The sequence below is a fragment of the Neovison vison genome, chromosome 4, assembly GCF_020171115.1.
Source record: "Neovison vison isolate M4711 chromosome 4, ASM_NN_V1, whole genome shotgun sequence".
NCBI lineage: Eukaryota > Metazoa > Chordata > Mammalia > Carnivora > Mustelidae > Neogale > Neogale vison.
Window position 1 is genome coordinate 13,087,594 of NC_058094.1, and position 288,358 is coordinate 13,375,951.

Sequence of the window (288,358 nt, forward strand, 5' to 3'; positions counted from 1 at the left end):
GGAGACGCAATGAGTATTTGTGAACAATAATGCAATCTACCTTGGTAAATGGGAGCTGCTTTTTGCAGAACGTACCATCCTAAGTGATGAAATGTAATTACGGGGCTGAAATACTCAAGTCCCATCCAAATGGACAGTTGGAAAAAAAAAAAAAGAAGAGTCCACCCGTGACATAGAACAAAAGCCAAGACCAAATCAAAATGATCCCACCTAGGCATAGAAGTAGCTGAGTCCAAAGACCATGATCCACATAGAGGTTGGAAAAGTAGGGATCTGGGTGGGGGCGGTCGGGGGCGCGGAGGAGAAAAACCATGAATGTTGCCCTCACTGCTCAGGAGAAAGAGGGTTCCAATTATTCAGCAAGAATTTGCTGGTACCCCTGGCAAGCACATTTTTGCCATGGGGCCATCTATAAGATGGGGTCATAAAAAGACACACCTCTGAGGGCGGTCACGGGAACTTCTAGATGAAATAATGAGTGTGATGCACTTAGCACAGTGTTTGGTCCAGAGCACAGTACCACGGAACGCTAGCTTACAGAGAGAGCAACACACAGAGACAGGGACACAGACGCTGGCCTATTCCCCATCACACCTGCAAGGCTGTGAGCCTCAGACCCTGACGGGACCCGGCACTCCCCTGCATCATCGTGAAGCATGGCTCAGAGCCCTCGTGTCGGTACTGTGCATGAATGCTTGCAAAGTCCATTCTTGTCCACTCTTTCCTGTTCAATCCCTACAAGTCCGAGAAGGGCAAGCTCCCATGGTTTGCTTTGGTCATTGTTGTTTTGTTTGTTTTCACTGCAGTATAGCTGACACTCAGTGTTACACGGATTTCAGGACGACATCGTGAGGCGACCGCTCCATAAGTCACGCCACGTTCACCACAGGGCAGGGACCGTCTGTCACCACGCAGCACTATTAGAGCACTGCCTACCGTCTTACTTTTCATACTCGTGACTTACTCCTCCTGTAACTGGAAGCCTGTTCCTCCCTCTCCCCTTCACCCATTTTGCCCATTCCCCCACCCCCTCCCCTCTGGCAACCACCAGATTGTTCTCTGTGCTTATGGGTCTGTTTCTGCTTTGTCTGCTCATTCGTTTTATTTTTTAGATTCCACATCGAAGTGAAATCGTACGGTATTTGCCTTTCTCCGTCCAGCTTATTTCATTCAGAGTAATACCATCTAGGTCCAACCATGTCGTCACAAATGGAAGGTTCCACTGTTTTTTAAGTGGCAAAGCCAATCTCCAAGACCGACTTCACCGGATGCCTTTGGGCTCCAAATCCTATGCTCTTTCTCCAGTGGAATTCTACCTGAAGCAAAATTCTGGCCACATTCTTTGATCTCTCCCTGTCTTTCTCTGCAATAGTTACTTCAAAGTGATAATATTTGAAAAAGGAAGATACTCAGCTACCTTACTTTTCATTCAGGGCATGCATCCTTTTCCCCATTCTCCAGCATGTCCGACCCAGCATGTGACTGGCGTTGGGTAGTTTTGGTCCCTCTTCTGGGCTCTGTAGGCCTTGGCACAGAAGGCTGGGCCTGCTTCTCATTGTAACAAGGTTGCACTAATTAGCTGCATTTGATTTTGCATATGGAGAGTGGATGCAAATGAATGCAAAACAATATGCAAATTAGCAACATCCTGGCTCTCCAAAAGAAGGATCCTGCGGTACTGATGTCATGACAATGTATATTAATAGTCCATCTCACGATGGCGTGCTATTTTTCTTTTGAAAGGGGTGGGCGTCCAAGTTCTTTTTTCTGGGATAATAGAATTCAATAATATCAATTTCCAAGTTTATGATCCTTGACAAGAAGTCTGTTAGCCATCAAGCTATGTTTTCTTTTTTTTTTTTTTAAAGCTATGTTTTCGATAGACGATTCTCGTAGACAATGCCTACAAAGGACAGGCTTGGGAGCTGAGCCGGAGAGACTGTGGTTCAAAGCCCCGCTCTTTGCCTGGGCAAGCTACTTAACCTGAGTCTCAGTCTCCACAGCTATAAAATGGGGTCAGAGCCATGGCTGAGGACTAAATGAGGTAACTTTGAAAGTCACCTGACATACAGTAGGCACTGACTAAGTGTTCTTTTCCTTTGCTGAACTCACTCCTCCAGGAGTCTAAAGTAACAAATAAAGGGCATAGAGGGGCTCATCTCCCCATCCTTGACGGCCTTGCATTGCTTGCCATTACAGGTCATGCGTCTTCTCTAGAACAAAGCTGTGTCACAGCTCAACCATTATTCTTAAAGACTTTATTCATTTATTGGGGAGAGAGAGAATGAGAGAGAGAGCACAAGCGGAGGGGCAGGAGGGGGGCAGAGGAAGAGGGAGAAGCAGAGTTCTTCCTGAGCAGGGAGCCTGACATGGGGCTCCATCTCAGGACTCGGGGATCATGACCTGAGCCGAAGGCAGACACGTAACAGGCTGTGTCACCCAGGCGCCCCTCCACCGTGTTTAACAAAGAACTGTGTAATCTCTTCGAGTCCACCACAAGTGAGTAGATGACTGTCCTGCTCACTACAGTACCACCTGCTGAAAAACAGCAGCTACTCTTAAAAAGTTTCTTCCAGCATCCACCCTTCCCAAAGCTGGTGTGAGTTCCCCCACTTTCAAGATTTAGGTCAAGTACATGGTATCCTGATAGCCTTTCATGGAGCCCCTGAGAGACTAGAGGCTCCCTTCTGTGCTCCCAGAATGTCTGTGGCCCCATCCATGCCTGTGTTCTCTTACTACAGCCTCTTGGCTTATCTTCCTCCCTAAATACATGAGTTGTTTCTCATGGACCGGAATCATTTCCTTCTTTCTTTCTTTCTTTCTTTTTTTCTTTCTTTCTTTCTTTCTTTCTTTTCTTTTTCTTCTAAGAGAGGGAAAGAAAGAAAAGAAAGAAAGCAGGCTCCCCACCTAGCATGAAGCCAGAAGTGGGGCTGGATCTCAAAACTCTGAGATGATGACTGGAGCCAAAATCAAGAGTCAGATGCTTAACCAGCTGAGCCACCCAGGCGCCCCTGGACAGAGACCATTTATGAATTGTCTTTGTGTCCTTAGCCCATGGAACACGGCCTGGTACAGAGAAGGTGCTCAGTCTGGGCAGGCGGGAAGGAGGGAGGGAGGGAGGAAGAGAGGATACAGAAAGCATCACCACCACATATTCAGCTGAAACCAAGCACATACATACACACAGTTACCGGCAACAAAACCCTGATTAAATTCAGACAAATTCTGGAAAGGCATAAACACCTGAGCTTCAGTCCCTAACACCAAGTCCCGCCTCAGAGCAGAACGAAGCCACGAGGACACAGATCTGCTCTCAGGCAGAGACCGCCCTCCCAGGGGGCAAACCAGGATACAGGGGCTCTTCCTCAGGGCACCACATCTCCTGGGCCAGCCTCACGCACTCAGAGCCGCACAGCAGAATGTTCTGACCATACACTGAGGATTCGTATTCCGTTCCTGCAGCCTCCAGCCTGATGCAAAATAAATAAGCCTCCTGCCCCCACCCTGGGGGAGGGTGCGTGCGCGTACGCACACACACACACACACACACACAGGGGCACACTTACACATGCACTGCCACACATACACACACATAGGCATTCTCGTGTGTGTACACAGAACTCCCTTCATGCTGGACACGTGAGCACATGCTCATGGGAACTCCCACGTGTATACCCAGACTTGTCTTTGGACTCTACCCACACGTGCACACGCACAGCCTCACACACACATAGGCATTCCTGTGAGTGTACGTGGACCCGCCTTCACACGACACAAACACACTAAGGGCACATATTTAGAGCTACTCACAGGCAACAGACACTCTGACATTAGCTTCATCTTCGTCTTTTGTGCTAAACCCCCACACCCTTGATTGCTCTTGATTGGCTCGGGCACACCTGAGCTCCACAGACAAAGCGTAAAAGCAGCCCCAGGGGCTCGGCCTGCCCACACCAGAGCAGGGCCTCCGCTCTAGTCTGGCCTCCTAGGGGTCCACCCCAGGGAGCCTCCCATCCTCCCTGCTGACCCTTAATAAATAAACTTCAGGATCCAAGTCAGAGGCACCAGTTGACGACCTGGAGGGCCCACGGGAAGGAACCTAGATACCACCCTCCCCAGGATTTTCTCACAATAGCTCCTGGGAGGGAGGGTTATTCTCACTTTCCAAGTGAAGTAAGTGAGAGGTGATCCGTGGCTGGAGATCCAGAACCAAGCTTATGCCACAGCCATCGGCCCGGGGCCAGGCTTGCCCCAGGGCTCTGAGCTCTTTGCAAAATAAGCTCTTAGGAAGACAACCGTCCAAAGATCTAGGGTACAACTTCTCAGCCCAGAGGATTCTAAGGACCTCTCCATGGAACATGAGGGAGGGACAAGCCTTCCCCTTCCCTGGACTGAGACTCGGGCTAGCTTTTTGCCCTGCTGCTGGCAGACAGCTGGGGTGGAAGGAGGGAAAGGCAGAAGAAACTGAGCAATAAATGAAGGAGGAGAGAGGAAAGGGAGAAACAGAGAAGGAGAAAGAAAGGAAGGAAGGAAGGAGGAGGAAGGGAGGGAGGGAGGGAGGGCGGGCGGAGGACAGGCAAGTGGGCATTTACCTTGGAGGGAAGAGTGGGTTCTCCATGGAAACAAAAGTGCCTGTTTGTCTTAAGATGGCACTAAAGAGGAAAATTGTAAATCACTTTCCACCCAGGAGGCAGGCATGATTGCCCTGGCTTTGACAGCTGAATTTGAAAAACATTCCTATCTATCACCCCAGGTGCTATGGGGGCTGTTTTTAAAAAGGCAGGCCCCACACACCCTATTTTATTGTATACATTCCTTTTAGACCAATAATATCCAGGGATCATTTCATCTCTTCCTCCATCTTCGGTTGCAAAGAAAAGGAGGGAGGAAGGGAGGGCAGGCCGCAAGGAGAGAGAGGGGGAAACACGAACAGACAGGGAGATGGGGGCAAAACTTATTTACCTGCCATGACAGCAGGAAGGGGCTTTCACCCAGACAGAGGTTCTAGAGGTGGACAGACAGACTCACATGTGAAACTCAGCAGCCCTGAGCCAAGCAATGGCGTCTGGGAAAGCACCTTAGACTCTGACCCCCCCTCTCTGGGGAGGAGCGTGATTTAGCACAAGCTTTCATGGGGTGGTGGTCGACTTAACTTAAATATGGCTTCTGTGAAAGAACATGGGGTGGTGGTCGACTTAACTTAAATATGGCCTAGTGAGGGGCCTAGTGAGCCTGCATGAAACTCCTTCTTCCTTCTCAGATGAGGCATCTGTACGAAAACACCCTCTACGCTACTCAAGGTAGGAATCCCTCCTTCCCCAGAGGTGACGCCAGTCCTGATGTACAGTCTCTCATTCCCTTCCACGCTCTCACAGCCCGCTAGTCAGGAACCACCTATGTCCCGGCTCTTCTCCATTTGCCCCCGGCCCCACCCGATTCATTGTCTGCGCCCGAGGAGGCTGGCCTCAATAGGTGGCATGTTCCAAAGCTTCTTGTCTTCTGGCTTCTGATTGGCTCAGCCAGGAGGGGGGGCCTGGTGAGATACTGATGGAGGGGAAGAGGAGGGATCCGGCTATTTCTTCCCTCTCCCCCCACCCGCCGCAGTTCTGTGTTCTAGGGCTCTGCTGGGAGACCCCCTGTGAGGTCACAGCCCCTGCTGGGTTCCCACAACATCAATGCCCTGCTTCAGGAACCGCCCCCCCCCACCCCCGACCTCGCTCTTTCCTGGAGGCCTCAGAGGTGCTGGGTTCCTTAACTCCTCCACACTGATTATATACACCCAGCAAAACACCCCAAAAGTTAATAGCTGAAAATATTAACCAGTTTTCTGTTCTTAAGTCTGTGGGTTGGCAATCTGAGCTGGGCTCAGCTCGGACGTTCTGCTCAGAGTGGTTCTGGCCGGACTTCTCACACATTTGTAGCCCACTCAGGGTCACCTAGGGCTGGCTAGTCCTGGGTGGCCTCACGCCCGAATCCGATGGGGGTGCGGCCTGGTGGTTGGGTCTTTCTCTCCAGGAGGCTGGTGGCAGTCTCGGTACATAATCTCAGCAGCACTTCAAAAGTGTGAAGTGAGAAATTGCAAGGCCCCCAGAACCTACCCTGAGTCACTTTTGCCAGAGTATCTCACCAAGGCAAGTCACAAAACCAGCCCAGGTTAACAAGGATGGAAAAACAGAGTCCACCTCTGATGGAAGGAGCAATGTGGGAATCTGTGGACTCAAACCAATCAACCACACCTCCAGCCCTATAAGGGGTCGGTCCCATCCTTTCCTTCTCTCCAGTATTCCAAGTCTGCCTCTGTCTCCTCCTGAGACCCCGACCGGCACAACATATAATGTTCCTTGTGACATCCTGCTCTATATCTCTCCTTCAAATGGCTTTTATGCTTAACGGTGTTTCTAAGATTCTCTCCCATTTAATCCATGCAGCTCTAACTCATCTATTCATACTTCATTTATTCTCCTTGTATGAGTTCACTTTGTCCATTCTCCATCCTCTGTGGATGGACATTCGGCTTAGCAGTTTTTTGCTATTACAAATGCTACATTTTGCCTTTGCACATGAGCATTCTCTGGGGAGTAAAATTAGGAATAAAGTTGCTGTAGTGTAATACTTCAAAATTACTCTCCAAAGCCAATATGGTTTTTAATAGAACAAATAGAACTTGAGAGCTGAACGAAGATGAAAAACCGGGTTCACCTTACGTTAGGCAATTAGCTGTGTTTTGAGAAACTGCAGCACTGTCTGGTTGGATCGGACCTCCCACCCAATATAAGAATCCTTTCAATGGTGTTCCCAGGAGATGGTCAAACAATCCTTGCTTGAACTCTTGAAAATACACAGGGGAAGCTTGTTGCTTTCACTGTGATTCCCTCTGCAGAGCAAGAATAATTTGGGGAAAAGAATATTCCTCTCCTCTTGCAGCACGACTGCAGGCGGGGGTGCGTGGCTAAAGGAAGAAGGAGCCAGAGACTATGAAGGTAGCAAAGAAGCTGGGATAGGCCGCTGAGGGATCCACCTGCCTCCACCAGGAATATGCACTTTATCCTGAAACGGTGGGGAGTCACTGAAGAAAGCCCGAAAGAGGCAGGTTCAGATTTGGGTTTTCTTCTTTTTAAGATTTATTTATTTGGGAGAGTCAGAGAGAGTGTGTGTGTGTGCATGCAGGGGGAAGGGCAGAGGGAGAGAAAGAGAGAGAATCTCAAGCAGATTCTTTGCTGAGCACGGAGGCCATCGTGGGGCTAGATACCCTGAGCTGAAATCAAGAGTCAGAAGCTTAACTGACTGAGCCACCGCAAATGCCCCCCCCAATTTGTTTTTTTTAATTATTTTTCTTATTTTTTAAGATTTTATTTATTTACTAGACAGAGATCACAAGTAGGCAGAGAGGCAGGCAGAGAGTGAGGGGGAAGCAGGCTCCCTCCTGAGCAAAGAGTCCGTTGCGGGGCTTGATCCCAGGACCCTGGGATCATGACCTGAGTGGAAGGCAGAGGCTTAACCCACTGAGCCACCCAGGCACCCCGCCCAATCTGATCTTTAAAAAGTCATTTTATCTGTAGTACCTAAACTGGAGGCAGAGGGACCAAAGAAGGAACAGTTACTGTGACCCTCCAAATGTCACAAGTGATGAGATTTTAATGAGAGGGAATGGAACTTGTTGGAGGTGGTGGAGGCTAAAATCTGGCCCAAAACTTCCATACAGTACTTACCTGACCTGCCAACTCCTTAAACATTTGTTTCTCGTTATCTGTAAAACAAGAATAATTATAGAACCTATTTCATAGGGTTGGTATGAAGATAAAATGAGCTTTTTTTTTTTTTTTAAAGAGCTTAATGCCTGGCTCATAGTGTGTGCTCAATAAATGTTAGCTATTCTTTTTTTTTTTTTTAATTTGTAAAACTGTCTTTTATTTATTTTTTTTTCCAATTTACTTATTTTCAGAAAAACAGTATTCATTATTTTTTCACCACACCCAGTGCTCCATGCAAGCTGTGCCCTCTATAATACCCACCACCTGGTACCCCAACCTCCCACCCCCCCGCCACTTCAAACCCCTCAGATTGTTTTTCAGAGTCCATAGTCTCTCATGGTTCATCTCCCCTTCCAATTTACCCAAAAGCACATACCCTCCCCAATGTCCATAACCCTACCCCCCTTCTCCCAATCCCCCTCCCCCCAGCAACCCACAAGTGGGTAGGAGAAGAATCCATGAAACAAGATGGGATAGGGAGGGAGACAAACCATAAGTGACTCTTAATCTCACGAAACAAAATGTTAGCTATTCTTATCGTTCAAGAATTATTGATAAGACTTAGTGACTATAGTAGTTACGGTAGGTTAAGTTGCTAAAACCAAGAGATCACCAAATGCACTTATTCCCATGAAAGTCCAAGGTGAGTGTCACTGGTTAGCAGATGGTTCTCCCCACATGGTGGTTTAGGGCCGCAAGTGGGTCCACTGTCACCTTCCAGCCTGGGGTCAGATCTTGACCAAGAGGCTCCCTCCATGGTTCATCACGGAGTCCACCAGTTCTCCTGTGACCCGAACACTCCCCGCCCACACACTCCCAGCCCCTTATCCTCACCCTGAATGTCTCTTCAGCAGCAGATTGTGAGGGAAATTAGAGCCGTGCTCCTCTATTAAATCTCTGAGTCGTACTATTGAAGTAAGTGTTTACGAGGAATAAATACATCACCAGAAAACATCACTTCCCTTTCCCTCACCCAGCTTGAAGAAAGGGAAAGAGGCTCATCTACATAATAAGACCCCCCACCCCCCCCACCCAACACACACACACCTGGGTGTGAACACAGCACTGCTGTTCACACTCAGCGGGAGAAAGAGGCACGTGGCCACACCTAGCTCCGCAGGATGCTGGAAGATGCGGTCTTCTCTCTCCACCAGAGCTGCTCAGCCTCCACGCTGGAGAAGTCTTTGCCGTGGGGGCTGTCCTGCGCATGGTGGGACGTGGGGTAGTGTCCCTGGTTTCTGTGTACTAGACGCTAGTCACACATGCATATACACAGAGGTCGTGACAGCCAAAAACATCTCCAGGCATTGCCCAATATCTTCTGTAGGGAGGGAGGGTTTTGGCAAATGTGCCCCTTGGTAAGAGCCTCTGCCCCACAAAGGAAGGGGAGAAGAGATTGGGGAGGGGGCAGTTGGCTACCCCTGCAAGAGAGAAAAATCAGCTAAGCTAATCATTTAGCTCAATTCTTAGTCTCCCCTAGAATGAGCTCCCTGAAGGAGATAGGGGTCTTGTATATTTTGTTTCCTACAGAAGCCCCACCCTCATCCCTTCCGCTGCACCCGGAGCAGAGCCTGATCCCTAGCAGGCATCCCATGCCCGGCTGCCTAAAAAGTGAATGTGCTCTGTGGACTGGACCAACCGCCACCAAGCAAACTTGAGTGCTTTCCAAGAACCAAGTGCTGCACTTATAAAGGATGCCCTCCCTCCTTGTGTCAGGAAGTAGTCCTCATAATGAGAATAATCATTTTCAAAGGCCAGATCCAGGAGAAGAAGGAAATCCCACGGGGTGTCCCCACCCCCACCTATGTCTGGAGGAGCTGAGAATCTGGAACTAAAGAAAAGAGGTTCCAGGGGCACCTGGGTGGCTCAGAGGGTTAAGCCTCTGCTTTCGGCTCAGGTCATGATCCCAGGGTCCTGGGATCGAGCCCCACATTGGGCTCTCTGCTCGGCACAGAGCCTGCTTTCCCCCCTCTCTCTGCCTGTCTCTCTGCCTACTTGTGATCTCTCTGTCAAATAAATAAATAAAATCTTTAAAAAAAAAAAAAAAAAGAGGTTCCAGCTCGGGCTACTAGTCCATCACCGCTGATTTCCTCCTCCTGAGGGCCCCTCAATACCAGAGCTTTACAGATCCCCCCACAACACCTGCTGCCAAGCCACTGTGTTCTCTGAAGGAAGACCGAGAAGACCAGAGGCAGCCCCCCACGATTTTTCATCCGGTAAGTGAGGCTCCGTGGCTTTTTAATTCTCCCCTCCACTTCAGAGGCTCTGTTCCTTCTCTTAAGTGCCCCCCCTCCTCCTGGCTCTGACATCTCTGTCAACAGGATGGGGCGGGAGACGCAATGACATTATCGTCGCAACGGATGAATCTAATGGCTGTATTGATTTCTTGGTCACATCTGCTCCAAGAGAGCCACAGAGAAATCAGCCCCTCAGGGTCTGGGAAGATAAAAAAGAGGAACATAAGTGGACGCTTTTTTTTTTTCTTTTTTTTTTTTTTCCTTTTGGGAACTAATAACTACAAACAAATTAGCGTTCGAGTCCATGTTACGGGAGACCAAGAAATACACACACAGCAGTCTAGGCGCATAATGTGTGATGCAGAAGAAGACGATCACCAATGTATCCTGAAAAAGAACCTGCAAGTGATTCAGGCAGGGCCATTAAAGGGGCAGACAGATTATATAGGTAATGAGAAGACACTAGCTATGTGAAATTAAAATCTCTGAGCCACAATTCCCTCACCCATAATATGGAGCTGCTAACATCTACCTTGCTGGATTATTATGAAGAATAAAGATTTGGGGCACCTGGGTGGCTCAATGGTTTAAAGCCTCTGCCTTCGACTCAGGTCATGATCTCAGAGTCCTGGGATCGAGCCCCACATCCGGCTCTCTGCTCAGCGGGAAGCCTGCTTCCTGCCCTCTCTGCCTGCCTCTCTGCCTACTTATGATCTCTGTTTGCCAAATAAATAAATAAATCTAAAAAAAAAAAAAAAAAAGAGTCAACAGGTGTGAAAATATCATGCAAAGACTCTGCGACATACTGAAATCCCAAGATTATTTTTGCTTCACGGGGTAAAAAAATGTGGATACCCAGGCTATATGTGTGGTTTTAAATATGAACATTGCTGAAAAGTAAGTTAGGATAATGTCAGAACAGCCTTCTATACATAGTATTAGAAAAGAATAAAAATAAAGTGATTTGCAGTTCCTGCATGACATAACCAACAACAGCCCATGTGTCCGTCTAAGGAGGTCTCATGGAATGAACGCCAGTTTCAGCCTTTCCAAACCCCAACGTCTGCCCCATCTTATGCCCCGGGGCCACCACCAGCACCCAAAGTGCTATCCTGGCCTGCCCTGGAGAGAGCAAACTTCCCACCCTACCACTCCCAAGAGGCCAAGGAAGCAGAAGATGAGATAGAAAGTAGACAGATTAAGTTCCAGAGTCACCTTTAAAGCAAGATAAGATGTCAGCTGCCAAAGAAATCAAATTCATGGAAGAAGAGGGATGGTTTTGGCCAAAGGTTGCCATCCACAGCATTGGCTTAGTGGGGCAATCATTTTGACTCCCATTCTTCTCTAAGATGTTGGCCGGTGGGGAAAGGCCTCTTCCTTTCTCCTTCCCTCCCCTTCTTCCCTTCCTCTTTTTCTCTCTCCCCACCTCCGTGACTTCCAGGCACTGATCTAGGCACTGGAGTTCCAGGAGACCTTGGGACATTCACTCTGAAGCAGAGCAGCAAACATGGCAGTTGAGAAGTCTTTGATGATTCTAGGACTGGTCCAAGGGACACAGGTGCAAATGGAATCTTGTTGCATTTTTCAGAAGACAACTTTGCTTGTCACTTTTAGTTTGGTCAAGCAGGACCAGGGAAAGTTTTCTGGTTCAGAAGTTTACAAAAATCCAGATATGTTGATTTAAAGTAGCTCTTCCCCAACCCCAACCTCTAGGTGATACAAATGCAGATTTGGTTTCATGCAAGAGAAATAAAGGCCTAGGTGAGCATCTACAATATCCTAGATATTGGGGACAGATTCCGACTTGAGCAGCATTCAAGTATTCATATTCAATAATATTATTAAGCTCCTACTATATGGTAACCATGACATTAGGAAATGGGTTCAGAGCAATAAATCCAGTGGGGAAAGGGGCATTTTTCTGCCCTTAAGTTATTCACAGAAATACAGAAAAATAAACAACTTCAAAACAGCATGAGTAGTTGTGAGCTCAACAAAAACTTTGTTAAATGAATGAATGAATGAGTAGGTATGAATGAATGAATGAGTAGGTATGAATGAATGAATGACTCCGTGAAAGATAGGGGCTGCCCAGCAGAAGGAACATCCAGTGAAAAAGCAAGGGGGCTTGCAAGACCATCAAAATTGTCAGCAAGTAAGCGTGGTGGGTGTACCTGAAGGTTGCGAAGCAGGAACAAGAATAATGATGATAAAAGAAAGATGCCTAGAGGCATTTGAGTGTTTTCCTTGCACTTGGCACTGTTCAAAGGGCCTCAGGTGCATCATTTCATTGAATAGCCACAATACTATTAGCCCCACTGCACAGATGGGAAAATTGAGGTATAGTGAAGCTAACAAATTGCCCACAGCCTCACACTCCACAGATGATGGAACTAGGACTCAAACCAATGCCAGAGTCTTCAGTCTTCACCTCTGGATCTTGGGGAAGGCTTTACACATTACAGGAAGATTTTTAAACTCAGTCTTGCAGTAATGAAGAAGCCAGTAAAGAAGCCATATGGTCTTTTCTTTCAAACATCTCACATCCTGCAAGGAGAAATGGACATGGCAGAGGCCTTCAGAGTCTACACAGGGCATGACCGGCATAAGTGAGAAGGCATCCTACGCCTCAGCTCCAGAATGAGGGCAAATCGTACACTCATTTGACTGATGGATGAAGGGTTCATGGAGCTCTACTCAAGCTGAATCTGGAGGGACGACAGGGAGCTCAGGCAGATGTCCCAGTATATACAAAGGCAGGAAAGCTGGAACTCACAGATGTTTGAGGTAGCTGCGTTTGGAGCATTCCAGAGCGCTGGAGAAGGAGTGGCAGGAGTGTCGTGTTTTCCACTTGGACAGAGTTTGTCTGTGGCCCTGAATCCAGGGTTTAGACATTGAAGAAGCAGTGGCCAGAGAGTTCCATGAATGCTGGAGATGGCAGTTCTTCACTGATTGCTTCAGGTGGTAGAAGTGAAACTCATGCAAGAAACCCCTAAAAACACACCGGGAGCTTTCAAAGTGCTTGACAGCTGCTCCACTGAGCACCTGGACTTCTATAAGTCTGAAGGCTGATGGCCACAGGATAGGCTGATGGACCCAAGAAATGTCTCTTTCCTCTTTTCTTTTCTCAATTTTTATGGGAAAAAAAAAATCAGTTCCATGACACTGGCTCATATGAGAAAGCCCACTGAAAGCACCTGAACCAGGGAGAAGGCAAGAGATGAACGGGAAAGCACCTGAGATCAGGTCCCATCCCGGGCCCAACCACCTGCATGCTAGGCACACCATCGATCCCTCCTGGGGAAGACTACATTTCCCAGCCGCCTCTGCAGTTGTTTTGGACCATGGGCTGAGTTTTGGCTAATGGAGTGTGAGGAAAGGGCAGGAAAGCCACCTCTAGACCTAGCCATTTAAAACATCTCCCTTCCAAGGTGACTTGGGGGAAACACATGGTCCAAATGGTGCATGGATGGGAGAGGCAGCTCACTCTGGTAGGGCTGTGACTTGAGCAAGAAATATGTTTCTTTCATTAATCCACTAACAGTTCAAGGGTCTGCCATGGCTACAACATGGATTCTCCTGTGGTTCTAAGCATGAAGTCAGCTTCACCTGAGAAACTGTCTAAGATGCAGATTCTCCAGCCCCACCCAAGACTGATGAATTAGAAACTCTGCACATGGGCTCCGAAACCATCTTCAGGTGATCAAGATGTGGCTAAAGTTTGCAGGCCATTAGCTCACTCTAATATGCTACTGCATGGCCTTTCTCTTTCAAGCCTTAGTCACTGCTTCCATCAAATGGAAGAAAGAACACCTCCTTTTGCTGGGTTCACGTCGGGGGAAATGGTACTATGTGATAGGAAGCGTATAAGGAATCCAGCTCAGTGGCCCCCACACAGTCAATGCGCATTGTTCTCTCCCTTCTTCCTGCCTGGAGTCTGATGCCTGGGAGAGTCAGAGAAATAGAAGGTAGGATTCCTGCCTTTGGCACTGGGGTGGGGGAAGTGGTACCCCCTCCCAGATGGTCTTCAGTGATCCTGCCTCCCTGTGTTCAAGCCCTGTGTAACCCTCTTCAGCGTGTGTGGGATGGACCTAGTGACACCCATCTAATGAACAGGGTATGCTAAGACCCTGCTAAGATTCAAGGCTCAAGGACAGAAGTCTTTACTCCTTGCTCTGTGGAGCCTCTGGTGGCTCCACACATTCCTTGGCTTGTGGCCCTTTCACTCCAGTGTCCTCCTCCATCTTCCTGTGGCCCCCTCCACTTCTTTGTCTTCTCTTTTGTTTCCTGTAAGGACACTTGTCATTGGATTTAGGGCCCCCCCGGTGATCCAGGATGATCTCATCTCAAGATCTTTCCCTTCATTCCATCTGTGAGAACCCCTTTTCCAAATGAGCTCACATTCATAGATTCTGGGATATGGACATACCTTTTTGGAAGCCACCATTCAACCCACAATACGGCCCAAGGACAGGGATGGGTCTTGTTCAACATTATACACCCCCTGACCAAGACACCTACTGCCGTGCTTGACAATAAGTAGAAATTTGACAGAGTTTTGTTGAATGGAAAAGCATCAGAGCATAGCATTTAAGTGCCTGAGCTTTAGAATTAGCTACACCTCAACCACTTACAAACGATGCGACGTTAGGCAAATTACTTAACCCCTCTGAACCTCAGTTCCCTCCTGTGGACTTTTTTTTTTTTTTTTTTTAGGAGAGAGTTCCTTCCTTTTTTTTTTTAAGACTTTATTTATTATTTAATTGACAGAGAGATCACCAGTAGGCAGAGAGGCAGGCAGAGAGGCGGGGGGTGGGGGGGAAGCAGGCACCCTGCCGAGCAGAATCTGATGCGGGGCTCGATCCCAGAGCCTTGAGATCATAACCTGAGCCAGAGGCAGAGGCTAAACGCACTGAGCCACCCAGGTGCCCCTCCTGTGGACATTTTAATCATACCTATTTCATGGGGTTATTACGAGCACTAAGCTTGTAACTGCAAAGCAGATCTACCTGGCACCCGATAGGGGTGCAAAGTGCAGACACACACAGGGCCCACGGGGAGTGATCAATAAGGGCTCTCGACTCTGACTAGCACGTTGGTGATTGTAGTTGCTGTGGTTCCCACTCTTACAAAGCCTCCCAGCAATTTGCTCTGACTGCCACAGGAGCCCCTTCCCCTTCTCAGAATCCCTGGGGTTACCCAGAAGCCCTTCTTCGAGTTATCCATGGACACATATGGCAGTTCTGCCCCTCCCCTTTCCTCCCCACTGCCCGGCTCACCTCCTCTAGGGACACCTCCCAGAGCAGAGCTGGCAGCAAGCCTGCCTGGGCCCCTCATTGTTATTCCTGGCACGAGGTAACCCTGCCAGCATCCTCAGAGGCCCGTAAAATTACCCACAGTTTGTCTTTCATCAGAGCAGCTTGAAGCCCTGTGGCAGCCTCCAGAGGAGACAGTGCCCCAACTGGGTTCTGGGAGCCGGCTACTTCCCAGGATGGTCTGGTATTGTGCAAAGCAGAGAGAGTAAGTGTGAACTGAAAAAAACCCCTCTGGGCACTGGCTTGAGGACTGCACATTTCCAGCTACCGGGGAGACACAAGGATTTGTGTATGGAGAGATGTTTTCTGGAATTTTCTGGATGTCAGTGCTCTGAGTCACAGGCAAGTGGGGTCTGCAACTCCACTCTGCTACTGAGCAGCTGTGTGACCTTGGGCATCTCATTTAACCTCTCTGTGTTTCGGTTTCTGCCTCTCTAAAACAGAGTGGAGGTAGTAGCATTCACTTCACAGGGCTGCTGGGAGGATGAAGAGGGTAATGCAGATGTAGATGGCAGCACATGTCTCTGACAAAGGACTGGTACCCGTAACAGACTAAGAACTCTTACAACTCAGGAATAAGACAAGCAAACACCCTCCCCAAGTGCAAAACGTCTCCGACACTTCACAGAAGAAGGTATCTGGAATACGCACATAACAAGGTGCTTGATGTCATTAGTCATCAGGGAAATGCAAATGGCAACAGCAAGATACCATTTCCACCCACCGACCAGAGTGGCCAAAAGAAAAGCACCATCAATACAGAATGTTGGTGAGGATGTGGAGCAACTGGAACTCTCACACTCTCATGGCGGGAGTACAGTAATGATGCAACCCCTTGGAAAAACCATTTGGCAACTTCTTATAAAACTAAAAATACACTTAGTGTGTGACCCAACAATTCCACTTCTAGGTATTTCCCCAAGACATAAGTCTACAAAAAGGCATGCACACGAAAGCTCCCAGCAGGCTTACTCATAATCGCCAAAAATGGAAAACAACCCAAATGTCCATCAGTTGATGAAGGGATGAACAGAATGTGTGTGTCTAGACAATGGAAGAGTGGACAACAATAGAAAGGACTAGAAAGCTACTGGGTGAATACCATTACACTCCATGAGCGAAGGAAGCCAGATGTGAAAGAGAACTGCATTCATAAATTCTAGAACCAGGAAACAAACCTGTACCACTGGAGGTGACAGAAATGAGAGCATCGGTCACCTGCATGTGAGGTGGTAGGAGAACGAATGAGAAGAAGCTCCAGCACATTTCTGGGGGGAAGGAAATGTCCTGCATTTGTATTTGTATTTGTATTTGTATTTGGGGTGATGTGTGGGTACTTGAGGGTGACGGCTGGGTACATTTTGTCAAAACTCTCCAGACTTGGTACCTAAGGTCTTTGCATTTTGTCACATGTAAATTATATCTCAGTAGAAAAGATCAAAGGGGTGCCTGGCTGGTTCAGCAGGTAGAGCATGTGACTCCTGATCTCAGGGTCCCGAGTTCAAGCCCCACGTAGGGCCTCGAGCTTACAGGAAGGAAGGTAGGAAAACAAAAGTAAAGACCAAAAGGCGTTGTGTATACAGAGTGCCCAGCCAGAGGGCCAAGCTCAGAGACGGAAGTCAGTCAATGTCAACTACCATAAGGAAATGAGAAACCCAAGTGAAAAGCATATACTCAACTACATGTTGGAGATTCAAAGAGCTAATCTGGACTCTGACCCTAACTAGTCTTGTCCCCTCTCAGACACGTGGCAAAACACACCCAAAGGACCCCTAGGCTAAGTCTTCTGTGCCCTGCCGCCACCTTCCTGCACATTCTCCTGTCAATGGAGAAGCAGAAGTGTGTCAGGCTCAGTAAAGATGCTGTGCTTAGAGGGAGCAGAGCCAGTGGGTGGAGGGGTAACTTCGAGGGTGTGGTGAGAACTGGCGTACTAACAATAAGAAGGCATGGATGCCTCACTGGGTCCAGTGCATAAGCTGCCACATCCAGGGGTTTCAAAGATGCCCAAGGCAGCAGTGGAAAAGAGACTAGCCCAGCTGCTTGGGGAGCGGCCTCTGGAAGACAGCACAGTTTCCCAGGTAAGGGAATAGGCTGAGGCCCCACTGTCCCCAGACTCCTATCTAATCCCAGGCCACCCTTCCCCCTACTGAGATTTCCTAGAGGGCTCCTCCCGCATCCCTCACTCTTTCTGGAATGTTCCACCTCCTGGTTGTGTGTTGGCTTGCACCGAAGCCAGGAGGCATTGCCCTCAGTCAGGCACGTTGTCTATCCCACTCTATCTGAGGCCTCTCGCTCAGATCTGAAGGTGCCGATCTGCGGTGGGTCGTGGGATCAGCCTGCGGTTGCTGCTTATTCTGCCCTAAGGAGCCTCATCTGTTCCACGGGACACAGGCCAGAGGAGCAGCTCTCCCGCCCCATGGCTCTGAGGTGCCTGCAGCCTGACTGTCAGCCTCCCACTGCTCCCGCCATGGCCTGAGGCTCCTCCCAGAAGTCACGGGGGCAGCAGCACAGGGAGCCAAGCCCTGCTAGCAGGGCCTCGCTAGTGGCGCCCTGCCCAGCCCATGAGGTCCACCTCTCCTTCCTCCATGGCCTGCCCCATCCTCGCCAGCCTCAGAGATGCTGCATTTGCATAAAGTAATTGCCCACGGTGTCTGTTAAAAAGAACTCTTTGCGTCTGAAGATTATAGCTACAGAAGAAGGAAAAAAAAAATACCATCTCCCTATCGCCCGCTGCCAAACAGGGCTCCGGGTTGGGAAACGGCCCACATTTGGGATGCAGATCCTACGAAGCCCTTAGGAGGCTCTGGGGAAGGCATCTTTGTGGGAAGCAGCAAAAGTGCCACCATCCGGGTTTTCGTCGAAAGACTCTTTCTACCGGTGAATCAAGAGCCAGAACAAACTGCACCGAATTACTGAACTCCAAGTAAGCATTTGGGGGAGGTTTTGTCGATGGGGAAGGCAGCTACCATTTCACTTATGACATGTGAGTTACCAGGGCTGGCTACATGACTAGCAAGGCCTACCCAGTGCAAAATGAAAATGCAGGGCCTCTTGTTCAAAGAGGATGAAGCCGAGCTTTTTACTTTATTCTTCAATCTCTGTCTTGATCTGTTGTAAGCTGTTTACTTGTTATTTAATGTCTGTTTGGGGATGCATGTGGGGCCTGTGCAGCCCCTCACAGATGCCCACGGCCCTGCCCGGCCAAACTGTCCCTTCCTGTGCCTATGCCCTGGTCCCCACCAGGAGCAAAGGGCAGATGCTTAAGGTTATGATCCTGTTGGCCAACACAGGTGCAAGGCTTTGGCCAAGTTTCAACTCTTCCCCGTTTATGAAATAAGGATAGACCCAGCACCCCCGTGACAGGCTGATTTGAGAATCAGATGATCTAATAATTGCTAGTCTTAGATGGCACTGGCTACACACCCCCACACGGTTTTATGTGCCTTACAAATACAAATTCACTCAACATTCATAACAAGCTGGCAGGTGGGTATCCACTTTATGAAAGAAAACACTAAGGCACAGAGAAGTAAAGCAACTTTCCCAAACGCACACAGCTGGTAAGTGGGGAAGCATCATAGCCAAGGTTTGAACCTGTCCACCTAGCTCCCAAGTCTGCATCTGGGCCCATCCTGCACAGCTCAGGCCCTTAGTAAGTCAGGAAGGCTGGTTACTGCTTCCTTTGGTGTCGTCCTCACAGTGAGCCAATGAGGTGGGTTTTACTCTCATTTGAGGTCGCTTTTGAGAGGAAAACATGGAAGCTCAGAGAGATGAAGACACATGTCCCAGGCCCCAAGCAGGCTGGCTCCAGGAAGGGAGAAGATGGGACCTGAAGGGGAAGAGGAGAGGTGGGAAGGAGGCGCCTCTGACAGTACAGCCCTGCACGGATGCCTTGGGATTTTCGATGTAGGCTCTGCGCTCCAGAAAGAATTGGAAGGTTTGAGTTTGAGGGGCATAGAAGAACGGTGGCAGGCCCCAGGATGTGTTAAAGTCCTTGATTATCAAGGCAGGGCACCAGCTTGAAGATCACTGAATCGGAGTTTTAATTTTATGGTTGGGGGAAACCAAGCCTCGAGGAGGGGAGTGGCTAGCCTCGTGCCCAGAATCAGGAAGCACAGTCCTAGGACAGGATGACAACAACCCCGTCCCCCAGCCAGAGTGCTCACCAGGTCTGTGCAGTGTCCTGAGCACACCCCCAGGGTCCTGGGTCCATAAATCTAATACCAAACTCCTTCCCCACAGCCTCCCCACGGGCTCCTGGATTCCCCACAGACGGTCCCAGTCACAGCCAAATCCTTATAAAATAAAGCTTCTTGCTGTTAATAAGCAACTTCTAGTTAGGGATGCTTTTATCATCTATAGAGCTGGCGGGGGGAGAAAAACCCCCACTAACTTTGAAGTCAGATAGACCTAGATTTGAAAAGGGTTCTATACTTCTTGGCTGTGTGATCTTAGGCAAATCACTTAACCTTTCTGAGTTTCAGTTTCCTCATCAGTAAAATAGCTCTGAAGCGAGATCACTTCATGGTGAAGGTGGATTCTGGAACACCCTGAGTGGAAAGGAAGATACAGGCTGTAAACCTGACCTCTGTGTGGCTGGCGGGCCCCACTGTAGGTGCTCGATAAAGGCCATTCTGAAGCCAGTAGAGGCCAGACTTACGTATCATGGGACAGATGAGTTTCAGAGGAGCTGTCAGTTCCAGAAGCACCTAAAAGCACCTACCAGACATCTCCATCAAAAGCCCAAGAAGGGAAAATACCGCAGAATTTGGAGAGGTCCAAAATAGGGCCGTCATTCATCATGAGCCAGGAGACAAGACTGGGAGGTCTAGGGGCCAGGCAGGCAGGAGGGAGGCTGAGGAGGAGGGGAAGTGTGAAAGGGCTTCCATTTTTGGAGGTTTTTCTTTTTTCTTTATTTCTTCCTTTTTTTTTTTTTTTCCTGTTTAAGGTGTGGCTAACCACTTGGTAAAAGTCATTTTTGATTCTTGGCAGGAAAACACATTCAGGCTAAAAAGTAAGAATAGACCCTCATTTGGAAAGTCCTCACTGGCCTTCAGTCTCTTTTGTGTTACAGCAACTGACTTGGGTTGAACAACTCAATTTGAATAATTGAACTTTGAGGATTTCCAGGGGAAGCACCCAGGGTAATCTTCTGACTAGGGGCTTCTATGACACAAACTGATTCTGTAAGTCCAGAAGATTCCCCTGGACTGCTAATGCATGCATCCGACAACTACTTTATTGAGTGCCTACTGTGTGCAGGTGTTCCATTAGAGACTAAGGACACACAGGAGGCCCCATGGACCCTGCCAGAGGGCTTACAGGCAGTGGGGGAAGCTTTCAAAACAGAATCACACACGGTAATAAGCAGCTGGTGGAGGAACAGTAAAATGGGCTCAGGTGTGTGACTCGGGGACTAGGTCATGATTGGGAGGCTAGCAAAGCCCTCAGGGAGGTGGCATTTAGGAGGAGAACTGAGGGATGAAAGGGGAGGTGTGTGAGCTTCCTGGGGTGGCCCGAGTTCCACAGGTGGGGGGCTTAAAACCATAGAAATTTATTGTCTCGCCCCTCTGGGGGACAGACGTCTTGAAGCCCAGGTGTCCGGAGGGCCATGCTTCCTGTGACACCCAAAGAGCGAGGACTTTATCGGCCTCCTCTAGCCGCTGCAGGTGGCTAGCAACCTTAACGCATCGCATGGCTGGCAGGTGCATCCCCTCGATCTCTCCCTCTGCCTTCACATGGCCTTCTCCCCTGGGTGGCTGCCTCTCTTACAAGGACACTGTCCCTGGATGAGAGGCCACCCTCATCCAGAATGATGCCATCAATGCTGGGGATTATATCTGCAAAAACCCTATCTCTAGATACAGTCACCCTGTAGGATGCCCACGTGTCTTTCTGGAGGCCCCGGCTCTATGCGGTACCCAGAGCAACAAAGGTAAGTGAGCGCCCAGCTGAGCTGGGAGCTGGAGACGGGGCTGGATGAGCAGGAGAGGGACACAAAGAAGCCAGCGTGTCTGGACCATAGTGAGGGGAGGGGGAAGGAGGTTCAGGAGACACAGAGGAACCATGGGGAATTCACCAGCTCCTCCCACTCTGAGATGGACATGCCTTTTCCAGCTTGTGCTCAAGCGGCCCTCAAGGATTCTGACACACGGGCAGGGACCCAGGGCCCCCGCATCTCCATAGGCAGACGCACCACACCTGTGACTGGCCTGCCGCTCCAGAGAGCTAGAGGTGAGGCGGGAACTTGCCAGCAATGATATGCTCTCTGCTCTGCAAAACCAGAGACTGGAAGTGTCCTGTTTACTGTACATGGCTGCCTGAGTGCATCCTGGCAGGCAGCCAGAGAAACCAGCAAGCGTCTTCCTTTGCAAAAAATATGGCACCTTGGCTGTATATTTATATAAAATATATTTTGGTCTTTGAAAGATATATATACACACATACATTTTATATATATCTTGATATACATGCCATGTATATCTATGATATATATGCCTGAAACTTTCAACCATATATAAATATACAAAACACATGTATTTTATCACTTTAAGGTTTATTTTCTGTGCTGGCTGTCTTTGGTCTAAGGTCATTCATTCATTCATTCCACAAATATTTACCGAATGCTACTATGTCACAGGTGTGGTTCTTGGCAGGGGCTAAGACAAAAATCAGGCCCCCCTGCACCCCCCCCCGGAGTTTCATCTCCAGTGAGATAGGGGGAACTCATGGATCGACTCACAGAATTGTAAGGCATGCTAAAAAGGTGCCAAGAAAAACGGAGGAAAATAAAGGCAGGAAAGGGAAGAATGAGAGTTGCAGAACGGGAGGCGGGGGACGTTGAAATGTGAAATACAGCGGCCAGGGGAGGCCGGGCTGAGATGGTAACTTATAACCCCTGAACAAGTGAGTGGGCAGTGAGGAGAGGGTCCAGCAAGCAGAGAATCTGGAGCGTCTGAGAGAGGGCAGGGCAGGTGACAGGCCGGTCAATGGGACAGAGGAGCTAGGGCACAACCAGGGTAGCAGGGCCGGGGTGCACGGGTCTCCCAGAACATTGTAAGACCTGCGGCTTTTGCCCTGAATAGGATAGGAAGCCTGCAGGGGCTCTGAGACAGGAAGGTCATGTGCCCTGGGCTGATTTCAGAGGCTGACCCTGGCTATTGTTTTGTGAACAGACTTAGAGGGACTATGGCAGACGCAGAGACAGGTCAAGGGCTGTTGTCCTAATGCAGGCAAGAGATGGTGGCAGCTGGGACCCAGGTAGGGGCTGTGGGGAGGTGAGAGGATGTGCTGCTCCGGACATGGCTTGCTGATGGTCTGGATACGATAGAGTTGAGCGAACGGAACCCAAGGCTACCTGACTCCAAGGTTGTAGCCTGAGCAACCGAAAAGTTGGCATTGCCACGAATGAAGATGGAGACCAGAAACAGGAAGACACAACGGGGGTAGGCTCAGAGGTCTGAGATGCTGGTGGGACACCCCCTTGGCGACAAGGTAGAGGCAGCCAGATACGAGTCTGGAGGCTGGGTGCAGCCCCTGTCCCCTCACGTGTGCTCTGCCTCTCCAGGCCTCAGGAGGAGAAACCCAACATCCAGCTTGGGCCCTTTAGAGGCCTCTCCTGCCAGCCTTGACCTAGAGGTCTCCTACGCATGCTCACACCCCAAGGGCTCTTGACTGAACATTTTCCCGCAAGACCTGGGAAGAGCTCACGGTTCGGCATCCCCCAACGGAAGCAGGCGCCGGTTCCCGGAGCAGGGCCATCTGCAGGGATGTGGAGAGCGGGATTCCAAGTGAGGCAGCCCAGGCAAATGCGGCCGATGCGGCCGATGCGGCAGATGCGGCTCCCACCAGGCAGCCAACAAGGTCCCACACAGTCCCTGCCATCACAGCCACCGAGCTCTGGGTCTATGGGGCCGTCTGGGCACATGGCAATAGAGACACAACCCAGATGACGTGCCCAGCAAGATGTTTGGTGCTGTCAGCTTGTAGTCACAGAGGAAACCTCTGCAGGAAAGGGGTCTCATGCTGAGCACCTATTGTGCACCAGGAATGTGTTATTTCTACATAAGATCCTCCCAGGCCCTCACCTTTGCCATTTGAAAAAAAGAGGAGGGGATGCCTGGGTGGCTCAGTTGGTTAAGCCTCTGCCTTCAGCTCAGCTCATGATCCTGGGGTCCTGGGATCCAGCCCCATATCGGCTCCCTGCTCAGCCTCAGCGGGGAGTCTGTTTCTCCCTCTCCCCCCGCCTGCTGCTCCCCCTGCTTGTGCGCTCTACCAAATAAATAAATAAAATATATTTTAAAATTTTAAATTTAAAAAAGAAAAACAGGAATATGGAGGCCCAGAGCGTTAAGTAGCCGGTCCACAGCGGAACAGCTAGAAAATGGCTTCCGTCTTCACTTGTGGTCAGGAGGCGCCGGGGAGGAGGTGATTTGAGAAGCTCTCTGTTCCTCTTGGCAGCTGTCTTTCCATTCTTACCCCTCCTGAGCCCCTGCGCCCAGACTGTTGGTCACAGAGACACCACCCCACCTGCTCAGCCTTGAAGTGCAACGTTTCCCCTGGTCTTCGACACCTCCACTGTGCCCTGCTGTTCCCTGTGATGCCGGAAAGCCTGGGGCTTCTCCCCGGGCTCCTGGGAGAGGAGGGTCTCAGCCAAGGTCCTGGGGCTACGAAGGGGCCAGGGCTCAGGACCAGGAGTTAAGGGCATCTCCCACTGCAGCACCCTTGCCCCAAGGCCATGCACCAGGAGTCCAGTTCCATATTGGAGGGACAGGATGGGTAGAGAAGACAGAATGGAAGGGGGACACAGAGAATGCTTCAGGAAGGGAGACTCAGTGGGAACAACTTCAGGCCTGGCTCATGGAGACGTGTCCAGCCTCAGAGAGCAGGATGAAATAGGGTCCCACACCACCACATGGGGCAGAAAGGTAGAGAGGCACCACAGCCCTGGAAGCCCTACAGGAGATGAGCTGTCTTGGGAGGTGGTGGGAAGGTGGGGGGAGGCTGGGGGAACTACACCCTTGAGGGGGTGGTGTTTTCTGAAGTTCATTACTGCAGTAAGGATCTCGGAATGGGCAGAGTATGGGCAAGTCCTAAAGCTTGACCTTGGTACTGTCCAGATGCAAAATGGCACCCGGCTTAAAAAGTATGGACTCTGAAGCTAGCCTTCCTATGTTTGAACCCTGGCTTTGCCTTTTATAAGAGTCTTAGGTAAGTGAATTAACCTCTCTATGCCTCAGTTTCCCCATCTTTACAAGGGATGATAATCCTACCTGACTCGGTGTTGATAAGAGAAAAGAAATGAGCCTAAGCCTGAAGCCTTGCAACGGAGCCTGGCTGGCATATCAGAGGGCTATCTGGGCCAGGAGTCAGCAAGTGTTTTCCATAAAGGGCCAGAGAGCCAATGTCTCAGGCTTTGTTGTTAAAATTTTCAATGCTTTGGAAATGTAAAAGCCATTCTTAGTCCAAAATCCTTATAAAAACAGACCCCTGAAAAAAAAAAAAAAGAAACAAAACAAAAACAGACCCCTGACCTGATCTAGCCCACAGACTATAATTTAACAATCCCTGATGGAGACGGAGATTGAGCCTGAAGATCCAGATGTGGCTGGGGGTGGGGTCATGGTGGCCTGCTTCTTGTACCTGCCAGGGCTGGCCTAGGGACAATGGTGGGACAAGCCCTAGGCACAGGCAGAAGAGGACACTCGGCCAGGCCAGGTGATGCAGAGGAAGTGTCGCAGGACTGGGGACCTGGGGAGGGCCAGATAGGGCTGCCATGGGCTCTCACTGAGCCTGGACCTCACCTGTCAGTGTCAGGGCCTCGTGATCTAAAAGTCACATGAGGCCGGAGCCTCTGAGGGCAGCAGGTGGTGCGACATTTACAAAGCGTGATCATTTATCTTCCCAACAAGCATTTATGAGACATAGACTATGTTCCAGGTCCTGTTCTAAGCCATGTGACCAAGCTCCATGCCTGGACATCTGGGCTGGAAGCTGGCTCCTTGAGTTGCAAGGATGCACTTGCTTCATTGGACTCAGCCTGCAGCAGTTCCTGAGCCATCTCTTCACTGGGGCTTAGGACTCGGGACACCTGTTACTCTGTCCTTGCAGAGGGAAAGGAAGAAAACCACCTGCTGAGCAGGAAATGGTAACAGAATGGTGACCCAGTCTTGCTCAGCCAGCATGGTGGACAGGAAGCCCTTGATTGATAAATGTTGCCCAGGAAGATGCCATCTACCACCCCCAAAGCCAAGGTTGCAAGAGTCTCCTAATGGTGGGCCCTGACCATCACAGGGAGGGTCAACATAAGGCAGAAATTGTTGACTATCTCTCTCCCAAACTGAGAAATGATATATTTTATTATAAAAATATATGACTCGTTCCTATATTTCAGGCACTTGATCATAGATAGTCTTTACTACAATCCAATGTGGTATCATTGTTGCCATTCTACAGATTGGAACATTGAGGCTGACTGGGGGTAACTGAGGTGTCCAAGGTCTTTCCGTTTGTAACAATGAAAGAAACCCATGTGCTCTGTGCCCCAGACACAATGAACTTCCTTTGGCTCCCAGTCAGCGCCTTGTCCCTTGATACCGAAGAGTAAGTTGTATCTAGTGGGGTCCTCCTTTTTTAATCTTGACTCACCGCCCATAAAGTGTCCTTCTCTGGGCTGAGACTCGTCACAGGGTATGTGGCCAATCCCTGATGAAAACACCAGCATTACACAGGTGGCTATAGTTTCTTCTTACACAGAAATGAAAGTCACACCACCTCACCCATGAGAACAGCGGGGCATTGCGAAGTCCGTTCTCAGCTGGCTGGAATCCTCCGGCGAAATGAGGGCACCAAAAGAAAAACTAAGTATTTCAGAGAGGGCATCGTAACTGCCCACACACCTGCAATCGGGGGGAAATGAGAACGGTGGTCACTGAAGGACAGGGTGGTCTTGACATTCAGAGCAGGGACCACAGGTATTTGCTTACAAAAAGCAAAAAATCTGCAAGGCCATACATTTCTCTCACAACTATTCAACTCCATGGCTGTGTTCATCCCCAGAAGCAACCATCACCTCAACTCTCCAGATGAAGAAAAGCAGCACAGAGGGTACATCCTGGAGTTTGTGAGGGGCAGAGCTGGGATTTGAGACCGAATCCCAAATCCTGGGTCTTGCCACGGCTCCATGCCATCCCCCAAATCACAATCAAGATGCTGGATTCCAGCCCAGAGGGTGCCTCTGCCAAGCAGTCATCCTGCACTGAGCCAAAGTGTGGCTCCGGGCACCTTTTTGTGCAGCAGGGGCCCAGCTTCCAGAAATGCCCGAAACCAGAAACGATGCCATGGAAACCACCAACCTCTGATAAATGCAAAAGAAGCTGCTCTGTAGGACACCCCTGCAGGACTGCCCCCAGCCGTGTCTGGGACCCAGCCATCCCTGAGGGCGTGAGGGGCTCTGACGTGGCCCCACCCACAGCCGCACTGACCAGACAGGGAGGCCAACGGCCAGAGGACAGAGCTGACAAACACAGTCCTGCGGTCTGAAGGCTCGTCTGCGCAGGGCACTGATGGGAGTCAGCCTGCCGTTCTCTTTTTATGGTTTTATGTGGCTTGGACCCTGAAATAAAGGAGCTCTCTGTGGAAGGGAATGAAGATGGGAAAGGGACGCAGGAATGGACTTTTTAGAGTTTCTCTTCGGTGCTAGGCACTTGAATTGACCATTTCATCCACACACCGTGGGGCGGGTGTGCACTGTTGCTCCTGTTTCAGAGACCAGGCATTGGCAAAGTTGCTTCATTAGGACCGGGTAGTAAATTTTTTTTTTTTTTTTAATTTTTTGAGCCGTGCAGCCTCTGCCCCAACTGGTCAGCTATGCCTTGTGCACTGTGGGTGCTGTATACACCCTCTGTCGCCATATAGACCACTAGACAATGAGCGAGAGTGGCTATGCATCAAGCAAACTCTGCTGATGGACACTCTGAATTTCCTATGATGCTCATGTGTTTTGAAATACCATCCTTCTTCTGAGTTTTTACTGTTTAAATGTAAAAGTGAAAAATATATAAAAATATAAAAATGTGGGGCGCTTGAGTGACTCAGTGGGTTAAAACCTCTGCTTTTGGTTCAGGTCATGATCTCAGGGTCCTGGGATGGAGCCCCACATCAAGCTCCCAGATCAGGGGGAGGCTGCTTCTCCCTCTCTCTCTGCCTAGCTGTTCTGCCTACTTGTGATCTCTCTCTGATTTTAAGATTTTTTTTAAAGTTTTAAATAAAATCTTAAAAAAAAAAAAAGGAAAAATGTTTATATGTCAAGTTAGCTTACATTTGCATTTAAAATGTGCATGCAGGGGCACCTGGATGGTGTAGTCAGAGGAGCGTGTGACTCTCGATCTCAGGGTCATGAGTTCAAGCCCCATGTAGAGATTACTTAAAAAAAAGAAAAGAAAAGAAAAGAACTTGGAGCACCTAGGTGGCCCACTGGGTTAAGCCTCTGCCTTCAGCTAGGTCATGATTTCAGGGTCCTGGGATCGAGCCCCACATCAAGCTCTCTGCTCATCAGGGAGCCTGTTTTCCCCCTCTCTGCCTGCCTCTCTGGCTACTTGTGATCTCTCTCTGTCAAATAAATAAAACCTTAAAAAAAAAAAAAGAGGAAAAGAACTAGCACAGGAATGACTCTATTGAAAAAGTAAAGAAAATAAATAAAATGTACATGCAAAAATGTAAAATTTCAAATGCAAGTGACATTTGGGAATGTAACACCCGTTTTTAGTCTGCGGTCCCCACAAAAGCAGCAGCAGATTGGAGGTTGCCCATAGGACATGGTTTGCTGATGCCTGTCCTAGATGATGTCACTGCAGTACGGGAAGGTTCAGCACATTCCTGGGTCATATACATCGTGGCTGACCCAGGAGTCTAACCAGGTACCTAGGTTTGCAAGCTCCTGGTGTAGAATTCCTAAGGGCAGTGTGGATGATAGCAAAAGCCTCCTTATTTTTGAAAATTGCAGATAGAACCATAAAGGCATTCATTCATTCATTCATTCACATCTTTCAAAATGTGCAAGACCTTCGGGTCAAGAGCCTCTTTTAAGCCTTACGGCAATTCTTCAGAGGGTTGTCAACTTACAGTGGTCATCTCCATTTCACAAATGGGAGAGCAGAAGGGTGGAGAGAAGCCCACGTTCATTCCATTTTCTCATCTGCCTAGGCATGGTGCGGGTGAGATCATTCCTTATGGAATGTGGCAACAAATAAGTAAAATACATAAAATGAGAAGGTTAAAAAACAGAGAGATACTAAGGTTGAAAAATATGTACAATTGCTTCAACCGGCAAAGCTCAGGGTAGGGGCATTTGGGTTGAGTTGCATTTTAGCCATCCAAGATGGGTATCCTAGAGCAGCAAGAAAAGTACAGGGTCCAAAGAAGTGGATGGAAGACTGTGTAGAGAGAAGGGACTTCCCTCCTTCCAACAGCAGCCACAGACCCTGGGGAGGTGGGCCAGGCTGGCCAGAGGAGGGCCCAAGGCCATGCCCGGAGGAAGGGATGAGCTGCAGGGCAGTGGGAACTCCCGGGGGTCTCTGCTCCGCTGTGACAATAAACAATGGTCAGTGCCTGAGTTTAGGAGCACAAGACCAGGGAGTTTCAGAAAGTGCTGGAAGAGAGTATTGGAAAAGTGGGGAAAGAGAAAATTCAGCCCAACTGAGGGGCTGACTGCCAGCTGGAAATTCTCAGCTTTTGAGTCTGCAGCCCTCAGGGTGCTAGGAGCTATAGTCAAGCCCTCCCTGTAGCCCTGATGGGTAATGGGGGGTGGGGGGTGGCCGGCAGGCCAGCTGAGCAAGAGGAGAGCACTGTCCTATTCGGAACCCTCTGGGCCCCAGTTTTCTCAACCCCCTTTCTGATCCTCACCCTCACGAGGTCAGCAGTCAGCAGCCCCACTGGCATCAGGAAGCTAACACTGGGAGGCCGAATACTTCAACTGAGGCCACATCCTGCCTTTTCCCCTGACTGCTGAGAATGACCACGTTGATCGATGATTAACATGGAGTGCTTGGGATGTGTTTCCATGGGTTTTCCTAGTCAACTGTTTAAGGCTCACAACATGATGAAAAATTACATATATATATATTTTTTTACAGATATATATATCTATCTATATATATATATATATATAGATAGATATATATATCTGTAAAAGTTTATATACAGAGTTGCCTGGGCAGTTTCAGTTTGGGTCGTGATCTCAGGGTGGTGAGATCAAGCCCCACGTCAGGCTCCATGCCCAGCAAGGAGTCTGCTTGAGATTCTCTCCCTCTGCCGCTCCCAGTCGTACTCACTCTCTAAAATAGACAAATAAAACTTTTTTTTTTCCCCCTAAAAACCTTATTTATTTATTTGACAGAGAAACATAGCGAGAGAGGGAGCACGAGCAGGGGAGTGGAAGAGGGAGAAGCAGGCTTCCTGTTGAGCAAGGAGCCCTAGGTGCGTCTCCATCCCAGGAACCCGGAATTATGACCTGAAATGAAGGCAAATGCTTAACGACTGAGGCACCCAGGTGCCCAGATAAATAAATCTTAAAAGAAAAGGTTTGTATATAGAAGGCACATGTTACATGCTATGCCAACAATTAGCCATGGAGGGTACAACCCTGTCCCTCGGCACCTCCCGAGCCCTGCTGTGCCCCTTCCGTGTGTGGGAAGTGCCAGTGGGGGACAGAGTCAGTAGGGCAGAGATCGAGATGAAGGACAAACAAGGATTTTTTTTTTTTAAGATTTTTTTTTTTTTTTTTTTTTTGACAGAGAGCACAAGGTAGGCAGAGAGGCAGGCAGAGAGAGAGAGGAGGAAGCAGGCTCCCTGCCAAGCAGAAAGCTTGATGTGGGGCTTGATCCGAGGACCCTGGAATCCTGACCTGAGCTAAAGGCAGAGGCTTTAACTCACTGAGCCACCCAGGCACCCCACAAACAAGGACCTTGAATGCACCATAGCATTATTATCTCCCTGGGGGAGGACACAGAGGTCGGGCTGGGAGGGAGTGGGTGGGTGAGCACACTGTGTGGCACGGGCCTAGAAGATCATTCCGAATGAAGGTCAGCCTTCTCTACAGGGAGAAACGGCTGGAGGGTAGCCATTCCCTCAACCCCAGCGGTACAGGCTTAGAAGGCTGCCAAGGCGAGCACTGAACTTGGCCGGGCATGCGGGGTTGTATAATCATCTCAGCCTGGCCGGGTCACTCTGGAACACCGGGGCAACCTTCGTACCAGAAAAACAAACTCTTGACCACTTGCCAGTCAGAGGAGTAAATAGAGGGGCGATCATACACCAGGGACCCCCCTGGTGCTGGGTGTTGGTCCTGGTCCTACTGGACTAGTAATAGTCACAGTAACCTAGTCTACTGGAGCTCTTATATGTCAGGTGCATGTGCTCCAAGTTCTAAATGTATGATCTTGTAAGTCATCAAGAAAACACTCTGAGGAAGGTAATGAAACCATCCCCATTTCAGAGCTGAGGACTCGCAGGGTCAGGACTTCCTTCGGACCATCATGCTGTTTGAGAGTCGGGCTGGGATGGGAACCCAGGCCACCTGATTCCTAGAGCTGCCCCCATGGCCTCCAAGCTTCAGGGAGGCAGCTGGGCAGGTGGCAGTTGAAACAGATCTCAGAGCCTGGGGTGATGTAGGATCAGATCTTCGCTCCCCCAGCTTCTGGCTGGAGCTTCGAAGTAATTGTGCTCAGTATCTGTTGTCTCGTGGGTGGGATGTGGATCCTTGGTCCTAGGCTGGTCCTGAGAATGGGGGATATAAGCAGAGTGGCTGCCAGTACTTCCTCCAGAATGTGACTGGTCTCATGGGGCCCATAACCTCTGCCAGAGTAAAGCATGTGTCCTCCCGAACCTCAGGCTCCCCTTCAGCTCCCACGAAGAGTCACCCCGCCCTTCCAGGTTTTACTCTATGTACGGTAAACTCCCAGCTAGGGTAGAAAACCCCAACAAGTGATCCCAAAAGCTACCAAAGACACACATTCTCTCATCTCCCAGCCTCGGGCCTTCCTTCCTCCCAACAAAGTCAACCTTTAAGTCGCCACCCTCCTGTCTTGCCAGTTAGTAACTCCCTCCATCAGGAGACAACAAGGAAAATTAAAAAGTTGGGAAAATCAGCTGAGTGTTGGAGGTAACTAGTTTCTAAATGGAGTATTACCAACCCATGGAAAGAAGTTTCTCTCTTGGTCATAAAACATCTCATCACTACTCCAGAAACCTTGAGGTCCCCCTGCAAAGAGTTGCATTTCAATTCAATTGTTTTCCTTTGTGATCCCAAGTGTTGTACCATACACATTTTAAAAGCATTGCATTCACAAAGCATCCAGAGCTTCTCCAGTTGTAAAGAGCCCAGAGCACACACACGCACCAACATGCACACACACACACGCACACATCTCAAAGCTCCTGGCATGCCAGGCCCTAGGAAGCCACGAGTTCCTTGCCCTTCATGAAATTATTTCCTAAATAGGTTTACAGAAAGGACCATGTTGTCTCCATCTTTCACTTTCCCTGTGGAAATTCTCCTCTTTTATCTACAAATCTGTGTCCCTGAGAAAGACAGAGGGAGAAGTTAGGCAAAAATGACTCTATTCTGGTCTGTATGCACTTTACCAGCTATGACCCCCTACTCTGTTTGGCAAAACTGCCTATTTCATGGGGTGCCTGGGTGGTTCAGTCTGTTAGGCATCTGCCTTCAGCTTAGGTCATGATCCCTAGGTTCTGGGATCGAGCCCCACATCAGGATACCTGCTTAGTGAGGAGTCTTCTCCCCCTCTCTCTGCCTCCCTCCCTCTCAAAAAAATAAATGAAATCTTAAGAAAAAAAAAGAACAACAATGAAAAACAAACAAACAAAAAAACCAAACCTGCCTATTTCATTATCTGTACCCCTAGTGCCCTGCATATTCTGGGAGGGCAGGGGCAATGTTAAATCTATTATTCCACAGCCTAGAACAGCAACTACAAAGAACAAGTCTCATGGAAGCTGAATCCATGAGGAGGAAAGGCAGGCATGTGGGAGAGAAAGTTCCAAGGCCCTACGGCTTCACTGTTCACGTCTGTGGGTAAACTTCCCTCCCTTGAGCAAATCTCTAGACATTTACTCCTGGGCTCTCAGTTTTTTCTTCTTATTGGGGCCACAAGGGAACAAGCTGGCACAGTCTCTACCTCCTGGGGTTAGAGCCTGGCCATGCCTTCTCTGCCTGGTGGAGGTTGCCCCTTGCCCTTTCCCTGGGAACATGGCAGAGTGACTACCATCCATCCCCCCTGGCAGAGTCCCGGGCTTTCACAAATGACATCTATGGAGCAGTTCACCCAAACCTGTAGAGTTCACATTCCTGGCAAGTACCTACGCAGCATTCCCTGCTATAAACCATAAGCCGAGCCAGAAAGTAAGTGTTATCTATTTCAAAGGATTGAAGTCACACGCTACATCTTCTCTGACAATGGAAATAAATTAGAAGCCAGCAAGCATGGAAAACCCCCCAAATATTCGAAGAAACTCTCTTAGTGTCTGACAAGGGGTTGGTACTCAATGATTTCTGCCCCGCTATCTTTCTCCTCTGGGGCAGAGCAGGGGAGGGGGTCAGTGTCATGGCTGCGGTCCGGTGTACAGCAGTTGCTGCCTGATCGACACAGCCAGCTGGGATGGTGAGTCAACCCGGGAGCCCCTTCTGAGCCCCTTGACTTTCAACAGATCACATTCACACAGGAAGGTCTCTGCTGTGCTGTCAATGGGGTCCCCCTCCCCCACCCCTGCTCTCTACTCTGAGGGGCCCAACTTTCTCAAGGGCCTGCCCGGTGTCAGGCCCCACCAGGTGATGGATCTTGCTCTGGTCTCTCAGAATATTCTCTGGCAAATAAAATGAAGTTCATTTTGTTTAGGGACTTTGACTGATACTCCTTGAGGAAAAGATGAAGTTAGCACATAAGAAAGGCCTGCTTTCCTTTGGTGCCATTTTAGGGGGTGTCCGTGAGACCAGCGGTATAGTCAACCAGAGAGAAACTCAACGGCCAGGTCATTTGAAGTAAACGGTGACTGAGGCCCTGACATTGCTGGGTTAGGGAATGAGGTGGGATCTGAGTTTTACTGAAGGATTTGCTTGAGCTTTCGAAGGCTGTGACCTGATCTGTGTTTTCAGTTCATTATATAAATGGGCATTGATGGTGCTGATAATCCACCCCCCCCAACAAGAGCCAGAAGGTGGGGGAACATGTTATTGGCAGAAATGGGCAGCCCGTAAACAATGTTTCACCAAGACAAAGCTGGTCCGAGCATCCTTTTCCCACAGGTCAGAATAAAGATCTCCTACACCGGAATGAGTGGGAAATTAAGACCATAAATTAAAGCACATCTGGAGGGGCTGGTGTGTGACAAAACTTCTTCAGAACTCCGTCTGTGGAAGATTTCCCATGCGATCCCATCAAGAAAGGAAGTTTTCAGAGGCAAGATTCTAATCCAGTTTTGTCACTTTCTAGCTGTGGGGCCAAGGGGACAGGACTTCACCTTAGCTTCCTTCTCTGTATAGTGGGGACAAAAGTAAAAGAACCTGCCTCAGAGGGTAGTTGCGATGACACACAAAGACACTGAGCAAGTAGCTTACACAGAATAACAAACATTCTAGAGCCCTTATCATGCGATCTAAGCAAACACACTTAATGTTCAGGACAATCCTGGGAAGGAAGCTGTTCCCATTTTGTAGGTATGAACATTAAAGCCCAGTAAAGCTAAGAAACGTATCCAAGGACACAAGCTGTAAGTCCTAGAGGTGGGATTTCACACTCCGGTCTAACTCCGGAGCGTCAGGAAACTTCCAGTCTAGTAGGAATGTCCCACAGAAACACCACCTCTGACGTTAACCAGGAGGTCCAGCCTCACTGCTCCAGGGACAATGCACTGGACTCATCCTATAGGAACAAGGGTTGTAGTGTCCCATTTCAACTGGATCTAGAAGGACATGTTGGTTGTCTTTTTTCTCTTTTTTAAGATGTATTTATTTATTTGAGAGCGAGAGAAAGAAAAAGTGAGCAGGGGTAGGGGGAGAGAATCCCTTAGCAGACTCCCCGCTGAGCACACAGCCGGCCATGGGGCTTGATCTCACAACTCTGAGATCATGACCTCAGCCAAAACCAAGAGTTGGACACCTGACTGAGCTGCCCAGGGGCCCTGACATTTTGTTTTCGCTGAGCAGAGGAGCAGGTAAGAAGAATCTTATTAGTGGAAAACTCATATTTACAAAAGCAAGAAGGTGTGAAAAGGAATCCCCGGTTAAGTAGGACTGGAATGGCCGCGGAGCTGAGCCCTGGGCTGGCTGGAGTGTCATATGAACTCCCTCCCGTGTCTTTGCAAACACCCTCATCAGCAGGGGCGCCTGGGTGGCTCAGTCAGCTAAGCCCCAGTCTTTGGCTCAAGTCATGATCTCAGGGTCCTGGGATCCACTCCCGCATCAGACTCCCTGGTCACCTCGGAGCCGCTTCTCTCTTTGCCTCTGCTCTCACCCCCCCCCCCCCGCATGCACACACTTGCTCTCTCCCTCAAAGAGATAAAAATGTTAAAAAAACAAATACAAAAAGAACAACAACAAAAACACCCTGATCAGCAAAGCACTGTGGGTAAGAGCATGAGCTCTGTGTCTAATGGGTTGTTGACCTAATAAAACTGTGTGTCTCTGAGCAAGACACTTAACCTTAACCTCTCTGGTCCTGAAAGGAGATCATCTTTCAAACGACGACCATCACCTTAACCCTCTCTGGGAGGCTGTATTGACTCAGGGGGATGTTCTACATAAAAGCTGCTAACATCCCAATGCTTCTGCACTAGATGTGCCTCTCCTCTGCCATCATTCTTCCCACTGCCCAGACCTCTCTCGCTCACTGGCAATGACATCTCACAGGAACTACAAGCTAATGTCCTTAAAAAAAAAAAAAAAAAAAAAAGATACAAAAGCTGAAGAGCAGTAGGGTAATAGCCGTCTGTTACTACAGCTAGAGATGAGTTTCCACAGAGAACAACTTGTCCCCTTATAGCCAGAACTGGAGATCTGACGTCATTCCTTTTGCAAAATATGTTTTTGCTAAATAACGGTGGTGTGATACCATTTGAATTCTCACCATTGGACAGTACCCCGGAGAAGGTGCTTTCTGCCGGGACCACAGGGTCTTCTCCATGGGTGTTTGCACTATATCATGTAAAATAAGATGACAGATCAGAGACTTTCAGAAAAAGACACAGTTGCTTCATGCTTTCCTCTCCTTCCACACAAATGTAAATCTGGGGGTCTTGTTCTGTGCCTGGGCTTAACTAGGTATTGGTGATTCTTTAAATCAAAGGTCTCAAGATAATATAGCTTTTCAAATTACACCATCTCCACATACGCATGTATCTTACAACAAATGGCGTTTGGTAGCCTAATTGAAGGCATTTGTTCTTTTCTTAATGGCACATAAATTAATAGTGAGTTGTATAACTGATAGCATCTCAGATTTGAGGAAATGCAGTATGTGCTGGGAACCAAGCTAGGCTTGAAACAAAACTTGATTTTGCTCTAAGCAATGGCCACGTAACTATAGAATGTCACTCCTAGCTTACACATGAGGAATCTGATGCCCAGGGTGTGAAAGTAAAACTTGCCAAGAGCACTTTAGGACGCAGGAGGAAGCGTGAGGGCAGGGTTCTGGCTACTATTGCTGAGGATGAACTACCACAAAACTCAGCATCATAAAACAACAATCCTTTTATGTTACTCATGAGTGTTTGGTCAGGAATTTGGGAAGGGCTGGGCTGGGCAGTTCTCACTTGAGGTTTCTCATACCCTTGTAGTCAGATGTCAGCTGGGCTGTGGTCATTTCAAAAAGCAAATGGTCTGAACATCCAAAATGGCGGTTTGCAAGGCAGTCGGCCAGCGTGGGGTGCTGTCTGGGAGCTCAGCTCAGACCACAGACCAGAGCCCCTACACGTGGCTTCTTCAGCAAGGTGGCCGCAGCGCTTCCCTCAGAAAGAGGACCCCAAGGCAATGTGGAGGGGGCTGCAGGATCTTTTGTGGCTCTAGTGCTTGAAGCCATCACCACGACTCAAGGAAAGGACATCAATCCCATTTTTCAATGGGAAGAATGTCAAGGAACGGGGCCACTTTTTAAACCATCACAGATGAGAACCGGTATCTGCCTGGTAAAAAGATGCCATATGTGGGACTGCTTGTCCGTATCCAGAAGCACGAACCCCATGTGATGAAGGGGGTTTTTAGACAAAGGCAGGTGGAATCATCCTGTAACCTGTGCATTCACTTTGGAAGTCCTTGCTTTGGGACATTAACCACGGACCAGGTACTGCTCCCATTGTTTAGAACCTGTCCGCAGCTTTCTGAAATGTAGATTTAGATTTGTAGTTTGTGAACCAAATTAGCAGGTTCATAAGAGACCTCAGGCTTAGGACTTGGACAGACAAACCTTGTTTAAACCCCCCCTCCCAAAAAAAAGGCTTTATCCAATTTAATATTTACTGAACACCAGATGCAGGAATTTCTGGGGTCTGTGAATATCTGAATGAACAGAATACTGCCACTTTCCTCACAAGGTTTATATTCTGGTAGGAGATGCATAAAGTCATCAAATCTGTAATAATATCAGCAAGACATAAAAACTATGGATAATGACAGAAGGTAAGGAGTAGGGGAAGCTGTGTTGAGGGAGGGTGGCCAGAGACAGTCTCTCTCATAGAACTGACATCAGAACAGAGATCTCAGTGCAATGAGGAAATGAGCTACGCATGCAGGAGACAAGTGTTCCAGAAAAGGGGAACATTCCGTGCTAAGGCCCTGAGGCCAGCCTGAGATGAGGTATGTTTAGTCTATAGCAAGAAGGTCAGTGTGGAAAGTGGGGTGAACAAGAGTAAAAGAAGGAAGGGAGGACCTAGGGTCCTCGCAGGGAGGGCCTTACAGGGCACAAGAAGAACTTTGGATTTTATTCTAGAGGAGGTGGCACTCCCCTGAAGGGTTTTGAGCAGGTGAGTCGTAGGATTTGGTTTATATTTTGAAAAGATCTTCCTGGTTGCTGAGAGAGAGGGGGAGGGCAGGGTGGAAGCCAGGCCCATCCGGAGGCACGCTCCCTCAGTGGCCCAGGCAGAAAGTGGATGTGGCTTGGTCTGGACTGTCACTGGTGGAAGGGGTGACAAGGGGTGAAATGGGCATACATTTTGAAGGAAGATCTCACAAGGTGTGCTAATGGACACATCTTACCCGCTGATCTTGTAATCTCACAAACGTTATGTATCCAAAGTATCTTTAGCTCTTGCCCCAATTCAAATCTGATCTCTACAGAAGGAGGCAACATGGGTAGTGAGAAGCCGGAGAGACCCAGGTTAAGCTGCCTCCCTCACACACACTAGTCAGGGGTCTCGTCCTCATGGCAGAGAAGGGCCAGGAAAGCAGGGATTGCCCCTTCCTTCCTGCACGCCCCCGACCCATCCCTCATCCCCCGAAAGAAAGATTTGAGATTCAAGAGAATAAGCCACTGTCTGGAAAGACCCTTTGAAAAAAGTTTGAGAAAGACTAGAACCTTCTAAAAGGGCTGTCAGGGAGATGCACACCCATTTGCATGGGCAAGTTTGGGTATTTTGGTCACTCACTCCATGACACGACTTGGTAGCCACAGCCCCACCTCCTGCACAGGTCGGTTCTCTACGGGGCCTTTTCTGTCAAACAGAAACCCCTGGTGTGGCTGCTTTGAGACAGACTTCAGGGCGAGTTTCATGCTCCAGGAGTCTCAGTGGTGAAAGGGTCAAGAAGCTCTTTAAATACCACAAGTGGCAAAATGATTAGATCAAGGTGCAAACCTGCACCTATAATAGTGGCTACTTTTCTGTCTTTCTTCTTCTTCTTCTTTTTTTTTTTTTTCTTTTTTTTCCCCTTTTCTCTTTTTGACCAACAGGTGTATAGCTACTTACTACATGTCAGGCAGTATTCTCATCACTTTATGAAACATTAGGTCCTTTAATGCTCATTATAGTAATGATAGTAAGAACTGCTAGTATCCTTCATTCGATACTCAGTGCACGTTTTCGGAGCATTTTGCAGATGAGGACAGTGAGTCACAGAGGAGCTAAATGACTTGCCCAGATCTCTGTAGCTAGTAAGGGGCAGAGCCAAGATTAGAACCTGAGACGTCTAGCTCTGGAATTTGGGCTCTTAAGCACCATACTAAGTGACCTAAAACTGACTGTGCTTCGGTAGAAATCTATATATCTATTCAAAATGTTTTCAGCTGCAAATAAAAGACAGCTTAGAATGGCATAAAGAGGTTTGTTTCAATTACATAGAGTCTAGAATTAGTCTTCTGTCTGGGCTGGGGGGACAGCATAACTACCAAAGATGTAGGTTTTTCCTATCTTTTCTGCATCAGCATTTTGGTCTTTTGACTTGTCACCTCATGCCTGCAAGATGGCTGCTACACCTCCAGGTATCTTACCCTAGATCCCCACAGGGGGTGGGGCGGGACATAGGAATGAGCTTCCCCTGTGGGGTACTTTGTCTTATTTGAAAAGAAGACTGTTCCTGAACAAAACTAGATAACGTGCCTGCCATTTCCATACCTGGTTTAAATCAATCTGGACTCATCTCATTAGGCGGGATTGGAACCTGTCTTCCCTGAGGCCCCAGGGATAGATACCACCCGAACTTATCATGGTTCAAAGCAGTGGAGAGACCATGGCCACTGAGGAGACAGCAGATAGCATGTGTCGCAGTAGGTATTACTATCCCCATTTTACATGGTCACCTCACAGTCAGGAGTCACAAAGTTGAGATTGCTTGGCTGGTAGAATGGTAGCCCTGGAGTATTAACGCGGGTCCACCTGATTCAAAATCACATGCTCTTAACTATGGCATAGTACACTGCTGAGTGGAGTCAAGAATGGATGGACACACATTTGCTGTTATTATTAATAGTTCTGGAGCCATGAGAAACTTAGCAGCATCCCTAAGCCTCAAAAATCTTACCTCTAAATTGTAATGACACCTAACCAGAAGGTGGCTGCAAGAGTAAATTAAGTATATTTTAAATATATTTAAAGAGACTGACAATACTAAGTAATCAATAATTCCTGACTTTATTGTTATTTTCACTTATTACTGCTCTTGCTTTTTTTTTTTTTTTTAAAGATTTTATTTATTTATTTGACACAGAGAGAGAGAGACAGAGTTCGCAAGCAGGCAGACAGGCAAGCAGAGAGAGAGAGAGGGGGAAGAAGGCTCCCTGCTGAGCAGAGAGCCCAATGCGGAGCTGGATCCCAGGAACCTGAGATCATGACCTGGGCCAAAGGCAGAGGCTTAACCCACTGAGCCACTCAGGTGCCCTGCTCTTGCTTTTTTAATGCCATGAGACTTTGTAGCCTCAATGCACTCGTACCTAAATGAAGTAGCACGTGGGGCATCTTTGGGTGGCATGGTGGTCGTACAGACTAGTAGGTGAGCTTGAAAGTGAGGAGAGGGTGTTCACTGTAACACTAAGTATGGTTTCAAGAATCCAGAAGCTTGCCCTGCTTGAATTTAGTGATCCGGAGCCTGACCACCCAAAATATGGGTTCACCATCTACAAAGCAGGATAGTTACCGTTAGCCTTGGTTCTGCTAATTAGTAAACTGCTGTTTGTTCAGAAGCAACTTGCTTTTCCTTTCTGCACCTCCATGCTCTTATCTGTACAGTGAAGTGGTTTTCCTTCGTCAGTAGTCAATGTGTAATGAGCCTAACTGAGCACCTACTGCATACACTTGTTCACGGATATGCAGTGACGAGGAAGCAGACGTTGCTCTCAGGAGTTGGAGAGGTTCAGAAATCTTCAAAGTTCCTTTCTGCAATAAAATTTGATGTTAGCCAGAAGGTTAACTTCCAATGCAGGGGTTATTTTGAGGATTAATATGTTAGTGGTAATACAATTATAAGCACTGAATTAATGTAAAGAATATAAAACTATGGCAGTTTTCCGCAAGGCAAAAATAGTCTCACCATGTGATCTATCAATCAGGCTCCTGGTGTCTGCCCAAATGAGTTGAAATCTTATGTCCACTCAAAAACCTACACACATTTTAGACCAGCTTTATTAATAATTGCTAATACTTGGAGGCAACCAAGATGCCCTTTAGTAGGTGAATGAATAAGCAAACCAGGGTACACTCAGGTAATGGAAATTATTCAGCACTAAAAAGATAAGAATTATCAAGGCATACAAAGACATGGAAGGGTCTTACATACATGATACTAAGTGAAAGAAATGAAACAGAAAAGATGACATACTATGTGATTCTCACCATAAGACATTCTGGAAAAGGCAAAATTATGGTGACAGTAAAAGATCAGCGAGGTTTCTAGGAATTTGGGAGGAATTAGGGACAGATAAATTGGTGGAGCACAGGATTGTTAGGACGGTGCAGCTATGCTGTGTGATAATGTAATGGTGGGTAAAGGACATTTTACAGGTGTCAAAAATCCACAGAATGATACAATAGAAAGAGTGGACCCTGAATATAAAGTATGGATTTTAGCTAATCATAATGTGTTGTTTCATAACTTGTAACAAATGTATCACACAAGTGTCAGATGTTAACAATATGGGAAATGGTGGTGAGGGCGTTTGGTATATAGGAGCTCTATACTTTCTTCTCAATTTTTTAAAATAAACCTATTATTACTCTAAAAATAAAGTCTATTAAATATCTCTATATTGTTAGATAGATACAATTTTTTAAAATAAATTTCATATATTTTGATCAGAGGATTGTACTTCTGAGATTCTCCTGAGAAACAGGACATATTAGAAGGACAGGTTCATTTATAGAAGGGGAAAAGAGTAAGCAACCTGGAATAGCTCGCTAGCAAGAACATGGATACAAGCAAACTAAACAACGGTGGTTGAAACTGCTCTGAACATGGACAATGCTTCCAGAAAAATGCCCACGGGGAAACAGTGAACAGCTTCTTAGGATAACTATGTAAAACAACACAAATGGTTTCTAGCCCCTTGATAACGTAATTGCTCTGATGCCATGGAGGGCCATAAGATTATGGATAGCATTTTTTTAAAAAATTTCTTTTCTCATTTCTTATAATATTTTAAATATATATTTATAATAGGTATTTCGGAAGATCTATGACCCCCTAGCTAAGGAAGAGAATGACAAGAATGGTAGCAAAGCCAGACGGCTAATCCTAAATGCACCAGCTCCAGGTCCACCAGAACTGAGTAGCGGCGCAGGCAGGGAAGTTAGTGTTCTTTGTATTTGGATAAATTGTAAATCATTTGGGTAACTCCCTGCAAGTCACAAGGCTACACAGCTCCTGTCGCATACATTCAACCAAAGCGATTGGCATCTGGATCTCTGGCTTAATCGAAAAGATACTGTTGAGAACATAGTACAGTCACCCTAGGGGTACGGAGCATACAAAGACGTATGGAAAAAAAAGAAATACGGGGATCAAGAGAGAAGGGTAAAATTCTTTACTCACTCACTCACCTACCCAATAAAGCTGTATTTACTGTTTACTAGAGGCCAGGCACTGGGGATACATATATGAGTAAAGTAAAGCCTCTGACCTTTATTTATGTTTCCACACTGCGATACTTTTAATGGTGGAAAAGCACACTAACTGCAGAGACAGGCACAAACGGGAGCTCTGGGGTCACCCTAAGTCCTCCCAAGACAGGGCGTCTCCCCAAAGGCAGGGACCATCCCTACAAACTATAAGATGATAACTACGCCCTTCCCCCACCCTCCTGAATCCCATGCTTTTTCACTTGTGCTGATTTTTAGAGTCCGGAAACTTATTTCTGATTCTACCTCCCACCCCACCCCCTCAACATCAAGCATTTCAGATCAAGTATCTGTGAATCATAGGTCAGGTTGACTCATTCTTAAAGTTTCCAGGCTGTGAATTAAAACTCTATTGATCACTTGGAGGGGGGTCAAGTGTAGGAAGAGACACTGTGACTTGCTCTACATTTATCTGTAACAATGCAAAGCAGGTTTGTAAGTGTTTTATTGAAATGGGGGTGGGGGACAGGGAAGACACCTGCTGAAAAGTACTCCCGGATGAGTGAGGGTAGATAAATGAATAGGACCCATCAGTCCCTTTTCCCACGAAGTAAAGATACGCATCATGCTGATGCTATTCTCTCCATTCAGAAGGATGCCTTTTTGTTTCATTTTGGGTCACGTGAACAGTATTTATGGTAGGCTTTTGGAAACTGTTACAGATTCAGAGCCTATAAAGTTGTTTTCCAGGGGAAGGGGAGGGATGGTAGCTTGGGCTGAACACCTGCTGCAATCCCATTTCATCTCTTCAAGACGGAGCAGGATCCGGCGAGGTGATGCTCCTGGCCTCAGGATCTCGCGGTGGGGGAGCTGCCCAGACTGTCTTCAGCCCGTATAGATCTGCACAACCAGGAACACTGACCCCAAGGGATGTTCAGATACAGAAGCTCACGGGAGGGTGAAAAAGTGTGGGGAGCAGGGAAACTGAACCCCAGAAACTCTGTGGGGCTACAGCACCCACGCAGTTTTCACACCCACTGACCACGACCTTTCACCTGCATGACCGCACTATGTCCAGACCAATGTGTAATGCCAAGGCCAGAGGCCAGAATTATCGCCCCACGTGGGAAAAACCTGATGGGACCCCGAGGGAAACCCAGCCTGTGTGTGAATCACCCTGGGACCTGTGTGGTCCTGGGTCTCAAAGCAGGGGTTACACAACAACACGAGCTCTGGGGCTCGGGGGGTGGGGGGGAAGTCTACCTATGAATCATGGCTTCGCAGAACCTTCTCTGGGCCTCCCTGGAAACTCACTGAAGGTCTTCACTGGGGACTAGGGCAGCTGCACACTTCTCATGGGAAAGGTGGTTTCAGGGGTTTTGGTGGCCTTTTAGGGTGTCCCATCAAGTCGCAAGATGAACTATCTACAGGTGACAAGGCTCAGAAATGCCAGATGAAACACACATGGGTGTGATTTTTACTTTTTTTTTTAAAGCAGATATTTGACTAATTTGAAATCGTAGTATGAACTGTTGGATATCCAGAGGTTTGTGACTTGTCTAAGACCACACAGCTGGAACTACAGAAGCCTGTAAGAACTGGAGGTCCATGACTTCTTTTTTCAACACTGCATGGCCTTGCTTAGAACAGAAAGCTCGCACAGAGCAAAAGAAAAAGAAAATATATACATTTTAGTTGGATAATAAAGTAATAAGAGTAAGACCCAAAGGTGGTACATTCTGGACTTCATGACTCCTACCCAGCTAAGAGCTCTGGGCTGCATCTCCAGTTAAAAATTTTAAAATATATTTTGGGGTGCCTGGGTGGCTCAGTTGGTTATGAGTTTATCTGCCTTCAGCTCATGATCCCAAGATCCTGGGATCGAGCCCGGAGTCAGGATCCCTCCTCAGCGGGGAGTTTGCTTCTCCCTCTGGGCCGCCACTCCTGGGCTCTCACTCATTCTCTCTGTCTAATAAATAAATAAAACAATTTTTAAAATTAAAATATATATATATTTCAATTAAAATATACAAAACATATTTAATTCAATAAAATTAAATTTAAAATATATCCTAAAATTGCCCCTGTCTCATCTGGACACATAGTGAAGGGTGGGCTCATACATTCTGTGTAAGAAACCTGGGGCTTTGTGTAAATCCCATTATTCAGAGTCCAGTAATGGAAAAGGCTTACTGAGTCCATTGTGCAGATGAGAAATTAAGGGTCCGTGGAGAGGAAATGACTTGCCCAAAGAAAGTCAGATGACTATGAGCAGAGCCAACACGATATCTAACATCACTCTCTCTGGAGACCTGTGGCGTTCCCCAGGCACAGTATACCTCCCTTGTTTCCGCAGACAAGGCGATTCAGGTCCCTCTGGCAATCCTCAGCATTTCCCAGGATTCTGTCAACTGGTTTGGCATCATCTCCAAGGCAGCTGGCTGATTTTCATGAAATGCGTTATAGCTACCAAAGGTAACAGTGGACATGGCAAGTTTCTTAACATGAACACAACAAGAGATCCTGAACTACAATGAGTGTGAGAACAGATAAAGAACTTATGTATTTGATCGAATAAAAGGTATACCCACACAATGTGATAAAATTTGGTGGCAGTTAAAAAAGAAAAGGCAGCTAACATGGACAGCACACCTGGATCTGTTGCTGAGGGGGAAAAAGCAAGTAATTAGTTTATCAAAAGTCTAAATAACAGCACCCTGTGCCTGGGCACGCGTGCGCCCACTTGTGTGTGTGTGCATGCGCGTGTGCATGAAAGTACATTAGAAAAGTCTACAAGATTGCGTTCCAAATAACCCAAGCAGAGCTGATGAACAAACCAGGATAGGGACCCAGTGATTAAAAAGAACTTTAGCTTTATTTGGAAAGCACCCCCCCCAGGTGAAAAACATTCATTTACTATTTGCGTAATAAGCTTTTTTTTTTTTTTTGAGACTTTATTTATTTATTTGACAAAGAGAGAGATCACAAGTAGGCAAAGCAGCAAGCAGAGAGAGAAGGGGAAGCAGGCTCCCCTCTGAGCAGAGAGCCTGATGCAGGGCTCGATCCCAGGACCCTGAGATCATGACCTGAGCCGAAGGTAGAGGCTCAACCCACTGATCTACCCAGGCGCCCCAAGCTTTTTTTTTTTTTTTTTTTTTTTTAAGAGGAAAATGGGATTTTATTCATTCATCTTTGTATCCACCTACTATTTGCACACTTACTGCTACTGGGTGAGAGGAAGATTTGTCTGCTGGAGTCATGGAATGAGGTACGTTACGTGTGTTCTGGGGAAGAAAGGAAACAGTAGGGAGTGGGACAATATAGGGATTTCTGTGTTTCATGGGAGACCAGAGACCAGAACTGTCCCCAGTAAAATTCTGTCAAGGCCTGCGATCTTGAACAAAAGGGCAATGACAATTGTTCGCAAATGGACAGAACTTTGATAAATATCTATATATCTATATTTTTTTAAATTTATTCTGTCTGAAAGAGAGAGCATGTGAGCAGGGGGAGGAGCAGCGGGAGGGAGGAGAACCCCAAGCAGACTCAGCGTTGAGTAGAGCCTCATGTGGGGCTCATTCCCGCGACCCTGAGATCATGACCTGAGCTGAAACCAAGAGTCAGATGCTCAGCCGACTGAGCCCCCCAGGGGTGCCAAATTTTAAAGGAATTTCAATTGTCTTTGACTTCAGTTAACTAGAGTTCAAAAGGAATACAGGATGATACAAAGGACAGTCTGTGGTCCCCAAGAATTTAACCCCCACAGAGGGAGATGGTTTTGGTGTTTTTGAAAGACATGGACTCTTTGGCTGTGTTTATTGGTACATATGGCTTACTCTGCTAGGCTAGAAACGGCCTCCGCCAAAACGGCTGTTTTGCTTTGGATTTCCAAAAATAACTCATGAGAAGCCTATAGTATGAGGAAAATGGTCACACACAGCTCTGGGAAGGAAAAGAAATAACATTTGATTTGAATCACCTAAGAGCGGAAATTGAGGCAAATATCTCCCTATAACAACTGCTGTATAATTATCCACCCTAATGGGATCCTTTCAAAACCAAAGCAGCTCAACAAGGAAGTTTAATTGAAAATACAATTTCCAGACCAACTCTTCTGTCAAAATCACATTAAATGAAGATAGCTCAGCAGTGACCAAATCACTGCTAAATGTGTCATGTGTTACAGGCGAGGGGCAGGAGGGGGTGGGTGTTCTCCTATGTGGGGGAAACACAGCAATCTCCTAGGCTCCTTTTTCCAGGTTCATGTGTCTTCTAGTCACTGGACACAAGGATTCACTTCTCTCTGGGTCAATGCTACCTGTGTTAAGTGTTTTCTGGGCTCCTAGAAGTAAGAAACCAGAGTTAAAATCTCAGAGATAAAGACAGGGAGAGAAGAGAAAATGATACTCACCATCCAACCTGTTCATTAGTGCAAAGATGCCTCCCATTCCAGACATAAGCTCGTGGAGGACAGCAGTGATGGAAAATGGCCTTCACTACTTGATACGTTCCTCTGAGTCCCTTAGCTATGTGACCTCTGTTGAGTTACTTAACATGTCTGAGCAGTTCTCTCACCTAAAACAAAAAAAAATGTGTATATATATATTATACACACACATTTTTATGTATATATATACACACATTATATATACACACATAAATATATATTAAAATATATATTATATAACATGTACATATGTACGTGTATATACACGTGTACATATGTGCGTGTATATATATATATTCCCACACCCTCTGGATAATCAGGAAGATGAAAGGATAATGTCCATGAACTGCTAACCAGTGACGAAGCTGGAATCTATGCAGTGTAGTGCTCTAGACAGTATCTGGTACCACACGGGATGGGACTCGGTGTTTCCTTGCTATTCCAAACGGGTCAGTGTGTGGGCCAGCGGCATTGGCAGCACTTGGGAGCCCACCCTTAGTGCAGGATCTCAGCCCCACACGGAGTGACTGAACGAGACTCTGCATCTAGCAAGGGTTCCCTGGAGACGGATGTGCAGTTCGAGTTTGAGGAACAAAAGCTTTGGCCATCTTTCAGGTGTGTGGTTCTGCACCAGGTGAACGAATCAATAGAACGTGATCTAAAAGCTGCCCTTGGGGCAGAAGTACGGTCCTCAGAGGGTCACCTGTGGCGGGCATGTTTCTGGAGACCATCTCAAATTGTCATCCAGTCTTCCTGCCTGCAGAGAGGGAAACTGAGGCACAGGACCTACCAGAAACTGAGGGATTCTCCACCAACGGGGCTGGACCACACTGGGATCCAGAGTCACATCATCACAGATGTCCCCATGTCATCACGTGCACCCAGAAATACGCCCCAAGTGCAGAGTGGACAACAGCAGCAGCTAGTAAGTGACAGGCGGGAATGGTGCCTGGAAACGCAGGAGAAATGGGATGGGCAACAGACCGTCTTCTTTCCCTGGTCGTGGCCTGAATCACAGTGCTTGTGTGCTCTAAGACACAGCAACCTCATACTGTAGGGAAAGAAATGGTACACACACAGGGATTTTGCCGTTTAGGCACAGATCATCTGCAATCACAGATGAGACTCTTTTGAAGTTGACTGCCTCACGGAAGGGAGACCTACGGGCTGGGGAACTGGAAACTGATGGAGGAAGAGAAGGAAGAAGAAAAGGAAAGAAGGAAAGCAGGGAGGGACACTGAAATTTAAAAATAAAAATAATAATAATAATAAAATAAATGAGAGTTGAGTCTCCTGTTACATATACAGGGTTAGGGTTAACAGTCCTCCCAGACATTCAGGCCACAAAGCCATCTTTTCTACCATGACCCTCTGTTCAGACCGAGCGTTTGGTCCCTCACACCCAGCACATCTATGGCCGAACATGCTCGTATGAAGGATCTGGCAAGGGCACGTCCCGGGCGGCAGACAGCTCCCTTGTTTCTTTGCTCTCCCAAATCGACGGACACTACAGCTACCCCACCCTCCCCAAATCCCAGGGGCTCCGGACTCCAGTTCACCCGTCTTCGTTAGAGAAGGACAAATCTCTTGTAGAAGATTCTAACTAAAGTTCTGGTCTCCAGAGACTTCCCACGACTAAAGGGGATTGGGGGACACCATGCTTACACTTTGTGTGAATGTGCTGACATGAGAATGGAGATAGGAGACAAACAGGAAATGACGGGTCAAATCCTAATTCCGGAATAAGGAGCATTGATTATGCTTAGTTTATAAAGCTTTTCTTAAATCCTTACTGGGAAGAAATAGAAGAGAAACCTGATTTAAATAAAGGTGGGGAGATTCAGGCCCCATAAGGTGTGTGGTAGAACCAGCAACTGAGTGTTATACCTTTGCTGTCCCAGGGCACAGGCTTCTTTTGTGACTCGACACGACATCCTTGTCTCCCAGCCACCTTCCAGGAACGACCTGCCCATCTACCTGCTGCTGGAAGCATTATCTTTAAGGCTGGTGATTAGACACTGTTTTTTGTTTTGTTTTTTTCTTTTTCTTTAGACTTTGTTTACAAAAAGCTTCCCTGGGTCTTCAGATGAAAATTTATTCTACTGATAAGGAAAATGATGGCAATGTCCCATTGAGCCATGGAGCTACTACTGATAATGTATAGTTGGACCAAAAAAAAAAAAAAAAAAGGCCAGCTTTGAAGTCAAAATGTCCCCAAATTGTGTCCTAAAAAAAAAAAAAAATCCTTGCTACTCAGCCCTGTCTGACATTTGGTAAGTTGATCTCTCCGATGCTCTGGTTTCTTCATTTTTAGAAATGGCACCAGCACCAGCTAATGTTTATCAGATGTGAGCAATACATGTCCACCGTGCCAGTGTTATTCTAAGTAAGCACTCTGTATTTCCCCGGTCATCCAGTACTTGTAACTCATGATCACTAATCTCCTCGTATAAATGAGAAAGCCGAGGCACAGAGAGGTGGAGTGACCTGCTCAAGGCCACACAGCTAATAAATGTCAGAACTGGCATTCTGCAGGTGGTCTGGCTGGAGTCTGGGCTCTCACATTAACAGAGATGTTCTCACAGGCGGGGTCAGGAGGGCTATGTGAGATCATCTGGCCCAGGGCAAGCATTCAATATATTGTAACTATTGGGTATCACTTAGAAATTAATTTCTTTGGTTAGGCTGGAGCAGGGCTCAGTATAGTATGCACGTGGCTAGTGAGAAGCTACTGCCTACAGTGCTAGCATTCGGCCTCGAGAGTGTGCCACAGGCAGGAGCTCCAGGGCTCGGCCCAGGGTCTCCATACTGACCACTTTCACAGGAAGCCCACACAGAAACCTAATTTGGGGCAGCCGGGATAGGAATAAGTCGACGTCCACCTGGCAAGAAGAACGGCAGGTTCCATAATGGGCCGGACACATCAAGTCCTCAAGGCAATGCCCATGGGCTCGCTGACTCATTGCTTTAGAAAGTCTCTGAAATTGGCTAATTGCACAGAGTTTCGAGAATGATTCCTTGTGAAGATGAGGCAGCATGACTCAAAAAATTGGTACAATTAAAGAACTGGGGTGGAAGAAGAGTCCACTGGCGGCTGAACGACCAGCTTTCTTCCCCCGTTTCAACTTTCCCCAGTTCTGCGCAGGTATCTGGAAGAGGCACACGGCGGCCGCGGCGAATCCTGTTGTCTCCATTACGGTCTAGCCTAGGGTGAACTCTCGGCCCCATCTGGCCGGTGAGACAGAAGGGGAGTCTACTGGGGATTTCTGGGGAAATTCTGTGCCGGAAGAGAAGAGAGGTACAGTAGGAAGAAACTCCTTTTCCTTTTGGATGTTCTTCCCGCCAGAAAGGCTGCTGTGATAGGTGAGGTCTGCAGCACAGAAAAGCATCACAGAGATGCTAATTTGATGCCCTCGGGCCACTCAGATGCATGCTTTCTGAGACATCTGGTTACAGCAGGTGCTGGGGAGGGTACGGGAAACAGAAAGCCCTGCACACTTACCAGTGTAAGTGTAACCTGGTGTAGTCATTCTGGAAGACAACCTGGCAGTACTCGTGAAACTAAACGGGAGCACAGCCAATGACTCAACCATCCATCCCCACCCGGACTCCGTACAGAGAAACTCTCCCACAGTCCCCACGGGCACAGGTGCAAGATGTCACCACAGAACTTGGCTGCGCTTCCCTAGTGTCCATCTCCAGGGGCAAGAGGAGTGAACAGGGCAGGACCAATGGCAAGGGAAGACCAGATGCAGCCCTTGGATAAGCTATGTGTACAGAATGAAGAGAAGATCTCTAAGAGAACCCCATTTGTCTACATTAAAAAGTACCCAGTCATGGCCCTGCAGCACTCCACCTGTGCAGCACCCAGCAAAGGCACCGGAGTAGACGCTGGTGAGGAGCAAAGGGAGCAGAACGGGAAGAACACAAGAAGAATGACAGGGATCTTGCAGAGGCCAGAGAGAATGTGCCTTGAACAGAGGAGGCTTTCATAAAATTCCAAAGATAAAATGCAGCCGGACTGGGAGTCAGAAAACCCAGCGATGCATGTTTCCAGGACTGATTCTTACTGGTTGTGGGCCCTCTGGCAGGTCACTTACAGCCTCAGTTTCCCCACTGCAAAAGCAGATACAAAGGGAAGCCCTGTAGAGGAGACGTGTGCGCAGCCCGAGTTTGGAATGCAGCAACTGAAGGACAACTGAGGACTGCGCTTCCTCGTCTGTAAAACGGGGACGACATTACCCAGCTGGTTCCTTTAGGGTGAGGTTTCAGTGGCACACAACACAGGCAGGACAAAAAGCACAATGATGAATGACGCTGTTTGGCACACTTGGGAGGAATGGAGCATGTCCCCCAGGGACTCAGGTTCATACCAGGCACTGTGCAGGGAGCACAGAAGCACATCACACCCTCACTGGGCGCGGCACATGGGCCCTTCAGACCTGGAAGCAGGGGCAGCCCCTCCCTGCAGGGCACCCGTGGCTCATTCCCCCTGACCCCCTGCAGAGCACCCATGCTGTTTTGGGTGCAAACCTGAGAGAGGGGACATCTCAGGCTATCTTTATGCTCCCACTCCTGGACACCTGGGGCCTTACAAATCCACAAAGATACTTCTTTTTCTTTTCTTTTGTGGCAGTGAGTCCATTTTTAACTAGATGAGCTAGGTTACCAAAAAGAGAAGAGACACGAGGAAGAAAGTATCATCAGTTGCCTGCTATGCTACCAAATAAGCCAATCTTCACTTTTCCAACAAAGAGCTATTCTTTCTGTAACTTCCCATAAGGAAGGACACACTGCTGTATGTGACTGTCACATCAGGGATGGTGGCCACTCTCCTTAAAGTGAACACCTCTTCCCCATCCCTCAGATGTCTGGCAAATGCCTTGGTGCCCAAGTACCATGTATCCTTGGGGGTCTCCTGGTCTCCAACTTTGCTCCCAGATGTGCCCGGCTTCAAAAAACCTCCCACCTGCAAACGAGTGCCTTTCCTCCTGGAGCGTGTCTTTGAAATACGTTCCCTAAACAGGGATACGAGGTCAACATTGTGTTTGATAACTCCTGACAAACGGTTTTTTCCAAAAGACCCATTTATGTGGCCAGGTGTGGTGGAGGCACATGCCGGGCTGCCTACAGAAACCCGTCACTCTAACATCTGGAAACGTGCAGGGAGCGGGAGGCTATAGTCGCACCTGGAGCTTCAGGGGAGGTAGACTTTCCCCGGGGTCACCGATGCTCTGCCGTCCTCCTGTGACATCTGCGTGCTCCCGAGTGCTCCCAGAGGGTCTCTGCATACATTGTGGACCCCTTCACACAGCTGGCCCCTGCTAGCAGTGGACAGCAAGTCCGGCCTGGAAGGGGCGTGGTGTGTGGACTGGATGGTGGAAGTGAGGGAGCGGTCCTCAGCCACGACTCTGCGCTGGTTTCCCCCTTCTACTTCCAAGCCCCACGCCAAGGAGCCAGCCAGTGCTTGGACCACGTATGTCTCAAATGCCTGTTATCGCCTAGACTCCGGGTGAGGGATTGCAACCCCAAGGCCATTTCTCGACCGTAGCGGTGAGTTAGGGAGTCAAGACGCCAACCCAAGGAATGCTAGATACCAGGGAGGAATGAAGGCAAAGATAACAAAGCAAGACAATCAAAGATTGATCGCGTGTGGGTACTGGGTGGTCTGGGGTCAGGGGGCAGGTCCCTGCAGGCTGCGAAGGAAGTGCTCAGGATGACCGCAGCATGGGGGGCTGGGGGTCGGTGGGGAGGCGGAGGAGGAAGGGGAGGAGGCCTGTGATCCAGGCCAGGAGCGGGGGAGGTGGGCCAGGGAGGAGCTTCCTGGGCCTAGAACAGAAAGAAAACATCTGGAAATCCTGGTTGGGTGAGTCAAGGCCTGAATTTTGAGGACCCCGAGAGCCAGGCAGAGAAACACAGAGCTCATAAAGCAGTGCAGCTGATAGGATCGTCTGTGAGATCCGTGTGGGGCAGCCCTCAGGAGGGCCTGCGTGAAGAACCTGGTGAGTAGGGAGGCCTGTGGTACAAGGGCGTCCCCGTCCCACCTGCCAGCACGGCAGGCCCTGGGTTGAGGGGCCTGTGGCCCATGTGAGCTTGTACGTGGATGGCCCTTGTACGTGGATGGCCATGTTAACTTACTGTCGTCCCTGGCATGTTGGCCCAGATGCTGTGCCGGGAGCTCGGCAAGGGCTTTCCGTGTACTTTCTGCCTGACCTGTCACAGCACTGTGATGAGGTTGGGGGTGCTGTTAGCATCCTGGCCGTGAATGGGAGAGGACCCTGAGGCATAGGAAGGTGAGTGACTTGCTCTGATCTCATGGCTCAGGAATATGGAGCCAGAATGCACCCCCAGGCAGTTCGCCTCTAGAAGGCCTGCTTAACCGCTGTGCCTTCGGGCCTTCCTGCACGGCCACCTTCCTCTCCTGTCATTGTGGCGTTCGTGATAGGCTTGTGCTGTGGAGTCAGGCCCACCCCTCCCTGTCTGGGCGCCTCTGAGCCTTCTATTGCTGATGGGGAAATGGGTATAAGGACCCCTGCCACTTCAGGACTGATAAAAGGACCAAAAGAAGCGGCAATATTTCATGATGTTCGGCGTTTGGTAAATGTATCGTCAATTCTTGCTGGTTGAATGAGTGGGTGAGAAAGTACACGTGCCCTGAAGAGGGACGTACCCACGCCACTCGCTTTTCCAGACCGTCTCCTGCAGGTCAGGGTTGCACTTCCTCGCCTGCGGGGACGAGAGCCGACGCACGAGGAGTGAGCAGAGCTGACGTGCGGTTTCTGGCCTTTGTGGGGAAATGCTTGTGAGCGTCCCTCTCTCTTCCACCCCAGTGCCCCGCCGTGCCCTGCACACGGGTGTGGCTGGGGGGGTGGGGGGGGTGAAGGTGCTGCCGAGACGGAGGGGTGCAGGGAGAGAGGCCACGTGGAGTCAGAGCCTCGCCACAGGCCTGCCGTGCACCCAGCTGCTCGCCTTCCGCCTACCTCGTCTTGCTTTTTTCCCAGCGCTGGGAGCTCTCCCAAAGGCCCGGACTGCGTGTGGACCGGTAGTGCTGCCTATTGCCCATCTCCCCGACTGGAGCCTCTGCTTCAGGTTTGCCTTGTCGGAAGGTCAGGCTCTCGGGAGGGCACCGAAGAAGAACATTTGTTTTTAAAGGTCTTATTTATTTATTTGACAGAGAGAGAGAGATCACAAGTAGGCAGAGAGGCAGGCAGAGAGAGAGGAGGAAGCAGGCTCCCTGCTGAGCAGAGAGCCCGATGTGGGGCTCTATCCCAGGACCCTGAGATCATGACCTGAGCCGAAGCAGAGGCTTTAACCCACTGAGCCACCAAGGCGCCCCAAGAAGAACATTTCTTCCTGTCCTGATGGAAAATGCTGGCTCAGTGGGTTAAGCCTCTGCCTTCGGCTCAGGTCATGATCCCAGGGTCCTGGGATCAAGCCCCGCATCGCATGGGCTCTCTGCTCAGCAGGGAGCCTGCTTCCTCCTCCCTCTCTGCCTGCCTCTCTGCCTACTTGTGATCTCTCTCTCTCTGTCAAATAAATAAATAAGATCTTTAAAAAAAAGAAAGAAAGAAAGAAAGAAAGAAAAGGCTAGGAACACAACATCCCCTAGGCTTCGCTCCTCAGAGCCTGGCTCATGCGGTTGAAACGCCTTCAAGGCTTCTGTAGGCCCCGAGACAGCTATCAAGTATGTTAACCCTACCTGGCTCCTGTATAAAACATAATTCCCATGTAACTACAAAATTGGAGTTGCATTTGACCAGGCAATAAAAAGTTATATAAATATGTAACACAATTTCCATTTTGCAGCTCTGTCTTCCTATTTTGAAACTCACACATAGTGTCTTTCTGGTCAAACGGACCCACCTATGATGTCCCATGAAAATGCCATTTCCCAAGCCCCACCCCAGAGCTACTGAATGAGAAAATCTGGTGGGGGAAGCCCAGGGATCTGCATTTTACCGAGTTTCCCAGGTGGTCATTTGCAAACTGAAGTTTGAAAACCACTGCCAGAAAAAGAAGCCGAGAAAAGGGGCTGGGGCAGGCATTCTGGAGCCGGGAGGAGGGCTGCAGAGGTGACCGAGGAAGGGGAGGAGAGGGGATGCGGAGGACAGCACGTGGCTCCTGCTTTGCATGAGTGCAAATCGCTGTTGCCCATGTGTGCCCTGCGTGTTCCACCAGCGTAAACATACATTTGCAAAACCCTGACTCACCGTCTGCCAAGCCCTTCCCCCAGCCCTGGGGAAACGATACTCACACTCCACCCCGGGACTGCGTTTTCTATCCTGAGCTGCGGGAAGAGAAGGTTTCCAACGTGTTGGGCACATTGCGGACAAGGCTGTTTGCGGACCGAGGCCACCGCCGCCAGGAACCGTGCTGTGGGAAGGAACGTAAATAGCGTGGTCACCCAGAACGTTGCTGCAGCTGGTTTGACCTTTGGTTTGTGACAGATCCTAGTCCCCGCAGCGAGTTGCCCCAATTCGTCCACAGGGACGGAGGTTCTGTTTAATGTCGTACTACACACAGAGAAGTGCTCCTGATGAGCCTGCACACTCACACACACATACGTAAACATATGTGCGCACACACGCATGCGTATACATACACGCACATATACACGCACACACACACGTGATGGGCTGAAGGTGTATATAAGCTTCTGCAATGATTTGAGGGCTGGTGCTCAGCCCTCAGGAGTCACTTGGACCCCTCCAGGGCTAGTTTCCAAGGTACCAGGAAGGCGTCCTGCTAAAAGTGGGGAGGAAGAGTATGGAGCTGCTGGGAAGGGCCAAGTACTGTGTGTGTGTGTGTGTGTGTGTGTGTGTGTGTGTAGGGACGCGGTTCCCATGGACGTTTCACACCACTTGATCCGGGAGACGACCTTCAGTTCCATTCTTCTGATGAGGAAACCAAGACACAGAAAGACCTGCCCGCGATCTTATTTGTAAAGATAGAACTCTGACCTCGCTAACCTTGAAGTCTGTGTTTGGTACTTACACAGAACTGCCTTAAAGCTGAGAACCAGGAAGCATGGCGGGGATAGAGTGGGGAGTCTCTTCCAGGGAGGTGAGCCTATGCAAACTGACCTCTTCCATGAGTGAGAGAAGCAAAATCACTCAACAAACAACTGAATTCACAAGCAATAAACGGTCATTGGAAAAAATAAATCGCAGATACTCAATAGAAAAAAAATCACATTATAATCACATTCTCCTAAAAATAACAGCATTTATACTTCCAGGCTTTTATTCTAGCCAAATATGTGTGTGTGTGTGTGTGTGTGTGTGTGTGTGTATTTTTTTTTCCTAGACTACAAATAAAATGATGCAATTTTTTGCAATTTTATAAGAAATTTCATACTGCTGATTTTTAACATGGGTAATTAACAATGTTTGTCCAACCCTGATCTGTGTGCTTACGGCCATCCATAAATTTCTCTGGAGAGATAAAACCTTCCACTTCTTTTCTGTTGCCTGTTATTGTCTGTTCATCAGCCACTAGTGCATTTAAGGAAGGGTTAGAATATTCTAGCTAAACAAATCTGTGTTCTCGTGGAAGATGCCACTTTGAAAAGCACACCCCACTCCACCCCCCCCATTCAGGTTGGTTTTCTTCTCCCCGCAGATGAAAATGGAGAATAGGTTTTGCAACAACCAAGAAAATAATGCCCTCCCCCACCCCAAAAAGTATCTCAAAGCCAAGGGAAATGCAGTTCTACTATTCAGAATTGCCCATCCCCCACTGCAGGGATCAGCCCTCTAAGGGCCCCCCAGGTCTCCCTTCCCCCCTTTCCCTAGTTAGGTAAGTGAAAAATAACCTCTTTTCCTCCCTTTTGGTGTTAACGAGGCTCCCTACTGAGACACAGTTAATCACATCAATTAAAAGCCTCTCACACTTGGCCTTGCCTGCCAGGTATTGGCCCTCTGTCCAGGATAAGTCATGCCTGGAGATAGCTAATATTCTTTCCTTTTTCCCCCTCTGCCTATGCTTTTTTTTACTTATATGCTCTTTTTCAATTTTTAAAATTCAAGCTTAATTAACACAGTGAAATGTCCCGATCTTTAATGAACAGTTTGATGAGTTTTGACAAATGCACATACCAAAAACACTAAACCACAAAGACACAGAACATTTCCCTCACCCAGAAAGTTCCCTGTGCCTTTTCCAATCGTTGCTGCACCTCCCAGAGGAAACCACTGTACTGATTTCTAGCACCATTCATTAATTTTGTGTGTTCCAAAAGTTCATATAAATGGAATCCTGTGATTTGTAAAGACGGGCATGAATGATGGCCAAGAACACGCAGTTCCTATGAGCATGAAAACCAGTGTAGGTGCTCTAGAAAACAGTCTAGCCGTTCCTCAAAAAGGCTGCAGAGAGAGTTGCCACGTGACCCAGCCTTTCCCCTCCTAGGTATATATACTCAAGGAAATGCAAACACACATCCACTCAAAATCTTGCACGGGAATCTTCAGAGAAGCATTCATTATTCGTAATAACCCCAAACTGGAAACAATCTGTCTATCCACCAAAGAAAGAGTAAATGAAACGCAGTCCCTCCACACAATGGAACATTACTTTACTAAGGCACAGAAGGGAATGAAGTACAGACACACCCTACGGCGGGATGAACCTTGATAACGTCATGCTGAGAGAAAGCAGCCCGCTGCAGAAGACCCCCTATTGTACGGCTGCGTTTGTGTGAAATGTAGGAAAGGCAAATCCCCTGCGACAGAAATTCTAGGTTGCTCTGGACCCCAGGGGCAAGGGGAAGGGGAGAAGAAGGTGATAGCTGAAGGGGACAGATTTTTTTTCTGAGGTAGTCAAAATGTGCTAAGACTGGTAACTTGGATGATACGTGAATTATAGCTCAGCAAAGCTGTTGAAAGAAACCAAACATTCGGAATCAACCCACATGGAGCCGGTTACGACACATGGGAAAGATACCAGCTTTCCTTCCGTGGGATTTTGACAGACGTGTTTGGCACTGCAGCCCAGGAACCCCATGCCGCCTGGGGAGCATCACCGTGGTCCATGAAGGACCACCTTCCCGTGGTCTCCTTCCCATGAGAATGTGCTCTTACCGCTTTCCCCAGGGGTCCCTGTCCTATCTCCAGAGTCTAAATTCTGAAGAGTCCAGGAGACATTCACCAAATGCACTCGCTCATTCCACCAGCATGAACTAAGTCTGTATTTAGTAGAAAGCACATAACCATATCTAGTCTTGTCGAATTACCTCCCTGCTCTCAAGGGACTACACTTTTAGGGACATCTTGAATGCTTCTTTCTGTACATTTGGTTGTGTGTTTAGCGGGTGACACCAGGAGACGGTGGTGGGTGGGGAGGGTATAAACTCATTACGAGAAAAAGGTCAAGAACTGTGAGGTCCAGTGGGGTTGGTTCTCAGTCCTGACTCTACCACTCATGGAGGCATACCTCCGCCTCTTCCTGCCTCATGCCTCTCCCCTCCAAAGACCAAGAACCTACCCTATCGTGGAGCCATCAGGAGCCCCAGCTCTGGGAACCAAACCCATGCTCTACCAACTACAAGCCATGATGACCTCAGGCACTCTCTTAACCTCACTTCCCCGGATAGTGCGGATGGCGGCAGTAACAGCCTGCCCTGTGCAGGGTTAGATGGGTTCATACGCGGCTCCCCAAACTGAGGGCCAAAGAGTGAATATTCTGGGGCACTGCGGGCCATGCCATCTCTATAGTAGCTCCCCATCTTTACAATCAGAGCAGCAAAGTCACCACAGACAATACCCAAAAGAAAGGGCATGCTGTGTTCCAATAAAACTTTATTTATGGACAATGAAATCCAACTTCATACGATTTTCATGTGTCAGAAAATGCGATACTTTTGGATTATATCTGTCAGCCATTTAGAAACGCGTCGTTCCTGGGCTGTACCAGAAAAGATGGTGGGTCAGATTTGGCCGGTGAGCGGCAGTTTGCCATCCCTCTCCCGACATAAAGCACCTAGAGCAGAGCCTGGCACACAGTGGGCACTCACCACCCCCGGACCACGGCTCCGGCAACGGGAGCTGAGCCCCTGCGTGTGTTAACCATACGGCGCACACTCCATGCCCCACGTCGCGTTTAAACCTCACCTTGACTGTGTGAGGCAGGTAACGTGACCACACAGAGGAGAAAGCAAAGCCCTAGGTTGGCAGAGGGACAGCGCTGTCAGAAATCCAGGTCCTTCTGTCGTGAGCTCTTGCGTCTGACTGTTACGAACTACTGTGCCGGCTGCCAGGACACAACAGGGAACCAGACCCACTCAGGCTCCGCTCCAAACACCACAAATCATGATTTCATGAATTTGAGACATTTGTTACAGAAAGCAACGGCTACAAGGAGGAACAAGGGTATTACACAGCCCACGGCGAGGGAGGTCCTCTGGTGAAGGGACACGTAGGTCGGGAACAGCAGCCGTGTGTCTGGTGCTGTGCCAAGTGTCAAAGAGAAGAGGCTAGAAAAGGCACGTCCGCCCTGGCTCGCTACTGCGGGGGGCTCAGAGACGTGACGGTGTCAGATGCGGTGGTGGAGAGAGAAACCTGCCCAGACTTCCCAAACGGCCTACAGCAAGCGAAACAGCCTAGTCTACCTTAGGGGATACATCCTCGTAAAACAGGAAAACACAGTCGTGAAGATTTAACCATGTTAATATTCACGGAAGCCCTGTTTGTAATAGTACAAGTGTGGAATTCATTAGTGCCCCAGACTCTTAAGAAAAATTGGGAGGGCCTTTGCCCTTTCTGTGTGAACAATGGTGCAGCTGCGTGTCCCAGCAATCAGACGATGAGGGGGCAGAAGTGGGCATGCCGATGTGGAAGGCCAGCCGTCGCGCATCTGGTAAGGCAGCTCTGTGCACACTAACGGGTGCCCTACCCTGCTGTGCCCAGGATGCATACGCATCGACAGCGCTCCTTTCCGACAATCACCTCTGAAGGATAGCACAAGTCTTGCAGCTTCCTGCCCTTGTGTGTTTGGATTGGGGGATGCTTCTGGAATACATACTCGGTGCTTTGTGAGAAGAAATGAAGGACAGCTGGTGGCCGGCAGGAGTTCAATTCTCCAAAGCCGCTTGGCTTTGGTAAAGCAGAAGTACGGTGTGTTCATTCAACAGGCGCCTCCGTGGGGAGAGTCCGCCACGCGCCAGGCTCTGGGGCGTGCGCTGCAGAGGGAGGTCTGTGAGGCTGATGGCGCCCCGGTCTCGTTGCGGAGAACTGGTCAGGCGAACACGTCAGTGCACGCAGGGGTTGATGTCCCACCGTATTTGCAGAGGGACCATCAGATCCTGGGGAAGGCAGAGATCCTGTCCCAGAACATGAAGCAGCCTCAGGGACTGCACATACGCTCGGCGAACAGTCTGCTGGACAGAGGACTCCTAGGACCTGGGAGCAGCCTCGGGTTCGGGCTCAACGCGAGGCCCTTGGCCTTTGTCTTTCTCGTCCACAAGGCCGACGTCCTCTCCGGGCTGCTGTGTGGAGCAGTTAAGTTTCGGGAAGCGTTCTTCAGCGTCAAAGCTCTGTACACACGATGGGAATAACTTAATGCCAAGATCTGAACCCCTTCCTTCAAGGGTTGACAACCTGGAATTTCAATCTTGATGGATGCCAGAGGATGGGGAAGAAAACATGTTTACAACCGAAAGGCTCCACAGAGAAAGACAGTGAGCAGTGTGACTCCCCGTCACCACACCCTGGCCAGCCTCCCCCCTTCTGTGCCTTCCAACTCGGCCAACGCCAAGGCAGCTCCTGACTTTCTGGAACACAGTGTTTGTAACCCCGAAGGTAGTCTGTACATTTTACATTGGAGACACTTTCTTTGTGTGATTTTGTTGACATTTGTTAAAGGGAAGTATTTAGGACCTATGGCCTTGAAAAGAAATCCTACATACATCTCACTTCTGCCATATGGAAGAGAAAAGGCTTTCTAGTGAGGTGCACAAAGGTTTAAATGCTGGCTCCTTCTGGAAATTGTTTATTATTTCCTACTTTCAGGATAATAGTATCTTTCCTGCAGGGTAATAATTACAGCAACATATGTATAAAGCATATATATTCAATAAGTGACAGTTGGTTTTTTATTTTTTGTTTTCGTTTTTTGTTTTTTTCTCCCTAATGGGAAGACTCAGGGAACAACAAAACAGGGTCACATTGCCCAGAAGCTGTACCTTGGGGAAAATCAGCTCATTACAAAAGGGAGGGTTGGAGGCCCAGGGTGGTCTGGCCACCCAGAGCTAACCCTGACCTTGGCTCAGCCTGGAAAAGGTGAAGCAAGGAGACCACGTCTTCCTTGGTGGTGTGGGAAAGTTTAATTGGACTGAAACTCCAAATATGAAAACAGCCCTGTGCTTTGCTTCACTCCCTCACCATCCCGAGATCCCAACTGTGTGCGAGTAGAAAGTACTGGGTATTTCTGGAAGGAAACAGGAAAGTGACTGAATCAGAGAATGAAGGTGGTAGCCAGGGGCAAGCCACCAGCAGAAGCAGCACAGTGTGGGTCCCGGGCAGATCACCCCAGAGCAACTGGGCAAGCAGGACTGGGATGGGGCCGAGGAGGGTCCATATCTCACCAGAACCTGCTGACACTCTGCTTCTCAAGGACAGGCTAGGGAACGGCTCCTAGAGTGAGGGTACCAGGCATGGGCCTGGAAAGGGCTCAGTCCAAATTCCAGCTGGGCACCAGCTCTCACGTCCAACTTTAAAATTTTCTCGGAAACACGACCCAGGCCCAGGGCAAGGCAGGCTACAAAGATGTACGCACAAGGAAATAACCTTAGAAGCGAGGCACTCTGGGCACTTGAGTGGCGCAGCTGGTTAAGTGTCTGACTGTTCATCTGGGCTCGGTCATGATGTCAGAGCCATGGGATGGAGCCCTGCGTCAGGCTCCATGCTCAGCCTGGAGTCTGCTTGCCCCCTCCCTCCGCTCCTCCCTCTGCACTCTCTTGCTCGCGCTCTCTCTCAAATATATAAATAAATAAAATTCTTTAAGAAAGTGATGTACTAAATTTCATACACACACAGAGATTGTGCACTCATATGTACGTGTACACGTATTCGCACAAGTAACGACAGGTGCACTTAGGTGTGTGTAGACATATGCACAAATGCACGCGCACTCACACACACACACGCATATGTGTACACGCACACCCGCGTAAGTGCACACAGGCATATCCTCACACAAGCTCTACTTCAGTACCGGTGTTGTTCCCATCTTCCTGAAGAGGAGCCGGAGTCGGGGAAACAGTAAGAAACTAGTCACCCGTCAGTCTGCGGCAGAGGCAGGCTCTGAAACAAGACGGCCGTCCCCAGGTCCCTGCTGAGACTCACTAGATGATCACAGAGAACCCAGGATGGGAGCCTTCGAAGTTGAGAGTCATCAACTCTCGAAAGCAACTTGCGCGCTGGGGTTGGGGTGTCCAGTGCGGGTGGCCGAGAACCCCTCCCACTTCTGTCCGTGCAAGTTGTTTCCCCATCCTGCGCTGGGCTTGATTTCTCCTGCCCCGGAATCTGGGCTGACCTGCGACCCCATGAGCAGGAGAACTGAAAGGGAGCGAGGTCGTGTGCATTCTGCGCCTTGCCCCAGGAGACCAGGCGGCCTTCACTCGAGGCACTGGGGAGATCCAGCGGCCGCAGTGTCAAGAAAGTCGGGCTGGACGACGATGGTGGGATGGCAGAGAAAGGGCGAGCCCCCAGGTGCTGCTGTCATCCCAGCAGGGGCCCCAGCTGGGTGAGGGAAGCCTCACAGAGCTCCCCCGGGAACGCAGCCGCACGGACTCTGAGTGTGGCCGAAGAAACTCCTGGCAGGGTTCAGCCACCCTACAAGACTGAGAAGGATAAACGGTCCTGGTTTTAAGCCACTAAGGTTGGGGGTGGTTTGCCGTACAGACAACTGGGTCATGTACCTATGGGGCTCGCAGACAAGTATACATTTTACAATGAGCAACGTTATTTGTTGAGCACAATGCCAGACGGCCTAGGAAGCTCTTTGCGTTTATTGTCCTGTTTGTCTGTATCTCTACTCGCTTGCCTGGCATGTGCTCACATTGTTTCCAACTTACCCACAAAGAGACCAAAGCCCGGTGACGTGCGCAAATAAGCCTCCCCAGGCAGGGGCGGTTCCTGGACGTGGACCACATCTGTCTCGTTCTCACTGTGGGTACTACTCAGGCTTCTCCAGGGAAGGGAAGTCATAGCATGTGTGTGCGCACTCACTTAGAGGTGGACACCGTGGCCCACCGAGCTGATAGACAAAAGAAACCCTGACACTGCATTCCCCCTACCCCGAACCTCTTCGTCTGGCAAAGCTGGACCCCACCTTCCTGGCCCGCAGTCATGCTATACCATCATGGAGCACATAGATAGCGAAATAAAGAAGCCCTGCCGTCAGAGTCTGTCACGTGGAACGGCAGGATGCCTCACAGATGTGGCAAAAGGCTGCCGGCTATGGACGCCAGCTTGGGGGAGAAGCAACTGCAGGGCTGAGACAGACTGGAGGTGCTTCCGGCAACAGGGGACAGGAACAAAGATGGCAGCATGGAAGGCCCCGTGGGAAAGGAGGGAAGGACTTGAGGTTGGTTCTAGGACCTGGCTTACTCTTAAACAGCCGTGTGACCGTGGATTGTACGTCACCTCTCTGGGCCTCATGTCCCTAAAGCAAGCTTAGTGATGTCCAAAGAACCGTCCACTTCTGTCCATGACTCTCTGTGGCTTTGGATCCCGCACCAGTCATTGCCTAGCATCTACTTTAGATGGAGGGACGCCCAGGGAACACCACTTTGCCACCGTAAAGACTGTGGGGCTGAGCCCATCACCTGCTTTCTTGTGGGCCTCCAATGGAACCTCCAAAACCCAGGAAGCCCCAAGCCTGGGCGTCTCTCCTACTGGTTAGTCCCACCCTGTTTCCACTCTGTGCTGACATACTGAATTCGTACTCCCCTTTTGTAAGAACTCACACTCAACCAACACCTCTGAACATGTCCTGCAGCCACCCAGCAGCTTCTGTGTTCACGCAGAAGCCTGGCGAGAGGTTATCACTGTCATTGGGGTTTGTTTCCTTGTCCCACTGAAGCCAGCTACTTCCTCCAAGCTGGTATCAGGCAGGCCAGGAAGTTTCTTTTCCCCTGTAATCCATTGTATGTGGGAAGATCAGAAGGACCTGTCGAGCGCAAGGACGGAACCAGCTGGGCACGTGGAGATAGGGCTGGCCCTTGCCTGACTTCCCCCAGCCCTTCTGGTCACTCAGCCAGTCCCGAGCAGGGGGCTGTGCTGACGGACAGTGAGGACAGCAGGAGACTTGCTGCGATAATGAATCAGGAGCATTATCATCGCCCTGGAGAACCTCTGGGCTGCTCCAAAGCCAGTTAGGAAACTGACCTCACCCCCTTCCTGTCTCCTAAACCCACTGACTCCACTCACCTAGGACCAAGGGATGGAATATTTCTCCGTGCCCGGCCCAACAAAGCCTGCCTGAGGAGCCCGTGTGGGCGTCAGATGAGACCGCCTCTCATCTCATGTCACGAAGGGGAACGCTAAGGCCGACAATCATACCAGTGGATAGAAAGTCTTTGGAGCACGAAAAGCCCCATTGTAAGTGCCAGGCGTGCAGTGGTTTGCAGACTCGCCACCTCCCGAAGCGACCCACACCCTAATCCCTGAAGCCTGTGACTATTTAAGTTGCCTGGCAAAGGCAAATTCAACTGGCAGAGGAAAAGAAAGTGAATGCGGCGATGTTAAAATAGAAAGATTATCCTGCATGATTTCTGTGGGCCCAATATAATCAGAAGCATCCAAAAATGGGAGAGGGAGGCAGAAGAGAGAAGCAGTCAGGGTTAGACGGGACTATGCCAGAAAGGCACAGATGGGGTTAGGTGGCTGGCTCTGAGAAGCAAAAACACTTATCCCCCGGAGCCGCAGAAGGAGGCAGGCCTGTGTTCCTCGATTTTAGCCCAGTGAGACCCGGGCTGGACTTCTCACCTGTGGAATTGTGAGATAATACACCCTGCTGCTTGAAGACACTAAGTGGGTAGTAATTTGTTACAGCAGCAAAGGAAACCAAATATGTGAACCAGCTCCCTCAGTTAATCAACATTCTTACAATAACCCCGTGAAGTGATCTAATGGTATCCGCGGTGGCTGCAAGAATGCCGTGTGACAAAACAGCCGCACTCTGGGCAAACGACAACGAGCACCGCTTTCTCGCTCACGTGTCTGCTGTCAGCTGGGGGTGGCTGGTGACGGGCGGGCATGTCGCGCTCAGCTCCATACGAGGTGTGAATTCAGAAGCCGCTCCGTGTCTCTTCTCCTTTGTGGACTGGAGGCTGTCAGAGGCACGTGGCCACCATGAAAGCCACGCAAGCAAAGAAGCCCAACCCCGTACCATTTACGTCTTCCTGTGACGCTGCTAACACCCCATAGACCAGAACAAGTCACATGGCTGAGATGGATGTCACTGTGGGGACGACTGCCCCTGCTCACCTGAAGGCCACGGCCATGGCCAAAGAGTCCACGTGTTAATTAGACGATGGGGGAGGAAAGCACTGGGACTGATTGTTCCATCTACCACAGAAAGGCACTACTGTCAGCATTCCAGTTTGCAAATGAGGAAACCAAGGCACAGAGTCTCATTCAGGAACCCACCACTAGTCAATAATGCAACCAGGATCAAGATCCGATCTGGCTTCTGAAACTTCAGAAGAACCTACGGGTCAAGGACCTACTAAGTGAGGGAGCTAGGACACCATGGATCTAAATGTCACAGTCTCTGGGGCAGGAGGAGGTGCCCTCCGGGAGGGGGGTGGTTTGCAGTGATCTCCAGAGGTTGCCCATCGAAAGTACAGCCAGGCTGAACTGTTGGTCTCATCAGCACGGCCTTGCTGTCAGGGCCAGGCCTGGGGCCAAACCACCTTCCAGGGACGAGGAGCACAGGGAACCAGCGTCCAGGATGAGCCAGCTGCCCATGGCCGTCACAGGACCAAACGTCCTTCTCCTCCTGCCTTGGAGGGGCTGGACCAGCTGCTCAACAGGCCAGTCTGCAAGAAGCCGGCATGTGGGCTCCTTGGAAAGTTGGGTGTGTGAAGGCCAGAATGAGGTAAAGGGGTGGTGAGAGACGCAGAGAGAAAGGGTTGGCCACAGAATGGGGGGGGGGGCAGGGAGCAAGGGAGGAGGAGCAAGCCGGAGAGAGGCAGCCGGAAGGAGGGGGACCGGGAGAGAGGAGGAGAGCAAAGCGATGTTTGGTATTCAACATTACAGAGAAATTTTATTTGAAGGCCACAGGCAGGGAATTCCTGGAAAGGGTCAGAAAGTCACACCAATGATTCTGGGCATCTGGGGTCACAGGGTGAAGGTGGCAGTTCGGTCCTGTCTGGAGACCCAGACACTCTTAGGGGCCTTCAGCTTTGTGGCATAGGCAGGGGGTGAGGTCACCAGAAGCCCACCACACCTGGCCCTGCAACTGAAGTCAGCAAGCACTCCAGTTACGGCAAGGCCATACTAAGGCTGAGAGGAGGCATGGGGGCCACCCTCTGTGTCCTCCGGGAACTATGTCCCTAATCCTTGTCATCCAGCCAGGCCATCCCCTGCTGGGGAGGGGCGTCTGCTTCCTCCTAGCTACTTTTACCTGAAAGGGGTGTGAGGCACTCTCCCCAGAGACACGAAGCCCACTAGGAGGGCAAGAGCAGTGAAGACTTTGTGGGTCACCTACGAGCCCTTGCTCACCTCCCGACGCTCCTGCACCACTGCGCAAGGGCGACAGCACTGCTCAAGTCCGCGCTAAGAACATCCTAGCTCAGGGAAGTGAGGGGCTTTCCACAGTCCCTGGTTAGTGACTATAGGGGGACCCTAACTGCAGTCCAGGTCTGCTGGGCTCATTCCAGGTCCCTCCGCCCCTGACTGTGCCACCATCCCTGGGCCCAGCACAGAAACTACAGTGAGGACCTTCCTGAGAGATGGGACACTGGCCCTTTGATTCATATGTCCATCCATTCACTGAGCATTCTCACTGGGGGAAGTGCCAGCAGGCTCTGCCAGAGGGCTTAAGAGCAAGGATCCTGGAGCCATGGTTTGGTTTTAAGATCTACCGGATGGGGTAGCTCGGCTGCGCTACTTAACCTTTCTGTGCCTCGGTTTGCTGATTTGTAAAATGAAGGCAGTGACAACATCTATATGTCAATAGGGTCTCATGAGGGTTAAGTGGCTGGGTAAACATCACACCTAGAACCATGGCTGGCACATGGTCAGTATGATCAAAGTACTGGCTTTCATTGTTCTTACTGGGGTAGACGAAATTGACCCCATCTTTGCACTTTTAGGAGTACAGTCTCATGAAGGAGGACAGGTGTGAAATAAACACAAATAAATGTATCATGATAGATCACACTAGGAAGGAAAAGCAAGGAATAGTGGGAGGAAACAACGGGAGTGGTGAAGGTGAGAAAGCATGCAAAAATAGAGGGAATGAGCATTCCAAGCAGAGACACAGCATGTGCAAAGGTCCTGAGGTGGACAGGAATAGGATTTATCACTCAGCAGAGGTCAGTGTGGCTGAAGAACAGTGAGCGAGGAGAGAAATCCAGTCCAATTCATGTAGAGCCCCATGGGGAATTTGGAGTTTTATCCCAAGAACAGAAATGGGAAGTCCTTGGTATGTTCAGTGGGGCAGACACAATTTGATTCACATTTTGTAAAGATCGTGCTGGTTGCCAAGTGCAGAAGGGATTGCAGAGGGACAAGGATTAATCCGGGAGTTGAATTTGGAAGCTCTAGCTATGAGCTATGGGGAGATGAGGATGATTTGGGTAGGAAAGTAGGTAGTGGACAAAAAATAAACTTAACTGAAACTCCAGATGCTTGAGGCTCACAAGGAGAGAAACCCCAAGTCAGTCAGCCAGTATGGTCAGCTTGCTGGCTCCCTCCCACTGCACTGGTCAGGGACAGGCTGTCATGAATACTCAAGGCAACATCATGATCATCTGGGCTGGAACTTCCTACAACACCCCTCTTGGAGGACTTCACCTAACAAGGCCTATGCCAGGTCCATGATGCAAAGTGCTGCTGACCTTGGAGCTGACCCCCTCCATCATAGGAAGAGAGGCCATGACAGGGAGAATCTGCAGATTGGATAGTCTCGATCTTGACAAGGCCACTCATGGCATCTCAAGAGGGGATCCCATACTCTGATCTGGGGGATGGGGGCATCCACCTGAAGGGAGGCATCATCTCCTTGGGCATGGAACTCTTCCCACACCCCCCAACCCGCATCAGGTTCTGAGCTGCCCATGGGGAGAGACCACATCCCTCCAGGTCTGTAGTCCATGACTGCCACAGACTCTTGGGTAGGGAAAACTTCTCATTGGAGGACGGGCTCCATAAGGACAGTCTCCGTTTTACACCTCCTTCCAACTCCAGTGCCAAGCACAGACCTCCTACAAGATGTGCGTTCAGTCAAATGTGGCTCAACCAAAGAACAAATGACTCTCCTCCATTCCCTCGGAGTCAACTGCTCAATCACTGAATCGATGGCCAAGCTGAGAATCAGGACGTACTGTAGCCAATGCCCTAGAGCAATCTACGTCGTGCTGGGAAGTCAGACACAGGCAGAAAGAGACAAGGTCTATTCCGGCTGTCCAGACAGGGGCACTAAGATGGAGTCCTTCCAGCAGAGGAAGTTGACTTCAAGGCAGAAGAGCCCAGAGGGAAAGTGAATGATGGAATGGAATCTGAGCAGAGGCAAGGTTTGGGTACAGTGAGGAGCAGCCAGTTAGAGAGAGGGGACGGACCCCTCACTCACTGAACACCTGTCCCTGGGCAAGCCCCAGAGGGACTCTTCTCCAAAGAACCCTGGTGCTGGAGCTCACAGCCCATGTCACAGTTGAGGACACTAAAGTTCAGTCTGGTTTAGTGACTAGCCCACGGTCACAGAGCAAGGAGCTGGTAGAGCAGGGGAGGAGCCCAGCCCTGTCTGTGGTCCCCTTAGGAGGAGGCATGACAGGATCAGGTACAAAAGTCAAAGAAAGATAGTGGTTGGTTCAAAAGACAGGGGTGGACCCTGCAAGAGAGGCATCATCACAGAGGTGACCAGCACAGAATCACCGGGTGGGGCGACACTGAGGGGAGATTCAGTGGGTGATAGGAGGAATGACTGTCTTTGATCGGAGAGGGACAAGGGCAGAACGGTGCTTTCAGAAAGCGGACCTGCTATCAGGAGGTGAGGAGAGAGACCGGGAACCTCAGCACGCCCCACCAGAGGGCGGGAGGGGAGAGGCAGGGGAAGAGACGGAAGGAAGCAGGACTTGGGGCCAACAGGAAGGAAGTGAAGCAGGGGCAGGACTGCTGGCTGGAACAGGTCCAGGGAGAGGGAGAAACCACTTCTCCTTCCCTTTCTGATGATGGCAAGATTATGACTGCAGAGTAGGGCTGCACAGGGCAGGACTTCCCAAAAATCAGGAAGCAAAGAGCTCTGCGCATGTGTCGGAAATGGAGCCTGCAGTCCCCAAATCATGTGGTCACCTCTGACCTCCTCTACCCACCCTGGAGCTTCATCTGCAGTGAACTCTGGCCTTGGGCCCTCGGGGACCCTGCAGTGCCCCTTCCTCCATATATCAGGGCAAAAGAGAGACAAAGAAATCACGGAGATCCAAAGTGGCCAGAGACCGCAAGGGAGGCGATGTTACTCATGTGATGGGTAGAAACCTAGGCGCAAGAGGTAAACGACTTGTCTAATGTCACACAGGGGGAGGGACAGAATCAGGACTCAGATGCAAGGCCTTTGATGTAGACCTTGCCCATATCCATCTGGGACCCAGCAGGAGCAGCCAACGAGTACCCTGACCTTCCTCCCTTCCCGCCCACCCACCCTACCTCCCAAACAGAAGCCAGAGGGCCCAGGAGCACCGTGTGGCATCCATCCTGTTCCACCCACATAGCACAGCCTCTCTGTGCCAGGACAAGGTGGAGGATGGGGGGCGGCATCTGGAGGGGGACAAGGAGGTCATGCAGCACCTTGCCCCTCCTACAGCCAAGACTGTCGCGGGTACTTGGGCCTGAGCTGCCTCGCCTCTGTAGAACCGTGGGGCAGAGGCCCCAGGCCTAGGCTCTGGAGCAGGAGGCCACCTGGCTCTCCGTCAGGGGTAAGGCCCCACAGGTGCCGGTGCTCGCTCTGTACCCCCATCTGCTCCAGCATCTTCACATCCCCTCCTTCCTTCCTCATTCACTTGGCCTGCCCTGCCCTGCTTCGATCATATGCAAAAATCTCCCAACGGTCTAATTCCAGTGACCAGGCAGGCTATTGGGAGTGGCTGGTTGTCATGCAGAAGAGACAGGGGGCCAGCTGATGCCCGGCACACAGCAACGTGCCCACCCTGAGCCCCTGGCCACCCCCCTCGCGCCCCGCTTGCCAGCCCCACACACGGAGGCCCGGCTGCCGGTAAAAAGAAAGGGCTCCTATCTCTGATTCCTCAGGGCCTCTGATAAGAAATGTCATCCCTCGCTGGGTAATATTACCACCAGATAAGAATCTCTATCAAGCTCAAACATATGGCTGGCTACAGAACACAGAGCCCAGCAGAGCAGGATAATTTATTTGCTTAAGCTGAAAGCCCTAGGCGGCCAAGAGAAGTACACTGAATAAAAGAGGAAGGAGCCAAATTTTAACCTCTCTGACTTGCAGAGGGGATTTTCCCGGGGAAGGCTGGGGCACCTGAGGACAATAGGGGGCCCTCCTCACTTTCCTCCCTACAGGGAAACACTCTCCCCTGGTCTCCCCTCAAAGGGTACCTTCACTTATGCTAGCTATCAAAGCTACTCCTCAAGACAACTTCAAGAGAAGCATTTTTTAGCCTCCTCTTACAGACCAGGAAATTGAGATTTAGGAAGGTTAAGTAACCTGACCAAGGTCACACAGGCAGCCAAGCAAGAGCTCAGACTTAGACCCCATTGGATCTGACTCACCAGGGTGCAGCTGCCGGGTCACCTGGCTCCCGGGACTAAATTAATCAATTGGGTCAGATGTGCCCAGCTTGTCCGTTTCAAAGGTCCACGGCAAGCCTCTCCCCATCCCTGGGTCTCTACAATTTGGAACGACAAGGAAGCCTGGCAGGGCACAGAAATTCAAGGGAGAGAGGAGGGGGAGCCCAGATCCGTGGAGAGGAAGGAGTGACAGAACATGGTAAGGAGGGGTGCCGGAAGGACAGGTGGCTCCTTGGGGCGAGGTGGCTGTTAGCACACCCCACACTCTTCCAGGCCCTCCTTGCTTCATGAACATTGGGAAGGCTGAGAGTGCATTTTGAAAGTGATGATCGTTTTAAGATGGTTCCACATTCCCTCATCAAGCGCCTCGCTCTTTTTAATGGCTGCATAGTGATCCATTCCACGGACCCAACTTCGAACTGAGGGGCTTTAAGGATGGTGTCTCACAAAGACGCATGGACAGGTGAAACCCAGAGGAAGTTCTTCGGGGCCGTGAAGCCTGCATATGATACTACGATGCTAGATACCTGATGCACATTTGTTGGAAAAGGGGCAACACCAGGAGTGGATCCTAACATAAACTATGGACTCTGGGTGACGATGACGCGTCACTGTACATTTGTCGGCTGTAACAAGCGTCCCGGTCTGCTGTGGGATGCTGATAGTGCATCTGTGGGGACAGGGTGGATATGAGAGCCCCCTGCATTTTCTTTTCTTTTTTTTTTTCCAATTTATTTATTTTCAGAAAAACAGTATTCATTATTTTTCCACCACACCCAGTGCTCCATGCAAGCCGTGCCCTCTATAATACCCACCACCTGGTACCCCAACCTCCCCCCCCCCGCATTTTCTACCCAATTTTTCTCAGGCCCTAAAACTGCTTTGAAAAATAAAGTGTTTAATGATAATAAAAACCAATCGATCATACAAGTGTGAATCACGATTGGCTCAGTTGTATTCTGTTAACTGCTGACTTTCTTTTCCCCCGAGTTTGGGTCAGTCTCTCCTGCTTCTTTATGTATCCAGTAATCTGATTAAAAACGAGGCTTCGGGTGTCAATAAATCAGTAAATCATCTTATCACTTGCCACTTCCGCAGTATTGAGATGAAGATGCTATTCACACCATCTGCACCTGGGCAGGTGAATTCCTAGAATTCACCCAGTGTCTTAGAAACTCCGTTTTTTCTCTCCTCATGCAGCAAAGTCTCGACACTGAGCATCAACGAGCTGGGGGCTCCTAGCATGCCCACCCTTCTCAGACCTCAGTGGGACTCACTAAAAGGGCCTTACTAATCCCCGGTGAGCACCTCCTGCCATTTCCACAAAAGCACATGAGGAAACAAGCATATTTCCACTTCTGGTTGCCAAAAACCCCATTCTTCCTGCCCCTGGTGGGTTCATTCTGGAATCAAGCTGAACACTAAGCAACACACCAACCTCTCCTCATTCAGACCATTCCCAGAGCTGGTCAGCATTCTCCTTTTCCTTCTGGGCCCAGAGATGTTAAGGAATGCAGATGGCCCAAGGCTGGAGAGAGGCAAATCTCCACAGGAGCTCAGGACGCCGCTAAAATCACAGCCTGACAACCTAGAAAAACACAGTAAATATCAATTATGCCATTTGGAGCCCGAGGCACCTTGAAGAAAATCATCCATTACAAACAGAAAATCCTCTGATAGTCAGAAGATAAAGAACATTTATCTCCCTGGCTAAAATGAAGAGGAACCTAGAGGTTGATATCCACTGAAGACCGCCGTGGATGCTGAGGGGCGCACAGACATGAGTACAGCAGACCCCCTTTCTGTTCTAAAGGAGTCAAGACCCACTGGAGGGTCCTGAGAGAAAGGCTGTGATCCATATGGTCATAGAGGGAGGGACCAAGAGCTTTGGGAGCAAAGGGAAAGGAGGCACAAACTCTTGCCGTACAGGACAGAGAAGAGGCTATTTGAGCTAGGTATTGAAGAGTAGGGGTCACCAGGCAGAGAAAGGGGAGGGGACTTTCAGACGTCTTAGCATCATGTGTGACATGGAGTATGAAAGCTTAGTCAGGGGCCAGGTGGTAAAGGATAACCCTCATGCTATGTTAAGAAGTTTCGCTTTCCTCTACAGATGCCATGGGAGTCACAAGAGACTGCAGAGCAGCAGAATGGCAGATCATCACCATGAAGGGACCCTCGGCCACAGGGGACTCAGTATACATGGCTCCCAAGTCATTCTGCAAAGCAGCAGACATAGTGGTAAAACCAGTAGCCTCCAGAGCCAGCAATCTGTCTTTAGATCTCAGCTCTGCCACCGCCAGGTTGCGCAAGTTGCTTATCTAGTCCAGTGTTCCCATCTGTGAAATGGGTAACAGCAGCAGAAGCCTGTTCTTTGTGCTAGCACAGGGACGGTGAATTGGATAAAGCTGGTATATGTAAGGTGCTCAGACCAGTGTCTGGCACATGACAGGGGCACAACACATGACAGTTTGGGGGGCTGCTCCCATCATCCTTGTTCCCCCTGTTTCCTCTTTCAGCATTGCCCTTTCTTTGGAGACAGGAGCTGCCCTGAATCTGAGCGAAGGTGAGCAGGCTTAAGTCCTGGTTTTGCTCGAGGAGGGCTGGAACTCTTGTCTGAAATAGACTTTGAGGATTACTGGCTTCTCACGAGCTTCCCAGCACCCTTGTAGCAGGTGCTGTCAGACGGGCTCTCAGCACGGCTGCGCCACGGAATCACCTGGCGAGGTGCTGTAACCTCAGTGCCCAGGCCTCACTCCAAAGTCAGAATCTTTGGGGCCCGGGGGAGGCAGGAGCAGGGCATTCCTGCCACACGATTCTTCATTTCCTCAGGTCAGTCTGACGTTACACCCCATCTGAGAACAACGGATCTAAGGGCCGAACTGAACAAGGAAGGGAAACATGGCAGCATTCGGGAAAGTGCCGCCACCCTCAGTTGGGTAATCTCCAAAAGGCACCTGGCTCCCTAGGTTTCTGCTTCCCAACGCTCAGGGTGATGCCTGGGCGCCTTACCTTCTCTGGGGATGCCGCACTGACCAGCGAACTTGAAAGTGCCCTGGGTCATGATGACCGTGACAGAGCTGTCCAAACCCTTCTGGAAGGAGGCAGGCCAGGGAACACCAGCAAAGACAGCCACTTAGGGACATGCGGTGGAAAAGCGTGGGTGCGGTGCACAGACCTGGTCACTGGGTAGGCTCTCACGCAAACCACCGATACTACTGCAGACCCCAAGCCTTTTGTCTTCAACTTTGTCCACAGCAGGCCAGGGATAAGAACTGATCTGCCCATCAGACCAGGTGTCTGTGAGGTGTAAGCAGGAAGACACAGGCCACACCATGAAGGGTCAAGCTCTGGTAAAGAACTTTATTTCACATTTCCTAGGTCCTCCCTGCAATGTGGAAAGTTCCAGAGAGAGAAGTGCCTCCTTCCACAAGTGTTGTAATGAGGGTGGGGAGGAGACCAGGAGCGGCGCTGACCACATGAAAGCTTTGTTCCTGGCAGGCTGGAATGGAACCTGTCAGGGCCCAAGTGGGGATCAGTGATAGGCCAGGAGGGCGGGGTGGGGCCCAGGGCGGCTCCAGGGAGACGTTAAGATAGGAAATGTTATCTGGGAACAATGGAACCACCAGACCGTTGTCCTGGCCTAGATCTGACAAGCTGGGATAAGACTCCAGGAAACACGTCCCTCGACAACTGGCCAGAAATGGCCCCAGCAGACCCCTGGCCCAAGCCTGGTTTTGCATTCATTCTCGCGTGCACCCTGAAGTGGGCATACAATCACCATGTACCAAGAACTGGGTTTGTTAGAGGTGGGGATGCGGGGCGCCTGAGGGGCTCAGTCTGCTAAGCCTCTGCCTTTGGCTCAGGTCACAATCCCAGGGTGCTGGGATCGAGCTCCCCATTGGATTCCATGGGATGCCAAGGTGAATAAGGCGTGGTCTTCTCCCCAGGAAGGACAAAGACAAGGCAAACAAAGAAGTAACATTTAGATACAACACTATGAACTAAAATGTGACAACACAATAGCCACCCTGCGCTGCTGGCCAACTACACATCAGTCAGCACGCTTTGTGTTTTCTCTTTAAATGTCTCAAACCCTCAGTGTCCCCTCCAAATAAGGGTACTAGCTCCATCCTACAAATAGGGAACCTGTGGCTTTGAGAGGCTAGTTACTGGACGCAGATCCCACAGCAGTTAAGAGAGGGGGGGAGCACGTCCGGATCCAGAACATTGCTACTTCTAACCCTCGGGCCCCTTGCCCATGGCTCAACGCGACAACCCAGGGTATCTTCTCTCAATGCATCTCACGCGACAACCCAGGGTATCTTCTCTCAATGCATCTCTTCCTAGCACAGCGTCTGCATCTGGAGACAGTTTACGCACCGTAAGCAGCAGACCAGAAACACAATCAGGCACAGCACCCGGCCTCGGCTTATGGCTCAATAATGAATCAGAATCCAAATAAAACAGCATCGGGGGAGCAGAGGTGTGAGGTGTTGGACATCGCAGACCCGGGCCTGAGGCTCGGCCTCAGGATTTATACCTCCCTGAACTTCAGGGCCCTCGCCTTAGAAATAGGAACATTACGGGGCATCTGGGTGGCTCAGTGGGGTTAAGCCTCTGCTTCGGCTCAGGTCATGATCTCAGGGTCCTGGAATCGAGCCCCGCATCGGGCTCTCTGCTCAGTGAGGAGCCTGCTTCCTCCTCTCTCTCTGCCTGCCTCTCTCCCTACTTGTGATCTCTCTCCTCTGTCAAATAAATGAAATTTTAAAAACAAGCAAAAACAAAAACAAAACCTGTTGAAGAATTTGCTTCTGGGGATTCACCGTGATGTGTTTCTTCTCTGACCCTCAGGATTCTGCCCCTACACCTGGCACCTGTAGGCCCAGCATGTTTGATGAATGGATCCACAGGTGGATAGAAGCAAGGACAAGAGAAAAGGAAGAAGGGAGAGAGGGAAGGGAAAAGGAAGGTGTGAAGTGTACGATTAAAAAGAAAATGTCTATGAGATGAAATCATGGGAAATAGAGATAAAAGGGAGAAGAGGATAAATGTAAAATGCCCACAGAACAGCCGGGAAAACTATGGAATACTATGCAGTAGTTAAAAAAGAACAAAGGGTGTGTGGTGTGACACATACATGTATACACCCACAAAAGACCTGTAAGAGATATTGTTCAATGAAGAACGAGTATATTGAAATACTCGATTGTCTGCAGCTCAGAATGCTCTGCAGCCCGTGGAGCCAGCAGACCCAGGGCTGCTGGGGTCGGTGTGGGGGGGGGGGAGGTGTGTAAATTCCACGGAGATCAGCTGACCCAGCCCACTGCCTCAGGCTGACATTTCCGCCCACGATGAAAGGAAGGCCATGCCCTCTCTCTGGGGCTCTAGGCCACAGCAATCTTGTGATTCAGCTTCCAGTCTAGCTTTGCTCCCCCAGTTCCTTGAAAATACTTGTACTGATTTCAAGACAAAATAACTGGAAGGAGCTTTGGTCACCTCCAGGGTTCCCGCCTGTGGCAACTCATGAAGGACAACGCCCTCCCACTGAGCTGTAAATGAGGACCTATGGGCTCTGTCTGGCTACAGGTTTCACGCAGGGGATGTTGTATTTCTGAATTCGTTGTCCGCATCTAAAATTCAGGAAATTTCATTACAGTACATAGTCCAAAAACTAACTCGGCAGCCATGATGCCACACAACACAGTAGCTAGCTGGGTGCTGGGGCGGGTGGGGGTGCTTATTCAGGCCTGCACCCTCCCTCTGGCCACCATCTCATCCCTCCGAGATCACCCAGCCCAAACTCCTCACAGAGAGAGGGCAGGAGACATACCCAAGGTTACACAGCAAGCCAGGGGTGGGAGGAGATCAGAACTCCATATTCCTCATACAGAGACCTATGTCTCTTCTGGCTGCCAGTTTGAATCATTTGCAGCCTTAGAAGTTAGATGATCCATTGACATCTGGCTAGAACCAGGCTTCTGGGGTCAAAGTGCAGCTCAGGCAGCAGCAGGATACCTCCTACCACACGGTGACCCAAACATACCATAATCAGCCCAGGCCTGGTCATCAGGAGGACTCTTGCTCAATGTTATTCTTTGCTTCATGGTTTCCACATCCAGAGGAACAATACTTCCCCAGAAACCTACCTACAGAGTTCTTGGAAAATACGGGTTAAACATTTTGCTGCACCCCCGCCCCCCACCAAAAAAAAAAAAAAAAAAAAAAAAAACAAGGAACAAAGAGGGTGAGGGAAATTCATCAGCAGGGTCCTGCACTTTTCATTATTCACACCAAACGTTTTTCAAGTCACCAAGTTCAAATGCCCCTGTCCCTAGAGGCTGCAGAACTATTTTTTACCAATACTTGCCAGTAAGGAGGCTCCACATGTTTCAATAAATGGAATTACTCAGTATCAGGAGACGCAAAAATGGCTTCGAGAGGCTGGGAGGTCAGGGGAACTGAAAATGTCCGGGAAAGAAGATGCCGGAATAATCAATTTCTGACACAGGAGAAGGAAGAGCCGCGTGCCATGCCGACGCCCAGAACGCTGGGGAGGCTGACACATTGCAACAGACCAGTCAAATAATAAATAAAGGTCCCCTGGGGATCATTTCCCAAACTTCCAGAACAAAAAAGGAGATAGAGGGCAGCAACCAGTCCTGGGGGATGTCAACACATAGTAAGTGGTCAGTATATATTACACACACACACACACACACACACACACACACACACGCTGGAGAGCCCAGTGGTCTGCTCCTGTCTGCTCACACTTGCCCTCTTGGGGATCGCACCCGTCTCTTGGTTTAAGTAATAGGACTCCAAAATACTTCCAAAAGGATACTACTATCCTTTTACTCCATGCAGCAGTCCAGGTTCTTCAGAGCAACAGAAACGTAAGTAAGGAACTGACTCACTGAGGTATAGAGGCTGGGAAGACCCCGGGATCACGACCTGAGCTGAAATCCAGAGCTGGACGTTTAACTGACTGAGCCTGTCAAGGAGCCCTCTGACACACAAAGTTAATTTTCACATTTCAGATGCATATATCCAGCTACTTCCTGAATATCTCCCTTTGGATGTCTGATGAACATCTCAAACATAATGAGTGGAATCCTACCTGCCAAACAAACAAAACACACATTTCCAATCCCCTCATTGATCCCCTAAAAAGAATGAACGGAACTTCACTCTCTACTTGCTCAAGGTAAAACCCTAGGATTATCCTTTATCTGATACTCTGTATCCAAGCCATCAGCAAATGCTACCTTCGTGATACATTCGTATCTGATCCCTTCCTGTGATTTCTTCTGCTCCCATGTACACACTATTGTCACTCCTTCCCTGGATTTCTGCAAAAACCCTGGGTTTCTGCCAGAGCCTCCTAACTGGTCTACCTATTCCCACCTTTGCCACTGTTGGTCAATTTTCAGCAGAGTGGCTGGAATGAGCCAGTTAAAACGCAAGTCGGATCTGTTCAGCAGCCTCCAGTAGCCCCAACTCAATAGAGAAGAGCCAATGTCCCTGCCTCACCCTCTCTGAATGATTTCATCCCTGACTCTCTTCTGTTTTTTGTGGCTAGCCTGCCTTTTCCCTGGGGGAACGCCTGCCCATCTCGCAGTGCCCACCTGGGGCATTTCCTGAAGCCTCGCCAGCACCACCGGCCTTACAACCAAGCGAGGACCCTGAAGGCATGAGTACAGAAACTGGAGGACAATGTGGGTGGCAGCCATGCACAGTGCTAACTAAAGGAGAGGAGGGTACAGGTGGGGATTCGTGTCTTTGAAAGGCTTCCAAAGGCAGCTGGTGTGGCTTGTTCTCTGAAGTGCATTTTAAGAGAAGAATCAAGTGGCTTCCAGGTAAGGAGAGGTGGGCGGAGGGAGAAAGGGAGGAAGGAGGAGAGGTGAGAACCTGTACAGGTGCATGGCAACCTCTGAGCGCTCGCTGCCATGAGGTGGCCGGTCCACACATCCCCGGCTGGGGGGATCCAGGCAACAGACACAGAAAGAAAACACTGCATTTGGTCATGGCCAGGAGGAAGGGCAAACGCATGGTACCAGTGGGATGGCTTGGCAAGGAAGCCGACCACCCCCCTCCCATCCTCCTGTGCCCCTTCCCCCTCTGACAGGATCTGAGGACAAAGGTTCAAAGTCTGCATGGTCCCTTCCGTGTTTCGAGGCATTAGCTGAAGACTTAGGGACAGAGAGAGGAATCAACATCTTTCATCCTACAGAGCGTGAGAGGCCGCCTTCAGAGGACCTGCCCAGCTACTCAGCAGGGCGCTCTGCCAAGGAGGTGAGGTCCAAGGTCCCTCTGGGGCCTCCTCTCACGGGGCCCAGTGAGACTGGCCCTCACCCCTTCTCAGAAACACCTCTCGGTTAGCAGGACACTGTCTGCTACAGAGCGTGTTCTAAGCCATGTCGAGACTCTCCCTAGAGGGGCAACTGGTGGGAACGGGGCTCTGAAGGGAACCAAGCTAGGGCTGAGCAGGAAGACCGGCCAGAGGGTGACCTGATTACTTACAGGGTCTTGCCATTCCAGAGAGCCCTGCCCTCGAGCCCAGCAAAGGGCTGCGCCTCTGTCTCAGCACTGGGCACTGCGGAGATTTCGACTGTTTCTCCCACAGCCTCCTGATGGTCACCACGGGTCCTGTTCCTGCCGTGGCCACAAGCGCTGCTCCCCAGGGCACGCTTGCACCCCAAGAAGCACCAGCCCCGTGGCGAGCACGGAGTAAATCTGCACTGAATAATAAACGCCCCTCAGGCGCATGAGAGGGGGACAGGTTGGAGATTCCTGGAGAAATCCGGGGCTCTAAGGAACCGTCCACAGACACTGGATCCAAAACGTGATTTCAGGCGGTGGAGGAAGTTCCTATCAGTGATTCGTCACTCCGCAGTGTTTGGGCTGTTTTTCAACTGGTCAGAAATTCTACCGGAAACTGCACCTTCTGTTTCATTTTCAGTAAGTCCAGAGAGCTCCCCAAACGTCAAGCTTCTTTGCTTGATACTGGCCAGAATGTAGTACTAACTCAGTCCAGTTGCAGGGATCAGAGACACCAATGGGTGGATTATTTTTAGGTAAGAAAGTGGGTTTTAGGTAAGAAGGTGGGCAAACGATTCCCGGACAAGTGAAGTCTGTTTATTCGAAACAATTGTCTAAGACGGAGGGCGAATCAGTAAAAGGGGTTTCTGGAGTTGCAAAGGTGGGGCCTCGCTGGGCTACACCAGTGGTTCCTAATGGAGGACGCTGTTGTCCCTCACCCCCCAGGGAACATCTGGCAGTGGCCAAAGGCATTTCTGATGGCCTGACTAGGGACTGCTGCTCAGAGTGTACAGGCTGGAAAGGAAGGGGTAGCTTCTGGCAGACTTTTTGACCAACTGAAAATCCCTGGCCTTTTATATCCTTCTATTCCAGAACCAGGTGTAGGTGAGGGCTCACAGTAGATGGCCCAAAAGTATGTCTTGTGAGCCTGAACACATGCACGGTAGAGTTATTATAGAAAAGGATGATGAGCAAGAAGGGACCCATCCAGGTCCCACATGAATAATTTGCTCATTTACACACACGCTAGGCAGAGCTCCTTCGGGGACTAGTGCTGGCAGTCAGGAGCAAAAGGTACTGCTTTTGCTTTGGGCTCTGTTACAGGTTGAACTGTATTCCCCCAAAAGATATTCTGAAATCCTAACCCTGAGTACCTATGAATGTGATCCTGTCTTGAAATGGGCTCTTTGCAGATGCTATCGTGTTAAGGTCATAGCGGGATTTAGTGTGACTGGTGCTCTTCGGAAGAGAGAGAGGTGCAGGGACTGATACACACACACACACACACACACACACACACACACACAGAGGAGAGAAGTCCAGGATGGAGTCCACAAGCCAAGGACCCGAAGCTATAGGATTCCTGGCTACACCAGAATCCAGGAAGAGGCAAGGAAGGATCCTCCGCTAGAGCCTTCGGAGGGAGACTGGGGTCTTCCTAACTTGGTTTGGGACTTGCCTTGGGACTTCTGGCCTCCAGAACTGTGAGGTAATGAAATTCTGTTGTGTAAGCCAAGTTTGTGGTGCTTTGTTATGGCCACTGTGGGAAACCCACATGGGCTCTAACATCCTGAGTAGATCCTTTGGAAGAAAGGAGAGGGGAGCGTCAGCCAGGATTCCTCTACTAAAAGTTCTCCTTGGAAGGTGATGATCCTGGCCCTCATCCCCTGGCTGAACCACCTTCATCCTCCCTTGTGACCCCAAGGACCAGATGCCCACAGACTCCAGTGCCGCTTAAAAATCCAGAGTCTGGGCAGGGTGGACAGCTGCCAAGGGCTAATGAACACACCGGCCCAGTGCAGTAAAGACCGCTGGATGACTGATGGACTCGTCAGTGAGTGAGATGGGTGAGCACGGAGGAAGCTCTCACCTTCCTGTCTACAATCAGCAGGCATTTCCAGATGGACCCCTAAGACAACCCTCACTGCACAGTACACTCAGTGGATCTGCTCTCGGGCTCTCTGTCGGGGGCATCAGGGCAGCTGCAGGGCCAAGCATCATGGTGGGGAAGACTGGGAGGTGCCCGCTCAGGCAACATTTTGCAATGTTCACCCCTATCTGTGCACCACGCACGACAATTACAGAAATGCAGAGGAGCGGGAGCCACTCCCACACTTGCAAGCTGCAGGAACTCAGCTCTCTGAGGTTCGGCGCTTGCCCAGGGACCCACGGTGAGGTAGGGAAGTGGGAGCTTCGAAGCCGAGACTTCCCACGGCAGGCCCCCATTCCTTCTCTCCCGTACTGCACAGAGTAAGTGGACTGCACGGCGGTGGCTGATGGACTCTGCACTCTTACAACCACGTGACGGAAACCATAGTAGGAAAGCAAATCTCGCCAGTATCTCCCATCACGCTGGCATGAAAATTTGAAATTCCCAAAGTGGCCTTTCTGGAAGTCATCTACATGCCCACGCATTTGCACACTGTACTCAGATGAGATGATGTGCTCTGCCTGCATCACTCAGAATGTCATTTCGAGGATCTTAAAATGCTCGTTTGGCGCTCATTCAACCAATTTTATTTGACACCTGCTATCTGCCAGGCACCTTCATGGGCAGTCAAGACAAAATGGTGAGCAAAAAGGACACTGTCACCACCAAAGAAGTAAGGGAAACAGGCCTTAATTAAACAACCAAACAATGACCTTATTCGAAACTGTGGTAAGTCCTATAAAAAGACAAAGTGTTGAGCTCTAAGAAAGCTTGTAATAGGAACTTCAAAATGATAATTTTAAGGGTCTCAAAATATTGGACCAGGTGGATAATCATATTTATCTCAACAGTCTCCATTCAATCAACTTTGGTTTCAACTTTTCATTATCATAACTGAAGTTACTCTGAAATATCTGGAAATGAAATATCACGATGTCTTATCATTTACTTGAAAATATTTTGGAAACAAAAAAGATGAAGTAAATAAAGCAAACGTTTGTAACTGTTAAAACGGGGAAGTGGTGTATATAGGTGTTCATTATAGCAGTCTCTCTACTTTCCTAGATGTTTGAAATTTTCCATCATCAAAATAAAATCATGATTTAATAGACATTTGCACAAAATAGGCTTTTTTTCTTCCTTCGAATTATCCCCTTAGGATACAACTGGCAAATGAAGTAATGGCATGAAAAGATGCAGACACCGTCAAGGTAATTCTGCATACTACGCTAACAAAACCCATTCCAAACATCCTACCAACTGCCACAGGCACCCCATCCACGCACCTGCTGTCGTCCTCTGGCCTCATTACAGCAATGGGTGGCAATGCTGAACGTGTTTCCTCATTTAATCAGTGTAAATAGGTAAGGTCCATTGTATTTGACATTGCTCCCATTTTCCAGTGAAGCATCTGAACTGCCTTTTATAACGTCAGCGAGCTGCTCAGAGTGCAAAACGGAGGGTCTGAGGAGTCAGGAGGATCCCGGGTGAACCCTAGCTCCTCTGCCCCTTAGGTAAATGCTTTGGCAAATACTTAAGTTTCCGGGCTTGAGGTTGCTTCACCTGAGAAATAGGGGTGAAAAGTCTGCCTGAGAGGGGGAGGCAGGGCTTCATGGACAGCCTATGGGACGGCCCTGAGACAGCCTGGGGACACAGCGGGTATTCACTGAACCGCCTAGCACCTTCTCTGTCCTGGAGCAGACTGCACCCCTCTCCCACTGGCCAACAGAACCTCACGGCAAGCCCTGATCTCATGCTCCGGTGTGAACACAGGGGCTGTGTGTCGTCACCTCTCAGAGAGCGTCACGTAGGCACAACAAGATGAAGGGCCCGGGACCGAGAATCTGGGCTGGCTGGCGGCTCCCCCTCTTCGTGGGCTCCTTAGCCCAGCTGCTACGTATGCTAAAACTGCGATGAGCTCTGCCCTCTAGATGGATGCACCTTACGACCCGGATGTTGCCCGGCTGCCTGCTCGCTCTCCAACACCCCTGCTGACGTGGCGGCAGGAATGCAAGCCGACTCTGATGACCGTAGGGAGACAAAGACACATGATTTCCAGTGGTGGGTAGTGGGGTACAGGGGCGGAGATACACTACAGCAAAATGAATCAATGCAAACCCTTCCTCTCTCCCCTAAATCTATTACAGAACCAAAGAGTATAAACTCCAAAATCACATCTGGGATCACCTCTTACTCTCTGTGTGACCACAGGCAAGTCAGCCTCTCTGTTCCTCAGTTTCCCCTGGTGCAAGCGGAGAGTATGATCCCTCACCTCTGAATGGATGTGTGGGATTAGAGGAGAAACGGTGTTACCCAGTCACAGCGCTACACAGCACAATCTGTAATACGGGCACAAGGGCTCCAACTTCTCAGGAGTGTGGCTGCCACAGAGCCCCCCTGGAATGCCTGGTTCTGAGCAGCCTGAGCTCCATCCACTGCCTGGGGTTCCTCGATCCCTGCACCTCTGGAATGGTGCAGCAGACTCTGCCATGAGAAAAGGGGTCCAGGTGGCCTGTTGTCAAGTGAGAATCCCAACAGGGGTCTGCAACAGACCATCCCGAGCAGCATCAACACCGACTGTGCCAAGGAAGGAGCCCGAACCCGGGACGCCTGGATGGCCTGTGGCAGCTCCACACACTCCGCTCACCCCTACGATGCTGAGCACATAGCAGGGGTGAGATACATATTCGAGAGTAGCTTGAAAGGAAAAACTGGGCATTTCTGTAAATTGCACTACCCTGGGAAGATCGGGCGACAAGAAAACCCATGACACCTGCTGGTCCCACCATCCCCTATCAAAAGGGCCAGCTCAGGAGCCTCTCCAGCTGTAACCGTGCACTTGGGCAGCCCCACTGGGCACCCCCACACCCAGCATCCTGCTGACGAAGGAGGAGGCACATGGCAGGGATGAGAAGCTTTGAAAAGTGATGTACCAAAAGGCCCCTCAACCGATGGAAGGTGGAAACAGACTTAAGCCATTAAGCCAGGGCTTTGGGAGTCCAGGGATCTTGCTCTGAACCACTGAGCCACTATGGGTTCCTTCATCATCATACAGTATGGCAATGATCTGTCCTATGAGTTTCCCTGTTGCTGCTGTAACAAATTACCACCAACCTCATGGCTAAAAAACAGCACAAATTCATTCTCTTACAGTTCTGAAGGTCGGGAGACCAAAACAAGCCTTAAGACACTAAAATCAAGGGGTCAGCCAAGCTGGTGCTTCCTTCTGGAGGCTTCAAGGGAAAATATGGTCCTCATGTCTCCCGCTTCTAGAAGCTGCAGGCATTCCTGGGCTCCTGGTTACATCATTCGGTTTCCACGGTCACAGGGTCACATTTCACTCTGTTTCCTTCTCCTAGGAACACTTGCGATTACATTAGATCTGGGTGCCTGGGTGGCTCAGTTGGTTGGGCAACTGCCTTCAGCTCAGGTCGTGGTCCCAGAGTCCTAGGGTCAAGTCCTGTGTCAGGCTCCTTGCTCAGCAGGGAGTTTGCTTCTCCCTCTGACCCCTCCCCTCTGTGCACTCTCTCGTTCTCTCTCAAATAAATAAATACATAATCTTAAAAAAAAAAAAAAAGGATTACATTAGCTCCTTCTAGATATGCCAGGATAATCTCAAGATCCTTAACTTGATCTTTTCTGCCAAAATCCCTTCTGCCTTACAAAGTGGCAGGCACAGGTTCTGGAGATTTGGATGTGGAGATCTTTGGGGGCCCATGATGGGGCGAACCACGAACAGTGGTGTTGATCTGTCTTTGTCCCACACCACTTGTCACCCTTCCTCCTAGCGCCAGCACATAGCATGACGCCCGCTAGACGGTAAGTGCCCAGGAGATGCAGAAGAAGGGAAAGCAGGGAAGAAGGGAGGCTGGGCGTGGGCACACAATCCTAGTCTGCATCGTCCCTGAGCCCCCACAAGGGCGAGAGTGAGAGGAGGTCTCACTAGCAGCTATGCTGCCACTGGGCACACTTACAAACTGCCAAGTATCGGCTCCTTACAGGCCCAAGGACGGAATCCCCAGTGTGCAGTGTGTTTGCTTTCCCGTCCCTGTGTGTTCCCACAGCTACTGCTGTCTACACAGCAGGCCGGGGGCAGCAGGCAGCTCCTTCCTGCGGGATTTCCTGGGAATCCAGGCAGGGCTGGAGCAGCCAGCTGGCTCACTGCTGTGTTCGATGCGGGCACTTTCACTGCAAAAGAAAGGACACCTGCGGAAGCCTCCAGGTAACTGCCGCTTTGCCACAAAAAGCCTTGGGCCCCCGCCCCGCCCTCCTCTCCCCTGCCAAGAAACCGTAGAAATGGTCCCTTCTCAGGACAAAGCCTGCGGCAATGAGAGCTGCAGCTCATGCCTGAGTTTGCAAACAATGATCTCTATTCTTTTCAGCCATACGGGGTTGTGGGGGGGGGGGGAGGAAGCGTTTGTTTCCCTGTTCATTTCACAGGTGTGGAAATAGAGGCACAAGGCAAAAGTCACCAGCTGGGAAAAGGCAGAGAAAGGATTTCTGAGTCTGTCGAATTCTCAGGCTGGGCTCTTTCCGAGAGGGCGCAAACCTGCCAAGCGTGAGGGTTAAACTGTGTCCCTGGAGCCACAGGCTTTGTCTGTAGCTGGTGTGACAGGAGGGCTTTCCAGCTTCTAACTCGGAGCTAAGGATGTGGAGCCCAAGCCCTCTGCTGACGCAACAGTAACCCACTTGCCGTCCCATTCAAGGAGTCACTCTGCTCAGGGAAGTGACGTCTACACGTGCTAGGCCCGGGGGTGGGCCCTGGGGACAGAGAGATGATGGAGCTACTGTCACTGTCCTCGGAGGGCTTGGTGGACACACACACACACACACACACACACACACACAGATAAACCTGACCAGGGCTGGCAGCGCTCTGTGGCCCAGGACGGCGTCCTGCTGAGGCGGCGCCCTGACACGGAGGTCAGTGGCCCCAGCTGTGGGGGTGAAGCCCCTTGAAGCCCCATGAAGCCCCAGGAATCATAGTACTGACTTCCCCCCTTACATGAAGTGCCAGTTTTCAGGACGTTGGGCTCGGCTATGAGGTCCTGAAGGATGAAGCGTTTTCCAGGGATGAGAGAACACTAGAGTTCTTACAGGCCGAAGGGGATCTTCTTCATACACCTTTAGCTCACTGGGAAAAATACACACGTGGGTTGATGTCTGGCACACACTATGCAGAGTGGAGTGAAGGAAGGGAAGAAAGAGGAGGAAGAGGAGGAGGGAGAGGGTGGTCTCTTGCTTCTGTCTTCCCTGTGTGAGGCTCTGCACTGGGCCTTTCTCGGGTCAAAGGTCAAGGCAAAAAGAGGCCCAGATGGTAATGCCTCCTCCCGCTAGGGAGGCGAGGTCAAAGTAGGTGGTTGCCCAGCCTTCCAGTCCGGCCTCCCAGCAGTCCCCTCAGACGCGCACCTTGGTCTGGGAAAGCAAGCAAAGCGTGGTGAGGGGTCCAGGGCAGCGGGGTAGAGGACAGGGCTCCTCGGAGAAGAGCCTCTGAGACAGAGCTCAAAGACTACGTTTGGCATTTTTATTCCTTGGGACTCTGCCATGGGTGAAGGGGACAAAGGAGGAGGAGCCACAGCTCCAAGCATACAATGAGGAATCCCTTTCTTTGAAGCCATTTTCAAAATCAGATCCCTGACTTGGTTTTGATCCTCAAGGCTGGCTATTTAATGGGTGAGGCCCCAGCCCTGAACTACGGCTATCATACGGCTGACAGGCCTCGCTGCTCCATGACACGGGTATTTGGGAAGCCCCCTGACCCAAGGATCTCAAGAGAGAATCTGGGGTCTCAAGGGAACCACCTACTATGGTCTATGGGGTTGGCTACCCAGAGGCTCTCCTTACCCCTTAGAAGAGAAGGTCACTGTTTTTCTGTCCTACAGCATCTTTTCTTCCCAGCATCCAGCCTCCAAGAAACACTGAGTCCACTAACTAGCTTAGCTGCGCATTCCTCCTGAGTCAGACCTGGGTACAGGTTTGGGCTCTTCCACACATGCACCCGAGAGACAGGCTGAGGACAGTCACTCGTGGCTGAGCCACTTCTTGGGCGACCTCGAGAAAGCGGCCCTGCTCATGAAGCCCCAGGAATCATAGTACTGACTTCCCCCTTTACATGAAGTGCCAGTTTTCAGGACGTTGGTGGGATAGTCTGCTGGCCCAGGAGATGAAAGACACACAGAGTAGAGCTGAGACTCTTCCAGAGAGACTAGACAGACTGACCACAGCCAAGCCCAGACACGGGGGATGTCCAGCCAAGATCAGCAGAGCCACTCAGCCAACCAGCCCAGATTTGCAAGCAATAAATGCTTATTATCAGAACAGTGAGATGCTGTTGCTTGAAACGTGGCATTACTGGGACAATAAGTCTTAAATTCAAACTGTAGGATGAGAGTAATAATAAGGACCTTTGAGGGCCACTGTGCAGATTAAATGAGACAAATGAGTATTTGCTCTTGGTGAACAGGAGCTGTGACCCCACCACGTCCACAAGAGGGTCTGCGATCACCATGGGATTGATGCAGAGCCTCAGTCCACCATCCTGAGGGAGCCGGCCAAAGTCAACATCTCCAGGCTTCAGTTTTCTCATCTATAAAACGATGATCATAGTACTCCCTCCTCACAGTGTCATCATGAAGATCCCATGAGTTAATACACACAAAGCAGTTTAAACAGTGTTTGGCATGTAGGGGAAGCTCCGTACGGTTAGCTGCCCTCTTGGGGCTGCCGCCTGTACGACGCTTAGACAACCACACAGCAGGCAAGTTCAGGGTCTCACCTCTTTGAATCCTCATGAGGGCTCTGCGAAGCATCAAGGGACTTGCCTCGATCTGAAGGCAATGTGGTGCCTGTTACCCCAGGGTCCCAGGCGATGGGCAGGCCACAGCAAGGCCCCAGAGCGTGCCCCCACGCTTTCCCACACCCAAGGCTGATAAACTGTTTGCCAGTTCCCAGGTTGTTCTCATTTCACCTGAGCTGCTTCTGCAACTCTCGTCCTCCATGGTGCACTCGGCTGGGTGGGCAGCCCATGGCATTAGAGGCTCTGCTGGCAGCAACTACAGGGAGAAGCCGTGCCAAGGTCCCTCACCTCCAGCCCCCAAACCCCTCACCAGGCAGCCCGGGAGACTTGCAAAGAGGAGATGCCTGGCCTTATAACCACTGCAGGTGTTACTGAACCCTCAGCTGCAGGGTCTGCTCTAGAACAGCCCATGTGAGCCAGGCAGGGGCCGATGGCCAGCTTGCTCCTGGACCCATGGTGACAGGTGGATCGCTGGCAACTGATGGGGCCATGGAACTTGACCTCTGCATGTGAGGAAAGGGTTCAGAAAAGCTCTGTGGTGAGGGCACTGCCTGGAATCTAGAGTGCAGAGATCCCTGCATCCACTCTCCAATATTCATGGACCGAGCACCTGCTCCAGGCCCTTTGGCTGCGGGATTCAGAGCTAATCTGACCTGGGGTGCCTGGGGGGCTCAGTTGGTTAAGTGTCTGCCTTCTGCTCAGGTCATGATCTCAGGGTCCTAGGATCAAGCTCTGCATTGGGCTCCCTGCTCAACAGGGAGTCTGCTTGTCCCTCTCACTCTCCCGCTTTCTCTCTCAAATAAATAAAATCTTAAAAAAAAAAAAAAAAAAAAAAGCTAGTCTGACCTGGTCCTGTCCTCAGGACACAAGCTAGTGCGAGGGCCACGTGTGGAGACACACTGAATGCCTGAATGAGGTGTGAGCAAGAAGACGGATCAAAGGGCAGCAGACAATGTGGTTCATTCACTCAATGACTGTTAGCAGGGCGCTCCCATGACAGGTACGGGGGATACAAGAGTGAGGCAGGCAGACTCGGTCCCTCTTTTGATGGAATGCACCTTCTTGCTACGTCTGCCTCAGGGAACAACAGACACCTCCATGGACAAGAGTCTGGGTGTCAGCTGTCCCCCAAGCACCTGGGCAAACCTGGCAGGTACCTGACGGGACAGGGAAATCAGCCCAGGCCCCCAGAGGGCAAGCTGGGCTCAGGTACTGGCTCTGGCTCTGTCCAGTGCTCAAAGGCTCAGCAAACTCCGTGAACATCACCAATAACGATGACACATCCCAGCAATTGCTTATCAAATGCTTACAGTGTGCTGACCATCAGCACCTCATCCCTCCTCCCTGGACATCCATGCACTGGGCATTCTGTTCTCCCTGTGTACAGAAGAGAAACTGAGGCACAAAGCAGGTAAGCCCCACAGCTAGCCACAGTAGAGTGAGGTGCTCAAGCTATGCGTGTAGCCAAAGCCTGTGTTTCTGCTCCCCACCCCACCCAGAGAGCTAAGAAGCCAGCCAGGCTGTTCCCGATGAGTGCTCGCTCTCCTCTGTGGGCACCAGAGCTGGCCTTTACTACAGGAGAGGCCTGGGAAAGGACTCTGGGCTGTGGGAACAGTCCAGCCAGCAGCCCTGGATAAAGGTCCATGCCAATCGAGGCAAACACCCAGGCACTGTTGTCCCTGCAGGACTGGGCGCCGGAACAGCCAGGCCCAGGGAGGTGGCAAGGTGGGCAGGAGCCTCCCGGGGCCCTGCCCTGGCCCCAGCCCCAGCCCCGGCCCCTGTGTACTCGGGCCAGCTCCACTGGCTGTCAAGGCTTCAAGGGCTGTGCCAAGCAAGCTGGGGGACCGGGCCAGGCTGGCTCGCCTGAGATGGAGATGGGAGAACAAAAGGAGGCCATGTGGGCTGGTCTGGCAGGAGCCTGTGGCGGGACGGAGGGCGGGAAAGGGGAGGCAGCGGAGGGAGGGCTGCGGCGAGCAATGCGAGGTGACGTTGGCATTGCGGAGCCAGCAGGAGGTCCCAGCAGGGTGCCCGCACAATGAGGAACCTGAGGGTGGGGGAGGCTGGGCTGAGGCAGGTGGCGGGTAGCTGGAAGCAGCCCCTTGTGCCTGTTAGGAACCCCCAGGACTCAAGTAGGCATCTATGCACTTCAGCGAACTCATTCACTCATTTCTCCACTCACCCAACGTGGACCAACACCCACTATGAGCCAGACACTCAGGAGCGCCGAGGACCGGCCATGACCCGGAATGACAGGGGTCCTGTCTCAGTGACCCTGCTTGGTGGCAGCTCCTACAGGCCTGGGTCCCTTGGGCTGAGGGCAGGGGAGAGCCTTGTCCCATGGCACAGCAGTTAGGTGCCCACGTGGGACCCACAGACAGAAGGCCTGGGCTCCCTTCCTGACTCCGTCCCCAACTGGTGACCTCGGGCATGGGTTCACCCCCAAGCCTCTGTGCTTGGCACACAGAGTTTCCTTGGTCAACGTCACTGGCAGCCAAGCACATCAGCATGCTGGCAGGTGCGGGAAAGCCCATGATGCAGCTCAGGACTCCCGTCCCCAGGAAAAGTCTCCTCCAACCGTGTCTCACAGGCTCCCAGGGAATCACCGCCATGTGGAGTGAGAGAGGCTGGCATCGTCTAAGCACCCAGACTCCTGGGCCCATTGTAACTGCCACAAGAGAACATCAGGGGGAAGGAAGTAGTCGCTTAACTGGGGAGATAATGCACACCTTGCCCTCGGCCACATGGTCAGGGAACTGGGATCCCACCATCTCAATGCCCCGACTTTCCAGCCCGTTCCAAAGACAAGGTCATGTCTGGTCCCTGCCGGAGGCGTCCTCACGTTCTCCCTGGAGAGACAGCCACACATAAATGGAACCGGGGGTACCGTGCAGAGCAGCTTGTGATCAAGGGTCACAACAGGTCACACAGGAGAGCTTGGGAAATGAGGGAGACAGAGAGGGGAACCAGGAGAGTCCAGATAGGACCAGAGCCTTGGAGCACAGGCCGAGGAGGCAGGGGCCCATCACATCCCCCTTCACTAGGTGAGTGAGGGTCATGGAACAGGGGGATCACGGAGGTCTGTCCTTCCATACCACAGACCCCTGGATCTGGACGGGGGCCAGCAGAGGCTGGAAGGACACTGTCCCTGCGGGGGGAAAAGGGCGAGCAGAGTGTGCTCGGCTTTGGGGCCTCCTAGCCTTCCCACCCATGGGGTCTTCCTCACCACAGCCCCCTAACCCCTGCCGGCTCTGGCAAGCCTACACAGCACGCGGAGAGGAATAGCGAGCCTCCGGAGGCAGAGAGGCGTGCCTCAACCAGCTGCCTCTACTTACTGTGGAACTTGGGGAAAGACCTTTCACCTCGGGATGCCCAGGCTGTCTTGGGTGCACCGTGGGGGGCGAATAAAACCTGCTCAGAAGACTAGATGAGACACCACACAGCAGAGCCTAGACAAGAAGTAGCTCAGGGAAATACTAATTCTTTTCTTTCTACTCTGAACTTATTTTGAGAGCAAACTCCCTGGAGTGAAAACCCACGGCTTTTTTGATGCACGCAAATGCCAAAGAGGGAAAGAGAAAAAAGCCTAAACATTAAGGGGGAAGACCTGGCTTCCAGTCTCCTTCTACCTGTAAGGACTGGGCAGCGTACAGTCTCCTGGCGTCAGACACCTGACCTGTAGGATGGGAGTGGCCATGCTTCGTCCCCAGGGTGTGCGGGTCTGGACAGGCACTGACACCAGGGAGCCTCTGCAAGCCAGAAAGCTCTCCGCGTGCTGGTTATGGCAAGGCCGCGTAAGAAGGGGCCTCGGAACCCATTTCTCTCACAGTTCTGACAGGAAGGGAGCTGCCCTGAAATTCTGGGTGAATTTAAATCATTGCTAATGTCTAATCAAAGGCGGCCAGTGTGTCACCGGAGGTGTTCTCCTGGCCAGAACTGCAGCAAATACTTCTTGACGTGGCAAAAGGGCTGGGATGGTGGGAGGCCGGACATTTGAAGGGGCTGGGATGCTGCCAGCAGGGGCCTGGCTCCCTCCAGGGCCTGAAGGCGCCCGATGCCGAGCTTCTGGGCCCCTTGCCAGTGTTTGTTCCGTGCACATCAGCGGGGGGGAGGGGGGCTCCTGCCTTACTCCAGGGTCATGTTAGATGGTGGGGGGATTATCACCTGCCTGTCAGGTAGCTGAGAGAGGGAGGTAGAGAGACGCCAAGAGACAGGTCCCCGGAGAAGCTGCCAGCCCCAGCAGCTGGCCCCCGAGGCCCGGAACGCCCAGGGCCCAACGGAAAGCATCCTGCTTCCTCTCCCAACTCGCTGAGCAAACATAGGAGGATAGCAGGTGCCCGGGGCAGCTAGCCAAGCAGGGCTTCTGCCCGCTGCTCCCGCCTCATCCGGCCCAGCCAGCCCAAGCCCGCGCCCTGGCCCTGGTCCCGCTCTCACTCCCTGATGCTCAGAGTGGAGGCTTCCCTCCGCAGCCTCTTGGTGGGGTGAAAACAGCAGGGGCCCAGAGGCTCTGGCAAGCTGGGCGTCTTAGTGCCTGTTTCCAGGAGCTGAGGTGCACACCTGGACACTGCTAATGCCTTCGCTGGGAACCTATTAGGGCATTTCAGTGATGCCACTGACCCATGAGATCTCCTCCAGACACACCACAGGGCCCAGAAGGGTGTCAGATAACCTGCTCACGGTGCATGGCCGGGGCAAGCCAGGCCTCTGCTCTTAGGGACGGACTTCCTCATGGACACAATGACGGGCTCAGGCCTGGAGCCTGCTAAGATCCCTGCAGGGCATGACGGGGTGGACAAGAGGCTGTCTTTGCTGTCCGGAGGCCCTGGACATCAACATTTGTGCGGCTACCTTCTTCGCTGTGTGGCTGTGGGAATCCATTTGATGTCTCTGAGCTGTTTCTTCGTCTTCAAGGTGGGGAGGGCAATTCCTCCCTGCAGTCTCTGGGTGAGAAACAAATGAGAATGGCCAAAGGGGCCAAGTGTAGAGCAAGTGCTCCAAATGGGGGGCTGCTAGACCCTCCGCACCCACGGTACGTTTTTAAATGATATTATTTGTGTCCAGTCATTTTCCTTCTGTGGAAGAGAATAGGCTTGCTCTGGGGGTTGGGACCCAAAGTGCTCACTGGATCAAAAGAGCCTTATTGATCTCTCACTTTCCTACATAAAACTAGGACCTGAGCTACTCCACTCCCAACACACGCACATGCACACATTCATACTGTCTCTCCTGCTCTCTGATTCACTGCCTCACTCCCTCCATGTCTAGCAATGGCACCACTGCTCCTACAGGAAACCAAACGAAGGGGGGAAGGTATGGATCCCACGATCGGAGAGATTCTGAGTAGAGCGGGGGCCAGCAGCAAGCTGGAGGTGCAGAGGGCTTTTCTCATGGTTTTCCCCTATTAGATTGCTCAAATAGTGCACAAGGATGAGAAGGACCAGGGAATGCAAGCAGTGACATGGCAACCCTGCCCTCAGCAGAGTTCAAGTAATCTATTAGTTATTATTGATGTTCCCATCATATCTACCACCAAGGAAAAAAAATGCTGTGTAACGATGAAAGCTCCATGGCATAGACACCAAGTATCCATGTGTCTGGGTGGCCAGTCAGGTGGCTCTTGCGACCTCTGTGGGGCTCACTCAAGGGTCTGGGAGTTGGCTGGTCTTCACGAGAATTGAATAGAGCCTTGGCTATGTTCTGGGTGTCTCTCCTCCTCAAGGCTTGCCCAGAAATGTTCTCTTGGCGAGGATGGAGGCCCCACGGTGTACATGGAGACGCTTCTTCAGAGCTCTCTTTGCAGTGTATCTGAATCTGCTTGTGTTGGGCAAACGTGAGTCAGCGAATCGAGCCCAGCATCCGAGATACAGGACATGGGGAGAGATACGGGCCATGGGTGCAGTCCATTTACCAGTGTGCTAAAGGGAGGAGACCTGCACTACGTCACGGATAGTCTGTAACCCGAGAGCCGCCGGCCTGATGCTGCAGCTGGGTCCCAGCAGGGGGACGTGAGTGTGTCCCAGGTGCTGACGGCCCTGCGGAGTGTGCAGAGCACCGACGACGCCCGGGAACAGAGGCTGAGCAGTAACCCAGGTTTGGTGACCAAACTCTTTTCTTTTCTTTTTTTTTTTTTTTTTTGAGAGAAAGAGGGAGGTAGAGAGAGCACAAGCTTGGGGCAGCAGGGAGAGGGAGAAGCAGGCGCCCTGCTACGTAGGGAGCCCGACGTGGAGCTTGATCCCAGAACCTGGGGATCATGACCTGAGTGGAAGGCAGCTGCTTAACCGACTGAGCCGCCCAGGTACCCCCTCCCCCAAACTCTCTTCTTTCCTCGATACAGAATGAGGGCAAATAGCAAGGAGTTAGTTAAAATAGCTGGACCAAACTGGCAGCCCTATTTGGGGGAAAGAGTGTGTGAGTTACGCAGTCCCACAGAAAGGAAGGCAATCTTCCAAGCTCCATAAACCCAGGATAAAGGTCAAGCAAAGTCTCTATGTTAATTGTCCTCCCCTGCTCCCCACCCCCAAATGTCCTTGTTTTACTGGGGATAAGGAGAACACGAAGCAATAAACCACCTCTGTACAGGGTCCGCAGCTCTGCTGTCTCTGCTGGCTGGAGACCAGAGAGAAAAGGCCTAGTAGGATTGAAGCTCGTGTCCAGCCCCAGAGTCAGTGGTTCTGGGCTGGGGCTCAGGAGCTGGTGTTCTTCATGAACGCCCCAGGAACCTCTGTTGCAGCTTCTCCTCAGATCACACTCTGAACCCCTTCTCCCCAAGATGGATGAAGGAACGTGCCTGTCAGATCAGCCCATGCCCTGCAGAGACCCCATGCGCCCAAGGCCACTGAGTGCTCACGTTCGACTGCGGAAACCTGAGTGCCTACACCACGCACGCACGCGCACACCCACGCCGCACACACTCATCACAAGCACGTGATGGCGAGCGAGGGGTGGGTCTGTGATCACAGCAGCCGGCCGTGTTCACTCCTCACAGGGCGAGCACTGCTTCTGGGCTTCGAGTGCTCAGCGCGCAGCTCAGTCTCTCTGTAGTCGGAGGCAGCGGGTATTTTTATCCCTTATCTTTTTCAGGTGAGAAAAATAAGGCACAGAGAATTGAGAGAAGTTGAAGTGTCCAAAGTCCCAGAACTAGGGAGCTGTGGCACCCAGCTGTGTCAGCAGACATTCGGACCCCAGAGCCCACGTCCCTACCCCCATGCCGCGGTCGCATAGGAGCAAGAATCCCGCCTCGGGGTGCTGCCCACCACCAGACGCCCCAGCCTAGCAGGTGGCGCCCTTATAAAGACGGGAGTCGAGTTCCTGAGCTTGCCTGTGGCCCCAGTACCTTAGAGCAAAACTGTTAAGATCATTAAGTCCTTTCTCTGATCCTTTGTGATGGGAAATGGCTTATGCACATTGCCTCTCATATTTTTCTGACAACCTCTTCATGCCAGTCTCCACTACACTTCCTGTCAAGCCACCCACCTAAAAGGGGGTAACAGGAGGAAGGCAGCTACCCCAGGACCAACTGTGACCATGCACCCACGCAAGGAACATGCCTTCCTTGGGTCTCCACAGCCTTGCTAGGACCACGTCTACCTGCTGTCCACTGCCCCACTTTTGCAGACAAGGAACTGAAGGAGCCTCCGAGAGGTTAAGCAACTTGTCTGTGGCTACACAGCCTGTCCATGGGCCAGCCCTGTACTTGAACTTCTGTCTCCTCTAGTCTAGATAGAGCTTGATCTCTCACCTCCTCTAAAGTGTGATTCATGCGCCTGTTTCACGGGCCTTGGGGACTGAACAGAACGTCAACATCCAGTCTGAAAAACGTGATGACCATCTTTACTGGAGGGAAAGGAACTTCCTGTGCAGTTATTATAAGTAATGGTGGGGGGTGGGGTTCGAACTGGGAATAGGAAATATGCTGCTTCCCAGCAAAAGGGTGTTCTGGAGCCAAGGAGATGCTGTTTTTGAAGGCACATTCCAAGGAGGGGTCGGCTGCCTGCAGTCAATGCCCGGAGCTGTTAGGGAGGCCCCTGGGTTGTGTGCTGGCTCTGGCTCTCCAGAACGTTCTCTGTGGACGTGGCTTTTGAGGATGGGGACGGGCATCCAGCCAGCAGCTGACAGGACGCACTCTTTGGCAAGCTTCCCTAGGATGGGATAAGGAAAAGGTTTTGTTTTGTTTTTTAAATTTCTTTCCCTTCCTACTCCATGTTTCCCCAGCTTGGGGAAAAAGAGAAGAGAGAAAGAAAGAAAGAGAGAGAGAGAGGAAGGAAGGAAGGAAGGAAAGAAAGAGAAAAAGGAGCCTCCTTATCCTGACAGAGAGGAAGAACTCACAAACGGAAAATCTAACAGTCCAAAATGAAATTCTAAAAGGTCACTTCCAATTCGGGCCTGTTCAAGGACCTCAAGGGGCCTAGGAGGCCTGTCCGTCTGCTTTGTGCAAGAAGGGACACGGGACTGAGGGTGAGGAGTCCTGGGGAATCCGCACCCTGGGGCTTTGGTGAGGTCCCGTGAGCTCACGGCTTCACACCTCATCGTTTCACTTGGGACATCATTCTTGCCACGACCCCCAGGCCAGCATCCCTGTGATTATCCGGCGTGAGGACGGGGAGGAAAGCCTCTAATATGGTAAAGGTCTGCTGTACACATGACTTGTTAAAAATCGTAACAATCAGCGAACCCCAGCGATCATGTTACGATGTCCACCCAGGTTCTCCTTCTGATGGTGGAACAAAACGGTGGCTGCTCAGGGGTCGTGACGTTGTAGGCTCTAGAGTATCTGCCTGACTGGGAAAGAGGGCTGGACTCCTAACCAGCTGTGTGACCTCACTTGGTCTCTGTGTGCCCGTTTCTTCATCCATAAAATGTGAACAACTCAGCATTGTTGTAACGATTAAATAGCCTCGTCTATGATGATCATGCACGGCCAACAGGTCTTCACTATTATAAAATTAGTGACAATGATACTGCGCTCTAAATTGTAAAATACTTTTCACCAATGTTTGGGCCACATCCAGACGCACTGTAAGTGGCTCCTGCAAACATGGGTGCTGTTACTGAAAGGATGTGTTAAAACACCTCGGAGACAGTTGATGACCTTGGAGACAACCCTTATAAAACAGTGCAAAACGAGTCCGCGGAATACTCCCGGAAGAGGCTTTGTAATGATCGACTGCAGGCACTGTGCCCAATAAGGCAGGCAGGCCCTCGGCGTCCTACTGCCCTTCCCCTTCACCCTGGACATCCCGTGACTGGGTGGTGAGCACAGGTGACGGATGACGTGTTCGTGGCACCGCAGGAGGAACAGGGAGAAAGGCCCGAAAACAGCATATACGGTCCAGTGGGGGTCCGGCCTGTGCACCACACAGCTCTGGGGCAGGGCCTCTGGGGGTCCTGCTGAGGCTGCAGGGGTGCGCTGGCCCACAAGCCCAGCCCTGCAGTATGGGACAGCTGGGGCATGCCGGGGGCAAGAGGAAGAGGCAGGAGCACAGAGGGAGTCCTGGGGGAGCGGGCTGCAGAGGCCTGTGAATTCCCAGCCAAGGGGTCTGTGTTGGACTCAGGGGAAAGGGACCCCCAGGGAGGGCTGTCACTGGGGCAAAGCCATGCTCCAGAAGGCAGATCAGATAGCACTCTGGAGATTGGGCAGGCAGAGGCAGCAGGTCTGGAGCTGGGGAGACCCCCTAAGAGGTTCAGAGAGCAGCACTGTGGGTCTGACTTTGGGAGCTGAACTCCACATTGTCGTGGAAAAGCCACCAAGTAGCAACTCTTGGTGGGGGAGAGGCGAAGGGTTTGTCAGACGATGGAATCACCTGCTCGACGGAGCCCAGGGGAGCAGGGCTGGGCCTGGAGGAAGACACACACCAGGGACTTGAGGGTCTCCTGGGAAGGAGCTCACACTCGGGAAGTCAGAACAGAAGGCCCTGGAACCTGCATGAGCTTTCTACAGCTACAGGGACAAATAGACACAGTGGCTTCAAAAACAACGCGCACGCACTGACTGTCTGTCTCCTCGTCAGGCGTGCGAGTTGGCTCAGCTAGGTTCTCGGTCCCAGCTTTTGTGGGCTAGATTCAAGGTGCTGGCTCTAACTGGGTGGGGGGAGGGTCAGCTATGGGGAGGACCCTCTTCCAAGCTCACTCATTCATGCCCTTGGGTGAATTTGGTTTCCTGCGGTTTAGGACTGAGGGCCCATTTCCTTGCCGCCCGACCTCGCACCTGGGCCCCCACATATGGGAACCAGCAATACGCCAAACCCTCCTCACACTGGAAGTCTCTCGGATCCCTCTTTAGGGGATCTCTTTGATCCCAAAGAAATTCTCTGCATCATCCAGAATAATCTCCACAGAGGTCCACCGATGAGTCATCTTAATTCCATCCTCAAAGTCCCTCCAGCCAGGTAAAGTAAACATCTCATAGGACTTGCCCCAGAGATAAGGGAGGCTCTTCTGCCTGGGAGAGCACCTCTGCTCCTCTACAGGAAACCTGCACACATCACACAATAAATAATCAGTACCACCAGCATCGCACATGAGAGCCCTGCGTTGTAAGGGACAGGGAAAAGGCACATTACCCAGTCTTGGAGAGCAGGCATGAGGAAGAGAGGAACAGCAGGAGAGGCTCCCTAGAAGAAAAAGGAGATTATCCAATGGACCCTGAAGATGAGGGAGAGTGAAGGGAACTATGACCACCAGAGGCAGTTAGCCTGCAGACTATTAGAATAATATGTTTAGGAGAGGCCCGAAGTCTCCAAGATGTGGACGGTGGTGCAGGGGCCGGCCTCCCTGAACTAAGAACTGTCGTCACGCTCCCCTCTTCTGGTGGAATGAATCTGCAAGAACCTTCCAGAAGCAGCGCAGTGCACCTTCACGGAAACCCCACTATGCAAGGGAAATGAGCTAAGTGAATCTGCATGTGCAGGCTGGGGAAGAGGTATGCGGCACAGGAAATGAAAACGACATGCAGACCACTATGCGTAACAGGTTTCCAATTTCCTCCCCCGCCCTCCCCCCCCAAATGAAAGTGATCACTTGCGACCATGCACGGGTTTAGAGAACCCAATGGTTAAAGATTCAAGAATCATGCAAACTGGATTTTAAATCTCTCGTAACCTGAAATTGGCCATGGTGGGACTTCACCACCAAAGTCAGCAAACCTACAATTCAGAGCTCTTTTATTCCTTCCCGAGAGGCTGAACAGCGCACCACTGGGTTTGTGTAAATGACCAAATTGATACTAGGGATTATCTCAGGAAGAGGTGCAATGCGTTTCACAGTGGTGTTGCCCACTCTTCCTTCCTTGGATTCTTAATTTTTCAAATTGAGGCAATTACAATCTTTTTCACATCTTTTCATTACTTTCCAGATACAAATAATGAGCATAAAAATGCACCCCAGAGCTCGCTGTCATCCCCATTTTCGGGGCTCTCCAGTCACGGAGGCAGCTGCAGCAGGCTCTGACATTGGCAGGCGGACAGGAACCACTTCCCCACGATAACGCGTGGCTCATCACTGACGGCACTGCTGGGAATGGAGCGGTCCAGGCCAGCAAGACGGCCGGGCGGGAGGTGGGGGGAGTTGTCCTTTGGGAGGCTGGGCACGCTTCCTTGGGAAAAGACCTCCATCAGCTGCAGTCTGAGCCATGGGCCTCATGCCTCATCTGCTACAATCATTATGAATCACACTCGACCGTCAGAGAGCTAGGAGAGCTTCTCTGGGGCCCGCCAGCTCTGCTTCCCCTGGCCAGCCCTGCCCTCTGTGCGGTCACAGCCAGAGAATGTTCAGGGGGCGGAGGAGTGGAGGCGAGAGGCTGAACAGCCGACAACACCACCACCTACTCGCCCAGCCGATGTGTAACGTCCAGGGTAACTAACACACTCCTCGTAGCCCACAGGGTGAGGAGGCAGGAAGGGGGCTTCTGCCCCGCAGGCTGGACAGAGGCCCGGTGGAGACGCGCTCAGGTTCCCCGAAGCAGACACCCCCTGCCTTAGCCTGACTGCGCTGCTGTCGGCACCTGAAGCAGAGTTTTCCACCTGGAATCTTTTGGCCTCTTACCCCAGGCATTTCTCCAGGACTCCTTTCCCTCGGTGACCTCTCAGAACAGCGAACACGCGGGCCATGCCTCCAGGGCGTGGTGAAGTCATCACCGCACAGAGTGGTGAGCCCACCATCACCTGCGGTGCCAATCGCACCATGACAGAGCGGTGAACACGCCCTGCCGCGGCGTCCTGCAGAGGGTCCGCTCAGAGCCGGGCTGCCGGCGCTGGCTGCCGGGGGCTTCAGGGAGCCTAATGGTGCAGACAGAAGCACGGACAGATGGCTGCTCCTCGGAGCAGAGCTTAAAGAGCTCTGCCCAACCCCAGCCAGGTGCCTGGCTTATAGCGGCTGATCGTGATATGACCCACGGCGGATCCATGTGTCACCTGACCTAAATGTTTATGGCACTTTTGTCTTTCCTTATCATATCATTGTGCCATGTCAACGATGTTCATCCTGCCCTTCCTTCCCAGAAGGTGGCCCTTCCTAACCATCCCTGTGATGCTTCAGTGGTGGGATCACAAGTTCTCTGCGGCTGTTCCCATCCCTTCAGACGCTCCCATATTATGCAACTTTAAAGCCATTTCTGATTTTTCGCTGGTATAAATGCTACTACGGCCAACATCTCTGTGCATAAGCACAACGGGATTCTGAAAATAACTGAAAAATAATCTACGTACTCATCTGTAATACCTGCACCTTGGTCAGGTGCGGCATCATCCCCAACAGGGAGAAATAAGAACGCTCGTGACCCGGGTCCTGTCTGGTGGGCGACAGCAGGCGGAGCATGGCTGCCAACACAAATGAGGGGCTGGTGTCTGGGTTTTCTTCGCTCGTGCTGATGGGGGAAGGAGGTGCAGCTAACACATTCTTTCTGTATCACGAACTAGACGGCTGGAGTTTTGGGGTCCCACCCACGACCTCTCCTACCAACCTCCATCACCAACCCCAGGCCACTAAGAAGGTCTCTCTGGCCCAGGAAGGATCATCCACAATGTTTGGAAGCTTGAAAAGGGGCCCAAGAGGCCTTAACTCGGGCCAGGGACACCCAGATCTGAGGTCCGGTAAGTTCATTTCTGACTCTGCATAATTCCTTCGACCTGCCTGAATCTGTTTTTCCACCTATAGGCAGTGGGGTGCTGACCAGAAGATCTGGGAGGCCTCCTTTCTGACATTCTCTGAGGCTCTCAAACCCAAGAAGAAGGGAGCTGCCCACCCAGGAGAGGCAGGAGCCTGATGGCTTCACCTGGACCAAGAAGTGAGACCCTTTGTACTTCAAGACCCCAGAGCACTCGAGCTGTTTCTGGAAACCACCCCTGTCTGTGCCGGGATAGCTGCTCTGTGTCACCTGTGCGGCTTGCTGAATTCAAGTGTGCTGAGGGCAGCGAACGGCAGGACTCATCTCGGTCTCCCTTACGACACCAGCTGTGTGATGAGTATGTGGAATTCATTCTGTATCCTCTATCTCAGCAAACAAGCAGGTACAACTAACACCATCTGAAAGACGCCAGCAAAGGACAAGTTAACTGAAATCGTGATCCAGCTCTGGAAGACGACTGTGAGCCTTTACACGAATGATGGAGAGCCGTCCTTACAGGCACAGAGAGACGTCCACCACATACTCTCCTGGGGTAAATTAATTACAGAACCACACAAACGGATGTGTGTGGCCATGCGTGCCTGTGGGGGGCAATTATGTGCTGTGTGTGGAAATCCCTGGGTTTTGGGATTTTAGATAAACTTTTAAACTTTATCCTTTGTCTTTCTCTGACTAATACCATGTTTTTCATAAATAATAAGCATTCCTACCTAGTCGCATCTAAGACGGCAAAGGGCAGACTATGGCATTCAGGCCAAATCTGACCATCACCTGTGTGTGTTTGGACTATGAAATCAGAGTGGTTTGCAGATTTTTTTTAGTGGGGGGGAAAAAATCAAAAGAAGAATAGCATTTTATGACCCATCATGATTATCTGAAGTTCGAATTTCAGAGTGAAAAAATACAGCTTCCCAGGAGCTCAGCCACGGGCAGTTGCTCTGTACTGTGTATGGCTGTTTGCGCTACAACGGCCCAGGTAGCTGCCGTGGAGACTGCATGGGCCGTGTAGCCCTAAACTTTTGCTCTCTGCGCACAGACTGTCTTCAGACCCTGGTCTAAGGCTCCACCTGCTCTAGAAACTTCTGTGGATTGGCAGCTCCGCAGGGATGTATGGCTCACACTTGACCGCTATGCCCGGGATTCTGTATGTGCATTTGCCTCCTCGCTAAAATTTACCTAGAACCCCCATTACGTGGCCCTTTCACAGTTACTTCCAGATATTCCCAGAGCAGCAAAACGATGTGAACTGTCCAGCTCGCGTGTTCCCAGCTGAGGCCAGACAAGGCAATACCCGGCTCCTGCTCGGCTTTCGCACTGTAAAGGAGTAACCCTTCTGAGGTCTCGGCAGTGCCACATTCTCGTCCTTCTTTGGTGTTTTCGCTATTCAAAAAGCCTCTCAACCCAGTGCCCGAGTGCTGCATGGTGTTCCTGAGCCCAGAGGCTGTGAGGTGCCTTCTTGTGTGAGATAAACTTCGTTCAGACCACGAGACACGGCGCTGTGGGTCAGTCGTCCAGTGCCAACGCACCGACAATACCCATTAAAGAAGGTGCCTTTGAACAGAAACACACGGAAAACAAGGTCATGTATTGATTGGCCAATGGAAATGTTGTGGCCAGAGGCCCCGGGGCCCTGACCCTCTCTCTCCCCCTGGGGCCATGATTCAGCATTCACTAACTCCGTGTTTGCCTCCCCTTTATACAACAGAACTAGGGCAGCTAATGAGATTCCACTATTCTTGCTTTCATGATCCATACCATCACCACCACCTCTGTTCCCACCAAACCACTAGTTCCTTGGGGCCAGGGACAGGGACTTGCTCCTATCTGTATCTGGGATAGCACCACAGAGTCTGCCATGCCCCCTCTTCCCCCACCCAGTGGTGAGGTCAGGAGCAGGGCCGAGTAGGAAGGGCCTATGCTCCCCTAAGGTCCTAAGCCCCCCTCATCTCCAGGCTCCCCGCCACCAGGTGACAGCACAGTGTGGCCAATGAACCCCACGGTCCTCTTCTAGAGAGTGGGGATCATCCCGGTACCTGCCTTGGGTTGTTGAGGGGACTCAGTGAGCCAGAACAGGTAAGCACTTGCCTCCTGGCACCCTGTGAGCACCTGGCAAGCTATTCTTATTTAGGAAATTTCCAAAGAAAATGTCCCTTTCCTTTCTCAGGAAACTGTCACCATGCTTGACCACACTCTTCCAAAAAACCCCTTTCTACATATTGAACACAAACCCTCTTGTACATGCTGCTGAGTTCTCAGTAGAAACAGCTAGAAAGGAAAAGCAAGTAGCCACAAAGCCCCGTAAGGAACCACCACAAACTTGTGGAACTATTGACAGTTTTTGGCAAAGTACTGTGACAGACACAGAAAGAGCCTGATCTCCCTCATCTCATCCCCCAAATGTCACACATGCTACCAACATAGGAGTTTACAAAGTAGCTGTGAAGAAAAATATAAAGAAAAATCCATTAACCTGGTGTTTAGGAAGTGGGTGACCTTCTTGACCTTCCCTTCATTCCTTCGCCAGCTGGGTTAGATTTCAAGGTCACTGAAGGGATGGCAGACTAAGAACACGGAATACATTTGAGTCTTCCAATCACTGCAGAAGGTCTACCTGTGGACCAGGAACATCCCTCAGGGGCCAGTCCATGAGTAAAACATGGGCACTTTTGTGCTGAGCTACTAAAATAATGAGGTTCATTTGTTATAGCATCTAGAGTTACCGGAATGAACGAATCCCAACTTTCCTTTCTTCTCTCTCTCTCTCTTTTTTTTTTTTAACTTTGTTGGATGAGAAAACCAGGGCTCAAAGCGGTAGATTAAACTTGACAAGGTTAAACTTCTAGTAAGGTGTTGATTTCCACTAGTGGCTTAGAACGTTTCTAAAGCCTGAGATCTTTCTCTGAGACCCAGCTGCTGACATGCTAAGAGCTCTCTAAGTGCTCTGAGAGTCCAGATGGAGAAGGGTTCAGGGAAAACACTCTGGAAAGCACAAAGCGCTCTAGAAATAACCAAGGTACGTGTATCATTAGCTTCCCTGTCCATGTTCCCTTTGCTTAGCCAGGTTCAGTCCATCCAGAATGTTACTTCCAATGCAAGCAGAGAAAGCAAAGGTGGTGACAGACACACCTAACGAGGCTCAAAGGCTTCCGATAACTTTGAAACGGGCTAAAAGAGTCCATCCTTCCCACCCACCACATCCCCACCGCCCCAACCCAGTCTGTGCTCTGGGTTCAGCTTATCATGAGCACGGCCTGTGGCCAGGCACGGCTAGGCTGCCTCTCAGAAGCCAAAGAAGTTATCAGAAATGAGTACTAGCTGGGACAAGGAAGCCAGATGTGCAGACCGGGGCATTTCGAGGCCCTCACTTCCCTGCTCACAATTAGTCAGCTTCTCGCAGTGACGAGAAGCTGAGGGTGTCACAAAACAGTGCCCTTCGCCGGCAGCTCCCGTGAGGCAGGGCAGCTTCGGCACCAGCACAGGACTCAACACGGCGCTCGGGGCTTCCCAACGTTAGCCAACCTTCTCCTCAGAGTTGAAGACAATCCCCAGGGAGGAGATGGTTCGTCAGTCCCACTGCTGTGGATCAGGACCTACTGTGCATCAGGCTGACAGACACACGCACGCTTCCACCCCACGCACGGCCAAAGGCCCGCTGTCCCGTGAGTGCCCCTTCTTCAGAGCGGCCGTGATGGTCCAGACCTACATGGACTTGTATATCCGCCTTTCCCACAAGAAGGTAAAGGTCTTTTCATCTGTGTGGCTCCAGGTTTTGCACAGGTTCTCAGGGTGTGTTGCTTGACCTGAATTCAACCAAGGGAAGGAAGGATGGAAGGGAGGGAGGGAGGGCAGGAGGGAGGACCCTGGGGATATAAAAATGAACAAAATGCTTTTCCTAAGCCCAAGGCAATGATTGTAGATGAATCGGGAGGGTGGAGAGGTAAGCAATCACACTGAGTCCAAGGACATCGGAGGTGCAAAATAAAGAAATAATGGAGAAGTCATTAGCTCCGGCAGGAGCAGCCTTCCCACGACGAGCAGACATGAATTAGGACCATGTGATTTGTTACACGCACTCCTCAGCATCCCAGCCTGCCTCGCCACAGCATCCCCTGCACATTCTTATAACCTTAGCTCATCATCTGTCCTCTTCAAAGACAAAATTCCCCAAGGAGCAGAGACTGCTTCTCTCTTGTCCATTCCCCTGCACCCAGAAGTGCTCAATAATCATTTGTGGAATGGATACATCCAATTAGAGACGAATACACCTTATAATCCCCTAATAGATACAGATAGAGCTATGGGTGCGAGGCTAACACACAGACAAAGTGGCTAGCTGTGCCCTGAAGCAAACAGCAACATTATATACCGACACAGACAACTTGTGGCTACCACAATGACAACAACTGATCATATGGACCAGTTGTGGTCCCCAGAGTGAATGCTCACAGCCTCATGAGGAAGTCAGCATCATCATTTCACAGAGGAGGAGAGAGGCAGAGACACAGAGAGAAGGTGGCAGGCCCCAGGTCACAGAGCTAGTAGAGACAAGAGTTGCGTGACTTCACACGGTGTGCCACTAGAGCACGACCTCAAAGCAGGAGAGTCAGAGGGAAGGAGAAACGAAGTCATGCCTGAAAAGCAGACAGCCACCAGCACCAGGCTAGGAAGGCACCAGCCTTCATGTCTCATCACAATCCCCAGGGAAAGTGCACGCCCAAGTGTGCCCCGCAGCAACACTAATTCAGTGATTCTCAACTACTAGAAGACACTTTTAAAAATACTGAAGCCAGATCCCTCCCCAGACCAGTTAAAGCCTGGGTTAGAAGGCATGGGGCGGGGTGGGTTTGCAGAAATTGGATACCAGCAGTTTTTGCAAGCTCCTGGGTGACTACAGCATGCAGACAGAGCTGAGGACCTTCGGGTGAGGTGTCTGCAAACCTGCTACCTTTCCAGAGCAGGGTTTTGGCAGGAGGAACTGCCAAGATGTTGCTGGAAATCAGGTGTGAGTACAAGAAGGAATGACTTGTCTGTTGGCCTACTGTCTTCCCAGATGAGTCATTCATTTACCTGTGACTATAACCTGAAAAGAAGACCCCCGTCCACTCTGCCTGTGGTCAGGAGTGGCGGGCTCAGCCCTGCCAAGGTGGGAGGCTCACAGGTGCTTGGGGAGACTGCCCATCACATGCAAACCCAGTGCTCTACCACAGAGGAGCTGGACACCTTGCAAAAGTGACGCAACTCCGGAGCATGTTTTCTCACCTGCAAAACGAGAATAAGCATGTTGCGAGGATGGAAGGGGCTATGGATGCTGAAGAGTTCACTAAGATGAAAAACAAACAAAACCAGAAAAACGTTACCTAAAGAGAAAGTGTTACCACTGCCAACTTGGAGGAAGTCGGGTCAAGTGGTGAGTAGAGCGGAGATCTGGGTTCAAGCCTGGCTTGGCCTTTATTATGAAGTCAAGAAACCACTCTGTGCACAGTTTCCTCTTCTGTGGCCCACAGCACGGCCATGGCACATCTGTCTACTCGTTCCCTCAGTCATCCAGCTAGTACTGGGCACCCACCACCAGGTTGTTGGATGAATCAAATGACGGAATACTTGTGAACATGCTTTGGACATTGTAATCTGCTCTACAAAGGAGAGGCTATTGTTTCTGTGTGTAATGGTTAACCACAGGCTCATGCGCTTCCGGGTCTACAGGGACCTTACAGGGGAGCATTCAGTGTGATGCTCAAATTCCTCCCATCCTATTCCCTCTCAGTGCAGTGTGACCTCTGTGTGGATCTTGCCGGCAAAGGGACCGTGACTGCTCTCTGACACCACTCAGTCCACCCAGGTCTCCATTTCCTTTCCTTAATTTAGATGTCTGCCTGTTCTCTCCACTTCTGTATCTTAGTTCTGATCTTTGGAGCCATGTAAGACACATCGGAGCTTTCGTCATCCTTCCTGCATTTGTCATTGGAGACGATCATCATGAGCATTCCCCTCCAGCTTTCTCTGTGGGAAGCTGGGGCAGTGCGAGTCCCCTGTCTCCGTCAGCTCAGGCTGCCACAACAAACAACTCGAAACTGGGTGGCTTAACCAACAGAAATTTGTTTTCTTGTAGTTCTGGAAACAGAAGTCTTAGATCAAGGTATTGAAAGGCATAGATTCTTCCAAGGGCTCTCTTGGGGTTGCACATGGCTACCTTCCTGCCGTGTCCTCCTATCAGCAGCGAGGAGAGAGAGCTCAAGCTCTCTGATATCTCTCCTTAGACAGGACACTAATCCCATCATGGGGCCCCATTCTCATGACTCCATCTAAACCCAATCACCTTCCCAAAAACCCATCTCCATATACCATCACCTTGCGGGCTAGGGCTTCATCACATGAATTTGGGGGGACAGTTCAGCCACAACACATCCCCCCAAAAGGTTCTCTTGCTCAGAAGAGGTTCTTGCTCAGTAGCACCCACAATGCCTATGAAGCATTAGTTATATATGTGGAGAAAACAAATGGGAATTACCTGCCCTCTGGACACAACTGGTCTAAAGGAGGTCTCTATCTATACATAAGCAGTCCTTGTACCATGAGAAAGAATGGGCCAGAAGCCGGGGATAGGAAGTGCACAAGAGAGAACAAGAGGTCACAGCAAGAAGAAAACATAGTCCCGCCCGTTGACTAGCTTCTTCTACAGAGGCGGTGAGCCCTGCCTTGAGATCAGGAGGCTCTCAGTCATTCACTATGGATTGAGAACCTTCTCTCGCTTACCAGGATCCCTGCTACAGGCTGCACACATAGCCAGGAGCAGAGCAGACAAGCCAGCAGCCCTGAGAGAACAGAATTCTGTGCTCTGAGACAGGTGTGTGATCCTTCCAGGTGGGACGGGGCCATACCCCGTGGACATGCTTAATGACACAACTCATCAAATAATGAATGAAAACTCAGACCTCTCCAAAGTCAGCCTTTATCATCAGGGGTAATTAATTGGCACTTACTCAAGGATGGCCACGTGCCTTCCTAAATGCCAGAGGATCACTCCCTGATTATTAAGGAGAGCCAAGGGCCCCAGGGGTCCCAGAGAGCTGAGCTCTCAAAGTCACTGTGACGCTGTTCTGGTGCAGATAGAGCACAACAGGACTGGACTGGCCTTCTGATGACCACTCACCACCTAATCCCAGGTCTTGATGACAGGTTCACTTGCGGAAAACCGGAATTGGGTGAAGAAGCTGGCAGCTATGTCGCTGCCTGCTGTGCGGCAGGTCTTGGGGGAGGGCTGGTGACTCCCACCCTGGCCTTCATGCAAGTGTCATGGAGGAGGAAAACCCACCCACAGCTGGCAAGACCAAGGCAACAAGGTCACTGAGACAATTGTTGCATTCAGTAAACCGGGGCGGCCTTAAGCTACTTGAAATGGGAACTGAGAAAGGACACAGTTTGAGGGATCAGCAGTGTGCATCCCTTATGGGCTAGATGTCCAAAGAAGCTTCCACCAGAGTCCAAAAAGCAGTTACAGGGCACTAGCTTGAACAAAGTGTAACTTCTCCTTCTGGGTTCCCGTCTGGGTTCCTGTCAATCTCCCCCAACGTTTAGGGAGAGATTCTTACTGTCCAGCCTTGGAAGCACATTTCCCTTTTCAGTTGACTTTCCTAATGCCTTACTGAGCGGCAGTTCTTACTCAACTCTACTTCCCATGCCAGAATCTTATTGACAAGAGATTTAGAAGGACTGGGTGCCAAAATACCCCAAATGACACTTGTTTTTAGGTCTTGCACAGTTTTATACTAAAACACTGTATACTGATATTTATCCTAACACTAATTTAGCAGAATATTAAAATATTTTTTACTAAAATAGTGCATATTTTTAGTCCACATAGAACTGGAATACTACAGTGTGGCTTCCCCTTGGTCATTTCAAACACTGAAGACATTTGCCTGGACGTCTATGTTTACAGTGCTCACATCCACACACAATACATCAGGATGGGCACAGCCATTGCTTTTGTCAGATCTGCCAAGTGTTTGATTTTTTTAAATGTACTGTTCCAAATACATGTACACGTATAAGCAGTGTCCAACTCAGGATGGTTTGACTTACGATTTCTTGACATTATGATGGTGTGAAAGCAATATGCACACAGGGTGGAAAGCATACTTGGAATTTTGCATTTGGAACATTTCCCAGGCTAGGGACATCCGGTATGAGCCTCTCTTGTGGTGGTGGGCACGAGCCCCAGCTCCAAGTCAGCTAGCGATCACAAGGGTCAACAGCTGATAGCATGACAACAACTCTGCTTGTCACTTTCAGTAGAGTCGTGGATAGATTACCCAAGATAGTCCACATTTTATCAGACAGGCTCTCCATTAGATGACTTTGCCCAATTAGGGGCTAATGGTAAGTGTTCTGAGCGTATTTAAGGTAGGCTAAACTAGACTATGATACTCAGTAGGGAGGTTAGGTGTAGTATGGGCATTTTTGACTTACGATATTTCAACTTAATGATAGTTTTGTGTGGATATAACCCCACTGTAAGTTGAAAAAGAACCGTATACGTACATACACACACACACACACAGACACACACACACACCTATTTTGAAAACATCACAGAGCTCTTCAGACAAAAAAGTCTTAGAGTTCAGTTAATGTTTGCTGTTTGGGTGGAATGTGACACGACAGATCTGAAAACAACAAAAACAAAAACAAAAAAAACAATCAGGGACACCAGGGTGGCTCAGTCAGTTAAGCCACTGCCTTTGGCTCCAGTCATGATCTCAGAGTCCTGGGATCGAGTCCTGCATCCGGCTCCTTGATCAGCAGGGAGCCTGCTTCTCTCTCTGCCTCTGCCAGCTGCTCTGTCTGCTTGTGCTCTCTCTCTCTGACAAATAAATAAATAAAATCTTAAGAAGAAAAAAAAAAACCAAAAACAAAAAAACAAAGGGGACTATTAAGAATTTTTAATATAATGGTACCTGTGTCTTACCCAGGACTTCTAGAATAGACATTTCAATGTAGCAAATGTTTTAAAAGACAGATGCTTTGTTATGTGATGGTTTTATTATAGCTAAAACAATTTCTGATCGGAGAATTTCTTAAAATTTTGTCATTTCTTTTACCATACTTTCCAAAAGATGCTGATTCTTTTTGTTGAAAGACTGAACTTTTCCCCTTCTTTTCCATAGCCTTTGGTTGAAAAACAAACCTGTTTCTACTAATGAAGTAAGCAGACATCTAATATTTTATATGCTTTTCAGCTGTGCAATTTAATATTGGGATACTTCATTATTAGCTTATGTCATTGATAAAGTGATGATGTGTATGAATATGAGTTTAACCATATACTTATAATGTCTGGGAAGATGCAGCTATAATGCTATGGGAGAAATAATTTGGCACTGTTCACTTGCTTGCAAAAACCTAGTGCAAGAGCTTAACTATCTAAGTGCATGCCGAAATGAAAAGAACACACAGAGGGGACTTAGCTTCTTGCTCCTAGACAAACCTGTGGATTTCAGGCCCCCATCCCACCAGGAGATCCTAAACCTCACTGGGTGGCTGCCAGCATACAGCCTGGGAGTGCCTGGCATTTTGTCCAGCACAGTGAAGGCTGGATAAAGACACTTACAGATTCTATTTTTACTATTTTCATCATCATAGTAATAATTACCAAGAAAACCATCCACGGAAACAACATGCCAGAACAAGGCAAAGAACCTAGAACACAAAAGTGGGGCCAGCATTTAGGAGCGATGAGAAGTCATGGGGCAGCCCAGTAAGCAGAAAGACGCAAAGAGAAACCATTCTGGACAATGTCCCCGAAGGAGTAAGGGACAGGCAAGGGGCAAGGGACAGTTCCTGCAGGAGCTAATCCAGTGAACCCACCTGAGCCTGCAGGCACACCTTTTGCATCAGTTTCCTCATTGGTAAATTGGAACAATGTGACCTAGCAGTGGGGAGATTACATTGGTCAACTTGTAATAGGTCATAGCACTGGGTAGAGCTTTAAGAGATGTTACTTTTGTTCTTGCTTCTTCCTTCTTGAATCAAGAAGCGTTGGCTCTAAAATGGGAAAAACTAACCTATACATAAACATAAATCCAAGTAAATGAAATTTTACATAAACCACAAAAGCCTAGTGATTATTAAAAGTCCCTGGGAGGAACTGATCACAGTTCACTAATTAATTGGGTTTAAAGATACCAAGCACCACTTAACCAATCATGACTATGTTGAGGAGCAACTATGATGACTGTCACTTGGCAAATTTCTAATTTATACCCCTCTGGGAAGACCGGAAGAACATGCACTCAGGCATCAAGTTCTCCCCTCAAGTTTTCAAGGGTGAACAATTGCCAGCTTCCTTGGATAGAGGTAAGATGAGTCAGCTGGTTTCATGATTAACCAGCATGGACTGCAGGCGCGCCCACCCCAATGCATCTCCAGCCGACGGATATGTTACGGATCAGATGGAGGAAGGCAGAGAGTGGATTGAAAAGTGGGTGAGTGTTCACTGGGTAGACCTTCTGCTCGGCACTGCTTGTGCGCAGGGACCTGCCACGGAGACTGGGCTGGATGGGGGTCATCAGAACTCAGCGCACGTGTGCAGAAGCATATCCACACACAACCCATGTGCTCACAACTTTTCCGTTCTAGGAGTAAGACATGCTCTTTTTTTAAAAAAAAAGAGAAAAACTCAGACTCAAAGCTCCTGCTTTCTTACAACTTCCAATCACATTTCCCAGAAATGTCTGTTAATAAGAAGTACAGACCCTTCTCAGAACTTCTCCCATGTGCTGATAAAAATGTGTGTGTCCTCTATTGTTCTGTCTTGTTACAGAACATGCGTGTGTCCTCTATTGTTCTGTCAGATATGTTACAGTCCTTACAAAAGCGGGCTAACTCTATGCAAAAAGTACGATAACTATTATTCAATTGATACTGGACACCTATCCATATTAGTATATATAAATTTATCTTATTTGTACTTAAATGTCTTTTTAATTTTTTAAAATATTTATTCATTCATTTATTTATTTATTTTAAGATTTTATTTGTTTATTTGACAGAGAGAGATCACAAGTAGGTAGAGAGTCAGGCGGTGGGGCAGTGGGAAGCAGGCTCCCTGCTGAGCAGAAAGCCCGATGCGGGGCTCAATCCCAAGACCCCGGGATCATGACCTGAGCCGAAGGCAGAGGCTTTAACCCACTGAGCCACCCAGGCACCTCTTTTTTTTAACTTTTCATTTCAAAATAGTTCCACACTTCCAAAGAGAGTTTAGAAATACAGTGAATTCCCACAGCCTTGAAACTTCTCAGTACGGATGTCTTGTGCAGTACAATGACCAAGTCTTATCAAGAAATTAATATTACTTGCTTAATCCAGAGACTTTATTCCAATTTTACCAATAGTGTCTTTTCCAACCCAGAATCTAGTCCCAAGTCACATATGGCATTTATCTGACATGACCCTTAGTCTCCTTCAACCAGTAATCATTCCTTAGTCTTACTGTGTCTTTCATTTTTGAAGAGTACTGAGCAGCTATTTTGTAGAAATGTCCCTCAATTTGTTTGTGTCGGCAATTTCCCCATTACTAATTTCAGCATATGGACTTCTGGCAAGAATTCCCACTGAAGCAGTGGCTGACTCCAGGGCTGGGGGAGGGACGGACAAGATGAGACTGGAACATATTGCGGTGCCAAGAAGTAAGGCAATGCTCAAAAGACGATGTCCAAAGGACACAGAGCTCAACATGAAGGACACCCCAGTGGCCAGATCTAGAAAAAACTGCAAAACAGTAATTGTTGTTACCAATAGTAACCAATATAATAAAAATGCATGAGTTCCTGCCAAAATGAATACTTTTTTTTGAGTAGAAAAGAAAGGAAAGCTCTTCTGTACATTAGAATCTCAAGTGATAAATTCAGAAATAATGCGACCGACGACTGTGAAGCAAGCACAAACAGTTGAACAGTTTCAGGCAAATGATCAATGATGGGTGCCAAAATTAGTCAGGAAAAAGTAAAATGAGAAACCCACTATTTACATAGTTTTAAAGTATCTCCCAATAAGATACTTCTTAATAATAAAGAGAAAAAATAGTGACTTTACAGTGTAGACACCGGCCAGATACCAGGTTGACCTTCATCAAGTGATCAAGGTTATTATTCTCAGGGATGGGACAAACCAGCACCATGTACTTCCTGATCGGATGCACTGAGGAGAACAGAACAGCTCACTCTTCTTGGGGACTGCTGAGCAGGGCACCGTCTAGCAGTGAGGCTATCTTCCACGTTCTGCCATTTTATCAACACTGTCGCAGGAGAATCTTTTGCAACTTGTTCTACTGTTCCTGTTCCTCCAGGACTGACTCATCAGAAGCACACCCACTCAACACTTTAAGAGGTGCTGCCAAAACTTCCTTCAACAAAGCTGGTCTGATTCACCACCACCCTGGCCCCCAGCACAGCTGGAGAGCACCCACTTTCTCTTGCCAACGTTCATCGCTACAACTTGCAGAACACCTGATGAAGGAACTAAGGAAACCGGCTCTGGCACGCCAACGCCGGGGTAAGATGCCAGGAGCAGGAGCCAGGAGAACAGGCAGCATAGGTGCATCTGGCCACGGAGGAATTTCCAGACGGTTCACAAGGGCAGGAGTCCAGGCCACGCACACGTACAAAAAACACCAGGGAGAGGGGCTCTTCCACAGCTGCAGGATGCCCCACTCATGGGCTACTTGGGAAGGATTCGAGAGCTTGAATCTGTACCAATTCCCACCGGGCCTCAGCTCCAGACTTTACAATAACAAGTCTCAAACAATACCAATGTAGTAACGAAGTTTCCCAATCACCTGCTCGTGGTAACTCCCAACCTTTGTGTTGTGTTTTATAATCCGCTTTATGTCACTCTGTGGACATTTCATAACAGTGAGAAGAGCAATACTCCCTGTACAGGTAACAGAGAACAGACACTCAGTGAGAGGAAGTAACCCGGCCAGAGTCAAACTGCGCGTGGAAGAGAGAGGCGGCTGGAATCTGGAAGCCTAGGTCAGAGGTCACCTGGAGAGCAGTGGTTCTCCTGGCCTGGACTGTTATGGGGCTGAGGGCACACAGACAATCACTCGTTTCCTCTCCACACCCACCTGACGAGGCCACAGTCATGATTAGCTTCATTTTGCGAAAAGGAAAGACTGGGATTTCGCCAAGGTCCTTGGCAGCAGTAAGGGACAGGCTGAGGACTCCCACCGGTTTATGTGACCTGTGACGGGCCTGCCAGGCTCTTACCTATGACTAGGAAGACCTTGCTTCCTCCTGACTGCGCCCTGGGCAGTGGGCAAGGAGGGGAGAAGCAGAACTTGTTCGTGCTGCCTCCCGCCTCCTCTGAGATGAAGAAAGGGTGAGAAAGGGGAAGCACTGGCCATGGGGGACAAAGCCCTCCTCTCTCCACCACATGACCAACCCAGTAAGTTCTCAGTCATGGTCACCTACTGTATACAAGCTGGCTGGACTCCACAGCCCTGCTTTACGAGCTAGTCTGGAGCAAGACAAATCCACGAATAAAAATCCAAATGATAGTCAATACCCGACAACGGCATCAGTGACGGTGAGACAAGACACATGGCCGGATGATAAATCAGAGGTCTGAGAAAGACAGGGCCCGGGAGGCCTCAAGGAGGGTGGCACCCACAGTGAGCCCTCCACAGTCCCACAGTCACCCCTGCCTCACAGGAGCAGGGGTGAAGGAGCCATCGCTGCAGGGCAGGGCAGGGGCAGGGGGCAGGTGGGCAGAAGGGAAGATGGCCTGCAGCTACTAAGCACCTACTTAGCGGTGGCATTTACCCTTTCCTAACAGCCCCCTAGGCAGGCATTATCCCCATGTGGACATGAAGAATGACAAAGGCATCTGTAATTTGGAAAGGGAGGCTCAGAGAGGGTGGTTAACTTGCCCAAAGCACACAGGCACTGATGATAAAACAAAATAAAATACAAAGTGATAAAAATGCCGGGATAAAATCCAGGTATAGCTGGAAATCAAGTCGGGGCCTAACCAGGCTCCAGGTTTTTGGTGTAATTCACCAGACCCAAGGGCACTGGACTGTATAATAAAATCCAGAAGATGTGACATGCTGTGGACGGTCTCCCCAGAAATGCATATGTTGAAGTCCTAATCCCCAATGTGACCGTATTTGGAGATAGGGCCTTTATGGAAGTAACAAGGGATAAATGAGGTCATAAAGCTGGAGCTGGATCCAAAAGGACTAGTATACTTATATGAAGGGGCAGCATAGAGCCTGTGTACTCTCTCTCTCTCTGTAAGGAAGCAGGAAGGTGCCCATCTGCACGCCAGGAACCGACTCTTCACCAGAAAATGAATCAGCTGCACCTTGATCTTGGACTCCTCCTTGTCAGAACCGCGAGAAAATAAACGTCCTGCTGTTTAAGCCACCCACTCTATGGTATTTTGTTATGGCCATCCAAGGAGACTGTGAGTTGGCTGGTCCATACATCAGACCGGTGGCGTGGTTTCTGTGTTTTTGGAGTATGCCCCCGTGTTTGAGCACAGCCCCCAAATTCTGCATAAGTATTTGTCATTTGTACACATAAACGCCTGTATTATGATAAAACATACACAAATGAAGCCATTTTCTAAGAAGGGAATAAAATAAAAACAGGAGATGCAACCTTTTCTTCGTAGGCCCTGTTTTGGGTTGAACTGTGTCTCTGGAAAGACATGTTACAGTCCTACCTCTCCAGTCCCTGTGAATGTGGGCTTATTTGATAATGGGTGTTTGTAGAAGTAGTCAAGTGAAATGAAGCCACCCTGGATTAGGGTGGACCTACTCCTTACAAGAAAAGGGAAATTTGAGTATAGTCATATCAGAGAGAAACCCACGGGAGGCTGCGGCAGAGACAGGGGAGCTGCAGCCACAAGCCAACAAAGGCCAAGGACCGCCAGATGCCACCAGGAGCTCAGAGAAGAGAAAGGACTTTTCCCTAGAATCTTCAGAGGGAACATGGTCCCGCCGACACCTTGATTTCAGGCTTCTGACTCCAAGAACTGAGAGAGAATAAACTTCTGCTGTTTTCAACCACCTAGCTGGTGGTCATTTGTCACAGCAGTGCTGGCAGACTGACACCACTGCCAATAAATCCATGAGGACGGTGAATTCAGACCAGGGTACCGAGACAAGGGGCAAATCACACGCAAGAGTCGTTTCGGTGTCAAGGAGGCACTCCTCCGTGAGTGGCCATGGGGAGCATGAAGGGCCACAGTATGCATGCCAGAGGCGGGCTTCAGTGGGGTCACGGCCCAAAGGAAACCCCCCGAGAAGCCCCGGCCCACGTCTTCTCCCCAGGCCAGCCTCACTTCCCCGTCAGCCCTGCCCTGGTCTATTTCCACGGGGCTGCTTACACCCCGCACAGGCACACGCCCCTGCAGACACAGAGAAGCCCAGCACACCCTGGGGACCGGTGCTTACAGCGGAAAACCCGAAGCATCACCCACCCCGCTCAGCAGGCTGTGGAGACGGGCTGCCGGCGAGCCCCCCGGGCGTGCCCCTGGTCGTGGGTGGCAGCAGGAGGAGGTGGAGACGGCCGCCGGCGAGGGTCAGCGACAGGCCTTCCGGGCACGGAGGACGCAGGTGGGCGGTGGGGCGGCCCACTCTGGGCCTCGAAGTCACAAGTTTGGAAACGTGCTCTGAGCTCAGTTGAGCAAAGGGGACAGGAGTGGGAAATACAAAAATATACCTTGTGTATTAATCAGGGCTCGACCTGGAAGAGGAAGTCTATCTGTTGTTTCAAGAGGCAGGATTTCAGATTAAACAGCCATTTACTGGAAAGGCCAAAGGGGGAACCTGAGGCATCGGGGAAGCAGTGGCTGCTTAGAGTAGTACGTCCCCTTAGGGAGGGGGTGCAAGAGTGGGATGATGAGAAGTCTGGCGGGCCCGGGCCGGGTCTCGGCTGCGGCTGTCATCTCTGACAACAGCCAGTGAAGCTGCTTCCCAAAGTGTGGAGCCAAAAGGAACCTGCACACTACACGCCACTGTTGCTCTCAGGACCACGTGCTGCCGCCATGACCGCATCAGGAACAGCGGCGAATAGCAAGGTGCAAGGCCTCCGCCCTCCCAGGCTTATGGTCCCCCTGGAGCCATCAGATCTGGCCATGATGGGTCATGGGCTGGCCACTGCTCCCTTGACAGGGGCAAGAGTCAAAAGTTTTACAAATAAGCAGTCAGGCACAGACCCCGGACAACCTGGCAGGACACTGACCTGAGCCGGGCAGCTGGGCAGCCAGGCCCTGTGTGCTGTCCAGTTTCCCAGCAAGCCCTGATGCCTGCCCAGCAGGCCGACAGCACTGACTCCCATCACCTGCCTGGTCCTGGAGGACATGAGTTTGAGACAGCTGGCAGGAAATGGAAGCAGGGAGGGCAGCCCGCACTGTATGTGAACGCCCTCATTCCCCTTCAGTGTGTGGCAAATTCTAAGAAAGCCAGGCATGTGTCTTGTCCACTGCTTTATTTTCCTGACAACCTCAGGAACCAAATGGACGAAACCTCTCCTGGTTTTGGGGGGCTGTGTGAGTCCCTGCTGAGGTGACACAGCACTTCTCTCATGGGTTTGGTCTACTTAAGAGAAGCAGACAAATATTCAATTAAAAAGGGGGGGATGGTGGGCACATTCTAATGTGGTAAGGCCACTTGAAAGAGTGGGCAGAGAGGGCATGAAGCAGGGCTGCCATGGGGAAGGCTTCCTGTAGGAGGACAGGAAGGCCAAGGGAACAAGAAGGGCACACAGGCACAGGGAGAAATGAACAAAGGTCGATGTGCACATGATGGCATCCTGGTCTACATGTACTCTGGGCAGGACACGTCTCTGAGCCTCTGTCACGTGTCCAGATCATCGTCGCTTCTGCGCATGAGACCACACTGCCCACAGGGAAAAGTCCAGTGTTCTCAGCCCACGGCTCTCTGCCCATGTGGACTTTTGGACCTCACCATTCATCACCACCTCTTGCCAATCAATGTGGCTGGAAAAAACAAGTGTGTTCAATAGTATATGATGCAGTAATGGACTACAGCTGGGGATCAGTGGAATTCATGGTTAGCTTAAATAGCTTCAGACTGATACCTATGCAAATATTTATATGTGTGTGGGTATACGCAGGTTATTAGACACGTGTGGGTATATGCGGGTTAGTATACATGTGCCGCTGGACGTGGGTTAGTATTTGTGTGGGGTTGGATGTGGGTTAGTATATGCGTGTGGGTAGGTATACATGGGTTAGTATATGCACGTGGCTGTATGTGGGTTAGTATTCACGTGTGGGTATACGCAGGTTAGTATATGTGCATGGCTGCAGGTGGGTTAGTATATGCATGTGGTTGGATGTGGGTTAGTATATACACATGTACTTCATCACTGTCATTGGGAAGGCCTAGGAATGGTGACATCCCAGTAGCTGTGAGCACATCTCGTACCCACATCTTGGTTTCTAATACCATTTGCTGATACAACAAACTGGGCTCCTTGAGAAAATGGCTGATTCTAGGTCTGGGACAGGAAATATATAAGAGGTGCCAGAAAGTAAGGAAACACTCAAAAACAAGCAAACAAGAAAGCAAGCAAACAAAAACTCCTATAATAATGGAAGGTATGTCAAAATAATGGTATGTCAAAGGATAGAGCCCACAGAAAGAGCTCCCAACGGCCAAAGCTAGAAAAACATGTGCAAATAAAGAAAGTCATACTGGATTTTAATCCAAAGTATATAATCAATATCCTTGACTCCATATTGAGATAGATATAGAAACAGATACAGATATCTATACACATATATATGCATGGCGTGGAGGAAAAATCGCCCAATGGAGAAGAATTCCACATAGTGCGTAACTGCTCCACCACCAAGGGGGCACAGTCTCCCACTCCCTAAGTGTGGGCTGTACCCAGTGACATCCGACTAAGCACAGAGGAGAAGGTGGGGCAGGGAGAGTAGAGTATAATGGAGAAATCTGATGAATGGCACCACAGCCAGATGGTCAAGGTTAACATTAACAGTGATTACTCAGGTGACAGTATATTGCTTGATATGGTGTGGTGAAATAGCCCTTTGCCCCTGGGGTCTTCCTTTCCAAAGCCATCATCCAAGTCCACTGCTGGGTAAAACATCAGACAAATCCTAACTGAGGGACAGTCTACAAGGCACCTGACCTACTGGCCATCAGCAACAAAGGAAGTCTGAGAAACTGTCACAGCCAAGAGGAGCCTAAGGACACATAGTGACTAGATGTAGTAGAGTGGATGGGATCCTTGGGCAGTAAAAAGAGTATCAGGGGAAAAGTAGGGAAATCTAAAAAAATCATAATTATAAGTATAAACTGCAGTTAATAATAGCAAATCAATATTGGTCATTCATTATAACGAATGTGCCACACTAACATAAGATATTCATAGTAGGGAAAATGGTGTGGGATATGCGGGACCCTTCAGAAGGACTGTCACAATTTCCTGGTAAAACAGGGCAACTGGGTGGCTCAGTGGGTTGGGCCGCTGCCTTCGGCTCAGGTCATGATCTCGGGGTCCTGGGATCGAGTCCCGCATTGGGCTTTCTGCTCAGCGGGGAGCCTGCTTCCTCCTCTCTCTCTCTCTGCCTGCCTCTCTGCCTACTTGTAATCTCTCTCTGTCAGATGAATAAATAAAATCTTTAAAAAAAAAAAAAAAAAAAACAGAAATCTGTTCTAAAGGAAAGTCTGTTTAAAAATATGTGTGTAGGATATGCACGGGAGAGTGGAAGCATAGGGGTCCAGGTAAAAATCATGACTCCTGGAAAATTTGTTTCGATGTCTGCTCCTCTGACGACTGTCTGATGCTCCCTTCCATCATCACTGGGGACAGTCAGGTTTGAAAATGCAAAGCAAATGGCCCGTGAACGCATCATCTCGACCAGTGGTGGAACATCTCAAGCATCTTAGAAGAGTCAGGCTACAATGTCATTTGGTGCTCAGAGCAGCTCACTGGGCAATGAGGAAACTGAGGCTCAGAAGCACCACGACCCTTCCTCCTAGCACAGGGCTGACGGGTGGCAAAGCAGAGACCAGGGTTCAGATCTCCTTCCTGGGTCCCTTCTGCTCTACCTCTCCAGCTGAGGCCGGTCCCGGGCACAATTCCCTCCCATCCCAGCAAGGGGAGAGGCTGACACTCAGGAAAGAAGCAAGCTCAGAGAGGACGGCATTTAAATTGGTTTTTCTTTTTACTTTTTTTTTTTTCCCCCTCTTTTATTTTTATGAAACTTTCCCTTAATCCAACCTTTTTAAAGGTCCCTCCCCCATCTGATTTCCCACAGGCACAAAGCCAGGGTGCCTCTGGTCCACAGCAGCACAGAAATGGCCATGAGTCCTTGAGGCCAAACACTGTACGATGCTGAAAGGGCTCAATTCCCTCATTTTAAAGAAGTTTTATTTTTGCAGGGATATTAAAACAACAAGAACAACCAGCACCACCCCACAGGCCTGCTTGCATCCATCCCACTGATGGGTGTCTTCTTCCCAAAGGCACCCACCACGACTCGTTCCACCAGAGTGACAAAACGGGAAAGAAAATGGCTTGGAGCAGAAGAATGTGAATTCCAGCAAGCCGGTCACTCCTGAGTGACAATAGGGACTCAGAGGGCAGCAGTGCGGGGCTTCTGGAAGCAACCAGAGGAACCAGGCCGCGAGCCTGCGGTGTGCCACGTGGGGCTGTCACTTTACCCATTACAAACCTAGAAGCCAGCCACCCAGACGAACCTGGATCCCAGAGGAGCAGGAAGGGAAGGGTTTCTAACCGGAGAGAATGTGGTGCTCAAGCTGAGAAGCGACCTGGAAGGAATCAGGGGCATCTGGAGTGAGAGGTACCAAGAGACATACTAGGATGGGCTGACCCAGTGCAGCTCCCTGTGACATGGGGAGCGCATCCCTTAATCCGATCAGGTCAGGGTCCCGCCCTTCTGGCCTTATTTACGCTTTTTCCCTTCACTCAAAAATAGCCAGGCTGGGATAGATGGTTGCAGGCTGTGAATCTGGGTGAGGTGGGGTAGCGTACGAACCTTTAGTTCATTACCGGCACCATTTCTCTGAGTGTCCAGGTCATTCATCCCAGTTCGCTCAGCCTACCATCGCAAGATGCCCCCCATGGGGTGGCTTAAACGACAGACATTCGTCTCTCACAGTCCTGGAGGATGGACGTCCACAACCTAGGGGCTGGCAGATTTCAGTCTTCTGGTTTCGCCCTCTCACTGCAGAGACAGAGAGAAGTGACTCTCTCCTGTCCCTTTTCTGAGAACATTAATCCCATGGCCGAGGGCTCCACCCTCATGACCTCATCACCTCCCAGAGGCCCTTCCTCCTAAGACCATGGCGTTCTGGGTAGGATTTCAACACATGAATTTTGGGAAGACACAGACATGCTGTCCACGACATCAGGGATCCACAAATCCAGTCTCCATTCCCAGACTGCCTTCAGAGCAGGAATGGTGGCTCCTCCCTCCCTTACTGCGGATGCCCACCGAGTGGGATGCTGTCGGCTCTCGGTCCAGACTCGTGCCTGAAGAGGCAGGAGGAAAGATGAGGGGGGCCTTCATAAATGGGAAGCCCTAAAGCAGAGGACCGTGCTTAGGTTGCTTCCAAAGCATACTGGGGAGCCCTTGAAAGAGGAGGGCTTTCTGCCTTGTTTCCAACTTTCTAGCCCAAACTCAGTCAGTCCAAGAAAAAAAATCTCCCAAGCGCGTCCTGTGTGCCTGTCATGATGCCAAAAGCCGGGACTAGAGAGAGCACAAGACACTCAAAATATTTACAGTGCAGGGGGAAAAGCCGGTATTCCACAAAGTCAGAGGCTGCTTCCGGAGACAATGAAGCCCACTGGAGACATAACAAGAGCCAAAGTGACAATGTCTGGCCTTCACTCTAATAATAATTATAATAATGATCACACGTAATGATAACCGCAGTGGTTGTCCATCTGTGCGGCCAGCTCCTGGCCCAGTGCGCCCAATAGAGTCCCAGAAACACTTTTGTTTTCTGGGGATGGTGAGGACACCGTGCCTGCCTCTGCCTGAGCCCACAGGGGCACAGCTGAGGAGGCTCAATGCCTGCTGGCCCGGCAGGCAGGGTCAGAAACAACAAAATTAGGCGCATTCTCCTTCAGACTTATGAATTCCTCTTCTGCATTTGCCCTCACACTCTGACATTAATTGAACTCTGTCTTCACTACTAAAAATAAACTCCAGGTCAAATGCAATGAGCCAAAAACCTCAGCATGAAACCACAAGAACTAGAGTAAATAGTCAAATGGGCTAATGGCAGAGGTGTTTGGGTGAAAATATGTTTTCTGTTTCAAGCCCAGAGTCCCGAGTGGGCTACGAGCTCTTTCAGTGCTGCAGACTGGGAAATACAGGAGGCGACCACACAGCAGTGGCCACAGACCAGGGCTGGCTCCTGTCCACGAATAGGCCGGCAAGCAGGAGCTCGCAGACACCCTCTCCTCCAAAGGTCAGGGCCGGGGGCAGCCTGAAAAGATCTCGTGGGAGCTGAGAGACACTCCCAGGGGAACAGGGGCAGGAGAAGACTCCAGAACAGCAAGGTGAGGGTCAAAGGGAAGAAGGCAAGCCCGTCTGTATGTCCAAGCAGGGGTGGGGATGGGAGAATCAGCCGTCAGAAGGCACACAGGTAAGGAGGTGGAGAAGCCAGCAATAAGGGCTCCCGTTGGCTCAGCATTCTTTTCAGGCCAGCTTTGGGCTCCTCAAGACCAGCCTGAGGGGGGACTGGTCCATTCTGCCACTGAGAGACAAGAAGCCTGGAGAGGGTGAAGGACCTGCCCAGTGTCCCCAGGGCCCTGGGAGGGGGAGGTGGGACAGAATGCAGGTGTATTGGTACCTCTGTTCCAGGACCCAGGCTCACAGACGGCAGGGGTGTGGGCAGACAGGCCCCTGGAGGAACGACGGTGTCCTCGGGCGGCCAGAACCACATGCACCAGCACAGCGTGCACACCTTCCTCGGAGGCCCCAGCACAGACCAGCCCTGCCCGGGTGTTCACCACGCTGCTCCTCGGAAGCTCAGCACCCACTCCTGCTCCATGTGCCTACTCCCGGCAGCTGAATTCTGGGGACGCTCCTTTCCCATCACCCCCAGACAGATGATGGGTCAGGCCGCTCTTCCATTCACAGAATGAAGGCAACACCGTTCATGTTCACGGCTGCGGCAGCAAGAGATGGTGCTCCCAGCCCGCAGCTTGTTCCGCCAATGACTAGAGTCCCATCGGCCCTTGTCTGCATTCCCAGGGGGCAGCTTGTTCCAGCCCTAATGCCAGGTGCTCCGGGGAAAAGGGTGGTCCCACAAGAGGCTGAGGCACTTTCACTGTACTCCCGCTTCTGAAGTCGGCTACCTGGATCCGGAGCGTGGGCTGCGGAAGCAAACGGCAAGGGACTGGCCGAGTGCCAGAGAGCAGACCAGGTGGCCTGGCAGCGACACGCAGTGTAGATGAGCTCTGACCCCAAAGCGGGCCATCAGCTCCTGACACGGCAGTGGGGACACAGGTGCACCAGGATGCTGGCACCCCAACTGCAAATCGGCTCGGCTTCTACTAGGTCTCACTCACGTGCCACCTCCCCCCTCCTCAGAAAGCCCCCGTGACCCTGCCTTGCCCTGCCCTGCCCTGCCCTGCCCTGCCCTGCCTGTGGAGAGTCTAGAGAACCCCAGGTGCACGTCAATCTCCCCCACCTTGAGTGGAGGGCGGGGCCTCACGCACGCACCATGTGGGTCACTGGACCACGGGGGGCACAGGAGAGGAGAGATACAAATGCAATCAGAAGGGCGCCTGGGTGGCTCAGTGGGTTAAGCCCCCGCCTTCTGCTCAGGTCATGATCTCAGGGTCCTGGGATCGAGCCCTGCATCGGGCTCTCTGCTCGGCAGGGAACCTGCTTTCCTCTCTCTCTGCCTGCCTCTCTGCCTACTTGCAATCTCTATCTCTCTTCAAATAAATAAATAAATCTTTAAAAACAAAACAAAACAAACAAACAAACAAAAACCAAATGCACTCAAACATATTTAACACACAAGAGAAAAGACACAGGCGCATGAACACTGTCCTCCGCTGTCCTCTCCCTCTGATGGCCACACCTGTCTTCTCACGGGTCCCCGCCTGAACCACGTTCCATGTTCCGTTGTGATTCATTCTTTTCAACACCTTGTTTTTTAAAGAAAAAAAATTGCAACTGACCTCATTCTTTGCTCTAAGTCTTTAAGAACTTTCTTCTTTGGGGTTCTCTCTCTTACTTTCTCCTTCCTCCTTGTTAGTTACTCATTCCTTTGTTCTTACAACATCCACAGTCGTACCCGGTGGGTGTCGGGAGGGCTGTGAGGATGTGGAAGACAGGCCTTTGCTCTAAACAAGGTCATGCGCGACTGGGGGCGCGGGCGTGGGTGGGGGAGAGACGCGACGGGGTCTGAGCGAGGCATGCCCCAGATGGCGGGAGGAAGTCAGGCACTCTGCTCAGGGAAGGGGGACCTGGTGGGAGCGGAAGCAGAGAGAGAGAAGAGCAGACCAAGGACTTGGAAAGAGCCTGCTGTGCGGAAGGAACTGTACACGGTGTAGTTATGAGTTTAAACAACCACCACCACCACACCGGGGTGCCTGGGTGGTGCAGTTGGTTAAGCGTCAGACTGTTGGTTTACCTTCAGGTCGTGGCTTCAGGGTCCTGAGATCAAGCCCCACACCGGGCTTTGCACTCAGCATGGAATCTGCTTGAGATTCTCTCTCTCCCTCTCCCTCTGCTCCTCCCGCTATTGCTCTCTCTCTATCCATCTCAAATATATAAATAAATCTTAAAAAACAAAAAACAAACAAACAAACAAAAAACAAAAAAGAAAAAACAAAAAACTCCTCCTGTTTTGGAGCATTTCCTCTCCATGTCAGGCAGCCTGATGAACTATCTCCACCATCTTATTCAATACCCGCGACATCCTCTTGAGGCCAGAGCTGACACGATCCCTATCTTGCAGACGAGAGAACTGAGGCTTGGAGCAGCTGAGTGACCTGCCCATGGTGAGGCAGGTGGCAAAGCCAGGAAAACCCAGGTCTGCCCGAAACCCCGGGTTTTCACCTCTTCCTTTACCCCAGACAGCCTCGGACTTGGAGCAACTAAGCGTGCAATGCAAGGGGGTGGGAGGGAGATAGGGGTTCTGTCTCCCCCCAAACACCCAAAAGGTGTTTTGCCCACAATGTACCATCTCCTCCCCCCCAGTGATGCAGTCTCCATACGTCTCAGCAGGACAGGGGCGTATCCACCCGCCTCACCAGAGGGAAAGGTGCGGGGTATCCACCTAGGAGGGGGTGGGCTCCATCCCCGGCTAGACACAGAGGGAGAGCTCCCAAAGCATGACACTGAGGCCACCGAATGCTGAGAACCAGGTCCCAGGTGTCAGGGTGAGGTTACGGGAAGCCGGCTCTCAAATCAGCACAGGAAACCAGGCCAAGAAGTCAAGAACCACAACCCAACTTGTGTTGCAGGAGATCACTGATTCCAAAGGCTAGTTTTTGTTCAAGAGGAGAAATCTCTTACCTTTATTCTCCAAATCCCCAAATGGCCCAGCTTTTTCATTCAGGAAAGGACATTCCCTCTAGAGTACCAGACAGGTACGTCTGCTTTTCAGACTGATAGCACCAAAATCCAAGGTATGATGGGATTCTGTAAACCGGCAAGAAAAGGACAGAGAAGTATTAGAATCAAGGCTGACACAGAACAGATTTAATGAGAGGATCCATTTATTTGAAAAATACAAAATGCATACTGACTAGATGTTGAAGGAGAAGCTTCAGAAGAGCAGACATTTACTGAGCAACTATTATGGGCCAAGCCCTGTGTTAAGTCATTTAATCCCGGGAGACCAGTTTTGATGGTTCCGTATTTCCGAAGTCATGTGTGAGAACAGGCCAGAATGCAGGGCCACATCTTCCTGCCTCCCAAACCCTGCCCATGATCTCGTTTTCTGTCCCCACTAAAGCTATTCCACGCACCTAAGTCCGGAAACCCCAGGTAGAGGGAACAGAAAAACACACCCAGTAACTTCCCTCTGAGAATGTTCTGTCCCTGGATGTCCAGCCCATTCCACAGATGGTGGGGACACTACGAGCCGTGGGGGTGGTGTCACACTCACTAGGTTGTAAGCTTTATCTGAACCGGACCCTGTCATCTGGTAACCTGTGACAGGTGGACACCATGGATTACTCAGGGAACAAAAAGTGTCACTTCACCAGGGGTTCTTATTGTAACTGATCATCAAGATGGCTATATGAGGTGGCCAAATGGGGGGTGAGGGAGAATGGGACAAGGGGGCCACTGCTGGTCTTACTAGCTCTGGAAGGACCTCCCAAGACACCTGGAGCAGAGCTGAACGCTCAGCCAGGTGGATGCAGACACAGACTCTTCTCCTTTGCGGGGCAGTTGGCACAACCAAAAGACACACTTCTGGGGCCCCAGGATGGTTCAGTTGATTAAGCATCTGCCTTCAGCTCAGGTCATGATCCCAGGGTCCTGCGATTGAGCCCCGAAGGGGGTTCCCTGCTTGGCGGATGGCGGGGAGTCTACTTCTCCCTCTCCTACTGCCCCCCCCACAACTCTGCATGTGTGCATGTGTTCTCTCTCAAATAGATAAATATAATCTGAAAAAAAAAAAAAAAAGCCACAAGATTACGTTGACAGGGCGCCTGGGTGGCTCAGTGGGTTAAAGCCTCTGCCTTCGGCTCAGGTCATGATCCCGGGGTCCTGGGATCGAGTCCCACATCTGGCTCTCTGCTCAGCAAGGAACCTGCTTCTCCATCTCTCTCTGCCTACCTCTCTGCCTACTTGTGATCTCTGTCTGTCAAATAGATAAATAAAATCTTAAAAAAAAAAAGGATTACGTTGACAGTGGGTGATTCTACCCCGTTCCAGACCTTCCTCCTGCACCCCCTCAATTTCCCCAGCATCTTAGCCGTCAGATCATCAAGAAGATGGAGCTCGGTGAACACGGATTCAGCATCAGGAAGACTGACAGGTTCTGAAGGGGAATTTGCCCCCAAATGTAGGAACAGCTGGAGAAAGACCGTCATCCCCAGCCGAGAGCAGAGGTCAGGTGGCCTGTCTTCCCCACCACTGATTCCCTCACCCTCGTCCAGGGCAATGGACGCTGTGGTCACAATCAGCTTCTCGAGCCCCCACGTTGTCACACGCCTCCCTTGGACATGTCAGCATCATGGACGGACCCACAGCAGCTCTGCAGGCCGGGGAGTGCCTGTCACCTCTCACCCCATGCCCTGTCCCCGTTCTCAGCAGAAGCAGCTCACTCAGGGAAGTCCCTTGCCTGGCGGTGCGCTCAGCAGGCTGCCGTCCTCGGCACATCCACGCTCCGGCTGTGGGAGGCCTCCCACACTTCTCAGGCACTTTCTTTTTTTTTTTTGTCTTACTGTCAAAAATGCACTCGCCTTATTGCCTGGAAAAGGCAGCAGCCCAGCTCCTGGTTGTTAGACGGCCTGGAGAGGCATTCCAGGTCTACAAGAGTCTTTTTATGGAGCCTGAGCAAGTGACCCTTCAAACCTCAGTTTATCATCCTAAAGGTTTGTTCCTAGTCTTAAGTGAGAATCTTTGCAGAGCTCAGCACTGAGCCTGCCACGTTGTGAAAACTCAGAGTAATCAGCTGTTAGAAACACCACTTAAGCCAACGCTCAGGCCTGAACTTCTTGGTCTCTTCCCAATGAGGGGGGAAAAGGCCTCCCCCTCCTCCTACCTCAGCACGATGACTTATCCAGCGCAGGGGCTCAGCACTCGGGGTGGAGGGAACAAGCAAAGCCCATCCGAATCCATGCGGTGGACCACAACACTCACCCGTCTCCCAGCTGTGCCACCAGCGTTAGACAAGACAGAGCACGCCAGAGGGGCTCTACAAACAGTCAGGTGTTAGAGCACACTGAATCACATCAACACCACCAGCGACAAGCGCCATCTTCACAGAACACTTTGCTGAGGAATGTCCTCACAGGACCCCACTGAGCACCCGCAGTGACCCGAGGAGGTCATGTCACCGTGTAAACCTCATCCCCATTTTACAGATGTGGGGACGGAAGGTCAGCGGGGCTAAGGAGGAACTTGCAGCTGCATCCCTGGTCTGCAAGCTCACTCCCTCTTCCTTGAAAGGGGGGCAGCAATAACACACAACATCAGCTCTTGCAGAAAAAGAACCTCTTTCCAAGGCAGCCAGATTGATTAATGTTTTTAATTAATGTTTTAAGCCACACACACACAGAGCAAAGTTCCATGGAAAATGAGGAGCTAAAACTTCCAAGTTTCTCCTGGGAGCCAGTCCAGCCAGGTGCTCGCTGCCAGAGGGATGGGGGGAGGAGTCCTGAGCCAGCCAGGGAGGTCAGAGTGGGAATGTCACAGCCCTGCCTCGACACACTGGGTCTGGCAGGCAGTCCGATCACTTCCCATCCACAGAGATGAGCCAGGGATGAAGGACACTGGTCTAGTACAGGAATCCGTCAATCTCAGCAGAGGAGAGAGCTGGGGTGCAGAGGGAGGCCTGATGTGTAGCAGGTGCCTGGGTCCTGGGCCTAAAGGGGGAGGTGGCTGCTACTTCCAGAACCTCCCGCCTGACGCTCGGTCCCAAGGACGGGACATCCACCTGCTTGCTCTGCAGTGCATGGAGACATGCTGCATGTGAACTGGGGGTTGCAGGCATTCTCAGGATGCTGACAAGACTTCCCTAATGGGGCCTGAGATCACTGGTGGGGCCAATGCTATGTTCAGATGAGTAAGGGATTGGAGTACCTGTGACAGGCAAACCCAGGACCCCATGGTGCCCTGGAGGTGAAAAGCAGACTGGGGCCCAGAGAGGAGCCCTCTTCTGTTGTGCTTAGGGACCCCCTTGCTCTGCCAGTGATATTCCAAGTGAGTCCTGTCCCCAAGTGTTCTCTACACAGTCTGAAGGTAGGGCCGTATCAGCTTCCTGTCTCCAACAGGAAGGTGAGGGGCATGGAGTGTGACATACAGCACTGAATAATTAATCAGCAGCTCCGCTGGGGGCATGGAGGCCACACTGACAGGGCGGCTGGCCTTGAATGCCACCTGGATACTGCATGGGCAGTGGGGCCAAGTGGGAACACTGACGGCAGCCAGGACCCGCCACCTTCTTGGTGCAGGCCCTGGGCCGCTTGGCAAGAGAGAGATCGGGCCGTGAGATGAGTGACTGCATGGGAATTCCTGACTTTAAAATCATCAAAATGCCATCTGTTCACTGCAAACAGACCACAGAGGTGGACTATGGCACCTGTAGCAGCAGAGGACAGGATAGCTGTCCCCCAAGAAGCCCCTGAGAGCAGGACCCAGGTTTGGGATGTGTTTGCTCCCTCTGGAGAAGGCCTGGGGGAAAGACATTGACTCAGGTACATCTGTGCCTCTCCTGCAAGGTCAGCAAAGCTGGTGGAAGCCTCCAGCCTGGCCCAGCAGTGATCCCAAGTGACATCACGGAAGTATGGTCAGTACTGCCCCCAAAGCTATGAGATCCAGCAGGCTGAATGCAGAGGCAACAAGTGCGCTCAGGACACAGGTTGCTCAGGTCAGAGCTAGTCCCTACCCGCTAACTGCTGTGCACCCTGGGCAGTCTAGTCACCCTCTCTGATCATGTGTAAATCAGGGCTCCTAAGAGCAGTTACCTTTCTGGACGGGGCAAGGATGCATGCAGGGTGTGCAGAGCGCCAAGTACAATGTCTGGTGCAGTAAAGGCTTGAGTCACCCTGGGTAATTCTCAGGGTCTATGTGCTGTCTCCACTCGTGTTGCTGAGCAGGCAGATCACACAGCCTTGGATTTGAATCCCAGCCCTGCTACTTCCTAGGAACATGGCCATGGACCATTCACTTGACCTCCCTATACCTTAGTTTGCTCATTACCAACAAGTCATGCGGAACAACCAAGGGTTACAGGACATGAAGTAAAGCAAGCGGTATGGCGTGAACCTTCAGCAATGAGGGCCCCACCCCAAACTGAACAACACTCCACGAAGCAAAACTGGCCCGGACTCTTCAAAACATCAAGGTCAAGAACAACCAAGGAAATGTTCCAAGATAAAGGGAGGCTAAGGAGACATGGCCACTAAACCAGCGGTGACCTGGAATCGGGGAAAAGAGTCCCAAGGACATTACTGGGGCGGCCGATGAAATTGTGTGTGGCCTGCAGAGGAGAGAAAACAATTGCCGCCACGCTGAATTTCCCGAGTGTGAACGTTACAGGGGGCTTCTGTAAGAGAATGTCCTTGTTCTTAGGAAACACACACTGAATACTTCGGGATAAAAGGGCATGTCTACAACTTACAGATGATCCCCCCCAAAAAGTGTGTGTGTGTGTGTGTGTGTGTGTGTGTGTGTTTCAGTCGGGGTGGGATCGAACCAGTCACTGGTGATTCTGAGTGTATGTTGGTTCTCTGCATCGCCCCTGCAATGTTTTCTGCCAGTATGAAATCAGGTCCAAATGAAAGATGACCGAGGGCCCAGATGCGGGACAGGAGAAACAGACCTGAGGGCAGCCCTCAGCCATCCATGTGGGCCAAAGCATGGGCCTTTCCTACAAAAACCATGTCACCTGCTGTACAAATGTTGTGATGGATTGTGCAGAAAACTACAAAGGATAAAGCTGAAAAGCTGAAATTCAATTTGCACCACCACCCCCTCCTGCCAAGAGAAAGAAAGACAAATGGATGCCTCCTCTATGACTAGGCCCCAGGGCCCGGCTCGGCGGGTGCATCGGAGCCATCAAACAGTGCGAGGGGGGTGGGGGGCCTACAAGTGCAGCAGTGCCCCCAGAGGGGGGCGGGGCAGCTGGGGCTGGTGTTCACTAGGGGCCAGGCGGTCCTGTAAGAGCTTTCTGCACCCTGAGCTTCCGCAGACCCCTCGAGGCAAATGCTATCATTATTCCCATCTCGTGCTGCAGGAAAATGAGATTGGAAGGAGGCTCCCCCGGGTTTAATCTGGAGCGTTGGCTTCTCGGGGATTTAAGCCCAGGCTGCCTCCACGGGATTTCCAAAGGCAGCAGGGAGACAGGCCCCACCGGCCAAAGCAGCAGCCCGCACCCAGACCGGCCCTTCCCCTGCAGCCGAGGCCTCCTGCCTGGCAACGCGGGGTCTCGATACAGTGGGAAGCTGCAGGGGGCTGAGACCCTAGCCCCAGCTGGACACCGAGGTGCTCCGCACTGGCTTGCAGATACACTCACGGGCATAGATCCTTTATAAGGACTCCAGCCACGCACACACGATCTCTGGGAGAAACCCAGCAGGCTGGGCCCATCAGTGTCATCAGGGAGGAGACACAGGGGTCTGGCGACATGAGTGGGGATGGGTCTTCATTGAAAACCTCTTTATTCCTTCTCAGTTTTATCTTGTGAACGATTGACTTATTCAAGAAGATTCTGGTTTGGTTTGGTTTTATAATACAAAAGAGGAAAAGAAACGGACCGGGTTACTGAGTGAGCCTGCTCTGAGGATGGAGCAGGAGCCACTCCTCCTGTGCACCAGAGAGCCCCGGGGGAACAGCTGTCACACACCACACCATCTCCTGCTTTCAGAGGCCAGGGACAGTCATGCTTCAAGCCCCCGGAGAAGCAGCAGCATCATACTTGAGGAGAGTAGTTCTGTGGGCCAAAGAGATCAGCCCGGAGGGCCTGGCACCCAGCGGTGCTCTTAAGGGGACATGGGAAAACCACCTAACATAAAGTGATCTCCCTGGCAGCTTCCCCTGCACCATGGAAGGGTTGCACCTCAGACTCTGCTCTGTGGACGCCGCTGACGCTCACCTTTCCCTCACAGACACCCTCCCACATTTCCTCCCACCCAGAGGCGTCGACTTACTAAATCAACGCCAAAGGTAAACAGTTTTCTTTTCTCCAACCCCAAAACCTCCTCTCCTGCCGGTGCGCGGTGCGCGCTTGGGTGCGCTTGGGTCGTGTCTCCCAGAACATCAAAGGCACTGCTTTCGGTAAAAACCTCTCGGATCATCAGGTGACTGCCGTGTGCAGATAAAAACAACCCACCACATGCCAGACTGGGCCCCCTCTGGGGCGGCAAGTGGGCTAGGAGGAAACGGTGACCTCCATGGAGCCAAATGCTGGCCCCTCTGCTCACGTCCACGTCTGCCTGGTGACCTTGCCAGTCCCTCCGCCCGTGACCTTGCCATGTCCCTCTCCCAGCTCTGGGCTTCTCCCAGAGGAAGGGGGTTGAGCTGAGCAACCTTGAGATCTCTTTCAGATCTAAAATTCACTGATTCCATCTCGTCCTCCCTGCTCAGAGCCTGTACTTCTAAATGTAGTGACAGTTCATTTACATACAGGAAAACAAAAAAAAAAAAAAAGAAAACAACAAGATTACGTGGTTGCTAATACCCTGAGCTGTAGTTTTTGGTGACTCAGAGGAGAAAACACATTTTCCACTCAACCCAAAAGAGTGGTCCCTCCATTCTCCAATTGCTCAAATGATCTAAGTCCTGGGCCAGTGGGACCCCTGGGGAAGTTCCATGCTGCCGGGAGCACAAACGTCAGCGAGCCGAGGTGAAGCAGGGAATTTCCCTTCGCCGACAGGTGCACTGACAGATGGGCTGGATGGAGAGTCCCCTCCCTGAACAAAACACCCCTTACCCATTCATTCTCTATCTTAGTAAGTCTATATTCCTTCGGGGGCCAAGGAAACACTGGGCTTAACACTGGCCCAGGGACCACCACCCAGGAAGTCACACCCCCGGCATGAAGATTATCTCTTCCAGGAAACCATTGTTGAACCACCACCCACCTTGGCTTGGCTGAAAACAATGACCTTGCTCAAGGTTGCATATCCTTCCAACAGAGCCTACATACAATGACTGGTCAACCCCTTATCTCAATTCTGGACCATTCCAAGGGCCATTCCAGCTCTAGGGCTCCCATGGGGTTGGCTGAAGCGTTTGTTGGGACACTGGTAGAGCCTAACTTCTCCCTCTGCCCAACCCTAAATCCTCTCCCCTGTTACATAGCTGTTGTTCCCGAAGTCATGCCGTAATAAACATCCGGCTTACCAATCTCCAGCTCAGCCTCTGCTTTCCGGGAAACCCAACCTGCATCAAGAAGCTCCTTATGCTAGATGCTCAGGCCCTATGGCACCAGGACAAAGCCTCCAGGAGTAGGACAAGCAAACGGCCCATTCAGCAGATGGGAGTTCCTTCCTTGGAGCACCCTACTGGTGGCAAGGATGCTGAAGTTTGGGCTCAGGGCTACAAGCAGTGAATGAGCTGTATGGGAGTGAACACCTGTAGTGGTTGTAATGTGTGGCTGAGTCCCAGATCCTACTAGAGACTCATTTTCGTGGTCTTTCTCCCACAGCACCCAGTGTAGGAGAGGAGCTTGGTAAAATGTCTATTGAATGGTACGTTGATGACCGGATGGATACATGGATGGATGGAAAGATGGAAAGACAGAGCTCATTGAAGAAGGAAGTCACACCTAGAGAAGCCAGACAACAAATGGAAGGTAACGATGACTCTGTCTAAGCTAAATCGTATAATTTCCATAAAGCGTATCACAGTTCCCCAGAAGCATCAAAGGTGAAGATGACAACTACACCCCCCGTGGAGACCCCCTTGGAGGTGGTGACCTGGGATGAGCAGCCTGGAAGTGAGAGAAGAGTGGAGGGTACCCGAAGTAAGAGAAATGAGACATTAGCCTCAGCAAACCGAGTCCTGACGCTGCTCATCAGATACTGAGTAAAAAACAAGACCCTCTTCAGCAGGGTCGCCATGACTGCCCAGTGATGGAGAATGGGGAGAGCCTTCTACAACCCTAACGTCACTATGAACGCAGGCTCTGATGCTTTCATCACCGGCAGAGACGGTCGCCGATGGAGGGGCTTGTGAACGGTGCTGTGGTTTGGGGACTTTATCCTATAGAGATAGGAAGCCACCGAGGTTGAGGAGCAGAGACACTAGGTGACAGAATCGACTCGAGAGTTCTTTAATCACCCACCCCTCCGGTTGTTGGCAGTTGCTCTGAACCCTCAGTCTGCTATGCTTCTGGGCCAGATGGGGACGCGGGGTGCCCAGAGCCTCCCTGCTGAGAAGGTAGCCTTGGGGGAAGAATCAACACTGGAGGACCGTGGACCCCAGGCTTAGTCCCCCCTCAGAAGTGTAGGGACCCTGGGACCATCCTCATCAGACACTCGTCCAGCCCACTGAAAGTCTGAGGGCAATGCCTGGGGAACACAGCAGTGCAGAAGGAAAGGGGAATAACTAGGGAGGCTGGCGTCTGTGCAAGCAAGAGTCAGGGAAGAGGACAATGGGAAGGGAGGTTTACCAGGGAAAATTGTGAACATATTTCAAGGGACATCACGGGGCAGTTTGCTAAGCAGCCCGGTATATCCCAGAAAACACGGATGCCTTGGGCCCATGACCACTCTTCCCTGAGCTGGGAGCATCTAAAAGGCTAAACATGTTGAGACGCTCAGAGGCAGCAGGCAGGGGTGACAACTCGGAGAACCGACCTCAGTGCCCGCCAGGGGTCAGATTGAAGGCGAAAGTCACAGGGAGGCAGTAAGGCTCACAGCTGAAGCAGACGGGCTTTGCTGCCGAGCGACCTGGGCTGGAGGTGAGGCTCCACCACTTCCTTCCTGAGCAACCTGGCCGAGGCAGAGGCCACCTCCCTGAGCCTCTCCGCCTGTCTGTGATACAAGCCTAGCGGGGAGCCTGCAGAGGTGAACCGCACCTATGCCTAGCCCCGACAGACAGGCAGGCGGTGCTTGAAAGTGGACGCTGCGTTAAGAGATCACACGTCACAGGCCTGTCTAGGAACCTTCCCAAGGAAGCCTTCCAACGGCACAAAACACATTCTGAGGGGTTCGAGTCCCCTTGGGAGGCCCCTCCAGGGGCCTGATGTAGTTGGGGCAGGAGCTGTGAGGGACCATAGACCGATTTAACCCAGATTTTAGTTGCAAAAGGGGTGTGAGGGCTTTGAGAAAGCAGCCTCTTTGCCTTCCTGGAGAAGGAAATGAAGCTTAATGACCCAAAGGGCTCCTCTAAACTCATACAGTAAGCCTGCGGCTGTGAAGAAACGACGCAGCGGGAGACCCTGACTCTCGGGCAGTCAGTTCAAAGGCGGGGGTCACTGGATGCATACTCCGAGGTCAACTGTTCAAGAGGTCCCAGTGTCTCGGTATACCCCAAGACCAAGTTCACAGCTCTCACTCTCGGCCTGGTGAAACGGGCAAAAGGAGAAGCAAGTGAAGAATGAAAATCTGGGCAGAGAGAGATCCCACTACACTTCTCAAAAGAGGGCCGGTCTATCCCAGAACACTCCCCGGAGCTAGACTGGGGCAGGATAAGGCACACAGGCCCAGGGGCCTCGAGGCGACTCAGTCCATAAACATCAGGAATGAGACAAGTTAGGAACTGAGGAGAAACCAGTTCCTTCCTTGTCAAGAAATCACCGCTCCCAGACACTCTTGCCAAGTCTTGTCCAGAGTCACGCATGGTCTCCATCTGCCCACAACGCGGACCCATGCAAGTGGCTATGTGACTTCTCCCTGGGCCGGGACGACAGAAGAACAAGACTTCTTACAAGTCTAAATGATTTCAAGTGACCACAAGTCAACTGTCAACCCAAGCATCAGCCCAGACAAAGGACAGGAACCCTGGCATCGAAGGATCGACCGATCCCACAGAAATCACGTGTAATGGCCGCTCATCCCAGCCTCCTTGGTGCCAGGCCCCGGCAGGCTTTCCCTGTGATCTCAGATTCTAAAAGCCAGTCATACTGTGCCCAAGTGACAGATGGGTAAAATGAGGCTCAGAGAGCTTCCCCAAGACACAGCCAGATTTGAACGTATACGTTGTGAAGTGTCCTGGGCTAATACCCCTTCCTCCAGTCCTGTTGCTTTTCCTCACACCCTTCCCATTGGAAATCCCTGTTTTAAGGGCATTAAGTCAACAGAAGGTTGATTTTCTGCAATCAACACGGAAGATGCTGACCACATAGCACAAGGGGTTGCCGGCAACCATGAGGCCAACCTCACAAATGCATTAGAGGGGAGGCCTGTTCCGGATTGGGATTGGGAGAGGCGACCTCTGCAGCTTCGTTTAACCCTAATATTCTTTGAGTTCAAACTGAAATTTCCGTTCCCGTGCAACCATCTCCCCTCAGGCGAATGTAGGTGTTTCTATGGGTCCAAAGATGTACGCCTCACTCTTCTCAGGGACAAGTCTCTTCGTACTCCGGCCTGGATTCTTCCGACGGGTTCCAGCCTTCCTGGGGAGCAAGGTTTCAGCTGGAGAGCTGGGGGGCACGACAGACCGGCAGAGAGAACAGGAGCAGATGAGCCTCCTGACCCCACAGGATGTGGCGAGGTGAAGCAGCGAGACAAAGAGAAAGAATCTGAGAAAGTCATCAAGCAACGCCAAAAGCGGCATGAACAGCTTTAACAGGAATGAACGTGTGGGGACTTTTCTTCTTCTTCTTCTTTTTTTTTTTTTTTTTTTTAAGCTAGGAAGCCCAAAATAGTTGAAAGAGTTGGGTCTCAAAGCTTTCTGAAGAAAAACCATGCCTTGTTCCTAAGACACATTGAGGGGGCAAGTGTGAGGTTTGGCCTCACGAAGCCTACAAGGTCCGCTTCGGTTGCACACGAGCTCCGCGGAGTGAGCTAGGACCGTTGGGCCGGCCCCAGCCTTCACCCTCGGGAGCCAGCGTGCCGATGCGCGTTTTGCACAAAGCCTCGATTTTGAAGCTCGTTCTTCCTAAGTAAAGCCTGCGTGGCAACTGGCTCCCCTTGAAGGGGTCCGCGTGGAACGTAATGAAGCTGGCAGGAGGAACAAGCAGCATTCCCAAAGACAGTTGGCAAACAAGCAGATGAAAAAAATGTGGCCTCATGAAGGATAAAAGAGCATAAATTTAACAAGAGACTGTTTCGCATCTATTGGATTGTAATTTTTAAAAATATATTTTTGGAAGATTTTATTTATTTATTTGACAGAGATCATAAGCAGGCAGATAGAGGGGGGAAGCAGACTCCACGCTGAACAGAGTCCGATGCAGGACTCGATCCCAGGACCCTGAGATCATGACCTGAGCTGAAGGCAGCGGCTTAACCCACTGAGCCACCCAGGTGCCCCGGATTATCATTTTTTTTAAGCTAATAATACGTGGTGTCGATGAGGCTGCGGCAGAGCTGGCAAATCCACATGCGGATGGCGGCTGCGCCAACAACCTTATTTGAAGTAATTTGGCAATACAGGTCGAGAGCCATAAAACGGTGCCTTCTGACTTGATAAGCTTTCTGCTGAGGATGTGTCCAAAGGATTTTGCAAGAAGGGAACAGTTCTGTGCACAGAGCTCTTCACCGCACCCTGAAGTGCTAGAGCAAACCGCTGGGAACCTTAATTTTCGACAGCAGAGAAGTGGTTTTGAATATAATTTATCGACTTGATGAGCCATTCATTAGTCGCGCTTTGAAAATGGTCATTTGCAAGGTGCTTCAACAAAATGGAAAAATAGCTATGATCTGATGTCAGATAAAAACCATGACGAAATATTTCCTATACCTATGCCCTTATAAGATTGTAAGTGAATAAATGGACACACCTGTCACACATCTGAAGACAATCTGATGGGGGGGGACAGGGTGGAAGGCAGTGTTATTGATGTCGTTTTCTCATTCATTTCCATTTTTTTAAAGAAATTTTTATTAGCGAGAGAGAGGGAGCATGGGTGCATGTATGAGCAGGGGGAGGGGCAGAGGGAGCGGGAGAGAAGCAGACTTCCCACTAAGCAGGGAGTCTGTTGTGGGGCTCAAACCCAGAACACCGAAGATCACAACCCGAGTCGAAATCACGAGACACTCAACCAAGTGAGCTGCCCAGGTGATGATTATTTTCCATTGGCCAAACTTCAATAATGTATAGGAAAGAAATGGGTGGAACTCTGGGGTACTAGGAATAGAATTCAGGAGATGAGAAACAAACAAATCTCAGAGGCACCTGTGGACCAAGGCTACGACACGTGATCTCCAATCAGTGAATGGAACTGTCGGCACCCGAGGGGTCACACGTTAGTGACAGGAGTGTCCCAGGCCTTGGCTGCCTCCAGCAGTATCTGACATGTCCAGGTCATAGGACCAGCTCTCCTCCTCTCTGCCATGCCCACGGCACTCGAACAGGAATAGAAGAGCCCATCTCTGTACAGATTTAAATGCCCAACCTCCTAAACCAAAACTCTGCTGAGAGGCCTAAAATTAACTTAAATACCAAATTTCCCAAACCAAGTCTTTTTCAAAAAAGCAACTTGAACGGGTTTCTACACGTGGAACTCGAGGTCATATGGGACTTTCATTTTCTATAGCGGAGGACCCCGCCGGGATTTCCTGTGTGAACAGTAATCTCAACCGAGAGCTGTCCCCACTGGCGGCCCCAAGCAGGGACACTCAAGTCGGCACTGGGGAGTCACAGGTGACCAGTCCCGATGGCCAACCCTACCAGCCCTGCACTGCCGCATCTCTTCTGTCACCCTGGGCCCTCTGATCTGCCTCCAGCCAGTGGGGTCCTTTCAGCTCCTTCCTCGCGGGGGTGGGGGGGTGGTGAGGGGTGAGAGCCATGTCCGCTCTGCTGTCCACTCTGCACGGTGCCCGGCAGCGGGGGGTGCTCCCTAGCTGCCGGCTCGCTTCGTCACGCTCATTTCCTTGTCTGGTTGACTGCTCTCCAAGTGCTCTGTGCGCCCTGTGTGGGGAGAGAGGGCACCCATGCAAACGAGAGAGGGCAGCTCCACCTTGCTTGCCGAGGAGGGTCACCTGGGAGCTGTGGAAAGCACAGAGGCTCTAGTCCCTCCCTGATCGATGACATCGGGTTCCCCCGAGGTGTGGCCCTGGCACAGTAGTTTCATAAAGCTGATTCTGCGGTGCCACGGGGCAAGGGCACACGGGGTGAGGGACCAGAGGGGCCTGTGATTTCTCCTCCAAAGCCCCAAGCCCACGACAGTGTGAAGCAGGAGTCTTTTTTAATTTATTTAGGCCACGGTTCAACAGCTCCTTTTGGAACAAACACTCTCAGAGTGACTGGCAAATGGAGAGGGGTTCCCCCACTCCCTGCCTCCTGCTCAGCTCAGGGATTTCCTGCAAAGCACTAGAGCGGGCCAGCTGGAGCGACCTGCCTCGTGAGGCCGCTGGGAAGCACCTGATCGACTTGGGCAGGGACGAGCCACAGCTGGACATGCATCCCCGGGGCCACCCCAGTCTTCTGCCCCTCCCGTGCAGACTCCTGTGCGTCTCTGGCACAGTGGCAGCAGACGGGCCCTGTTTGCAGAGGCGGCCAGCCCAGCCCCTCTGGAGGGCCAGGTGGAAAGTGCAGGAGGACCCTCTTCTGGGAAGCGGGCCTAACCTTCCCTGGGCACCGCTGAGGGAGAGGCCATATGCTCCATGCCAGGCCCAGAAAAGGCTCTCAGCCACAGTGGCAGGAGTTACGGTTGGTGGGAAGTGCCGCTGAAGGGAGATACTGCTTCGGGAGTGTCTGAAGATTAATCCTCTGCCTGGGGTCGGGGGCAGCAACAGCAGCTGCTGGCTTCCCAGCGGCAGGCTCTCCCAGTTCTAGAGGCTGGAAGTCCTGTGAACATGTCACAGGGCCCCGCTCTCACAGAAGGCCCTAGAAAAGAATCCTCGCTTGCCCCTCTCCTGGTTTCTGGCGGCGAGCAGTCCCTGATACCCCTTGGCTTGCAGCAAGCAGGGGTCTAATCTCTGCCCCATCTTCACATGGCCTTTGTCCCCCATGTACCTCTGTGCGTCCATCCTCTGAGAAAAACACCAGCCATTGGCTTTAGAGTTTGCCCTACTCTAACCTCACCTTAACTCAGGTACATCCGTGCAGACCCTACTTCCAAATAAGGTCACATTCACAGGTACCAAGGATTAGGACTTAAACACACTTTTGGGGGGTACACAATTCAACCTGCTACCCAGCCACCACCCCGCCTACCTCCTGCTCTTATCAGAACCTCTCCAATATGCTCCACTGGGCAGCTCTCATCTAAGCCAGTGTCCCGGTGGGACACTGTCCCGGGACCTCCCGCATCTTCAGTCAGCAGGGCCGCACGGAGCCCCTCTCACAGATCCCCGGGGTAGCCTGGGCACAGCATGTCAGTGAGACGAGAGGAGCTGCATCTGCCACCCTGGCCCCCATCTCTGGGAACTCTGAGCGGCTGCATTTACATCAGCACGGCCCTGGCTTCTTCCGAGCAGTAGTTCTGAAAGGGAGCCACCTCACACCATACCCCTACCGGCCCAGAGCTCTGCACTCAAGAGGCACCCAGGTCCAGGGTGTCTGGACAGCAGAGGTTCTCAGACCCATCCCCGTCAGAAGGGAAGCTGAGCACAGATCTTGCTAAAAAGCCAGGCAGGTGGGGGTCACTGAAAAGGAGGCACACGCACCCCTGGGAGCGGCCGATCACGCCGGTTCTGAGAGATCCAGAACTTCTCCCTCCCTGCCATGTGGAAAACCCCGAGTGCTGAATTTGTCCAATCAGCCAGGCGGTCCATCGACAAACATTTCTCGGGCTTCACTCTACTGTCCGTGATTGTTAGCCGGGCACAAACACCAGCAAAACAGGACAGCAAAGAGCAGAAACTGGCCCTCCAAGGTCATAGGATTCCAGGGCCTTCAAACCCCAAAGAGCCCTCCCGATGAAGCAGCTAGGAATACCGCAGGCATCAATAAATATTAGCTGTGGTAAACTGACCAGACAGACTTTTCCAGTCCATAAATGAGGCCTGTGTGTGCTCAAATAGTTTTCAGTGACCTGCTGTGTGACCTTGGGCTAGTTACAGAGCCCCATGAGTGAGCTCATCTGCTTATCTAGATGTACGACCCTGAGATTAAAAGGAGTCTTGAAGTACCTGGCATACTTTCCCTTTCTGTCTTTATGGCAGAAGGACCGACCCGGTACACTGCTCCTCCTCTTGAGAGGTCTCAAAACAGGCCGTGAAAAGACAAGTGAACCTTCCCTAAAGGGGCCCCGTTTTCCACGTGGCCGCAGGGCATGTTCTGGAGGCAGCCGGACTGAGCCTTGGGTTAGGGGGTGGGCTGGGGCAGCTACAGACCCCGTGGTTCCATCCCAAACATGAAGAACATTCTTGCTTTATGCGGTGGCCCCAGTGTTAGCATCCGCCATTTATCTTCCTTCCCACCACAGTTGTACTGCAGTCCTACTTTGTGCCACATACTGGGGTCTGGAGACGGGGTGACAAACCAAGGGACAAAGACCCAGTCTTTCTGGGACTAACCCTAGGGTCCTCCGTCCTCCCCTCCCTCTACTCCTTCTCCAAGCCCCCCCAGGACTTGATCCCCCTTCTTTTGGATTCAGTGCCCAGCTCACCCCAATCTTCCTCAAGAGGTCCCCAGTCTAGTTTTCCATCCAAAGGCAGGCCCTGCCCTCCTCCTGACCTCTCCCTTTGTCACAGTAGGTGGATGCTCGTTCCTGTACAAAGCACATAACCTACAGCCAGCCTGGGGTGACATCCCAGGAGCCTCCAGAAGCAAACACTCATTACTCAGGGAGCTGTCAGGTGACCCCCCACCAGTCAGTCTTCCTGAGCTAGGGGCACCCCCAGTGGGGTCCCCTGCTGGGGGTGAAGGGGCTGGAGAGAAAGGAAGGAGACATTCTGATGTCCCCACCAGCAGATGCTCCTGGCTGTGAACCTGGAAGAGGCAAGGTCGGACCCAATAAACATGTGGTTTGCCCAAAGTCAGTCCCACGCTCCTCTGTGGCCCAAACCTGATTCTCCTATCTTAGCCACCAGAGTTCAGAGCCCTGGAAGGGAACACAAGCAGGGACGACCTTGAGCTCCACCTGGAAAGGCTCAGAATGGCCAGCCAGCCCTTCAGCAGGAGCAGAGCTGAGAGCAGGGCCCCATGGGGTAGACAGCAACCATTAATTTAAATATAAATAAGTAAATTCACATGAAAATTGCTGTTTCTCAGACGCTACAGCCCCATTTCAAGTGCTCCGTAGCCACATGTGGCCAGGGGCTCCGGTATCATCCCACACAGGGTTTCACGCTGCTCCAGAACTTCCCTCTGGCTGCCTGGAAGTGGAACAAGACCCAGCCCACCCTGTGGCCCCATCTACACCGGGCGTCCCCAAGGCGTAGTGTTAAATCTCTCCAAATGGAGAGAAGTGGGTCATGGCTCAGAAACGGAGGAAGGAACAGAGGGTTAGCGTCCCCGAACTTGAGGCCGGCATGCAGCTCTGCCGCTGACTGGGCAGCACCCCCAAGCAAGCAGCGTCACCTGTGAGCACCTCAGTTGCCTGGTCCACATCCCAGGAAGGGAGATGCGCTCCCTGCGCCTTCCCGTAGCCGCTCAGGCTTCGGGGACTCCCAGCGTGCCAGCGTCGGAGAGAGAACTCCTGCTCAAGCGGCATTCTGTGAGACGTGATTAGCAGCCTCCTCTTCTCATTAGGGAAACGCCAGCTCTACTGACCCACCAGGAGTTAATGGACCCTTAGTAATGAAATTGAACTTAATACAAACAAGGAAGAGACCGTCTCCACACGCCCCCTGCAAAACTCCTAGAACCGGAACTGCCATTAGTCTTACTTGTTACGAAATGCTCTTTGGCAGGTTTTCCAGCCCTAACTGTGCACTAACGGAAGCGTGCCTCCCAAGACCTCTGCCATCGGGTACTGGTCCCATCGGTGCGCTGAGCTGTGGGCTGCTACATCCCGTGAGCTGAGAAGGCACGGCCCATAAACATTTCTGAATGGATGGGCAAACGTCGGGCCTCCTGCTCTGACAGGAGAAGCAGGCCCGCCACGGGGCAGGAGAACCGGGCTCCTCAAAGACGCCGCTCCTCTTGGACCAGTCCAAGGTGCATCCTCCTCCGCTGTCACCGCAGCTGCCTGTCCTGACCCCCACCTGTGGTCGGCCTGTGTGGATTCTGGCTGGGTTTCCTCTTCCCCCTCGGGCTGTGAGCCCTCGAGAGTGGGGACATGTCCATCCCCACTAGTCACCTGGCCCTATGCAAGGGTCACAGCAAGAATACATAATCCAAGAACTAGAAAGATAATCCAAGTGCTTAGCCTCTGTAATGTGCAAGGTAAGAATCACCGAGGTGGGGTGACCTGCCAGAACAGAGTCCCGGGGGCCCAGACCACAGACCCACTGGCCTCTGCATCCAGCCCAACCTGGACTTCAGGCCTAATCAGCTTTCTCCCCCAAACAGAGCAGTCCTTGTTGTCTCCCCAGGGCAAAAAACAGTGCCTGCTGCATTGCACATACATGGTATTATGTCTGTTGAATGACTATCTGTTCACTGAACCAGGAGCTCAAAGGAGGCATATATAAAGTTAGTCTTCATTTTGCAAATGTTGCTCAAACACAGAGCTGCCCTCTGAATGGAAAAACAAAAATTATCTAAGGATATGAATTCCCTCTGAGCTCATACTTCTGGGAAGTGCTCTGCCATGGTCTTCCTCAAAGAAGGCAGGAAAGTGTGAGTGAGAGGAGCAGCCCTTGGAGGGCTTCCAGTAGCAACTGCAGCACAAGCAACGCTTCATTCACCAGACAGCCACCAAAACTTACGGAGCCGGGACCTCGAGAGAGACAAGGCCCGTCACTGCTGCTAAGAACACATGGGGAAAGCAGGCAGTGAGCAAAGCCTGGTGGAAAGCGATGGGAGACCAGGACCCAGAGAGCAGAGGTGCATGCTAGGAGCAGCCTGTGACCGGGGCAGGAAGGCTGCCTGGAGGTGGCAGACCGGAGAACTTGGAACATACACTGTAGATACCTCCAGGAGGAAGAGACTGCTGGGCCAGAGGAGGGCCAGAGGAGACCCTGATTCTGTAAGGGAAAGAAAAGAGCCACGGGGCAGGTCAGACCTCACAGGTACACCCTTTCCCCAGCCTTCCCTGACCACCTCACTGCGGATCTGACACCACTCACACAACCGAAGGTCTCAGTCTGCTCCTCCGTTAAAGAGGGACACTAAAATAGAGAAAAATCCCCATTAGACAGAAAAAAAGCCCAAGCCTGGAATTTAGGAGACCCGGGTCCCAGCCCCTTGAGGCCCCTCCACGCTCTTGCCTACAAAATAAGGTCACAGCAAAGCTAGATGATCCTTAATGTTGCAGTTGAGCTAAAACAAATTCAGTGAGTCAGTGGCAGCTCAAGGCGCTGGTCTCCAGTTGAGGAAGGGCCATATGTATCAGAAACCGATCCAGCTGTAAAGCAGTGTTCAAGGATAGAGGATAACGTGTCAGACAGCAAGGTGCTACACTGACCAGACTCTGCTGTGCCCTGCACTCTGCTCTGAGGGCTATGCCCATTGTCTCCCGGTCGCACAACAAACCTGTAACGTACAGATGTGCTTCGATTTCACAGACCAAAATAAGAGGTCACATACCATTAGCCCCCGCTGGAGGCAGGAGTCCGATCTAGGTGGGGGTACTCCGGAGACACACAGATCACCACCACTTGTCCTACAAGGACTGGAAGGGGAATCCTAAGGACATGGGGAAAAGGGGAGCAAACATACTTCGCTTTTTTGCTTTACAAAAGAATCCATGCCCGTAATGGTTTTGAGGAGGGAAATGTGTCCTGGATGTCAGGGATACCTGGCTCCTCCACGGTCCCAGAGACAGGGCTGTGGTCCTCAGTCTTGGGAGCCTTCAAGGCAGCTGCCCAGAAGGAGAACCTGGACGTGCCAGGGTTAGGGGACCCTGGGCGCAGGTCTCCTCCAGCCCTGCAGTGGGGCACAGCCCCCTCCGTGGCTCCAGCCCAGACTTAACGTTGCCCCAGCTCCAGCGCCACGAGATCAGGGCCCCGCCACCCACTTGCACAAGCGCACACACGCACCCCTGCACTTCCGAGCACAGTGCAAGACACGGAATCCATGCAGGAACCCACAGATGCTGGTGGCATATTGCGTTCTTTTCCTCCTATAAACCCCCAAGCTTATCACAGACTTTGTTGGGGCTTTTTTCTCTGGGACCTCTCTCCCACTCTAGGCCCCTGTCACCCCTCTGCCACGGTCCCTATCTTGTGTCCATAAGGCAAGGGCGAGCTTTCCGAAATGCCAAACTCAAGTTCTCAGAGCCTTGCTTAAAATTCCCACAACTCTACACTGTCCCCAGCCACATGGTCTTTCCAAGGATCTGGTCTCTGCTTCCCTCTCCCCTTCCACAGCACCCCTGTCTGCCTCTTCTCCAGGCTTACTTCTCCCTTCTTGTCCAAGTCCTCGCTGTGGGACACTGTGGGCTTATGCAACCTGTGTCCCCAGGATGGCAAATCTCCCCTACCTGGAGACCAACAACCCTCCAAGGGAAGAGAGCATCCTGCCTCTTTTTGTGTTCCAGGAGGCAGCACCACCCCTGGCCTGTAGTATATGCTCAGCTAAACAGTTGCCTAATGAGGCCTGTGCTGCATTTTGCAGCATCCCAGGAAGCTGAAAGAAGATACATGGACCAGGATTTTTTTTTTTTTAAGGGCAGGGCAGAGAAGGATTATCTTTGCCTCAGTTACTGTATCTGCAGAGTGGAGACAGACTCCAGAACAGGGTGGACAGGAAGGAAGTACTCCAAGCAAGCCGCACAGAGGCCTCCAGCGATAAGTGTTCTTGAGTCCTATCTTCAGCTTGTGGATTTCCCTATCAGGGTGCATCCATCCAGAAGGCTCAAGGGTGACAGGCTCTGCCACAGAGATCCTATCTCCCACCAACTGAACTTCAAAAGCATCTTTATCTGCAGAACCCACCTCAAGGAAGGTTGATTCCTAGCTCCTCTTGGTAATCCTTTTATTCTAGGCCTGCGAGGCACACCCATGGAGCCTTATCAGCAACACCCCAAAGCTGTTGTCTTTCCAGGAAGGGTGTCTCCTATCTACAGACCTCCAGGAGGGGAATGGAAGTGAGCACCACCAAGGCCCAATCCTGGTTCCCTCTGCAGGCTTGCCACCTTCTAGCTGGGTGACCTGGGACCAATCAGCCCACCTCTGGGGGGCTCGATGTCCCCCATTTTCCTCTCTGTATCAGGAGGGGGTGAGTAGGCTCCAGGCTCCTCCATCAGGGGCCAGGCCAGATAAGCAGGATTGATCCCTGCCTGCCTTTGTTAATCCCTCCTGGCAAACAAGGGAACAGCAAGCAGAAAGAAATCGGGGATATTTCCCATAACTCTGTTATCCGGCATATGCTCCGAAGACAAAATTACCATATGTGGGAGCACTCCTCCAAAAACAGCCTCTGCATCTGGGGAGGGCCAGAGTGGGTAGACACACACCCAAGCAAGTGAGCATTATAGACAGTTAAGTGAATGCCAGTTTCCTGCTCCCAGGAAACTGGGAGTAGTGTAAACTTAGTTTACACTAAGAAGAATTCTTTTGCGGACTTTTCTGTATGTTGATTTGGGGGACCCACAGAGAAGCAGGAGCACGGACACTTGAGGGGCTGGCCAGCTCAGTCCTAATCCACTCCTGGCATTGTGCACCTGGCTTGCTCTCAGCCCCCTCGAACCCCGGACACGGAGCAGCTCGACGGAGAACGTCTGCAGCCATCTAAAGCAGCTCCTGGCCCAGAACTGATGCCTGCTTCCTGCCTCCTTTCCCTAAGGAGGTTGTGCTGAGCAGAGAGAGTAACTCTGAGGGCCAACACTGGAGCTTCCTGCTTCTGGATCTCCAGAACACAAGCGTTGCTTAATAAACGCTCGGTAAACGCAGGGTGAGGATGAGAACGTGGACAGGAAGTATCTGAGGACGAGTCGGAACAAAACGCAGGGAAATGCCTGCGCACTCAGGAGAGGTCACCCAGGGCCCCCAGCTCTCGCTCCCTTAGCACTGCGGAGGCGCCCACCCGCCCCATGCCCCCGGATTCTTAGCTCTGAGAGGCAGTGCAGGGCAGTGGTGACGCTGGAGGACGCAGGCCAGCTGATGGGGTCCAACCGTGTGACCGGTCACAAACTCCTTGAGCACCGACCACCTCAGGAGCCCTCAGTGTTCCTGTTCTGACAGCACCCACCTTGTAGGGAGTTATGAGGACGTGGTGAGTTGACGCATCTAACATGCTCAGAAATGGGTCTGTTACCCTGGGACCCAAGCTCGGAGCTCTGAGATGACTCGCTCAGGGCCGTGGCACCCGGGCACGGCTCTGGTCACCACCAAGCAAGGTATACATCCCCGATTCCAGATCACAGAAGGCGAGCCGCATTTGGACTTTGGACCTGGAAACCTAAATCCTTTGGTCCCACCCTGGCTCCCCCCCCCCCCCCCCCCCCCCCCGCCCAGTGGCCTCTGGCACATTCCTCATCTGAAGAACAGATTGCTGCACCAGCTCACACACCACAGAAAGCAGAAAGCTGTCCTCCTTGGGTACCATAAATGCTACATAGCTATTTTTATTTAAATGAGTGAATTACAGTCTCTGCCACCCTTACATGCCCCTGCCAGACAAGCACTCTGCATGTTTCTGTCAGACTTCTCACCCAAGCCCTCCCCACATCTTTCGCATTTGTTCCCCTCCCCGCTTTGTGTTTGGTGCCCTCAGCTCTGCTCACCCAGAGGGCTTCTGGTGCCGGGGGAATTGGAAGCTGCAGCCAAGCTTGGCAGAATGCAAGTTCCCACCGTAGACAGCAGCCTCCACCCTGGGGCTTTGCCTGGCAGGAAAAGGGACAACACTGGGAACAACACCCCCTGCCTCACATTTCCCTTCCTGCCCGCGATGCCGCCTGCCTGTGTACGGTTCTGAGGATCATGGTGGCATGAGCTGTACCACGTATGCTGCTACCCTTGGACAAGACAAGCACTGGCTGAACCACATACCAGCGCACAGGCAAGGACGCCAGGCAGCCTGGGTTTGAATCCTGCTGCTGCCATGGAAAAGCTGTGTGACTTTGGGCAAATATGTCGACCTCTCTGTGCCTCCATTTCCTTAGAGCTATAAAATGGGGATACTAAATGGCACTTGGCTCTGACCTTTGTTCTGGAAGTGAGGTCTTTTCTGAACTCTGCCTGGCGCCTGCAGGGCCAGGTAGGAGGTGGCTGTATTGCCGTGACTGCTGCTGGGCAATACCCAGGCTCAGATGAGAAGGAGCCTCTGTGGCCAAGGTGGTGAATCCGGAAGAAAAGGAGTGCTCTGACTTCGTGTTCCTAGGGCACCGTCATTCCCCATTCCCCAGGCCTTCCGCTCTGGAAAGGGAGCTGTCTCCCTGGGGAGAAGTAGCTGAGGGGAGGAGGGAGGGAGAGGCAGGGCCTCCCCACTGCAGAAACAAGAGAGTGTCATTTGTCTCCCTACTTTGTAGATGAGGTTCCCAGGGGCTGAACAACTTGCCCAAAGCACTCTCTCCTCCGACAGGGCAGGGGCCCTGGGAAGGAACATGTCACTTCTCCTGAGTTTGGGTCCCTTCACCTATAAATGGAGACTGTCTCCTCCCCACCTCTCCCCGCCCCCGCCCCTGCCCAGGGTCCCGCAGAAGATACATTCAAAACCTGAGAGTGAGGAGGGGTTTGTGTGACAAACTGCCACTGTGCACTGCTCTCAGGCCTGGGAACTCAGGAGCAGAGAGTGGGTCCCGCCACTCCACAAGCTGGCTGTGCAACCTTGGGCAATTACTTGACCTCTCTGAACCTGAGTTTCCATCTGTGCAAAAGGAGGAGAATAACAGCTAAGATTAAGGTGACAATAGTTGAAAAGCTCTTTGAAAAGCATTAAAACACCATGCAAGGAATGCAAGTAAAACCCCAAGGCCAGTAATACTAGTTAACTTCTACAGAGAAGAAGAAAAATTCATAATGTTGGTGATGGCACATTCTCTACCACGAGAATGTGGCCGAGGAGAAGACTAGTCTTTTAAAAAGTCAACAGAGTAACAAGAAGGTGCTGGTCCCGAAAGGCAAGTTCTAGCTCAGGTTCAAAGCACACCCTGTGTTCCGCTTTAGCAGAAATGCGTCGGACTTCAGGGAAAAATGAAACCGAGAGCTGTGTCTTCTCTTTGCCAGGCAAGATGGAAAAGAGGCACAGTTCTCCCCCTGCCGTAGCTCCCTGCCTGTCCCTGCACTGTCTGGAAAGACAGACCAGGCTCTGTTCAGAGCAAACACGGTGGCCGGCCGCTCCCACCCCGCCAGCCAAGAGGCAGCTTTTGGTGGTGGCCCACAGGAGACCTGCCTCAGGCCCTCCAGCCTGGCTCAGCCCCTTCCTTCCTGGGGGACAAGAACATGGGCTCACCCCGGAGCAGCTAAGTGTTGGCGCCAAGGAAGGGGCTCTTCCCAACTGTGCCTGGGTCCCAGACATCGGTCTCGAATCCTGTTTTAATTTACTCTCATTGCTAACTGGGGTGTCTATAGCCCCAGAGGTTTTGGAGGACATGGTCCCAGGTAATTTCCGTCCAGATGGGGTGCAGTGCAGTGTGTAAATTCACCGTTCAGGAGCCCAGGTTCAAATCCTGAGTTCGAATCCAGTAACTACGCAAACTAACTGCCCCTTGGCCAAGTGACTAAGTTGCTTTGCGCTGGGATTTGCATCTACAAGACTGACTCTTGTGCATAATTCCAAAACCTCCAGAGCTCTAGAGATGAACCACTGTTGGTAATTTTGAAGCTTGACTTGAATGAACGTAAGGCTATTTATCGAGCTCATTCGTCCCACTTGGTATGACAATTCCGATGGAGCTCTTAGTCAACGGCACTGCCCCAGACACACCGTCTGTCTGTCTGTCCCTCTGCTAGGACTCCTATAACAAAATGCCACAGACGGAGTGGCTTTAATAACGGAAATTTATTTTCTCATACTTCTGGGGGCTGGAAGTCCCAGATCAAGGTGTTGGCAGGTTTGCTTCCTCCTAAGGTCTCCCTCCTTGCCTGAAGACGGCCACCTCCTTGCCATGTCCTTACATGCTATTACACGTGCATCCCTGGTGTCTGTGTGTCCAGACTGCCCCGGTGGGTTGGATGAGGACCTGCTCTAACAGCCTCATTTAACTGAACTGCCTGTACCTCCAAAGACAGTCCCATTCTGAGGCGCTGGGGAGCCATCTCCAAGGGTCACGCCCAGGAGCCAGTGCAGGCACACACACAAGCCGGCACACAAGCCTGCACATGGGGGGAGGTGCTTCCCACGGGGAGGGACGCGCGGACGCGCTGGGTCGCAAACAGCGCTTGCTGGGTCCAAGTCACTGAGGACACACAGCCCCGCCCGACACCCGTTCGTCGGGAAATGCCTCTCCTAGTCACGACACAGGGTTTGCAGGCCTCTCTCACCTCTGAGAATGATTCTCAAAAAAATATTCTGGGGCCCTAAGCTGGCAAAGCTTAGGGGGGTGGGGGGGCAACTTGACCTCCAAAGGCAAGTCAAGACCTTGCCAAGGAATGACAAAAGCCTAGTTTTGTCTGTTTTTTGTTGTTGTTTTGCATATGTTTGTGATATTTTCTAGTAACAAACTGAACGTGTTCCAGATTATTCTGTTTGAACTTTGGTGGGGGTTTTCTCCAAAGTCCTGTGGCCACACCCCTTGGCCATGCTTGGCTTTTCTGTGTCTTCTGCAGCTGGAATTCCACTGGGAAGGGGGAATGGGTGTGTCAAGCAGCTTCTGACCCATCTATCTGGGCTCTAGTCAAAAAAAGCCAGTCATCTAGGAAATCCACATGGAAATGGGCTCACAGAAGATTTTTTTCTTTTTAAGTATTGGAAGGGGAATGTTTTATCCTCTGAATCAGGACATTTGGATTTTAGCTTCAATTCTGTAACTTTGAGCTTCAGCCTCAACTTCCTGGTCTGTAAAATGGGAGCACATCGCCTGCTCAACTGATTTCATGGTGAGCTTGGAAGGAGTGCGGGCAGTGCTGTTCCTGCCAGACCCAACATTAGATGCTTCCACAGAAGTTGCTAGCTCACAGTAAACACTCAATAAATGTTAGCTATTACGAACTATTTTTCCATCTCTCTTGACAGTCCCCCTGATAAAGGCATTCCAAAGATGTAATGATTTAATGATTCCTGATTTTAATGATGGAGGTTGCAGAGCTGGCCTCGGGTCAGGTCCTCGGGGCAACCTCAAAGCCACCTGCCCATTGCCCACATGTGAAGAGCCAAGGAGAGGTGTTCTTGCACAGGGACACTGCAGTGGGGCGATCCCTAGCAGATCACACCAAGATTCACCAGAACTACTCAAAAGGACAGAAATGACCCAGGCCTGGCATTTCTGCAAAAATGAGCAACATACCATCGCCATGATCTCAGGGCCAAATCCCTCTCCTCCCGTTAAGGAAGAGCAGAGCAGCTTCTGTTTGCTGGAGAGAATGATCTAGAAAATGCAGACATGATTTGATCGGGCAAGGCATGACCTGGTAAACACAGTCGGGGAGAGGATTCACTGCTCTAAGCCGTGACCTGGTCAACCTTTCCAGCCTGGGCCTCAGGTGCCTCACCTGCAAACAGATATACACGCATCTCGCTTCCCAGGATGGCCGTGAGATCTAAAGAAGTCAACGGATACATCAGGCTCACCTCAACAGAAGTGCCCAACATATGCCCGTGCCTTCGAGGAGAGCAGGTTAGTGAAAACCCAGCAGATATTCAAGAGGCAAGGAAGCATCAAATAAAACACATAAGGAAACAAGGGGGCTGGAAGGAGAAAATGAGCTTTGCGGCCCTGGGGACATTTTTGCTGAGTAAGCCATAAGGAGGGTGCGAGTTAATGCGGCCGCTCAGGGAGCTCAAAGGGCTTGAACAGACATGATCTCACTGGGATTTTTTATTAGCTTCTAAGGCAGGTTAACAGGCTCCTCCATCTCTGCTGAGACAGTGAAACTGCAGCTCCCCTAGCCATCCCTGACAGGGGAAAAGCCTTTCTGAGCCTAGCTGGGCAGCAAAGACCCAAGATCTGGCTCCTGATCTACAATCTATCACAAGCCACACATCGCAGAAAGAATTTTTTTTTTTTTTTTAAATAACCTTTCCTAGAGCAATACTGAAGAAATTCTGTTTCTGTTTTTCTAAGGAGCAAAAAAGCAGGGAGGGAAGAAGGGAGGTTTGGGGTGGGCTCTGGGCTGAATCCTGGATGTGCTTCTCAGTCTGCAAAGGTGGGAGCGAGCAGCTTTCTCCCGCGAGGGCGACGCCAAGGACCAGCACCATGGGGACCATGAGGCTCTAACGAGGCACGTGACTGCCGGTGGATGCCCGCTGCTACTGTCACTGCTCCCCCGTTACACGCCTTGTCACTTCTCCTTCCCGGAGCCTCATTCCGCTCTAATCTCGGGACCATTCTGCTATCTCCCGATGCAACTCAGATGTCTGCCCTACACTGGGAGGTTATCGGCCTTCTGATGGTTCTAAGTCCTACACCGACTCCACCCAGCCACCTGCCGGAGCCTCCCACTCACAGTCCTGCATCCAAGCCCACCGCCGGGCTCGAGCAGAAGGATGAGCACGAGCCTGGACACTTCTGTACAGGGAAGGGGGCCCTTCGCTGGAGGACTGCGGGGTTCCGGCCGCACAGTGGGGCAGCAGGAACGGGGGCCGGCTCCCAGGCAGACACTTCCCCTCTGTGGAGGCCTCAGTTCCCCTTCACTGAAATGGGGGGCTTGGATTCCCACATGATTGCTCAATGGAATGAGATCACATCTGTGAAAGTGCTGAGCAGGCAGGCACTGACTTCCACTGTCCCCACACCTCTTCGAGGGGGGATGTTCCTCTTGGGGGCCGTGAAAGACAGGTGGTGGGGGGTGGACTGTGGACCCAGGGAGCTTGCCGGGGGCCTGGTCTCGGGCATCAGCCTGGGCCGCGGGCGTGCGCCAAGCGGCCAAGAAGGAGGGGCCCAGGCCCTCGGGGTGAGGGTCGGTGCTGCCGGGCCTATCTCTGCTGTTTGACTCCCAGCGGTCTCCTCACCCCTCAGCCAGTTCTTCTCCCCAGAGTCTCTAAAGCAAATCTACTGCCTGTGCTTGGTGACCACACAGCTCTTTCCATGGTTTCCACCTGAGAAAGTAGGAAGCTCCGCCCTTCCGTCCCACACAGGGCCCGGGGACAGTAGGGAATGTTCACGTTCTAGAGTCTGGGGCCGGCCAGGCCCACCTGGAAACCTCCGCTGACATTTCCTCATATTCCAGGACAGCTCTGCGGTGCAGGCTGGACAGGCAGACCCTATGCCTGCGCGAGCCAGGGAGCCCAGAAACACCCGGGTCTGGTCTCCCGCCGTGAAGCAGGCATCAGGGCAGTGCCACGGGCATGCAAGGGCTCAAGGGAGTCCAGCCAGCTGCCTGGCACCCAGCATCACCAAGTCAGATGAGCTACTTTGTCTTGTGAGAGGGGAGCTGGCTTCCTCTTCCGTGGGAGGGAGATGGGAAGAGCCCCTGCCCTGGAGGTCTCCTGAGAGAAGCAAATGAGAAGACAAGACGTTTGTAAAGTGGCCGGCACAGCAGCTGACACTTGGGAAGTGCTCGCCAAATGAGCTCTGGCCTGGCTGGACGTCAGAGGGAGAATCGACGCCCTCCAGCACGGAGCTGGGCCAGGAAGCAGGGCTGCCCAAGGAGGGGCCGGCCTCAGCCAGGACGAGGAGGGTCTCCTGATCTCCTCAGCCAGGACGAGGAGGGTCGCTCTGGCCAGCGACTAAGGCCTGGCTGCGGGATCCGAGTGCGCGGCAGGGCCGGGGTGGGTCCTGGCTTCGGCTGGCCTGCATTCAGGGTCATGCGTTCTTACCGTAAGGCCTGAGTAACCCCGGAGCCAGCGCAGGCCTCCCGGTTCCGAGGGCCTGACGCTCCACAGCCAGAGGTGAGAGATGCTCTGTACATGAGGCAGAGTCCACAGCCCTAAAAACTACAAACGGCGGCAAAGGCGCGGTCAGGGCTGGGGCCAGGGAGGAGAGGAGGGACTCACAGGCGCGTGTCGTTTAATAAAAGCCACCCTCTGCTAACCATCTGAGGTGCGACCCGGGCTCCGCAGGTCCAGGCGCCAGGCTGTTCCGGGACAGAAGCCAGAGTCAATTAAGCTCCGGGATGAGGAGGGAGGGTAAACAGTGAGAGGAGGCTCACGGAGTAAGAGAGAAGGAGGTGCTGGGACCCAACCAGGGAGGGGAGAAGGCAGACAGCCACACACACACACACAAGCGGTGCACACACAGCTTATGGTGTCTATACATCACAGCTCAGTGCGGACAAGAGAAGTTCCAGACGCAGGGCGTCTACCTTCCTTCCACACCGCCGCTGGGCCCGGCCCTCCTGTGCAGGCTTCTTTCCGTACACGGTGTCTCCTTGTGGTAGGAGCCAGGACCACACAGTGGCCAGCTCGCTAGGCGGGCTCCGGAGACCGAACGCAACAGTCCATGTGCTGGCTGCCCCCTGCTTTCTGAACAGCATCAGGGATGTTAAGTAACAGCTCGGTGCCCCACTTCCTTCATCCGTGCAATGGGAACAATAATACCCACCCCTCCGCCTCCCCGAGAGGGTGCACATGAGCACTAAGGGTGTTCAGACACAGAAAGGGCTAAGAACAGGGCTAGACCAATAGTGAACCCCAATGCCTGTAAGCCACTGTCTCACCCCGATCCAGCCTGTGAGGCAGGAATCCTAACGCCCCCTCTCACAGCCGAGGCAAAGGGGCTCAGAGAGGACGAGCCGCCCACGGTCACTTGTCGGTCAGCTCGGGCTGCCAGACGCATGAAAGGTATTCCTTCCACCAGGAATCAGCATACAACGAGGAGCTCTGTCTGTGAGTTTTCTACCTTGGAAGTGCTTCATCACTCGAGAGCTGCCTGAGAGAATGAAAACACCAGCATGTGCCATGTCCTCCACCACTTAAAGCACAGGTTCTTGGAAATGTCACTGGACTGTGAGACTTTCTTTTTTCCTCTTTTGTCACCAGACTCAGCATGTGGTAGGTACTCAACACACACACACACACACACACAGGATGAGTTCCCGACTTGTCCAGAAACCTGCCCCAGGTAACAAAGCTACTGAGAGGCAGGGTTGGCAAGACGCTACCAGACTTCCCCATTCTCCCAAATGTAAAAGAGGCCATCACAACTATACTCACTTCCGAGGCGAGCAAACTGAGACCCGCAGATCTCTAGGCTCTCTGAGCCTGCCCGGCCTTGGGCTGAGCAGCAGAAAGGTCAGAAAGCAGCATAGGGTTCCAGGATAAAAGAAGTTTCAAAGAGCTTGTTCACAGCTATGTTTTACCCAGACTGTCACCATCAGCTTTTGGGGAACAGTAACTATCTCTTCCCACTGACCAACTGCATCTGATCTCAATGATCCGATTATTTTCCCATAAGGGAATAAGGATTCAGACATCAAAAGCCAGACATCTGGGGTCTTGAATCCATTCATCCCAGCTGTGTGACTTTGGGTGATCTACCGAACCTCTCTGAGCCTCTATTTCCTCATGCACATGAAGAAAATACCCATCTAGTTGTTATAAGATGAGAAAAAATTGCCATGTGACAGGCCTTCAACAACAGATCACCCCTCGTCATAAATAAGACGCGCATCATGAGAAAGTGACCAAGGGTTTAACTTCCCAAAGTTGCTATGAAAACCAAGACTTCATTTTAACTAATACCCATTATATAAATGAACAGATTCATTCCTAGAGCTTGCTGCTTGAAGAAACTGGGGAAAGGGCACTCAAGAGCAAGGCAACAGTGTAGAAGGGGGAGGCATGGCCGTGCATTGAATGCAGGCAGAAGACGGCCAGACTCGCTTTTCTGGGATTTGCAGGGATGCGAGCAACACGGGAGCAGCCACAGACACTGTCAGATAAAAGGAAGAAACCGTTCCCAAATTTGGACCCCTTGGCATTGGCCCTGTGGACAGACTGTCCCTGTGCACTCAGCTTGCTTACCTGGAAAAGTAGGATAATAATATTCCCTGCCTTAGTCGTGCTAAGTGCTTATAAGGAGGTTTGACACCCAGTAAGTGCTCAGTAAAAAAAGCCATCCTTTTTATTCCCAATTAATATTACTGATTGCCATGGTCTCTTTTCTTTCCCTCTTTGGGGATCAGCACTCACTCAGAGACAAACCACAGTTACCAAAGCAATCAAGACTGCCACCGCTTCCTGTCTACTGAATGACAAGGTCACCTGGAAACATCTGGGAGACATGAAGATGCTTTCTTAGCACTGAGCAAATCCTTCATGCTTTGCTCTCTCCCCCAGTAGACTACAGGCCACCCAAGGGCAGAGTGTGTCTCTGTGTTTGCTTATCCTTAAATCCCTAGCAGTTAGAATAGTATCTAATAGAAGGTCCCGTAGAATGGAAGGTGTTGCCGGTACATAACAATCACCTGGCATCCTGGGGTGAACGAGCAGGACAGCCGGCCACCACGAGCTCCGCCCACAGCCACGTGGCCTCCTGACCCAAGCCAGGGGAGGCTGGACCCAGAGACCGGCAGTCGTTTAGCCCACAGGGGTCTGCACAGGCTTCCCGAGCATCACCAACTTGTGAGGATGGCAGCTTCAGTCCTGCAGTATAGAGAAACAAACGGACGCCTGGAAAGCTCGCGGGTCTCACTCTGGGCCATGGGGCTGATAAAGGGTGAGGCGGCAAGAGTCCTAGCAGCCAGCCTAGACCCAGGACTTTCCTTCCACATCCTGTGCTGAACAAAATGCTCAGTGCACGTGGATTTGTTGAAAGGGAGGGGGGAAGAACTGATGAATGGGATGAACAGTGGGATCATTTCCCAAAGAAAGCAGAACCCTGTGCCATTCAATGCTGGAGAAAATGGCTCAGGGGTGGGTCTGAAATGGACATCCCTGGCCAACAAACAAGAACTGGGCAGGGCACTCACTTCAGACCAAGATGACGAATCGATCAATCTTCCCGTGAGTCAGGGGACGAGCAGGGGCCGTGATGCTTCAGGCCGCCTTTGGGTCCCTCCTTCCAGGTGTGCACACAGACAGGGTGGAGGACCTTTCCCCTAGCCATCAGGGAAACTACCAGAAACTGCATCTCACTCGTCAGATCAGCAAAATGGTGAAAATCTGATGTGTGGAACGTGGGTAGCCAGGTGGGGAAAGCGGGGCTCCTGTGTACAGAGGGTGGGAGTACACTTCCGCTCTGTTTTCTGGAAAGATTTGGCAGTACCTGTAAAATGGAGAATGTTCATCGGGAGGCAGCAATGTCACCTTGGGTTGGGAATCCTAGAGGCGAGCTCACACATGTACCCAGGGGAACAGGAGAATGTTCCTCGAAGCACTGTTTTGTGATGGGGGTGGGGGCTGGGGACGGAAGGAAGAAAGGAAAGGCATCGAGCACAGTATCTCAAAAGGGGAAGGATAGCCAGCCCTTGAAAAACGCTTCTGACTGTTCATTGTCCCTGCTCTTCTGCCCCGACTTCCCGGCTCTGCACTCGCTCACCCACCTCATTTTCATGTCTTATCAGCCTCCTGCCTTGCCCTCCAGGGAAGAGCAGAATTCACAGATGAAAACAGAGTGCCAGACTCCCCGGAAAGCTTTTCAATGTCCTTTGCCCAGGAGAGGTTCTCATTACAATGGGGCCTGGACCTCAGCCATGAGCCCAGGGAGGGGAGAAGCGATTTCATTCCACTTAACCCAATTTGCGGGGCCCAGAAGGCGGCTAACGAGCCGCCAGCACCCTCGGAGTCAGATACCACTTTCCAAATCGAGTTACCAAATTGGTCTTAAAACTGCTTCAAAGGGGCCAGGCGGACTGTTCCCAAGGAGGCATCCTGCTGGCCATATGGCCACAGCTCCTCCCGCGGGCACCGCCCTCAGCACCGGTGACAGAGGGAACTAGCTGGCGCCCTGGTCTTTGTTTTAGGGGCCCCCATCCCCTCCAGTGTCTGATCCTCCGGAGGGGAACCCAGGACACCATAAAAATCATGAGACAGTGACGGCAGAGAGATCCGAATCACGGAAGACCCAAAGTCAGAGGAGAAAGAAGAAATTCCCACACGTGGCTGTACCCAGTGCACTCCCCAGGAAGTCTCCCAGATCAGCCACCCCAGAGCTGGCGAAGGGCCCAGTCCAGCATCCAACAGAGCACTGGACAACAGAGCCTCAAAGGTCACCTCCGGATGAGAACAGCAGTGGGCAGATGCTCTCTGTGATCTTGCTGAAGCCTCACAGCGCCCTGTGGGGTCAGGAGTCTTATGGCCCCATTTCACAGATGAAGAAACTGAGATGACAAAATGTGAGCATGGTCACGCGGCCAGCACGTGGCTCCCGCAGAAACCCAGCCCGCAGCGGCCTCTTCAAAGGCTGATTGTGTTCAGCCCCTCGGTCACACCGGCTTTAGAGCTGAGATCTTGATAACTTACATTCCCTTCTCTATAATTAAACACAAAGCAGTCCAGTGAATCTTGCACAAGAGCCAGATACGCTTTCCTTAAGATACCTTCCATGAACAATCCTAAACAAGGCACCTACTTTTTCTTGAGCACCCATGGAATGTGAAGCCCTTGACCACCTTATCCTTCATCACCTAAAAGTCCTTAAGGGCACGGGATTATTTCTGTCTTTTACAGATGAGGAGCGAGCCGCACGGAGATGTTGAGTAATAGATGCGATGTCACACAGCTACGAAGCTTCTGTCACACAGAAGGAATGAAATTCGCTTTAAACACTTAACTCAGGGTTCTCTTCCCTAGACAAAGCTACCTGTTAACCCTTCTGTCTCCAGGCTCTGTGGAAGAGTCTAGTCAACTCTACTAGCCAGGGAGAGAAAACACATCGAGACCTCTGGTTCTCAACAGTGTGATTTGGACCCCACTCTCCAAGGGAATATTGAACAATGTCTGCCAACACTTTGGATTGTCACAACTTGGGGGTCTGGGGTTTGGAGGGACGGTACTACTGGCATCTAGTGGGTAGAGGCCAGGGGTGTGGCTAAACATCCTACAGTGCACAGGACCGCCCTGCAGTGAGTTATCTGGTCCAACACATCAAGAACACCGAGGTTGCTCTAGACCTTCCACATGTCTTCGGCGTCTTCATGGTCTGGATGTCATCCAGGGAGAGCTTCTGTGTTTCTCAATACAACAAAACAGCACTCATTAATTTGCATTAAAACTTAACACGCATCATTTTTGGGGCTAACGTACCCAACGAAGCCTCGCAAAGGTTAGGCCAGAAGTGAGACTTGAGCTGATTCAGTGCAGGAAGTAATGATGGCAGGACCTCCTGAGAAATCTGTTCTCCCTGAACACTGCTGAGAGCCTGCTGTGCGTCAGGATGGATCTGGGGGTAGATCTGGGGGTGGGGCCAGTGTACAGGGGCACTCTCTATGTCAGAGGACTTGAGTGCCTTCTCCCCAGGGAGAGCCACCAGATGGGCTGGGAAGACACTGCCTTTTATCCCGGCAACATTTCCAGACCCTCGGGCCCAAAGCCCCCACAACAGCACTTTCTCTTCTTTTAGGACCTCCAGAGAAAGGCTCCAGAGACAATAAAAAGAGAGCAGAAAAGACAGGCCATTGAGTTTGCCCAGGAGCTGCTTATTCCCCAAAGTCCCAAGAATAATAACAAGAGGTGAAAGGTCAACTTGTAGAACCTCAGTGTTGGGCTCCCCAAGGGCCACCCCAGACCAGCAGCCAGGCTGAGAGACCCGAAGCCCGGCTTCAGAGCGGGATTTGATCCCAGTGGCCCTTCTCCATTGAAAGACAACAGAGCTGCAGGTACTCTGTTACTCCACCTGCGAAGCACCCCTGGGAAGCCGAGTCAGCTCTTGAACCCCGCTCATTCCACTCCACTTCACCAGTTTCCCATCACTAATCCTGGTCACCAGTACCTGGTGTGACCGCAAGAAAGCCCGGTACCCTCCTGGGCCTCAGTTTACTACCTGTAGAATGGGTGATGGCTGCCATTGGGTCAAAGGGCAGCAGGCGGGTGGTATCAGTGTCCATGCACAAAGATACAAATTAGGTACCTTCCTTCCACTTGCAAAGTGGTTACACACAACCAAGAGGTGTTAAATGCTTTTGGGGAGCGCCTGGGTGGCTCAGTCATTAAGCATCTGCCTTTGGCTCAGGTCATGATCCCAGGGTCCTAGGATAGAGCCCCACATCAGGCTCTCTGCTCGGCAGGAAGCCTGCTTCTCCTCCTCCCACTCTGTTCCCTCCCTCGTGTGTCTCTCTCCATCAAATAAAGAAATTTAAAAAATAAAACAAAATAAAAAGTGATGCCTGGGTGACTCAGTCAGTTAAGCCCCTACCTTTGGCTCAGGTCCTGATCCCAGGAGTCCTGGGATCGAGTCCCGCATCAGGCTTCTTGCTCTGCAGGGAGCCTGCTTCTCTCTCTGCCTCTGCCGGCCTCTCTGCCTGCTTGCATGCTTGTTCTCTCTCTCTCTCTGACAAATGAATAAATAAAATCTTCCAAAAAATAAATAAAATATAATATAATAATAATAATTAAAAAAAAAACAGTTATGGGGTTAAGAAATAAAGAACTGGGTCTGAACCTCTCCTGGGGTCACAGGCAGACAAACCTGGGCTGAGAGGTCAGCTCGCCCTTTGAGGCAAGTCGATCCCCCCCCACTTCCACAACAGGGATTGGTAGGAGCTGCTCAGAGTGCATCCAGCCTTCCCGCAGCCATGTGAAGAAGAACCACACCCAGGGAGCGGAGGAGCTGGGGACACAGACCACACCCCAAGGGTAGCCCCGAGTCTGTGGGTGTGGAGGCCTGGAGCCCAGGCCACCCGTGGGGAGGGAATCACTGATCCCCGAACACAGGCCCCCAGGGACAGCAAATGCGTGCTTCAAAGAACAAAAGGCCCAAGAAAATCCAGAGGGTCATCCCTGGAAGAGGGAGAGGGACCGCCACGTCCCAAAGGAATGAAGTCCCACTACACATCTACATTCCAGAAAAGGGGCTGGCAATGGAAGAGGGGCACGTCCAGGCCTGCCAGAGGCTGGGGACAGGAGCCATGCACCGGGCCAGGGGAGGGGAGATAGAGAACAAAAAAGAAAAAACCCCAGGCCCCCAAGTCAGCCGTCTGATTAAGACACGGTGATCACGAAATGTATCAGGATGCTCACCATCAGCGTTAAAATACCAAAATAATACTAATAATAACTTTTAAAAAAAGGAATACCCAGTTAACAGGAGACTAGAGCAACAGCAAACCAGCTCAATAAAGCATGAAGTTTCCACCACTGGAATTAAAAAAAGCGAAATTTCACAGAGGATTTACTAGAGACTAGATATAATAAGGTGGCCTTTTTTGTAGGTCCACGGTTGAATGCTGGCAATTCCAGAGGCTTCAAGCTACCGTTTTTAAGCACATCACAAGTATCAATCAAGTTCCCTTAGGGCATGGTGGCCAGAATCATCCCCCACCTCCACGAAAAAGAGATGTCCAAGCCCTAATTCCCAGCACCTGTGACTCTGTCACCTCTCTGACAAAGGGAACTTAGCAGATGTGATTCAGGCTAAGGGCCCTGAGCTGGGGATTGGTCTGGATAATCAGGGTGTGCTGATCTAATCACGGGCATCCTTGAAATCAGAGAACATGACCAGAGAGATGAGAAGGAAGAAGAAGGAACCCTGAAAGGCACTGCTCCCACCGTTGCTGGACTTGACCGTAGAGGGAGGAGACCACCAGCCAAGGGTGTGGGCAGCCTCTGGGAGCCGGATACAGCTCCCAGCTGACAGGCAGCAAGAAAACAGGGATCTCAGTCCTACACCTGCCAGGACGTGACGTCCGCCACCCACTGGCAGGAGCCAGGAAACAGACCCTCTAGAGTCTGCAAATGAGTGCAGCCTCCAGACACCCTGATCCCAGCCCACTGAGACCCCTGCCAGACCTCCAACCCCACAGAACTTCATGATAATAAATGGGGCTGTGGGGCGCCAAGTCTGGGGTCATTTATCGCTGGTAGACATAGAAAACACACACTAGGTCAAAAGCATTCACAGCCACCATCAAGCATACAAGAGAGGCAAATCACGGTGCCCCAGGCCACAGAACCAGCAAGGGGCTGGCCAGGACCTGGTGGTGGCAGGAGAGCTCCAGGGACCCCTGGTCCTGCCATGCTGCTCTGCAGTCCATGGCAGAACGATTTCGAATCAAGTTCCTAGACGACAGCAGAAGTCGCTGCTGTAATTACTCTACCTGGAGTTTCTCTTGACATAGTTATTTTAAAATGAAACGGGGGAGGGGGGAATTTTATATATATATATATATATGATATATATATATATATATATATATATATATATGAAAGAACATACAACCTGTCTCAGGAAAACTAAGGGGAAAGTTCTGTCCAGCCCAGGCCTAGATGGTGGTAATAATTAAAAGCCTGGCCCAGCCCTCAGCAGGCACCCACCCATCTGCTATCATGTTAAAATACTGAAATGCTTCCAGTGCAGTTCAGAACTAGCTGCTTCCCCAAGACAACTCTTGTCCTACTATCTGGGTCTGCCCACGGCCCCCTAAGACCTCACAAAGTGCAGGGCTCAGGCCTGGCACAGCAGGTGGACCCCACACGTTGGCACCACACACTCTGATTGCTCGAGCGCTATCCCCCCGTGGGGAGACCCAGGGCAAGATGAACACCAGAGATTCCAGCAGGCAGATGACCATAGACTCACCCAGAAGAAAGGAAAAACTGTCCCTCCCCCAGGCTCTGTGGCTCTGTGCATTACACGGAAAATCCAGAGGCCCTTCCTGGCATTGAGCCTGTGTCTCTTGTCATCTCTTACCAGCCCATGGCCTTCAGCAAGCCACTTCACCTCTTCGACTCTCAGTGTCCCTCATGGCAAAATGCAAATGTCAAGATGGCTGTTCACTGGGTCCTCAAAGGAGAGAACCTGTGGGTTCAGCCCCCACTTACTGGCCTGCAGCGGGAACACCCAGATACCTCGGAACAAGGCGTGGTGGAGTGTGGTCAGCTAGGACTGTAAGTGCTCTGGGAACTAAAGGCGGACTTTGCAGAGCACAGCATGCCCAGGGACCTGGGGGCTTGGAGAAACCTAACTGGCTCAGCTCAGTGCTTCCCAATGTGATCAGCTTCCAGCGGACTTTCCCTGCCAGCCCACCCCACGGGTCCGCTGTCCATGATGGGCGGATGCTCTTTGCTGGTGCACATTCCCAGCTCAGATCAGGGTGTGGGGCCATGGCGCTGCTGGGGAAGGACAGAAGCCCAACCCATATAATGGGGAACTCCACAGAGCTTGGTTAAATGAGAAGAAAGGTAGGTGGCAAAATCACAGAGTAGCTGAAACAGACTCGGCCCTCTCCTCCTTGATAACCACAAGGCCACGGCAGAGACAAAGACGAAGCAAGAAGACCCTCTAGTCCAGGTCCCACAGCCAGTCCTCACAGACCGAGAAATTAAACACCAGAAAAAAGAAGGGGCTCCCACGCCATCTCACCGCCCCACATCGTTCTGTCTTACCCGGCCTCCGTCTCTCCACCGCTCACATGGCCATGAGGCCTGCTCCGTCCGCCTCACTGCAGGGAGGGGCTGCTCAAGGGACAGAGGCAACGGGAAGTCTCTGGGAGCGTAAGGAGCATTCTGCCATGTGACGAGAGTGGCCCTCCCGGAGCCCACACCGCAGCCACACACAGACTCCGGGGTGAAATAACCACGCGATAAGGGCACCTGGGGGCTCACGCTTCAGGCGTCTGCCTTTGGCTCAGGTTGTGATCTCAGGATCCTGGGATGGAGCCCCACCAGCATTGGGCTCCCTGCTCAGCAGGAAGCCTGCTTCTCCCTCCCCCTCTGTCACTCCCCTTGCTTGTGCGCTTGCTCTCTGTCTCTCTATCAAACAAATAAATAATATCTTTAAAAAAGAAAAAGAAATAACAAGGTGCAACCCAAGATACCACCCATTTGTAAGAACAGCCTGGGACTTTCATTCATTTCCAGGGACATTTACACCTTCTCCAGTTTCGGGGCTTTGAGAACAAATGGCCTTGCTGTTTTTCTTTAAAAAACTTTAACAGAGAAAAAGGAATCTTACAGGTAACCTTTCTATGCACTCTGTCTTGCTGGGAGTTTTCAAATTTGGAGCCAAAGGATGTAAGCCCAGGAGAAGGCCCTGGGTTCCCATCGTGAGCCCTCATATTTTCTTGGGCTTCTCCTGTTCATCTTGAATGGGGTGCCATGCATACACCATTGACATGAGTTCAGTGTCATCTCCGGCCAAGAAGAAACCCGATAGGATCCAGGCTCTTCGTCCCACAATGGGACCCCCTCGGGCCAGAAGCCGTGTGCAGTCACACACTTCTCCTGGAAAGTAACGCGATTTTTAACTTCGCTCCCGTGCGATCATGGTCGATTCCTCGTAGCCTCCGCTAGGGGTGGCACCAAATCCAGAATGGTAGGGGCACGGGGAGGCAAGGAGAACCCTGGACCCCACACCAACCCCACTTCTGTGCAAAGACACATCGCTGGCTGAATGGCCCCACTCCCGGGAAACACCCAGGGACGTGGCCTGAGGCAGCGGCAAAGCCAGGCACAGCCAGTGGCCTCGGCCGGGCGTGAGAGAGGGGAGGGGAGTTTTAGAAGGCCCAGGACATGTGCCAGGAGGAAAGGAACAGAGAGAGGCTGCCATCACTCCATCCATCTGCAACCAGGCTTTGAGGAGGACAGAGCACATGGAAGGTCATGACTGGGGACGACAGAAACACCGCGGGTCACACTGCAGCTCTGTCACTTTCTCAGTGAGTGACGGCACCGCGTCTCAGCTTCAGTCTGAACGTAAGCAGCATGGCTGTGTGCTGCTCCGGAAGACGACGGCCGGTAAGGCAGGTACAAGCCTCCGCAGACAGGCACGCGACACCGTCCAGCTCCTTGTCCTTGCTCACAGTCTACTTGCAGAGGCCGAGCAGGTGCCCCAGCAAAGTGCCTGAACCAGAGAAGATGACGACCCAGCGAATGGTACAGATGGCAAGCCCACATGGGTGGGTGACTCAGTCTGGGCTGAAAACAGGGACAGGAAGTGGGACAACAGTGGTCATTTTCCCAATCTGCACATTCTTTCCTGTGCAAAGCTCTGCCAAAGAGTCTGTATGAACACAGACGGAGACTCCAAGCCAAGGCAAGCTGGGTGTCTAGGAGGAAGATGCTACTCTGGGGGGCTAGGTGGTCTGCAGAGGGGGAGCTGTGCCAGGTCACAAAGAAGGGTATGTCCCCAGGCCAGGCAGCAGGGCAGACACCTGCTCAGCCTCTACCGTCAGGGTGCCCACCACTCAAAGGTGCCCATGAGCCCCCCACTCACACAGAAGCAGGAGAGAAAACAGTCTGGCCCTGCACACGGCTAGCACTGGGCAGCACTGACAGGCCCCTGTGGCCTTCAAGGAGGAACCCTCAAGGGGGTAGGGATGCACATTCCCAAAGCCAGAGCCTGCAGGCCTGGCCTGGGTCAAATGGAGAGAAGGAAGTGCAGATCTGACAGTCCGCCGGGCTCACAGCATAGCCAGAATCAGGGCAGCCATAGGAAGTCAGCAGCCACACCCCACACAGGCTTCCTCCTTTCTAAGAAAGACCATCAAAGCGCGGCAAAGGTGGCTGACAGGGTGGGGAGCTCCTAGCACAAACAGCCCCGTCTGGGCTCCAGTCACGCTCAGAGAAAAGCACCGCCTGCCCCACGCACATCCCAAGGACACTGCTCGCCTGGACCCCCTCCAGCATCACCTCACCATCTGGCCACCCCTGCCAGGAGTCTCCTTCTGAGCCCCCAGCCCCCACCCACACTGTTCAGCATCATTCGGGTCACTCACAGCGAGTCGCTGGTCTGGTCAAGCCCACCTGACACAGGATGGCCACAACAACCCCGGCCCATCACAGCGTGTGCTGCATGCTGAACCCTGTTCTCCGTCCCCTAGGGAAGACCTGACCTCGGTAAACATTCACAATGACCCCAAGGGCTGAGTACTCTTACTACTTCATTTCACAGGTAAGATAACCGAGGTTCAGCAACGTTAAACCTGCTCCTCCCTGTGCGCGCAGGCCGTGCACACCTCACCTTCCACTGCTTTGTGCCCCCAGAACCCTGGGTTTAAATGTGACTCTGACGTGACCGACACTGACCTCGAGCATGGCCCTCTGTCCTTGAAGTTTCACTTCCTCCTCTGCAACAGGGGATGTTAACACTGGTCCTTGCAGGGGTCGTCTCAGTGTCAGTGGATGCAAACCCCACCCCGGGCCCCGCACGCAGCAGGTACTAGAAATGGCAGCTGCTCCATCCAGGGGCACCTAGAGGAGACTTGCACACATGCACACAGACTGACCTAACTTCTCTGAAAAAAAAGCAGCAAAGTAACCGTCAGAAACAAACAGCGATGAGGCGACAGCACAGGACAGCAGCGCATGCCCAGTGAAGAGCACACGGATTACCTCCTTCCCGAGGGACGGGGGCTTAAGAAAGAAGAGGAAACCAAAGAGGGCCTGGGCAGACACTGGAGCATCCAGGATAACAAAACAGGACTGCCCGAGGTCACCTGTCACCCAAGCTCACCTGGCGCACAGCGACCAAAGTGGAGAATGGAGAAGTGATCGATGACCAGAATGTCAACTCCTCCCCAGCTCTTGGTTCCCTGGTAAACGGCTGACAAGTGAACACCATGAATGCCGCTCCAATCACCTTCCCAGCACATGTGCGTGGCCCTGCATCCCCAGAGTGAAGTCTTAGTGCTGAAAGCTGTTGAGGGAACCTGTAAACCACCCCTGCAGGCATAAGGGGACCTGGGCTAGCTGAAGGAAGTGGTCTGGAATCATCCAGAGCGCAGACCATCGGGGGAGGAGGCGGCATGGAGGGAAGGGTTCTGGAAGGCCAAACTCCCTGTGGGCACATCCTACCCCACCACCAGGCTGGCGGCTTGAGGGAGATGAAGATGGGACTAGCTCGTTGACCGCCCTTTGCCAAGACGGGTACTGAAAGGTGTCTGAGAAATTTAGTCAAATGACCGAGTGAGCAGGATCGTGCCCCCCCCGCCCGAGGAAATGCACACGGGCACCGCCACTCGGGGAAATGCCTGAGAGACGGAAGCTCTTCTGCCCCTCTGCAAATACGAAAGCCAGCTGCTCAGTTACGTTCAGCAGACAGCCAATACCGGGGCAAAGGAGACCTGCCATGGTGCAGAGAAAGGGGCTGGCTGCGCACCCCGCGACCGAAGCCCGTCCCGTGACTCCTACTGTCGACTTACGGGCAGCTCCGTGAACACCCACGGCCAGGTGACAGCTTGCTCTGCCCTCTCGCCTTATGAGACACAGGTGACAACCCCTCACATTTCAGGGATGAAGAACACAGGACCCGAGAAACTAAGCGAATGTGCCTAGGGTCACTCATCTAGAAAGCGGCGGCGGCGGCAAGACCTGCTGCCAGCTCTGTCGACCTCCCACGCCCAGGCTCTTCAGCATGGTCAGGCCCAGGAGACACAGGGAGCAGACCAAACAGAACCCCTCTGGCCTCGGAGTGGCCACACCTGAGCAAGTGTCTCTAGGGTCTGTCCCCCCAAAACCCAGGAAGACCTCTCTCTGCCCCACCAGTCCTCACGGGCCTCCCTGTCTCCAGCTCACGCTCACGCACACGCACACAGGGTCTTCACTCCTCCGGAGCCCTCAGCCAAGGGACCCATGTTCACAGGGCCAGTGGCACTCTCCATGGGAAAGCGGGAAGCAGGGCCGAGTCTCCTCGCTAAACCCAGCACACAAAGGCACTTGACGACATCAGGGACACTGAGCTGCACAACGGATCCATTCTCATCTATAAAACAGGAATAAAACCATCCACCTGCAGGGTTTTTGGGAGAATAAGATGACCCATGAAAAGAACTACTAACTGGGGTTTGTGTTCTTATAAATATATACCTAATTCCTAAATTTTTACGGGAAAGGGGAAAGGGGAAAGGAAACGGGAAAGGAAAAATTAAACAGGCCAGCCCCTTAGCATGATGCACCTCACGCACTGGGGGCATATAGATGTGTGTGGACGAGCATGTGTTTGTGTGGCGTGTGTGTGTGTGTGTTTGTGTGTGTGGTTGTTTTTCTCTGATGATGGGGACGTGGCCTTGAGTGCGGCTAGCAGGGCTGTAGCTTGGACTCATCAGCTACAGCTGACCTGCACAGGGTTAACTGGAGTCCAGTGATGTGCCCGTGGAAGGCGAGGACGCGGCCATTTCTGGGGGGGACTGTGATAAAGCTGGTGCTTGGAGGGGAGCATGCTGGGCTGGTCTCCAAGTGTTCATGTTCATCTTGCAGACAGGACAGAAAGAAGACTCATGCATTCCAAAATTCTGCATGCCATACACTGTCCGTGCTCACTGCGGGAAATTCGCCTCAGCCTTCCTTTTATCGTCCCTTCGTCCCTTCGTCCATCTCTCTGCCAGCAGAGGGGCAGAAAGGAAGGAGCTAAAACCTACAGAAGAAAGGCAAGTCGGTGCACACCTGCCAGGATTGAGGGAGGAGCAGAAACACAGCCTGATGGTCTGAACTACCCACCTGCACCCCAGAGGCTCCCCACACCTGTGGCTGGGACCCCCTTTTGCTGCAGGCACATGCCATTCCCAGCCTGGACGCAGGCCCTGCTCCAAACGTCCCTTCCCATCCACAGCCAAAGCCCTGGGGGGTGGTGTTCCTGGGAACCTGGAGAACGTTCAGGAGAGGAAGCCCAGGGATGTGGCAGGAGGAGGAAACGGGGCAGAGCGACCTGCCAAGTCTTCCAGAGGAAATGAGTAACCCGTTGTTAGGCAGTTACACAACGCCAAGCAAGGAAGTGGCATTGTCTAGGGACCGGCCACGGGCCTTACATAACAAGCACCCCCTCACACTCTGGCCATGGCCGTATTTGGGGATTGGCAAAAACATCTGATGAGCACCTCTACCCTGTGTAAACACTGGCTTTATTAGGGCGGTAGAGAGAGGTCTGGCTCACAGGCCTGCTTGGCTCGGGGCTGACAGTGAATCTGACTCCGCGTCTCTGGGGCCCCCTTTGGCGGCGTGCACCCACTGGGGTGCCGGGTGGCTCGGTGCTTAAGGTGGGCTCGGGTGGGGCCCAGGCTCCCGGCCTCCACCACCCCGCACACCCCGATCCCCAACACCATGATGTGAAATCGGACAAAGACCTCCCCGGGAACAGTCAGCAGAGGAGAGAGGCATGGAAATGAGAAACGCTAAGCTCTTGCTGCAGTCGTAGAAAGCTGCTAGCAGAGTTGGACAGAATCTTCAAACTCAGGTCAATTCAAGTGACACAGTCATGGGTCTCGGTGCCAATGACAAGGCAGAGAGATAAGGCCACCAAGGAGTCAGTTCCCGGCAGCCTGCAAGTCCGTCCGCTGCTCTGCACGTAGGTATGCAGCGCAGGTATGAGGGTGGGAAGAACCTGCACTGCCCCACACTGGGGCCTGCAGATGGCCTGCTCAAGCCCCTGCACTCATGGTGTCCCTTCCGACTGAGAACCCGCCAAGGTTCTCATACACACCATCACACACACGAGCATGCGGACACTCACATGGGCACTTATGCATGCTCTGATACATGGCCTTTATTTTGAAAGCCAGGGACACAGACACAGAGGTGAAGTTCTCTGGCTAATATGAAACCTTGGGTCAGAATTCAAACCCCAGATCTGTTCTACTCTCCACAAAAAGGATCTGTCCCCTTCCGTTGGTTAGTTGAATTTTTATTTATTTAAGTAGGCTCTTCACCCAGTGTAGGGGTCGAACTCACGACCCTGCAATCAAGAGCCACATACTCTACTGACTGAGCTAGCCAAGCACCCTTATTATATTTTTTAAAATTATCACAAACTTAGACAAAAGTTGGGAGCACGGTGCAAATTATTTTTCCTTATACCACGTGGGACCGTGTGGCTGGCCAAGGCCCCAGTGCCCCAGAATACTCAGTGGCTATTTTCCAAAGGAGGGCCTTCTCCTGAGAACCGCAGACCACCAGCATGACCAGGAAGGGGACGCGGACACACACAAACGTCACATCGCCAATCAGTGGAGGGTCCACAGTCGAGCCCTGCAACAAACTGAGGACGTGGCCTCAGTGCGAGGCCACTAGGGTTTACTAACTAAACCCTAGTTAGTCGTTCTTTTCATGGGTTATCTTATTCTCCCCAAAACCCTGGAGGTGGATGGTTTTATTCCTGTTTTATAGATGGGAATGGGTCCCTTGTGCAGCTCAGTGTCCCTGACGTCGTCCTCACATCTCATCCCTCTCCTCCAACCTGGAACCGGTTGTCTGTCTGTCCTTCACTCTCATGACCTTGATGCTTCTCAAGGTTATAGGACCGTGAGGTGGAAGCGTGTCCCGCAGTTTGGGTTTGTGTGATATTTTCTCATGATTGGATTCACAGTAGGCATCTTCATTAACTCTTTCTTTTCTTTTTTTCTTTTTTCTTTTTTTTTTGCATAATTGCAAAGCCAGAGCTGGAGGAAAGACTTCCTGGACAAAAGTAAATCATCTCAGTCAGCTGTGAGGACAGCCTTCACCCAGGCCTTTCTCACCAGGCGCAGGAAGGCAGCGGCGGATAGTCTCTGACCCAGAGGAGAGAGCAGTCAGCAGTCAGCAGTGGTGGGGGCGGTGGGGAGCGCGCTCAGAGTCTACACAGCCAAGGAGATGCTAGCATCTTTCTCTCATGCCAGATTTGCTTACAAATAAAAATAAAAAAGAAAGAAAAAGAAAAGAAGGAAAAAAGGACAAACCTCAGAGTTTAGTTTAAAAAGACCTTTCATGCGATGCCAGGCCTCTCCCTTTCCCACCCCCTGCCTCTGTTGCAAAGTACAATACATATGTTTATCTTGCTCTGAAGAAGGGGTATATTAAAATACTTGAGGATTTTCCCCTCCTAACCCTGGCATGCCGGCCCCTACTGGCTGCAGAGCCACGTATAATGAAGTGAAAAGCAGCAGTCAATTATGGCTTTCGCAAACACAGGGATCTTTCCTGAGGTTGGAAGTCACATCACTTGAAAGGCCGACTTTCTTCAAACTTCCAGGAACTGAGTGGCCCAGAGCCCGTCTATTTAAAGGTCAACCCAGCCCTGCTGTATTTGGAGGGCTGCCGCGGGCACAGGCTTATTCTCGGCCCCTGTCCGCAGCCACCGCAGCGGGCCAGGCTGTGCGTAGTGCTGTGTCCCTTCAGAGGGAAGGGGCGGGGTGCCAGTGTCAGAGGCAGGGCCAGAGAGACAGGGAAGATGCCCCCATCAATCACCTCCCCCCTGCTCACTGTACCCTTCTGAGGGATGGCCGTGGGAGCTGGACTTCACAGAGTCAACGCCTTCAGGGCTGACCCTTGGAAGCAACAGCCACAACTCGGAATCGAGCCTAGTTCCAATTTCCTGGGATGTGATGGTTCTTAGGTTCCCCCTTTTAACTCAGCTCTGTGGGCCCGAGCTCTGGCAGGGACAGATGGCCCCTGGGCCCCCAAGAGACCAGAGAGGCGACAGCCCGGTTCACCCACCGATGTTCACGCACACAGCTCTGCGTTTACGAATTCCCTGTGCTTGCCTGGGAGCGCCTTACTCTTCCAGCTGCCGGCTGGCCCAGAGCTGCCAGGTTATCGGGACACCATCGCCAACAGTGTCCCTAAAACGTGCCCCGCATTCTACGGGGGAGCCGCTGGCTCAGCTTCCCAGCCCAAGCTGTCCTGCTGGGGAAGGGACGGGACTAGAAACCCAGTCTGACCCCGGAACACACACCCCCTCCACACACCCACCACGTCCGTGAAGGCAGTGATATCCTGAAGAAAAGAAGCCCTGCAGGTCCCACACTCTCTGGCAAGGATTGTCACACTAGGAAGTCCCGACCGTGCCTGCCAGGTCCCCAAGCGTGCTTCGGAGCAGGTGGCGTCCATGGGGTTCCTTCCACAGGCTCAGAGAGACAAGGAAGAGCAGCCCAGGAAGAAGGCACAATGTGAGCAAAAGCAATGCAACGTGAAAAGGACCTGGGTGGGTGACAGCTGGCTGACAAGGCAGAAGACCCAAGGGGGTACAGGAGCCCAGGAGTCCTCGGGGACATTTCTGCAGCCTCTGTGAACCATGTACCAATTCAATACCCATCACTGTCCTGGGTCACCCACCCACGCGATCTGAATCCTCCCCACAGGGGCGGGGAAGAGAGATTACCAGTCCAGTCTGCGGATGAGAAAGTGTAAGGGCTGGAGAAGGAACACTACTGATCACCTGGCTGCTGGGTGGCCCGGCTTGCCCTTGACCCAGGGCTGTCTAGAACCAAGGCTAGAGTGCCTCCCAAGTGCCTTCCCAAGGCCTTTTTCAGCTGAGGTCACTGCTAACACAGGAAAGGATGCTGAAAGGGAATGGGATGGGGGCAGGGAGCGGAGAGGAAGTAGGGAGGGAGGGAGGGAGGGGAGGCAGGAGGGACAGTGCCAGGACTGTGATTCAGTGCAGAACTTTCCTAATGTCTGATTAGCTTGAAAAGACTTTGAAACCAAATCCAACAAAACAAAACACTCAGTGGGCCAAGCCAGGAAGGAAGCTCAGGCAGAGAAACTCCAAGACTCAACGGCATCAGAGGGGTCCCAGGAAGGGACATTACCAGATAGGGTGTTAGTGTGCACTCCCTGGAAACAGGTCCTGAGATGGAGATTCCTTTTTTTTCTTCTTCTTCTTTTTTAAGATTTTATTTATTTATTTATTTGACAGAGAAAAAGAGAGAGGGTGCGCACATGCAGGGGGAGCGGCAGGCAGAGGGAGAGGGAGAAGCAGACTCCCCGCTGAGCAGGGAGCCAGATTCGGGGCTTGATGCCAGTATCCTAGGATCATGACCTGAGCAGAAGGCAGACGCTTCACTGACTGAGCCACCCAGGCGCCCCCGGAGATGGGAATTCTTTTTTGCCCATTTATTAGAGAGTATGCACAGGAGAAAGGGAGTGGGGGGCGCAGGCCGGCCTGAGGAAGGGGTGTTCAGCACGGACCTGGTCTCAGCTCGATGCCAGCCTCGGCCTGAGCCCACAGGAGTTCTGGCACATGAACGGCACCACAAAGTTCGCCCCACTTGGAAGCACAGGGGGCCTTGCCTGTTGTGCCTCTGAGTCAGCAGGGGCTGGGGAGGGGGGCTGGGGGGTGAGCAATGTTTTAGTTGAGGAAACAAATCTCTGGAGCATGAAGCACCACGAACTTCAGCAACTGGGAGGTGACTGTGCCGTCCCATGAAGGGGACCAGGGTCAGAACACCAACAGCGTCCACTAAATTAGTCACCACTGGATGACCAGGAGATGACCGGCAACGATAAGAGTGCCCAATTTTGAACGTTTCCTGCCTAAGCCAGACACTGGGCCTGCACTGAGTCAGCCACTCAGATGAGTACTAAAGCAGCTGGGACAACAAACTCAGACGAGGGACACCATGAAGCCCGGCACAGGTGTCCGAAGGGGGATGGAGAGCAGGAAGGGCACAGCCTCCGAAAGTGGGTCTCCTCCCTGCTTCTCTCTCCTACAGACAGACACTGTGTGATGTCACATGAAACGGGCCAAAGACACAAACTCAGTGTACCATCCCCCTATTCAGAGAAACCCTAGCAGGTTGGCCCAGGAGAAGCACAGATCTTTTCAAGGGATTTGACCATCAGGCACAGTTGGTCAGAATTGCCAGTTAAGCCTCCTGCAGTGTCTGCATACACGGAGTGCGAAATAAAAGCTAACGGCTTACCAGCTGAGCATACCTCCACCTCCACCACACGCTTAATGCCAACCTCCTAGGCCTTTCCCAGAAGCGCGGAGACTCATTTCTGAGTGAGCCGCCGCCTCCACATGTCCATCAACACATGGATACGTAAAACGTGGCGTGGTCACACAGGGACCTACTACTCAGCCGTAAAAAGAACTGAGCATTGACACACGTAAGCGGCTTCATGAACCAAACTGGGAAATACCGCGCCAAGTGAAATAAGCTCAGACGAAAGACCGCGTGTACAAAATGAGGGCACACACGTGACACGGACAAACGGGCAAATCCGCAGAGACAGAAGGCAGACTGGTGGTTGCCTCGGGAGTGGGGAGAAGTGGGGTGACTGGTCACGGATACCGGTCACGGAATATAAAAATGCTCCAAAATAGATGGTGGGACGTTCGCACAACTCCACCAACATATTAAAACCACTGAACTGTGCGCTTGGAGTGGGTGATGTGTGGGGGATGGGAATTCTGGAGCCGCGCCAACAACAGCACCCGTGCTGATCCTGGCCACTGTGCGGACGTGTGAGCTGTGGCTTCCAACCCAGGCTGGGCCAGGTCTGAACGGCTCCATGAACACAGAGACGGGTGTCCCCGGACACAGTCCCCCACAGACGGAAGACCCCACTGGCCGAGAGCCAAAACGCTTCAGAACAGCTGCTGCACCTCCTTCCGCCCCCCAGAACTCTGATCCTCGCAATGCAACGCCACGACAGAAGGGCCATGCAATGGACAGCCTGGAGCTCTTGTTTTGTCTCCCGCCCCGAGCAGTTCCTAAACAGTGGGAGTTAAATATTTATAAAGAAGTCACTGTTGAATGTTCCGTCTGTACTCGCGAAGCCTGACGCAGGGAAACGCTACCGTGACAGCTGATTATACAACCCAGGGAAGCCCGCGCCGGGGCGCCTGACAGTCCGCAGGACCCCGGCCTCACCTTCCCTGCCTGCTGTTTCCCGCGGAGCCGCCTTCCTCCTTCTCGGGGAGCCCTCGACAGACACCCTCCATGTCCTCCCTCCCGCCCACCCAACCAGAGGAAAGAGCCCTTTGGGCCAAAAGCTGCAGGTCTCATGGTTCCCGATGAGCGCTCTGAGCGCTCACCCTGGGTGAGTGGGGTGCTGCGGGGGAGCCGTCTTCCTGCAGAGAAGCAGTGCATACGATGGGGGCCTCCAAACCAGGCAGCAAGAGTGCACCCATGGACCAGGATCACCTTCAGAGGGACCCCCCTTCTCCCAAGTCAGTGGCAGGCACCGGTCTGAACATGGCATGGAGGGTAGACGCCAGGACCCAACTCCCAGACCTCACGGCCCAGCTTCAACCTTCTCTGCCTCAGTTTCCCCAGCTGTAAAAGCCACCTGGAAGGCCTGGCTGTTGGATAGAGTCACTTCTGAGCATGAAGTAAGATGGGACTTAAAGGCATCAAGCACATGTAGCCATTCTCATTGTGAGAGAAGGTGACCACCGCCACCTGCTTCCCCTTCCTGGCTCCAGCCTCACTTGGCTGGGACCTTGGGCTATTCTGGTCGTGTGTCCCTGCCTTCCACAGTGGCCTCATCAGCAACTGAGAAAGAAGGAGACAGGGTGGGGAAATGGTCTTTGTAAACCAGAAAATACTGCTTCCGGCACACGTTAGGAGCTGTCAGTGCTGCTGGTAAACTGTAGGGAGGGGAGGGGAGCGCTAGTGCTTCCTCTGTCCCTCCCAGGACTCCTTTTTGGGGCCTGCGCACATCTGAGAGTGGCTCATGCGCGGAGGCTGTTGCTGGCTGCACTGGAGAACGGTTCCACCAGAATCCGCCTTCCCTGTTTGCCCTCCGAATTCAAACCCACCCTATGTCCCTAGGGCCAAAGGTGAGGGCAGAGGGGAGGCCTTGCCCTAGTCTGCTGCTCCCTCCCTGTGCCTGCTGGGCAGGGGGATCTGAGCCAGGCAGACCCCGACCAAGAGACAAGGTCCCTCTCTGCAGGAACTCTCTTCCTTGCTCTGGAAGCCAGACACGGAAGGGACTCGGATGAGCACAGGCACAGAGGGAAATCGGGGCACGAGGACATGCAGGCCAGGTGGGGAAGAGAGAAGCATGGGGGCAAGACCTGAGCACAAGGAAGCACATGGAGAACAGGACCCAGAGCAAAGCCGCTTCAAGTCAGGTCCCAGTATTCACAGTCAGGGGGCAGGTGTGTGTTGGGGGAAGGAGGCACTTTCTCTTGAAAAGACAAATGGCCAGCACCTGCTCTAGATCCTCAGTCCCACCCATTTGGCTGTGACCTTGAGCCACTCAGGTCACTTGGGCTTTACAAGAAACAGAGAATTATAAATATCAAATATTTTACATTCAGAACTTAATGATTTAGCATTTATAAATTACAAATGTATAAGGCATTAATTACAAAAAATTATAAACGCAAATAAGGTCTGTCTTATACTTCAATTCAAAGTTACCATTTTAAATTCCCTTCTAAAAGTGTTGGTCACGCGAAGAATGAATCCAGTGCCAAGGCCTTTCTCACCACACGCTCTTGGCACAAAACGGAAACTCCCTTCACTCCTCATCATTAAAAGATCGTTTTACAAAAGACCTTCCTGGACTTCCTCAATCTTCCCAAGTTCTCTTCACTTTTTAAAATTCTTTTAATTCTAAATCATTTTCTTTTGGTTGCATGGAATCATCTTTTCTTTCTCCCCTCCACGTTAACTGGGCTGATTCCACCAGAGCCCCTAGGTCTCCCCGACAGCAGTGGTCAGGACCCCTGCCTGCTTCTCTCTCCCTAGGCCGTAGTACGCGCCCTCTCTTTAGCCTCTAGTTCCCTTTGTAGTTGCTTCCCCTAGAATGCACACACAAGGTGTTAGAACTAGTGTGTGGGATTCAAGGAGCCTGCCCACGGTACCTGTGCCTGCATCGGGGGACCCTGAGGTCTGGACAAAATGTGCAATGCCTGGGCACTGATCCTCCTTAGAGAGCAGAAGCCCCAGGACCCAACTCCCCCACGGTCAGGGCCCTGAGGAAGGGGGCAGCCGTGAACAGAACAGATACTTACATATTTCCCATGGCTGCACGTGTGTTCACCAGTCAAAAGGCAGGGTCTTTCTTGGGGCCACTGACTGGAGATGCCAACTGTCTTTCTTGCCAAATACACCCTCACCATGCAAAATCTATGATTTCTGATTTCCATTGCTCTAAAGCGGTGCAAAAGCTGCAAAGCACATGGAATACAGACTCCTTATAATTTTACTGTGTCTTTTCCCCTCTTTTTACAGTTGTTTCCTCCCTAAGTGATTCAGTGACAACTTCTTTGCAAATCAATGTTATCTGTTCTTTCCAAAGCACTAAACTTAGTTTTCATGCAACAACTCGCTTTATACCCAGTTTTCATCAGGTTATGTGATATTTAATTACCAACACAACTAACTTTTGGCCAGCGCAGGGATCAAAGAGTGGGATAAGGCTTCTGACACACCAACAGCGAACATTTAACAGGTGTTTGCCACATGCCAGAAAACAATGTTCTAAGCATTCACATGTATTAACTCATTTAATGCTCATAAACACCCTAGAAGATAAGTACTCCTCTTCATGCAGTTTTACAGATGAAGCCTACAGGCACAGAGAGGTTACTTAACCTGCCTAAGGTCACACAGCAAGTCAGGAGCAGAACAAATGTCTTAATCTGGAAAACCGGACTTGTGGGTAGCCCACCAGCCCTGGGGCCTTCAGGGAGCTTGGGCCCTCATGCAGTTTGCTGCCCCAAAAATGGGCAACATCCCTCCCCGGTAAGAGAGTCAAACAGAGGTCAGTGAAGAGTTTCTGTTATTCTTGCCCTGGACTGACAGATGCTTACAATGTCTGGCCATCAGTAAATGACAGATTATCGTCAAATGTGGGTGGGCTAGACACTAGCAATGAGTTTATTAGGGTGTATTTTGGTGTTATGATGACTTCTGCCTCCCTGGGCAATCTGTCTGTAGGAATACAGATACGGGGACCCCTCGACTTCTGTGTGGCTGAGGCATGAACCCTGAGTCAGTGGAGGGCAAGAAATGAGGTGGGTTCCAAGCGAAGCAGAGTTCAGGTCAGATGAACGGGGCCAGGGGTGGGGGTGGGGGGTTGGACAGAGCATTTTCTACGCATTCTGCTTCGTGTCTACCAACCAGCCTGCTGCCTCTCCCAGCAACAACAGGGGATGAAGAATCTCTCACCCACCAGTGTGCCTGGCAGTGCAGTCGTGGAGAAGGCCTGCAAAGGGGGTGGGAAGCTTTTCCTTCTGCTTTCTGACCTGCCTAGAGATGCCCACCAGGTCCACATCGCTGGACCCGGATGGACGCACCCACACCTTAAACGGGTAAGGCCCTGAACAGAGGCCAGACAGGTCTGCCAGGTCGACAGGGAAGATGCCTGACCTGGTCTCTCGGTATCGCATCACTTTCCCTGCCCTGGGCCATAGTCAGCGACTGCTGGGGGCAGGGGTCCACAACCTCCCTCCCAGTTTCACAGAAGGAGGGAGAAGTACTCGGTGTCCAAAGGCCCAGACACACTGACACAGCGTCACTAATTCAATAACTCCGCAGACTAGAGGATCAAGAAAGGGAAATGGCTTAGCTACCTGAATCTCTTCCATGGGGTAGAAGAGGTCACCTCGCTATTTCTTAAGCTAAAAAGCATCAAAGAGGAGTTCAAGGAACGTTCAGCTTCTCAGTGCTGAAAAGGTGCCACACTGCAAAGTCAAGATCTACAGTGGCCCAGGGGTCACCCGAGGTGTGGTGGCAAGTGGTTTCAAATAAGAGCATACGGGGGGCCTGGGTGGTGCAGTTAGGTGTCGACTCTTGCTTTCAGCTCAGGTCGTGATCTCAGGGTGGTGAGATTGAGCCCTGTGTCAGGTTCCATGCTGAGCATGGAGTCTGCTTGGGACTCTCTCTCCCTCTCCCTCTGTTCCCGCCACACACTCTCTCTCAAATAAATAAACAAACAGATCTTTAAAAAATAAATAAATATGCATCCAAAAAATGCCACCTTAGACGCGACTGCTCCCTTGTTTATATGGGTTCATGTGCAGTCACACTGTGAGGCTAGCGACGTTTACAAGGCCTCAGCGTGTGCTATACGGTCGTCCGTTAACTTCGTCCACAAACAGTGCTCAGGAGCTGGGGAAACAGGCTCGGGGAGAAGAAGTGTCGTAACCAGTGCCATCCTGCGGGGTAAGCAGCAACTTAGAAGAGACGCGGCATCTGCCTTCAGGAACTTGGAAGCCGTCGTCTGTAAGGAGGCTGTTTAATTGGGAAGGTCCCAGGAATCAGAACCCAGAGAGCTTCGAGAAAGAGCCCCCACCCCAGCAGAAGGAAGTGCATTAGAACGGTCAATGCCACCTTTCAGTGGTAGGAAGTGCCCCGTCGGTGGAGGTATGGAAGGGCACACTGGACAGACGCGTGGCCGGGCTGCTACAACTGGAGAACTGAGTTATCTCCTGGGCGGTTGGCCTGCACTGTGGCCCCGAGTCCATGAGCGGATCAGGTCCTAAGGATCCGCTTGCTGTGTCCTGTGTGCACTCCTCGAAGTCTCCAGAACTAGCGTGCTTCAAGTTCAAGTTACCTGACCTCTGTTCATCCTTCCCCCCACGCCGAGAAGCTCGAGGACACATGCGGCTGGCGTACCCACAGTCTCCTTTCTCCGCCGAGCCGTCACCCAACCATTTACAGAGGACCGTGTGCCCGGTGCTGTGAGGGAGTGTAGATGAGTAACGCAAGTCTCTAGTTCCTTCTGCCGCCTACAGCACAGTGGGGCAAGTTCATCAATGACAGGGGAAACCGATGCACGTTCCTGACTCCAGACGGTGCAGCAGAGCAGCTGTGGAGGCCACGAGAGCTGGCGGCACACGCATGCCCTCTGGCAAAGGAGGCCAGAGGCCACAGAGCACAAATGACTCCCTAGGTCCACCCAGTGAGTAGAGAGCCAGCCTTCAAATCCAGCCGGCTCTGTCCAGCTGCGAAGGGCACCCTCTTTCCATGACGCTGCCGGGTGCCAGGAGACACGTTCCAGTACCAATAGAAGCCCCCTCTGTCAGGACAGTCAGAACTTGCCTCTGCCGTCTTCACTCCACCACCATAGCCGTGAAGGTCATTCCACCCATTTCCTTATGTTTTACCACTGGCCCGATCCAATTCCGGCGGCCCTGGCCGCCCCGGATGCAGCCCAGAGCCGGGCCACGCTCTGATAACAGAGATGAAAGGCCGCTCTGCAGTGTGCTTGAGGTCCCAACAAATGTCAACTGCTTTCATCAGGAAAACCCCAAATTACCCACTTTTACGCACAGTCTTTCATCTCCCACAGGGCAAGCAAAGGCTGCTTATTAGAAAAGCTGCTTTGTCCACAGTCTCGCTGGTGGGGCTGCGGGTGGGGGACACGGGCCCCGTCCCCTCTCGGAATCCCAGCACTGGCTCTCGGAGGGGCCCTACTCTGGCCCTGGCCGCAGGCCACTGACTGACTGAACAGAGAGGAGCCCTGCCCTGGGCCAGCCACTGCTGCTGCAGGGGGACAGCGGTGCCATCAGACAGCCGTCCCCAGAGCTGGCTGCAGGAGCGCCGTGCCCCGCTGAGCCGCTGCTCTGTGCCTCCCACACACACAGCCTGCGGCCCCAGGAAACGGAGGTTTGGGACCGCAAACATAAATGTACAGCAGGACTGACCAGCCCCTCTGTTTCTTCCTTCTTTCTTTTTCTCTCTCTTCTCCAGCAAAGCCGGCAATTGAGAACTCCACATCACAGATTCCTGTGGCTACAAGGGGCCTCTTGAGGTCATCAACACGGTTCTCCCACATCAAGACAAGCCCGTCCTGAAGCTGTCACAGGAGGCAGGCCGTAGTCCTCCGTGAAGGGATCTCAGGGGAGGCTGCCGGCCTGCCTGGCTGCTATGAGAGCGGCCTGCGCCTTTCTGAACCATAGCACCCGAGACATTTGATTTTCCAATTTTATGCCAATACCTATGTCCCACTCATGACTGTGAACTCTTAAGACCTCCCGGTATCCTCAGGACCTAGCATATTGGCTGGTTCAGAGGGGTTATCTAGTACACGTGGGTTACGTGTGGGTGGCTGGGTGAGTGAATGGGGGGTGGGCAGGTGTGTCAACAGGTGGGTAGGTCAGTGGGTAGGTCAGTGGGTAGATGGATTAAAGTTCAGGCAGAAAAGAGAAAGACAAAAGATGGTTGCAATAAGGGGCTTGTACCAAGCACATCCACCATCAACTGTCAGAATCTTCAAATTTGGGGGCCAAAAGGAACTTGAGGGATCCTCCAAGTGTCATTCCCCCCTTGTTTTGCATGAAAACAGAGACCTCCGATACAGGCTGCTGGGTCCAGGGTCACACGACTAAGAGTGAGCAAATCCACAGTAACACCTGCTGCCTTGGCCACATCGATCAGAAAGAAGAAACGGCTCTCCCACCAGCTGTCAGAACCAAAACGATGCTCACATCCCTGACTCGTACCCAGAGAGGCACCGCCTCTTACCTCCAACCCGCAAAGATTCAGCTACGTGCTCCTGAAAAAGTGATGGGATCCAGCGGAAGAGGGCGCAGGGCCGAAGTGATGCAGCTCTTCCACCTGGATACGGCCAGATTCAGGCGAGCGCCCAACAACTTTCCATCAGGAGCGTCCGCCCTCCCGCCTCTGGATCACACACCGCTGCAGGGGGAGGCGGGAGCAAGCGGAGCACCTGCGGCTTCCTCCACGACGTCTTCCTGCAGTAATTCCCACCACCCGAGAAAAAAGCAGCCAAAATCCAGAAACCAAAATGAAGCTGTCCCTCTCCAACTTGGGTATGGAGAAGAGAGACAAATCAATCCCCAGTTGTTTCCTGACTGCCTCCTACATGCTCAGTCCCGGGGCTGAGCACACACAAAGGACACGTGCAAGCCTAAATCCTGGACCAAGCCCACAATTCAGGTCAAGGACTGACTCCTGCCCCTTCATGCTCTCGTTCGGGCAGCAAATCAATACTGAGCACCAGTCACATGCCCTTCAGCTAGATTTTGGGGTTTGGGTCTGTTCTCTGCTGCGTATGCCAGAATGTTGACCTTGATTCAAGGAGTGACCCTGCCACCCCCCATGTCCATATGGTGCTTTTTCATCCTTAAAGTCCAGACACAGATACGGTCAGTCAGTCCTCACAACCAGTTCAGGGAAGACGCCTGAGTGTTGTCCTGCTCTCCCACAACACATTTAGGGAAACTGAGGTGCTGCAGGTTTAAGAGACTCATCCATGATCGCATAGTAGGACTGTGCTCAAGCCTTCACCTTTCATTTTCTCTCTGCTACAGTTCTTTGCCTCCTTGGGAGGGAAGTGGGCAGTGTGTGTTGGAAAAAGATCTCTGTAGGCAGGTGGCCAGAGTGGACGGGGATTCAGAGGACGTGGGCATGAGGAAGGTAAGGGGCAGGCATCTCCCGAAAGGATATGAAGCAGAGGGAGGCTGAGCACAGTTCCTGACATGAGCTCATTCTGAAGCAAGGCAAAGCCAAACAAAAGCCTTTTGTGCTGGCCAGGAGGAAGAGTATAGAGAAGTGATCAGGTCGGACCCAGACAAGCCCATATTCATGTCTGTCTGAGTGCCCTAACAGAGCCTCAACTTTCTCACCTGTATAATGGAAGTAACAGGGCTCATCCCATCCCTATCAAATTCACTGAGGTCAAGAGTCAGACATAAAGCATGTGCCCCATGTTTCCTCTTTTTACCCCTTGGAGACCGGCAGTGACGCCGGGTGTGTTTGTTGTAGTTGAGGTGAAATTCACAAAAAATAAAAGTAACCACTTTCATACACACAATTTAGCGGCATGTAGTACACCCATGATGCCGTGTGACCACCTCTTGTCCTTCGAGAAGATTTCCATCACCCCAAGATAACACCTCATCCCCATGAAGCAGGAGCACCCCATTGCCCCCCACCCCGAGCAACCATCAATCTGCTTCTGTCTCTATTCTGGATGTTTCCTAAAAATGGAATAATGCAATATGTGAACTGTCATGCCTGGCTTTTTTCAATTTTCTGAGGTTCGTCCATGTTGTAACATGTAATCAATACCTCCTTTACGGACGAGTGCAGTTGCTCGGTCACAGGGTAATTCTATAGCTAACTTCGTGAGGAGCTGCAGGCTGGTTTCCGCTGCGGCCGTCACCCTGCTACACCCCCACCAGCAGTGCTGGCTCCAACATCTCCACAGCCTGGCCAACGCCTGTGATTCTCTGCTCTTTTGAAAGTATGATTACAGCCATCCTAGCAGGTAGAAAGAGAGAGCTCATGGCTTTCATTTATACCTTTCCTTAATGACCAATGAAGTTAGGCATCTTTTCATTCACCAGCCATTTGCACATTTCTCTGGAGAAAGGTAAACTGAAGTCTTTTGCTCATTTCTGAATTGTGTTGTCTGTCTTTCTGTCGTCGAGTGCAAGGCTGGGTGGGGGCAAGGTGGTAGCAAACACTTCTGCTGTCTCCAGAGAACGATCTGGTGGTGATGGGCACCTCATACACAGGGGCCTGGAGCAGGGCAGCCCTGGGGGCAAGGCCCAGCCCCCCACTCAGAGAGGCCGCAAGCTCTAGAGCACACCCAGTCCCGGAATAAGCAACCCAGCAGAGCAAAGACACAGCTAACCTGAGCTGGGAAGTGGGACCTGTGAGGAAGTCGGAGGGGGTCCGAGAGAGGGCGACACTCATGACTTAACACCTTCCACTGGCCTGAAGTGGCTGAGCAGGCGATTTGGAGGACCAGTGACGGGCTGGCTCCCATCTCCACAGCACAGAAAGGGGAGGAAGGGTGCACGCAGGTGAGGTGAAGGAAGGGCTCCCAGCGTGGAGAGCACTGTGGGGCCCCTGAACCTGACCGAATCTGTCAAGGCCTGGCACAGAACACAGACCAGCCAGGGGGCCAGTGCACCCCCACCCACGCGGCAAGTGCCCCAGAAGAGAATCCCGCTTCTCTGCTGTCATTCCCCACTAAAACACCATCTGCACCAAAGAAATGGGACCGACCGCAGTCACACACGGCCCAGTGTAACCCTGGATGCCCCATGGCTTCCCAGTGCCAAAGGGCACACGCCAGGTCAAGCTTGGTGGGTGAATTTTCTGATCACCAAGCTTCAGAGGGAATCCTGGTTTGAAGGCCGGGTCCTGGGAGCAGATGTGAAGAGGAAGCCCTGCCTGAGTCTGAGGGGTAAAGCTCGCTCTCCAAGCTGGAGGAAAGCAGAGGCACTGTGGGGCCACCTGCATGGAAAGGCCAGCTGGACGGGGTGATACAAGCTGAGCCCAGAGGTCAGCAAGAAAGGGAGGAGATCTAAGAGTGACCCCATATTTGGAGGCAGTGGACCTGAGTTCAAGCCTAAAGCCACCACTTAGAACTTGCAGAATTCTGGAAAATTCCTTAACTACTCACAAGCCTTTCTTTCCTCATCCATCACAAGGGGAATCATTCAGTCTTCCCAGTAGGAGGGTGGTGGGACAACATGGGGGAAGGGTCAACTCCAGCTCCATGGAGCCCTCAGCCGGCAGAGGGCCCACCTGTGTGAGCCTGGCAGCTGCTCCCTGTTCAAATCCCTGCTCAGCCGCCTACTCGCTGAGGGATCTTGGGCACAGGACTTAACTGCGTCAAGTCTTTGTTCATCTTTAAAATCGGAGTGGTGGTAACAGTAGCTATCACGTCGGGCAACTGTAGGGTTACGTGAGTTAGCACACGTGAACCACTCAAGAGGCCCAGGAAGCACCCCCCATACTGAGCTAACTCTTGCGGTTAGAGAGCCTTCGGGAAAGCAAACTGTCCTCATGGATAGTAGACATCTGCAGTAAGGTGAATGCCGGCTCCAAAGCCTCACCCTGCAGGGTCACAGAATTTTTAAACAAGGGGATCTCTTGGCTCCTCTTGATGAAGTGAAGAGACAGCCCAGCGGCCCACCTACCTAGGGGCAGTCAGCCAGGTCTCCTCCAAAAACCAGTCCTGTCCCTGCCCCCAGCCCCATTCACCAACTGCCCACACAGCCGCGCCCATTCTTTATCCCTCACGAGACAAGCACCACCCAGAAACCTGTGGTGAGCTTCAGTTAAAACAGTTTATGGCCAGGAAAGCTGCTCCTTCTGTCTTTGCCTAAGATAAGCGTAATCACAGACCGGAAAGGAGCCAGGACATCACCTGCAACACTGACTCCTGGTCACAACAGAGACGTTCTTGCCGTCCCTGAGCACGGCAGAGCGGGACCAGCATGCCAGACACAGCCGGTGTTCAGCTCTAGTTCAGTGGCTACGTCTTCGGGCAAGTTCCTCAACCCGCCTGGACCTCAGTCTCCTCACCTCAGGGAATCCACAGGGGTTGTAGTGATGATAAGGCATAAGGCACCCCAGAGGGTGCCTGGTGCACAGTTTCTTCCCAGATTCCAGCCCCGCACTGCAGAGCCGCTGGAGCGATGGCTTGCTAGAACTCCAGCCCCGCAGAGTCTCTGAGAGGCCAGCAAGTTAAGTGCTGAGAGCCAGGACCAGCAGCCACAGGGCTCTGTTACATGGGTCAGAGAAGCCACGCTCAGGGGCACTCCTGGCTGCAGCTTTCCTGGTGAGAGCTCCCAGCACAGATGTGCCTGGATCTACTCAAATGACCCCAGCCAAGAAAGCAATGTCCAGGGACGCCTGGGTGGCTCAGTTGGTTGGACGACTGCTTTCGGCTCAGGTCATGATCCCGGAGTCCCGGGATCAAGTCCCGCATTGGGCTCCCAGCTCCATGGGGAGTCTGCTTCTCCCTCTGACCTTCTCCTTGCTCATGCTCTCTCTCACTGCCTCTCTCTCAAATAAAAAAAAAAAATTAAAAAAAAAAAATCTTTAAAAAAAAAAAAAAAAGAAAGAAAGCAATGTCCAGAACAAGGATCATGTCTGTCAGCAAAAGGGAAAAGTTTCCAAGAGTTGCTGGGCAGATGCTGGAAACAAAAGGAGAGGTCACCTACTTCTGGGGTTCCTGCCTGTTCAGCCTCCCTGTGCCACCGATGGTTCAGATCAGGTGGAGGAGAGATGGGTGTCCAGGGTTCAGCCTACACAACTCGGAGCATAATCCCCTGGGAGCGGTAATCTGTGGGACACTGAAGAAAAGTCTGTACCCCTATCTCTTCCCAGAACCCTCAGAGCACAGGCTCTGGGGTGAGACTGCTGGGGCTGGAATACCAGAGCAGCCACTTTTAGCTGTGTGACCTCAGATATTACACTCAACCTCTCTGATCCTGTTTTTCTTGCTTATAAAATAGGGCTAATGATAGCACTGCATCTCCTAGGATGACTTTAGGAATTAAGTTCTAGAACAGATGGCCAGGACTTAACCACTAGATGAATGTCAGCTATGACTATTAGCTACTAATCTAATTCTTACATCAGCCAGTCATTTAACTTCACTGATCCAACTAGTGCGGGCTTTGCAGATGTCCATCTGATAGCGATTTCCCAGCGAACGAAGACGGTTCAGAAAGAGGGAGGCTTTAGCATTCTCTGCCACATTCCTACAAACTCAACCATTTCTGCTCAGGATTTCACACCTGCCCCAGAGTTCCTTATCCCCAGTTTGCAGATGCAGGCACCAAAATTCAGTGGCCCAGGAAACAGAAAGCGAGTCAATTCTTTGCGAACAAACACAAGCTTCAAAAGCATCCCCTCCTGGTGCACATTTTCACCACCACCACCCCCATTTCACGCGCATCTGCTCCCAACCCCCCGCACCCCAATCCTCCTTTCCTGGGTGGAGCCTGCCTAACTAAGCACCCTGCCGACTGTTCTTCTGGCACTCACGTGCCTGGGTTGACCTAGGGCAAGGGTAGCCTGAGCACAGTGTGCCTGGGCCCGCCCCTGCGCCCCACCCCCTGCACCTGGCGGCTTACCCCTTGCATGCACAGCCTCTCCCCGGCATGCACAGTCTCTCCCCTGGCCTCATCAGAAAAACTGGCACCCACTCTGGCACCGCAGGCACACGCCGAGTCTCAGTCACGGGGACCACTGCGGCACCTGTAGGGCCGGCGCACAAACAATCCTGGAGAACACGGGCACGCGCGCCCTGCTTCTGTCTGCTTCCAGGAGCCTGAGGCCCAACATTCTCCTCACAGCCCTCCCTCCTGGAGGCTGGTCACTGCCTCCCAGAGGGGAGTCCTGGTTCCCTCTCCCATCCCAATGTCTCTGCAGGGGCTGCCCATGGTCCAGTTTTCCAGCACGCAAGCCTCCGCATCCCAGGACCCCAGGCCCTGCCATGCCCACTAAGGACCACACTGAGCTCCCCACCCCCCACAACCAGAGCTGCAGTTCTGAGACGTACATCGTGTCCACTTAGCTTTTAAAGGAAAAACAGTGGCCCATGGGTCTCCCTGCAGAGAGCTTCCCACACATGCTCAACATTATGCATGTCCTAGCTCATTAAAATCATCTCCACATGTGAATGTTAGCTTTATTTACTCCCATTCTGCAGCTAGGGACACTGAGGCTCAGAGAAGTATCTGGTCTCAGGTTACATGCTCGTCAGCAACAAAGCCATGATGCAAACTCCAGCCTCCTCACACTGAGACACATCACCTGAAACACTGTATTACACTGTTTTCCTGCTGTTTTACCCAATTTAGGGAGGGACAGGTATGCCATTCAAGTAGCTTCCTTGAGAACACAGCAGACATCCATATATACCCACTGATTATCAGAACGATAAACAGCAGCAGATCCCCCACTGGGGGAAAGTGGCCTGTGTGACCCCATCCCCTTTAATTCGGAAAAGTCTCAGCCAGCCTCTTGAGAGTCCATCCAGCACCGCACCTGGGCTGGCCCCACACTAAGGGCTTTGAAATACAAGGTGAGCCCAAACCTGGTCCTCCCACCAGAGAAGCTTCTAGGCCCACGGGAAAGACCGACCCATGCAGCAGAAGCATGCTGGAGCAGAGAGCAGATAAATGCCTGTGAGCGAGGGGGAGGGGCAACCAGCCCTGAGGGGGAGCCAGAGTCTAAAGTCAAGGTCAGTGGGGACTGGGAAAGAGAGAAAGCACCCTGTCAGAATGTCCATCCTCTCTCCCCGCTCGATGGTGCCGTGCTTCACCTCCAGTGACAGCAGCCCCACTGCCACACCCCCGCGTCCAGAGACCTCGGGGGACTCTTCCATCCAGGGAAGCAGGCCAGGAAGCCTGCCGTCCCCAGAGTTCCAATCGGAAGGTCTGGGAGTGTTGAACCAGAGGTCCCCCCAGGGGTGGGGGTGGATGGAGAAGCAGGTGCGGAGCCCCGAAGACGACAGGAACACTGGCACGTGCACAAGTCACCCGGCCAACAAGGCGAAGGCGGGCCAGCAGACACGGGGCCCAGCACGCCTGGAGACGACTGCGCGTGAGGACCGAGGCTGGGCTGTGCTTCCTGGAGTCCTACCATAGGACGCCGCCACACGTGACCCAGAAAAAGAAAGAAAAAAGGCAAATTCCAGAAAGATGAGGCAGCCACAAAATGAAGATTGAGAACGGCATGAATGATACGTGATGGAATTCCCTCCTGAGTCACTGGAAGGCACAGAAACCCAAATCCAGGCTGAGGGAGGCCACTCTTGCCACGTGAATCGGCGCCTTGTTCTCTGCCAGGGAGAAAGTTAAAACAGGAAGAAGCTGGGTGTGGAATGTGCGCCCTCCGATCCTGTTCCTCCCTTCCCTCAGCCGCGGCCCCTTCCCCATCCCAGCCCCACCACTGCTTCCCTCCTTGCCGCCACCACAGATCTCTGGCTGGGACCCCACATCCACCATCCCTAGAAGGGTAACCAAGAAAACAGGGTCCTTTAAAATGCCGAGGACTTTGTGGGAAAATATAAAGAGTCCCCATTTCTCTTTCTGCAGCCCAGTCTTACTGACCCAGATCTGGTCATCTGAGCCTCCGTGTAATAACCTAACTCCATCCACAATGCGCTCTGCATTGTCTGTAGGTTTTTTCCTGCTCACCAGCCCTGCCTGCCTCCCTGATGGTGACCAGGCCCATGTCCACCAGCAAAACAATGCAGTGCGGTGTAGCTTCCTCTCTCCATCACACCCACCCCGACAGAGCAGTTGATCTCTGGAGTCCCTTCAGGACAACAGGACTGTCAATGTAGCAGGCTAGTGTCAATACTGTCTGGTGGGAAGATCCAGCCTCCCATAGGGCCCCTGTGTCCATCTGGGACCAGAGGACTGGCGCCTCGCGTGATAGGTCATGATGTTTCTGGGGTAGGGAGCAGCAGCCTGGGAAACGAGGTCGGGAGTCGCAGGGAAGCTCAGAATCCCAGGTTCGGCCTTACGAGCCGGGAGCTTGAAACTGTTCTGAGCCTCTGTTTTCACACCAGTGGGGTGAAAGTCACACAGCATTTACCTCTTGGGATTGCTGGAAGCTTAATTTAAGTCTTGGAGCATAAAAGCCATTCAATAAAGGGTAATTAATATACAAGCACCATGTCACCAACGCCCATATACCCAGAGCCTCTTCGATCCTGCACCCAAGCCCTTGCCATTGCACAGAATGGACAGAAATAAGACTCATGGGCCATGGATGCATCATGAGAACACAGGCTTCTCCAGGCAGCCAAAGCTTCCCCTTACCTGCAGATGCCCTTCTCATCCCAACACCTGGGGACACAGGACATCAGGAGTGTCCCTAAGCCATGTCTTAACATTCATCACACCAAAGGGGGACAGCCTGCCCTGCCCAAGCCTAAATTTCCCCTTTACCTTTGCTGCTGTCGAAACATTATCTGTCCTCAGGAAAAGGCAAGAAGCCAGTGCTCTTTGAATCCAAAATGCAGGGTCAGCTGAGAACCCCAAACCAGTGGGAGGGGTTTCTTTCGGTGCTACCTGGAGAGTTCATGAAACCCCGGGAAGGGCTTCGTTCAGCCTGCGCAGCCAGCCAGCTTCTTCCTATCTTGCTCTGGCTCTCGAGGCTTTTTGCAAGAATGCCGATGACACGTGGTGGGTCCGCAAAGGCATCGCGGGAAAGGTGCTTGCCAGGCAAGGAAGAAGGACCAGGCTTATCCCAAGATCTGCCGTAAACTGACTGAGTGACTGTCAGCCAGTTCCCGACTGGCTCTGAACCCCCATGGGGTCACCTGGAAAGACCATGGTGCCCAATGCCGCCCATGCTTCATCCAGCACTTGGTAGGTGTTGTGTGCCATGCTGAAGGCTTCATGTAGCATCTCATTTAAACCAGAAGGCTGACTTAAGGCAGCTGAGATTACTATAACAATATGCCACAGTCAGGGGCTTCAACCACCTACCCTTACTTCTCAGGGTTCTGGAGGCTAAAGTGCCAGCAGATTCTGTCCTTGGTGACGGCTGGCTTCTTGGCTGGTGGGTAGCCACCTTCTCGCTGCTCATGGGCCTCCCCTTGGTGTGAAAGCATAAAAAGAGAAACAGAGATCTGTCTTCCTGTTTTCAAAGACACTGGTCCCATAGCAGGTGGGGAGGTGGGGGGCACCCTCATGACCTCCTGTGAGCTGGATCACCTCCCAAAGGCCCCACTCTGAATGCCATCCTTGAGGCTTAGGGCTTCAACATAAACATGTGGGGAAAACACAACATTTACCTCAACAGAAGAGCTATGGTGACCCCATTTTACAGATTTGAAAACAGAGGTCAAGGGAAGCTAAGTAACTTGCCCAAGGTCATCCATCCAACAAACAAAAGGGCCAAGACTAGCACCAGACCCCCTGAAGCTACTGCACTCTGTGACCCAGGAGACTTCGACCACGGTGTCGGGTAACTCGGCACTTCTACTCCTCACCTGCAGAACAGGGGTGACAGCAACAGCCTCCCAGTGCTGCTAGAGTGACTGAATAATGTGAAGCCATGAAAGCCACCCAACGGAAGCAAACACGTACTCAACGAACCCAGAGGGCCTGGACTTCTCAGCACGGGGCCCTGCACGTACTAGGTGTGTGACAAAGACGAATTGAATGGGAAGACCTTACAGGGCTGTTAGGAAGGGCCACCCCTCCAGACACTTAAAAATATGCACCCTGGACGTGTTCTCCTCTCCGAATGTGGCTCCCCCTGGCCCTCACCCCTGGGGCACCACGTGGCGGCCTGCACCCCATCCCCAGCAGAGACAGTGATGCCTGCAGGCGGGAGGGGTGGGCAGCCAACCACGAAGCAGGAGAGGGAGGGTAAGGTAACCCCTCAGGTCTCTCATGCCCCAGGGATAGCGGGGTGCCATCAAGTGCTGGGAGGTGGGGCTCCTAGTGCTGACTGCAGGAACACCCGGCACAGCCAGGGTGCGGGGTCACCCGAGTCCTAGCAGGGGGGGCTCCCAATGGAGCCTCGTGAGCACTGCCCTTCTCTATATTCTATATTTTCCCCAAAGACCTTTATTAGGTTTACCATCAGAGAAAAGGTTTAAGAAGAAAACGGGCTATCTCGCAGTATACACATTATTTTTCCCGTACTAAATCCTAATTTTCCATTTCTAATCATTCAAAAAAGGTGAGGGGGAAAAAAGCCTCAAACCTGTGTCTGATCCTCCCTCGCCCTCTTGTTTCTCTCAGCTTTTCCAGGGCACGGATAGTCCTTCGGACACTCTCTTCCCCGCACGGTCCACAAACGCCCCTGCCACAGCCTGGCCTCCTGCTCTCCTTTACTGCTTCTGAGACAAAGGCTTTGCTGGAAACCCCATTCCTGGCTGAGTCTGGCTCCTACGACGGTCACGGGGATACCCATGTCCCCCATGGTGGGGACCCACCTGCACGGACATAGTCTCAGCCAGCCCCCAGGGGCCAGCTTCGTGATACCCAGCCTGGCCCTGCCACCCCTGGCTTTCAGGGTACTCTCAGTGCCTTTTTCTCCACCACCCCCATCTCTGTTTCTCTCCACTGACCTCGCTTTGGCAGAGGGCAGCCGGGGCAGGGCCTCCTCTATGCCCTGACCCTGGTCCTGCCCTCCGTGCCAATCTCATCTCCTTCCAGAATTCACCTCATTCAACAAGTAATGAGCTGATGCTGGTACCATGCACTGCTGACCGGACACAGAGATGCAGAGCAGGGGCGAGCATCACTCAAAGAGCTCTCCAGCTCGTAGAGACACACCTCCCAGCCCCCAGCAAGTGGAGGACCCCAGCTGGACAGCAGCAGGGCTTCCCCTGATGAGGCAGAAAGCATGCATTCCTGTGCATCAAGGCCCTGGGGACACCGGCAAGTGCACTGGGAGGTATGTGCAAAGAAGTGTCCCCCAGCACTGTTTACAGTAGCAAAAACCTGTTAACGACCCAAAATCCACCAGGAGGAGCAAACAGCAGCAGCAGCAGTGGCGGCAGCATCCAAACAGAACGGAGTGAACAGAGCAGAGTGCCATGACCATGTGCCGACACAAGGCCACCCCCACAGGGGTCTGCAAACAGGAGAATGGGTGCCAGAAAAGGTCTCCAGATGGATCTGTAAGAAAAGGGCGAGCCACGGACCACAGCCTGACTTCAGAAGAGGGGTACTTCTGGGAAGGGAAGGAACTGGAAGGAGAGAAGAGAGCCCACAGGCTTCCACTGGATCTCTAAATTGTTCTTATTTCTTCAGAAGCAATGATCCAAATCACACAGGCCCCCTCACTTAACCCCAGTTCGTCCTGGGGCAGGAAAGGGGGAGTCTGTTAAATGACCCTCTGCAGCTTCTTGCTTTGTGTCTCAGATCTGGACGGCATGCAAAGGACAACACCCCACAATGAGCAGATTCTAGAGCCTGGCAAGTCAGTCTGAATGATGCGGGAAGCAGCAGACAGCAGAGCCGGCAGCACTCAGTGTGCCCAGCATCCTGGCACGGCTTCTGAGGGACGCAGGGCCATCCACGTCCCGGACACACTTCTCGGGCTGCCTGGTCTTAAGCTTGAGGAATGTGCTTGAACCCACCACCTACTCCGCCTCTAGACTCCGCTGTCAAGAGATCAGGCTCAGCCAGCACACAGTCCAACAACAGCCACATGGGCCGGCTCTCAGGTACTTTAGGGAACTCATTTGGTCCTTTCAACAAGCAGATGAGGGACAAGAGCCGCAGACCACCACAGCATTGAAGCACTAGGAGTCAGAGCCTCAGAATAGTCCCAGGAACCACCTGAGATGACTCAACAAGTGGAAACAGGACAGTCACAAATGGGACCCAACTGGCAAATCTGACTTAAGTTCAGGTTCAGAGGTTGGGACTCATAACCGGCCAGGCTTTACATCTCAGGTCTTGTATTTTTCACAAGAACCAGCTACAGGTAGGAGGAAACTAAGGTCCACAAAGACCAAGTATCCCACCCAAGGTCACAAAGCCAGGAAGCCCCAAGACATACATGGTCCTTGACCTTCTAACGTTTCCTGGACAACCTCTTTAGAGCATTTCTCCATCGGGAATATATTTTTTATGATGAGCATCTTCACGTTCTCTGAAAATGCAGCACAGTTTCCAGGGCTCCTGGGTGAGTGGAAAGCTGGGAGCTTGTTCTGGTTGATGTTTATTTGTTTACGGAGCCTGCTAAACCCTGTCCCTACTTCTGAGGGACTCAGAAAGCTCACCAGAGCAGCTGCTCTGGTTGAAGCCAGATAAGCCTCCATGGGGGAGGGAAGGGTCAGGACAGTTCCTAGTAATCAGGTAGAGCTGACCCCCTCTCCCCAGAAGCCCCACCCTGTGGGGAGTCATAGATGGCGGCAGATAGAGCAGACACACAGATGATAGGGAAAGACCCCCACCCCGAGCCCCTGTCTTGCAAAACCAGGCAATTTGAGCAGACAAAGGAAGGGGACAAAGCCTCCCCAGCCCCCACCTACCAGAGGAAATAACCCACTTCCCAGAGATCAGCCAGAGCAAACTGGAGCAGATGCCATGCAGCTCCTGGCAGGTCTGCACCCGCCACCCTGAGTCCCGGGGCCCGCAGACACAGATGGAGCTGGGCACAGACCAGCCCCAGCCACTGTGGCCCTTCAATGACAGCAATTTCCCGGTCCCGTTCTGGGCTCCGAAGTCTTTCCCCTGAAGTTTCCATTAGCCCGAAACGGAGAATGCATCTGGAAACTGTATCAGGCAACAGGGACCCACCCCCTTCATCCGCTTAGTCCTGGCTGAATGCACCTCTTGGGTCCTGAAGTCAGAATCATGGCAAAAGCTAGCTTGCTCGCTCTTTCTTCCTTTCTTCCTTCCTTCCTTTCTTTCTTTTTTAAAGGCACCTGAGTCAGGGCGCTTGGGTGGCTCAGGTGGTTAAGCATCTGCTTTTGGCTCAGGTCATGATCTTGGGGTCCTGAGATCGAGTCCACATGCGGCTCCTTCCTCGGCGGGAAGCCTGCTTCTCTCTCTGCCTCTGCCTGCCTCTCCCACTGCTTGTGCTTTCTCCGTCTGTCAAACCCATAAATAAAATCCTTAAAAAATAAATAAATAAAGTCATCTGGGTCTTTCAAATTTCTCACACAGGCCCTTAGTCCCTCTCCCCATCTTTATAGCTAAGAATTATCCCCTCAACTTTTTCAAATATGCTCTCCTTCTCCCATGATGGCCTGCCTTGCCCACCCTGGTGGCTCCAATGCCCTTCTCAGGTTAACCAGGCATCACGGGGAAGAGACTCAAAGTCAAGCACCCTGGCCCAGAATCCCCGTGGCCAAGGCCACAGTCGTGCCCCATCACGTGAGAGCTGTTTTATGGAGCTGCTACAATCCTTTGATTGCCTCTAAACTTGCTCAAGGATGACAGGGGGTTGGGGAAAGTGTGGGAGGTCAAGCAGAGACCCTCTGGAATCCGCTCCCTTCATTAACTTTGGAATTCCTCAGGCCAGTGTTTTCTCAAGCCTTCTTACCCCCAACACTCACCAGGGAGATGGAGCTGAAATCCTCACATCCACAGGCTCCAGCTTAAAAAGCCAGGACCCAGTTTCCTGGGATAAAGGACAGGTGAGGCCAGCAGCCACCAGGCTCCCACAGGGAGGAACTAACATTTAGAGAGGAATCACTAGCTGACCACACTGAGTTAATAACTAGAGACTCAGCAGTGCCATGGTTCCCACTTTGCAGATAAAGAAAGTGAGGTTCAGAGAAGTTTAGGAACCAGAGCTAGATCACACAGCTATGGAACAGCAAAGCTTCAAAACCTGGTTGTGTTTTGCTCTAAAGACCACATTCTTCCAGTAATTGCAGATATCACCCTAAGAGCACAAGGATCTCATCTGACACTCCCTCCTCATCCTGGAGCCCCCACTGCGAGGTAGGCTACTCAATAGCTGGTGCTTGGAGCTCAGGCAGGCCACTTGAATTAGCATTAAGGCTTGTGCCTAACTGGAGATTACGCACAAGGAACTGGAGATTGCAAAGGACACCAAAAAAGGATCTAAGCTGACCTCCCTGCAGCACTGCTGAGATGACCCCTTGCTAACACGGTCCCACTGACAAAATGCATGCACCTTTAGGATCCATTAGGGATCAACATCAAAGGTGGAGACATAGCAAGGCCTCAATAAATGTTTGCCAAATACATGGTAAAAGAACTAGCCATGTCAAGGTCTTCTGCATTTTCCATACAACCCCAACAAAATCACCGTCCCTACACTGTCTAACAAGCTTCCTATAAAGCCACCTCCTGGGGCTCAGATCTTGATCTCGACTCGACGTTGTAAGCCCAACACATTGGGTGTAGAGATTACTTAAAAATAAAATCTAAAAAAAAGAGAGAGAGAGAGAGACTACATTTGTAACAAATTTTTCTCAATGTTTATAATCCAGAAATTGTTCTTTTTCAACAGCAGACAGGTTTCCCTCATTTAGACCGAAGTGCAAACTACGGCCTACGGTCGGTTCTTATAAATAAAGTTTTATTGGAAAACAGCCATGCCCGTTTATTTACCTACTGGCTACGCCTGCTTTCCAGACACAGAGGCAGAACTGACTAATGGTGACAGAACTCTGTGTCCTAAAAAACCAAAAACATTTACTACCCAGCCCTTCACAGAAAAGTCTGCCAACCCTTGACATACGCAGACAAATATAACCTACCCAGTGTGTTGGGCTAACTAGAAAGAGCAGAATTTCATGCTAAATTTTAGTAACTCACTCATCCTCAGTGCTCTTTATTTCTGTATGCCTACAAGTTCTGATCTTCTAATTCCATTTCAACACTTTATTTAAACATAGCTGGCATTCCCTGAGTGCTTATTACATGTCAGGCCCCGAATTAAGCCCTTCAATATGTTCTCTTATGTAATTCTCACAAGGAACCCATGGGCTAGGTAACATTATCCCCTATTTACCAAGGAGAAATGAGTGAAAAAGAATGAGTGAATGAGTCACCACCACTTGACTTCATAGGTGGAATATTTGCTATTTCAGAATTCGACCTCAGACGGTGATCGAGGAGGTGACTGGAAAACTGTGGGTGCTCAATAAATACAATACGCTGCCTGTGCCACGATCAGGGGCCACCGTCAATTCGAGCAGAATTTCAGGTTCACAAAGTGTTATCGTTCTGCGATTCTGTTTTCCCCCCCAGCTGCGGAACGAACTGTGTAGTCTCTTCACCGTGCATCCTCTGTATTTCAGGAGGATCGCGGTGAACGAGGGCGCAGACGTGTTCTGACACGAAGCAGGGTGCAGACCCGTTGCGTCCGGGGCAGAGAGACACGTTCTCTGGGAACGTGGCCAGAGCCGTGCAGCCGAAGGAGCACAAACAGCAGAGGGGACTGCCTCCAACTCGGCCCTCTTCAGGAGGGCTGTGTTTACTTGCTGGGGTCACCTCAATATCTTTGCAAAATTGGCTTTTTTTCTTTTCTTTTTTTTTTTTTAATATTTCATTTATCTATTTGACAGAGAGAGAGAAAAATCACAAGTAGGCAGAGAGGCAGGCAGAGGGCGGGTGGGGGAAGCAGGCTCCCCGATGAGCAGAGAGCCCCATGCGGGGCTCGATCCCAGGACCCTGAGATCACAACCCGAGCTGAAGGCAGAGGCCTAACCCACTGAGCCACCCAGGCGCCCCCTTTTCTTCTTTTTTTTATCTCAAATATCTAAGTCCTAAGCTGCGACAGCTGCACAAACAACTGGTCTCCTGTGTTGTGATCTTTTCCTAATTCAAGAGAAGGTAAATATAAAACAATTTTTTTTTTTTTTAAGTCAGCCTGCCCCTCGATCACCTACAGGCACCTTGCACGCCTCCCCGCACACTGAGAACCAATGTTCTAGCAGGCGAAGGCAGGCTGAAAGCTAACAGACTGGAGAGCAGGTACCAGCTTCTCCGCTCTCTCCAGAACTAAGTGCTAAGTTGGGAAGATCTCTGGATCTCTCTGAGCCTCAGTTACTTCATATAGAAAAGGGGCACCACGCCCAACTCGCTGGATTGGAAGGTTAAGCAGGCACATTTCCAGACATTAATAAGCACCAGCCACGATGCCGTCCCACGGCTGTTCATTGAGAAGCCTGGGCTCCAGACCCCGCCTGGAGAGTGAGTGGCAGCCCTTCCCTCAGCCTAGCCCATGTAGACTCCAGGGGACCTGGGCTCCCCTGTTGGGAGGTCTAGGGCAATAAGCCATCTCTAGAAACGCTGGCTTGGGGTGTCTGTGTCGATGGGATGGCAGCACTGCTCCCCGAGCCCCAGGATGACTGTATGTACTCTCCACCACCACGGGTTCCCGTGACAATAAACAAACAGAGGGTCAGGCCTGCGCTAGCAGAGTCTGGGGTAACAGAGCTCAACGAGACACAGACTCCTCCAAGCAGATAAAGATGGACTTGTGAGATAAGATGAGGCCAAGCTCATGTGCTCGACGCAGAAGTGCAAGCTGCCCATGTGGCCGCAAAGGGGGCCGTGGAGAGGCTGCCACAGACGCAGGAAATAGCACCAGTGGCACCAGCAGTGGAACCAGCACCAGGACCAGGACCAGCAGGACCAGCAGCACTGTCCACCATCTAACTGATAAGTCCAAGGAACCCTGGGTCTAGTCTGCCCAGCAACAACAGTTTGCACCTGCCGTCCCAGACCAAGTGTTAGCACGCGGTTTTCACTCTCAAGTGTCCAGACTTAGAAAGCAGGCGGTTTCCCTACCAGTCAGGGATATGAAGGCCCAGAGTAGAGAGCTAACCTGCCCAAGATCACACCGTCGTCATCAGGGACCAAGAAGGAAGCAGAAATGGGTCCCTCAGCTCCAGGCAGGGAGGCCTCGTGGCTTTGGCTTCCAAGAGAACTGTTCAAATCCTGCCTTGTGCTCGGGGGGACCTGCTCTGCCTTTCTGTGCTCCAGCTACATCAAGAGGAAACCATCAGACTAACCGTGCTTACCCCACAGGTGTGTTCTGGCCTTAGAAAGGAATAGTGTCGGCCACATGTGTGGCTTAAGAAATGGTGGTCATTTCTCTGTTACTGTCCTTAGGGTACAAGCCTGCAGGTGTGGGGCAGGGACCCAGAAAGGAGGGACCCAGCAGAGTATTATTCCTGACCAGGACCATTCTGTGTCTTCTGAAGAGAGCCCACCCTTATCCTCCCGAGAGGAGCAGAAGATAACCCAGACCACCACAATGGGTTTGTTCTGGGGAGCAACCGATAAAGAGAAGCGGGGTTCTGGGTCATGTGATAAGTGGGGACACAGCTGCCACAGCGGGAGGGACAGGGAAAAGAGCAAGGGGGTCAAGAGGCCTGGGGCAGTGCTGTGCCTCCGTGTTCCCCACTCACTCTTCCAGCGGAGGCCCTTGGGTCCCCAGGACTGGCCTGATCACCCCTGCAAGCCCAGCCAAGCCTCCCCATCCTCAGACTGCTCCCAGACCTTCACCAGCCCCCTCAGAGGAGTCCTCCTCATCGTGTTTGGCCATGGTACGGCGGGCAGCACACCCATCACAGGGGCTGCAAATCCCCACCTATCCAGGGGCACAGGCTCCTCACAGGCCGTAGGCTTCCAGGGGCTGGACCGCAATTCCAGCCCCCCTTCATCCTGCCTCCTCACGCAGGAGTGAGTTCTTCCTGAAAGTCTGTCTCTCCTGGAGGATAAAGAGGGTACCCAGTGCTGAGAAGCCCAGGAGCATTCCTCAGCAGGCAGTGCTACACACACATGCGCGCGCGCGCGCGCGCACACACACACACACACACACACATGCACACACACACGTCATTCTAAAGACCTCAAAGGAATAGCCTTCACTCTTCTGCTGAACTGGCGTGATTCAGCACAAAGCATCAGGCAGCTCCTGGCATCCTGCTCAGTGCTCTCTTGGAGAAGGAACGTCGGGTGAGCTCCGCAGCCCCACCAAACCTCCCAGCTCTCAGCTGTGCAGTGTGCACACCACTGCCCCTCAGCAGGACCGCTGGCTGATGAAGTTATACAGATGCTCAAAAAGAGAGTGCTTCCCTTCTGTCTGACCTCTTCAGGAACACCGAAATAAAACCACTGAGAGTCACCCTGCGATCTGATCAAGCGAGATACAATAAATAACATGCCTCCAGGGCAAGACAAACCCATTTCCTGACCTCAGAGAGGCAGCTTTCCAGGGTCGGGGAGAAAGACACGCAATCAGACCACCTGTGTCTGAACACCACATCACATCTAGGCGCTCTGATTTAAACCTGTGGGGAGAGACTAGAGGGACAGTATTACCGCCAGGAGATTGGGGAAAGCCTCGCTGCAAAGTGCCACTGGGCAAGAGTGGAACTGCAAACTCAGGCAGGATCAAACCCCAGGCCCCACTTCACTGTGGTCTCGGCAGCCACCTGCCAGGGGGTCCCAGGTGACCTGTACCGGGACGTGGGTAGTTTGAGCTGCCATTGTCCTATGGGGAGCCCAGTGCTAAGGCAACATCTCTCTGTCACCGATGTCATAGCTGCCAAGTTGGGACAGGGGGTGGTGGGGTGGGGAGCCAGTCCTTCTGCTTGCCAGCTGCAGAACTGCCACGGGCCCTTGTGGCCAAGTTCAAGTCTGGCTGCTCCTTCCCTCACGCGGACACAAGGCTCCTCTCCCTTGCCTGCTATTGCCTTGTCACTCGGCCCTCGCAAGGGCTCCAGGGCCTGTGATCTGTGATCGACCGTCCACGCCAACCAGCCACACCCAGTGTGAAGGCCAGCACGGCCCACCTGACTCGTTCGCGGCCCACACAACACCCACCCACTCCAGAAGCCTTTCCCCGAGCCACAGTGACGCTGCCACGTGCGAGGGTCTGCTGTGTGCCAAACACAAGCATCTATTCTGTGACCCTTGATACCAGCCCTGCAAAGAATGATGACACATCACCTCTACTGAAGAGAGAAAGGGAGAGGCATGCAGCAGTCACCTGGCCGGAGTCGCACGGCAGGTACGGGGCAGAGCACCCAACCCAGGCCTTCTGGCTCCACGGGCAGCCTGACGACCCTCAACAGTGTGTTTCTCGCTCTAAGCACAGAGCCACGCACACTTTCCCTATTTATTCTCAGTGTCTTCATTCACTCACCATCACGCCTTCATGCCCTTTCTGCAGCAGGAGACACTAGACTCTGTCTTCCAGACCCCCGCCTTCAAGGCCCGTGTGGTCTGGTGCCCGGAGACCGGCCCAGGAGCCCGGCCGTCAGGGAATGCTGACCGGCACGACAACGCACATCGGCACGGGGAGCCGGGGGGCTGCTGGAAAGCTCCTTTCAGTTTCCTGCTGTCTCCCCACGTACCCAGCATCCAGCAGACACCCGGAGGGAGGTCAGTAACTGCCATGTCCCCCTGAGAACCGGCTCCGTCACTGTGACTTCTCTCGCCCCAGCCAGGCCAGAGTCCCTGAAAGCCCAGGGGGGCACCTGACAGAACGCGCAGGAGCACGAGGAGGAGGTGGGCCTTACGTTTCACAGGCATCCTCAGTGAGGCTGGCCGCGACCCAAGCCAACGCCCATGCAGACACAGGGCAGAGATCCCAGGCATCACAGGAAGCCGCGGTCCTCTGTCCCCCACAGGTGTCCAGGTGCAGGGATCTGCCAGGCACTCAGCCATGGTCTTCCTGAAAACTGCCGTTAACATCCAAACGTGTGCCCGGTGCGTGTGATTCCAGACCATGCTTCCTCCGCCGTCATTCTCGGGCAGCTGAATGTCACTGTAAATCCATAAGGCTCAGGAAATCCCTGAACGCAGCTTCAAGCAACTGACAAGGCACAGCCATCGTAAGGGGCAACTTTTTCATTCCTTTCTGGTCCAAAGATCAGGCCTGGGGATGGAAGAAGAAAATCAGTCTGTTACAATCACGGACCCAGAGCAGCGTCATGTTATTCTTCCTTCCTTCTATTCGATCCTGACCTACTTAGAAGGGAACTCACTAAAAATAATGTCCTGCGGCTCTGATACCCAAACAGAGGTGTGGCAGGAAATCGGGGAGCCTTCAGGGGAGAGTCACTTTGCACAAGCACCGAAGACCTCTCAGATCCGGAACTTTCTACAGCTTGGGGCTCCCCAGAACTACCCTGAGAGGTCTGTTATAAAGACGAGGAGAAAAGGTTCAGGAAGGGGTACGTGGCTAGCTTAGGGAGTCAGCCTGACACGCAGCCCGAGCTCCTCCGCAGGCCTGAGAGGTCCTGGCAGTGAGCTGAGGGGGTTTGGGGTCAGCTGGTAGGAAGTAGTTCTTCGTTTTGTTTCTTTTTAAAGACAACCACAAAGCTCTGGCATCTCTCCAGGCCTTGTCCTGCACAGCGAGGGCAGGGCAGACACCCGGAGGGTGTTCCCAGGGCAGGGCTAGAGCCTTCTTTCTGTATTCATGTCTGCAGCCATCACGGAGCACCTGCTCGGTACCCGGGACTGTTTGAGGCATGCAGGGACCCTTCTGCCTCCCCAGCGCCCTTCAGTTATTCTCCAGATGAACCGAGGAAACACATGGGTGCACGATGCAGAGGGCCTGAGGCTCAACAGTCACCAGCCACCCAAAGATAACAACAGCCGCCCCATGTGGACGGCCTATCGCTCACCCGGCTGAAAGCTCCGGCCCACCACCCGATACAATCCCCCAACCACCCTGGGACTCCTGCCTCTATTTTCCAGATAAGGAAACAGAGGCACAGACAGCTACCTTGCTGCTAAGAGTGGGGCCGGTGTGCCCGCCAGTCCTGTGGGACCAGTGAGGATGCCTCCCTCGAGCAATTCTAGCTAAAACTATCACCAGGCATTTCAGGAGCATAACAACCCTCATCTAATCCTCCAGCAACCTCGCAGGTTAGAGACCATCCCTACCCAGTTTGAGAGATGAGAAACCAGAGGCCTACAGGGTTAAGCAAATTGCCCAAGTCCCACAGCTGGAAAACCCATACGTCAGGGGTTGGGAGGCAGGCAGCCCAGCTCCAAAGCCCATGAGCTTGGCCATGACACCAATGGTCATCTCAAGCAACTGGCCTGTTCCACAGTAACTTCAAACACTCAGCGGCACAGCACAACACGAATTCATCACCTTACACTTTAGGAGGTCGGAAGCTTAACACAGGTCTCAGCAAGGCAAAAGCAAGGGGGTGGGCAGAGCTGTTTCTTCTAGAGGCTCAGTTTCCTTGCCTTTTCCACCTTCCAGAGGCGGCTCTCGGGTGCCTCCTCATACGGCTCCTTTCCTCCCTCTTCAAACACGGCAACACGACATCTCTCTGACCCTGCTTCCCCCAGTGAACCTCCTTCTCTGACTCTTCAGCTTCCCTCCTCCACTTTCAAGGACCCCTAGGATTACACCAGCCCCACACAGATGACCCAAGATAACACAGTCCCTCCCAACAGGTAAGGAAAATATTCACAGGGTCCCGGGGACCAGGGTGTGGACATCTCTTGGAGGGCCATTATCCCTAAGTGTTCTTCAGTGGCCAGGGTGGGTCACAGGGTGAGCTCCCTTGGTCCCACTGAAACCCCCCTGACATAGCTTTTAGACCCAAGAGAAAGGAAGTTTAAGTTCAAAAGGAAGTTTAAGTATCCAAACGTCAGCCTCCATGAGAGAAATACAGGGTAGTGGTTAAAACATCAACGTTTGCCCTCGAACTAAGACATCCAGTAGCTATGTTATTCAGAGAAAATGGTTGTAGCCTTTAGTTTTCTTATCTGTAAGGTGGGGACAAATCACACCTACCTACTTCTCAGAACTAGGCGGATGGCGGGAAGTCATCATCATAAAGCCCTCAGCGTGTGGCTGGGCACCTATTAGGAGCGCAGTTAGCCACTGTTTCACGCTGTAAATGGATGAGGCCTCCTGCAAGTCAAGCACGGCCTGTCCAGGGACACCTCACGCTCCTTGGCTCTGACAGCAACCAGCCCCAAGCGCTGGAGGCCCACGCAGCAGCCAGGAGCAGCAGGGCACCGGCATGTTGGGCCCAGACCCCCGTGGGCCGAGAGGGGCTGCTTCCAGCAGGAGCGGGCAGTGACTTGCAGTATCAGCCCCAGTCAATGGCTAGGGGAGAGGAGGAGGGACACGGTCTGCTAAATATCGGCAGAGGCCCACGGGAGCCACGTCTGTTTTGTTGGATCAGGTACCTTAAAGCTCTGTCACGTGGGGAAGAATTATCACACGGTCTGCTGGGTATCCCTGCAGCCAGGCAGCAGACCACCCCCCTGTAGGAGTCTCCCCCCTCTTGGGGAGCATTTTCACTTCCTCTGCTATGTTGATTCCTTTCTAGGCCTTTGCTTTCCCTAACAGATTGGCCAAAATAAAAAAGATGGTCAGTACCCAGGACCAGCTTCTTAGTTGGCACTGGAATTCTCACACAAGCTGTCAGACAGACTATGGGAAGAAACACCCGTGACCACTGGGAACCTGTTGGGCATCATCCACTAGAATCGAACCGACATGCGCCCGCCCAGTTCCACGCCTACACGTAAGTTCACAGACATGGGCACCCGTGCACCGAAAGGTATGTCTTGGGATGTTCACAGCAGCATCACTCATAACCCAACACGGCAACTACTCAAAAGCCCACCAACAGAACGGAACACACACGCGGGGACGCGGGGACGCAGGGGCGGGGGGGTGGGCGGGGGCTCAGTCAGCTGAGCACCCGACTCCAGGTTTTAGCTCAGGTCATGAGCTCAGGGTCCTGGGACTGAGCCTCACATCAGGCTTCCCGCTCAGCAGGGGGTCTGCATGTCTCCCTCTCCGCTCTGCTCACTCTTTCTCTTCCAAATAAATAAATAATTCTTTTTTTTTTTAAGACTTTATTTATTTGAGAGAGAGAACGAGAGAGACAGAGAAAGAGGGAGTGCACAAACAGGTGGCGGGTCCGAGGGAGAAGCAGGCTCCCCACTGAGCAGGAAGCCCGAGGTGGGGCTTGATCCCAGGACCCCGGGATCATCATGACCTGAGCTGGAGAAAGACACCTAATGGACTGAGCCACCTGGGCGCCCGAAATAGATCATCTTCAATAAATAAATAAATAAAAGTAAACACATAAGCAGGCTAAACGAACCTGTGCTCTGAGAAGTCAGGACAAGGAGATCCTGAGTGAGGTGGAAGGGACACTTAGTGACTGGAAGGTGTCAGGTGTGGCTCCTGATACGCTTGTGACCTTCCATTCACACAGGTGCTGGCTACACACCCACCCACCGTTTGTGAACACTTACCAAGCTGTGCATATACTTAGGCTATATGGGCTTTCTAGTGCACGTCACACCTCAATGAAAAGTTGGTTAACGTTTTTTTTAATCTGTCCTGTGAAAGTACGCTTCTGGCATGCCGCAGGCTCCGGAACAATCCTCAAGGCCTGGGAATCGGCACCTGCCAGCTTTCCCTGCCCCTCCGTAGGTTCACAGCCCGCTGCCTTCCAGCTGACCCTGCCCCCAGAGGGCAGGGAGAGGAACACTCTGCAAATAAACGCGTTCTGGGCTGGTGGCGCGGAATCTGGCTTGGAACTGCCCCACAAGAAAACACAGCCCCCGCCCCATTCTCTCGGCGGAGTCTCTCTCTCCTCTGCCTCCTGGGCTGCCTGGCCCAAATAGATCATTTCATTTTTGACCCTCTCTAGTTCCACCAGCAGTGGGCATTTTGAAGAAAAACAGAGACAGGCCACCTCTATTTCCTGCCCTACACTTGAGACAGCACATCTGTACACCAGCAACCCTTAAATACAGGACGCACGCAGGGACGCTCTGGGAACTAGAAGATTCTTGGCGTCCCAGGCTGGTCTAGGGCAGCGAACGGGGGTTCTGGGCATGGGCTGCGCAAAGCCAGGTCAGCTCGCCCCCGGCACCCACATGTGCGAGCAGCACAGTCTGCCGCGGGAGCCGGAGGAGCATCTCCCAGGTGTGCCCGGCAGCGTGCTGCCGCTCTCTGCTGCTGGTGTCCCAGACTCCATGGGTGTGTGCACACGCGCACGTGCTCTCTCTCTCTCACTTCTCTCCTCCATCTCTGCTCTTGCAACAGCGATCAGTCCCGTTGTCCATTTCAGTGCGAGCAAGCGTCAACAGATGCTGACTGCAGCAGCCGTGACGCTGGCCGCGGGGCACAGCACCGGCCATCGGGGAGGACAGAGCAGCTCCCGGGTGTGAGAGTCCGGCAGGCAAGCTCTCCCTCTCCGAGGACCCCCAACTTGCTCTCTCAGGTTCGGGAGGCAAGATTTCTTTGACACTTGTGCCACACAAGAGGGGTCTACTCCATCTTTTCCTAATGAAGGGAGAGACCGCGATTTCCCTGGCCGTATTCACATTCACATCCCAAGAGCTGGAGCCTGCCTCACCTGGGCAGATAAATCAAGGAGATCTATTCCCAGAGAAAGTGACAGCTGTCCTCCTGCTGACAGACTCTATTTTTGCTTCATTTTAGTTTCCCTACCATGTGTGCTGGGAAGACACGGATCAGCTGCTTTGGAATTCCCAAGCCTTCCAGCACACACTCCCCATGGCACTCGCCCGATTCATCAATCAGGGGATGGGGGCTGTGGGGGGATGAGGTGAGGCTTGTGGGCAAAATAAACCGGGTGTGAATCACGATGCTGTGGTCAGTCACTGGCCATGGGCACACCCCTTAACCTCTTTGAACGTGTTTCCTCGTCTGTTTAATAAAGATAAGGAACCGCAATGCGTGTCCTGGGGTTCGCACGTGGATGAGAGACGATGCGGTACTCAGCACACGCACCTGCCTGCAGTGGGCTCACGGCTCACACAGAGTAGCAGCTTCACCCCTGACAGCCCGACCCACCGGGACTGCTGCTATTCCCACCAGCCAGCCAGGCAAGGCAGAGGCCGAGTGAGCCCAGTCCTGTTCACTAGTGTCGGCAAGAGTCTGATGACCCTCTGCCCCATGCACACGCCGTGGGCTCACACAGGAGAGGCGAGGGAGTCCACACAGCACGAGCCCGTCCAGGAGCAGGTGCTGCACTACCTACGGGAGCCCTGCTCACACACGGACCCCACTTAGAGCAAGTCTTCAGAAACACTGGCATTCAGGTTCAGCCAGGCTCCAGAAGTTCCACGCAGCACTCGGGTCCTTCACACATGCTCCGTAAGTGCTGGCTGGAATAATGCTAGGGGCTGGAAATCATGTCACTCAAGAAAGACAGGATCCCTGCCTTCAGGGACCTTCCCGGCTGCACCAAGAGACCCAGAGAAGTGACCATGCAGACAATGTCTGTCCACCATTGAGCACACTGGGTGGTGTCCAGGCTGTGATGGTGGCGCGGAAGGAGCCAGGGCAGAGGAGGAGAGGCTGGAACATACGTGAGATGTTCCTGCACATCAGAGCGTGAGAAATCTTCAATTCCCTCACTGAGCAGCTGAGAAATGAGGCCCCGAGAAGTAAAGTGACTTTCCCAGGGTCCCCTAGCTAGGACCTGTGCAATGTAGAATGAGAAGCCAATGTCAAGCGAGAAGTGAGCTGGACGCACAGCGCCTGGGAGAGGAGTGGCTCCTTACCTGGGAGGTGCAGGGTGCTGTCAGCAGAAGGCAGTGTGACCAGAGGTTTGCCAGGGCAGGTGAGAACCACATCTCCCTTGGGCTTGTTCAAGAGCACTGGCCACAGTAAGTCATGTCACCTCAACAACCTGTAAGGTATGAACCCATTTTCTTTCTTTCTTTCTTTCTTTCTTTCTTTCTTTTTTAAGATTTTATTTATTTATTTGACTGACAGAGATCACAGAGATTTATTTGACTGACAGAGTAGGCAGAGAGGCAGGCAGAGAGAGAGGAGGAAGCACGCTCCCTGCTGAGCAGAGAGCCCGATGCGGGGCTCAATCCCAGGACCCCAGGACCATGACCTGAGCTGAAGGCAGAGGCTTGAACCCACTGAGCCACCCAGGCGCCCCAGGTATGAACCCATTTTCAAATGAGGACGAATGTCAGAGATGAGGCTGAGATATGAGCCCATGGCCTCTGCCTCCAGAGCTTTTCTGTCTAACCACCAGGCTGTCATGCCAAAGAAGGGTTATGTGGTGGGAAAGACGGGGGCAGGGTGACAGGGTAAGAAGGTTCCAGAAGACAGAGACAGGGAAGCAGGAGCTAGATGCTGGAAAGGTCAACGAACAGGGAGTCCCAGCCATCAACAACACCCATGCCAGCATCTGACCAGAAAGACCGCAACCGAGCGCCCTGTCAGTAGATTCCAGTTCTTGCTTTTCTTCTGGTAAGAAGGGCCTCACATCGCCCATGACACACGCCTCTCCAGGTGGCTCCTCATCGGAGTGGGCAAGTGTCCAGCTGTGGCCCAGAGTCCCAACATCATCCCCACCAGCCTAAGGGCTGCCATGACAGGAATGAGGAGGTAGTCTCCCCAGAAATCAACTGACCCCTGAGTACATCTCCCCACCCGCAGGTGAGAGGTCAAACACTCCGGAAAATCCCGTGAGCAGTGCCCGGGCGGAGATGGCGCTTCTCACAAACTGTCCTACAGACCCGCGAGGACGGAGGCCCCGAAAAGGTTCATGGATCCCCATCCTACTAACAGGTTCCTGGGTTCCCTCACAATGACCTTCTGTGTCATTAGCTAGATCACACCGGAAAGGAATAACAACTGCCATTTTAAGAGAGAGAAAGAGAGGCAGATAGAGAGCAGGGAAGGGGAGGCTACACCAAGTGACAAGCAGACCCAAAGCTTACTGTGCAGCTGTGACACTTGGAGCCTCCTGAACCCCCATCCGTATCTGCCAAACAGGTCCTGCCTCACAAAGCGGGGGAGGGAATCAGAGATGGCCTGTGTAAAGCCCTTTCACGCAGTAAGTCCTCAATGAAAGAAAGCTTCTGCCTACTCAGCTCCCTTCCACCTCCCACTACAGCTTAAAGGGGATTCAGATACTGAAATGGGCTGAGAAAAATCACGAACACTTTCCTTCCACAAATGAGAGACCTTTAAGTTTTGGGAGCATGTTTTCCCCACTTCCTTTTGTTTGCCTTCGCTCACAAAATCCCTCTGGGAAAGGTCAGCAAAGACTCAAACATCCATCAGATCCCCAGGAACAAAGGGGGCAAAGTCCCCCAGAGCAGAGCCACCAAACAATGACTAAAGGAGGCAGCAGGACCCGCCCTTGAAGACTCAGGGTACAGATGTTCTAAGGCGTGCATGTTTTCCAAGAAAGGAACTTTGTAGGAGACTCAAGATCTCACCTGTGCCCCTGCCTGCAAAGAGCTTCCCATCTCATTAAAGAAAAGGGTCATTGAGAAACCGTCCACTTAAGGACTACACCAACAAGGACTCCACGTACCCTGGGACCTCAGGTAGCTCCACACGGGACTGCCGCTGTTTCAACGACGATCACATGAGCCCTGAGAGGTATGTCAGTTGGGAAGAGGGAAAAAAATGCTCAGGGTAGGAGCAAGGGCTAATGCTCGAATAAAGGAGGAAATGAGAAGCAGCATTTACCAACAGCCAACCACAGAACAGATCCCTTGTAATTTCGCCATTTAAAACCCATTAACGATCACAACCTGAGGGAGAGGACTCCCATCCCAAAATGACAGAAACAGCAACATGTGGAGAGCAAGCCCCTTGCTCAGTGTCACACAGCTAGCAAGCGAGGAAACAGAGCCCAGAGCCCAGAGCCATGGGCACACGCATCCCTCGGGTCCATCCCTGCCCCAAGCCCCTACCTCTCTTTATCGTCTGGATCCCATTCTGGGGCCATATGCTCAATTCCTCAACACAGAGCTTCCCACCAGGCGCCCCTGCTGCCCCTGCCCTTTCCCACACCCCACAGCTCACACATCCCTTAATCACCACCTTTGTTCCAACTCCTCTTTAAAACCTGGATTAGCTGGGCTTCCGTGGAGGTCACGCTGTGACTCTGGAATGCACTTCTGACTTTCACAGAAACCGGTCTTACTTCAAGCCACACAGGCACATGTCTCTAAGTAAACCAGGGCCATCTACCTTGCCCCCAGGATGCAGATGAAACCCAAAGTGGATGGTGTGGGGCAGGAGGAAGAGACCACAGAACAGAGACCCAACAGGCTGGGCGTGAGGCACAGGGAGCCCACGCTGCGGTGCAGTACCCCAGGCACGCCAGGCGGGAAAGAGCTGAATCCATCTGCCATCTGCCAGCAAGCCCCATGGGGAAGCTCAGAGGCTCCCGCTCTCACCCCCTCCGTCTCCCCACTCAGACGGCGCACCCTGCCATGTCCCATCTCACCAGCATTAGGGGGTCAGGAGCCACAGAGCCTCTGGGCCACAAGAACACTGTCTAGAGAAAGACAGCAAAAGAAGGGAGGGCGGAGAGAAAAGGGAACAAAGGCAATCAGTAAGCAGCAGAAATGAAAATTTACCAAAAATATGTCAGAATTGCAGTTCGGAAAAGAAGCCTAACGGGGAACTCAAGAGTCCAGAGCTCTGTGGGACCTGGGCAATGTTCCAGCACTCATGGTGGTGGTGGTGGTAGCAACGGTGGGGGGTGTGTGTGTGTGTGTGTGTGTGTGTGTGTGTGTGTCAGAGAGAGAAAGAGAGAGAGAGAGGGAGAGAGTGCATCACTCAGACCTACCGAGTGCCTGCAGGGCAGGAGGCGCACAGAAGGTTTCTCTGGGCTGGGGGCTCACACCTGAGTGGCCCTCACGATCAGCTAAGGGCTTGTTCCAGTACCCCTGAGGTCCATGCACAGCAAGGCTGGTCAGTAGGCCTGGGCTGGGGTTGACTCCACAGGCCCCCCAAGTGGTAGGGACACAGGGGTGTGGAATAACTCACTGGAGAAAGCCTGCTCCAGGAGTGAGCCTGCGGCCTGAGCAGCAAGTGCTGCTAGGCGGGAGAAGGGGCTGAGGCCTGCCCTCACTACACCTTCTGTGCCAGCCTGGGAAGGGCTCCTGACACCCAGGGTCTCATGCTGTCCCCACCCACCCTTGAAGTTGTCCTCGGCTGCATTTTTGGCAGACAAGCAGCTAGGGCCCACCAGGGTGGCTTGTCAGAGGTCACCGAACCAGGACCAGCAGAATCTGGAACTTCCTTTTGTTGCAGAGAAGAGGAAAACAGAAAAGGAATACATACACGCTAAATTCTGAGACTATAGGGAGCTTTAGAGGAGACGAGGAGAGGAACAGAGTCCTGAGTGCTCGCTACTTGCCATATGCGCCCACAGGTCTCACGATCCTTGAGATGGGTTCCAGAGAGCCTGTGGCCTCCGTGGCCTGCCTGGCTGCCACCACCGTCCCACCGGGGGAGAAACAGATTCGGAGAAACAGTTTCAGAGAAACAGGGACCACACGTGACTCTCCACGGTCATGTGGCTGACTGACCAAAGACTCGACCGGAACCCGGTCCCCTGACTTCACGGTTACCGCAGAGCACGCGACAGGCTCGGCACAGCTCAGCGCCCCTGCTGCCCCTCCTGCAAGTGCACAGGCACCCGGAGGGTCACGGCCAAAGAGATGGTGCAGGGGAGAGCACCGCTGAGCCTGGACGCACAGCGGAAGCAGAGGCCCTTCCTTTCAGGAAGATCAGGGCCGCCAGACACGTCTAATCATGTCATTCCCATCTCAGACCTGCAGGATTAGCCAACAGCTTCACAGTCAGGGCCAAGGTGATGCCCACAGCTACCAGTATGGAGCGCCTTGTAGGTCAGAGACAGCATCCGTCTTGATCTCTCAGTCCCCAACATGTAGATATCAGTCCCTTCCCGGCATATAGGTGACAAAAACCACAATACCAGTAACACAGGGGTAACAACACCAGCTGGGACTAAGAGCCCACCGTCCGAGCTCTGAAGCTTTCAGCCTCAGCTTCAGTCCCCTCTGCACTCTGGCCACACTGGTCATGCCACTGGCTGGCCACCCTCTGGGTCTCTGCTCCTGCTGTCCCTCCAACTGTTCAACTTCTACTCATCCTGCAAAGCCCTTTCCCCACCTCCGTGCAGCCTTCCTAATTTTCTCATCATCCTTCTGTGGCTCACAGTTGAACCCACTGCTGCCCCTCCCCCAGGGCTCCCAGCGCACAGTCACAGACTCCGTATGAATTTTAAGTTCCAAGCCTGTCCTCTCCTCTGGCCGATGGCTCTGCCTGGGAACCCAATAATCAGCCCTGGGATGTTCTGAAAGCATGCAGGCCTTCCTCTCTCCATAACCCCAGCCCCACACTGAACTGTCAACATTGGTATGTAGCCTTGACCTTCCTCCATTACAATCTGTGAGCGAGCAGCCCAAGGACAGCAACTCTATCACCCTTGAATTCTCTACCTCCCAGGACCTAACACTGCAGCAAGCAGATGCCCAACGAGGGTTCACCCTGGATATGCATTTCTGTGTTAGTTACATGGTTTGGCCAGAATGATAGAAACTGTTTCTAATGGAGAGACGGCAAAAAGATCCCAAAAGAAAAGTGGACGACCCCGAACCACCAATTCCGAGAAGGAGTGGAGCAGAGAGATGCACAGAAGATTCTGGAAGGGAAATATCCTCTTTGGAAACCCAGGCTCTGTTTGCATTCTGCCCCCATTATTCACTGTGTACCCCAAGAGGCTTACTTAGCATTTCGATGGTCTGCCTTCCCCCTCAGAAATTAACAACTGTCCTTACTTCACAGGACAGCTGGGGGAATAAAATGAGACAATCCACGCAAAGTGCACAGCGACCCCTCACACACAGAAAGCACTCAATAAATATTAGCTAACATTACTATCCGTCCCCACCCACCCCTGGCAGCTCAATACCTGAACATGAACCACCATCATTTCTTAGCAGCCAAGAATGCAGCAGAATGATAAACATATTCCCTATGCTTCCAGAAATTAAAAGCGGTCTCCTTTCTATTCATTTTCCAAATTAGTTAAAGATGAGAAAGTGTCATCCTTCAGCTAATTCAGTGTGCCAGGCCCACTCAGGTCCCACAGGTAAATGAATGGACACACGGTATGTGTCATGGGCATTTCAAGAGTCTGCAAGGGGGAACATGTATTCCATCTGAACTTGCCTGACTTTCTCTAGAACCCGTGGGAGGACACACCCAAGGCCAGAGGCAGGCCCAGGTCTTGGGACACGGCAGACACTCCTGGCTGGATGCCTGCAGCTCCGTGTCCTTGCCTAGCCTGGGCGGGACAGCTGGAGCTGGCCAACACCAGCAAGTGGAGAGAGCAAGAGCTGGGGCGGGCAGAGCAAGCAGCTCACTCTCATGCAGCCGGCAACAGGGCAGAGAACGCATCGGGCTTTTCTAGTCACTCTGCCCTCCAGAATCTGGATTCCTAGAAGACCAGAAGCAAAGGGGTGGGAATGGGGACAAAGAATATCACTGAACCCACATCAGACCAATGATAGCCCTGGACGTAATTTCACCAAACATCTCAGCAAACTCTCCTGATGGCACTTGGGGCCGGGAGGGTGGGCGTGGAAGAGGGCTTTTCCCTCATGTGAGACCTTTAGAAACTGAAGAGTCAAGAAGAGGCTTCCAAGTCAGGGCTTTCTGACTCCTTGCGTCAACGTTCACTGCCAAAGGATAGCGATGACAAAGGTCACTTCCTACTTTTAAATTTCTGTAGTGGGTGAGGTTATTTTTCAATAAGCATATATTTTTAATATGATCAGGAAAAAATATGGATGTTTTGCTTGGTTTTGCTCTTGATCACCATCTGGCACTAGAACTTGTGGCTGTCCTACTCAGGTGCCAGACCAGGTCCTGGCTGTAGGTATAAATGTACCAAAAAGCCATATCCTAATCTTTTCTTTGCATGAAAGGTACCCTGCCCACCCTGCGGGGTAGTCCCACACCACACCTGATTCTAACAGACTCCTGCCCAGGGACAGATAAGCGTCAGGGACCCTGGGCACCAGGAGTCCTGCACAGCTAGTTGCAAACCCCAAGCTACAGTGTGAAGCAGCAGGCAGCCTAGGCACCGCTTACACGAATCTACCTGCTCCCACCCCCCATGAACTCGAGCCAGGGCTGAGAAGGGACAAGTGCACAGGGACAAGGGAGAATGCACATTCTTCCCCAGCTCTGGGAAAGGGTCATGGAACCAAAATAACCTCTCTGACACCCAATTTCCTAAGCTCTGAAACAGGGTTATTGTGCAGATGGCAAAGGCTAAAATTCAATGTTTCCTCAAAACTCTTCCACCCCCATGATTTGCATGACCAAACACAAAGGTGATGTGACACTGGGGGGTGGGGTGGAGGAGGGGTTCCCGTTCCTCCTGAAGGTATTTCATTATACCAGTTTTCATATTGCTGCTCCCAACCCCCTTAGGTCTGCCATTCCTGGGAACATTCCTGGGCATCCAATCCACAGAAGCTCGTCTGGCACTCACACTAGGTTCCCATGTCGATGCGTGTCAATTTCCAGCACACACCTCCTGGGGTGCCCTGGCCCAGCCCCCTTCCAGCAATAACCATTCCTCTGCATGTCACATTCCTGCTTTCTCTCCTGCCTTTTCTTCCTTGTGGGGAGGGTAGACAGAGCAGGGTTACTCAACAGTCCTACATGGGGATGTGAAATGAATGGAAGACAACAGGAAAGATTTCAGCTTCACCCCGTGGGCTTCCCGCCCTTCTGGGCTACTGGATGGAGGAAGAGGTCTGGGGGGAGATAGGACATGGCCATTACAGGGTTAACAGGAAATGGGGGCGCAGGCAGCAACACTGCCTACGTCTTTGGCAAACAATAAGCCACTAACATTCTGGGGCAGCAACCATGCACAGGGGCTCTGCGCGCATCATCATGTTTAATCCTCACCATCACCCAAAACAGGTTCCCCTATTCCAAGTCAGGACACCACTGAGGTCCAGGGACTTTCAGCTGCCTTCTCAAGGTCACACAGCAAGCAAGGCGGAGAGGGGGTTCCTCTGGCTTGAAGAGGATGTTTGCTTGGGCCAAGGCATGCAGACTGGGAGTCCCGGTCTCACAGCACAGGTCATTTCCCTGCACTCCGCACTACTGACAAAGCGCCTACATTTACAGAGAGGAGTGGGCTCTTTCTCCCGCCCGCGTTCTCTCTCCAAGGGAGGCTGGCTCTGTGAGGCAACTGTCTTAGGAAGCCTACTCTGCCTGGCCCTTGCCCCTGGAGGTTCCCTGCTCTGCTTGCCCTTCCTTGGCTCGCAGCTGCACCACTAGAGTCTCTGCCCTGCGGCCAATGAGTCTCTTCCCTGTGTCTCTCCAGAGCATTTCCCTCTATGCCCTTGTCTCTCCTCTCCTAAGCACACACTCATCGGACTAAGGGTGCACCCTAATCCACGATGACCTCATTGGAACTAACTGCATCTGCAAAACACCCCATGTCCCCACAAAGCCACATTCTGAGGTCCCAGGAGACACAGATTTGGGGGAGGAGGGTATGTCAGTCAACCCAGTATGGCTATCCACTGTGACTTTCTATTACCAGGTAAAATTTGACACACATCCTCAAAGTTCAAGTTATGGAGCTGCAGAGAACGGTACATGCAAACAAATCCTCAGGCTCTTGGGAAAACAGGAAGAAGAAAACTCTGATGGAAGATGGTTAGCAGAGTCTTGCATCTCTGTCGCTCCAACTTTTGGTGTTAGCCAAACACTACAAAGCTAAATACTAAGTAATGAAACTTAAATGATTAATACATGATAGCATTAGCACCATTCTGCTGTTTAATAAGAAAGAAGAATGTCAGCTTCATGGTTTACTAATGACAGCTTAAATAACTGATAGTTAATATGTAACATGCAAACTGTTGGCTCCTTCACTGGACCCCATCCTGAACCCGGCCCCCAGACCTCTGGTTACAGGCATCCCTGCCACCAACACTGCCCTAAGCTGCTGTTTACCAACCTCAGTCCATCAGAAATAACTTCCTCTGCACGAGGGACACAGTGGTGCCTGCGGGGGGAGGGTGTCTACGGGAGTTTTAAGTCATTCTCAAAACTTAGTAAACTTCTCAAAAGTAAAGAGTCGGGGGCACCTGGGTGGCTCAAAGGGTTAAGCCTCTGCCTTCAGCTCAGGTCATGGTCTCAGGGTCCTGGGATCGAGTCCCACATTGGGCTCTCTGCTCAACGGGAGCCTGCTTCTTTCTCTCCCTCTGCCTGTCATTTCCTCTGTGCTCGCTCTTTCTGGCAAATAAGTAAATAAAATCTTAAAAAAAAAAAAGAGTCGGCACTAAAAATGAGAACTATGTGTAGAGAAAAGAGGACCAGGGTGCAGAAGTACACAGGCATCGCCATTAAAAAGGATGTTATAAAGGGAGATCATTAAACAAACTTTGATGCTGCTGTACAATGAAACTGTGTAACTATGTCCCAGGATCTAAATCCTCAGTGCGCTTCTTCCCAGGCATGCAACTAACATTTTCCACTTTCCCCTTTCCAGAGCGGAGAAGGCCCCAGACCCTCCGGCCATGCCCTGGGTCGGTCTTCACCTTGCAAACAGCACCCTGCACCCTGGACACCTAACCTCTGCCTTTGCACCCTCTCAGGGACCGTGACGGGATTAAATTCCATGCGGAACTATCTGCAAAGGACTTGGGACAGTTGCCTTGTTCATAATAAGGGCAAAATACAATTTTCTGTTAAACAAATATTATTTTATAATAAGAAAAAAGTGAATTATTGAGAAATCAAGGAAAAACGACTAGTGAATGAGGACAGAAGGGATCACAGCAGCGCAGTATAACTTCCCTATGGCTAAGTGGTTTCCTTTTCTTATATGCTCCCTTCATAATGGTTTCGGGGTGGGGGGCTTCCCACCCTCCAGGAAGGTGCAATTTAGATTCACCAGGGGCAGCACACGGCAATTTTATTAGAGGGCGGGTGGCACATTAGGGCCCCTGGCACATTTACACTAAGAGATGTCCCAGAAGGGGGGACTTGTACGGAGTCCCATCTCATCACTCCACCCCACCAGGCCCCAGGCCCCCAGCACATCTCCATAAAAAATGAGACTGCACAGCCTCCTGGGCAGGCGTCCAGATTAATTTTTCACCTGGAGCCAAGGCCAGCCGGAAGGGCATTACCATCCCAATGGCTTGCCATTGTCAGCCAAGGAAGGAGAGCCACACGCCCGGAAATGCAGGAAAAGCAGGGCTGGTTCCAAGAGCCCTTCCAGGACACAGCATCCTCCAGGAGCACTAGGAGGCAGGAATTTGCAACATCCCTCATTGTTATTCCAGCCTGAACCCCAGATTAGCACAAAGGAATGTGCACCTCAAGATCAGAGCTCCCGCTCCCCATGAAATTCCTCACCTCTCACCCCTCTCACTGGAGGAGGGGGTTCCTGGGGGTGTTCCTGGGAGAGGAGCGGGTGGTTTGCACATAAAAAGGTTGGCTAGCTGCAGAGTCTTGGTCCCCCCACAACCTCCACCTTCTCCTACAAGTGAGGCCCTCCCCCTGCATCCTCCCTAACAACTTGACCGTGGCTGAGGCCAAACACAATTCCCAGCCATTCCTCACAGTCCCAGTGATAATATTTATTTATATTATTTATAAATAAATAAATCAAGAGCCCGAGGAGGCCCCAACAGCCCTAAAATGGGACGGAGCAGGGCATCTGCAGCCAGCAGAGCCAGGCCCTGTGCAGAAGTCACTTGGGAGCACCCTGTCATTCAGCTGAGCAGCCCAGGGACTTGGCAGGTCTGGCTGACAAAGAAGGGAGCTGTCCCAGCTTGGGCTGAACAAGGCATGTCACGCAACACGGTAAGCCCAACCCCCCCCACATACACACCCTTACACACACAGTGTGCCTTCTGCTAAAATGGCCCAGACTTCTAAAAGCTAAACCTCAAGGCTCCATCACGTACCTCGAACAGTGTAATTGAACACCTGTACAGGTCCCCACCAGGAGGCAAGGTGTTTTAACACTTCGGGCCTGGGACTCTTCACCGGTGACAGTAAAGGGGACTGTCTATATAGGATGTAACAATGCCAGTGCCCTCCCTAAATGCCTGTATTCACTATCAGATAAGCGAACCTCCCACACAAGCTGAGATCTCTGAGAAGGCTTCTGACACAGCTCCCCTACCCCCTCAGCAACATCGGCTCCTGGCTCCATGACCTCATCATCAACCCAGGTTTGCCCAGTTCCTGCAGCCTTCTTCCAGCCCACCCTCTCTCTTAGATCACCCTCCTCCTCCAGGCAAGTGCCTATTTTATGTCCCTGTTCATCTCCAGGTTCCTAGTAAGCTCCCACCAGGTAGATGTAGGCAGTGCCTACTTTCTAAGAGTAGACCAGCCAGGTCAGGCCCTGAGCAGGTAAGCAGTTGGCCCCAGGTTGGGGCCAGGGTCACCTCTCTCCAGCCCCCTGGCTGATATCTTATCCCTGGGGCAGGGAGTGCAAAAGAGGATGGGGGACAGGGGTTCACGTGACCTGCACAGGCAGCTTCAGAGGGCCTTATCAGCAGACTTTGGACATGTGTCAAGGGAAGACTGAGAAGGTGCTGGGCCCTGAGATGGAACACAGCCATGGCTTCCAAGCAGCTTACAGAAACACCAAACTCACTTCTCAAACTTAACATTCAAAAAACAAATAATCAAGTCAAAAAATGGGCAGAAGACATGAACAGACACTTCTCCAATGAAAACATACAAGTGGCTATCAGACACATGAGAAAATGTTCATCGTCACTAGCCATCAGGGAAATCCAAATCAAAACCACACTGAGACACCATCTTACACAAGTTAGAATGACCAAAATCAACAGGACAGTAAACAACAAGTGTTGGAGGGGATGTGGAGAAAGGGGAACCCTCTTACACTGTTGGTGGGAATGCAAGTTGGTGCAGCCAGTTTGGAAAACAGTGTGGATTCCTCAAAAGGTCAAAAATACACCCACCCTATGACCCAGCAATTGCACTACTGGGTATTTACCCCAAAGATACAGATGTAGGGAAAAGAAAGAACACATGAACCCCAATGTTCATAGCAGCAATACCCACAAAAGCCAAACTGTGGAAAGAGCTGAGATGCCCTTCAACAGATGAATGGATAAAGAAGATGTGGTCCATATAAACAATGGAATATTACTCAGCCATCAGAAAGGATGAATACCCAACTTTTGCATCAACGTGGATGGGATTGGAAGAGATTATGCTGAGTGAAATAAATCAAGCAAGGAAAGTCAATTAGCATTATGGTTTCACTTGCTTGTGGAACATAAGGAATAACATGGAGGACATTAGGAGAAGGGAAGGAAAAGTGAAGGGGGGAACTGAAGGGGTAGATGAAACATGAGAGACTGTGGACCCTGAGAAACAAATTGAGGGTTTTAGAGAGGACGGGGGTGGGGGGATGTGTAAGTCTGGTGATGGGTATTAAGGAGGGCACATACTGCATGGAGCACTGGGTGTTATATGAAAACAAGGAATCATGGAACACTACATCAAAAACTAAGGATGTGGGGTACCTGGGTGGCTCAGTGGGTTAAAGCCTGTGCCTTCAGCTCAGGTCATGATCCCAGGTTCCTGGGATTGAGCCCCGCATTGGGCTCTCTGCTCAGCAGGGAGCCTGCTTCCTCCTCCTCTCTCTGCCTGCCTCTCTGCCTACTTGCGATTTCTTTCAAATAAATAAATAAATAAATCTTTAAAAAAAAAAAAACCTAAGGATGTATTGTATGGTAACTAACATAACACAACAATGAAGAAGAAGAAGAGGAAGAAGAAAAAGAAGGAGAAGAAGTTGGGGGGAGAAGAAGAAGAGGAAAAAGAAAAAGAAAAGAAATACCAAAGTCCAGAGACCAGCAATTAAAACTTAAAACAGCAGGGTAGGAGGGGTAGGGATCCCCAAACACCTAACATACCTTTAGGCCACCCTTCCCAGAGGGAGGGGTAATGGGCCCTGGGCATTTGTACAGGATCTTTTCTCATATGGATCTCAGACCACCTGGTTACCCAAGCCATCCCTGCCAAGCGACCAGGGAGGCCTCGGTCTCCGTCAACAATGATCACCCCCAATAAAGGGTTGCCTGCCAGGGCCACAGCCACTTGCTCTGACGGTCTCCAGTGGCCACACAACATGGTACAAGCGCGGCCATCAGATGCTTCACCCACCGCATGAGCTTCCTAGTGTTGGCAGAACAAAATCACCACAAGCTCACACCTTCAAAGCGCACAGATTGACTCTCTTATAGTTCTAGATGGGAAATGTCCAAAAGGGGTCTCACTGAGGGTCAGCAGAGCTTCATTCCTTTCTAGAGACTTGGCGTTGGGCGGGGGGGGGGGGGGCTGATTCCTGAATTCCTGCCTTTCCATCTTCTAGAGTTGGTTAAGACTATTCCCTGGCTCAGGGGCCCATCCTCCACCTTGAGAGTCAACAGCATTACTTCTTACATCTCTCTGACCTCTTCTGCCTTCCTCTTCCACTCTTAAGGACCCTTGTGATGACATCAGAGCCATCAGAAAATCCGGGATAATCTCCCTAATTCAAAATGAGCCTTCATTCATCTACAACCTGAATAACCCTTGACCAAGTAATATGCAACATTCACAGGTCCAGGGATTAGGGTGCAAACTTGGGGGGGCACATTATCCCACCCATGTGTGGGCCACACCCATGTCTGGGCTAGGCCCCAGGCTGCTGCTCAGCACTCACAAAGCCCCCAGATAAGTAGCTACCACTCCACCCCATGAAAAAGCCTGTCTGGATCTGATCCCAGAGGCTCCTAGATGGTCTCAACCATGCACCCATCCCAGGGATCCTCTCTCATCCTGGGGAACAGTGACCCTCCTCCTGCCCCCCTGACAGGTTTGGAAGCAGTGTTGAGAGAACTACCAGGGGGCCCCTCGGCTCTAAGCAGTGCATGTGGGATGGAACCATGGGTCTTCCAGTGGGCTTGCTGTCCACCCACCCACACGGAGCCCCAAGATCTCAGAATGATTCCAGTCTTGTGTGTTTAGCTCCCTAGCAAATTCCTGCCCACACCAGGCCAGCTATGCCACCCTCCTGTGGTGTGCCACTGGGGAGGAAGACCTCCGACTTGACTTCTCACTGAATTCACACAGCACTTCCCAGTATTAGAAATGTTCTGCCAAATTCATTGTCAATTGGAGTGAGGGAAAAATGGAGAGAGGGAGATCGAAAGGAAACCAACCACCCATGGGCACTTGTTAAGTACTAGGAACGGGTGTCCAGTCACTGGATTGCCCATGAACCCTGACATAGCAAGTAGCACTTTTCCCACAGGAGGCTGGGTCCCCAGATACGGCTGGCGTGTCCAAAGTTACACAAGAGGGAGTGGGCAGCACCTGCTTCCAGCAAGTGGGCTCTCTCCCCTCCCCACCGAGGTCTTCCCTATCCCTGCCCACCAGGAACCAAGCATTCCAACCTGCATGGAAGTTACCCGACCACCACGGAGACGTTCCCTCTCTCCTAACCCTCGGTGCAAACCCACACCCCACCTGCGGCTTCTGCTGCCTTGTTGTGATGCAACAAGAGTTCCCAGATGGTTTCATGCCCCGGCTTGTGACCAAGAAAGCTTCTTTCTCTTTCTACAGCAGGCCTGGGGGACATGACGCCCAGTGCAGGGCATGGGTGCCGCCAAGCGGAGGGCGCAGCTGGCTGTCATTTGTCACTCACCTGGAAACCAGTCCCAACCTTTCCCCTAGATCTCACTGTGTTCTCACTGAGCCAGAATAACCTGGAATGACCGATGCCAGTGAGGCATGGGGACAAGGCTGTCATGCCAGCCAACCTTTGCTCTGCTCACCCAGACACCAAAGCAAAGCCCCGACTATAGGTGCAAAGCCTCCTGGAGAATCCAGCTCAAATCAGTCGCACGGAAGCCACATGTAAGCTGGGTGGCCTTAGGCAAGGCACTTTACAGCTCTGGGCTTTCATTTCCAAGCACCGCTTTAGGGACTAAAGTCCCTGCCCTCAAGAGGATTCCCACCGATGTAGAAACACGGAGAAGCAGACATTAAACAAATCTTGACAGAGACAGCCAGGAAGCTAAAAACTGCTGAGAATAAGGCAAAGGAGAAACCCACCCAACCCCCACCGGCCGCTAATCTGGGGGTTCCAGGTGGAGGTCCTGAAGGGCTGACATGTACACTGATCCCTGGAAGTTGGCAGGATTTATCATTTGCTTATGAAGAAAGAAAGGAAGAGAGAAGAGAGAAGCTCCTTTGACAAACACCACTTAAATTGAAACTTTTAAAATCGGCAACTGCCCAGATTAAAGAGCCGGTCCTGCATTCACATGCAAAACATGATTTTGCTGCCACAATCAGATGCAGATTTGTAAAAGAAATGCACCCCACGGAAATGGAGGCGCCCCTTCCTGGACCAGCATGCCTAACAAAAAGTCTAGAGGGGCCCCCCCATTCTCCCATCTGCAAAATTCACAAATTATTCAAAACAGATCTTAGAAATCAAGGAGAAAAAATTGCTAACAACCCCCAAAGGAAATGACCAATTGACAAAACACACACAGAGGTAATACACAGGAAAAACTGGTCAGTCACACCAGAGGTCAAAGAAAAGCAACAAGAACATCATTTTTGTTTGGGGGCACCTGCCGGTCAGAGGCCCTCATCCTTCACTCCCGCTGAAGGGTTTGTCACACTCATCAGAATGTTCAAGTCTTAGGACAAGCCTCCGCAGCCCTTCCGAGTGGTGACCAGTGAACTATCCCTCAAAAGACATCTTACAGAATACATCAAGACTCCATAAAACACCTCAGACCTTGTGGGGGGCGGGGAGCTCTGTGAGGGAAACAGCCAGAGATGCGTGAAAAGGTGTGTGTGTTGTAACAGGCAGAAGCAGAGGGAAACTCGGGTGCCCGGCAGTGCTGACCTGGCTAAGGATCTGACGTCAGTAATGTCCCCGCAGCGCACTCACACTCTGCGCCGTCATCTGGGGGGAGGCACCGTGACAGACGGTCCTCACCTCTCCCTCCCAGAGGAAGCCCAACCCCAGTAAAACGGAGCCCGACTTACAGGGTCTCTCTTGGGCAGGTGTGCGATCACATACAGGAAAGCAGCTCGAAACAAGTTGTTGCAACCCTGAATGGCATGGGGAAATGGTCATGGTAGAACGTTAAGTGACCCAAGTCAAGACATACAATCATATGGAAGCAGGAAGAAAGATTCTAGGAGTAGAGGCGATCTGCCTTTTCTGCTTAATTTTATGTTCTGCCTGCATTTACCACATAAGCATGCGGGGGGTGGGTCGGGGGGCAGGGGGGTGTGAAGTCTGTCTGCCTGTTAAGTTCCCCTCTGTTCTATGGCAGGGACCTGATGGGATGGTGCATCTGAAGGCTGCCCTTGGCCTCCAAGAGTCACCTGAAACAATTCTCCAGTGAAAGCTGCCCAAGGCCACCCAAGCTAAGCCCTCTCTCCCCTCCACCGTCCAGGGTGTTCCCGCTAGGACTTCCGTTAAGGCTTCCTATATGGTGTGTCCTGAAAGGACTTCACTATACGCTGAGCTTCCCCCCAGAATATGAACTGCTTCAGAGTAGGGACCTTGTGGGTTCTTCATGCGGGCCTCTGCAGAGCCAGGTGCCGCGCCCGTGCACAGGAGGTAGTCAAGGCTACCACGTGGGTGGCAGGGTGGCTGGGTAGAGGGAAATGTAGAAGGATGATTGGAAGAAAAGAAGCATGGAAGGGTGGACGGAAACACAGCAGTCAGGAGGGGAGCACAGACACAGAAGGAAGGAATCACTAAGGGAAATCACCGGAAAGAGGTGAAGAGGTGACCCACCAGCAAGACATCGGCAGACCGAGAGAAAAGGCTGCGGACTGTGTCCACAGTGACAACCCAGAGTTCACATCTTGATGTTGCTACACTAAGTCCACTCGGCGAGGAGCTCCCCGTGGTTCGTAAGGTCACACAACAGGAGGGAGAGAAACAGCCATACAGCAGAGCTACACGCCACAGGAGAGCAAGAGCTCTTGAGTTGGCATCTTGCTCTCCACTCCCCTCCTCTGCAAGACCCCCTGTCAGCAGGCAAGCTCCTCAGTGAGTCTCCCCACGGTGCTCGTGCCCAGGAATCCTTTCCCTCGATGTTCCAGCCAAGGATTCCCAATCCTCTCCCTGCCTTGGGAAGGTCCCTCTGGGGAGCAGCCAGTTCCCGGAGCCATACCGCACCCCAGCGCCCACACCTGGGAACCCGAGCTACTGGGAGGAACCCTACTTCCTGCAGCACCACCTCCACCATCAAAACCCGCTCCCCTGCTCGGTGCCCAGCAACCCGTTCCTTCCAAAGAGCCGCCCAGTGGTTCCAGCAATAAGTCAACTACCCAGATCGTACACACCGTGCCCCACGGTCCCTGGGGCACTGCAGTTCTCGGCAGTGCTGGCAGCCCCGAGCCAGTCATAGGGCACGGCGGGAGAGGAGGCGTCCCCGGGGCTGTCTGTCAGCAGCCAGTTTGTACAGCGGCATCATTCCTGGGGCTCGCCACACCCGGCTAACGCAGGCTGAAGGGAGGCAGGATGACACATTTAAGGAGAGAAGAGAACAGGACCTCCCCTCAGGACTTGTGACTCAGCATCTCTACTTGCAGGGACAAAGAAACAGATCATTGCTGAGGGGCTCCCATGTACCAGGCCCTTCATAAATGAAGAGTCTCATGGAACAAGCTTTGGCCTAGTTGGCATCACACCCATTTTACAGATAAGGAAACTGAGCCGAGGGCAGGTTAGAGAGATACCCTGCCCAGGATCAACCCCAGATGACTCTATGGTCCAGACCTGACTTTGCACTGATTCCTGGATCCAAGTTCAACACCACCTCTTGTCTACACTGCCTTGTCTACTAAACGGGAAAACACAGGGGTGGGAGGGTTGCGTGAACTTAAGTATGGGGCAGGATGCATAAGCACTTCTTAGCAAGAGCGAGGTGGATTATTTGGCGGCTATGAAAGCCTGTCCATGGCACAGTTAGGATCACAAGCCCTAAGGCTCCACATGCCAGGCCTAACTGCTGGCTGGCCTTGCCCCTTACTAGCTGCATGGCCTTGGATAGTAACTGTGTGTCTCAACCCTTAATTTCTTCATCTAGCTGATAGGAATAATGACAGTTCACCTCCCCATTAGGTTTTTGCTAAGAATTAAATAGGTTAAGGGGCGCCTGGGTGGCTCAGATGGTTGGGCATCTGCCTGGGGCTCAGGCCATGATCTCTGGGTCCTGAGATCCAGCCCCACATTGGGCTCCCAGCTCAGTGGGAAGTCTGCTTCTCCCTCTCCTGCTGCCTCTCTTCCCCATTCATGCTTTCTCTCTCTCTCTGTCTCAAATAAATAAATTTTTAAAAATCTTAAAAAAAAAAAAAAAAGGATTAAATAGGCTAATGTAAAAAGGCACTTTAGCTTAGGCCTGGAAAGTAGAAAGCCCCAATGGATGGCTTCCGTAGGACACCTGCTGTGTTTCCAAGTCAGTCTGACAAGCCAGCCAGAAACTGCCACAAAAGCTCTCCCCATCCCTGTCCTCAACCTCGATCTCTGGTCTGTGTCTGGAGTGGAGACCAAATACAAGAAATTCCTCCATGAAGAGAGGTGTACACTCCCATTTTTCCAGAAACACACAGTATGTTTTCCTCTACCACTTTTGATAGAGAGGTGGGCATAAGAGATATTTCACACCTCTTTGCTAAAGGAAGAATCATAGGATGAGTAAGATTACAAATGAAAACTGCCCTGTGGCTCCCATGGGGTCCTGGGGAAGGGCAGGACCTTGGGAACTGCTCATCAGGAGGCCGTCACAAGAGGCGGCAAGTTCGGCTCCAGCCAGGGTGGCTGTGTGACCCTGAGACCACCGCACCCAAACCAAGTTAGGCCAGAAACCCCACCCTCTACATGAAGTGAATGGAGTGTATCCTTTGGGATTTCAAACCCAGGCCCACCCAAACTCTATCTGTATAGCCCATTTGGCCCTAAGCCACATTTAGGGCTAAGGCCCTGCAATTCCAAGGCTCCCAGCTCAGCACATGGAGGGCAGGAAGACCCTGAGGCCTTACTGCAGAGTCAGGCAGGGGCTGGAGAAAGGAATTCTCCAGCCTTACCTGAGAAGCTCACTACAAATGCAGATCCCAATTCCCTGAGCTCCAGGCAGATGTCTGGGCCCCAGGAGGGATAGAGGTTTTGCTTTAGAAACTCTTGTCTGGGGCAACTACTTCCCCCTCTGTAGGAGACACCAGAGACCAGCAGAAATGAAGTGACCCCACCACACACCAAAGTCACCCACTAAAGGAAGGTGCAGCTAGAGACTGAATCTTCCAGAAGCTTCTCTTTGGCCCAAGATACTTTCCCAGCACCTAGTGCCTCAACACAGATTTCCCCTCTGGGTCATAAGAGTTACCCAATTTCTTCACACCATACCCCATCCCTACCCCCAGCTCCCAGAAGGAACCCTCAGGGGCCCTCGCCCAGTCAAGGTCTCCAACTGCTTTCTCAGTCCTGTGGAAGAGGTCTCCCTCCCGGTCTGCCCTCAGGGCTCAGCATGCTGATTCAATCCACAGTGACAGCAGGACTCCTAATGACACTTTTGTTTCCTTTTAATAGTGGGCTTCCTGCAAGGTTGACAGCTGCCTTCCTTAGGAAAGACCCCAGCAGCCAAGAGGCAAAGAAGCAAAGAAAAGAAGCAGAGAGAGAAAGACAGAGAAAAGGAACAAGGTCAATCAGGGAGTCTGGAAGTGAACTGAGGTCTGGGCTCAAATCCCCACACGCCACTTTGTACATCTGTGACTCTGAGCCAGTGGCTCCTACTAAACACTGCCTCAGTCTCTTCAGCTGTGAAACGGGTCTACAGATGGTGTCCGATGTCTCCGGGTAAGAACTAACAGTAGGCAGCACAGTGTCAACAGAGAGATGGTATTATTGTAGCTGCTCCAGAGTCACGGGGTGGGTTTTCAAGGTCCTTGCACGATGCCCACAATCTACACAAGACACAGGAGACTTGTGCGCGCCTCCCGTGGCCGGTCAGGGCGTGAGATCTGCCCCCCGCCCCCATCTTGCCGCTCCACACCCGCCCGAGCTTGCTTCATCTGCCCACGCTGCTTTCCCTTTCCCGTAACTCAGCTGCTGACTTGAGTCAAGCTCTTGGATTCTGGATCTCAAAGGGGGCACAGCTGATGTGGGCAGGGCCTATAAAGGATCTGGAGGCAAGAGACCTTGACGGTGGCCAAAGGCAGAGAGGGTCAAACACCAATTCAGCCCAGGAGGGTCCCACAAAGGACCTGCCTGTTGAGGACAGGGCTGCCCCTGTGACTCAGAGGCCACACTGTGGGGCAATGACTCAGCAGCCCAGTGCAAAGCTGGGCCGGCCCAGCGTCCTGGAGCAGCCTCCAAAGCAGGGGTCCCATGCCAGCCCCGCGGGATGGGAGTCAGCCTGGAGGAATGCCCCCTCCCACCGCCTGTGCTCACTGCTGCCGACTCACGAGGCTGGCATCCCGGGGCAGCCCGTGATCGACCTGTCCAAATGCCAGAGTAAACAGGCGGGAACAGGAGCCCAGCTTCCCGGCCGTGGGGTGAGGTCATGCCTGCACAGGGTGAGCAGGACGGAGGAGGGTGGGCAGCCTCGGGGCAGGAAATGGTCAGGATGCCAGGAGGCCAGCACACTGGCTTCTGGGGCTGGAGGGAGAAGAGCCAGGAAGAGAAATGACAGGCGAGCAGGACAATGGATGGTAGGGCCAGAGCACAGCCCTGAGAGACGGGGACATCAGTGCTGTAGCTTATTACCTATAGCATTCAGAGGCTTAACTGGCACAGGGCCCCCTCCCTCCCTGGCTTCTTCTTCCCCCTCCTACCCTGCAATCTCTCCCTCCTTTCTTCCCTCCCCACCCCATGCACTTTAAGACAGTTCAGTCCCAACCGTGTCCCCAGCATCTGAGGTCACATAGAGCACCTCCAGAAAGCCTCTGCCTCTGCCAGCAGTCAGCGCCCTCAGGTAAACCTGAGCCTCTACCAGCAAAACTCCACCTCCACCACCCCTACCACTCCACCCCATTTCCCTCTCAAAAATCCTGTCACTTGGGCACCTGGGTAGCTCAGTGGGTTAAGCCTCTGCCTTCGGTTCATGTCATGATCTCAGGGTCTTGGGACTGAGCCCCACATCGGGCTCTCTGCTCAGCAGGGAGCTTGCTTCGCCCTCTCTCTCTGCCTGCCTTTCTGCCTACTTGCGATCTCTCTCTGTGTCAAATAAATAAATAAAATCTTTTTAATAATCTTAAAAAAAAAAAAAAAAACCCTGTCACTCAGCAGCCACCTCTTCCAGGAAGCCCTCCAGAATCCTCAAGGGCAGTGCGTCACTTTCCCTGCCTGGTGTCCTTCTGGGCACTGACTCATCTCCTCACACTTTCACTACTGCTCTAGGTTCCTACTCCTATTGGTCCCTCTAGGTTCCTAGTCCTATTGGTCCTGCAAGAGTTCTGTCCTGCCTCCTCCACTGCAGCCCAGGTTCTGGAGGAGCTGCGGTCCACCCGCCACATCCACTTCGAGGCTCTGGCCGACAGAAGATCTAGCACACCGGAGATGCTCAATAACCTTATGCTATGACTTCTTCCTATTCTGAAGTCTGGACAGCATGAGAGAGAATCCCAGCTGCCCTAACAAGCCAGGCACACTCAGTCACTATGTACTAAGCTCCTCTCCACACAAGACACCACACTAGACACTAGACACCACAGAAAGGACCCAGACCCGGGGGCCCTGCCACATGGGAGGGAGCAGCCAGGTTCCATGTGGCAAGAACTGTGAGCAGGGCTGGCAGCAGGCACTCTGGAGATGGGGGAGGGAGAAGGGTGCAGGACAGGCTTTATTAACAGGAGTAAGGGTCCAACAACATCAGCTCACACATACAGAGCCCTTCATTTGTGCCAAGTGCTCTACCTCCTTTAATTCTCAGGTACTATACCGTCTACTTTAAATATGTTCATCTGTTTAAAACCCCAACCATTTTGGGGAGAAACTGTTACATCACAGATGAAAAAAGCTGGGGCCAGAAAGGTTGATATCATATTGAAGATCACACAGCCAGATTTACACCAAGGCAGGCGAGCACTGAGGTCTGGGCACTAACCACTCTGCCTCACTGCCTCCTGCTCCAAAGCTTCCAAGCAGGGCATCACGTGCTGAGCAGAATTTCGATGACCCGTGCAAGTGTGCAAGTGTCACTCCAGTGTCCTGCTGGGCTCACACCCCCTTGCAACAGACCACAGAGCCTCGTTACGGGGGACCTGCCCCTTCCAGCTGCAGCCATCGCTGCTTCAATGGGGACTCTACACAAAGCCCACATGATTCATCACAGCAACTCCTACCACTGCGACTCAGCCCTGAGAAGTCTAAAGCCAGAAACCGAGGCAGCTTCCCCCGTGCTTCCGAGCCTGGGGAGGGTTACCCAAAATCACAGTCAGCCAAAGGGCAGCCTGGCTCTCGGTCATCCTTGTGAAGGTCCAGCTGAGCTCTGAGCACCAGGAAATCTGGAAGAGCCTTCACCCAGGTGACTTCACCAACCTCCATGTAGGAATGGGGTCTGTGGTCACGGCCGGAGAGATCGGGGCCAGAAAGATGAGAGGTTCCTTCCATGAAGCCAGTCCACTGAAGACCAGGGGACAGAACACGAAGGGCTCACGGGATCCCTCGTCCCAATCTCACCTCTGCATAGAGAACCAGGGTCTACCTATCGAATCAAGTCTCACCTGAGACTCCTGACCTCTAGTCCAAATTCACCCCCCAAAAGACTACGACTAAGGGACTCCTGCCACTTGGCACTGAGACCCTCACCCCACTCCCTGACCTCCGTCCTTCCACTGGAGGTGAAAATCCCACATCCAGGGAATCCCCCTGCTCCCGAGTAGAGCCCCATGGACCGAACACCAGTCACGTGCCTGGGCCAGCCATCTTCATTCTGGCCAGGTGTACACTGTCACCTCCCGCGGGCAGATGAGGACCATGAGGGCATCCTCGGAAGTCAGGTACCTAGGTCACACAGCTTGGGATGGAGTTTGGATTAAGAACTCTGGATTATCTAAAAACATGGCCCTCTCTCTTCCCATAAAACCACAATGAGTCCCAAAAAAGAGAAAAACCACCAGGAAAGGGTACTCACCCCCAAATGTATCTACTAGACCAATATTTAACAGAAGAGCCTACTATAAAAAATAAGTTAGGAGTCCCTGGGTGGTTCAGTCAGTTGGACATTCAAGTCTTAGCTTTGGCTCAGGTTGTGATCTTGGGGGCCTGAGATCGAGCCCCACATTGGAGTCTATACTTCGGCAGGAATCTCTCCCTCTGCCCCCGTTCCCCCCATGCTCGCTCTCTCTCTCTAATAAATAAATAAAATCTTTAAAAAAATAAGTCAGTAAGTTATTCACAACACCCTACTCCCCCCCCCCAAAAAAAAAGTTTTGTATTTAAAATTTAGAAGATATTCCCCAGCTACCTACATCAGTTTTGGGGTTTGTGTTTGTTCCTTCTGCAGTCCTGTTTCAAAATAAAATGTTTCGAAAATTCTCTGTAGCAGCATTTTCCTACTTTGCAACAAAGAGACTGACCCACCACTGAACATGCGCAAGACTCTAAAGGACAAAATTCACGTTATCAGACTTACACCGCTCAGTTCCACGTGCAGATACTCCTCATGTGCTCTGACAACTGCCATGCGCTCCACAAGGACCAGGCAAAGCGACCATTCTTAACATCTGCAAAGGCAGCGCTGCACTGGTCCACACGGCTGCCGCTGTGTGTAAGAGCCCAGTCCCAGCGCTTGGAGATCCGTACACCTTGAAGTCATCTCTACCCCCAGTGTGGGGCACAAATGTCTAACCCTGAGATCAAGAGTCACTGCTCTTGGGACGCCTGGGTGGCTCAGTTGGTTAAGCAGCTGCCTTCGGCTCAGGTCATGATCCCAGCATCCTGGGATCGAGTCCCACATTGGGCTCCTTGCTCAGCAGGGAGCCTGCTTCTCCCTCTGCCTCTGCCTGCCATTCTGTCTGCCTGTGCTCGCTCTCTTTCCCTCTCTCTCTCTGACAAATAAATAAAATCTTTAAAAAAAAAAAAAAAAAAAAAAAGAGTCACTGCTCTACTACCAAGCCAGCCCAGTCCCCTCAGATATCTTTTTAGGGTCCCTGAACTGGGAATAAAACATCACTAACAGAAGCACAAACGTGTGCCCGAGAGGGACACACGGCCTGGGTTCCAAGTCAAGCCTCAAGCACTGGATCAGGGAAACAAGAGATTAAAAATCTTCTACAACGTAAAGGTTCCTTTTCAAAGCCAAAGAGCTACTCCCCAGTTACCTATTTTGTAAACCAGATATCTGGCCCTCAGTTTGCCTACAAAGGAGGCTCACCTTTGCCTAACTGCCCTTTAAAAAAGTTTCTGATCCCCAACAGCCTACACACAGCCCCAAGCCTGTAGTCCCACACGCACACGCACATAGTGCTACTCCTTTCTTATTTTCCAGTGTCCCTGTTTCTTCTTCTACCCCCTTTACCTTGCCAGCCAGCCAAGAATGTGACAACAGAAACCTCTTGGGGACAATGACCACTGTGCCCTGGGACAGGGCCCTGGAAGTCTCCTCGGGATCCTACCTTTATCTGATTGAGAACCAGTCCTTCCACCTCCCTGGAACACCTTGTTCTGAAAGGTGGCTAGGCTTCAGGTTCTGCCTTAGCCTCAGAGACTCCAAGGATTCAAGCCTAGAGGGAGCCCAGAAGCTTTTCCACCCCTGGCTTCTCCGGGCTCCATACCAGACCACCCTGAGCCCACCACAGAGACCTTAAGAAGGTCTATGGAAAGAGACAGAAAGCGGCCTGGTGCAGCACGGGTCCACCTTGGCCAGGCTAAACCCACCCAGGGTCCCCCCCATCTCGGTGGTCATCTGCCGCCTGTTCTCCAACTGCCCCCTTGCCTCGTCCTTGAAAACCTCATAAATGATCACGTACACTTCCTGCTGAGCCAGGGCAGCTCCCAGCAGTCACCAGCCAATCGGGACTGGCCCAGGGAATGAGACCATTTGCCACCCGTTACTTACCCAGCAACTCGGAATCTGCTGGGGGCAGGGAGGGGAGGCGAGCCGGGCATGAGACCTCCAGCTGTGTCTCCAACCCCACATCCACACACTGAGCGAGGACCTCACTCCAGCTCTGGTGTCCGGCAACACCCCAGAGGTCCCCTCCACGCTGGCGTGGCACCCTCCTGCCTGCAGGCTATGCCATGCGCAGGTTCCCACCATGTACCAGCTGTGGGCGCCTGGGCACATCTGCCACCTCTCTGACCCTCAGGTCTCTCATCGGTAAGACAGAAATAACTCACGAGTTATTGAGAGAATCAAATGAGGCCATGAATTTTTTCCCATTTCCTTTTTTTTTTTTTTTAATTTTTTTTTTAAATGAAGGAATCTCTATGCCCAGTGAGGGGCTTGAACTCATGACCCTGAGATCACTGGTCACATGCTCTACCAACTGAGCCAGCCAGTTACTTACTATTTTGTTTGTTTGTTTGTTTGTTTTTAAAGATTTTAGGGGCGCCTGGGTGTTTCAGGCCATTAAATGTCTGCCCTTGGCTCAGGTCATGATCCCAGGGTCCTGGGATGGAGGCCAACTTCAGGCTCCCCGCTTAGCGGGGAGTCTGCTTCTCCCTCTCCCTCTGCCCCTCCTTCCTGCTTGTGCTCACTCCCTCTCTCTCTCTTTCTCTGTCAAATACATAAATAAAGTCTCCTAAAAATTTTTATGTATTCATTTGAGAGAGAGAGAGCTTGAGCGGGCGGGGTTTGTGCAGTGGGGGGAGCAGGAAGCTGAGCAGGAAGCCCGACACGCAGGGGGCTTGATTCAGGACCCTGAGACCAGGACCTGAGCTGAAGGCAGCCACTTAACCTACTGGACCACCAGGTGCTCCCCCACCACTTACTTTTAAACAAACAAATATTTAGAACAGTTTACAATTTTACACGGAAATTGTGAGCATAGTACAGAGTTTCTATATACTCCATCCCCCCTTTTCCCTACTATCATCATTTTATATGAGGATTCTCGTCAAATAATGAACTAATACTGACACGTACTACGAACTGAAGTCTACACAGGATTCAGATTTTCTTAGAAATCTGATGTCCTCCTGTTCCAGGAGACCACACAGTCTCACATTACTTTGGGTCCTCATGTGTCCTTAGGCTCTTCTTGGCTGCCTAAGATTTTCCTTGTTTTTTTGGTGACCTTGCCAGTTTTGAGGCGTACTGATCCAAGTATTTTGGAAGTCCCCCCCACTGGGATTTGTAGAAGCCTTGTTGATGCTAATGATGGAATAAGAAATAGCATTCTGCCACTGTGGTTGTCCTCCCCAAAACTGATAACCGCAAGAAGGTCATGGCTATTTTAAATTAAATGTCTGATAGATTAATACATTCAACACAGCTCAAAAGTCAAATAGCACACAGAGAGACACAGCCAGAAGTCCCCCTCGTGTCCCTTTCCACCTCCGGCCGGGCTCTCCCACACACACCCAGGCTGCCAGCCACCTGGTTGGTTTCTAGATCCTTACAGCATTTGGGCACATATAAGCCCTAACATTCCTCCCACACAGGTACGCCTCTTCCACAAAAGGTGGTGAGCTGTATTTGCTATTCTGCATTTTGCTTTTTTGCAAGAACGTACCCCAAGATCTGTCCACGTCGTGCGCAAAGCCATTGTTTCCCCTATCCCACATCCAGTCCGCTGGACAACTGGCCATCATTTAATGCGACAGCCTTTGGCTCACGGACATCTGAGTCACTCGACCTTTTGCTACCGGAAAACTGTTCCGGAAGGAAAATGAAGACGACTGAGCGTGGTTCATTTCACACCATCTGCAGGTGTATCTCTAGGGGAAACACGGGAGCCCTCCTGACCCACTGCTTTGTCTTCCAGGGTTTTATTACCTTCGACCAACCGCAGTCCAACCGCAGATGATCCTCCTTTGGACCGACCATCAGAAGGTCAACAGTAGCCTAACACAATGTCAGAATGCCTCCTTCTTCGCCTCCCTTCATCTCAACATGCAGACACCTTATCATTCACATGGTCCCAAGAAGGAGGAGTACCAGGCAAGGAGATGTTCTGAGAGCTAGCCCGCGTCACTTAGCTCTTGTTAGTCTATCACTGGAACTGCTGCATCTCACCACTAGTCACTGTTGTTACTCCCGCACTGTGCCTAATTTATAAATTAAACTTGATCCCAGGGTAAGTGTGTATAGGAAAAACCCAGTCTACGTAGGTTTGGCACCAGAGTTTTAGGCATCTGCTGGGGGTCTTGGAACGTGTCTCCAGCAGATAAGGGGGGAATTGCTATATGTCAATGCCAGGTCCTTGGGTCAAAGGGCTTACCTGGACGGAGAAGGCCAGCAAACCCTCCCAAAGGGCTGTAAACACTTGCATTCTCTCAGTGGTGTGTGTTTCTTCGTGGCTCTATCTACCACAAAGTACATCATCATCTTGCAAGTTAGACAATTTTAAGAGGGGCAAGTTGCACTTTTGCCTTTTTATGACTGGGTAGATCATCTGTTTAAGTACTTTAAGATTCCTTTTTCCAGAACTATCTTCCTCTTGAAGAGCTGTGCGCCATACACCTATCAGCCGTCCCCTTAGCCATGGGCCAGCACCTGTGGGTGCTACCCAGACACGCACTGCCTGGGCTCCAGCCATGACAAGGAAGCCAGCAGCCTGAGGAGGCAAGCAGGACACATGTCAGGGTAAGAACAACGACTCGGCTGTGGCTCGGGCCTGGAGGGAAGGTGAGACTCAGCCGAGACCTCCAAGTACCATGTGTCACTTGCAGGGGTGTGCAGGAAGGAAAGGTTCTCAGCGGGAAGAAGCCTCCCACGGGGGAGACTGCAGGAGACCTGAAGAACCTGTGGCGTCTGTTCAGAGGGCAGGTGGGACCAAAGGCAGCACGGACGCCAACCCAGCCACACAACTGGCTCTTACCGTGTAAAGTGGAGGGGAACGTCCCAACCTCGTTTTCTTTCTTTACTTTCTGCACGCCTCTCATTGGGACTCCTGTTTTTAGACCACTGAGCTCAGCAGCTTAAAGCCTGGATCAGCTGAAGAACCCTAAGAAAATGTACTTCCCAGTCCTGAGTGGAGTCTGGGGTGTGCACTTGGAAGGGGTCCCCGCTGGCTGATTCTCAGGGCATCTCTGATAAAGGACCACCCCCGGTCCCCAAGGTGGTTGGCAAAGCCAAGGCAGCCCTGAAAAGCGGGGTTTCAGAAATTCAAGTTGGGCAGGAAGGTGAAGTTTCAATAAACAGGAGTGACCTTTCCTCAAGTTTTGTTCAAGAGAGAAAACCACAGATACCAGAGAAACATCCACTTTGGAAATCTCTCCCATATGCATAAATCTGCTCCAGGCCTTAAGACTGTGGATGGGGAAATGAACATTCTGTTCTGTAAATATCTCAGGTCGACTAAGAATTCTCCCCAAGACCAGAGATACCCTGGGCAGCTCATCTGCATATCTGATGAATTATTTATGTTCCTGCCAGCTTCTGGAGTGCACTGGGTCATATCACTTTCACAACCTCATCTGGTGGGTAGAAATGGCAGTGTTGAGTCAGCTATATGTATATAGGCTCAGGGTCAAGGGCTGGTGCTCTTAAATTTCTAGACTCCAGGGAGATACTTGTCCATCCATTCCTCTCCCCCTCAGCACACACCCGGCCCAAGGTTCTCAAGTGCTTTGAAACCTCCTCCTCCCTTTCCCCACCTTCACTGTCTCCCCTCCAATACAAAGACACAATCATAGTATTCTGGAGGACTACCAGACCAAAAGCCCGGGGTGGGGGGGTCCTTCTTCTCCTTGGGGACCCCAAACCACTCCTCCCTCAGGCTATGAGCACATCAGCAAGCCAGCCTAGCCTGCCCTCTCCGTGCTTAGAGTCCACCAGCCCTCTCCCTCCGACCGTCATCTCTTCAGAAAGGAACCATATCAAGATCCACAATGAAGCGCCTTTGCTTCAGCCTACAGGGGCACCCCCCTCACAACACACAGTGTGTCCCCTGCTCTCATTATCCCTACAAAGGGCTCAATTCCAATTCTATCTCCTTTAAGAAAGCTTTCCCCACGCAGAGTACCTGATAGGTTGCAGGTACCATCGAAGACCTGGAGGTTCATCCCTACGAAGTTCGGTCTAGCAGGTGAGACAGACGTGCTGATGCTAGTGGATGAGACAGGCTCTGTTCATGGTCAACACAGGCAGCTGTGGCAGCCTGTCCTAAATCTGGAAGTCAGGGAGGACTTCCTGGGGGAAGTGGCACCTGAGCTGCATCTTTAAGAACTGAAGAGGACTACAAGTTGCAGGAGGGCTGCGTGGCTTGTAAAACATGGGTGGGGTTGTATTCAGAAGGCCTCATGGGCAAGAGAAAGGGGAGAAATGGGCGATGCTCACAGCACGAGCACCCGAAAGTACACTCGAGGAACGGCAACCTCAGCTCTCCTGAGGGCTTCACACTTACTATTTCAGATGCTTCATGAGGTTGCAGCAGGACCGCCCTCCCCAGCAGCTTTCCCACACACAAGGGCACCCATTTCAGCGAATCGATGCAAATAGAGCCTTTAATAGTGCAGACACACTGGATAATCCAGCAGCCAGGAGGCTCCTAAAGGAACCGTGAGGCATATCAAGAATCCTCTGCCCAGGTTTTAGCAGCTTCAGAAGGTAGAGGAGCCCTTTGAGGCCATACTTTGGAAAGGAAGGACCTTTTCTCAAGGCATCTGCACCAAGTACCATGTGAGCACATCTAGACAGCCCGACAACAAGGGATTCCAACCGCTTATAAAAAAAGCAAGTGCCACTCACAAAGGGTTTGATTTATAAACACCTGGCCCATAATAATCCCCTTCCAATTTGACCACCCGTTCTGTCCTCACAGCCAGAGTGGTGGGCAAGGTCCCTCCTGATGCTTCTGCAGGACAGGAAGCTGGGGCTCTCACCTTTAGGGGAAAGGGCACTTCCCGGGCCTGTCACAGAAGGTTTCAGAGAGAGGATTCTGGCCTGGTCCTCTGGGCTGGGACACCTGCTCTCTGCCGTGTGAATTCTAGGAAGTCTGGAACTGGGCAGACCACCGGAGGCCACCTAGTGCAACTTCTCCTGGTACCCAGGTAAAGACTGTGGGGTTCCGTGACTCTCTAGTTACCAAGCTGGATCAAGATGTCAGTGTTCTAAGACTGATTAATTAGCTTGGGGACAAACCAGGTCTTTTCTGAAGCAAAGATACAGCTAATACACCCTAGTGCCTGCGAGGCCAGCCTGGCCCTCTCTGGAAAGAGGGAACAGATGACCTCCGTGGGGGCTGAGGATGGGCCTGGGAGCAGCCCTCTGTGCTCCAGAGACACAGACAGAGCGGGGCATTAACAAATGCACTGCAGAGTCCCATCAAAGGGCAAAACAGTGTTTCAGTCTTTGTTTGAAACACCGAAAATGGATAGGGACACCTGGGTGGCTCAGTCGGTTGAGCATCCAGCTCTTGATCTCAGCTCAGGTCTTGATCTCAGGGTCGTAAGTCTGAGCCCCGCGTGGAGCCTACCTAAAACAACGAATGAATGAATGAACCAAAATGGATAAAGGTAATAAGAAAGACACAAAATTCCAAGAATCTAAACATAAACCACTCCACAGAAGTTTAAAGGGCATACAACTTAAAAAATAAATAATAATAAGACAAACAATGAAAAAAAGGTAAAAGTAATAAGCCATTTAAACATAATGTAAAAGTCCATTTTCATGCCTTCACAAATAAACATACAGTTGTACATCTTTGGTCAGACAATAGGGTATGAAATCATTGTATAGTGACATATGGCGTGGGGCCAAAACCTGGAATCGACATAGATCCCACATCAGACATCTGAACTTCTATCAGAGGGAGCTAGTGGTATCTGTCTCCCTTTCCAGCTGGTCAACGAGAGACAGAGAAAGCTCTAATTCTGACTTGGAAGGGAATTTACGGAGCATGTACTATGTGCCAGGAACCCTGCCGCATTCCCAATAGTCCTTTGAGATATATTGTCATTTTAGAGGATGGAGACTGAGGCCCAACCACCATTTCCAGAGCAAGCCTGGGGGAAGGAGTCCAAGCCATGAAGGGTTTCTGGTCTACTTGGTCACAGGGTAGAATGGGACAGAACTGGAAGCTGGTGGAGCCCTGGGCCTCTCTCTCCACTCACAGTCCCACTAGACACGGGCCCGGGGCCTACAGGGGTGCCCTCCCACTCCTGGGCATCCTGTGAGAACCAGCTCAGCACGGGGGACTCAGCACAGTGTGGCCTGAGATGCCAGGCGAGGCCTCGTGCCTGGCTGGGCTGTCCCAGCCTCCTGCTACAGCAGCCTCTTCCAGGAACTCAACCACACCAGAAACCCTCTGTGTGCCTTGCTCTGCAAAGTCCAGCCATGAGAAAGTCCCCGCGGCCAGGGCTGTCCCGCTAAGGTGTGGCCCATGCAGTGAGCACGACCTCTGACCCTTCAGAGCCCGTCTCCCCGCATTCCACCCTATTTTAAGGCCTTCTTGAGAACCAAACAGGATTCAGGGCTCGCCGGGGACTGTCTGTAAAAGTTTTCCACTGGAACAAAGATTACAATGCTGTAACTCAAAGCCTGACTTTACAATGGGATCTGATTATCAAGAGTTCCAGAATATCCTCTTTTGAGACTCACTGCTCCTTTCTCCTTCCTGTCGTTTACGGGCTGGCAGGGCCACAGCACGTAGACCAGGCCAATGCCTCATTTGGGCGGGGGGTCGTCCTCCCAGGGGGTGGTTCTGGGGTCCCAGCACTCCTCCTAAGGGACCCCGGTCCACACCCACTGTCCGATGGCAGTAACTATGATACTAAATATATCTGATCCAACCCTCCAGGGGCTTCCCACTTCCCTCCAAATACCACCCAAAGGCCCCATGCAATGTGGACTCCTTGCCTCTCTGGCCTCGTTTCCTATCCTTCCCCATCTGCTCACTCCTCTCCAGCCACAGGACCCCCTCACTCCCTGGGTAACCTCCTTTTGTCCTTTCCCCCAACTCCAATCCAGTGTCTGCCCTTCTCCATCCAACTCTGTCCCCAACAAGCACACACCTAGGGGCTCTATCAACGCCCAGATGCCCTTGGCCATCAGTTGAGTTCAGGCAATGGGAGGCACTAGCAGGAGGTCAAAGGGTGGGCTAAGGAAAAGTTCTAGGTAGGAATTATGGGACTCCTTCCACACAGCAGGTGGTCTGCCAAGCGGCCCCTCCTCCCTGGCTCTGGCAATACTATCCTCCCCTGCCTTCCCAGGTTTGTGCCTGCCTGATGCCTCCCACACCTCTGTCTACAGCCCCTCATTAAACCCTCCTCGGCTGAGCCATCAGGACCGTGACCTACCCAACCACCTCATGACCAACCTGGGTGTTTCCAGGGCTCTCTGCCTGCCCCCTCTCCCTAGCTGCTCCCCTGGTTCCTCTGCATTCATGTCTCTGAAAGCCTGCTCCCATAAGTCCTCTCTCTTGGCGGTATCTTCCTCTGAGCACGAATTACTCCCTAACATACCCTAACTCCTTCCCCCTCTAGATTTAAGCTCCATTCAGAGCAAGAACTTTGTCTTACTCTTACATTCCAAGTTCCTAGAGCAAGGTCACATGAATGTTTAATACTTGCCAAATGAATCTGTTAATGGACATTTATAAGGCAACACTCACTAGCTATGACCATCAGAGAATCGACCAGTACTTACAGAGGGCCGACCGCATGCCAGTTTCTGCTCTAGGTGCTGGGGATCGAGATGCTGACCAACACAATGACACACCCGTCCCCACGCAGGAGCATCCTCCAGTTCCAGCCTAGTCAGGCAGACCCTGCACTTGGAGCACACGGGAGCCTGCATGCCTTGCACATTAGCTAGCTGTCCTACCTGACTGGGAAGTCCCTCCTGGGATCTGAATGCACAAAAGGGCTCCCCTAGACCTTCGGCACCAGCCCGCAGAATCCAGATGTCTGCTGACCTCAGCAGGATGTGCAGGGATCCTGGGTAGCCGTCGGATTTGAAGTGGGTGCTTGGATTCCTCTGTGTCCTGTGCTGGCTTCAAAGGATGACGAGATGCAACAGCAAGGCTGGAATCAGGCATGACGGCTTCACATCCCTGCTGAGCCCCTCCCTGGCTACACGACCTTTGGGCAAGGAACCTGCCATCTCTGAGGACTCAGTTTCCTCACCCATAAAACGGGGAGATCTGTCTTTAAATTTCCCAGGACTACCATGAAAATCCAATACCCTGCCTGTGGAAGGCCTGGCACAAAGCAAAAAGAAACAGAGCAAAAAAAAAAAAAAAAATGGAAGCTGTCATTACGTTTCTGAAGGGTAAATGCTGGGGTGAGTTTCCAATGCATTATTTTCAATGGCATGCATATGTGGGGTGGAGTGGGGAATCAAGTTCCAAGCTAGAAAAACACCAAATATATTTAGTCACTCCCAAGGACCTATTTCTGTAATCTTTTGGGCAGAGAGTTCATGAGTTTGAGAAACCGGCCTTTTAAGGGAAAGAGGACTTGTCCCCACTGAGAGGGACACCAGCTCTGTCCAAAGGGGGCATGACGACAGACGGAAGCCGGGTAGGACATGAAGGTGATGGAATGGTGTGCGCACGTGCCTGTGGTTTTCAATAAATGCCATCACTTCGGGAAGTTAAACATTTGTCCCCATTGTGGTCCCACTATAAAAACACACAGGGAGCGCCTCTCTTGACTGTGATTTCTGAGAGCGGACCAGGCTGCGTCAAGCCAATGTCACAGTTGGCCTCAAGGCTCCAGGGTAAGTTCAGGCTCATGCTACATGTCCGTCCATCATGGGGCCACCGGGGGCTCTAGTCAGTAGGGTCCTCCTTGTCCTGTGGCCAGGAGGCCAGGCAGCCACCGTCCACAACCCTCTGCCTGCCCAACACTCAGCTCTCAGAGCTGCCATTGAAAACCACACACTTCTGCTCACATTCAGTTCGGGGCCGTGGTCTGGCCCCACCTCAAGGAGGAGGAAAGCATCCTCGTGCATAGGAGGAGAGCAGATATTGAACAGAGATGCTGCTTATGATCCCTTTTTATTTTCTTTCTAACCCCCTCACCCAACACAGTGTCTAACAAACCATAAAGACACTCAGGAACATTCCTTAAATAAATGAACAAACCCTTCTCTGTGCTTGACTTTCAGAGCCTATTTATAACACCTGCCAGAGAAGGAGGCCCCTCCCTGGTCTATGAACCAAGCAGTCCTGGCTGGTCCTGGAGTCGCACTGCCTGGGTTCAAATACCAGCTCTGCTTTTTATTACTTGGGTGACCTTGGGCCAAGTTGGTCAACCTCTCTGTGCCTCAGCTTCTTCATCTGTAAAATGGGAATAGTGCTAACAGCATTTGAAATACTGAGCTGTTACCAAGATGAAATCAGTTAGTTGGCAAAAAAGTACCCAGAATAGTGCCTGGTAGGTAATAAGGGCTCATTAACAGAAGCTGTTATTATTACTAGGATCGGAGTCAGACCTTGTTTTTGCCCACCCTATGGTGTGACCTATATGACTTTAATTCCTCAACACTCTTCCAAATGACACATCTTCAAGCTACATGTGCCCAACAGTTGCTGAGCACAGACCGCAGAGCTGGCATCTATCCACCGCTCCCCATGACAACTGCTTCGCAGAGGACCACCCTTACTCTCCATGCAAACTGTGACAATATATATAATTATATACGTGTCGGACGCACACACATATTTTGTAAATTCACAAACAGCCACACCCCTTTCGAATTACATCTGATATCCACAACTCCACCCAAAAGAGCAGATTAAGTCAAGGAAGCAGTACGTGGACTGCTCACATGTGGCAGCCCTGAGGTTATGAATGTGGGGACAGTTCGAATTCCGACTCTGGGCAAGCAGCCCCCGCCCCAAAAGGCATCCCTCGTATGTAAAGAAGGGATACCGGCCCCCCGCCCCTGCCTCTGTAGGATCACTCAGTAACAGCCTGACAAAAGTTAAAGGAATGATTCAGCCCACACGTGGGAGTGGCCCAATCAATATGAACTCTCTTTTCCTCTTTAATAAAACACAACAATTAACATAGAAAACCCAAGGAAATTATACAGAAATAACATGCATTAAAGTTATCCATAGCCTCCTAAAAACAATACATCAGAAGAACTTTCCAAAAGTCTGCTTTCCAACAATGGTTCATGAAGCCATCTGGAAGTTTCTAAGCGTCCCCTTAGCTTCCAGTATCCAAAATAACACAGGCTTCACGGACAGAGGGTCAGTGGCAGCAGCGGAGGCCCGCCCGAACCTTATCCTATTCTGTCAAGCTGGAGGTGTTGCTGGAAGCCCCACAGTCCTTCACCAGCAAGGCTTGGGCCCCCAGCCTCAGCTGTCCCATCTGCTGGTCCCAACCAGACCTCCAGTGCCCGTCTTCAGCGTCTGTTCATCCATGGCCCTCCTGCGGGCACCAGAGGGCCACCCGGGAGAGGGAAGCGTTTGTCAGCTGTGAAACGGAACAAGACCCCAAAGAGCTCTAGCCAAATAACTCACCTCGGGAGGCCTGGCTTCTGGCCCACGCACTACAGTGCACACTCTCCAGTGCGAGACAGGCTGGGGAAGAACCCCTAACTGGAACCCCCCACGACCCCGGGCCATCCAGCTGGAGGTTTGTGAAAGGGAACGAGTGAGGGGACGTGCCCAGCACAGCCTCCCTCAGTGTCACACAGGAGTTCAGCACACAGACGTGGGGCCCGGGATCGAATGCAAACTCCCCGCTTATCGCGTGTGGTTTCCCAGCCTCTCTGGGTTAAGAAGAGGGCACTCCTCCGTACGACGGAGACTTAGTGCACATAGAGCAAGAGCTGCACAAGCTATTATTTCATTATCAGCACGTAGCATTGTGACCGTCATGGCCAGCCTCTGGGGCTAGGGAGCTCTGCTTTCTTCCACAGTGAAGTCACTCCTATCGCCGGCCGCGGGGCTCAGCCTTCCTCTGGCCCTCGGCAGGCTGCAGCCAAGCCCTCATTCACTTTTCATTCATTCAAGAATATTAGTCACCGACAACACATCAGACAACACAGAGAACAAGGAGGACCAAGTCGCAGACAAAGCCCCGTTTTTTAGTACAGCCATACCAAAACCAGAGTGAGGCAGGGGTTGGGGGACAGGGCAGCTGGGTGATGGACATGGGGAGGGTGTGTGTTGTGGTGAGCACTGGGTGTTGTGTGAGACTGATGAATCACAGACCTGCACCAGATAATACAGTATATGTTAATTTAAAATAATTATGATATAAACAAAACCAATAAATGTATTTATTTCTATTTTAAAAGAAAATTAGTGAAATACATCAAAAAAATTTTTTTTCCAGGCTGTGACTGATGCCACAGCAGAAGTCAGCAGCACTCAGTGACTGAGAATAACGAAGGTTGGGGAACAGGCCTGTTAGAAGAGACGGTCTGAGGAGGTGACCAAGGTCGGGATGAACAGAAGCCAGCCTTTCAAAGAGCTGGGGGAGGAATGTTCCAGGACGAGTGACCAGCAGTCACACAAAGGTCCTGTGGCAGAGTAGGGTGAACGGGACCCAACAAATGCCAGGGTACGGGGTGGAAGAGCACCCAGAAGAGGTTAGAAGGGGGCGCCTGGGTGGCTCCATGGATTAAGCCTCTGCCTTTCGCTCAGGTCATGATCACAGGGTCCTGGGATTGAGTGCCGCATTGGGCTCTCTGCTCAGCGGGGAGCCTGCTTCCCTTCCTCTCTTTCTCTGCCTGCCTCTCTGCCTAGTTGTGAACTCTGTCAAACAAATAAAGTATTTATTAAAAAAAAAAAAAAAAAAAAGACGCTGAAGGCAGGCAGGGCCTCATAGGAATAGGGATTAGACTGGGGAGGGCTTCCATTGGCCACATGGCCAGGCTCTGCCGGCTCCCAGGGAAGGAGCCACAGTAGAAGCAGGGGCCCAGGCAGGCAGATCCTGCATATGGGCCGTGAAAGGTAAGGGAGGCATGGATGGGGACCGGTGGCATCAGAAGCAGATAGGACAGGACTTTGGAGGGACTGGACTAAATTATGGTCCTCCGAATGAGATAGACTTCCTTCAACCTTGGTGCCACCATGAGCTTGTTAGAGACTCATTCTAGACCCCCGGGTGTGGGGCTCAGCCGTCTGGAGTTCAACAAGACTGCCATGCGGTTCTGAAGGCCACCGCCATCAGAGAAGCACTGGGCGAGATGACTGATAGTATCAGAGGACACGCCGATGTGTCCCCCCAAGGGACTGTCTTTGTATCCATCCAGGGCCCGGTGGACTCTAACCCTTGCTGCCATGTGTGATACTGAGACCCATAGGTTATTTCTAGAAAATACCCTGTCTGTGGCATTGCTGCCCAGTTGCCCCAGCTGGGGCGGCCCAGGCCAAGCTAGAGATGGTAAGAGGGACCTAGGTCCAGCTGGCAGAAGGGCACTGGCACTATCGAGTCAGTGGGGCTGGGAGCAGGGAGCAGGATGAGGAGAGGCTCACACTCCCCTGGGGCCACTGTCATTGCACAGCATTCCAGTCTCAGGACAAGAATGCAGGCAATCCCTCTGAGTCCTAGGGCAGGATTGTCCTAAAGCAGAGAGGATTATGGAATGCCTGCTTATTGACCAAAACTGCCCTGTGGAATCTGACCCAAATCCCTCAGCCACCCCTGCAGTCCTGGCCGGCAGTATTCCCCCAGGCACAGTAGGGCCCAGGGGATTAGGTGCAACTAGCAGGCTACAGAGCCAGGACACACACAGAGAGGTCATAGAAACAATTCATTTCACAGGCCTTGGGATCAGGCTTGCTCTCACAGACGCTAAAGCATTCTCCCTTCTCCTCATCCCTCTCAACCCAAGTGACACTCCTCAACCAAGGCGATACAGCAAGGCAGAGACCAAAGCCCAAAGAGGCAAGAGAACAAACACGGGGTCAGAATCCAGAATGCACCCTCTTCTGTCCACGTACTGGGGCCACCACTTGCCCAAGAGACCAGCGCTCTCGGGTGGAATGAAGCAAGTGGCCTCTCCAGCTCTTCGGCCACCCCCCAGCTAGCCAGCTGCTTGACCCCGTCCTGCGTCCTTGCCACCCTCCAGTGCAGCCACCCCCCTCACTCAGCGTCTGCCATGTGGCCTTCCTTCTGCTCCTCAAGTAACCAGGCTTGCTCCCATCTTGAGAAGTATCTCTCCATACCTCCGTTAGGTGACAGTCATAAAAACAGCAGGTGCTGTCATCTGTCAGGGATGTTATCTTCAATAGCATGCTAGGCGTGTCTACTGGGTTCAATAATGTGTCCCCAGAACCTGAGAACATGATCTTATTATTTGGAAATTGGGGGTCTTCTGCAGAGTGATTTGTAACGATGAGGTCACGCTGGGTTGGGGTTGGCCCCAGCTCTGGCAACTGGTGAGCTTATAGAAGGAGGCGTGCACACAGAGACACACTCAGGGAGCAGACCACGGGACGATGAAAGCAGGAGCTGGAATCGCGGTACCGAAAGGCGAGGAATGCCGAGCATTTCCAGCATCCCCCAGACGAGATGCTAGAGAGGGGTGAGGAAAGAAAGATTCTTCCACAGAGCCTTTCAAGACAGCGTGGCCCTAATGGCACCTTGATTTTGGACTTCTAGTCTCCAGAACCTTGAGAGAATAAATATCTGCTGTTGCAAACGAGGTCGTTTGTGGTCACCAGTCACAGCATCACTAGCAGACCAAGGCAACACCGCACAAGTACTCGCCACAGCCTGTGCCCCGACCCTGCCAAGGTGGAATTCCGGTTCTTGCTCTACAGGTGGGCAGAGATGACCCATGCGGGAGTTCACATGCTGATGAGTGGCAGAGCTGAGATCCAAACTCAGACTCTAGAAATAGGTTCTTCACAGCAGGCTGGGCAGCCACTCTCTTTTGGCAACACAGGCTCCCCCACCCAAAAAAGGAGCCTTGGAAGCAACACCTCGAGGCCTGCTCTTTTAAAGCCCTTGGCAGCTGTTCTATCCGCGAGGGTTTCTGGGAAGCTCTGCCTAACAGCGAGAGAGGAACGGCCTCTGAAATTCTTCTAAGAACAGGCTCGAAGGCGGGTGGAGGCTTATTACCTCCACGGCTACAACATAAATTTCTCTTGCGGGGACCACCCCATCTCTCTATATATTTAAAAGGTTTCATTATATGCAATAATTATTTTTTTGCTCATCACAGAGTCCTTTGTAGTCCCTGACCTGAATCATTATTATTATACTTGGCTCTGATGCTAACAAGCTTACCTTCTGAACAGGCATTCTGGGCAAAAGATCCAAAAATCTTTAACTGGTTGAGGCGCAGAACTTGGAACGGCATCTGGCATGTAATTATTTTTAACAGGAAAAAATAGCCCATCTTGTCAGCTTTCCATTTCCAGCAAAGACAAATTGGCCACAAGCACATACATAAAAGGGTGAGTTTGGTAGAACATACATCATCCTTTCGTTAATTCACTGAGCTTAATCAAGATGAATGCAGTCATTCACTCTCTACGGATGGACTGTCCTTCATGTCCCTCTCTGCCCACGTTGAAAGGGAAACTTGGCCTATCTTGGCTCCCAAAGCCAATGAGCAGAGGTTTCCCGCAAGTTTTTCTAAAGCTTCAATGAAAACAGGGCTTGTTTGCTTTATCATTTAAATTTCAAAATACGTTGCTGGCCAAGGAGAAATACAAACACCGGAGGGCTGGCGCTGCCAGTGCCGAGGAGAGGAGAAGCCACCGGAGGAGAATCAAAGCCCCACACTGTGCGGCCGCTGCCGCCACTTACTATTATCCTTACGGTCATTACTGTGGCTGTTACCGGTGATAAGGACTCACCTCCCCAGAACCTCACAGTCTCTCCCTCAGGAACGGCACAGCTGCCCTGTGCCTCAGTTTCCTTCATCTGTACAAGGAACTCGACACAGGAAAACGCCTTGGGCCTGAGGTCTACTTTGCGAATAAAGAGGGGAGGAAGTTGGCGCGGCTCTGCTGAAATGTGCCTGGGCGTTAATGGCCAGAAAGCACAGGCCCTTCCTACCAGCCTTCAGGCTAATGCAGGGCCCCGTCCAAGCAGTGACAAGGTTCGCCACCCCCTGCCCAGCCCCCCACCGTGGGATCAATATGGCTATTTTTGTGTTGAATGGGTAAACAAAAATGGGCCTATAAACACTTCTAGATGTCCTAAATTGGTCACTGTGTAGGGAAAAAAAAAACAAAAACAAAAACAAAAAACCGCTCACCAGTGAACGGAGACCTCCAGAGAGAAGGGGGGCTAATTCAGGGCTAACAATCTGGCTCCCCAGCCCTGACCGTGCCCCTGGGAGAAACAAGGCTTCAGGCCAGCATGAAGATCAAAGGTGTTTGAGATGGGGGAAGATAGGGGTTGCAGGCCTTCTGCTCCTGCTCCCCACCCTCTCCTCCCCCCATCCCCCACCATCCAAGGCTGCAGAGCAAGATGCTCATTCAGGACTCAACTCAAATGACCCCTGAGATGCAGGGTCTGGGGCGGGGCCGGAAAACCAGACTTCATGCCAGAAAAAAGGGGGGGAGAGACATTTTTCCGGGGAGCTGCCAACTCCGTGCATGGGGCCTGGGGGAGCAGCTCAAGCCTGCCATACGAGCAAGGCAGCCCTGAAATTCTTGGAACAAGGCTTGGTTCATAGGAGGATAGGGAACAGGCTGCACAGACTCTTCCTTCTGCACTGGGAGGTGCCTGTGCCGGGAGGGGATTGGGTGGGAAAAGGCCAAGGCCTCCAGCCTCAGGCCTGCTCAGTCTGGCCCAGGGCTCCCCCACACAGTGCACCCCAGAAAGTGGCACACAGGGACACAGGGGTGGTCAGCTGCCTGGGGACCAGGGGTGTTTAAGACTCCAGACTTGGCTTGGCAGACTCTGGAAGGCAGGGAAGAAGGCCAGCAAGGGGAAAGCAGACAGTCGTTGGGACTAAAAGAAAGCTTTCCAGTCTGGGATTCGGGGACATGGGTTTAGATGGACAGCTGTGAAACTAACAGATTTCTGAATACTCCTAAGAGCTTGTTATGATTGCATCAGGAAGCAAGCAGGACAGCATTCAAAGATTTTTTACCACCTGGCAGATTTTTTTTTTTTTTTAAGATTTTATTTATTTGACAGAAAGAGAGAGAGAGAGGGAACACAAGCAGGGGGAGCAGGAGAGGGAAAAGCAGGATCCCCGCCGAGCAGGCAACCCAACATGGGGCTCAATTCCAGGACCCCGGGATCATGACCTGAGCCAAAGGTAGACGCTTAATAACTGGGCCACCCGGGTGCCCCTTCCTGGTGGATTTTTAAGAACTTGATTTTTATTCATTGAAGAATGAATATGTGCACATGGTAAATCTCTTCCACAGAATGGAAAGAGTCTTAGAATCAATGCTAAGCTTCCCTGCAACCCCAGAAGGCCCATTGGCCTCCTCTGCCGCGTCCGCTAGTCTCAACTTCTTTGCTCATCCTTCCAGATCTAGTCTGTGCACACATGCTTTTGTGCGTGTTCTTCCTTTTCCAAGCAAATGGGAACAGTGAGAAAATTCCAAAAGAGCGACTCACCATCTGGAGCCTGATTTTGTCATCTGTCAAATGACAAGCTTGGATGGGTCCCTTCTGACTTCGAAGAGTCCGAAGTATGTACCTACCTGCCAAAAGCCAGAGGCGGCCAGCTTGAGAAGCTATTCTGCACGTTGGTTCGACTCAACTTTGGGGATCTGTTGGGGCTGCCAGAGCATTCCAGAACTAACAGCTGACCTTTCCTGAGCAGTCCCCAGGACCAGGCTCCGGGCCAAGCAAGTCACAGGCACATACTCATCCAACCTTCCCAAACACCTTAGGAGGAGAGGCTTGGTATTATTATTCCCATTTTATAGGAAAGGAAACCAAGGTCCAAGAAGCAAAACAAGTTGACCAAGGTCACATAGCTGGTAAGCGGGAGGCAACTAAGACCTAAATGCATTCCTCTTGTGTTCATCATTTTGGATGACACAACATAATAGGGAAGAGCTGCACGTCCTGTGACACAGACATTTATCCCCAGTGTGCTATTTAAGTGAAACCCCAAATCATCTTAAGAAACAGTGTCAAACACCAAAGAACTATCCCCTTCACCTCAACGAGACCCACGTCAACCAGGCCTCAGAAACCCAACTTCACACGAAAGCAACTCCATGCATGGCAAACGTGTAACATCAGCTTGCGGCTGCAATCCAGCCAAACCAAATGGGAAAGACACTTAACAATATGCATCAAGAGCCTTAAAAACATCTAGAACCTTTGACTTGGTCATTCTAGATCCAGAAATCAACCTTAAGGAAATCTGAAAGATGGAAATAGGTTTATTTACACACATGCGCGTGCATACAGACTCATCTCAACATGAATTACGAGAGATGAATACAAAAAATATTCTTAATACTCAAAAATACAGATAAAATTTGGAAAATGACAAACTATCATTACGATGGGATAGGACAACATTATGTTACATTAAAAGTCATGCTTAAAAGCCTGCTTTTAACTCCATTTAGAAATACTTCTATTACAGTAAGAGAAAAATCCAATGAGGTTGTTGACATTAGATGATCTCAAAGTTAATAACAATAAGCATTGACATAAATAATAACCAGGTTCCTGGATCAAATGAGCAACAGGTATAATATGAGATCAAGAAGAAATTAGTTTGTTTTCAGATTATGCTTCCAACAAGCTAGGATTTAGAAAGCGATTGACAGAGTGATCCATTAAAAAGTGGTTCAGTCCCAGAAGAACCATCAGAAGCCCCAGGAACAGTCTACACCACAGCAGGTCCACTGGAGAGCAGGGGCTGTGGGGGGGTCCCCAAGTGAGTAACCTGAGAAATAGGGTGGGAGGGACTTGATGGAGCTGAGAGTTCAAAAAGCAGCTCCTCTCAGGATAAAAGTCAGATAGTTCAAGAAGGGAAGAGGCGACCAGAAATCCCAGGACAGAGAACCATCCAGAAAGGACACATGATCAGCATCCGTAGCTCCAGTGTACAAGGAAGACCATTTAGAGGCATAATCTTATAAACACTGTTTACCAATGTTTCAACTTCTAGAATTAATCCTGCCAATAAAGCACGGAAGTCTTAATTATGGATGTGGGAGAGAATATGAACATTACCAGCCTCGCCAACACGAAAATACAGATGCCAGAAAGAGGGAGGTGGAAGGGGAAGGGTGGGCAAGCGGGTATCTCGGGCTCAGCAAACGTGAGTCACAGGATACCAGGGAGACCTTCCAGGGGGGTGGGGAAGGGGGTGGAGAGGGGCACGTAAGCCTATTATTTAGAGATACTGACGCACCCCGCCCCCATTCACTTAGGAACAGGACTGAGGGCAGGCAAGAAGAGGACAGGGAGACAGAGGATTTCCACCCATTTCCACACCAGCCTTTCCCATTTGATTTTAAATATGTGCATGTATTATTCGATTGAAAACCCAATTCTCTGGGTGCCTGGGTGGCTCAGTTGGTGAAGCCTCTGCCTTCCACTCAGGTCACGATCTCAGGGTCCTGGGATCCAGCCCTGCATCTGTGCTCCCTGCTCAGTGGGGAGTCTGCTTCTCCCTTGCCCTCTGCCCCTCCCCCCCACTCATGTGCACGTGCTCTCTCAAATAAATAAAATCTTAAAAAAAAAAAAGATTCTTTTTAAAAAGGTGTATCACTCTAAATTCAAACACACTAGGGCTGCCATCCCTCTTTCTTATTTACATATGTTCAAGAGCTCTGCATCTGTAGGAAGTAGGAAGCAGCCATCTGTGGGACAGGCCAGTAGCCTGGGATCCAGCTTCACCCAACAACCCCGCACAATAATGCGAAGGGCCAGCAAGCTGAAGCCACTTCTCAGTGCACACCATACCAAACATCTTGCACTTGCAGACACTCTGGGAAGGGGTGACATAAGTGGGATCATAGCACACATGCCACTTGGATCATAAAGACTTTTAACTTTAACAAAAAGGTACATGGACTTTTGAAATGGTGTGCTTCCTTCTCTTGATCTCCCTGCCCAGGCTCCATGCCCTCTGTTCAACACCACCTCCTCCAAGCACCTGGAGTGATCTGATGCCCAAGTCCGATCATATTACCCTCCGGCCCCAGATTCTTCCTTGACTTTCCCTGGAGAATCTCTGGGAGCTGGCCTCTTTTCCGTTGGGTTCCTTTCCACAGTGCCCTGCTGAGTTCTGCCCCTGCAAACAGCTCGTGTGGCCCCCGAACAGAGCCAGCTCCCACCCGTCTAAGCCCAGCAGGTGCTGCTCCAGCTGCCTGCAATGCCCTCCATCCCTTCTGCCCAGGAAGCCTGGAATCTCTGCTTCAAAGATTCAGCCCAGGTAAGTCCTGTCTCCATGGGCGTGTCAAGCCCGGATGGACTTATGCCCTCTACTCATCACTACATTTATATGCATTCCGTTCCTTTCCCTTTCTGGTGTCCCAGTGACTGGTTGTTCCATCTCGGTGTCTCTAGGTCCTAAACCACAACAGCCACTACAATATTAATTACAACAACCAGGACACACTGAGGTCCTAGAACAGACTGGGTTCTAAGCACTTTGTAGGCATTATTTCCTTTAATCCTTCCAACAACCCTATGAATGTAGGCACTGTTACAATTTTCATTTTCCAGACAGAACAACTGTAGTTCAGAGAGTCCAACCACCTTGGGTCAGAAGAGCTAACATCTGCACAGACTCTGGCTTCTACCTGACAGTGCTTCCTATAGTTCTTATGGTGAGTACTATGAAATGTGTAAGCCTGATGATTCACAGACCTGCACCCCTGGGGCAAATAATGTATTATACATAAATAAATAAATAAAAGTGTCCCCAGCTGAAAGCTTCAGAAACTGAGGGTCAGAGAAGTCACCTGCTCAGCCCGGAGTCACACAGCCAGTGTGAACCAGAACTCGGGCCTCCTGCCTACAAATCCAGGTCACTTGTTTTCACTTACAACTTGCTAAATGCTTCAGCCAGGCCACATTAGCAAATGGGTGTCTCTGTCCCTAGAGGGAAATACGATACCTCCCCTGGGGTCAGAAGCAAGTTATTGAAATGTCTGCATCAACCTTTAAAGAGATCGAATCATGCACCCACTCTGCTTCCTGGGCAAAGAACATCTGGAAGCTTAAAACACTCAACAGCTGAGAGGTATCCTTAAAAAGCACCATTTATTACACCCACAATGAAAGCCACACTGTCAGTTTGGGGGGAAGGGGAGCAACTTGGCAGCTATCAGTTTCTTGCCTGTGTGCCCTGAGCCCCACGAGCTGCTGGAACAAACGGAAGGAGCCTGCTACCAATCCACGCTTACTGATTAAGTCCCAGCATGAGTCAGGTCCACAGGACCAGTGGGTGATGGAATGCGAACCTGCATTTATTGTCTACACTAGGATTCATTCCCCAAGCAGGCTGAACTGCGGGCATAGGGCAAAATCCGAGGGAGCAACCACACCACAAACATCTCTTCAAAAGGCAAAACGTTCTAAGCCTCAAATATTCAGCCCTACCCTTAGGTCCATACTCCATCCGCTGACATTCCAGGAGGACGAAAGAATGTGGATGAGCCTTGGAGCTGCCAGATGGGAGAGATGATCTGTGGTACAAGGGACAAAGGGACATTTGTGTTCAGATCCTACCCCCCCCCCCCGACCCCGCCGCTTCAGCAAAGGCGGGGCCTCCCCTGGACTGCCCTGTGCTCCTGAGGGCTGGGCAAAGGGTGCCATTAATAAACTTCTCCCAAACACCCCTAAATTCTTCCACGTTGCACATTATCAATCATCGACCTGGAACCCTTGAGGCAGACATAATAACCTCAAGGCAGGAAAGCATACCAGTGAAGACACGAAGATCCTAAAATTAGGCTGCCTGGTTTCAAATCTTAGCTCCGTCCCTACTACTTATTCACAGTTACCTTGAAAAGTCACTTACCCCTCTGCCTCGGTTTTCCTGTCGGTAAAACAGGGAAATTAAGATCGACCACACAAACTACACATACAAAGGCAGAGCGCTCAAGTCGGAAGCTGGTATACAGTCAGATCTATTTATATGCACACTGACATGAGTCCACAGTGGAAGAAATCAAGGCCCAAAGGAGGGTAGCAAATCATGTCATTTTGCAGAGAGACAGGAGCTTAGGCCTGGATCCCAAGACTCCAAAACTAGGAATTTTAAAAAATGAAACACTTATAAATGTTTTTCAAAACGGGAAGCACTCAACACCCTCACTCATTCATTATGTGTTTACTGACCACCTATTGTGCCAGATACCCCGTTCCAGCATTTTTGGGGCTCACTGGCTGGCCGGATAATAATCGCCAGCACGTACTGAGCACCAACTACATGCTGGCTCTGGGGGAAGCTCCCGTGCACACAATCTCCTTCAATCTTTGCAACAAAGTACCTGGTAGATACTATTGACTTTCCAGTTTTACAGACAAGGAAACACACTCAAGAGGGTGACTTCTCCCAGGAGATTTGAGACTTCCCAAGGCAGAGGCAGGACCCAAACCTACACTGTAGGAAGAAGAAGTCCTCCCTCTTACCCATTACGCTTCGGACGCTTTTCCATGCTTCTAATGCATGGGAACAACTCTCTTGACGGCTTTTGGTGGTCTCTGCCAACGAAGAACAGAACAATGCAAAATGCCAGGCAGAGCCCCAGGTCGTTAAACACCCAGGCTCTGGGCTCTCAGACCCTAAATGAATGAAAAAATCTTGCTGATGAACCAGGTCCTTCTCCCAGAAGAGAGACCTGCATGCCCTCCTCCCCCAGTTTGGGTCTGAAGGCTGGAACGCGAGGCAGGGAGGAACACAGAAATTACAGGGCTATTTATTCGTGGGGCAGGCATCCAGGGTGGGGTGGGGCTTCTTGGGAGCCCTTTCTATAAGACCACAGCCAGTGTATCTGTTTCTGGAGGGCTTACCCTGGCTGGGGGTATGTAAGTCCTGGGCAATCAGAAACACAGTTCCACCAGTGCAGGTACCCTGCCTTCCTACATTCCAACAGAAAAGCACTAGGAAGTCTGGACAGGAAGAGGAAAAACCCACCTGGACAGGTCAGGATCATCAGGCGGACCATAATGGTCCAGCAGGACCGTGGACCTGCCTGGAATCCTGGGCCCACAATAAAAGAAAATACACTGAACAGGGGCTGTTTCCAGAATGCCAATCCTACTGCTCCCACTACGTGACCTTGTCTGAGCTACTGCCCATCTCCTGGGCTTCAGTTTCTATCTCAGCATCAGTCTGGGGCAGGTATAAGTAATCTTTAAACACCAACCAGGATCAACAGCAGCAGGACAGAGCCCTTGCTCAGCGTTTATTATCACTCTGGTCCAGAGTTAATCCTGCACGATCTGATCCAGACTTTTACCCTGGGTTTACAGTGGAGGAAACTGAGGTAGGGAAAAGTTAAGGTCACTGCACAATGAACTAAGTCACAGAAGGAGGCAAAGGCAGGAGGGAAGCAGTGGCCCTCCAATGTCATGGACTAGGCTCTTAACCACCACGCCAAGAATATTTTCTTTTAGATGATCAGTGAAGGTGAAATACTTGGCCAAAGAAGTCCCTTCCAATTTTGAGAGTGTAGGATCCCAGGACAATCCCAAAGCAACATGGGGTGCCAGCACTCCAGACACAAACCCTGTGTGAACAGGCAAACAAGATGCGCCCGGGCACCTTGGTGGCTCAATCAGTGAAGCGTCTGCCTTTGGCTCAGGTCATGATCCCAGGGTCTTCAAATCAAACCCTAAGTAGGGCTCCCTGCTCAACAGGGAGCCTGCATCTCCTTCTCCCTCTGCCTGCCACTCCCCCTGCTTGTGCTCTCTCTCTCTCTCTCTCTCTCACTAGCTCTTTCTCTGTGTCAAAAAAATAAATAAAACCTATAAAAATATTTTTAAATACCATTTACTTAAAAACAAACAAACAAACAAAAACAAAAACAAAAACAAAAAAAAACCCCCACACACTGCACCCAGCAGTGCTGTTTAGGTGGGGAAGGAAAACGACAAAACAAAACAAAGAAAAACAACTGCCAACAATTTGCATGCCCTTGGAGAACGGATAAATAAACCATGGTGTGTTCACACAGTGGAAGAGATGACCACAGCGAGAAACAGACTGCTGTGCACCAACAGGGATTTATCATGAGGTGCTGAGGCCCAAAGGAAGCTGCAGAGAGCACGGAATTTCTGTAAAGCTCAAGAGGAAGGAAAAAAAAATAGTGTAGTATTTAGGCTGACTCATGTATACAGTGAAAACAATTTTTAAGCAAAGCAACAATAAACTCCAAAACTCAGGATCACAGTTCTCCCTGGAGGAGAGCGCTGAGGTATAGGGCCAGGAGAGACCAGAAAGAAGACGCAGGCGGAGTCAGTGCTCACGGGTCAGACCCTGGCTCCTGAGCAAGGTGCAGGGTTTACAGGTGTCCGCCTACTACCATGCCTCATGACTGCCAATAAATGACAGCCGCTTCTTTTCGAGGCATCAGTCGAGGATGATGGGCTAACCATCAAAGCTACATGAAATCTGCTCACCAACTGTCACCACAAATGTTTGTCACCAAAAGCATTTGCTAGTCAATTCTTCTGCAAGAAAAACAACTCTTGGACAGGTCTTCGATATGTTGGAGTGTCCAGGGTGGGCACACTGTGACCCTTAATAGGCTGTTGACTGCACGTTAGTGAGTACCTGCCCTCACCCAATCTTCGCCAGGTACCAGGAAGCTGGGAGCCCCCCTGTACTCTGGGAAGTGCGGTAAGAAAGGCCACCTGCTAGAACTCTGAGGGCATGACCAAGAACACGCACGGGAGAGCTAAACAGAGACACCTGACGGATAAACACTGGCTACTGGAATCCAAAGGATGAAGACTCAGGGCAGTGCTGCAGGCACAAGACTTGTGCTCTGACACTGACTGGATGACCATGGCTGGAGTTTCATACAGTTTCTATGCCTTGTGCCAAAACCAAAGACAATGAAAGAAAAAAGCATCTAAGTTGGACATCATCAAAATTAAAACCACTTGTACATTCAAGGAGTGAAGAGACAACACACAGAATGGGAGAAAATGTTTGCAAATAATATACCTGAAAATGGATTAATACCCATAATATATAAAGAACCCCTACAACTCAGCAGCAGCAACAAACATGTCTGTTAAGATCTAGAAGTGGTCAGTAAGCACAGGAGAAAACGCTCAACACTTAGTCGTTTAATGCGATGCAAATCAAACCCACTGTGAGACATCATTTCACAATTACCAGGGTGGCTACCACTTACCATATACATGCATGTATAATAGTTACGTATATATGTAAAATAAGTGTTGGTGAGAGTATGACGCTACTATGGAAAACAGTATGGCAGTCTCCCCAAAAAAACTGAACACAGAATCACCACATGACCCGGCAATACCTACATCCATAATTCCAGGGGCATGATTCACGGTAGCCACATGGTGGAGGCAACCCAGACGTCCATCAACCGGTGAACAGATGAACAAACCCGTGGTACATGCGTCCAGCAGAAGAGCACCCAGCCTTGAAGCACTGACCCGTGCTCCAACAGGACATTATGTTAAGTGAGCTAAGCCAGCCCCTGAAGGACAAATGCTGTCTGACCCCCACCAAGAGCAAGTACCTGGACTAGTCTCAGTAGCAGAGACGGAGAGTAGAACAGTGGTTGCTGAGGCCGGAGGGAGGAGGAATCGGGACTCAGCGCTTAATGGGGACAAAGTTTCAGTTTGGGAAGACGAAGACGCTCTGGAGATTCATGGCTACATAACAATGTGGATGTGCTTAATGCCCCTGAACAGGACACTTAAAAATGGTGAAAATGGTCAATTTCATTATGTGTATTTTACCTCCATAAAAAAATTTAAATATGAAAACTAAAAAACTAAAAACAAGCTATGCCTCAACCCCCCCCCCACATTTGTCAATGAGGATGGTGATCAGCTCCGTCACCTCAAAGGGTTTGCTATAAGGATTGAGTGAGCCCAGGCCTGCAGGTAGAGCAAAGCACTTCACAAGCAGGCGCTCAATAAATGAGAGTAAGCGCCCAGCATACAGCAAGAGCCATTCTCCAAGACTCAGCCCAGCCCCTCACAAAATGGGGAAGAAACAGACGGGAGACATGAAAAGCTCACTCACTGTGACCCCCGCCCAGAAACACCTCTCCCTGACCTTGCCAGCACCATCGGCCAGACTCCAGGATTCCAGGCAGGTGCAGAGGTGGCCGAGATGGCCTCACCTGGTCACCCCCCGTCCCCCACAATCAGACACCAGAAACTCTGTTCTTGGGAATCATGGGGAAGGGGGTAGGGAGCAGGTACAGAGGTCTTATCAGTAAGAGAGCCCCCTCTCAACTCCCAGGTCCACTTTCCACCAGGAATACCAGCAATCCAGGCCAACAGATAGTGCAGAAATCATTTCCCATCTGCAGGGCTCACAGTTCTGCAGTCCGATCCTCCTCCCATTCATGTTGGGTTTAAAGAGTCAGAGGTGAGATACCCAGCAGGCCTGGATCCACTTCCTCTCTGCCACCCCCCCTCCACCCCCTAGATGTGCCAGCTGGAGGGCGGGCCCCCAACCACCTCTGGGAGAGCCTGTGAGCTCCCAGGGCCTCAGGTGTGGTGCCTGGGAGGCGAGAGGCACGCCCTACATCGGTTCATCTGAACTCAGTTTCCTCCTGTGTCACCTTTTACAGAGGAAAAAACATGCCCAGAGTCGTGAAAAGTCATGCATCTACCCTGCAGCAGTGCTGAGGTTCAAGCCAGAGAGTCTGGCGTTAGGGTCCGGGGAGACGGAGGCAGACGTGAGGCCAGGGACATACAGGAAGATCTGATGGACGTTGTCCCTTCTGCCCACGCTGCCCGAAGCAAAGCTGGGTACAGGGAGGCACTTACTAGGGTCACCAGGAGAGGAAATGGAGGTGGCACCCTTGTTTCCTTGTTCAGAAGTCCGAGGGAGACAGTCAGGGAGGAGGGAGGAGGAGAGGGCTGAGCCAGACACCTGAGCGTGTCCTCTCCGCTGACGCTTCATCACTGTGCGCGTCACGCCTCCCCTCACTGCCACCACGTCCCACTTATAATTAAAACAGGTTTAGGACACAGAAAAAGCAGTAACGGGAAGCCCTTTGCCCTCCATCTCCATCACCCGGGAGAGCTACAACCTCAATTCTTCCCTTTGCTCTCTCAGTCTCTATCCAGAGATTGTCTCATTCAGAGCAGACACCTGGGGTCTTGATATCTAAAATTTACAGCTGAAGTCAAAACTGTCCTGCCCTTTCAGAATACTGCATAAGAGGAGGGATCGGAAAACGGGAGGGGAATAAAGAGAAACTTCATCTAGGGAAGAGGATTCATTTTTATATTTGCCGAGGATCTGGAGTTCATGGGTTGGTTCCAAACCCAGTCTTCACACTCTGACCTGGGTTCCCACCTACTTTGTAAAAGTTGTGTGAACTTGGCCGGTCAGGGAACACCTCTGAGCCTCCCTTTGACCCATCTGGAAAATGGGGTTGATAACGGTTGCTGTCACATAAGGCAGTGCTGAGCAATGCATGGGCCGATGCCTGTGACTTACCTGGCACTGTGCCCTTCACACAGCGGGCTCAGCTACTGTCCATAACGTACCACTCTGATTACTACAGATGCTCACCATCAGCCGAAGGAGGGAATGCGTGTTCCCACTCCGAGATAAGAAACAGACTCCTAGCCCCTCTATCACAGCAAACCCATCTCCACCTACTACTCCGCTCCAACCCTGTCCATGACCCCCAGCCCCTGACCACGAGGCCTTCCCAACCAACCAGACCTCCACCCACCCAAGTCAGCGGCTCTTGGGAAGCCTTCCCTTGTGGTCAGCTGCCGGGCTTCCTGGGCTCCAGCACCATCGCGTTCACCTCTGAGAACCACTGTCCCAGCATGGTGTGGTCCACATGTGCAAAATCCCATGTGTGTATTCCCGCACTAGACTCACTCAGTGGGGAGGGTCTCCGAGGGACTCCCGGAGCTCTTCTCAACTGCAGAGCAGCAAGCCTAGCACAGTGCCTGTAGTGAGACAGGCAGTAAATGCTGGTGACTGAACGCAGCTGTTCCAGGGCAATTTACACACAGAATTCATTCACACTTACTAACTGCACGAATTAATGTGGGGACGGTTCTGCACGCTGGTGCACAGTCAGGGCTCAGTCCGGTAGGGTGAGGATTTCCTACAGCGATGGGTAATACTGAACACCACGAGGCTGCTGAGGGATGCTGCACTGACAGAACTTTTGCTCTCACTCTGCCGAGATCTCTCAAAGGCAAGGACTAGATCTTCCATGAAGTAAACTCTGTAGTCCTGCTCTGCCATGGCCCTGGAGCCCTGTATAGTTCTGGGCACAGAAACCCCCTGTGGTCCCCAACTACGTCCTTAATGAATTTCTCCTGCGAGACGCTCCCACAGATAACCCAGGAAAAGCTGTACAAAGTGGGGTGGGGCTTCTCTCCCCATGAGAGCTGCTTGTTTGTTTCCTTCAGCAACTTTGCTGCGATCGCGCACAGTAAATGAAGAGGGATCTGAAAATCATGCATGTTCCCCTGCCAGAAATTGGCAATGATGAACCCGCCAGGAGGGCAAAAGCCCAGGAGCTGCCGGGAAACCATCATCTTCATCATCACGGCCCGGTAACGGCCCACCAACACCACGGCTTCCCATCCAGTGGGATACAAAAGGATTGGCTTCCAAAAAAAAAAAAAGCCAACCTATGTCAAGGCAGAGAGGGAACAGGAAAAGGAAGGAAAGAAGCCGTCTAGAATCTAAGAAGCAGCTACTTTCCTAGGCACACGCAGCCCGTCACAAAAGCATGTAAGGGTCTGAAGAAGCAATCCGGAACACCACCGGCAAGCTGTTCTATGGAAGAAACGTTTCTTCTCTTCAGAAAGGGGCTGGCCCATTGCTTTCAATCCCAGTCAACAAGGATTGAGGCAGGGAGCACCCACCAGGGTACCAGCACCTCACGCCAGGCCCCTGCTGGGGCCGGGGGTGGGGGGGTGGCCGGCAAAGCCTGGCACGTCTGCTCATGCAATGGGAGAGCCATGGCTGTGGGGGCAGGCTCTTGCACACATCTGCCCCACGTGTGTGTTTTCTTTGGAGACAGAACGGACTTCTGCCTGGAGAGCAGAGCTGGAAGGGTTCCATGTGGGACTGAAGAGGTCATCAGCCGCCTTCCAAACCAGCGAGGTACTTGGACTTTATTCCACAGAGATAAGGAGCTACAGAAGGTTTTGAACAGGGGCAGGGACGAGATCAGAGTGCATCCCGGAGAGATCGGTGTGCTCGTGGTGTCCTGGGCGTGGAGTCTGGGAAGAACATTCTAGCTAATGCAGCCAAGAGTGCCCTCTTATTGGATGATTGGCTTTCCCCATTTTTCAAAAGGTAATAGGAAAAACAAAAGGTCCTCTGTGTGGAACGGCCCTTGTGATTTATGGGAGAGCAGCTGGAGCAGACAGAGGCCCCTTCCGGCCTTCACTCCGCGGGGTTTATTCCACAGTCCCACTTAAGTAATGATTCATCCAACCAGGGCGGGAGGCAGCCTTGGGATCACTTCAGCCCATCTTCCCACTTAGAGACAAAGACATCTCCTATCCTTGGGGAGCCTCGCTGCTTATGAAACAGATGAGTGCATCTGGTCCATTAAAAACCCACGAGGCAAAGGCCAGAGTGTCCCGGCGAGGTCTGTACTCAGAGGACACTGCCGCTGGGGACCTGGAAAGCCTCACCCACAGGCCGTGCTTCCTGTTGCCACAGCCTCCACTGCCCCTTTCCAGGCCCACCTTCCCCCCAGAGCACCTGGGAAGAGGAGCTTGGAGGCTGCCTGCTGGCCATAGCCTCCTCGGTCCTCCCAGAGCCAAAGGCGCGATCCCTTCCCTATCACCTCGCTGGACATTCCACACATGTTTTCTCAATCAGTAAGGCATTCCCTGCATAGTTACTTGTTTAAAAGGAAAAGCAAAGGGCTTTTTAAACAAGCAAGGGGTGACGAAGGAAAGGGGAAATCACTGTCTTCCACCACCACGGCAGCACATGGAAAGTGTCCTTGCAGACACAACATCCAGACAGTGCAATAAGGTTTCCACATTTTATACCTGAAGGATTCCTGAGACCCTCGACCCTGGTCACGCAACCATCCCTCCGCTGGCCCAGCACTGAGATCTGACATCCCCGTCCTGGAACGGCTTCCCGCGAGCTCCCACCCCGTGCAGCCTGCCCTCCCTGTCTGGGGGGTGCCCCCTCCCGTCCCACTTCTGCCCAGAGTGTGCTCTTCAGAGGGCAGGCGAGATCCGGAAACTCCAAGGCTGGAAGCTTGTAATGCCTTCCCGGTTTTCGTCGGAGTACCTGGGGCATGATAAGCAGGCAGTGAGCAGCCCACAGGACCCAGCCCTCACGGGCTCCCAACTACAGACTGAGCCTGGGCCGCGGGTCAGAAGCCCGGCTTGTCTGGCCAGAGGCAGCTGGCAGATACAGGGCTTGAATGATACTGAAGGTTAGGAATGACAAGGTTCTTCCTGAGGACTGGTGTCTGAAGACAGATCACTGACAGTCCTGTCTCCCTCAGACAGAAGCAGCCCCCGGCAGGACGACTCGGGGAGGGGGGCCACCAGTCCTCAGCCTAGGGGACACCTCCTCGAGGAAGCATTTTGCATGTCTGTATTATTCTATTTTTCTATTCCTTAAAAGTAAAGTCAAAGCATCCTTTTGGCCCTCACCACCACCACCATCCCCGCTTTCCTCCTCCGATGACGACAGTGACTCTGATCTAAGTCCTTCTGGCCCATTCTCTAGACACTCACATCCATCTCCAATTACCCTTAAGGAACACGGAGCAGGAGCTGTGAGTTCTCAAACTGACCAAGGGGTGTGGGCCTCACACATGCTTTCGATTTTACCACATGCTGCCTGCTGGTCCCTCAGGAGACCTCATGCTCACAGCTGAGTCAGGGGACCCTGAGACACACAGCCTCGCCAAGACTTGAGTCAGACTTGCTATTCTGGGCACATTTTAAAACAGGAAAGATGTACCCCCTGGACACCACTCAAATGCCTGTCAGCTGAAAGACGTGTTCCGAACCGGGGGCGCATCCGTGGAACAGAACCGCCGTCTGAACACCAAACTGCAGATCCCTGTGGCAGCGTCCCCCGCGCATCAGGCTATGCGAGAAAAACCAGACCTGGGGGGCTACACACCATCCCAGCCCGTTTATGTGAGAAAGACAAAACTGTAAGATCAGAAAACAATTACTGGTCGTCAGCGGCTGGGCACAGAGGAGCAGACTGACTGACTGCAAAGGGACAGGAGGGCCGTCTGGGGGTGATGGAAGTCGTCTGGACCTCAATAGTGATGAGGACACAACAGTGTTACACAGTGTTGTGTGTTTATGACAACGCCCCGTGCGGTTTGCCAAAACAGAGCGAATCGGCGCGAGCGACGACGTCAGACCTCCACCGCGCCTCGCCCTTGACCGCTCAGTGAGACTCGGGACCTCTCCACGAGCACTCGTGCCTCCGCCTTCTTCCGGGAGAGCTGCTTATGGGTCTCTCTTACCTACTTTATGATGAGGCTGTTTAGCTCTTTGTTATCGACTTTGGGGAACTCTCCACCCTCTTTATTACAGCTTTTCTGTGCTTAGACACGCTTTCTTCTTGAATAGTTGGTCACATCTGTCGGTGTTTCCCTCCTCATGTGTGCTCTGCTCCTTCTCTGGTGCACGTCTCCTGGGCCTCCCTGTCTCTCTGGGAAGCAGGATTTCAGTACTGACCCTTTCACCCCACGGAAACGACCCTCCCATATTATTCTATTCATATTTTTTCACACTCCTTACAATAATGGGGCTCGTCTGCAGACTTGCTTCTTTCTGTGCTTCCCCCACACATAATAAACTCCCTGAGAACTGATACCATATCTGTTGATCACTACTGAACATCCAAGGCCTAGAACAATGCCCAACACACAACAGGCATTCCACAAACATCTGATGAATAAGAAAGTCAAGAAGAGTTCAACGCAAGTGCCTATGATGCATGGAAACGTGCGTCTGGCATGTAATACACACTATACGTAACTGTTAATGACGTATCAGTGTATCACTGTACCACTGACAGCAGTAAACATCACACCTCTCACCAGAAAACAGCAAATGTGGCTTCAGGGTCAATCTCATGAGCTCCAATAGTTACCTAAACCTTTTATTTATTTTTTTTAAAGATTTTATTTATTTATTTGACAGACCCGAGATCGCAAGTAGGCAGAGCAGCAGGCAGAGAGAGAGAGGAGGAAGCAGGCTCCCTGCTGAGCAGAGAGCCCAATGTGGGGCTGGATCTCAGGATCCTGAAATCATGACCTGAGCTGAAGGCAGAGGCGTTAACCCACTGAGCCCCTACCTAAAACTTCTAAAATACTGAGACGCTCTGAAGTAATAATTCTGAGACTGGAGATTTACCAAAAACAACAACATCAACAACAAATATAATACAAAACAAAACAAAAACAAAAAACCCTAAACAGCTTTAACTGAAATATTGAAAATTTTGTGTATATATATATATATATATAAACAGTCTATTATGGAACTGAGCATCAAAATGAGAAGAATGATTACGTGAGCAATGAAGTTGTCACTGAACAGATATGTTATCAACCAACAAGCACGGACAGAGACTACAAGAGTATTCAGGGATGCTTACTACCTGACGGTAACTAGGACAAGTCAGGGTGTGACCATATACACCAGAAGGACAACCACAGCGATAAAGACAAAACAGTAACTGTATTTAACTCAATAAATTATATTTTCCCCAGATTTTCAAAGATAAGCTCCCCTTCCTTTCACGTGCAGAAAGCCAAATTTCCCATCACAGAGTCTGGAATCTCCAACTCAGTTACCTGCTTCCTGAAATACCCTCCATGTGCATTTGTCATCTCTCTAAATATAAAATCTGGAAACCCACTCCTTGGTTGCAATCCTTGGAAAGCGCCCCAAGGGTTGGCAGGACCCACTTAAGTCCATTTCCGCCTGGTCTTTAAGGCTCTTGAGAGTGCCCCAGCCTCCTGCCATCTCCCCTGGACACACAGGAGCCTCCTCTCTCGGTTCCCCGTATTCCAGGCCCTTGCTGAGACCAAAGACCTCTCACCCTTCTTCCCTTCGGGGTGGGGACTGGAGGACTGAGCTGCCACATACTTGGCCGCCTCCTTTTCACGTCTCTCCTCCCTACCCCAGCAGATATCACCCGCGATCTGCCTCTCTCCTCTGCGGGGAGGTTCCTCACTGCAGAATCAATCTCCTGTACCTGCACTCCCTCGCCCACGCACTCACCCCTTCCATCCCCTGAACTCCTACCATGTCCCAGGCACCCTCTAGAGCCGCCCTGTTGGGCAGAAACAGAACGCCAGACACGTGTACTTAGATTTTCTAGTAGTCACGTTTTAAAAAGGTTAAAAGAAACAGGTGAGCTTAATTTTAATAATGTACATAAGCCAATACATCCAAAATCTCATTTCAATATACAATCAACATTAAAGAATTCATTAATGAGGTATTTCACATTTTCATTTTGTACTAAGTCTTTGAAAGTGATGTGTATTTTGCACACGCATTACATCTCCATTAAGACAAGCCTCTTCCAAGTGCTCAGGGGCCATCTCAGGCTGGTGGCTACCACACGGGACAGCAGTTTCAGATGCTTGGGATACAGCACTGAACAGTCCAGAAGCCTGTTACTAGCAGCCATGCCCAGCACCACAGCCTGGGCCAAGAGCCCGTGATGCTTGCTTGTTTGCCCAGAGGCCCTGGCTTCTGACCCTGTTTTAGGCCCTTCTCAGCACAGTGGGCGGACGGATCGTTTATAAAAGCTCAATCCTATCCCAGCAGTTCTCTCTCTGAAACCCTTCAACAGCTCCCCCTTTCACAGAGTAAACCATGACTTGCTCTGTAAGGTGACAGATATTAGCTAGATTTGTTGTGATGCTCATTTCACCAAGGTCAGGTACACCTGAAACTAACAGAACGTTTTATGTCAATTACACCTCAGTCAACGAAAGGAAAAAGAAAACAACGTCTCCGCAAAGACATGAAGACCATATAAAGGACCCACTGCGTGCTGCTCTGCCATCCCGTTCGCCTCTGTCCTATCCGCCTGGCTCACGCCCACTCCAGTTCATTCTCAGTGTTGCTCCTCCGTCTCACAGGCTCACACCTGCTCTCAGCCTCTGTCTTGGCTCTCCCCAGGGCCTGGAACAGCCTCCTTGGGACCAGCCTCCTCCACCTCCTTCAAGGCTGCTCCAATGTCAGCTTCTGGACGGAGCATGCCCCACCAGCCAACTTAACACTGCAGCACACCCCAGGCCTCCAGACCCTCACCTACTCTACCCGCTGCCTTAGAACGCATTATCCTCTAAAGCACTATTAACAGGACACCTGGGTGGCTCAGTCGTTAAGTGTCTGCCTTCCTTCAGGTCATGATCTCGGGGTCCTGGGATGGAGTCCTGCATCAGGCTCCCTGCTCAGGGGGGAGTCTGCTTTATTTAACTGAGACAGAGAGAAAGCGAAAGAGAGAGAGAGCGTGAGCAAGCAGAGGGAGCAGCAGAGGAGAGGGACAGGCAGGTTCTCCACTGAGCAGGGAGCCCCACATGGGGACTGATCCCAGGATCCGGGGATCGTGACCGGAGCCACCAAAGGCAGACATTTCACTGACTGAGCCACCCAGGTGCCCTCAACATACGAATTTTGGAAGGATGTAAACATTCAGTCCATAACAAATACCATGGAGAAAAATAAATCTCAGCAGGGGAAATGAAAGAATACAGATATAGCAACTACCACTTATATAATAACTACCACATGCCAGGCCTGGTGCTAGGCACTTCACGCCCAGCAGCACAGCGGGGCCAGAGTCACTCTGCACGGAGTGGGTGCAGTTTCTGCCTCCACCAGTTCCACATTCCCTCTGAGGACCACCCTGCCCCACTGTGCGGCTTGGACTGGAAAGGACATTAGAGGAAGGCAGGGATTTTTTTCTCTTTCCTTCCCTGCTGGATCTCTGGCAGTTAGAACAGTGCCTGGTACACAGCAACTGCTCAGCAAATCGACGAACGGATCCATCAGTCTTGAGCTGAGTAGCACAGTGACTAGGCAAAGGGAGTCCTAAAGAAAAATCAGTAACAACCGCTCTTGTCTTCGTCAAGAGCTTACTTCCTCTGTGCTAAGTGCTCTGCACCATCCCAGAGAGGGAAAAACCATTCTCCCTGCATCGAGCTGCTGAGAGGGTAAGTCACCTACAAAGACAGACTGAGGCCTGAGGGGTACCCCCCCACTTCCCTGTCTTTTTGGAGACCTGCTTCTGCAGCTTCCCTGATCGCTTATCTCTTTCCTACTTACAACAGCCAGGCTTTCTCTCAGATGCTTGCAAAGACCTCTAGTGAAGTCACTGCCATCTTGTCATCTGTGTCCCCAGAATGTCACCTTTACATTAAAATGTGTTCAGAAACCACTACTCCAAGCAGCCACAGGAAGTAATAAAAACCCAGTAATTGTAGCAGCAATATTTACTATGAGCCCAGGCACTCTGCCGAATGCCTGCTGTTCATCCCCGATTTCCTCCTCACGCCAACTTGTGAAGCAGGTGCTTTACTGTCCCCATTTTATAGATGACAAAACTGAGGCTTACAGAGGTGAAGTAACTTGCCCCCAAAATAACCCTCTTATAGGCATCACTACCTCTTAGAGGCATTACCCAGATGCCTCCAGCAGCTATCTGGTTTCCTTCTCTTTCTTCAGCGTTCCTTCCCACTGGGCAAACCCTCCACTTCCCAACACTTTGGGCTGTTTCATCTCTAAGACAATGAAAATAGACTAGGGGCTGCTTGATTCCTTAAAAACAAAGCAGTCCTTGACAGTCACCTGATTCAGATGAGAACCAGGGCTGTTTTAGCCACCAGACAGGTGAAGACCTCCGGCCCCTCCTCACCCGGCCCCTCCTCGCGCCCCCTCCCCTGTTCTCAAGAAGCTCATGGTTAAGAAGGGTGGAAGAGGCAGGTAAAGAAGTAACCCTGGGGCTCAGATTACCCACCAGACACCAGCAAAACAACATCCTCTACCTTCACCACCACGCCCCCCCAACACACAAAAAGAGGAAGAGAAAATAAAGGAAAGACAAGTCAGAATTCTGCCACCAAAAATGACTGAGACCATTTTGGCCTCGTGAATGTAAGTCTTGCGTTTTATGACCCACAGTGTCGTTGTTTTTACCGACAGGGTTGAGAGAGGGGCTACGACAATCTCTGGATGGAAGGTTTGGAAGCTACTGCAGCTGCACACATGCAGGATAAAGGCAAGGACTCAGAGCAGTTGCGGGGAATGTGCAGGAAGGGGAAGATTTGCTCAAAGAGCCCTATCTCCCATCTGCTGTGGATGTTGATGGTCATTAAATGCCGGTTACGAAGTCAGGCAGGGTGCCTGGTTGTGGCACTTTACAAATACTCACAGATTCTGCACCATGTCTGAGCTTCCTGTCCGGGCTCCGGGAGGCCTTTGCTCCCCAGTCTCTGGGGCCAGAGCTCTGCAGACACTAAAGGCCTGTCTGAGGCTCCGTGGCCCCACTCAGAGCAGCTCGATCCAAGGGCCAGGAGAGGCAGGCAGCCAGAGCCAGAGGTGTCTTTGTACAAGATGTCAGGATTGGGGCACCTGGGTGGCTCAGTCATTAAGCGGCTGCCTTTGACTCAGGTCATGATCCCAGGGTCCTGGGATCCAGCCTTGTAATCAGGCTCCCTGCTCAGCAGGATGCCTGCTTCTCTCCCCTACCCCCACTCTCTCTGCTTGTGCTCCCTCTCTGGCTGTCTCTCTGTCAAATAAATAAATAAAATAAAATAAAAAAGATGTCAGGATTTCTATCCTGCCTGAGCCTGCTGCTCTTGGTCAAAAAGCATCCTTTACATATTCTTTTTTTTTTTTTTAAGATTTTATTTATTTATTTGACAGACAGAGCTCACAAGTAGGCAGAGAGGCAGGCAGAGAGAGAGGAGGAAGCAGGCTCCCCATGTAGCAGAGAGCCTGATGTGGGGCTTGATCCCACGACCCCTGGATCATGACCCAAGCCGAAGGCAGAGGCTTAACCCACTGAGCCACCCAGGCGCCCCATTCTTTGCATATTCTTAATTTCACTGTCCTCTTACTTCGGGGAGCAGGCCCTGGGCCAAATCCTGACGGCTGTGTTAGTTCCCACCTGTGTAACCTTGAGGCTACTTTCAACCACTCTGAGCTGTGAGTTCCTCACCTACAAAATTCTGGTAATAATGATAATTTTATATGATCACTGGGAGATTAAGTGAGATAATATATTTAAAGCCTTTAAAACCGATGCTGGCCCATGATAAGAACCTCATCATTGCTAGATACTTTATTATAATTGCCTGGTGAGGTTGTAAGGTGCATACAATCCAAAGAACATGCTTGGCATAATATACAATTTCCTGTTATTATAGGAACTACTATCATCATTATTATTTATTATTATTACTATTGTTATTAGTTCCTTAGATTACTTGGAGAAACAGAAGAGACGGAGGAGACACCTATCAGAGAACCATCTGAGCTGCATTCTCCAGTAGGCCGAAAATTTCTGAGGCTTACTAGGTAGACTATAGAAGTGGCCATCAATGGGGCTTATTGATGTTGCTCTGTTGTCGCCTTGGATCTGGGGCTCCTTACAGACCCGGGATACAGAACAAGGGAGTCCTGGTCTCTTAAAGAGATCACAAACCAGCATCAGGAGAGAAGGAAAAAAAATAATAAATGCAAAGAGAGTTATGTGTCTACAGCCAGCTGTGAAAGGGAATGCAAAATAAAAGGCCCAAGCATCCAGGAGGGCATCTGACATAAAAGAGCCACAGTCAAGTACAGCCTTTAATAGGCCTATGCCACATTGCCAGACAATTCGTTCCGGCAACTATCCAAGGTCCTCGACTTCCTCAGAAAAGGGCTGATCTGCCATTGGTCTGGCCAAATTCAGGGATATGAACACAAAGAAGAAGAAAGCAGGCAGGGGTGTCTTATCGTCCAGGAGACTCTTGAGCTGAGCTGTTGGAGAAAAGTGTCCCCCCAGACAGGCAGAAGGTTCCAACCCCAGACAGCCTGCCTGCCAGCCATTCAAGAAGAAAAAAGAAGCTAAAGCCCATGGGATTGACTGGATGTGGACAGGAAGAATCCCTCCGGTGTTTAGACCAGCAATCACAGAGACCAGTGGGGATCGGAGATCTCAGAACGGAGAAAAAGAACTCCCTCCTTCTAAGCCAAAAAAGCTCCAGCCAGGGACAGAAAGAGCACACCAGACAGCATGGAGGAGGGAGGGAAGGAGAGGGAGGGAGGGGAGAGGGAGGAAGAGCGGGGAAAATCCGAAAAAGCAAGCTGATTTGTCTACTCTTCCAGAAAAGCCTGGCTTATGTGGGATTCTGCACTCAGAGTAGGTAAAGTCACAACAATAAACAGGACCCTTCAGCAGACCAAACTATAATGTGACCACATAATAAATCCCCTCTGGGAATTCAATGGGTTCAGCATTATGGTCGCCCCTAGACCCAGCCAGCCTTTCTCCATCACCAGACCCACACGAGGAATTCCAGTTGGGCCCTCTGCCAACGGCTCAGACCACGAGGCCGTCCTCACCTCTAAGATGTAACTGCCCTCCAGTTGTGGAGACCGGGCCACGAGGCTTTGCCCAGCCAGCCATTCTGTTTGTCCTTCTGCTGCTTCCAAGATTTTTCTCCAAATAAATCTTTCAGGAAGTTCCACTCAGGGTTCAGAGGATCCACACAAATACCTTTTCCACTGGTTAGAGTTTTAGAAAGATTTGCTGTGACCACAGGACTGTGTCAAATGAACAAGCCTCAACTTGTCAAGGCCAGTATGCAAAATAGGTCTGCAACATCCTATGACTAACAGCAGAGCAGATACAGTCCCTGTCCTCCAGGCCCCCGCCCACCCACCACACACAAACACACGTTTTTCTCCAGGCTTTGCTTCCTCCAGCAGCAAAACAGCTCCAGGAGGCAGGGCTCACAGTGGTGGAGTGGGCCAGCGGGGGTTGCCAGCCTCCCTTCGGAAAACACAAGACCAGAAAGGAAAACCAAAACTTCACCCTCTACTCCCTAAAAACCCTCGCAAGTGAGTTCCCCCTCTTCTCTCATCTTCTGGAAGGGCCTGAAGCCAGGGGATCCCGTGAACAGGAGAATATTCCACCTTTACAGAGTATCAGGAAAATTCATAGTGTATCCGGGCACCGGACACATGCAGCCTCATGGCTGCCCTTCCTGAAAGTCAATACCCACCCCCAACACTGGCAAGAATAAGAGCATGTTAGTCTAAGGACAGTAAACACAATTGTACCAACAAGCCATCCAAAAAGAATGACCATGAGAAGGGTGTGGGGACACCCAGCAAATCTGTAAATGCAATGCAAAAGCAGAGAAAGTTTCCAAAAACAGTTTCTGGGTTTTTGAAAATCATCTGGTGGGGGAAGATAATGGTCAAAGGATGGAGGCAGCATCATATGCTTCACAGACCGCCAGCTTCTCAAAAGGGTCCTCCAAACCCTATCTGCGACCCCAAATCGGTACTGATTGGAGGAGCTCTATTTTTAGGTGTTCGGTAACAATATACCTTCCATCAAGTGCACAAACCCGGAATTATCTCATGCATGCATTGTCCATTTGATGCCCCCCCACCCCGCCCCCCACCAACGCCCAAACTCACGGCCACTCTCCAGTCTGGTGATGAGGAAAGTGCGCGGTTAACAAGCACACATCCGAATCCCAAAGCCCCTCTCCTCCGTCCAACTACTCTCTGCGCATCCCAACTCGCCAGGCCTAGGCTTGCGAGTTCCCAGAAACGCAGAGGGCGAAATTCTAACTTACTGGAAGGTGGATCCCGCTGTGTCTCGGCAGGTCGCCGGGGCTGCCAACACCCTCTCCGCGTGGAAATCCGCTCGCGGCCCCGGGGGATGTCGGGGTCCGTCCCTGCGCGCGGCCCCTCGCTGCCGGTCCGGGTCCAGGCCGCCCCGAGCCTGCCCAGCCCGCGGGCCCATGTGCTCGGCGGCCGCACGCGCTCTGCCCGCTGGAGCGCGGGGCTGGCGGGCCGCCCGTGACGTCACGGCGGCTCGCGCTCGGGCCGCGGGGGAGGGGGAAGCGCGCGCCGCCCGGCCGGCCGCGTGCGTCCCCGGTCCCCGCGCGCCCGGTGCTCGCGGGCCCCGGCTCCTACCCGCCCCGCGCGCCCCTCCGCCCGCCGCTGGGGCAGCGCGGGTCGCCCAGCGGCCGGGGGCTGCGCGAGGAGGCGGGGCGGGCCTCGGGCGCCTCGGCTGCGGAGGACCCAGAAGACGCTGGGCGGGGGGAGGGGAGCGGGACGCTGGGTACCGGGAGAGAGGGTGGGGGGAGCGCTCGGCCCCGGCGGGGGTCCCCGCTGCACTGGCGCCCGGGCCAGAGCGAACCCGCGCGAACCCTGCGGGGATGCCCGCACGCTGGAGCGCGGCGATTTCCTCACTCCCGCTCCCAGCCTTTCTCCCCATCCTGGCGCTCTGGAAGCAGGGAGTCTTCCCACTTGCCGGATGGGGAAGGTGAGGTCTGTGAAATAGAAGGACCAAGATGCCCTGAAAGGGGAGGGGAGACCCCTGTCTCAGCTCCATCCCTAGCGATCCGAGCGCCTCCGTGGGTACCACCCAGCATCCGCGGGCCTAGCGAGGAGGGCACACGCACCTTCCCACCTTCTTGGATCTCCTTCCCCAAAGGCTGAGGTTGGCAACCCCCCACCACCACCACCACCCCGTAGAGAGCCGCTGTCTGCACCGTTCCCTCCACCATAAAGTATGACAGTCCCCCACCCCCAACCCCCAGTGCCCAATAGTCCCTCCGAAGGAACTCCGGAGCGCAGGCCTTTTTGTTTTCTCCTCGTTATCCCCCGACTGGACCGATGCAAGGAGCAGTCTCTTTTCAGTTAAGCATTTATTGAGCACCTACGGGGAGCCAAAGCCCTGCGAGGTGATGGGGACGGTCTCAAAGACCAGTAGGGCACAGACCATGGAAGGTCACAGTCCGGTGAAAAGATGGACGCAAGTAGGTGATTTCGGTATTATGGAAGCTAAGGCTTCCCCGTCTCCCCACCCAATGCCTATCCTGTATCATTTCTACCCACACACTCCTCCCTCCCTCTCGTGTCATATTGTTCTATTTCCATAGCTTCTTCCCGACGTGAAGCGTTCTCCTCTCTTGGAAAAGGAAAAAAAAATGTTCCGTTGATGCTTGCAGACTGCCCGCTACACATACCCGTTTATAATCACGAAACAGTGATTTGGGTCCGGCGCCTTTGGGAGCTGGACACGTGTCTAGGCTATGGTGGTCAAACCTCTGCACCCATCCAACAGGCTGTAGGAGCTGTGCGAACTTAGCCCTCTGATTGCTTAAATGTTCTCCCAGGAACCAAGGTCATCACGGGGGGAGGAGGCGGGGGGGGGGGGGGGGGGGGCGGGGGGAGCCCATAGTTGCCTGCTGGATGCTCCCAGGACACCGGAGGCCCAGCTTCTAAAGGCAACCTCAATTTTCTTCCCGGGTCTGGACTGTGGCTACAGATCCTTCCCTTTGCTGCCTACCCTGGGGCCTCTCTGGACTGAAAAGACACCTTGCCCTAGGACTCCTTCAGCCTTGACCTTGACTCTGTGTGCCCTCTCTGAATACCTAATACACTAATCCTCAGCTCACAATTTTCCTTTTTGAAAATTCTTCTTTAAAATTTAAAAAAAAATTTTTTTTCAGGAAAATACAAAATATTTCAATATCCCTACTTTGAAAAATTAACTTTTTATTTTTTTTATTTAAATTGAATTTAATTTACATATCCTGTATTATTAGTTGCAGAGGTAGAATTTAGTGATTCAATAATTACATACAACACCCACAAAATTAACTATCTTTTACATTTTGGTATATTTGTCCCCAATTGTTTGTTTTTTTTTTTAATCATTTGTTTTTGCAAAAGTGGTACAGAATATGTGCATTGTAAAAAATTGAAACTAATGCAAGAAAATAAAAGGAAACCCAAACTTTAGCAGCTAGAAATAATTTTCATGAATAGTAGATAAATCCCAGACATTTATCTTTTATGATATATATATATAAAAAATAAAAAAGCAGGGTTGAGAGAATAATGGATAGATTAAAAAAATAAATCTATTGTAAAACATTAACACCTTAAAGTTGCTGTTTTCAAATTTAAGGTATTTTACTTCCTCTTAATAGAAGAAAGGGAAGCTGATAGGAAGCTGAAAGAATTACTGGAACATTGTCAATGTTTCTTTACATTGAGATGAGAGATGTTTTTTCCTGAATAATTCTACAAAGGTTCAGAAAAGCAATGGTGAAAAACTAGAAGAGAGTGAATCCGGGTCTCTCCATTTTACAGAGCAGGCAAATCCTTCCAGGACGTCAGCACATTTCCTCCCACCTTCCCTGACTTCGCTACCTTTATCTGTGCCACTGATACTCCGTGGCCTCCCTCTAATTTAGAACTGTGATGCCTCGTGGCCGGTTAGTCTTGGGTCTATAATTAAATAATCTCATGCTCACATCCAGTCCTTTGCTTTTCCACATCCGCTTCCTAGTCTACAAAATCATCCACTTGTTTATCACACACTACAGAGCCCCTGGTGTGAGCCTGGCACACCCTAGTCCCCGGGACTCTAAAGCAAGGTCCCTGCTCTCCAAGGGCTTAGGTTCCAGTAAGAAGAGGTGGACAAAGAAGCCAGTAACCAAGACCGTTTCAGCAGTGATAAATGCTGAGACAGAGCAGCTAGGTGAGAAGCAGAGAAGGAAGAGGAGGAGGGGAACTGACTCTAGATAGGAATCTGACCAAGAGGCCAGATGTGCAGACTGGAGAACGTGCCCCTGGCCTGGGGAATAGTTAAGAGCAAAGGCCCAGAGCCACAGGAAAACAGGATCATCAATCATTTCACAAAGGCTGTCGAGTCAGACAGGGAAACAGCGGCCGGCGGTCATCCTTTTCTATCAGGTCAGGAGTCACATGTCTTCAGCTCGCCCTTCTCTCCCCAGCACACACTCTGTAAATACATGGAGACCCCATGAGTGAATGAATGCACGGCCATCCTGGGTCTTGAGATAGGACGAGAGGGCGAAGTGCCAGGTGCAGCAGAAGCACAGAGGGGAGCATCTATTTGGCACAGGCTGAGAAGACTCCCCAGAGAAACTGGTTACTGAGGCAAAATTTGAAAAACAGATTAGAGTTGCCAGTCCAGACAAGGAGGAGAATTGGGGGCATTTGAGCAAAGGAAAAGACAAGTACGCTTATGGATTGGACAAACTATAAATGACTGGCTATGGCCAGCGGATAAAATCACTGTGGGAGTGGGGGCCTGGGTAGCTCAATCAGCTGAGTGTCCAACTTTTTTTTTTTCCTTTTAAGATTTATTTGTTTATTTATTTAGTTGTCAGAGAGAAGAAAAGCACAAAGAGGGGGGAGCAGCAGGCAGAGGAAGAAGCAGACTCCCTCTGAGCAAGGAGCCTACTGTGGGACTCGATCCCAAAACCTTGGGATCATGACCTGAGCTGAAGGCAGACACTTCACCAGCTGAGCCATCCAGGCATCCCTGAGCGCCCACCTCTTGACTTCAGCTCAGGTCATAATCTCAGAGACCTGAGATTGAGCCGCACAAGTACATAGCCTGCTTAAGATTCTTTCTCTCCCTCTCCTTCTCCCCCAAACCGCCCCCCATCTCTAAAAACAAAACAAAACACTGTTGGTAAAGTGTGAAAAGGCAGTGAAGACAGAGAAGGGTACACCAGATTCTGAGGAGCTTTGAGTGTCCTTAAGAAAAGGGAAAGCCCCTGAGGACCTTTGACCAGACCTGAGACACAGGCTGTCTCCCTGGGTGAACAGACCGCACTCTCTGTCCTTCAAAGAACAGATTTAAGGGGGCACCTGACCAGAAGCAAAGACAGAAATTAGGAGGTAGCAGCAAAAATCCCAATGAGGAAAGGATAAATTCCTGGATCAGAGCAGTTGCCTTAGGAATGGAGAGGAAGGGATAAATGCAGAAGAACATTTAGGAAGACAAACCCATTAGATGAAGCAGTTGGGGGAGAAGGGGGAGGGAAGGAGGAACCACGGGGTAGGGCAAGGTTTCTGGGTTTGGTAGGAGGGGGTTGATGGTCAGTTAATTCAGATGGGTCATACGCGGAACGGATGCAGATTTGAGTGGGGAATTGGGATGCCCTCGTTTGGGGACTGGGTGACTTAAACGAACCTTTGGGTCTTCAAAGTGAATGTCTTCCACATTCATGGAAGGAGTCTTGGCAGGAGGTAGACACTGAGCAGTCACCAACATATAGAACACTGGCTGATGCGTTGGACAGGAGTGAACTCACCCAGGCAGGAAGTGTTTTTAGTGGGAGGACCAGGGATAAAACACTGAGGAATGAGCATTTATGGGGCAGAAAAAGACAGAGGCTGCTTCTGTTCAGAAGGCTCTCTGTAAAACTGTGATTTGCGGTTTGGTCCTCTGCCTTCTGCCCAACTCCACAGCCCCCGACTGTCCTTAAGACAGAACCACCCCTTTGCTGAGGCACGAGACCCCTGAGTTCTCTTCTCAACGTCTGTCCAGTGATTAGGGTCGTTAGGCTCACCCATCTATATCCTTCATGCTCACAGCCTTTGCTCTGGAATAGGCTTTTCTCCCTCCCTTCTGGATTCTGCAACAACCCATCTGGTCCCTCTGACTTCACATCTCTGTGCGTTGATAGGCTCCAAGTAGTGTCTGTGGATTTGCTTTATGAAAACCAGGTTTCTCTATCCTTGCCCCAGCTGCTTACTATCTAATTGTCCCATCTCCTTAGCTTTTCCTCTTTCCTAGAATATTGATCTTTAGAGCTCAGCTGTGCTCTGTTTTTTAGCCCCGGTGTCTAGATTTCTGTGTCCTCTTCCCTGTGGCACAGAAATCTACCAGCCTGTGTCTCCTGCTTGTAGGACTCACGCTTATGCTGGCCCCAACCCTGACTGGCAACCTCCAATAGCTGGTGAAGAGGTCTCCCCTCCCTCCTCAGCTTTTGAACAGCCATCAGGTGGAGACTCTGCTATAACACTATTCACCAAGTCAGAACAGCAAGCTGACCCAGAAAGCTCATCGTCTTGCCGAAGCCCAGACAATCGGCAAGTGGCAGAGCCAGGATTTGACACTGAGCGGACTTACCTGGGTCTCCTACAGCTCAGCTGCCCCCAGATGAAACGAAGCCAGGACTGGCTGTATTTTAGGCAACAGAGACAAAGCAAGTAGACTCTCAATTCACCAACACTTCTAGAACCACACTGATCCTCCCTCTACATGGAGCACTAGAAAGAATGTGTGATTTGAGGTCAGACAGACCTTGGTTGGAATCCAGTAGCTTCTATGATACTCTAGATGACTGACTTAATCAAAGTCTCAGATTTTAAAAAATTCACTATTTTTAAATATTATTATTTTATTTATTATTTTTAATTTATTTTAATTTTATTCGTTTTTGAATTTATTTTTTAAGGTTTTATTATTTCTTTGAGAGAAAGAGCACATGCCAGAGCCAGGGAAGGAGCAAAGGAAGAGGAGGAGGGACAAGCAGACTCTACACTAGCAAGGAGCCCAACATGGGGCTTGATCCCAGGACCTTGACCCAAAAACCAAGAGTCAGATGTTTAACCAGGCACCCCTAAACTTATTTTTTTAATTGTGGTACAATCGCCTTAACATAAAATTTACCCTTTTAACCTTTTTAAGTGTCCCATTCAGTGGCATTAAGCACATTCACATTGTAGTGAAACCATCAGCATCTCCCAAGCCCTTTTGCTCTTAAAAAACTGGAATTTTATAGTCATCAAGCGCTAACTCCCCATTCCCTGCTCCCTCTGACCCTGGGAACCGCCAAACTTTACCTTCTGTCTCTGTGAATTTGATGACTCTGCGTATCTCATGTACGTGAAATCATACAATGCTGCTATGTACATGGTGTGTAACTATCTCTTTAAGACCCTGCTTTCAACTCTTTAGGCATCTATCCAAAAGTTCTGTGTCATATGGCAGTTCTGGTTTTAATTTTTTTTTTTTTTTAGGAACCACCATACTGTTCAGATGTCTTAAATGAACTTTTATTTTTGAATAATACTAGATTTTGAGAAAACTTGTGAAATAGTACAGAGATTTCTTGTATATCCCTCACCCATGCCCTATTATTATTAACATTATACATTATCGTGGTACATTTGTAAAAACTAAGAAAACAACATTTGTACCTTCCTATTAACCAAACTCCAGATTTTATATGAATTTCAACAGTTTTTCCTTTAATATGCTTTCCTGACTCAAGGATCCCATCTCCAATACCACATTCCATTTCTCTTTAGTCTCTTGTCATCTATGACAGTTTCTTAGACGTTTCTTGTTATTCGTGACATTGCCAGTGTTGACGATCCTTGGTCCAGAATTTCATTTTGGTTTATCTGACGTTTTCCTGATGATTAACAAAGTTTCAGTTTTTCATCAGTAAAATGGGGACTGAGATGCTATTCTACATGTTATCTGTAATGAAAAGATCTATTTCAGCTGTAGACTTTGCTGCACCAACATTAACCTCTGGATCTCCTGTGACACTAAATCCAACCACATTTTTAGAATCTTACAAACTTTGATCAAAACAGACCACTTAACTGCATTTGAATGCAGTAGTTTAAAACCCTTCTTATCAGAGCAATGTAAATCGATCCTGCAATGGTATATCACCTCACACCTACTAGGATGGCTATCATCGAAGACAAGAGATGCTGGTGAAGATGTGGAGAAAAGGGAACATTTGTGCATTATTTTTTTTAAAGATTGTGTTTATTTAATTGGCAGAGTTCACAAGTTGGAAGAGAGGCAGGCAGAGACAGAGTGTGGGGGAGCAGGTTCCCTGCTGAGCAGAGAGCCCGATGTGGGGCTCGATCCCAGGACCCTCAGATCATGACCTGAGCCGAAGGCAGAGACTTAACCCACTGAGCCACCCATGCGCTTCAACCTTTGTGCATTATTGACAGGAATGTAAATTGGTTGTATGGGAAAGAGTATGTGGTTTCTCGAAAAAGTAAAAATAAAACCACTATATAATTCAGTAATTCCACTTTTGGCTGTCTATCCATAAGAAATGAAAACGGAATATTGAAAGGGATCTCTGCACCCTCATGTTCATTGCATCACACACACACACACACACACACACACACACTGGAATGTTATTCAACCGTGAGAAATAAGAAATCCTGCCATTTGCAACAATAATGGATAAACCATGAGGGCGATTACTCCAAGTGAGATAAGTCAGATAGAGAAAGAGAAATATTGTATAATATCACAAGTAGCATCTGAAAAGGCTAAACTCATAGAAACTAGGAGTAGAGTGGGGGTCACCAGGAGTTGGGGGTGGGAGAATTGGGGAGATGCTGGTCAAAGGGTACAAACTACAATTAGAAGATGAGTAAGTTCTGAGCATCTGAAGCACAACATTGTGATTATAATTAACAATACAGTATTATATGCTTGCAAGTTGCTAAGAGACTGTATCTTATGTTTTCTTACCACAAAAAAGAAATGATAATTATTGGAACTGATGGAGATATTAGCCAACATCAGGGTGGTGACCACATTGCAATATACAAGTTGTCAAGTCAACACATTATACACTTTACGCTTACACAGTGTTTTATGTAAATTATATCTCAATTTAAAATAGACACTGGGAGGGGCACCTGGGTGACTTAGTGAAGCATCTGCCTTCAGCTCAGGTCATGACTGCAGTGTCCTGGGATCGAGAGCCCTTTGGGCTTCCTGCTCTATGGGGCGTATGCTTCTCTCTCTCCCTCTGCCTCTGCCCCTTGCTTGTGGGCTCTCTCCCAAGTAAATAAATAAAATCTTTAAAAAAAATAAAAAACAAACATATAATGGGAAGAATTTCCTCTTTCCTAAATTTCACCGAAGGATTTGTTTATGTAGGTGTTGAATCCCTCAGAAGACTGTTTGTCTGTATTTTGAGATAATAGCTAATCAATGAAAGTGAGGAGGAAATGTGTGCATTTATTTTCCTTCTGGAGAAGTAGTTGACTTAGGAGTTGGTTGAGAATAGGAGCTGTGGAGTCAGATGAACCTGACTTTAAATCTTTCAGCTGCGTGACATTAGGCAGATCCCTTCAGGTCTCAGTGCTGCTATCTCCTCATCTGTTAAATGGGTCCAGTAAGGGTACCTACATCACAGGATGGTCAAAAATGGAATGAAGCAATTCACAGGTAGCACCGGGCCTGGCCCTTTGTAGGTCCCTAAAACATATTAGGGCTTGTTATCCCGATACAAGTCATCACACAGGGCGCATTGAGTATCTTTATCATGTTTGGGTTTTTTTCTGGTTAGTAATGTACAAATGAATATGAATTATAAAAAAAATTGAAAGCATGGAAAAATGTGAAGAACATAAAAATTGTACATAATGTCACTATCTGAGATACCTATTAACATTTTGACTTACATTATCTCAATCTTTCTTAAATACATGCTAAATTTGAGCATATAAATGCACATTTGTTTCATTTCTTCAAAGTTTAATATATCATTTATGCTTCTTTGTAACCTGCTTAAACTCATCTTCATATCCTGATCATCACCTTATTCAATATTCATCTCTAGATTCAACATTTTTTAGTAAATATGCTTTTAAATCCTCGCTTCATCATGCACTAGGTGTCTATACCAGCATAACAGGTGTAGCCACTTCTCTCTCCCTGCCTGGAGAGACTGCCGGCCAATTGTTCTTCATTCTGTAGAGAACGTACGTTGAAACCCTGAAACCTGAGTCCTGAGGGAACCCTCCAGTCCCTTCCACCTGTTCCAAGTACTGGGGTAGACTTGTGATGTCATCGAGAAGGAGGGTTTTGGAAACTCCACCCGCTGGGAAATTGTTCTTCAGAAAGCTTTTACCTCTGAGCTGACAAGCCTCCTTTCTTGCACTCCCAACCAAAGCATCCAAATCTTTTCTTGGAAGAGAAACTTCCAGTTTAATGAAAAATAAACAAATGCACAGAAAGAAAGAAACTGCAAAAAAGAAGGAAAGAAAGTGTCTGTGTCCCATTTTTGTTCTTACTGCGTGTTGGATCACTACCAAGAATGAATACGCACATATGTTTACCAGCTTATTGCATGGTTTCGTGAGCATAGTTTTCTCAGACCCCCTGCCTGTGTTTTTCTTGAGGTGTTCTTTTACTTTGTGGGATTTGTTTTCAAAATTACCTTCCTTTTGTCCCTCCTCCTTTCTTTCCTTCCTTCCTTCATCTCCTTTTTTTCTTCCTTCCTCCCTTCCTTCTTTTCTTCTAAAAGCATCTCACTATAAAAAAAATCAACAAATATATCACCCAACAGAAATACCTTTGTTTAACTGTGTTATAGATATCCTTCTTAGACACACACACACACACACACACACACACACTCACACACCTGCATTTTCCTTCAGGAAAATAGAATCAAAGGATACCTTATTTGCATTCTACTTTTGCCAGTTAATAACATACCATAATTGGCTTTCCACAACAGCACAAACATTTCAGCAACATTATTTTTTAATAATCCTGTAGCATTCCATTTTAAGTTTGTATCATATTTTACTTAACTGGTACCTTATTGCTGGAAATTCATCTCACTTGCAAATTTTCATTATTAAACACAGTAATGCTACAAACATCCTTGTGACGAAATCTTTGCATGTGTCCTTAATGATTTCCTTAGGGTAAACTCTTAGAAGTGATTTGTGGCATATGAACACTTCATTTTCTGCAAGGAGTTCTCCATGATCTCTTACTTGCCTTTTCTTTTGGTTAATAATAGGTTGTTTTATTTTATTATTTTTTTTTAAAAATTTTATTTATTTATTTATTTATTTGACAGAGAGAGATCACAAGTAGGCAGAGAGGCAGGCAGAGAGAGAGAGAGAGGAGGAGGAAGCAGGCTCCCTGCTGAGCAGAGAGCCTGATGCGGGACTCGATCCCAGGACCCTGAGATCATGACCTGAGCCGAAGGCAGCGGCTTAACCCACTGAGCCACCCAGGCGCCCAGTAATAGGTTGTTTTATAGTCTTAATTTCAGTAAGGCCATATCTACCAATTCTTGAATTTGGGGTGTGTTCCTTTTGCTTTTTTTTGTTGAGAAAGTCATTATTTACCTTGTGCTCATGCTCCGGGGGTGTGTGTTTTAGTTGTTGTCTCAGTATAAGTTGCACAGACCATGGCTCTGAGCCCGTCATTCTGTTTCCCTTCCAGGTGATCAATTCAGGAGTGGATTGGCTGATTCATTCCAGACAACAGAATGCGAAAGGCGAACACTGAGTAACCCAAGGGAACAGGGAACCTGAAGCAAGATATCATTTCTCTTCTTAATTTAAAAAAAAGAAGAAGAAGAAGAATGTGTTTCTTTGTTGTTGGAGACAGTGGTTACCCACCGAAGTGCTTTCAGCTGCAGATAATAGAAAATGCACTACAAGTAGTTGAAACAAATAAGGGTTTATATTTCCTACTAACCCATAGTCGGGAGGCTATTCAATATTGGTTCAGAGGCTCACTGGGGGCTCTCAGGTGGCTCTTGCTACCGTGGACATCACATGTGTGGCTCAAGCAGAGCAACGTGAAATGAACAGCGTCAGCCAGAAATGTAAATGTAAATGTCTTCCCAGCTGCTGTTGTTGGACCTCTAGTCTCATGGGCTGGAACTGTCACGTGGCTTCTGCTGACAGAGAGGGAAGCTGTGAAGGCGAGCATTGGGTTTCTCCAACCTCGGTAGCAAAGGCAGCCAAGTAGGAAGGGATTAGGAACTGGGTTGCGTTAACCAAGGAGCAGAGTTTGCCTCAGCCAGTCTGAATTGAGGTTTCTCTTGTTTGGAAAACATCTTCCATAGAAGACCTGATTTTTTTTCTCTTTCCAGTTGTTTTAACAAGTTTCCCCTTTTACTCCCAAACTCCTTAATCCATCTGAAATTTCACTTTATTAGATTCTAGAATCCTGAATCTCTCCCTGCAGGAGGGCATAGGAAACACACTAGTACCTTGGAATATGAAAACATACATAGACACAGCAAAACCTGCAAGGTAGTCTGGACGCTGATGTCCAGAAGTCTGTGCTGAAAACACCGTCCCTGGTCTCACCAACCAGGTCGGAAGAACTCAAGGAGATCTGTTGCCGAATTTTGTCCTTGACGGGGTGATTTAGCATCCTAGGTCAGAGTGCGATGCTCCTGAGTCTTAAATTATAAGGTCTAATCCCTCACACTCAAGTTAGCAAGTTCCAAGCATAGGGAAATTTCTGTTTTAAAGCTGCAGCCCTCTACCCATGCACAAGTCAGATACTCTCTCCTGTGAGAGGGTTTTCAAAGAAGACACCAAGTCTGAGACTCTGAAAATGACTAGAAGAAAAAAATCAGCTACTATTTATCAAGCACCTAATTGCAATTAGCTACAGTATATATGTATATATGTCATGTGTGTATTTTCACAAAAAAACAAACAAACAAACAAACAAAACACCTCAATGCAGGATCCAGTGACGCAGATATGGGCTTTGTGCCAGAGAGAGCAGTTGGAATCTGCAATGAACCTGCACCAGTTATGCAAGTTGGGATAGGTCTGAGGCTCAGTTTCCTCATCTGAAAAGTGAAATGAGTAAATTCACAGCATGTTTGTGGGAGTATGATATATGATGAGATAAATTCTGGAAGGCAGGCTCTGTCCATCTCACATAATGTAACTACCCAGACTCTATGTAACAATTCAAATTTTTTCTAAAGATTTTATTTATTTATTTGAGCGAGAATGTGAGAGAGCACAAGTGGGGGAGAGGTAGATGTGGGGCCTGATGTGGGGCTCCATCCCAGGATCCGGGCTCAAGAACCAAGGTAAAGGCAGCCGCTTAACTGACTGAGCCACCCAGGCACCCAAGCAATTTAATTTTGTTAATAACACTTAATATTCTTAATCAGGGTATTTTCTTGATAGTACTACTTGAAATTTTCTTATTTGTTTATTTGTGTCTATTGGCTTCCCCATTCCCCCTCACTGGAATGCGAACTCCGAGAAGAAACCCCGTCTGTCTTGTTCATCTCTGTATTCCCAGAATGTAGCGCACAGCAGGTACTCAGTAAAACTTGCAGTATATTTGTAGAACAAAGACAGAGCCTAAGGTCGTTTCTCACACATAGTAAATGCTTAATAATGCTCATTCCCTTTTATTCTTTCTCCAACACCCCAGGCAGTGGCACTGTTTTTAGAATAAGCCCCATGCTCAGCATCCAAGGCAGGGACCCAGTTCCATCTTTGATGGCATATAACTGTGTGACTTTTATAAAATGACTTCCCCTCTCTGTTCTGTTTCCTCATCTCTATAATGGGAGGGTCCATGGAGATGGTCACTTCTAGCTGTCTCAGTTGACAGCGTTGTGTTTCTGAATGAGTTGCAGCCTCTCTACATGAGGAAGGCCACGCAGTCTATCTTTCTTTTCCTGACAAAGGAATGAGAACAGCTAATAGAAAGATCTGCCTCCACGGAACGTGGTCTAGATGAACGACGGCCAATGATCTGACTGCCATGGCTGAAGGAGAACTCAGAAACTGTCCAAAGCAACCCCCTGTCTGTGCGGGGGCTCTGAGAGGTGAAACTGACCTGCCCAAGGTCATGTCACTAATTGTAGGAGGATCCAGGAACAGAACCAGATTTCTTAACTCCCAAGGTCTCTTCTGTCTCCAGAATACTTCCTTTTTCTGGCTATGCCCCTGCCTTCTAACTGTCCACTGACCCTCAACCCATTTAAATGCAGAGATATGACTTCTCTGCAGAGAAATTTGCAGTTCTCCAATGTGGGCAGTTAACAGCAGCTAGAAGAATGGTCTCATGTGAATTCTTACTGCTTGATTCATGACTAAATATTAACAAATCCCTTCTTGGTACATGTTGTCACTTTCCACCAAGCTTTCTCGGCTATCTGTCCAGCCCTGATTCATAGGGTCACTGTCTTCCTGCCTTTCTTGGCTCTTCCACACTTTATCCACCCTTAAGTCTAGACACGTGGCCTCTCAGGCCCAAAGAGTCCTACAGAAATGGAGTCTTTTCTTTATCGTGGCCTAGGCCTTTTGACTTGGGTCTCAGGTCAGAGAGGGTTATCTGGCACCTAGGTCTTTCCAAACTTGCTGAGCATAAGAGATCAGTGCTCTGTGGCACATGATCACAAAAAAAGTTATCGACCACACAGCTCTTCAGCTTGCTGTATTTATTGCTTTATTTTCGAGGAAAGAGAATAATAACATCTATTTCACACAAAGTCATACAGTAAGCTGAATGAGGCTTCATGGGTATAGGTTGTGGTACAGTGACTGGCACATCATAAGCTCTTAATAAACATTTGTTGAGACTTATCTGTACTTGAACCCTTCACCTGTATATAGCTGTATTAGTATTTCTCGGGTTTCATGTGCAAATTAATGGAATGGACCCAAGCGAGGGAATAAACAGGATTCACTGCTTAACCAGACTCTAGCCAGGTTGCTGGGTGTCCCCTCCTCCACAGGCCCACAACCTTGGTCTATGAGGACTTGAGCAAACACTAACAGGGTTTCTCACAGCCCAAGGATACATCCTTAGGATGACCCTAGCTCTGCTTTAGGAGCCTGCCTGAGAAAAAATTCAAGGCTGCCCAGAGAAAGAACGGTTTCAGCCTGAAGATAGGGCCCCTGTCTCCCAACCTCTGTGGGAGGGAGAAGCCTAATTTCAGTAAGTAACCGCTAGCAAACCCAGAGGGGTGTCACATCACCAATGCCTTCCTGCTTTTTGTCATTTTTCCTCTCCCTGTCTCTACTTGAGCCCTGCCCCCCTCCTTACTACTCCGTCATGCTCTTTTTAAAAATGCCTGTTTGCCTGTGCACAAATCTGAAGGAAGTTTGGCTCTTCCCCTACGGTCAGCAGCTACTGAATAAAATCTATGTCGCTGTGGTAACTAAAGCCTGGCTGGGGCTCATCTTTGGCACTAACAGTCCAAGGTGGCTACTCATACAGTCATTCAGAACTCTATGCTGACAGCAGCTCTGCATCTTTAATATTAGCTTCTATGAGATCCTGGAGGTCACCATTCCAGTAAGCCTAAATGGGAAAGGAGAATGGGGAAGTGATCTTCAGCTGGACCTGGAGTGGCTTGCTTCACCTCCATCCACGTTCCTTTTGCCAGAGCTCAGTGACATACCATGGGCCAGAGAAAGAGCAAACAGGTTTGGTATATAGCTGGTGGTCTCTGGCCCACATTCCAGTCAACTCTGTCTTACCCCTACCTGACTCCTCTTCAGTCTTTGTAAAGTGTTTTCCGACACTTTCAATATTGGAGCTTCAATATCTTCATGGAGTTCACCGCAAATTCACCATTTTCAGTAAGTGTGAAAGAGAGAAGCAGTTATTGAGCCTGAAACCCATGTCAGTGTATTAGCCAGCTTTTGCTGCAGCAACAAATGCCCCCAGATCATAGCTGACGATTTCTTTTCTTGCTGCTGTGCACTTTACCTGTGGCTATGTCCACCTCAGTTCAGGGTGTCTGCTTGTTCCCAGATCTGAGCTCACAGACAAGCCCAAATGGAAGCACCTTGTTCTCCCTGCAAAGTATGAGAGGAGGGAAGACATTTCTACCTTCGTTCATGTGTTTAAGATTCTGCTGGATTTGACATACATCACACTCCCTCACAGTCTGTTAGTTAAATTAACATGGCTAAGCCCAAATTCAGTGGTCACAAAACTATATTCTGCCTATAGAGAAGGAAGCAGGGCAAGAATGAGGAGAAAGTGACTAATGGTGAGGAAACAGTACAATCTATTAATCTCTCATAGTCAGATGCTCTGCACCCAAGATCTAATAAATATTATTTCACAATCCCAATTTTGCATTTGAGAAAATAGACCTCAGAGACGTTCCTATTTGTCCAAGTTCTCAATAGATGATAAATAACAGTAAAAATTCAACTTGAAGTCTCTTTCACTCCAAGACACATGTTCTTTTCCTGGTCCTCTCTTATTAGAGTCAGATCACAAGATGACTTGCTCAGTTTCTTGGCAAGATTGTTTCTCTTCTCAGGAACCAGAGCAAAAATATGTCTGAGGGTCATTATATTCTTGTTCCCATTTCTCCTACCTTCCCCGTATGTGTCTACAGTTCTCCAGTCCTTAATGAATGTGCCAAGATACCACCCTGTGTTTAAGATAAACACCTCCTCTGTGAAGCTGGGCCAGACACTCAAAGCCAGGCTTCGGTCCTCTGGGTTGTCCTGTGCCTCATACAGATCTCCAGCTTGGCAATTACCACATTACATTAAGTGAATGTTCTGTTTGTTCCCATTTATAGCAACAATAGTTCTTGACTATTTTTTAAAAATCTGTTTGAGGTTGGTAGCCATACGTCTCTCTGAGCAAATAATGAAGACCTACACTTCCTCCACTTTGGAAAAATGCACCTGTGCACATATGCAGGGACAGGTGCTTATAATCTCATGGGTGTGTGGATTCTCAGTGAACCATATCCACCATGGGCTGTGGGCTGCACTTTTGTATCCCTGACACCTAGCACAGAGCTTAGAACCCTAAATAGGTCCTCAGTACATGTTAATATGTGGTTGGATAGGCACAGTAAGGAAGAAAGGATAGCAAAACTTACCCACAGCTTATTATGTGCCACACACTGTTCTAAAGGATTTTTGTGGGTTACCACAATGAAGTTTCACAACTTCTAAGGTAAACACTATTATTATTCTCATTCTATGGAAGAAGAAATTCAGGCACCAAAAACTTCAGTGGTTTGTTCAGGATCACTCAGCTAGGTCTAGACTCTGTAAATGTAACCATCAGATTATAAGAAAAATGCAACAAGACAGTTTAGAACATTTTAGTTGTTTTTCTTTTTAAACTTGAATTCAGTTGATATCTTCTAGGTGCCAAGCCTTATGCCAGGTGTCTCTAGCTCCAAATAGAGACTGATGTCCCCTTTCGTTTGGGGTCCCAGGTAATCTAAACTGGGTGGAAGATCTTGTGAGCTTCTGTCCCACTGTAAGGTCCAGATTGAGCAATTCTTGGTCTAGAACCAGAAGCACAGGTTCTTTTAAACAGAAGCATTTCCTTATAAATGGCCAAGATTAATGGGGTTGGTTTATCATCTTTTTTAATGAATTAACATTAACCTTAAATATCATAGGCTGGTTGGACTGGCCCATCAAGGTATGGAGGCTTTGATGTCTTGATCAGCTCAGTTTATCTAAAACAAACAAAACCATGTGCCCATCTGTCATTAATCAAACACAAAGAAGTGATTGCTTTCAAATTATCATCACAGAATTTCCTGGCTACTGGGAAAATTGATATGATAAAGACAGCAGTTGTAGTTAGAAAGTGCCAGGAAAGAGGCCACCTGAATCTTGCTCCAATTGTGTTATTGGCATAGATGCTTGCTGCCTCTAGGCCTCAGTTTCTTTTTCTTTATTATTATTAAGTTTTTCATTTTAATTACAAAATATTGAATATACAGAGTTATATTGGTTTTAGGCATACAATATAGTGATTCAACAATTCCATACATTACTCAGTGCTCATCATGGTAAGTGGTCTCTTAATCCCCCATCACACATTTTACCCATCCTGCCACCCACCTGCCCTCTGGTAACCATCCATTTGTTCTCTATAGTTAAGAGACTGTTTCTTGGTTTGTCTCTCTATTTTTTTCCTTTGCTCATTTCTAGATTTGCATTCTTTAAGTTGGTCATTTTTTTGTTCCTTTTCCAATATTCTTTTCATCAGGGGATCATTTGCTTTGTGAGAGATGACTGTGAACATGCATTTTGACAGAATTCCGTGCACTGGGAAGGCTGTTATAATTATTATAAGCAGGATAACTTCCAATGTTTGGAGGGTCCTTTGAAGACTTGGTCTCCAACACCCAAACTAAGGAGAATCAAATAAGTCAAAGAAAGGTCCCACTGAAGGACCAACTGGCTTGTTCAGTGATATCATGTTGCTGGGTCTCAACTTCCCCAGAATGTTAATCCAAGTGCAGCTGTTGGTGTTGGCTACAGCACAAATGCCTCCTTGCTCAGCTGGTAAGGCTGCTGGGAACTCTTGTAGGCCTCAGTTTCTTATCAGTGAAATGGGAGAGCCACACAAGGTGATCACCAGACATTATAAAAAACTTAATAGTCTGTGAGTCTGTGGATTTATTTAGTGCCAAGCTTAAGCAATGTGTCAAAAGCTGTAATGAAAGATCTGAGAGGGGTGCCTGGGTAGCTCAGTGGGTTAAGCCTCTGCTTTCGGTCAAGACCTGCCCCAGGTCATGATCTCAGGGTCCTGGGATCAAACCCCGCATCGGGTTCTCTGCTCAGTGGGGAGCCTGCTTCCCCCTCTCTCTTGGCCTGCCTCTCTGCCTACTTGTGATCTCTGTCAATAAATAAATAAATAAATAAATAATCTTAAAAGACAGAAAGAAAGAAAGAGCTGAGAAACTGACCTTTCTTTCTTTCTTTTTAAAATTCATTCAGCGAATCTGTATCGAGCATGGCTATATCCAGTGAAGAAAACAGATAAACATGCATGCCTTCATGGTGCTTACATTCTATACAGGGAGGCAGACACTAAAGAAGGTGAATGAGTGTATCAGAAAGGGATGAATACCAGAGAGAAAAACAAAGCAGCGTAGAGAATACAGGTTGAATTATGCCCCCCCTTCACATGTTGAATTCCTGATCTCTGGCACCTTAAAATGTGACCTTGTTTAGAAATAGAGCAATTGCAGGGGTGCCTAAGTGACTCAGCCAGTTAAGCGTCTACCTTCAGCTCAGGTCATGATTCCAGGCTCCTGGGACCGAGTTCTGCATTGGGCTCCCTGATCAGAGGGAGAAGCAGAGAAGTCTGCTTCTCTCTCTCCCTGCCTCTCCCCTCTGCTTGCTCTCTCCCTCTCTCTCTCTCTCTGTCAAATAAACAAATAAAATAATTTTAAAAAGCAATAGAGTAATTGTAGATGTAATTATTAAGATGAATTCATGCTGGAGTGGGATAGGCCCTAATCCAACATGACTGCCATTCTTACAAAAAGGGGAGGTTTGGCCACAGACACATACTGGCAGACAAGGTCATGTGGACACAAAGACAGAGATCAGGGTGATGTATCTCTAAGCTAAGGAACAAAAGGATTACCAGTGATACCAGAAGCTGAGATGCATTATCTTTCAGAGCCTTCCAGAGAACATGGCCCTACCAATACCTCAGATTCTAGCCTCAGACTTCTAGCCTCCAGAACTGTGAGGCAATAAATTTCTGCCCCTCAGTTTATGTTATAGCAGCCCTAACAAGCTAATACAGAGGGCTGACAAATTTAAATAGGATGCTAGAAGAAGGCCTCACAGAGGAGGCAACATTACTCAAAGTCTTAAAGGTGGCGAGGGAGGGAGTCATGGGAATATCTGAGGTAAGAGTGTTTCAGGCAGAAGCAGGAGCAAGTGAAAAGGCCCTGAGATAAGAGTTTGTCCAGCTTGTCTGAAGAATAGCAAAGATGATGGTGTGACTAGTAGAGTTAACCAAAAGAGAGAAGAGCCAGGAGCTGAAATCAGGGAAGTGAAGGAGCACTACATTGTACAGGGCCCAGCTAATGGTAAGGAAGATGCAAGACAATATTCTACAAAATGCAAGCCAGGGCATGATTGTGAGCGAGGAGTAATATGCTATGGCTTAGCTTTTAAAAGGGTGCCTCTGGTTGCTATACAGATGGGGGTCATAGGCCAAAGACCAATCATGTGGGCATCTTAGCTT

General features: G+C 51.0%; 1 long non-coding RNA gene across 3 annotated transcripts; it reads right to left on the reverse strand.

Moving 5' to 3' along the window:
- Positions 1–45,913: 45,913 nt before the first annotated feature.
- On the reverse strand, positions 45,914–200,320 carry LOC122904297. 3 transcript variants are annotated; one of them, XR_006384175.1, is made up of 6 exons: positions 199,999–200,320; positions 125,233–125,358; positions 71,711–71,860; positions 54,552–54,670; positions 46,262–46,425; positions 45,914–46,192 (listed from the first exon to the last, which is right to left on the reverse strand). It is a non-coding gene; the product is annotated as an uncharacterized LOC122904297 (long non-coding RNA). The 3 variants fall into 3 exon arrangements; XR_006384176.1 differs by having other exon boundaries at positions 199,623–200,320; XR_006384177.1 differs by lacking the exon at positions 71,711–71,860.
- Between the last annotated feature and the right edge of the window lie 88,038 nt (positions 200,321–288,358).